Here is a 288,358-nt window from a genome sequence, read left to right on the forward strand (position 1 = left end):
TTTGAAAGTTAAGGGTGAGGAGACTTTCCTAATTGCACTTTATATTTTAAAACAGATGGCAAAATGCTTGGATGGTGATCTCCATTAAATTTCAGATCCTCTGCAAAGAAACTGTGTAGGGCAAGGTCCTTGGCACAAAAAGCCACCATCTTCATCGGATCACTTGTATCTGCCTGCAAGAGCCCATCGTGACTGGAACTGTGGATTGTTGATGTTTTGTCTTAGGAGGGTGTGAGGAAAGTATTTCTAGATGCTTCTCCACTCATGCAATTTCCCCTAAATTGTAGGTGGCCTTGTTGGAGCCTCGGGAGGGATCTGTAGGCTGTGGAGGTTAGTTGGGAAGGATGCAAGCAGCTGTGATTCCTGCTGGGTGAAACTTCCCTGTGTGGTTCTTCAGCGCCACCCATGTTCCCGTAGGCAACCTCTTAGCTGTAGTCTGTAAGTGCAATAGATTCATTGTTCCCCAAGGCTGAACCTTGGTGAAATCATGTTTGGTTTGAAGGGGTAAATGTCTCCCAAGGGATGAATCATTGCAACACCTGGCTTAGGTGGCAGGATACAGCAAAGCCAGAGATGAGTTTTGAGTTTGGAGTAGCAATGCCATCGATCTGATGTGAGTGACGAGTCAGGCAAATGAAGACATGCTGAGTGACAGAGACTATGGAGGGGACCAGGTGTGTATGCCAGAAGCCATGTATGAGACCTAGTCACTAGGCAAACAGGATTGTGTTAACTAGAGGGTTGGAAAACAGTTTATTCAGTGGGAACCCTGGGGGATGGGGTGGAGCTTTAGGGCTTTGATGAGCCCTGTTATTCCAGTTGCTGTGGATGAAGGAGCTCTTATGGGGTGGAAACCCCAACAGCTATTTCCCTAATATGGTAGCCAGGGTACCTGTAGGTCAGGACTGTGCAGTACAGTGCTAGCCAAGGCTCCATCCATCACAGCAGTCAGGCGTACAAGGCATTCCATTGAGTCTTCCTGCTGTAGAATGCTGTCATCTTTATCAGAACTGTGACTCTCTGTAGAGACCCTCAAGGTTAGCTTTATTGACTGTTGGTGTTCCCTCATAGACTAGGGTGCTGGGGATGGTTGTTGGGTCTGTTGTGATGTTGGACCTTCACCTGGGATTACAGCTGCTTCTGCTGGCCATTTGGGTGCATTTCTTCCCTAATTTCATACGCTTCTGGTCTGAGTGCTAGGGTTTTGAGGTTGGGGGTTTACTGATAGGGCCTCCATCTTTGTGGCTATAGTGAAACCATCATCCATCCCAGGTGAAGACTTTCCAGTGTGGTCTACTTCTTCCAGAAAGGATCCTCCCTTTAAAGTTTCCAGAACATTCTAAAACAAAGCCACCAGCTGGGAACCAAAGATTCAGAACAGAAACCTGCTGGGACAGTTCACAGTCAGACCATGGTGTTTCTCTTTTGTGTGCGCACAGACTCTGAGCCCCTGTGAAGTCCCCAAGGAGACAGACCCTCCAAGTCATTACATGTACAGGACATGGAAGTGCCTACTGACGACCATAGTTTTATCCTGTGTGTTCCTGAGAACTGGAAACTTGACTCTTATTAAATTTTAAAGCATGTATGAAATGATCCTGCCGTAAGTCCCCGAATTCCCTAGTGGAAATGAAGGAGATATTCTGAAACTGCCATTTCAAAAGAACAGCGAAGGCCCAAGGTGCTGGCTTTCAGTAGAAGGAGTAAGCCAATTTGATCTATCTCGCTTCAGGAGTATAAATGTGGAGAAATCCTGGGAGCAATTGTCTTTGATTTTTCTTCAGTTAAGCACAGGTCTGTGGGAGAAAACCCTAATTAACGCATACTCCTGACTCTGACGGAACATCAGCGAATTATAGTGTAACACACCGGCTAAAGAGGCCTGAGGCCTATGCAGAAAAACTGCCGTGAACCAGGTATGTGACTGGGTAGGGCGTGACATATTTCTGGGCCTTCACATATATGTCTCCCACCCCTTTTTGCTTCTTTTCATTCATATATGTAAGAAGAAGTTAATTATATTTTGTATATCTCATCCACTCATTCACTGAACGTCATTGGGAGCGATTGTCTACATAAAGAGAGGCTCTTATCAGACAGCTGACTCTGACTGCCCTGCCATCCACTAGAGTTTATAGTCCTAGTGGGGACAGACACACATCAAGCCCAATCGTTAAATTAAAAGAAAATGTATAAATACAATAACTTCAGAGGGGCAGAATGCTATGAGCCTTACAAACACTTAAAGACTGGCTCGTGTACTTCACTATAGCATCATATTTCATGGAAAGGACAGTGTAGAAAAGTGGTTTATAACCACATTCTTTTCACTCAAAATGGTCCTAAAAGGTCTTTCAGGAAAAACAGAAACCAAACCTTTCATGCTCTTATTGCTGGACAGAGAGAGAAACGATGTAGTCATTTGTACGAGAAGTTCTCATAGGTGGAAATCGAGTGTTGTTAGGAAAGCCAAGTTTCCAAGGCTGAGAAGTGGATGGAAGTCTTCTGAGAAGATGGCTCATTTGTCACAGGAAGGTGACACATTTAGAGAATAAGACAGGGAGTGGTTGAGGTGCCACATGGTGTGAGGTGTGCCTTCCAATGACCCTTGAAGCTGTTAAATTATTAGACTTTTCTAAAACAGTGGTTCTCAATCTTCCTAATGTTGTGACCCTTTAACACAGTTCTTCATGTTGTGGCTACCCCCAACCATAAAATAATTTCCTTGCTACTTCCTAACTGTAATTTTGCTACAGTTATGAATGGTAATGTAGATATCTGATGTGCAGGGTATCTGAAATGTGAGCCCTGAAGGGATCGAGACCCATAGGTTAGGATCCACTGACCTAAATCAAGTGTGTGTGTGTGTGTGTGTGTGTGTGTGTGTGTGTGTTGGGGGGTGTTCTCTGGACTTCATAGCTTGACATTGGTCAAGTTCAACAATTCCTATGGAACCCACACATTTGAGCAATATGCTTTTTCAAGTGGAACAACACCAAAAGAACTACCAGCTTGCTTTTGTGGGTGCCAAACTGCTACCTGGGCCCCTCTGAGGTTTCCAGTCCTCTTGCCCACTCCCCTGTGTCCTCTGTGCACCTCAAAGCAATGGTGTCTTTCCTTACTGCATGCCCCACAGTTGACAAAAGTCTGTGCCTGCCAAGTTTACATTTGTGCTTGTAAGGAAGGCGATTGACACGCGGGGTCTCCCCTTATGGAATGTGGGTGTAGGATTAGATTGCACCACAGTCTGTGCCCAAGCAGCCCGTTCTAGGAAGCATTAGGATGCATTTGATAAATTCCCCAACAAGACCTTGTTGCTAATAGCAACAACCTTGACAGCACCTGTTCCCTCGTTCTTCATTCTCATTTTCTCTCTCCTGCTCTTTGAAGTCGGCCTCTGACCGACCACCTACATCCAAGCCTCCCATGTCTCAGGATCTGCTTTGGGGATAAGATGGGAGATGGTAAAATCCATGTGTTTCCACAGATGCCATATAGAGACAGCTTGCAGTCTTCTCACCCCGTGACTTGGTGGTACTCCGGAATGCATGCGGCTGACTGTTCTTGCACTTCATTTTTGAGGTTCCTCTGAGAACGGGGATTCTTTGGGTCCCCAATATAGAGCTAGTGGTAGGGATGATGAGAGTGAGGTGAGCCACGTCCACTACAGCGCCACCTGCAGGATACCATTTGTATTAGGCTGCCCCAGAAAGGAAGTGCTTCCATGATCTCCAGCCTCGCGGGACGCGCACTGTGCGCCAGCCTTGTCAGCCACAGGAGCACGGGCTGCCCTCCAGCCTCAGCCAGCCTTCCGTTCTTGGGCTTCTATCAGTCAAATCTGGAAAATGGTTATGCTTGGTTTCCATAGGCCAGGCCCAGAAGATCAAGCTCTCAACAACCCAGGCAGGAAGGGCAGACTCTAAGGGCACCACAGATACTTCTTAATGGTGGAGTGTCCAAGGTCCAGTCCCTGTGCCCCTTGAAGCACAGATGACATTGTCTCAGTGTTTTCACCAATAGCTGGGTAGTACAAAACAAAAATTCAAAAAATTAAAATTAAAAAAGCACAGTAAAAAAGATAAGCCTTGGTCATGCCTGTTAATACAAGCTTATAACCTCAGTATTCAGAAGAGCAAAGCAGGGGGCTTAAGAGTTAGAAGCCAGCTGGGGCTACATAAGGCAAGCATAGCTCCCATGCCCTCCCCTCTTTTTTGGTTTGTCAAGACAGTCTTTCTCTTTGTAGCCCTGACTGTCCTGGTACTTGCTCTGTAGACCAGACTGGTTTTAAACTCAGAGCTCTGCCTGTCTCTGCCTTCCAAGTGCTGGAACTAACTGCGTGCGTCACCACCACCAGCTGCAACCTTATTTCAAAACCAGCAATGAAACATGCATACTTTTGTGGCTCCTCACTCAGAGCTGGACAGTTACATACTACATATTAGATTACACACCTGACTTATCTCAAATGTGGGTCCCTGCCAGGCCTTCCAGTTCCCAAGTGTTGACTCCAAGCAGGCAGGGAATGGAATTGTTGTTGCGCTTCACCCGCGGGAAGGAAACGGTCATGGGTAAATGGTCTGGTTTTAAAATGATGAAATTTATATAAATAATACTGATTTCAATTTAAACTGAACTACTAGCCTATAAATTAATATTCCTTCCTTTTTGGAGTATGTGTATGTGTATGTATTTGTTAACATATGGGTATACCCTTGCCATTTCTTCTCTAAGAACTGAGAAATAAGAATAAAAACCAAATCATTACAAGGTTTGTTTCTGAATAATCCAATGCTAATGAATCGTATTATAATTTCAGATCATTTAATTCATCGATATATGATCCAAATACAGGAATGTAGAGTCTCGTTAACATGGGTGAAGGTCACCCTGTGCCAATGAAAGCTCTGCACTGAGAAGGACAGGATGGCCACCTTTGGGGGATAGCGTTCCCCCAGATACTTCTCAAAGTGTGTGTGTGTGTGTGTGTGTGTGTGTGTGTAGGGGTGTGTGCTCAGGTGCATGCACAAGTGTGTGCCTGCTTGTGTGAGTGTATGCATCGCTTTTTGAGACAGGGTCTCTCACTGAACCTGGAGCTCACCCACTGTATGGGCCAGACTGCCTGCATGTCAAGCTCCAGAAATCAGCCTGCGTTGATTTTCCCAGCGTGGGGATTACAAGTGCGTGCCATCATGCTGGGGTTTTAAAACTAAGGGTTCTACCCTGTCTCAAAAAACCAAAAAAAAATAATAATAAATAAATAAAATAAATTAAAAAAAAAGGCCGGGCGGTGGTGGCGCACGCCTTTAATCCCAGCACTCGGGAGGCATAGGCAGGCGGATCTCTGAGTTCGCAGCCAGCCTGGTCTACAAGAGCTAGTTCCAGGACAGGCTCTAGAAACTACAGGGAAACCCTGTCTCGAAAAACCAAAATAAATAAATAAATAAATAAAAACTAAGGGTTCTGATCAAACTCAGATCCCCATGTGTGCAGGCAAGGGCTTTATGGATGGAGCTGTCTCCTAGTTTCAGACACTTGCCCTCCTCCTGGCAAGTCTTTCAAAGAATTTTAAAGATGAGGACATGGTGAACAATATTTCAGGTTGCTTTATAAAATGTTCAGACCTGGGCATGATGGGTGCTCATTCTTAGACGAGAACCGTGGGTTGGAGGTCGTTGAAGGGAGCCAGTGCCGTGGGATGAGTAAGCAAGAACCTTCCACAGTGTTCTCTGGTTACTTCTCCTAAACCTGCTACACCATGGGACCAAATATTTTTAATCAGTCTCCAGAAGTGCTGATCTGGTGATTGTTAGACTACCCCCACCAAACCGTCAGCACTAAGGCTGCTCCAGAGACCTAGCTCCTGGCCCTTCATTATTTAATGTCCTGTTGGTGGTCGCTAATGCTCACTCCCGCTCTGCTCGGTGGATTCATTTGGCCCTCATTATTGTGCTCCTCGATTCCATCTCTGGCCCAGCCTGCAGCTCAGCCTCTGGTATGGGCACCATATTTGGTGCTTTGCTTGCACCATCCTGGGACGTTCCCATTCTTCTAGGGATTTGGCTTCGGTCTGCATGGAGACTGAAAGCTACATCTCTCATAGCTCTCATTGTGTGAGACTCTGTCCAAGTATTTTGACAGTGACAGACTTTACGGTGTGTTATGTGAGGGTGTGTGTACATGTGTACATGTGTGTTGAGAGGTGGAAGCCAGGGAAAATGCCATGCTCTGATGTGTCCTACTCTATTGCTCTCTGCCTTGTTCCCTCAAGTCAGGGTTTCTCACTAACTGAACTTGACTAAACTTGGAGCTTGCAAGTTTGGGGCAAGGCTGGGTGGCCAGCATGCCTACACAATTCTTTTGTCTTGGCCCACTCCATTGCTGGGAGCATGCCTGGGCTTGCCTGTATGAAAGACATGCAAATGTGGGAGTCCCAAGGGGAAAGCTTTGTCTCAGATGAGCCTGTCTTGGGCCAGCATGTAGTCAACAAGCGCCCTCTTAAAGAATCTAGCTCAGGTTATCAGTCCCCTACCCAACAAGCTTGAATAAGCCCTAATGATTCCATATTTATCATGCTAGTCATGGAGTAGTGAACAACAAGAAATGCCCTGCTCTTACAGCTCAGGAAAAATGAAGGAAGAGGGGCAGAAAGATTTCCAGAGCTGAAAGATCAGGATGCCTGTTGCTATATAGTGTCGTTTAGATTTGCCAGGGAAGTTGCAGCCATGTAACCTCAAGAGCATGGTTACCCAGACTAGCCTGACATAATGACCACACAAGTTGGCATGCCAGTGTGGGATGTGTGAAATTTCACAGGGCCTCATACCTAGGTGAAGAGCTACGGGCAGTCAGTGGTTGCCAAGGGAGGAAGAATCTGTTTCCCGGGGACAAACTCCCAGATAGATTATTCAATCCCAATTAGTCATCCCTGAGTACATGTACATATGAGCAACACAAAATGGACTCAGTAAATTGTGCGTGTGTGTGTGTTTTAAATAATAACAATTAGAAAAGAGGTCATGAATTTGAGAGGAAGGGAGGCAGGATGGAAGGAGTTAGAAGAGGAAGAGGGAGGAGTGGAAATGGTGTAAATACAATATGCGTATTGAAATTCTCAGAACTATTTAAAAGAAAATATTCTCTGAGGGAAAATAAAAGAAGTGCCCATTGTCCAGGCTGCTGAGGTAGAAAGAAGACATAGCCCTCAATAATGGTTTACAGATCCGGTTATCCCTCTAGTGGAGCTGTGCTTGTGATTAAGGTATACATTTCAGGGTTGGAGACATGACTCAGCAGTTAAACACATTTACTACTCTTGCAGAGGACCCATGCTCAGTGCCTGGCACCAATATGGTGGCTCACAACCACCTGTATTTCCAGTTCCAGGGGACTATACACGGTACACATATAGGCAAATATTCGTACACATAAAATAAATGTAAAAATTTTAAAAAATATATGTTTTTCTTGTAGAAGATAGGCAAATAGAAGGATCTTGAGTTGCTACACACATAACATGCCTTGGGATAGATGTGTAGGTGTGATACATCTGTGGGTATGTGGCATATATGCCCATGTGTGCACAGGTATGTGCTGGTGTGCTCACCCATCTGTGTGCATGCAGAAGCCCGGGGAGAAAGTAAGGTGTCCTGCTCTACTGCTCTCTCCTTTGAGGTGGTGGTGTCTGAGTTTCTGTCCTGCCTGGTTCCCACAGTTGTTAAGTCCCAAAGAAATCACACAGAGGTCTACATTAACTATAAACTGATTGGACCATTAGCTCAGGCTTCTTATTAATTCTTATAATTTATATTAGCCCATTATTCTTGTCTGTTAGCCATGTGGCTTGGTACCTTTTTCAGCAGGTCAGTGACATCTTGCATCTTCTGTGTCTGGGTCAGGACTACAGAAGGAACTTCCTTCTCCCCAGAATTCTCCTGTTCTCATTGACCCACCTCTACTTCCTGTCTGGTTTTCCCACCTATACTTCCTGTCTGGCTACTGGCCAATCAGCGTATATTTAAAATATACTTGACAGAATACAGACCATTGTCCCACACCAAGGCGGTGTCTCTCACTGAAACTCAGACCCTACAGTCTTAGGCTAGATGAGCTGACCAGTGAGTCCAAGTGCTCCTTCTTCCTCCATCCTCCCTGTCACTCACTGGCAATGGGTTTTCAGATAGAGGTGGCTATGTCTGGCTTTTCCACACTGGTGCCGGGGATCTGAACTCAGGTCCTCCTGCTTGTGCAAATCCCCTGGACCATAACCCTAGGCCCTTTTCCATTAAAAAAAAAAACCTATTTTAAGGTGCCTAGGATAAAAAGAGAAAAGGAAGAGGAGAAAAATAAAGGAAATAATTGAAGAGTCATTTTTAGGTTAGGATAGGTTGGTAAAGGAAATAATTGAAGCATCGTTTGTAGGATAGGTGGATTTGATTTTAGAGAAAAATAAATACGTGTCACCTAGAAATTGAATGTGTTCTGAGGACACTCAAGCCCAATGTTTGTGTTACAAATGACAGTTTAAACCCATTTCCACAAAGGCAAGGGGACTGAGCACTGGCATGCAGCAAATATTTCCGACAACCCTTGCATTTACTGCTGTTTTGAGGTCTCCGTGCCGCACCATGAGTGGAAAGAAGGCATATCCGCGGACCTCAGAATGCTGGCAAGGCCTGGCAGATACTTATCTGAGCCACACGCATTAGGAATCTGGGATGGAAACCTCCTAAGAATAGCCAGTCTCACGAAATTTCCAATCTCTCTTGTTTTTGGCAGAACTGAAAATTCCATGGAGAAGGCTCATGTCGCAAGACTTCTGTGTGGTGCTGGCCAGCACCAGTGGGGAGAACGGACCTGGGAAGGAACGCCAAACCAACGTGGCTGTGTGTTTTCACGCCTCTGTAAAGGTCTGGGTTTGGCTCCAATCAGCAGAGAGCACTTGAGGTTTGTCTTCTGTGCCAGCATTTTCAAATGCCATTCACCTGACTCAGGAGGCTTTGAACACAGCAGAAACCAAGGGAGTGAATAAACTTTGGATATTCTTGATGTTCGGATGTGCTTTGAACAGGCTCCTTGCTGGGAGACAGAACAGGATACTGCTGGAGTAGGACATTCTCACACACCCCTTGCTGGGGAGCAGAGGGACAATGTCATGTCTTGGTCAGAGATCCGTTAGGTACTAGCAATGTGTGAGATGCTGATGTAGACTGGGCTTGCTTTGTCCCTTTAGATGGTTGAAGAAGTGAGATGAATGGGGACCATTCACCTACTGCTGTCAGTGTACTTTTCTTCTCCAGAACAACCTAGCATTTGATGCTTCTCATAGTTGGGTATGCTATGCCTGTCCCACTGCCCTGGAAGTACTTCCACCTCCTGTATGACAAATTCCAGTGCTCACCCAAGCCAGCTCAGACACCATCGTAAGTTTGCCAACCACCACAAGCTGCTTGTGTTCTCTGCACATCACCGAGGGCGCTGTAGAAGCTTGCTGAGAGGGATGGCCTCCCAGTATCACAGTATCACCCCTGTGACGCTGTTTCCCTTTCTGGACCACAGGAACCTTCCACCGATATTATTAGAGTCATGTTTCTAATGGTTATTCTTGGTCGTCAACTCGATTACATAGTTAAAACCCAAGCAGCTGGGTACATCTGTGAGGAATTTTTCTTAATTAATTAATTTGAACTGGGAAGACCCTCCTTTAACCCAGATCTTTGGAGATGAGAAGATCCACCTTAAATCTGGATAAAGCCTTCTGCTGGGAGCCTATATAAAGGACGTGGAAGAAGGAAGCTTTTGCTCCTTGCCTACTTGCCCTTGCTTTTACTGGCAAGTTCATTTCTTCACTGGCATTAGAGCCTATTTCTCTGAGATTCCAGTGTATACCGAAGAGAAGATAATATACCCAGCCTCATGGACTGAACAAACTACTGGATATGTGAACTTTCCACTGATAGACAGACAGCCATTGTTGGATTGGATGGACCAAGTCTTATCAAATCCCTTCCCCTCTCTCTCTCTCTCTCTCTCTCTCTCTCTCTCTCTCTCTCTCTCTCTCTGTGTGTGTGTGTGTGTGTCTGTCTGTCTGTCTATCTATCTATCTATCTATCTATCTATCTATCTATCTATCTATCTACCTCCACCTACCTATTATCTATCTGTCTGTCTATCTATCTATCATCTATCTATCTATCTATCTATCTATCATCTATCTATCTATCTATCTATCTATCTATCATCTATCTATCTATCTTCTATCCAGAATAATACAGCTTTTATCTCTCAGTCCCATATTTTACAAACCATTTGTATTCCCAGAGTGACTTTTGTTCCAGAAGCTTCTGCCTGTCCTCACTGACATCCTTTTCATCCTGCAATCCTTCCCTTGTGCGAATGTAAGAAGTGAGCCCATGGCCATCAGGGGACTGGCCCATGCTTAGGTGCTAATTTAAAGCAACTTCATTTCTGCACTTCAGCACTGAGTGGATCCTCTTAACTGTGGTGTTCCATGACGTGGAAATGCAGCAGTCCTTTCCCATAAAGCGTACGAGACAGCCGCCATCTGAGTCCATTTATTCTTCAGGGTGCCAGTGGCTGGCACCTCCTTCAGATTTTAGCTTAAGAGCACATAAATGAAACGAAGGTCAGGGGTTGCACTCTGGTCCAGTTAGCATGACTGTTTCTTCTATTTCCTTTTCCAGGTCTCTCTACAGAGGCAAATCTCACAAGAATCAGTGTCACTGAGCAAAAGGTGTCCCGAGAGCAGAGTTCAGGCAAGGCTTGCTGAAAGCCCCCTTTCAGCTCTGACAAGACCAGCTGGGATGAGTATGCTATGGTGCGCACACACATGGGCACACAGGAGGGACTTTTTAAAATATGCGCACAAAGGTGAATATATGTCTCTTGCATGATTTCAATAGCATGGATTGTCCCTGTCTGATGGAAAGATCAGGTTACTTCCCGCCAGCATCTAATGCATAGGGCCACATAGGAGTGTTTTGAACACAGATGTTTAAGATCTAGGCTGGAAACTCCACAACATGGATTGCGTTACCTCAGGGTCACCCCACACCTCACGCTCCCTGCTCAGCTGTGTTTTGTTACGGCTTTAATGGAGCAACGACGTGTTTCCACAGTCTCGGGCCGGTATTGGATGACAAGCCGGCTGATTTTGGTGGTTTGAGCAGACCGGTAGGGGGTTATACAAACCAGAGCAGTTTGCTTTCCAACAGTAAGAAAATATGTTAAGAATTACTGCCGATAGTCAAGGCAGCTCTCTCTCCCTCCTTCCCCGTCTCCTTTGCTCCTCACTCTTGTTTCAGCTTCCAATACTTTTAAAAGTTTGTTGTCACTTTTATGGTCTCTGAATGTCCCTCTGCTCTCGTCTAGAAGGAGACTCTAACTTTAATTGCTTTCTTATCTCAGCAAATGCCCCTTGAAACTCGATTCTTATTTTTCTCTCTTCCCTTTTTTTTCCCTCTATCCCAATCCACTGAAAACAAACCAGGCTATAAAACTGATCATATTCCTAATGTTTTTTTTTAAAAAGGATAATCGATGCAATTTAGATAAGGTTAAAAAAAAATAAAGAAGTAAAAGCGTCTATGGAGCCCGGCCAGCGATTCATCTGTTTGTATTAATAGGTTCCAGTCAGAGTACAGCAGGCACAGGACGTCGGTTTGCCACTGCACTTAGCAAGCACATGAGCGTAAAAATAAACTTTGACAATGTAGATCTCTTTGTCCTTTCAGGAATGGAAAGCATTATGGACTTCAAAGTGCGCGCAGCCTGGTTTGAAAATATAGTTTGTGCTTGTGTTTCTGCGGCTGTGGGGTGGGACTTGGGGCAGCACAAGGCACATGGATGATTTGTGGGTAAATAGTACAGCAGACACAAGCTAGCGAGAACAAACGATCCTAGCAACTTTGATAAGCCCATTCATAAGGAAGGAGCGTCTGTCTTTTAAGTTCCCGGGAACAACTGGGATATGATTCCTCATTTAATCAGGGTTTTCTTCCTGAACTAAACTGCAAAAACAGAGGACCCGAGGAGTGCATTTCACTTGCACAGAGCAGCGCTTGTTCATTTTGAGTGTTTTTGGACAGGAAATCGATCTACAGGGTGACATTCACACACACAAAAGAAACAGTATGGGACAATGGCTCGTTAGTTCAAGTGACTCTGTTTTGGACATTACGGACCAGAAACCTTGGAGGAACGGCGTTAAAGATCAAAAGCATGATAACTCCTGATGAAAACATCCCCAAATGATGAACCCACGCGTGAAAAAGAACTTCTACCGTAAGTATCTTTGCTGTGATCCAGTGTCTTGTTTGCCGAGCAGACCTCTGAGCAAGGGTGGGATGTAGGATCTTCATCTGCAGACTGGTCTATAATTAAACTCTTTGGGTGCTTCCAGCAGAAGGCTCCTTGCTGAAATGCAAGGCTGGAAGAAGCTGCAGGTTCTAGAGCGCCTTACATGGCAGGCACACCATGCCAGGCTTTACTGTGACGTGTGTGATTCTGGCAACACAGAATCCATCAGCGTCTGTCAAGTAAGTTACACTAAATCTGCGTGCGGATAGTTTTAAATTCTATTATTTTGGTTTCACGTGGCTCATCCTGTAACCAAAACATGAATGTCTAGGGATTCACGCAATGCTATCAGGATTTAGAGAGAATCTGAACTATTTCCTGGGTGAATCTTATCTTCCTGCTGGCAAGAGACGTGTAGAATCTGTGAATGGGCAAGGAGAAGGTGTCACTGCACAGAATAGACTTATCTGGAACTGACACACAGTTTCCTTTTCTGTTTCCAAAGTTTATGTATATAGTGTTCAACAAGTCACCTGGAGACTAAGATGTCTCATGTCTAAGTGTGTTGACATGCTCTTACAAATGTGAACCAAGCTACCAAAGCCTTACTGCTGCTGTACAGATACTGAATCCAGCAAGTTCTATCCCATTGTAGGTTTAGACTTAGTCGACAATTTTGAATGTTGCATAAAGTCTGCTGCTGAGTTCATCAGAAGATAAACCCCAGTTCACTCTGTAAATTAATTCATGAGTGTGATTGAGTTGTATGTACCAAAGAATTATATGATAATGGAATTACATTACATTGTCTTTTCCAGGAAGGGATTTCTTTAAAAGTCAAATTTTGAATTCCCTTCCATTTTGGTTACTCTTCTTTGAATTATTGTTTCTTTGGAAGGGTCCCACCCGGGAGCAGCTAGCCTGTAGCATAGCTGAGCCTAACTTGTTTCCAGTCAGTATGTAAGGTCCTTGATGTCAGCCTGCATGCTGGAGAAGTTAGCCTGTTAGGATAATGGCTGAGATGCTGGCCATGTCCTCCATTGGACTGATGGTCTTGTAGGTGTGAGCAGTGAATGGATGAAAGGGTCCTCGGAGTCCAGAGTGACAAGAGAAAGTCATCTGGCAGAGGAGAGCCACAACCTCATCCGTGACACTGTTACCATCTACACAATGCCCGGCAGCACCATTCTGGCACTTGGGTTTCCGCTCTGGCATACCTGGTGGAGATGTTTGTTAAGGTGAACCTGCCCTTCTCTACCACAAGTAGGGAAGAAGAAAGCTGTGCATGTTATGTGGTGGTGGGATCCTTGGGGTAGGAACTGGTAAAACGCTGTCAGTAAGCAACAATCATCAGTAAGGTAAGATACTCTGGGATAATTACAAGTAGCTTCAGGGTAAGCTTGAATCATAGCATGTATAGCATCATCTATAAAAACGGCTAAGCTTAAATTATCCCTTTAGCAACTTTTGCAGGTACCATTACCGGTAGAAATTCTAACTAGAAATTCTGACTAGACTGTCCCTAGCAGTAGCTCGGCAGCTCTTTTAGGGGTCAGTACTTTTTCAGGCTGGAATCATCTGGAATTGTTATCCATACTTCTGGGATCTCAATCAAGAAATGATGCAACAGTAGAGGAGTTCCCACACTGGTCCCCGCCTGTGAGGAGAAGAAGAGCCTTAGGCTGTACAGGAAAGGAGAGCGAGGGAGAGGGTGGTGTGGTGACTGTGGGTCTGGAAGATTCCACATGGGAGTCAGGAGCACAAGTTCAAACCCAGGCTCGGCAGTTCAGGGAGAGCCGATCTCATCCACACTGCACACAACAGCAATAGAACTGAGGAATGTCTTCTTCCACTGGAGGAAGTAGGTATAACCCTGCAGCAGCTCAGTGGCAGGAGGGGCTTATGGGTAGCAGATGAGAACTTAGTGTTCCTGCAGCATGCTTTGATTTTTCTAGTCAGCAACAAGGCACCAGAGGAGCCATGGGCAGGGTTGTGTGGTGTCTGTTAGATGGGGAAGGATGAGTGTCTGCTGCTGCGGGCTGTGGGTGTTAAAGAAGAGGACTCAGGCATTTTGAGTCAGACAGCTATGTGTTAGAATTCCAGACCTAACATTTTTAAATTTTTGGAAAAGTTGCCTAAATGCCATTTCTAGCTTCTTCTATATAAAACAAGATAATATTCCTTCTTATCCTTGTAAAGGTTAAATTAGATCGTTATGTTGGTTGTCTGATACAAAGTAAGTGTGTGATAAGATGTTTAAATTATACAAGCTTCTTTTAACTCTTGATAACCTGATATTTGGGGTTATTTAGCCCCCCTCCCCCAGTTTTTTGGTTGAACTAAACACCAGCCATTGGTGCAAGCGGATGAAAATAATCTGTTCTCTGAGTACTGGTCAGCTAAGACACAAAAAAAGTCAAGCAAATCTTAAAGAATATAAAAGAATGAGCACCAGGCAGGTGTGATGGTTCGAGCCTGTCATTTTTGCTTTTGAGAGATGGAGGTAGGAGACTCATCTTCAGTTCCTAAACATCCCAGACCACAGTGATACATTAGCTCAAAAAAGCCAACCAAACAACAACAACAACAAAACAAACAAACAAAAAACAAAAAAAAAACAAGCAAAACCAAATAGAATGAATAAGTCCATCTGGTTGCATGAATAAAAACAACAAACGAAGGGTGTTTCCGTTGCTTTCCAGGCAAGGGTCAAACCTGTTTGCTTATGGGCCTTGATGTTCATAAGACCATGCACTCAGTTGACTGTCGTTACTAATTTCCCCTTTCATTGCATATAGCCTGTCTACTCATCTTAGAAAATCTGCTGTAGCCGGGTGGTGGTGGCGCACGCCTTTAATCCCAGCACTCAGGGAGGCAGAGGCAGGTGGATCTCTGTGAGCTCGAGGCCAGCCTGGTCTACAGAGTGAGTTCCAGGACAGCCAGAGATACACAGAGAAACCCTGTCTCAAAAGAAAGGAAGAAAGAGAGAGAGAGAGAGAGAGAGAGAGAGAGAGAGAGAGAGAGAGAGAGAGAGAAGAAAGAGAGAAAGAAAGAAAGAGAAAGCAAGCTTGTTGTAGCCGGTGGAATAGATAGCTGCAGCAGAAATGACCTTCTGTAAACTCAAGGACTAAAAATGTCTCCCATGGCATCTTTCCACAGGGCTTGCAAAAAGCAAAAAGAATTCTGTGGGTAACGCATTTTGATGATTTAATTTATCGTGTCTACTGTTCCAAGCACACGTGCAAAGCACTTGGGCAGAACCAGGGTTCTTGCACACTGTTGCTTAGGCTCCCACATCCCGGATAGGAAATAATCCAGTGGTTAGAATTTTCAATTGGCAAAAATCACTGGCATTAAAAAACATGATCTCACATCTGTGTAGTATCATTTTCTTTCCCACAAATCTCCACACTGATGAGTTTGGTTTTTTTTGTAGCCCTGTTGTGGAAGTGGAGGCTACATTTCACCTTCTGCATGGGGGACACAAACACAGACGTGAATCAAACTTGCTGAAGCAGATGGCTGGGTAGGAAGCAGTGAAGCCCAGCACACTGTGGATTTCATTTAATGCTTCCTGATCGTCTCTGGGTTTTACCCAGAAGTATTTGATTTATCTCTCCACATGTCAATAGGCGTCTTACACTTGCTCGCTAATTAACACTAACTTTGTGTGACACCGTTCAGAGGACCCACCCCGTTATGCATGAACATAGTGTAGTATAAGTGGCTTCAGCTCAAGGGAAATGTGCAGAAAGAGTGAAAATGTCTAAGTTGTTAGCCCTCTTTGCATGAGGAGGCGGAGAGTGTCCTGCAGCACTTTATTAATAGGTCTTAATAGTAAAAACCAGGAGTCAGATATTGGGGGAAATGCTGAGAGATCAGAGAGACAAAGGAGCAAAACCATGACCCCCTTACCTCTCCACTTCGGGGTCACAAAAAGACTGAGTTCCTGTTTCCTCCCGCCTTATCACTTCCTGTCTGTCTGTACAGACCTCCTCCAGACCTCTATGGTTGGCTATTGGCTAGCTCCACCCTTTGATCTCCAGGCAAGCTTTATTTGTACAAACAAGATAGTGCTACAGCGTCTGTGTTCATTTGTTTGTTTCTTGGTTTGCAATTCCTGTTGTGGTGGCTGTCCTCCAGGAGGCAGTCCTCCAGGCGAAACAGCTGCTGTCATTAGTGACTGCTCACAAGAGCCATTACTATCAGGCTTGTTGACTGTTGACATCGCTTCAGATGAGGGACTAGGGAGAGTCACTGGATCCTCATTTGAGATTCTATTTCTCCTCCCAGCCATTTGTATGTAATTCTGCCCATTACAGGTGAGTTCACAGGAAGCGCTAGAGTCTATATCAGGCTGGGGAAGGTTGAGGCCCCATCTATGCAGCTACGGGCAGCCATCATCCATGTTAGGTGAAGGCTTTCCATCCAGTGCAGCTGCTTGGGGGTCATCCATGCTCCATTATGCAACCCCTCTTCTGCGTCTATAAATCAGTTAATGATTGGTTCCTGAGGTCAGACTTGGGTAGTGTTGTACTGTCATTTGCTGTCTGTACAGAGAAGAGGGTAGACATTCCGTGCTACTCACCGGGGGAGGAATTCTTGCAGTGAGGCCCTGTATGCACTCTTGGCTGTGTTTTCTCGAGGGTGCTAGGACATGGAGTGGGACGACTATGGAGCAAGCACACTTCTGTGACTCTCTTAAAGTGGGCAGTGGTAACAACAGCCGCCCCACTGCGCCTCAGAGGCCGATCAGCTGTCTCCGACAGGCAGAGATTTGGAGGGTCATAGCAGACTTTCTGATAATTACAGCCTAGCAACTGCTTGTCTTCCTTGCATAGGCTGAGGGAACTGTAGTTTATAGGCACAAGGGAAAAATAGAAAATGGTAAGACCTCGGGACTGAATAGCTCACACAGGCTAACAGCTGGTGATTGTGAAAAGTCACGTGTTGATTTTGTGTCAGTCACACTGTCTATGCCACAGGCATGTGTGTATGTGTGTGTATGTGTATATGTGTGAATGTGTGTGTGTATGTATCTGTGTGTATGTATGTGTGTGTTGATTGAGGTTTCTGTCCCATCTGGTCCTGCAGTTTTTCAGTCCCAAAGAAATCACACAGAGGTCTACATTACTTATAAACTGATTGGCCCATTAGCTCCGGCTTCTTATTAACTCTTATAACTTACATTAGCCCATAATACTTGTCTGTGTTAGCCACGTGGCTTAGTACCTTTTTCAGCAAGGCAGTCACACCTTGCTTCCTATGTCTGGCTTCCTCTGTGTGCGTATGATGACTGTGGACTGAAACTCTCTTCTTCCCAGAATTCTCATTGCCCTGCCTCTACCTCCTGCCTGGTCGCCCTGCCTATACTTCCTGCCTGGCTACTGACCAATCAGTGTTTATTTAAAATACAAGTGATAGAGTACAGACCATAGTCCCACAGCATGTGTGTGTGTATGTGTCTATATGTATATGTGTCTATGTGTCTGTATATGTATGTGTATGTATGTATATATGTGCGTCTGTGTGTGGATGCATGTGTGTATGTATGTGTGTATATGTGTGTATTACTCAGCCACTTAAAAACACCACTCATGTCAGAATAGCTAGGGTATAAAATACCCCTGCCCCCCAAAACAAGCAATGACAAGGGCATGACTCATTGTCTTGTATACTCATTTGCCTGAAAATCTTTTTTTCTGGAAATGCCTATTTAAATATTTACCCATTCAAAAAATACCTGGACATCTGTCAAGTCTTTATTGGTGGTTTTGAGAGTTCTTATAATGTTAAAAATATAAGTAACCCCTCCAGATCAGTGATGCACAGATAGTTGTTATTGGTTGCCCTATGCTCTTAACCATCTATCATAAAAATTATAGTTTTGGTGAAGTACAGTTGATATTATTTTATCTCTTTGTGGGTCATGTCATTAGTGTATTATTCAAATTGTTTTCCCAATGCAAAGTTATAAAAGTTTTTATTGGCGTTCATAGAATACTTGTAATTGTAGACTGAAGTTCTGTCCTGCCTGGTCCCATAGCTATTCAGTTCCCAAAAAACAACACAGAGGCTTATATTAATTATAAAATGTTTGGCCTATTAGCTCAGGCTTATTATTAACTAGCTCTTACAACTTGAATTAACCCATAATTCTTGTCTATGTTTAGCCATGTGGCTTGATATCTTTTATCAGTGAGGCAGTCTATAGGAAATGAGAGTCTGTGGTTGAAAGCTGTTTCCTCCTGTTTTAGAATCCGCTCTAGTTCTGGGATTAAAGGTGTGCACCATCATGATTAAAGGCATGCACTGCCTGGTTTCTATGCCAAAGTAGTGTGGCTCTGCAAGGCTGATCAATGGGCCTGTCTTACTCTCAGCTCTTCGGGAGAGCTTTATTTATTAAAACACAATTGAAATACCACTACATGAAATTTTAATTTTATATTTTACATTTAGGTCCATGAACTACTTTGAGTTAATTTTTTCAGTTCAGGTAAACTATTGATAAAAATTTATGTTCTCTTTCTCTCTCTCTCTCTCTCTCTCTCTTTCTCTCTCTCTCTCTCTCTCTCTCTCTCACACACACACACACACACATTCATCCACAGAATTTCCTTTGCACTAAACATTCATTTGCCATTCTTCTGAGAGTTATTCCTAGGCTACTGTGCCCTGTTAGCTCTGTGTATAATTTCTAGATACCATATTCTCTTGCTTAATTAAGCTTTAGAATTAGTTATGTGGTCATGTATTGTGAGTTCTCTATTCTTTTCAAAACTAGTTTCCAAGTTATTTGTCATTCCAAATAAGTCTTATTTTCATATTTCCTCTTTATGCATGTGCGGTGCATGTGTTTACATGGGTGTAGTACATGTGTGTGCATGCATGTCTTGCATACATATGAGTGTGCATGTGGACACCATCGTTGATGTTGGGAATCATCCTATGTTGCCCTTTTGCCTCATGCACTGAGGCAGCATCTCTCAATCAAACCCAGAACTTGCTGATATGGCTAGTCTTGCCAGCCAACTTGCTCTGGGGATTCCAACTCCATCATAGGAGGTTGGGGTTACAGGCATCTGCTAGGCCCTTCTGGTGTTGAGTGGCTTTGGGATCTGAACTCTCATTCTCTCTCATGCTTGTGTTGTAAATCCTTTGACCACTGAGCTGTCGCCACAGCCATTCCACATGTAAGTTTCCAGATCGACTTATGTTATTTACACATACCCCATGGGGTGTAAGAGTCTGGGGAGAAATGACATCTTAATAATGTCAAGCCTTCCCCTTCACACGGTTCACTCTTCTGTCATCGGCATTTTATGATTCCCTCCTACAAATTCCGCACGTTTAACTTGTTAGGTTCACACCCGAACATGCAGCCTTTCAGAGCTATCATAAATGTTTTCCTAAAGCTTCCACCTGTGATGACCATTGCTAACATGCAAATGTGTTGGGTTGATCTCATACACTGGTTGGCATGGCCCTAATGACCTTCTCTATTTCTTAACTCCTTGGAGCTTCTTTTGAGAAGTGATTTTGGTTATTTTTAGTATAGAACACGTCACTTCACAGTGACATTTCTGTCTCTTCTTTTCCGGGGTGCAGCTGCCATGTTTTCACTTCCCCTGTGGCACTGGTGAGGGATTTCAGGATCGTGTGGAATAGGAACCTGGTGAATAAACAGCCTCACATTGTTCTGTTATCAGCAAGAATAGAGCTCTAGTCTTCCTGTTAATCATGATGCTAGTCAGAGATTTGTGTAAACATCCTCTATCAGATTAAAAGATCCTGGTCAAGTCCTGAGTTTGCTAAGAGATTTATTATAGATATTATTATTTATTATATCTTATTTTTCTCCAGTACTATTCTTATGTCTACATGATATATTTTGTATCCTATACTTTGTTAATCTGGTCAGGTATATCAATTGAACTTTGAATCTTTAACAAGTCTGTGTTTAGTATTAACTCCAGATGGCTATGAAGCATCTTTATATTTTATATGTTGATGGAAAAAAAAACATGAGCTGAGGGATTTTTTTTGTTTTTGTTTTGTTTTACATATGTAGGCATGGGAGATATTGGCATGAAGTTTTCTTTGCTTATTATTGAATGGTATGTGGAAATTTCTGACTCCCATCAAATTTACTTATAAGACTCTTAGACTGTACCAATGGTAATTGCATGTTTAATTTAATTAATAAAGAGAAGCCAATCATCAGCAATGGAAAATACTGTCCCATCAAGAGGGTAGTAATCTTGAGAATATATAGCTAATAAAAATAGAATATATTATTGGTAAAATTCAATGAACTTGCCTCAAATCAATGGATTGTCTATCATGTTCATTCAAATATGAAGTGAGTTGAGAACCTACATCTAGCCTGAAACACTGCCAATTCTCACCTCCCTGTATATAGAAAATGAAACCTGACTTGAGTATTTCAATAAGTTGATAAGGCCATGTCCATTTGCCAATCCCCCTCTACCCTGTACAGGGTAAGAGAGATAGAGACAGAGAAAGACACAGAGAGGACCCTTCTAGGATGGATGCAAACTGACTTTGTATCCAGTTGATGTTACAGACAGAAGTTACCTTACTTGCATGATGTCAAAGTATCAGATAAAGGGACGCAGAACAGACTGTTTCCTTGTAGCCACCCACCAGCTTCCACTCTTAGCATCTTTTGGTTCCTTCTTCCACAATGGTCTCTGAGCCAATAATGTTTGGAACCAAACGTAGTACATAGTTTGTTCAACTTAGAATCCTCACCAGGAATGAAGGGTAAAGTCTGACTGCGAAAGCATTTAGTCTCTTCTCAAATGGTCTGTCAACTGACTGTGCACTGGTGCTAACACTTGTCTTGTGGGGCCATGCACTACCTCAGAAGCCCATTTCAGAACAAGGGTGCCCGTAATATTTCCAGCATCAATGCTTCTGAAGCCCAGAAGCTGCTCAGCATGATAGTTGAAGAGCCGTCCTCTTTGGGATATGTGAATTCTAGAAAGCTCTCTTTCTGCTTCATGCTAAGCTCCTATCACACACTCTCAGTCTCAAGAGAACTCCAGAGTTTGCACACTTCAGCCATGTCTGTGGAAGAACTTTGACTTCTGAGACTTGTGATTAGCCAACGACTGGCTTCTGTCTTTTTTTCTCTCTAGGAGCTATGAGTCTGTGGGTGACTTTATTAGTCAGGGAGGGTCATGTGAAAGGAAAGGAATTACTAGAAATTGAAGGAGGCATAGCTGGATTATGCAATGCCTGACTACAAACATAATAGCTGTTAATACACAGCTTTGTGTAGTGTTGCAAGGAAGGGCTGCTTGTTCATCCCAGCCACCTGGCTAGCTTAGCCCCGAAATAACCACACAGAAACTTTATTAATTAAATCACTGCTTGGCCCATTAGCTCTAGCTTCTTACTGGCTAACTCTTATATTAATTTAACCCATTTCTATTAATTTGTATATCGCCACATGGCAGTGGCTTACCTGGTAAAATTCCCAGCATCTGTCTCTGGTGGATCCATGGCATCTCTCTGACTCTGCCTTCTTTCTCCCAGCATGCCATTTCGTTTTCCCTGCCTACCTAAATTCTGTCCTATCAACAGGCCAAAGAAGTTTCTTTATTAACCAATGAAAGCAACACATAGTCAGAAGGACCTCCTACGGTGTAGCCTATGGATTTGGAGACTAAAGGAGGAGTCCCTAAAATGGGAACTTTGGGGTTCAAAGATGATAATGCTACTGTAAAGCAATGCTGTAAATCCCTTCTCCCAAATCTACCCTTAATTAACAACTTTCTCTGTGGCTTTCTCTATCTCCCACTTTGTGATCAGATAGGACAGAATTTCTTCCTGGAACTCCACAAGCTCTCCAGGCCCAGGCAGCCTGCTGTCGCAGACACCCCCCTGCTCAGCTCTTTAGACAGAGTATACCCTACTCTATTACTCAAACCCAGGAAGCCGAGCATGCCAGTTCAGTGAACCATCAATGAGTCATCTTTAAAATCTGTCCCCTGGCTATAAATACATCAAGTTCAGTATTTTTATCATTTGAGTGGAGCTCTGTTGAAGCAGTTAGACAATGGGAAGAAACGAGAGCCTTTGGGTTAAATATAAGACAATCATGGTCAAGGGCTGCTTGCCCCAGCTAGCAAACCTGGCCATGCCACATACAGGTTTGGCATCTTAAGACTGTTGCAACTCACACCCACCAACCAGAAAGAATCCCGTCTAAAAAAATTAATTAATTACTTTTACATACCCACCAGTTTTCTCTCCCTCCTCACACCTCTCTTCTACTCTTCTATCCACTCCTCCTCCATCTCCATTCAGGAGGAGTAAGGCCTCCCATGGGAGTCAATAAAGCACGGCATATCTATCCTTCCCTTGCATCCCACCAAAGGAAACAGGTTCCAAAGGGCCAGCTTATGCGTCGGTGATGCCGTCCCACTGCTAGGGGCCCTACAAAAGACCAAGCTACACAACTGTTCAGATGCAGAGGGCATATGTCGGTCCCATGACAACTCCCTAGCTGTCCATCCAGAGTACATGAGCTCCCACAAGCTTGGGTCAGTTGTCTCTGTGGATTTACCCCTCCCCCATCATGATCTTGACCACCTTTGCTCATACAATCCCTCCTCCCTCTCAGTTACTGGATGAAGGCTCTATGATGACACTTACAGTAGTCACCAATCTGATTGCACGCGAAGGCCTGTTCAGGTATCCTCTCCACGATTGCTAGGACTCTTAACTGGGGTCATCTGTGGGTTCCTGGGAGTTTCCCTGGCACCAGTTTCTCCCTAACCCCATAATTGCCCCCTCTATCAAGATATCTCTTCCATTGCTCTCTCCTCTGTCCCCAATTCGACCATCCTTGTTAGGGTTAGGGTTAGGGCTAGGATTAGGGTTAGGGTGGGATAGAAACACGAGGGATATAAATGGCAAAGAATATCTTTTAATAAGCAACAGAGTCTTAAATTTGGTTTGATGTCTGTTTTCACCAAAACCAGAAACAATACTAGACTATTGTAAATCTGGAAAAAAAATAGTTTATTTGATAACAAAACACTTAGCTTTATAAGTGAAAAAAATGGAAATGAGATTGCTCAGTACACACTGATTCTGGCATACTGGTAGCTGCCATCTTGGATACTGCCTCCCTGTTTTCCGGGGTGCTTGGCTTATTTTTATGTCTCCAACTACTGCACTCGACTGTATGTGATATTCTTGTCACCAGGACCCAGAGAGGTCAAGCAATTTTCCATTTTATTCCCCTCCTTGGATGGAACATTTATTTGGTTTCTGGAAGATTAGTGGCATGATCACTCTCAGGCAGGTATAGGGACCCAAATAGGACAGGACAAGGTCCCCGCCAGGAACAGACCTGCTATGATGCTTAGGACCTCACTGGGTCTGCCAGGCATCACACTGAGTCTCTGGCATCCTCTGGACTGGCTGTGTGGTTGATTGAGGACTGTGACACTGGAGATAGAAAGGAGGCACTGTGAACGTCAGGGCCACTCTGAGGGTGTCTGTGCATGGCACGCAGCCTCACAGGAGCCCCGTCCACTCACATGTGACGTGGCACGCAGCCTCGCAGGAGCCCCGTCCTCTCATATGGCTGGTAAGTTCCTCCTCTTGGCACATCAAGTCTGCACAGGCCCACACAGTCTCCTCAATCACAGCCCTGCTCTCGTGCAGAAAGGCTTGCCCTAGCCCATGCTCCAGACGCACTGTACTCAAGGATGCCTCACAGTTTCCAAGCTACATGTCACGTTCTTCCTCTGACTTGTCAAAACCCCTACTGAACTGAACGGCACCTCCTTCACGGAAGACTGTGTGCCTGACATTTCCACTGAGTGAGCATTACTCAAACACCAGAGCCTACCCAAGAGAAGGAAAAGCCACCGTAGTTTGTTTGTATTATTTTTGCACGATTTTCAAATATGTTTTAGGGACACATTAAAAATAAAACACCAGGGGCCAGGATGTGGCTGTGTTGGCAGAGTGCTCACACAGCATGCACAGAGCCCTGGGTTCAAGTTCCAGTGGCTCATAAATTGGCATAGTGATGCATGCCTGCACCCAGCACTTATGAGGTAGAGGAGGGAGAATCAGAAGTTCAAGGTCATCCTTGCCCACATAGTGAGTTCAAGACCAGACTGGGCTACATGAAACCCTATCTCAAAACCAAAAATAAATAAATAAATAATAAAAACAAAAAACCCCTAAATGAGTGACATCCAATCACCCATTGATGTCTTTCCATGTATCCTCACCCTCCAGAGTAGAACATACAGACCGAAAGCTTCCTACAATTTTTATTTTGCTCAGATATATACATATACATACATAACTTTTAATTTTTATTTTTTTTTGGTTTTTCGAGACAGGGTTTCTCTGTGGCTTTGGAGCCTGTCCTGGAACTAGCTCTTGTAGACCAGGCTGGTCTCGAACTCACAGAGATCCGCCTGCCTCTGCCTCCCGAGTGCTGGGATTAAAGGCGTGCGCCACCACTGCCCGGCCATACATGACTTTTATATACATAAAAATATATATGTATGCATACATGACTTTTCTTTAAACTGGAATAGAATCAGCATACATTATCACATTGAAATTTGTGTATTTGGATCAACACAATATCCTGGACACATATTTGCTGAGAGGCAATATGTCTATAGTGGTGAAGGGCCAGGATTTCAGGCTTCTCTGTCCTGAGTTCAGGTCCAAGCTGAGTGTCTGTAAATTTAGAAAGGTTATCTCATCTCTTAGTTTTCTCATTTGCTGAATGAGGATAATAACAGTTTAAACCGTGTGGTGTGGTTGGGGGTTATTGAAGCAATGAGTGCATCGAGCTCTTCGTGCACACCCACCAATGGAGGCCATATCATTGCTTTGCAGACCAGATGGTGCGTACGGACTCTATGCTTCTACGCATGTGGGATTTATATCATGCTCCGCGTTTGAATAATGTTCTTTCTCCTTCCTCCTCTGTTCCTAATCCCTCTCTTCTCTCACCTGTATTTTCCTCTTTCGCAAAGAAAGATGAATTTATTATTATTTTATGTGCATGAGTGTTTCATCTGCATAGATATGTGTATACGTGCACATGCAGTGCCCAGAGAGGCCAGGCGAGGGCAGTAGAGTCCCTCGAGCTGGAGTTACAGATGGATGCAAGCCACAGGCAGATGCTGGGAACTGAACCTGTGTCCTCTAGAGGGCAGCCATGCTCTTCACTGTAGAGCCATCTCTCCAGAAACTATTTTCCCTTCCCTGCAGCCATTTTAACTAACACTACACCTCAATGCAAAGTCCCTTCACAAACAGTCTTAAACACATCCTTCTGGGTGTTTCCAGATGGTTAACAGTCCATATCTCACAAACTACATGCAGTATATATGCATCTTTATAATCACACATACAAGTATGTAGGTTTTCTTATCATTTTTGCAGCAAAGTGAAAGCTTATTAAACATAATTTTCTTTTATATTGGTTTTTTAATTAAAAAAATTAAATTACTTCTATGCACACCATGATGGCTAGTTTATTGTCAACTTGACAGAAGGTAGAGACAACCGAGAAGATGAACTGAATTGAGAAAATGCCCCCTTGTAAGATCTGGCTGTAGGAAAGCCTGTAGGACATTTTTAAATTAGTGATTGGTGTGGGATGGCCCAGCCCATTGTGGGAGGGGCCACCTCTGGGCTGGTGGTCTGGCTGTATAAGAAAGGAGGTTGAGCAAACTTTGGAGAGCAAGCCAGTAAGCAGCACCTCCCCCCCCCCCCCACCACCATGGGCTCTGCATCATCTCCTGCCTCCAGGATCCTGCCTTGTTTGAGTTCCTATCCTGACTTCCTTCAGTGATGAAATATAATATGGAAGAGCAAGCAAAATAAACCCTTTCTTCCCCAAGTTGCTTTTGGTCATCGTGTTCCATCACGGTAACAGAAACATTACGACCTCTGCTGATCATTCTCTCCCCTCCCATCTCCCTACTATCTCTGTTCCCCCTCCCCCATACAAATATTTCCTTCATGTTCATATCCATGCATTTTGTCTTGTGACACAGAGTTTAACAAGGGCAGTGTGTGGCCTTGGTTGAGAGCTATTCGTTGAAATTTGTGGGGTCAGCGGTGGGTATGCAACTGAAGACAGTGATTACCCCTCTCTTAGAATCTACCAGCAGCCAATAGTTCAGCTGTAGATGGGAGGGCCCCGTGAGCCCCCCCCATCACCAATTGTTGACAGAGTTGCTCTTGCGGGGCCTCCCGCAGGGAACCAGAGGTGCTGTGAGTTGATGGTTGTGTAATGGTATGGAGGCTTGAGGACGACATTTTATAGCTCTTCATCCTATCTTCTGGCTCTTACCTACTTGGTTGCTTTTATAGTTATACCTACTACTGCCTTCTGTAAAACCCAAGTCAGCAGGGATGTTCTGAGAGTTCCCTTTGTGTATACATCATTGTTGGTATTGAGTGCTACAGTGCACATCTGAACTCTTGGGTGTTCTACGAATCCAGGAGAGGGGTCATGGGTTCTGAATGTTTGTGTTTCTTCCCTTTCATAAATGTTCCCAGATTGTCCTCTAGATTTATGTGTCTATCAGCAGTTCCCAGGATCGTCTCCTGAGTCCCCGCTGAGAGTGCTCCAGGCTCCCAAGTCCCCGCTGAGAGTGCTCCAGTCTCCCAAGTCCCCGCTGAGAGTGCTCCAGGCTCCCAAGTCCCTGCTGAGAGTGCTCCAGGCTCCCAAGTCCCCGCTGAGAGTGCTCCAGGCTCCCAAGTCCCCGCTGAGAGTGCTCCAGGCTCACAAGTCCCCGCTGAGAGTGCTCCAGGCTCACAAGTCCCCGCTGAGAGTGCTCCAGGCTCACAAGTCCCCGCTGAGAGTGCTCCAGTATCACTGCTTTTCTTTTCTGTCAGTCCAGTGGATCTGAAGGGATGCTGTGTTTTGTAACTTCAGCTTCCATTTCCCGTTAGTGAATACAGAAAATAGTTATGCATATGTGTTGGCCATTTGGTTTTTCTTGTCTATGAATTGTCTGTTTATATTTGTTGCTCATCTCTCTGTTAGGTTGTCAGTGTCTTGTTAATTTGTAAAGTGCTCCTTCCTGTAATTATAGCTTTTAAATCCTGATCTGTCACCCACATTGCAAACATGTCTTCTGAATCTGCCACTTGTTTAATTTCTTTATTTATACTATCTGCTGCTATGCAACAGTTATTTATTAGTGTCTGTCTGGGTCTTCCCCAGACCTTCCAGTCAATGCTAAGAATATCTTTACAGTTATCATTTAACCCGGTGGTTCTCATCTTATGGGTCGTGACCCCTTTGGAGGTTGAATGACCCTTTCACAGGGGTCACATATCAGACATCCCACATTTCATATATTTAAATATAATTCATAATGGTAGTAAGATTACAGTTATGAATTAGCAATGAAAATAGTCTTATGTTTGGGGGTCATTGCAACACGAGGGACTATATTAAAGGGTCATGGCATTAGGAAGATTAAGAGCCACAAAACCATTTGCTTGTTTTGTTTGGTATCTCACTTCAGACAACTGAACTGTTCTGACTCTCGCAGGATAAGTGTCCAGCCCAGAGATGATGTTGGCAATCATTTTCTCTTTCTTTTTTTCCTTCCTGATTGAATTGCACTTTGGTTCTATGTCAAATTCTCACATAGGTTTCATTTCTTTTATGTATCTCCCCCAGGTTCTACTGATCTACTTTTATGGACTTATGTATCTTTACATTATATTATATTACATTATATTATATTATTAACCTTGTGGAATATTCCAGTACTTGGTTTGAATTAATTGTTCTTTTAATTTTGTTTCATATTATTCAAATATGTTTTCATTTCATATAACTTTTAAAATTACATGAAATTCAGAACATTTTATATTATTATAATGTATTATAATCATTTAAAGTATTGTTAAGACTATTATTACATGAAATCAAGCAGTAATAGCATTCTCCTAGGAATTGCCTTACATAATGTCTATGTAAGTTATAAATGAATATATATACATACTTAGATTAGGGAGATTGTTTCTTAATAATTCATTTTATTAATGCTTCCCTTTATAGGGCCGACAGATTTTATGAATCCTATGACTTCCTTATTTTAGTTTACATTGTTATTTAAAAAGAAATATTTTCTTCTTTTCCTTTTTGATGTATGATACCAGCAAAGGAAAAACATACTGATTCTGATGGCTAAATTTGTATTTATACATTACATCAAATTTTCCCGTTTAAACTTCTTGGATTTTTTTTTCATTAAAAATAGTTGTATTTCTTCATTACTAGTATTTGATTTCTTGGTCACATTGTTTTCAATAGACTTCCAAAATTAAAATAGAGTAAGTATTAACCATAAGCACAAACAGTAACCATAAAACATCTCTCATGTTTTGGAAGCTATTGATGTGAATTGTGTGGGCTCGCCTCTTTTATCACACCATATCATTGGCATCTTATGTGTGTGTCTTTTGGTTTAGCAGCTAGACTATGGCTTCTCTTATCTAACAGGATGAATTTATGATTCAGTCATGCCATGGCATGGGCCACCCAAGTGGTATACTCCGCTGTCAAATGTATCACCTACTATTGAATGACTGTCTGGTTGTTTAGGTTGTTTTGTGTGGTGACAGATAAAGCTTCTAGAAATATCAATCCACACATGTCTGTAAGAACTTACTTATTTTAGTTTTCTTGAGAATTGTGTATAGTATATTTTGATCATATTCTCCATTCCTTCCCGAACTCTTCCCAAGCCAGTGTTCCCTTTCCTTTCCACTCAACTTTGTATTATTTCCCCTCATCAAGGCATATCTGTGATGTTTGAGTATTCTTGATGTATGGTTTTCTACTGGAATGTGACTGATATATCAGGGGTTACACCCTAAGAGAAACTAGCCTTTCTTTTTTCATCAGCTAATAATTATTTATCTCTTAGTGAAAAAATAAAATGGGAGTTAAATATTAGGGCAATAAACCTGAGAGATCATGAGCCATGGAGAAATGATCTTCTCCACTTTCTCTGTTCAAAAACAACTGTGTATTTCCTTAGGCCCTCCTTCTTTCTCCTGTGTGTTCCTCTAGCTTCCTCTCAGACCACCAGAAAACTCTTTGATCTAATCTGATCATCTTTGTGTGGACTCTACCATTCATGGTCTGACTCCATTGACCATCTCATAGTGGCAACACAAATCTCCCACAACATTTCCCCCTTTTTGTCTAAATAAAAAGGAAGTGTTTTAACTCTAACAATTAAAACTATATACAATAAAAACAAGTATCAAGTAAGAAATACTTTCACAATGGCAGTTAATTAGTATTTGGCAAATTGAAAGTAAATGTTCCATTATTATCCTATCTTGGTAAATCCAAAGTTTTGTAACCTGATTTACTTTCTGTCATAACTATGGAAAGCTGTAACTATAACTATCTAATCTTCAACCCCATCAGAGACCTGTTATAGATGACAATTAACATGTCTTTCTTTATTATCCTTAATATCTTTTAAGGACTAGAACTTTACATTTTCTAAATGAACTGTATAGGTACAATACCTTAAACAAGAATAGAAGCATATATACAGTATAACAAAAATAACCTTAAGCTTGTATTAATATACAAAAATTGCTTAAACAAGAGTAGAAACTTATATATAGTATTAAAAAACTTTAAATTTGTATCAATATACAAAATATTTCAAGAGTAGAAGCATATATATATAATTAAAAATAACCTCAAAATTTGTATCAATATATAAAAATTCATACAAAGGTAAACTATTTGAGACTGGTAGCTGCAATTTTAGTTTGAAAGTAGATTCAATAATATACTCTTTTATCCTATCATTTTTATATTTCCTCTTTTTCTTTTCAGAATGAGATTCCGTAGATCTAATCTCCTTTGACCATAACCACTAACAACTTCTAACCAACCCCCCTAAATAATGACAAATATCTACCAAATGACCCAAAACCACTCACCCCACCCCTTGAAAATGCAGGTGTCGTTTTCTTAAAATTACTTCCTGTTGTCTGGGGTTGATGGCATCTTTAGAGGACCCTAAACAATTTGAAATGAAGATCATGTCCTCAGAGAGCTAGCTATCGTCCATTCTCAGTGTGATGGCAATGTGCAGGGCTTATCTGAAGTCCTGACTGAAGTAGTGTATGAGGCTGAACCACCTTAGTTAACCACCTTGAAATTGTTTTGAGTAGTATGTACTCCAAAGCTGATCTCTATTAGTCAGGTTGGTGACATTACCACAATTTAGGTAGAATCATTGTTCAGCCCCATCATCCTTTTGGAGATTTCAAAGGTTGCTGTAGGGAATAGTCATGGTTCACTGCAGAAAACTTAAACATTTAAATATCATATGCAGCAGATCTCTGAGAGGTTAAATACATCTGGGACACATAAGCTTAATTCTTAATTACCTGCTCCAGACCTAAGCACAAAATTATGTGCAGGAAGCTAGATGAAGCCTATTTCTAGAATTAGTTAGCACTCTTACATGACCATTAATATCATGACAGAAAATTTAAAAATTTAAATATATAGTAATATAATTTTAAATATAAATTTTGAGATAACATTTATACCTTAAGAAATAATTTAAAGAGTCAAGATAAATCCAAGGGAATGAGGTTAGTGACAATATAATAGTCTTTAGATTTTAGTTTTCTTATGTCCCATACCTGATGCCTCTTCTGAGCTCCAGTTTAGAGAAGGAGAGAGCTATACTCCAACTCCAAAATCAGCTTTAAATTTTAATTGAGTTGAAATTACAAAAAGGCCATTTGCCTCATATGTCCATAGAGAACAAGAGAAACTACATTTGGGATGATTTATGATTTTTTGATTGGAAATGTGTTACATCACTAAGCCATTTTGTTCTTTTTGGGGGGGGCTTTTTCTCTGGATGATTTGTATCTTTTTCAGATGTCTCATTTGTCCAGGAGTCCTTAGTTGAATGCTTTTTATTTTCTGGAGAGACAAAAACAAAACCCTGCCCCAACCCTAACTATGGGGAGCTTCCTTTTTTTTTTTTTGGCAGGTTACAGCTGATCAAATGAAGGACTTTTGTTAGTCTTAAAAGTTAGTTTAGATTGAATGACTACACTGTTTGATGAACTATCACCTCTCCTAATCAAGAGTTCTCTGCTCTTCTAATCTAATTTTAATGTTTTGATGGTATCCATAGCTTTTCTTCTCCCGAGGAAACAAAAGTGAAGCCTGTTTCCCAACCTAACATATATTCTGGTTTCTATTCTGAAGTCAGCACATCTTTAAAGTACATAGGCTGATTTAATTCAGTGGCTATTTCTGTTATCCAATGTCTTCCCACAGCTGTTGTTCCTTTCTCATTAGCACTTAAGATTTAAAGTCAATAGAGCATTGTGTATCTATCTCTGTATTAAGTATATCTTTTAAAGTGTAATTAGATCTTTTTATAACTCCTTGTCCTGTAATATTTCATGTTATACCTGTAATATGCTTCATATTGTAATATGCAAAAATTGTTTCATTTTACTAGAGCTATATCCAGAAGCACTGTCAGTCTTGATTTGTGCTGGTATACCCATGATGGCCATTAACTTCTAATAAATGTGTAATTATAGAATCAGTCTTTTCAGAACTTAAGCAGTTGAAATCCTGAATATGTATTTACAATATGGTGTACATATTTTAAACTCTGCAAAATAAAACATCCATTTGTTAAATATTATTTCTTTGAGTACCCTTTGGGTTACTTTCTGCAGGTAGTGTAGCTTAGTTATATAAAGAACAAGTAGGACATTTCCTTATAATTTCCCTGGCCTGGTGTTAAGTGACAGAAAAATCTTTCTTCAAACCTTTGTTATTAACATGGTGTTTCTGAGGCTTCTAGCACATTTCCTACCAGTAGTTGCTCAATTACATTATAACTTTTTACTAGAAGGCTTGGTAGGCCTGTATGGGATCTAATATGCGTTTTAGATATAAGGGATAATTTCTATTCCTGATTTTCTTGTAATTAAATAAATAACAGAGATAATCCTGAATCATCTGGAATAAGTTCAGTGATTTCAATATGTAAAACAACTCTGCATATTAGGAGTCAGTAACTAATTAAGATGTTTTGGAAATCTAATACTGGGACTAATATTTAATTCTGACTTTTGAACAGAATCATAATGGCTTTGAGTCACTTTATTAATCCTAATAACTTAATCACCTAACTTTTCTGATTTATTTGGATCAGTATGAAATGTAGGGACTCCATACATTGGTGCTCCCCCTACTATGTGAGGAAGGATCCGATTAGTTCACTTTACAAACTGAAGTTTCTTACTTTGGGGATATTAGTTGCTAATGTCTCACAGAAATTACTGCAAGCTCTTTGACAGTGTTTATTTTCTGCTCATAATGAGGCTATTTCAACATTAATAAAAGGTGCCACAATTTCTGCTGGGTCGAGTCCTGCTAATTGATGAAATCTCAATTTTTCTTTCAGAATAAATTCAGAAACCTTTTCTACATAGGTCTTTAAGTTTTTACTCTATTTATGTGGTTAAATATCTATTCTAAGATATTATCTTCTCTCTGCATAAGAATTCCTGTGGGAAAATGCATAGAAGGTAAAATAACCAGAATGCAATCAAGTTCTGGACCAAAAAGATCCAAGAAACAAGTTGGTTAAATACTTGACTTGTTAATCCAAATGTGAAGTATAGACAGTTATTATCTCCCAGCACCTTTTGAAAATCATTAAGAATTCATAATTAATATCTCCTGATTTGTACTTTCTGTGGTTGAACTTTTTGCAAACATATCTTGTATCCTAAGTGATTAATAGAATCTCCTCTTTGTATTTTTAGGAACAACTTGTAATTCCCAACAAAGCAATTTTTTTACTTCTTCAAATATTTTTCTAAGGTATCTGCGTCAGTTAGTAAGATATTATCCATGTAATGGTAAATTATAGTTTGAGGAAACTATTTACAAATTATTTCCAATGACTGTTGTACAAAATTTTGATACAAGGTGGGGCTGTTTAACAGCCTTTGTGGAAGATTTTTTTACTGATATGTTTTAATAGGCTGGGAATTATTTTAGTTCTCAGGCACTGTGGATGCAAATTTTTCCCTATCCTGCTTTTATAAAGGTATAGTTAAAAAAAGCAGACTTTTAGATCAATTACTATAATAGGCTATCCTTTAAGTAATACAGAAGACAAGAGAATTCCAGGCTATAAAGGGTCTGTAGGTTGAGTCATCCTATGTATGGCTCATAAACCTGTTAATGTTCTTCATTTTCCTGATTTCCTTTTAATAAAAAAATAAGGGGGGATTTCAAGGACTAGTTGATTCTTTAAAAATATTGAGCATCTAATTATTCCTCTATCAACTGTTCTAGCACCTGCAGATTTTTTTTGATGTTTCACCTCTTTGGTTTGTCAGTTAACCATTTTAAAGGTCGGGCTGTTGGTGCCTTTAAAAGACCAACAGCTGTTGTGTCCTGCTTGTGCACAACCTGAACAGCCTGTGACTGTTCTTGATAATACATTTAATATTTCTCTCAGAAACATTCTTTAATTTACAGTTTGTTTCTGAGATTGGAGAAATGAAAACCTGTGTTTGTTTTTTTTTCAATTGCTACAACAAATCACTTTCCCATAAATTCATTGCTGTGGGAGCATCTCCTTAGTGCCCTTTTCTTTCCTCCTGTGTGCCCTTCTAGCTTCCTCTCAGTCTGTCAGAGAACTCTACGGTCTACTCCACCCAGATTAGTTTGGACTCTGCCATTCAAACAATGGTCCAACTCCCTTGCCAATCTCAAGGGAGATTGGCAACACAAATCTCCCACAACAAATAATTACCAAGAACTCCTTGGATAGAGGTAGAACTTCCCATGCAACACCCTTCTCCATGCCGGGATTTCATCCGGCTCGAGCTTTAGCAAGTCTTATGCATGCTGTGACAACCACTGTGAGTTCCTACATGCAGCTGCCCTGCTATGTCCGAAAGGCATCTTTTCACTGTGCTCACCCACCACCTCTGGCTCTTACACTCTTTGTATGCCTTCATGTGCAATGATCCCTGAAGCTTTAGAGAGGGGAGAGTGGTGCACATCTTTCATTTAGGGATGAACGTCTTTGAGTCTCTTACCCTCTGGACTCTGACCAGGTGTAGGTGTCTGTGTTGGTCAGCACATACTGCAAACAGGTGCTCCTCTGATGAAGATTGAATGGTGCCTTAACCTATAGGCATAATGATGTCCTTAGGAGTTTAATAGAATGCACCTTCTGCTGGAGAATAGCAGTCGGTTCTCCCTTAGTGTCTTGATCCATCTAAACATAGGTTATTTGCCAGTAATGAGACCAGGAATGGGTTTCATCTTATGGAGCAAGATTTAAATCCAATCAGAAAGTGGTTATCCCCATGGCATTTATGCCACCATTGCCCCAGTGGGTATGCTCTGCCAGGCCAGTCTTTACTTTAGCTCATGGGGCTCAAGTTAGGGTCGATGGTTACTTTTCTCCTCTGGTAGTGTGCACAATGCTTTCCATTCCTATTGCTAGCCAGTAGGGATGAAGCTTCCAGATTAGACACAACTTCATTTCTCCATGTTCCATAAGAAGTGGTTTAAAATATTTTTTAATTTGCTTTTAAAAATTTCTGTTATTGAATTGTGGAGAGTATTGGTGCATGCATACCAGGTTACCCTTATGGAGGTCAAAGGATAACTTGTAGGGGTCAGTCTTTCCTGCTACCTTGAAGCAGAGTTTTTCTATTGCCTGTGAATAGAGTATTTCACTAGCTGTCCCATGACTTTCCAGTGTTGGAATTATAGATGCATACCAGTGCATCTGGCCTTTTGTGAGTTTCAAGACTTGAACTCATGTTGTCAGGCTCACATAGTTCCTACTGAGCCATCACCTCAGCTCCAGAAGTTGAGTTTTTAAAACTTATTTGTATAGATACTTAGAAACTGGATTGCTGGGTTTCTACAGTTAAGTACACACTTTACTTTTCCTTTCTAACATGGTTGTACAGTTTGTGCTCCTCCTGCTCTGTAGCCTCATCAGCTTTTGATCTGATAGTTTCAATAGGTCTTCAGGAGTTCCTATGTATTCTGGACACTTAACCTTGGTTAAATGTGTTTAGTGAATATTTTCTCCCTCTTCTACTGATTGTCTACTCATTATTGCCACAGTGTTGCTTAATAAATGTAAGGCTTTCATCTTCACGAATTCTGGTTCACCTGCTTTTTATAGTTAATAGTCTGTCGATTGTATGAGAAATCTGTCTGCTTCAAGTTTGTGATGGTATTCTTTAAAGATTTTTTTTCTATAATGTATCATTTTAGCTTTAATCCTTAAGCCTGTTTTCAAATTTAAATTGATTTTGCATATCTAGGTTAGTTTTTATATGGATGCTGTGTCCCAGAAACAGATGCTTTGGTCAACTGGACAGTGACCTGTGCATGTGCAGGACTACAGTTGGACCTTCTCGTCTGGCCCATTCACCTGGTTTCCACTTTGTGTCAGTCTTTCAACTTTTGTCCTTTTGGAAAGGTCGTCTCAAATACATTTTTGAGTCAGCTTGTCTGTTTCTTCAAAATGCCCCACTTAGATTTTGAACTTTATAATTTTAGCTAAAGATCAATTTGGGAAGAATTTTATTCTAATGGAATTGACTTCTGTAGTGCTTGAACATGCTACAGATCTCCACTTACCAAATCTTCAACTCTGCTCTAAATATTCAATATACCAAGTTTGCCAGCATCTTTATTCAAATTTATCACTTAGCATTTAGTGTGGTTTGATGTAATTGGATCCAGCACTGCTTCCTAAATTTAATTTCCTAGTCATTTGTTGATAATACATAAAACTGGGCTGACTTTGAGCATTGACTATGTGTCTTGCAGTGTTGGTAAATTCGCTTCTTTGTTTTAATATTTACTTTGTAGAAACCTTATGATCTCCTGAAAGATTATCTAGAAAAATTCATGGCTTGCACCTTCTCATCCTTATTTTTTCTTGTTTTATTGCCTTTACCAGGTCTTAGGTTCCATAGTATATTAAGGAGAGTGAATATCCTAACCTAAGATGGGAAAAGTAGGGCTTGAGAGAAAGCTTAGCAGAAAAGAGAGTTTTCTTAAAAGGCATGAGACCCCGGGTTTAATATCCTGGACCACAGTTGGTAAAGACAGTATATTCAATGCTCACTATTTTAGCGTTATTAACGCTGTTAGCTACAGGGTTTTGATCTTTATCATTTTAATTTTTGTTAGCCAACTTTCATCATAGATGTTTAAAGCCACTGGGAGATTTTCCTCTTAAGTATGAATGAACATAGAATTTTACTAGATGAATCTTCTGTGTCCCTGTAATAATCACGTGGTTTGCATTTTGTCCTTTATTATTTTAATATGGTGGACATGTTGATTGATTTTCAAATGTGAAGCACGTGTCATGGTTTTGAGATCTTTTCATAATTTATGCACTTGAATTATTGCATTAAAGGATTTATATGTCAAAGTTCATGCAGCATATGTCTTCTTTCTCCCTTAACCCTTCTTCCTCCCTCCCTTCATCCTCCCTCCCTCCTTCTGTCCCTTCTTTTCTCTCTTTCCTTTCTTCCTTGGATTCTTCCTTCCTTTCTTTTTGCTTTTTTTGTTAAACCATTGCCAGGTTTAGAGGTTAGGATTAGATTTCTCTCTCTCTCTCTCTCTCTCTCTCTCTCTCTCTCTCTCTCTCTCTCTGTGTGTGTGTGTGTGTGTGTGTGTGTGTGTGTACATGTATGCACATAGGCCAGAAGTCACCATCACATCTGGTGTCTTTATCATGTTTTTCCACCTTATTTTTTAGAATCTGAGTCTCTATCAATCCTAGAGTGTTTATTGAGTCATTTAGTCTGGTTGACCAGTAACACACTGAGAATCTCTGTGTCTCTGCCTCCCTAGCACTGGGATTATAAGCACTGTCTGGCACACCTGACTTTACATGTATTTTGGTGAGCTGGACACAGATGCTCCCAGTCCCCCATCTCCTTATGTTCCCTTAACATCTGCTCATCTGCTTGGGTCTTCTGAGAGTCCCTGGTTTTTTGCAGTGATATTACAGATCCACTGACCACACTCAGGGGATCCAAGTGTCTCAGAAACCAGTCTTCCCTAGACTCCTTCCCATTCAGTCCTTGCCCTGGGGTTGACAGTGCTGTCCTCTGAGCTTAGGGACCCTAGGGATTAGAGGTTCATAGTCCCACTCTTGTACCCTCCACATGCCTTGCCTGCTGCTCAAGCAGTTGTGGGTCCCCCAGAATGTGAGTGCAAGTCCCAGTGTTAAGGAGGGAACCCTTTCCATGGCAAGGCTCAGACTGCATTGCAGAAAAAATTTGGAATCATTTATTCTATTACATCTTATTTGTCTCCAGTAATTTGCAAAGTGACATAAAAACCAAATAATTGATTTGATCTCTAATACAAGGGATCCTAGATTTATAGCAATGGTGGCTGGCAACAGTTCAAAGGTAGGACCATCTGAGGTTGTCTCCTCATCGCAACACCTTTAAAAATATCCTTGAAAATGCTGAGAAACGTTTATTCCCCACACATCTGCCTCCTCTCACTCTTCTTTCTCTCCTCTTCAAGATGATGAGAATAATATCTAGAGATGCTTTATCAATATGTTATGATCATTCACCAGCATTTTTTGTTGTTGCCATGGGAACAACTATGCTTTCAAAAGAAATGAATAAGGCTTCAGTTACGGTAGAAATTGGGTTGGGCAGATAATGCTGATGAAATAAAAAAAAAAAGATGCAGAATGTTTGTGCCTGAAGGAGAATGAGACATAAATCAGCAATTAGGTGTTTTGTCTCACTACTTCCTATGAGGACACGACATCTAATCTACACTCATTTATGTGAGCTGCTAACACACTGAAGCCAACAAGAGAGTCATTTTGTGCCCTGATTGGTCTTTAATCTTTCTCACCCACTTCTCACTCATCTGATTCTAACCTGAAGATACTCATTTTTAACAAGTCATAAAATGACCAGGCTGCAGCCCCTCCAGCAAATAGAGACAGGTTCATCTTCCTGGGTTATGTGTCAGATCCATGAGTTTTCACTTGGGAGATTGCATTGTTCAAGGATCCCAGGAAGAGGGCTCTACTATAGGACATCATGTCGTGCCCCAAGGTGCTGTGCTCTTCAGCTCTGAATGTGACCAAATTCCCAGAAAAGCTACTTAGAAGGAGAGAAAGCAATCTCACCTCAAGGAGAAAAAATACATCAGCCATAGTTGCTTTGACCCAATCCTTTTTTACCTGTGGTAACATCAGGATATTTAGGTTGGAGGAAGTCTGTTCATTTTATGATTGCTTGGAGGTGGGAAGGAGGGAGGGGAGGAGAAAGGGAGGAGGGGAGATAGATAGATAGATAGATAGATAGATAGATAGATAGATAGATAGATAGATATTTTGACCAACCAGTGAAACACGATTAATAAAAACTCAGAGAGAGAAATTGGTGTTCAACCTGAAGATCCAAAAATCCAAAAAGCAACACAGCCAGTCACTGGCTCCTTCCTCTACCTCAGTCTGAAATGGCCATCCTGCCTCCAGGAATCTCAGAATAGGACTGAGTCTGAGAGCTGTCTCTTTCCGTTTTATAATCCTCTCTAGGGCTGGGATTAAAGGTGTTCACCACTGGGATGAAAAGCATGCCCTGCCTGCTTTCTATGGCAACTAGTGTGGCTACTGGGATTAAAGGTATGTGTTAACCACTGCCTAGTCTGTAAGACTGATCGGTGGGGCTGTTTTACTTTCTGATCTTCAGACAAGCTTTATTTATTAAAATACAATTAAAATGCTACAACAAACCAGTATAAGGCCAGTAGTCTTTCAGCTACAAAGTCCTTTTTCTCTGGGCCCCCACCAAAAGGTGCTGCCCACATTCAGGGTGGGTCTTCCCACATACATCAAGACAGTCAAGACAATTCTTCAATGGTTGCTTCCAGCCAGTCAGGTGACTCTAAGTATCTCTAAATTGACATTTAAATCCAACCACCATGGATTACTTGATGAAGTAACTGGTAAATTGATTTAATAAGTTGATTAATCAATCACCATGGGTTGTTAAACTCATAAAATTAACAAAAAATTAAACCTTGAAAGAGGAGAACTGCAAACAAAGGCAATTTAATTAGAGATACAAAAAATTAGGCAGTAATTTGGGATCCAAATTAATTATAGTGACATTGTGTTACTTGGTCTCTGAGTAAAGAGTATGTGTGTGTGTGTGTGTCTATGTGTGTGTATGCGTGCATGCCTATGTGTGTCTATGTGTGTATATGTGTGAATGCCTATGTGTGTCTATGTGTGTGTATGTGTGTATGCCTATGTGTGTCTATGTGTGTGTACATTTGCATTTACATTTAGATGCATGTTTCATGTGAATTGACAAGAGTTTCTGTTGTGTGTGTATATATGTGGTGTGTATGTTATCCCATGGTGTAGGTGCAGTACACATTTACTTATGTAGGTTCATGTACAGGTGTGTGTACATATGCATGACATGGAGCAAGACAGCGACAGGAGGTGTCTCCTTTGATCTCTCTCCACGGTGTATGTTGAAGAGCATGCAAATTTGAAATCAGTTAAACATGGAGGTAGTAACATTTTTTCTATCAGTGAAACAGCTTTACTGGGCTCGTACAGAGCCCCACGCTGGACTGGGTGAATTATCTGTCATGGCCTTTGTATCATTACCATGTCCCCATGTGGGATGCTGAAGGGATCTCATATCTTTTCTGAATGCCAAAATTTTCTGTTGCAACCTAAACTTTGAAGATGTCGTTCCTGCTCCTGTTTATTAGAAGGTGGCCTGGAGAGCCACCTGAGATGGACTTCCAAAGGACACGTGTGTCTCCAATGTCTCCTAAGTGAGTAGTGAAACAATTCAAATTCCATATTTTGTTCCTTCCTCAAGTTAGTCAACTGCACCTGAAATTTCTGTCCTTGAACCCATTCTGAAAAAACCTCAGTTTGATCTTACATAGTTTGGCCTTGAATAAAAAGCAAAATATTGTCCTTGGATAGTTATTCAAAATGATTTGTGTGTTTGCCATAGTTCTGGGCTCCTACCTAGGAAGGGGAATTTCTATTCGGTTGCCCGTGGGTGCTTCTGTAAGAGTGCTGTGTGTGCTTGCTGGGATTCGTCTCCCGATGGCCAGTCACTTGAAGCAATTACTTGGCTGAAGGACTTGCTGCTAACAAAACACAGGCATTCGTTATACCATGAAGGCAACTCTAGAATGTACCCCTGGAATTCTACAGCTTCCTGTGAAATAGAAGTGCATTTTTAATAATTCGAGAAATCATGGAGAGGCCTGGCCTATCATGAATTGGTTACAATAGAGGAATAATTCACAAATGTTAATCTATCCTCGTATGTGTCAATCCAGGTCACAGCCAAGGAGGATTGAGCCTGATGACCTCTCCTCTGTGGTGACTGCAAAATGTCTGTCAATACACGCCTGTGGTGTGGGAAATGTAGTTCAAGAACTAGAAGAGCTTCTCATTTTATAGATGAGCCAGGGCATGGAAAGAAGCAGGCATTGGGCTGGAGAGATGGCTCGGCAGTTAAGAGCACTGGCTACTCTTACAGAGAGCTGAGTTTAGTTCTCAGCACCTACATGGCAGCTCAGAACAGAATGTAACTCCAGTTCCAGGAGGTTAGGTGCTCTCTTCTGACGCCGTGAGTAGCAAGTGCACATGTGGTACAGTTACATACATGCAGGCAAACAGTCATACACATAACGTATACAAATAAAGAAATCTTTTTAAGAAGTCATGTGTCATAGTAAATAGAAATCTTTAAAGAGTGAAATACAGCCACATGCATATTCATGCATCTAAATCTTAAAGCAATCACAGTTTAATATTTCCAGGCATTCTGCGAATGTATGGGAATATGGAGCTAGGAGAGACTTTATTTTCTGATATAAATTACTCCTCTGGTGTTCGTGTTCCAATGTCAAAATCTCACGGAAAAATGGCTATGTGTAGCATATTGAGGAAAAGCCTGCCCTCTGTATAAATAAATCCAGTTTTTGTTAAATGTGACTATAACCATAGGCTTGGACGAGATTTTTGAGCCTATTAAAGTACGAATCAATTTTGTAATGATCAGGCATGATGTTCTGCTTTTATATTCTAATATTTAGAAATATATAATTAAAATTAAGGTAATATTTACGTAAAACACATTTGTAAGTCTTAGAAAATTTAAAGAGCTTTCTAGGCAGCTAGTTTCTTTATTGAACTTTCACAAGTACGTGGTTTGGGTCAACCCTCCCCCACCTCCTCTTCTCCCTGTCTCCTTCCCCTTCCCACTTACAAGCCTTCCATTGTCCCCTCAGCCTCAGTCCCTGAAGGGTTTCCTCTCTCCACTTTCTGTCACATGTGTTCCATTGCCCACCCCACCCCTTCCACCCTCTTTCTAGACACTCATGTAAAAGATGCTTCGGGCTTTATCGTGTGACATAAATCCAAGTATTAGTATTCTAGTCTGCACCCCTCAGCTCCCCACACGTACACCAGAATCACATTTGGAGAGGCTGACTCTCCCACAGGCTGACCCGCACATCTGCAACTGTCTCTGTCTTCCCAGGACAGGAAGGCACTACTGTGAGTTATCATACCAAGAAGAAGGGCAGGTTCAGGGTCAAGGTAGCCCATGCATCTTCCTGTAAACATCGATGATATTGAAACTATAAAAACCAGGGGGAGACACAGAAAGTGTCACCATGGGAAATGTCTTGTGCCATCAGAGAGGGGCTTTGGCCTGCCCAAAAGTCACTCAAGAGCCAATCTCAGTGTGTTGTACTTGAAGACTTTCTTTTCTTAGTATGTTCTTCTCAATAGTTTGTTCTTAACCATCCGTGCAAGCACCATGCACTTGAGAAAGCACAAGACCCTTGAAAACACGTCTTTTTTTTTTTTTCGAGACAGGGTTTCTCTGTAGCTTTGGAGCCTGTCCTGGAACTAGCTCTTGTAGACCAGGCTGGTCTCGAACTCACAGAGATCCGCCTGCCTCTGCCTCCCGAGTGCTGGGATTAAAGGCGTGCGCCACCGCCGCCCGGCTTGAAAACACGTCTTTAAATCACAAATTTGAATGTGGAACATGGAATTCAAATGTTAGATCACCAATTTGAAAACAGTGAACATAAAATTAAAATTTGATTTAAACTCATTTGGATGAAACATTTATTTAAGATCGCCATGTAACCGTCTTAATTTATCATTAACCAAAAACACCCAAGGACTCTGGGCATTGGTTTTGAATAATAAGTTCTTATAATTTCAGACATAAGCACAACACTGCTCTTTTGTTTTCTATTGTTGTTTTTTTTGAGGCAGGGTTTCTCTATGTGGCCCTGACTGTCCTGAAACTCGCTCTTGTAGATCAGGCTGGCCTCGAACTCACAGAGATCTGCCTGCCTCTGCCTCCCAAGTGTTGGGATTAAAGGTGTGTGTCATCTTGGCCCCACTGTGCCCTTTTTAAAAATATTTTTAAAATGTTTTCAAACACACCACACGCACGCATGCACACACACACACACTCACACAAAAAAAACTATATGGATGCTTTGATAGCATATATGTCCGTGTACCGTGTGTGCCTGATACCTTTGGAAGCCAGAAGAGAGGATAAGATCCCCTCGAACTAGAAATGTAATGTGTGAACTGAACTTGGGTTCTCTGCAAAAGCAGTTAGTGCTTTTAACCCCCTAGCTTTCTCTCATCCCCCAAGAACTTTGTCTCTTAAACTTTTGAACATTGGCTGTTGCCTAAGTCTTGTCCGTATTCCTAAGATTCAACAGTATACAAATGTGTACCACTGTCACCTGAATGCCTGGGATCTTGCAGTTACTGTTTGTGGCCAGATCACTCTATTTCCTCATAGTGCTTTGGCTTCAGAGAGAGGACATGTATTAATTCCTTATGAATATAAAGCCAGTCAGCTGGTAGTTGGCTCATTGGGTAGCAGTGCTTGCTGCATAAGCCTGAAGACTTGAGTTTTAATCAACCTAAAAACTCTGGGCATGGTAGCACATGCCTATACTTCAGCACTGAGTGGGACATTAGAGGGGTAGGGAGCCGAGGCTGACCAATCTCCAGATCGCCAGCATAGTCCCCATGGCAAGCTTTAGGTTGAATGAGAGACCCTGTCTGAAGGGGAAAAGGCAGAGCATGATAGAGCATGAGCCACAGGCATGCTCACACATGCACACAGCACACACATATGCACAAACCCACCAAACAAAGCTGTACAAAGAGGGCTCTCAAGCAGGCATGCACTGTTCCTTGGTTTAAACAAGATACAGTAAAGCACGCTCAAATCATCCTTATGTAGGCAGGAAAGCTCTTAGGATCTTGGGCGGCATGCAGAGGGCAGGGTCACACTCCTCTGTCTCCTGGGTGAAGAAGAACTTTCCATTTATTGGGTGAAAATGAAAAGATTTGCCTTGTTTTCATAAGTACCTGAGTCCAGTCCCCAGAACTCGCGGGAAAGACATAGTAGAAAACACTATGAGCCCAGCTCTGGGGAGACAGACAGGAGGACACTTGGGGTTAACAGCCAGCCAGTCTAATCTAGTTGGTAAGCTCCAGGCCAATGACCCAGCCTCAGAGTAGATGGATTGCATTTCTGAGGAACATACCGAATGTTGTCCTCTGGTCTCCACATGTACATGCACATTTGATCACATACATACTCACACCTGCACACACATGTACACCTGCAGGCATACACACAACTGCATCTATTATTAGTGCTACCAGACACTATGAATAATGGTGGAATTCCAGTGTAATGGTCTTCCCAAAATTTATTTAGAAAATGAAACATGGATTAGAACAATAATATGATGGTTACCTGTGTTAACCTGTAAAAAATTCTGCTAAAAAGTAGCACCCATCCTATGTTTTTAAGTCAATGGATGCCAGAGGGGGAATTTCTTGACACTGTGGAGACAGGAGAATCAAGTTCAGTTGCTGGAATTCATTACTTCCAGAGACTTCACTGGCCATCAGCGGAAGAGGAGGAACACACACATGACTGAGCTGTTGGAAGGACCACGTGTGATACCTCACACTGCCCAGTGAGCTCCGCTGGGTTTCTTACATGTCAAGCCACTGCTGCTACACCTGCCCCCATCCTGCTCCCATCCATATTCATGACATCATTGAATGAAGCCCTGCGCTTGAGGCAACCACAAGCTAGAGGCTGGAATACCATTTGGGGGATGAAGTTAAGACATGCCGGTGGTAGCTAATCTTGATGATCAATTGTAGCAGAATGAGAAATGCCTGAAAATTAGGGAGGCATACCTCTGGGCATTTCTGGAGAGGATTTATGGAAGAGGTAAAGCCTGTCTTGAACGCGGGTGCCAAGGGCCTACGGGCAGGAATCAGAATGGAATGAAGGGGAGAAAGGGAGACAGTGCTTTGCTATAGATTCTCTCTCTCCCTCTCTCTCTTTCTCTCCCTCTCTCTTACTCTCTCCCTCCCTTTTCCTTCCCACTCCCTCTCTGCTTGCTGGTTTCTATGAAAAGATGGACTGAAATGTCCAGAATCTTGAACTCAAATAAACCCTCCCTCCCTTACGTTGCCCTTTCAAGTGAAGGCTGACACAATGCTTGTTTAGGTAGACAAGGGTTGTGAGACAATCTGTCATATTTTAAAACTCTCTTTATTTTCCTTTAGATCTATGTTACTTTTGTTTGAATTATACCTGGAGGCTGAATTGGGGAGAAGCAAGAAGATCTTTGTAAGTGCACAGACCCCTTGTTGGGTGATGGCAAAGACCCCAAGTACTGAGGACCTGGTGGAGGTCAGAGCTGACCTCCACTGATTGGCTGTGTGGGATCCACGGGATGCTAATGAGAAACAAACTCCTTTTCTTCCACAGTCTATGGTTGTGTGCTAAGAGTTGTGACATTTGCACACTGGTTATGCCATTGTATTACAAGGTGGGCCTGGTTTTCTGCCACTGAACACCTCTGCCCACCATAATAGTCCATGGAGTCAACTCCCTATTTGCAGTAACACAAAATTTCAAATTTGTCAAGGCAAAGTGGAACAGAGGGACCAGGAAGGAGCAGTTCGCACAAGGTAGAAGAAGGGAAAGCTAGAACAGAGAAGAGAGAGTGGAAGCCTGGAGAAGGGAAACCTAAGGAAGGCAAGGAGCGAAAGGAGGTGAGCTGAGGCCTGGTGGGGGCGGGTGACGGAGTGACGAACACAGGAGCTCCGGAAGCCGACTAGCTCATTCTCACGCGTTGGCTCTGATCCTCCCTGCCCTGGCCTGGGCAAGCTGCTTCATCTCCCCAAGTCCACAGTTCCCTACTGAGAGACTTAATCATAGCTTTTGCCCCAGAAAGTTGGAAGACATTATTCAGACTGTAAACACCAGGTTAGCACTCGATAAATGGCTAATGCAATCAGAGCATTCGAGCCGTTCGAGTAAAGCACCTGCGCTGCAAAGGGGCTTGGGCTTAGATGGTCTCCTTGTACACCAGGGAAAGAGACACGCCATGCTGAAAAGCAGAGGGGATTTAATAGATACATAGGAAAGGGGGCTCATAAAGGGTCCGGTGACCACTGATGCGAACCTAGGTAGAAAGTGAAAGAACTGGGGTGCAATGACAAGAGCTCGGCGCCATCACCCAGTTCCCGTCAACATGTGCTCGCACCCCGTCTCACCCACTGTTGTCTTCAAGGTGGTGCGATAAGCCATTAACCCTTATAGCCTCCAAGGGGACCATTCTGGCTCCTGTAATGTGAACTGCTCCAGCGTGCTGCCTCTCCATCACAGATAACTGCTTTCATCTTGGGGAAGTCCACCTTGGCTGCCAGGCCCCCAAGGTTACTGCAGCTTTATGACGGAGAGGTTATGGGTCACTGTGTTCTTAGGCAGACACACCTCATTGACCAACATGCTTATGTACAGAGTGAAAGCAGGAATTTGACCCTCAGACACCAGTGTGGGCAGACGTGCCAGGCATTCGTCCTGCTTTTTGCTTTCTTGTTGACCAAAGGAAGAGCCAGTGCCTTCAACAGAATCAGCTTTGAAAGATCTATGCCATTAGCAAAGAGGGCAAAGAAGGCAAAGAAGAAAAAAAAGAAGAAGAAGAAGAAGAAGAAGAAGAAGAAGAAGAAGAAGAAGAAGAAGAAGAAGAAGAAGAAGAAGAAGAAGATATTGATAAGGGTAAAGATATAAAGATAACTGTCATAGTTTTTAGCTCGACACAAACCTAGACACATCTTGGAAGACAGAGTCTTGACTGAGGAATTGCCTCCATCATATTGACTGGTACCATGTTTATGGGCATTTTATTAATTGCTAATTGATATAGAAGGGCCTACATCACTGTACTATCCCTAGGCAGGTAGGACGGGACTGTATAAGAAAGCCGGCTGAGTAAGTCAAGGCAGACCCGTGAGCAGCCTTCCCCCATGGTCTCTGCTTGAGTTCCTGCCTCACCTTTCCTCAGTGATTCACTCTGGCTTCTAAGCCAGGTAAGACTTTTCCACCCCAGGTTGGTTTTGGTTGGTTTTGATCACAGCCATAGATCCCAGACTAGGATAATAATTGTGAAAGTCAAATTAAAAGAAATAATACAAGGAGATCAAGAAGAAACTTGGGACTGGGGGTAGTACAGGAGAGTGTGGAGATCAAGGAAGGAAAGGAAGGGGCTGGAGAGATGGCTCAGTGGTTGTTCTAACAGCGGACCTGGGTTCGGTTCCCATCACCCAGGTGGCGGTTCATAACCATCTGTAACACACTAGTTCCAGGGCATCCAGTGCCTCCATTAGGTACCAGGCTATCTATCTATCTATCTATCTATCTATCTATCTATCTATCTATCTATCTATGTATCTATGTATGTATGTATGTATGTATGTATGTATCTATCTATCTATCTATCTATCTATCTATATCTATCTATCTATCATCTATCTATCTATCTATCTATCTATCTATCTATCTATCTACAAAATAAATATTCATACACATAAAACAAAAATTACAAAAATACATAATTTGTTTTTAAAGGCCGGACAGGGTTACCTAGAAACATTTGCTTTTGAACACCAAAGTCCCTTGACCGTGACATTGCCCTCTGCCCTCTTCCACAATCCATCCCTTTCTCTTACCTGTGGCCGTACCCTTCCACCAGGTAAATTTTTGCCATTTTACCCACCTACTGTTCTGTCTTGGAACTTTGTGACATTTTTTCGATTCCTTCTTCTTTGTAGGAGGGGCAGCTGCACCTCTCATTTGGGTCTCTGTTGGTGGGAACTAAAAGTCCATTGAAGACAAAGCAGAACCATCAGCTCTGAGAAGGGAAAGGGATCTAAGACAACCCCCACTCAAGTGCAATGTTCCTGATTCTTCTTTTACCCGTCAATACGTTCTGTTCACTTTCCCTCTGAAATACGCACCAAATCCTACCTGTCAATGCTACCTGTCACGTGCCTTTTCACTACCATCTCAGCTTTACCTAGATTTCTACTTCTTGTTTCCGTTTCAGTCCCTTACATTCTTTCTCCAAAGCCAAAGTCGTCATCCTCCTGCCCCCACCCATTGAACCTCTTCAACAGCCTCCCCATTGTACAGTGGATAAAAGCCGGGCTTTTTCTTGCTCATGAAGCCCATATACCCCTCCCCACAACCTAGCCTTTTCCTCTTCCTTCTGCTTTTCTCTTGCAATCTGCCCTCCAGCGACACCGAAGACGTTTGCTTTTCTTCACGCTCCTTGCCTATCCAAGCTTTGTTCCTTTCTGCTTTATTGCTGCTTCTTTCTTTGTCTGCCTGGTGATTTCAATCTCTCTTTGTCTTGAGTGGTTTTAGCTTAAAAACTATGCTCTGGGGGCTTCAAATCACTACTCCATGTAAAAAGTCACCGAGCATCTTGGGTCACACAGTGTGTTCTTGCTTCTTTACAAAGGCATTTGTCCCCTGTGTGTGTATTGGGGGGATGGGTAAGTGTGCATGTTTCTCCGTACCTAGACTGTAGCCTCATTGGTCAGAAATATGTCAAGCATATAATATGAACTCATTAATTATTCCAGTGAACTCTGCTAATTCAAAGGTGATTCAACCTTTGAATACAGAATCTTCATCAGCATTATGTGAGAATATATATACACACATATATACATATATTACACTATATTATGCATGTAAAATATTTATCATATACATATAATATATTATATGCCATACTATGTCTATTCATACATAATAAATAAAAATAAATAAATAAAATAAAAACTTTTAAAAAGATTTAGGTAAATACAAAGTATCAGTTTTATTATGGCTGCAAAACAAGGCCATGAAACAAATTAGTGGCTCTAAGAGGCAGAAAGACTCAGAAAGAAAGGACTTTCAGAATCTTTGTAGCTCTCACTGAATAGTTGGAAATATCAGGTCTGGCCAAACTTCATCATGGAATGTAACTAACAAATAATTTGTGACAGAAAAGATAAGAGACAAGTTCGCAGTTTTCAACTTGAGACAGGGGGAAGAAAGAGTGAAGGGAGAGGGCAGAGAGTCAGTGGGGTGTTCTCTCTGGTCTGAACCCCAACGGTAGATGTGTTTTGCCCAAGGCGTAAGGCCTTCCTTCCCTATTAGCAAGTCACCTCATACAGAGAGGGCCAAGGCAGCACGACAGCTGGGCTTGAGGGCTCCAGCAAGGCTGACATGGACGTCAGTGTGGCCAGACATTCGGTGTCTACATTATCCCTAGGATCTCACCTCAGCTTCCTGCGGCACAGGCTCTTAGAAAGAGCCAGCAGGCCTGCCCATGGGGCAGAGATGCAGGGAATCTGCAGGAGCAGTCAATAGAAGCCATCAGGCGGGGCCTGCGCTTAGCTCATAGCAGAGAAGGGTGCAGCAGGTGAACCGACCAGAGAAGCCAAGAACGCTCACCAGCAGAGTGGTCCAGGATGCTCACACTGAGTGTCGCCGTTAATAGCTAACAAAGGAAAAGCTGGACTCCAGCAGGCGCCGTCTTCTGCCAGTGCCAAGAGATACTGCGAATGTCTCCTCCCTGCTTGTTCCTATCTGAAGGGGTCCAGGAAAGAGAAGAATGAGAAACAAAGCATAAATGTTTCCAAAGTTTAGTTAGCACCGAGGTGTGTGGTATGAGTTAGCAGTTTAGTTGGCTTTTAAATTCATCAGACCCTAAAAAAATGTTCTATGAAGTGCTATGCCATGCAGCAGGAGAGCCATGAGGAAGTCCAGAGTAGTTTAAGCTAAATCACGAGTCTGTTTTTATCTACACATCTGTGGCTTGTTGTATGTCCTATTCTATGGTGTTAAGCTGAAATACAATCTTTCCAATGCCTTAGTATTCAGTGAATCATAATTGCTGTCTCTCTAGAGAATACGAAATTAATTATGCTAGCACTTGGGGCTGGGAAGATGGCTCAGTGGCTAGAGTGCTGGCTGCACAAATGTAAGTGTTGCATGCAGAGCGTGGATGCACAGCACAGCAAGGCAATGCATGCATGGCCTTGACCTGAGCTCTCTATGGGATAAGGGAGATGGGGAGGGACAATCCCTGCAGCCGGGAACAACACAAAGAGACCCTACTTCAGATGAGGCATGACTCAAGGTGTTATCCAACCTCTGCCCTTGTACCATGGCAAAAACATGCCTACACCCATACACACAAATGCTCACACACTACACACACATACTAACTTCAAATTCTTGAGTAGGTTGTCTAGTTACAGAAGACATGACTGTTAGGAAAATTTGAGCCCATCACTGTGCACTGATAGACATCTATAGATACTTTGAGAAACAGTAATAATGTTCGTATAGTACACACAATGCATGGGCCACAGGACTTTGACCATGGCTCTAATAATAGATATAAACTTAGAACTTTTTCTGCAGAAATACTTCTGTTTATACATAAAGCTTTGCATGTTATCCAACAAGTCAAGGAAAGGTAATATGTTGTCTAGTTTACAAGATGCTAGAATTTTACAATGGCTAGATTTGTCATAATAACTAATTAAAATATCTCTATTACATTTATTTGTTGAGTGGGACAAGCACATGCCACAGCACGCAAATAAATGTCACAGAATGGCCTGGTTGCTATCCCCACCACTATGTGGGCCCCAGGGATTGAACTCAGGTCCTCAGACTTGGCTGCAAGACACCTCTGCTGAGACATCTCATTGAGTCCCTGTCACTCCTGAGTCCTTGTCCCCTCTGAGCAACCTTAGATAATATGGCTTCTGCTTTCCCTCAAATGTTCGAAAACACTTGCTTTCAGCTCCCATATAAAAGGACTAAATTGTAGCCTCCTTTAAAATGTGAAATTCATTTTCCATTTTACAGATTTTATGAAATTCAACATAAATTGAATACATAGTCTCAAATGTGCATAGCTCCTTTCTCCAGATTGAGCTTATGCCTACCTGTGAAAAGGCTTCGGCTGTTTTGCCTTGGTTTTTGTCCAGAAATAAAGCCCAGTGAGTGTTTCTATATTTAAAAGTTAAATTTTTTACACCTTCAGACAAAGAACAGTACTAATTGCTTTATTGGTATGAGAAGTTTGTGGTTCAAAAGTATTTCATACAGATGAAAGAAAGAAAGAAAGAAAGAAAGAAAGAAAGAAAGAAAGAAAAAACCTCCAAAGCCATAGTCTTAACCAACGTATGAATAGTTCTAGGGATTAAAGTCAATCAATGCACTAGCACTAACACTTGGAGCCTTCCTATAAAAATATTTTAAAAGTTCCTGTGGCTAGTAGAGTGGATTTGAAAAGGAAGTGAGTCCCTTCAAAAATATTCCAGAGGTATGATTTTTCGCTAATAAAAATAGTTGTCCTTGGAATAAGTTTTAATGACTGAAAATCAACTGGAATTACTGGGGCACAGGCTCTGGAGATGAGGGTTTAAAATTGGCTGAAATTACTGGGGCGCAGGCTCTGGGGATGGAGATTTGGGAGCTGGTCAAGGGGGATAAAGACTCGTTAGAGGGTGGAGGTGTGACTTGGTTGGTAAAATACTTGCACAAAGACCTGAATTTTGTCCAAAGTATCCGCATCAAAAGCTGGTCATAGTGTCACCTCAGCACTGAGGGATCCCTGGAGCTTGCAAGCCAGTGCAACTGTACCAGAGTGAACCAGGTTTTCTGAAAGATTCTGTCTCGTTAAGATAAAGAATGGCTAAGGGACACCTGACTTTTACTCCTGGTTTGTGAAAACACGCACTAACACACACATGTACACCCCCATATCCATGTGCAAGCATGCACACACACACACACACACACACACACACACACGAGTAGGAAATAGAAGAATTATTGGTGAATTTAATTTATTTACTTTAAAACGGAACACATCTTGGTGTTGTAGACATTTTAATTAGACACAGATTTCATATAGATATTAATGAATTAGAACACAGTTTTTGAAGAGCTGTGAGCCTAATAGTCCATGCCCACACTCTTCCACACCATACAATGATAATAGTACTGTGCTCCCTTCATGAGCTGGCCAGTGCATGGCTTTCATTAAATCCTGTACAGGACTCTGACAGAGTTAATTGCCTAAGTCTGTTCAAAAGGCCAAATTACTCTTAGGGAATAAAAACATTATGCTGGAGACCAGAGATGCAGATAAGCATCCGGGCTTTAATTTAAAGAGAAGAGATGAGTTCTGTGCAGGAAACAAAGACAGTCGGTCTGAGTCTGAACGCCTACAACTAGTTTTTTTTTAAGTGTACAATGCTGGATGAATTTAAACCCCTTAAGATATGAATAAGGCATTGTGAGCTCAGAAGACAAGCCTGGTGACATGCAAGTCCCTGAAGCATTGCACAACGCTGGGTGTTGACATGTAGGTGGGACACACTGGAGACACAGGGTCACTCTCTGAGCTGGTAAAGCTGTCAGCTTGGCACACATGGTAAATACACATCATCCTGATACACATTCATGGTAGTGGTGAACTAAAGCTTATCACATGTAAAGGAAGTTACTTAGGCCATTGTGCTAATAGTATCGAAGGGCAAAAGCCGACCCCCCAAATAATTTCATGTTCTTTTAAACAATTTTTATCTCCAGTTCATATTACCTTTTATATAATCATCACAATACTCATTTCTAAATTTATCTTAGATTATTTTTATAGTTGTGTGTGAGAGAGAGAGAGAGAGAGAGAGAGAGAGAGAGAGAGAGAGAGAGAGAGAGAGAGAGAGAGAGAGCGCACACACACACACACACACACACACACACACACACACACACACATACACCAGTGTCAGCACTGGGCCTTCAAATGCACACACGTGTGTGAGTCGTCTCCATCTTCCACATGTGAACCTACCCACCTTCAAACATGCATGTGTGCATGTCCACATGCCCGCGCACATGTGCATGCAATAAAGAGGAAAGAAGAACAATGCCATATTGGTAAAGTAAGAAGGAGAGGATGAAGTCGATGGTAGGTGGGGTCCAGCAAATTCCTGACCTAAGAAGAGAGATGGGCTACTGCAGGCAGAGCAAGAGGGAGCTTTGAAGGTGGTGAAATGTACTCAGCCAGATAGATGTGGTTCAGGAAGGAGCAGAGCTTAGGAGAGGGGCCTGGAGCACCAACAAGCTACTGTCTGGGGAACAGTAAGTCATTTATTATGAGGCTGGAAACAGTGGTCATATAATATAGTGAGGTAGACTGTGATGGTCAGGGAACCTTCAAGTCAAGGTTTACTTGCTGGTAGCTTCAATTTTCTCCCGAAGCTGTGCAAAGTCACCGAGACACGGTGGTGATATGCATAGTCTCACCGCAGCAGGGAGAAAGGTTTAGAAACAGATGTGGTAGAGACTCCTGCAGGAATCTGGATGAAACATGATAAGGTCCCCTTCCTCCTCAGCCCACCTGCATCTCCACGGCTGCCTGTTCAGATAGTCCTTCCACATTCTTTGCAGAAGGCTCCTTCAGATGCACCTGTGCTGTGGAACAGAAGCAGCCACCACCAGGAGACCTTGCGTGTTAGCTATCTCCTCCCATCTCTGGAAGGGCGATGCATGGACCTGGGCCCGTCTGAGTGGCTGGAGAATCGTCAGAAGAGCCACGTGTGCTTTCCTAGATGGCTCCTCACAGAGGAAGGAGCACAGCTGTGGTAATTGTTAGAACCCCAGAGACAGAAACCCAAGCAGCAGTGAAGAAGGAGAGCGCCCAGGAAGAGATGCCTCCCTTCACAGTATCTTCAGAGGAGACTCTGACGTTCACAGATGCTCAGATGTGTAAACGTCAGAGTGGAAAGTTGAGGGGCAGCAAGCGCTAGGGTGTCTGCCAAGGTTTGACGGATGGATTTGCTTGAGCAGAGGTTTAACATCTGAGAAGCAATTTGATATGTGTATGCGGGGCAAGTGGCAGGCGTGCATGACAAGACTGAAGACGTTTTCAATGCTTGATGAAAAATTTAGCATTTTCATTCTTCATCTACTTAAGCTATATAGATTAATTGTGGTCATAGAATGAGTATTAGAGGAGTAAGATGAACCATTCAAACTGAAATATTTTTACTTGATTGAGATGATACTGGGTCAAGTTTTGTAAAGGCTTTTGCTGTGAAGAGGTGCTACAATAAACATATGAGCATGTGTACACATGTATGTGTACATGTATATGTGTGCAAGTGTGCGTATGTGTACATGTGTGAATAGGAACATGTGTTTGCCAGGGTGCATGTGTGGGGCATACGTGTGTGTGTGTGTGTGTGTGTGTGTATGTGAATGGGCATATATGTGTATACTCAATTTGGATCCTACCAATGACAATAGGTGACCAGCTCTCACATGGTTCAGGAACATGAAACAGTTGAAGGGAGTATGAACTCAGCATCACCTTGGAGCTGAGGCTGCAGAATCCATGTCTAGAATGCTGTTTGCCTCCTTGGCTGATTGCAGCAGGCTTGGACTTGCTCACAATTCCTGGAGGAGTCAGCTCTCAAGCACGGACCTGCTCTAGAGCGGGAGGCAGAAAACTCAGTAGTCCCTGGCCTGCTCTGGCACAGCTGGAATCTGGCAGAGAAGAAGAAGTCAGTACTACTCAAAAGGACAGACTCCACGGGCTTGAGACAGAGCTGCTCTGCTTCACCCTCCAGGCCATGCTTCCTGGAGGGCTGATCTGTTCAGTAGTCAAGTCCTGGGACCCCATCTTGTGTAACGCTATCATTTGTATCTAAACTCCTCTGTGCCTTCAGGTGTATAGCATTTCCTCTTCCTGCCAATAACCCTGAAGCACCCTCTTTTTTTTATTTCTGGTTTCTGTGAGATGTGAAGTTTCAAACAACATGATGGCTAGTTTTGATTGATAACTTGATTGGATTAGGAAACATTCTGAAGATTGACGACACTCACCCCTGCATGTGTCTGATGGGGTTTCCAGGGCCCTTTGATATAAGAGCTCTGACCTAGTTGGAAGATCAACTCCTTCATGGAATCATTTTATTGGCTTTATTGGTAGGCGGGGAAAGGGAAAGATTGGCCTATCAGCGTGAAGTAGGTATTGGGGACATATTTCCTGGCTCCGACCTGTTTCCCCCATTCTCAATATTTCCTGACCCATGAGAGATAAAGAAATTCCTTGTGGCCCCTCCACCCACCATGGTATTCTGCCTCTCGTGGACCGAGAAACATGAAGTCAAGTACCCACAGTCAGAACCCTTGGCAACTATGGCCCAAAGGCCGAGCCTTTCTCCCCAAGTTGTTCAAAGTACTCATTCTCAGAGATAACAAAGAGTAACTCATCAGGACAGACAAGGTCATTGCTTAGTCTGAGGAGTCATCGGAAAGCAAAAATGATAAAGATGTAAAATGTTTCCGTATTCCAACATGCTACTTATTTAAAGTAGATTTAAATTGGGTAATTAAGAGTTACGTAATTGGGCTTTGTTTTCTTGCCCCCCCCCTTTACTATTTCTAGCAATTATTTCCTTTTAGTTCTCTGTAAAGAGAACTTTCAAAACATGTAATGGGTTTTTATGAGCAATTCTAATCCGTGGAAGCTCTGAGATAAATTCTTTTAATGGTTTCCATTTCTCTCTCTCTCTCTCTCTCTCTCTCTCTCTCTCTCTCTCTGGATTCTGTTACACGGGAATCTTCAAGTCTACACACTTGTAATCCAGAGGTGCAGAAAATTAGTTCTTTCATTATTTTTTTTTAAAGAACCTTTGATTTATCTTTAGCATTAGCCACATTTTCAGTAAGAAAAAAATAAAGAGACATATATAAACTAAGCAATATAAAATATAACCATTGAATTATCCAGTTACTTACATAGGGTAAATTGTGGCTTGGTGTTCTGGTTAGGTTTTTGTTTGATTGTTTGTTTATTTTGTCAACTTGACACAAGCTGTAGCCATCTGGACAGAGGAACCTCAGTTGAGAAAACCCTTTGATCAGATTCCTTGTAGCTAAGTCTGTAGTATATTTTCTTGACTAATGATTGATACAGAAGGGCTTGGCCCTCTGTGGGCAGTTCCTCCACTGAGCAGGTGATGCTAAGTTGTAGAAGAAAGCAGGCAGAGCCTGCTATGTGAAGCAAGTCAGTACATGGCACTCTTCCATGGTCTCTGTGCCAATTCTTACCTCAAGGCTCCTGCCCTGCTTGGGTTCCCACCCCATCCCTCAGTGATGGATGTGTGACCTGAGATCTTTGAGCTGAAGTAAACCCTTTCCTCCCAAGTTGCTTTTGGTTCTGGTGTTTCATCAGAGCCATAGAACCCCCAACTAAGACATTTGGTAATGTTTTAATTTCACATTAAACATAGGAGCCAAAGTCACCTAGGAGCCAAATAGAAAAGGGAAATTTGTCTAGACAAGTGATTTTTGGAACTTGCTAATAAAAGGAATTATCGAGCTTTGCTTTTAAGTCACCATCTTGCCTTTATGTTGGTGAAATAATGTGTTGATCAGTCTGCTGTGAACGACGTCAACACTTTTGCAAGGGAAGCTGGGAGGAAAAGGAGAGAGGACATCTCCTTGAAATTCTGAAGAGGATCCATGCCACCTCTTCCTGCCAGTGCCCAGAGCAAGTGTGGCTCCTGTTGACTTGGGGCTCCTGAAGATGGGATCCCATGGACCAGTGTCCATGCCCTAAACATGACTTGTCTGCCTCATCCCCAGCCCTAAACCCAGGATTTCAGCTTCTGTAGAGAACATAGTCTAGAGAGCTCACCCATAGGACCTGATGGCTTGAAGAGGCATGCAGAGACTCTTTGTCCCTCTCTTTGCCTCATGTTCCTACAGATAAACTTCATTTTCCTAACTTTAGGACAAGTTATAGTGTGGGGTTTGAGTATGAAATGTCCCCCATAGGCTCACGGGTTTGGATACTTGGTTCCCAGCTGGTGGCGCTGTTTTGTGTCACTTAAGGGATGAGGAAGACACTTGTTTTCTGTTTCCCAAGGACAGGTACAATTTTGTGAGCTAACTTCCTGCTCTTGTTGCCATGTCTTCCCTGGCTCCCTACTGTCTTTTTGGCCATGATGGATTCTAACCTTCTGGAACCTCAAACTTGAACCTGTTCTCCAAGTTGCTTGTCTGTCTGTATGCTTTATCACAATAATATAAAAGAAATTAATATAAGCAGCTTATAGAAAATAAGTTTGCTTAAGTTTTTTTTTTGTTTTTTGTTTTTTGTTTTTCGAGACAGGGTTTCCCTGTAGTTTCTAGAGCCTGTCCTGGAACTAGCTCTTGTAGACCAGGTTGGCCTCGAACTCACAGAGATCCACCTGCCTCTGCCTAATACTGTTAAGTTTTGAACAGGGAGAAGTGTATTGTCCTAAGAAAATTCCATATCCCACAACATGGATGAATCTTGATGACATAAATGTTTAATGCGAGAGCAAGTTGAAGAGAATTCTTATATTAGAATGCAGTTTATAAAAATGTAAAGATAATTTATATCATTTTTGCATATACACATCAGAAAAATCCATCTGGGCTCACAGGAAGATGGAGGCCCCCTCCATGAGAGGGCTGAGAAAGAAAGAAGGAGCAGGTGAGCTGGGATGACCTGAGACTCTGGCTGTAATTTTTTTTCTGCAAGTAAAAAAACAAAAACCAAACAAGCAAACTAACAACAAAACAACAACACCAGAAACAAAGAAAATCTATCTGAGACAAATCTGGAAAATGTCCGCAACTTTCAAAATCCAAATTTATGGTCATATTCCAGCTCCTTTCTACTTCTGAAGTATGTAACAACTAACAACATGAAAAATGATGTGCTGTCTTCCAGCTTCATCCACGCTGCCTCAAACAATGGAACATCATTACTTAATATTCCATTGTGTCTGGTGGCCACATTTCTTCACCCATTGATTGATACCCAAGTCTTTGGGACTTTTCAAATAGTTGAGTTCATTTCAACAAGAATTTACTGAGAATTTATCACACGGTAGACACTGAGGATAGAACATGGGTGAGCAAGGTCCCTACCCCAAGCAGCTCACTCTCAAGGAAGGTAGAGGGTGTTAACAGACCCTCAGTACGTCATGGTAATGGCAGTCATGTTTTATACGATAGTTTCTAAACAGAATAATTGAAGCCTTGGTGATGTTTCTCTAGAAGAATAAATGTAAGCCAGATTAATGGCTAACGTGTCATAGTTGTTGGTTTAAAAACATAATTTGTGGGTGCTGGCAAGATGTCTCTTAGGTAAGGGTGCTTGCCACTAAGTATGATGACCTGAGTTTGGGTCCCAGAACCCACATGTTAGGAGGAAAGAACAGGCTCCCACAATTGTCCTCTGACCTCGGCATATGTAACCTCCCCCACACATTTTAAAATTGACTTTTATATTTAGTCTTTCAACTAACTGCAAAGAAAATAATTTTTAAAGACAGTCTTCTAAAATACAACTGGCTGATGTCCTGTGCAATTTATTTGAATAAAAAAATGCCCACTTTAGTTGGCATTTCTCTTATAGTCTCTTTCAAATCCATCTTTGGGTTTCATTATAGGTATTTCATGGAAACTTAGGGTGTTCAACGTTACCGTGGTGATTGTCTAATTTTATGAGTTTATCATCCAATGCCTGAAACATTTGCTATCATCTTATGTAAAAGAAACAATGGTTATATTTTTATCTGATGCTTAAAATGTGCTATGGGTAGTCAAGGCCTTTTGTGGTGGTTTGAAAAAGAATGGCCCCCATAGGCTCATATATTTGAGTGCTTAGGCATCAAGGAGTTGCATTCCTTGAGAAGGATTAGGAGGCGCGGTCTTATAGAAAGAAGAGTGTTACTGGGGGTGGGCTTTGAGGTTTCAAAAACCAAAACCAGGCTCAGTGACTTTCACCTCCTGCTGCCTGTGGATCCAGATGTAGAACTCATGTCTGCCTGCATGCTGCCATGCTCCCCACCATGATGACAATGGATCAGACTTTTGAAACTGTAAGCCAGCCCCAAGTAAATGCTGTCTTTTGTAAAAGTTGGTGTGCTCATGGTGTCTCTTCACAGCAACAGAGCACTGTCAGACAGTTTCTCAACTCCGAATGCAACATTCAGGTTCAAAGAGACCAGGAAAGATAGCTGCTTTAAGATCAATGCTATCTGACATGCAGCCAGTACATGGTCAGACTATAATGGCATATACAAAAGTGACAACCATGACTCCAGTCAAAAAGGATCAAAAACAAAAACAGGACAGTTCATTACCAAGAATATTAGGAGTCAGTTTGGAATCTGAGCAATGCAGCTTTGGCACTGCTTCCTGAGAAAAATATCAATGGAAAATGCCAAACAAATCTCTTTTTATTCCACCCAATTTTTATTCAAAGAAAAAAACCACCACGAAATTTAGCATTCCACTGTGGGGAGTAAATATACAAAAACAGGAAGAAAAAGGAAAAGATCATGAAATTGTATTCATAGCTACCCTTAGTGGCTAACAGATTTCTACCAATTGTTAAAAATAGTTTGGTAAATATTTGACAACTGTGTATTAATGAAGATGAGCCTGGTGTGGTTCTGTGGTGGTAGGGACAGGAGGGGTTCCTTGTGAGCCTGTGCAGGGGGAACCAACACACTGCCTGAGTCACAGCCCCTGAGGCGTGGTGCACCTGCTGCCTTGTGCCCACACCCACTCCAGGGCCCTTATTGCATTTGTGTGTTTCCATATACATTGCTTCTCCTAGCAACCAGCAAACTATAGTTAGAAAATTTTTATTCTAATTAAAATCCCATTTGTGGAAAAGACTTTTACCTGTGTCCAGAGGACAACTTTAATAGGAAGAAAACGAGACCATCTGTCCAAGTCAGGGGACGTTAAGTGACCGCAGTGGCTGAAGGGACTGAAGACAAGCTGAAGGGGCACCTCAGAGAGCTACAGCTCATTCCCTGGGCAACACAGCGAAGAGAAATTAGCCTAAGTGCATGGTAGATGGTGAGGTGGCCATTTCTAGGTCACTGATGTCTGTTTCTGGAAGCCCCCTGCAACCGCTCCCACCCTTTCTGACAGTACTGGGTGCCACCCACTCAGCCCTTGGTTGTCTCCTGCTAAGGACTTTGTACCACAGAGTATTTGAAAACTTCCCTGCCTGTAAGGGGACTGGTTAACAGTCCCGTGTCCTCTAGCACAGGGATGGGTTTTGACTGCCTCCTTTGGACTGATTATGTTCCAGCTCAAAATATTCATTTGGTTCCTAAGGAAACTTCCGAGTGTTTTCTGGAGACTTCTGGAACATAAGTGGCCTCTTCCTTTCTCTTTCCCCTTCCTATCTCAGAAGTCTACTTTCTCTCTTGAACCATGACTGCCAGTGACGATGGCAGGAGTGGTTAGCGTTTACCCAGCTTGCAACATTTCAGTCACAATGGAAAACACATTTTCAAGTGTTTCCTCTCTGGGGTCACATTAACACAGTGGAGAAGATAGAATTTTCACCTCCCTTTCTCAGATGAGAACACTAAGCCACAGGTGACGATTGTTTTAACCAGGGCCCGAAATCTAGACATTTCGCCATCTTTACCCAGTGGGCTGTGCTGACTCTCGCTAAATCTGTTATCACAATTCCTTGTAATAATGAAGAACACGGAAGATATACATAGACTCCTCATGTCTCAAAAGAAACAAATTGAATATTTGTTGATGATAAGCATGGTCATGATGGAAGGCATCATTTGGACATTTTGAGAACTGATTTCTGTGTGTGTTGGGTGGTGTCATCATTCCTTCCACAAGTGAAACATGGGGCTGGAGAGATGGCTTGTGGTTAAAAGCAGCGACTGCTTTTGTAGAAGACCCAGGTTCAATTCCCGGAACCCACATAACAGTTCACTACCACCCATCATTCCAGTTTCAGGGGGTCTAATACCCTTTCTGGCCTCTGAATACCACATGCATGCGGTACACAGACATATATGCGGGCAAATGCCCATAAACAATAAAATAATAAAAATACCAAACATTCAAATATCTACTAGGTGTGCTTAGAAAATGAACTCAGGTGAGGTACCGTCTCTTAGCTGGTCCATTAGCATTCATCTGAGCCGAGAAAGGCAGATATAAAGAGGAATGCACACAAGGTAGAATATTCCATAAGTGTGTATCAGCATATAATAAATATAATCAAGTTCACCAGAGATGAAGCTCATTGATAATTTCACAGAAAAGTTTATTCAAAATGTGTGGTGAGTTGGATGTCTCAAGAAATCTAAACAATTATAATCTAACTTAAAGTTTTGAAATGGTTTTCCATCTCCTAATGTATGACGAAGTATATGCCACAGAAACTTGGGGGTCAAACTAAACCTTCCTCATCAGAGTTGGCTCTTACTTCCGTCGTGCGTCTGGGATTTTGTAATATAGAAATTGCTGTGTTGATCCAAGTAGTTTTTCAATGGGTATTCTGACACTCCATAAGCAATTTTGTATAATTAGCTGTGTTAGTTTGAGTGTGGCGTTGTCAGGGCTTGTGATTCTCACTGGGACCGAGAGAAGCCTGTGCCTACCCAGAATCAACACTCTTGCCTGCTCATTACCAAATCATGCCCATTGTCCCATGGAGGCAAACTGTGTTTCGGACCAATGAGAAGCTTCACATTTTGAGTGGCTACTTAAGAAAGGCCAGAGTGCCCTCTGTATCAGGAAGCCTTTGTCCCTTCAGATACCATTTCCCTCCAGACTGTAGAACCAACACAAGACCATTCCAGGGTAACCGCCGAAGGGGGCTCTAGAAGCTGGAGCACAGCTACAGCACAAACATCAGGGCAGTGGACGTGCACAGAGATTAAACAGGAACTTGGAAGAAGAACGATAACGGAAGCAATTTCATCAGTCAAGCTGCGACAGCTTCTAGGGGAAAGACTTGTCCTTGCCCAGCGGGGAGATGAGTGTGGGAATCTGCAGAATGAGTAAGTTGGTTCACTGCATTGGCCCCGACAGGAACGCTCAGGCACCTGGTTTCGGTGACTTGATGCTTCTCTTAATTCAGCTCAGTAAGTGGAGCTTCAAGAAGGGGAAACTGATGGGCTGCAAGATGGGTCCCATAGACGAGGACTGCTAGTGTTTGGATCTGGAAGTTTAACATTAGATTAATAGCTATTTATATCAGCCCCACCCCATCACGCTCATGGATAAAAGCCTGGCTCTCCCTGCTCGTTGGAGCTAGTAGAACCTTCATGGGAGGTCTCCTGTCCTTAGGGGGCCATGAGGATGATCTTGCAGGTCAAGCCTGTTTTTGTTCTCTGACTCCCACTGTGAGGTCTGCATACACTGATACTATAATGTACTCTCACTTACCCAAAGTGAAAGAGCCCTCTGGTCTGTAATAGATGGAAACCTCCTCATACTGTTATTGAACCATATCTCTTTTTAAGGTGACTTATTGCGGCCTTCTGTCACAATCAGAGAAGGCTCCTGACCTCATGACCTAACCAGGCAGGTAACAGTGGCGAAGAAGTCAATCAGGACTAGATATGAGGTGACATCAGGATGGGCTGGCTGTAGAGTACAGGGTCATATCCTATCTGTGTTTATTAGGAATTTTTAAACTTAATGTTTTTTTCCAAATATTGTAGTCAAGTATTACTTACTTTGAAGGTTTAGTGTTTTTCTTGACAATCCTTCAGTTTTATACCAGAGAAGGGAGAGCCTTTCTTAGAAACAGCCTGTGTGAGAGCAATCAAGATGACACACTTCAACACAGACTATAACTCAGTGGACAAATCTCATTCTATTACAGCTGTCCCTCCCAGGGCATCTGAGCTGTGCTGACACAGACGCCGTGGTCAGGTGGCTTCATGACCCTGCTTAACCTGCGGATACGTTTCTGTGGTCAGCAAGTTTTCATCTGATTGTACCCAATTTGAAAATTAGAAAAATGTCTTCTAAAATAATTTGAAAATCTGGCTTTAGACACAGTGTCAGTTTCCCTTCTGGCAGGAAGCAATTGAAGCTATCTGGAATATTTCCTTGATTTCTGATACACACGTTCCATGCAAACGCCACCTCGGATGCTGTAGGCTTTGAGATTCGGACCCCGGGTTGATGGCTGAGCTCTCCGTCACACCACTTCTTGGCTTTGAGTCACGGAATAGACATTGACTTTTTGATTGTTTTACTTATACATGTTAGCTATTGTGCAGAGGGACAAGATGCTAAGGTCTCTTGGAATTTATTGAGGTCTTACAGGCACCGTGAGAGGCTGAACTGTATTTTCCCCACAATCATTTCTTGGGGAAAAATAAATCAAATCTTAATCCAGCACCTTGGAATGTGAGCTTACTGGGAAATAAGGTCTTCACAGAAGTAATTAAGAGGAGATCCTGAGAGTGGCCTGGGCGATTCTCCTGGTCTCCTCTAAAAAGGAAAAGTTCAGTTATGGAAATTGATCTCTCAGAGGGCACACATGCTAGGACGACAGACAAGGATACAGTGTCCAGGTCATGGGAGGGCTGTCACCAGGCCAAGAAACACCGTGGATTTCCAGCCAACTGCAGGAGATGGCATTCAATAGAACTGGCTCCGGGGAGTTGTGAAGGAGCATGGCCTTGGGACACCTTGATTTCTGACCTCTGGCCTACAGAATGTAGACCACACATTTATATTGTTTTTAGCCACCCACGTTTTGCTCCATTAGGAACAAAAGACGGTCTGAATAAATATTTAAAGGCAGTGAAGCTGTAAAGATGGTTGGGCAGGCTGTGTAAGAGCCTGTGTTGGGGGCAGTGGGCTGAACTTGCTTGGGGAGTAGTGGCCTTTTTGAAGAGGGCTGTTTTGCTGAGGACTGGTGGGTGAATGTAAGTTGCATTCTGGTAAGAAAGGGAACAGGCACAGTCCCAGCTGGAAGAACTGGCAGGCAGGAGGGCTCTAGGGAAGAAGTGGTAAGAAGCATTCGGACAACTAAAACCCAGCTGGTGTCTGAACAGCACAGGGAAACCGAAGCTCTTGGTGCAGGACCTCTGCACGCACAGTGCGCTTACTGGCCCATGTTATCCAGGGCCAGTTAGTTGACTTCTCTAGGGCTAAGAACCATGTTGTTTGTCTCATGCTCCTTATGAGGATCAGATTACAAATGAAGGGTCTCCAGTGCACCTGGCTCATGGTGAACCTTTGGTACGGGTTGTCTGTTATTCCTTCTCTCCATCTCCTCCCTCCTCCCTTCTCTCGCTTCCCCTTCCTCCTCCTCCTCCTCCTCGTCCTTCTCCTCCTCCTCCTCCTCTTCTTGCCACCTTTCACACTGTGGCCTGAATTCTAAAGGAACCAGAAAAGAAAAGGGCATGTGGGGTTTCAACACCACCACATTTTTACATTCAAAAGTTTTGAGCTGTTGCAACATGGAAAGGGATTGATTCTTAGTGGTGAGGAAGGCATGGGTGAAAGGCCCTGGGGAGAAGTGACCAAGAGGACATAGTGATAGACCACACAGGGAGTCAAAGTACCTGGTTCCTATTTCAGGAAATGTAAAAAATCCTTGAGCACCTTACCAAATTTTGAATCTAATAGAAAGTCAGTATTTTAGCATTATCTTCTAGAGGAAATGTGGCCTGGAGCAATCCATGGAGAGTTAACATTCAGTCTTCCATAAATCTAGCTTATGGCCTTGAGCAGGTTTCATGTGTGTTCATTCATTCGCAGACACTAGAAGATATAAGGGGAGGGAAGGCCATGGATGGGGACATCAGAAGCTTTGCTTTCTGAACGCAGTAGAATGTGTCTTCAGGAAGTCACTCTTCATATCATCTGTTTGCCTGTGACAATCTCAGAGGAGATGCTGGGTTGATTTCTCCTTTGCAGAACCGTGGTCAGAACTCGCAGAAACGGTGGTACCCAGCGAAGTCAAACTGCTGCACAGGCAGAGGCCTGTGTCGAACAGCCATCAAGACATGACAGCCATCAGGGAAGAGACACAAACGAGTTCTGTTTTGAATGGGAGAAATCCCCCATAGGCTTGAGTATCTAAACACTTGGTCCCCAGTTGGTGGCACTGTTTGGAGAGATTTAAGTATGGCTCTGCTGGAGGACATATGTCACTGGGGTGGGCTTTGAGAGTTTAGACTCTATGCTACCTTTAGTTCATTCTCTCTCTATTTTCAGCTTATGCTTGGGAATGTGACTTCTCAGCTTCCTGTTTCAGCTGCCATGCCTGCCACTTGCTACTATGTTTCCATGCCCCAATGGACTCTAACCCTCTGAACTTTAAACAACCCCTTCCCTGTATAAGTTACAGTATCTGGCCATGGTGATTCATCACAGCAGCAGAGCAGAGACTGATACAGAACCGCTGTGTTGAAAAGGGAGAACAGAAGACTTTTCAGGTCTCTCTTGAAACTGAGTTGTGATACAGACATATGTGGTGTTGGCCTCATCTCCCAACCATGACACACTGTTGTTGAGTCATATTTCTTAACACGGCTGAAAAGCACCCCAGTGCTCAGATACTATCATGGCAGACTAAGCCTGGATCTCATTTCTTGTCCAATGGTTCCCAAAGTATAGTCTCCTGGGGACTGGTTATGGGTCTCACCGAAGACAAAAATCTCAGAACTCTGGGTGTGGCAGAAGCCTGTGGGGTCTACCAGCCCCTTTGGATGACTCTAATTCAAGTTAGAGACTCCTCATCCTATACGTCACTTGCGTGGACATCGGGCCTTGAAGGATTGCTTTCTTAAAGTCATAGCATACTCATGTCTAATTGACATTTGGTGCATGCCTCTTGGAGGCCTCATCTATTCTCTCTTACTGCACAACAAATCCCCCCACCTGCCCTGGCTCTCGGAGCTCCACAGGTTCTCCCAGCTGTCTCCCACCACAGGCATTTGGCAAGCCCTTCTGTCGGGGAAGATCCTTCCTTGCATTTGCAACTTCTTCATACATAGGCTCACTTCTGCCAGGAGGCCTTCTCTGAGCTTTCAACATAAAACACGGCCACAGTGCTCTTCAGCTTTCTCAGTGATGTATCCTGAAATGTTACAGGTGTGTTCACATAGACCTACCCTCTTTAGACCAAGCCGTCCTGAAGACAGAATGCTCGCTATGTCTACAGAACTGCTCAGGGTGTAGCAGGCACTCGGTGACTATTTGACCTGTATGCTTTATTCTTCCTCCTATTTGTAGAATGGTGTTTCCTAGAAGATTAAATAAATGACAAAATATATTGAGAAGTTGGAATTTGTTGGTGATCTGGCTTCGTCAGTAACTCCCGTTTTCATGTGTTTAAGCTAATGGGTAAATTATTATATTAAACATGTAAATGATGCCAGTGTTTAGATCTAGAAGGTCTTTCTAAGGCTCCAGTGTGGAAGGCTAAGATCTCAGTGTGGCAGTTTCTGGAGTGCTGTGGACTTGCAGGTAGTGGGGCCTGAAGGTTGGCTCAAAAGGGGGTTGTGAGACTCCCGCTGCCCAGGCTTCTCCCTTTGGCTTCTTTATTTATGATATAGTCATGTGACTATATCAGCTCTGTCTTCTTGATACACTGCCCAGGTTAGAATCCCATAAAATGGGACCTTCAGAATTAGAGGACAATATAAGGCTTTTCTCTTTCTAGGTTAGTCACCTCAAGTATTCCATTATAGGAAGGTGAAGATGACAATATGAATGGCATCTCACCCTGGCTCTTCCACCCATCTCTTGTGAGTGCAGTGAATGCTCACTGTTTTGTAGATCAGGAAACTGACCATCAGAAAGATGTTCATAATTTGGAAGCTGCAGAGGTAGGATGCTCATAGAATTCTTTTGATGTGCTCAAAATAATGAAAACCAGAAGCATGCTCATTTCTTATTTTTTCCCCACTAGGGCATCTTGAGTAGGCCAAGATCAAAAAAGAGGAAAATTAACATGAGAATGAAGTTCTGAGTTCAGGCTGCAAGCGGGAATCACTGTAGATATTCTGAAAGGATCAGAAGGAGGCTTGGTGGGAGCCCAATCTTTCCACCATGTATTTGGGATTTCTTGTGCATTTAGAATCCCTGCTACATGAGGAAAGCAATTCTCGCCCTTCCATTACACTTCTGATGAGGTTGGTGTGCACAGAGTAAGGTGTGCACATTGTTAATAGGACAATCCAACCCCTTTCCTTGTTTCTCTAGTTTCAGTGACACACAATCTGGTCTTCTTCCTCTTATTTCAAACACTCTTATGCATGTCTTTGTCATACAAAGTTGCTTAAAGGGGCAGGGGTGCTGAAGGAGGACTGAGGGGCTGCTTTAGAAATGAGGCTAGAGTCAGCCAGGGCCTTGGGTGCTTTTGTGGTCCCTTCTGATTATTTGTGGAGATTAGCGTTTAGCTTGTTGGATTAAGTCTCACTGATATGGTTTAGAATATTCCCTTTTTGATTTTCTTTTTTGTTTTCAGAGATTGTCATGTCTATGAATGTTTGCTTACATGTATTTATGTGCACCGAGTTTGTGTAGTACCCCTGGAGGTCAGAAGAGGGCGTTGGGAATCTTGGAACTGGAGTTACAGATGGTTGTGATTCACCATGTAGGTGCTGGGATCTGAACTTGGGTCCTCTTCTCAAACAGCAAATGCTCTTAGGTGTTGAGCCAGCTCTCCCGCCCCCACACCCCTATCCCCACCACACACACACATCAGCCAATGCACCCTGCACATAGAGGATGCCAATGAACTGGCAGGGAGCATGGCAATCCATTGGGATTAGTGATGCGCCTTAAAGCCTGCAAGTGGGGGAGAACGGAGCCATGGAAGCATGCGCACAGGGGCCGCAATGCCGCAGTGTAGCGAGCATGCACTTATTTGACAGAGACCAGTTGAGGCAATGCATGGATAGACCTAGAGGGGGAAGGGGATGCCTAGGGTTTGGAACATATTAGGGAAGGCAAAGAAAGGAAGGGAGGAGGGATAAATAAAGTGAAAGAAAGGCTTGCCTGGGGCCATTTATCATAGGCAGCAAAATGGCTGTGCACAGAAAAATGATTTCAAGTTGGAGAGTTTGCCCCATTTCCTGTATGAGTTGGGTATCCTTGCTCTGCATGCTTGAAGGAAGACCAGGAGAATGAAAATGTCTGTGTCAATAGTCCTGAACTTGGCACCTGTCTCTGGCTAGTCCTGTGTGTTAGGGGCCATGGTCAGCCCTCCCGGAGCCCACAAGCTAGCGCAGAGACAAGGGCGAAGCTGACCAGGACAAACAAAGGGTGAACCACCAGACTAGGACTCTCTGGATCCTCATCCAGTGTGGAAGTTCTTATTGAATGCTAATCTGTAATCTAAGGGCCGCTGTGAAGACGGTTTATCCGTGGAGTTAGCTCCAGATTATGCTAGACGTGTAGGTGGGTGTCACCCATGCAAGAACAGAAGAGACTTCCTGAAGTAGATGAAATTGTGCCTCAAGCTTCCCCTGTGCTGTAGCTGCTCTGGGAGTCCAGAGGGATTTGCAAGATTCTGGAATTGTGTGAACCAAGTCCCTAAAATGACCGCCCCCCGTTCGTGCAAGCACTTTTGCACGCAGGTGTACAGAACTCTGCCGATGCACCCCCTTAGTCCTGTAAGATGTGAGGAGGGAAGTTGTTGGGGGAAACCTCGAGAGAGGGCCACTGGACCCAGAAAGGCCTGTGGTGAGGAGAAGCAACAGCATGAACCCAGAAGTTCCAGAAAGGTCCAAGTATGTTGGTGAGATCAGACTCATTTTTTAAAAATGACTTCTGTTACTTTTGAGACCAGAAGAAAAGGTGCTTAAATTGAAGCAAGATGAACACTTTATTGCAATCAAGGGAACAGGTGCCGGGATTATTTTGGAATAAAAAAAAGTTGATGTTGGAGAGAGTCTTGTAAACGGTTTATGAGGTTCATGTTACAGCTACCCCTGGGTTGGTGACTTCCTACATGTTCCTGGGGAAACACTGGCTTTGGGAAGCATAGTGATGGGAGCAGAAGGTGGTGGTCAGCTTGGGGTTCCTGATGGCACAGTGGAGTGCCTTCTGGGAGGGCAGTTTTAAAGAACTAAAATTCTTCCACAGAGAGCCGAGGCAGCATCCAGTCTCTGTCCCTGCCTAGGCCAGTTCTCTTTCAAATCAATCCTGTCACCAAGAGTTCAACAGCTCGGCTCTGCACTCTGGGAGGCTGGGCAGAATTGCTGCCTACCAGTCTGGGGTTTCTATGGGTGTTGGGGAGGGGGGCAGTGAGCAAGTTCAGCCCGAGGGCCGCTGTCTTCCCGCCCTGCAACATCTGCCCACAGGCACAGCATTCAGCATCCTTGGTCCCAGCCTTGGGGTGGGGGGGTGGTGGGGTTAGGGTTGTCCCAGAGGAAGCAGTCCGTTTTCCTCCATTCTCCCATGACTCTGGCGTCTAGTTCCTTTCTGACTCAGGAACCCCAGGTCCAAATCAAGTAGCTCCGAGAGCTCAGTGACTATTCCTTTATCCCCTCCCCAGTGTAGCCCCAAAGACCCCGCGTCTTCATGCTGCTGTCACTCTGAGGCTCACAGGGCATCAGCTGGACGGTGTATCTGTGCCACCCTGGTTGGAGGGGCGCTAGTGAGGAAGATACGCACCTGTAGGGATCTGGGGTCTCTCGCTACACCCAGACTCGGGAAGGCATGGCTTGGAGTCCTGTGGAAGACGCATGCATGACAGCTAGAGCAGGAGGTGGCAGTGGGACGCTGGGTGATGGGTGCAGGTGAGGCTCTTGTTGCTCCCGGGCGGGAGGCGGGCCGAGGGCGCCACGGGGAGGACGTATTGGCAGCTGGGTCGACGCATAGGGCTGGGAGGGGGGTGCGGGGAGGCGAGCCCGGGCGGGGACACCGCAGGGGCAGGAGGAGGGAGTTCGGAAAGGAGGGAAGAGCGGCTAGGCGAGGGGAGAGTGGAGCTGCGAGGCCGAGCGGGCCACCCCGGGCCACACCCCCCCTTGCGGGCGCCCGGAGGGGCTCGGACCAGGCGGGGCGCCGCACAAAGACATGCGGAGAGGGGCTCCGCGCGGCCGCGGCACAAAGACACCCGGGCGCTCGGCCGCGCGGGCTGCAGTGATCACCCCCGCGCCGAGCCCAGAAGCAGCGCGGAGCCACCGGCCGAGCGCACCCAGGGCCCGCGCGGGACCCCAGGCGGCCGCGCAGTCAGGGTGACCCAACGCGCGCGGGGGCGGCCGCGTCCGATCCCAACTTGGCCTCGGCCTCGCCCTCTGCCCAGTCTGCCGCCGCTGGTGTCCCCTCCTTCCCGCGATTTCGTTTCTTCTCACGCTTCCCCCCCACACCCCTCCCGCCTCCAGCACCGCTCTCCCCACCTTGTAAAACAAAGCCGGGGAAAATGCCTGCCCGTGCAGCTCGGAGCGCGCAGCCCATCTTGGAATAAGGAGTGAGTACAATGGCGTGTTGGTAAAAAAAAAAAAAAGAAAGAAAGAAAGAAAGAAAGAAAAAGAAAAAGAAAGAAAGAAAGAAAAGAAAAGAAAGAAAAGAAAAAGAGAGAGAGAGAAAGAAAAAATAAAAACATCACGTCTGTGTTAAAAAAAAAAAACATTTTGAATGCTGCATGCCTCATGCTTGCCAGCGCCTCGCGGGAGAGACCCGGCTATACCGCAGGAGGTGAGACCCCCGGGCACCCACCCCGGCCCGCGCGCTCTCCTGGGAGGGCGGCGCAGGTTCCGTGGCTCCTCATTTTCCTTTCCATTCCGTGGGTTGGATGTGATCTGGGCTTGGCGCTCAACCCCAGCCCAGATCCTCTCCTGGCCCGGTCTTCTGCTCTTCAGCCGGTGCCTAGGGTTTTTGCGTTTGCCTCCCTTGAGTGTAGATTTGGCGCATCTTAAGACAGTTTCTAGAGAGGAGGGTCAGCCCTGGAGAGTAACCCGCAGGCAGGTTGTACGGTGGCCTTAATCACACTTGTTGCCCGTGGCATGGAGGACACGCAGTGGTGCTGGGGGAAATAAAATGAAAAGCTCGCTTCTGCTGCTGTTTGCGGGGGGAGGGAGGCACTAGAGGCCAGCGCAAGAGGTGTACACCGGGTGAGGACTCCCGAGCAGGAGTGCGCTGAGGAGAACGCTGGGGGAGGGGGAGGGGAGAGGTAGTGATGGTGTTGAGGGTGTGTGAACAGCCAGCTTCTTATCCTCTCCACTATCACCGAAAGGTGGAGGCGAGGAACTCCACAGTGCCTAGCTGGGGAGGAAAGGGTGCATTTTGCTTTCTGCTTGTTTTAAATATTTATTTTATAATCTACCAGCTTCTGTCCATTCAGTCTGCCAATTGTGCATTATATATTTCTGCTAATTAAATATAAGGCCACAGCTTAAAAGAATTAAACTCCTTCAGGAAATTTATCAGCCTAACACACACACACACACACACACACACACACACACACACACACGGAGAGAGGTGGGGGAGAGAGAAATACCTAATATTACCATATCTGTGCGCTCTCTCTCTCTCTCTCTCTCTCTCTCTCTCTCTCTCTCTCTCTCTCTGTCTTTCTCTCTCTCTTAAGGTGTATCATGACAGTATCTTGGTGGGATTTCAGGCTGGAGCTGGGTAAATGGTGGTGGTTTCTAATTCTTTCAATAAGAAAGCTACCCTAGGGTGAAAATCAGTGCCCTGGTGTGGGGGTAGGGACAGGACTTTCCCGTTAAGAGGTGGTGCAGTACCTCTCTGTTGTGTTCTGTTTTTTAAGTCAAAAGATGGCTCAGTTTTAGATTTTTTTTGGGGCAGATTCTGATGGGGTGGTGAGGGCTGGAGCTGCTACAGGTGATAGTGATCTTGGACTGCAGCAAACACACTTCTATTAGATTAGAAAAATACAAACAGTTAACACCTGCTGAAGTGCTTCTTTTGTGTGGCGGCACCCTTACCAACATAGGAAAGGTACTTTCCAGTAGGTGACTTTATTCAGAACAGGTGCCTGGGCGGCGAAGGAGGCGCTCACACTTGTAGGTGGAGGGTTGAACCTCACTTAGGAAGCTGGTGAGGACCCTCTGGAGTCCCCATGAAGAGCTGCTGTCTGTGTTGGGGGGGTGCTGTATCCCCATGCCTGCTCTGATTTCCTCTCTTCAAAGTCAGAACTTCCCTGTGAGCTTGGCTGCTTGAGGAGGTCCCGTCATGTGCCTTCATTTCACACACACCCCCCCTTCGTCTAGTGCATCGAATAGCTTTGTTTTTGTGTCTTTTTGATGGGCAACTGGAGATGTACTTACTTTAGGATCTCACGCTGTGATAGCCTACATTTACACACAGGGTTAGAGAAGACAGGGTAGCTGCGTGCAGACTGATGCTCTTTACGAATCCTAAAGTAATTAGTATCCTAGAGGAATTTCAGAAGCTGTAGGGTGCAATTCCATAGGGATTTTCATTTGCATATTGAAAAGTGGATTTTAGATTGTTATCATTTTTATGAAACATACATGTCAGCAATATGGCTTATTTTTATAAGTGATGAGCTTCAAACTAGTGATTCGTGTTGGTGTTTAAGCCTCCATTTTTTGGACCATTCTGTTAAGCCATATTACTTCACTCTCCAATCAAATGTTCCGTGGTGGATGGCTTATTTTTCCCATCCACAAGTGGCCATCGAATAGCTTTTGTATTTTCTAAAATGAAACCCATTAATGATGATTTTGAAGAGCTTGGATAAATAATAGATGGACTTGAAGTCACCTCACAGTATCTGGGAGCTCTAATGGGGCAATTAGCCGTGGGCAGAAGCATGGTGGGGCTAGGGTGTGAGCCAGCTTACTGGGTTTCTTGCTTCTTGCTTTTGCTGGAGTAGTAGAGGGACTTTGGCTGTCGTGGCTCAAGAGTTATCAATAACTTTTGTGTTTTAACCATACCAACGACGGCAGAGTATTTCCCTGTGTGTTCACTTTGGAAGATGGGCTCCAGATAAGCCTGTGTGCTAAGTGGTGCATTCCCAGCATACAAATAGGAAGGCTGTCTTGAACCGTGCTGATCGCCATCCCCTCACTGTAAGAATTTTGAAAACCCAAGTAGTGAGCATCCTTTACTCTGATTGCTTACAGCATAAAGGTCTGATGTGCAGGAGTGAGCCATGAGCCTTCCTCGTGATCAGAGATCCTGTTTAGTACCATCAGCCCATGGGAGTTCAGGACATCTTCACTGACACATACATAATCACGGGCAGAAACAAATCTTGGAATTAATGAGGAACCCCCTCAGGCATTCTTTTATTTTAACTTCTTGGTCTGACCCGTGTTTTTTTCCATCCACCTGGCACTCCAATGGCAGCAGAGAGCAGAAGCCCTGCCCTCTCCCTTGAACCTATAAATGGTCTGGAAGTGTTTAGAAAAGGCTGCTGAGTGAGTTTCCTCAGTTCCCATTAGGAGAGTGCCTGGGTCTGCCAGCCCAGGCTGACCCCTAAAGAAGCAGCTAACCCCTTGCATCCAGACTCCTCTAGCCTAACCCGAATTCTCTGTTGTTGTCAGTGGCGGCCCCTGACTTGCTGGATCCCAAGTCTGCCGCTCAGAACTCCAAACCGAGGCTCTCCTTCTCCGCCAAACCCACCGTGCTTGCTTCCCGCGTGGAGAGTGACACGGCCATTAATGTTATGAAATGGAAGACGGTCTCCACGATATTCCTGGTGGTTGTCCTCTACCTGATCATTGGAGCCACTGTGTTCAAGGCGCTCGAGCAGCCTCAGGAGATGTCCCAGAGGACCACCATCGTGATCCAGAAACAGACCTTCATAACCCAGCATGCCTGCGTCAACGCCACCGAACTGGACGAGCTCATCCAGGTAAGAACCCCAGACGAGCTGGGCTCCATTGCTCCCTAAGGGGAAGAAAAGGCTAGAACACCAGGGTGGACCTCATGGTCCCTGAGAGCATGGAGCGCCTTCCCTGATGTCCTCATTTCCTCCACTGCCCCTACCTTCTTATCTCTTACTTCTCCTACTTGCCCTCTCCCTTCCTACTCTTTTCTACCTCTTCCTTCTTCATTGTTCTTTTCCTTGTCTTAGAACTGACAGGGGCTTACTCGTGATTATGGAGACCATTGCCCACAGAGAAGTGTTGGTTTGAGAAAGCGGTAGAGCTCTTAACCTGGGCCGTGGCCCTCACCTCTTACAGAGACTGGCCAGTGGGGCGACACTCTTGAGATGGACCTTCTACACTGTGAACAAGTTGTCCCCCAATTCTCTAGGCTCCTCGGAGTATAGCTTCATTAAATGCTTGTTTCTTCTTTGAATCCCGGCTGAGATCAGCACAGAAAAGGGAAATTTATGAAGAAGTGCAGCAGAGTTAAATCTTAAACAGCCGGGTACCATCCTTACGGTGAAGTGTGTTTTAAGTATTGACCCCCCCCCCACCAGATGATGTGTGTCTGAGTTATGTTTCTCAGACATGGCCACATTTTGGCTGTAGGTTTCTTTGGCTTAAAACAGGGGTCTTAGGTGACAGGAACACTTCAGATCCTCTTACAAGGGGATTCGCTGGCTGTGGGAAACCTTCTCATCATGTACACATTCATTTTCCTAGACAGCTTGCTTTTTCTTGCTTGGTTTGATTCAAATTGGACTGAAAGTGATCTCTGAGTCATCATTTGAATGTGTTTTTTTCTCATTTTGTGTCTGGGTTTTTATATCACTTGAATGAGTTGGGATAATAGATTTAGAGATTTTATTATTGGATATAATCCTGTGTTTTTGTAGGACCTTTGCCCTAGTTTCTTCTCATGATGACTACCCATTCTTCCCTGCCCGGGAAGGAGACGTAGCCTTGTCCACACATGGCTGACAGTTGTCAGGGCTGGTGTCCTCTGATGCTGAACCCCGTTGGGGTCCTGCCACCATCAGGCATCGCTGCCTCTCTCCCATTTAACTTAAACTTTTGTTCATTTTTGGTTCACTTTTAAACTACCACACTCTTAAGAACGTTCTTCACACACTCACACACCGAGTTCTCTGTTCCTTTTAGATAATGGTGGATCATGGTAGCACATCCTACTTGAGCAGACAGTCAAACGGCCAACTCACTAGTCCTTTGTCTTGGCTACCCCTGTCCCTGAGCTTAGGCAAGCTCATCCTCCTTTCATTCTTCCTTGGTGCCACCTAACCCCGCCCCTGAGGCACTGCAAGTCTTTAAAGCAGCCCCACTTCTTTTGCTTTCAGAAGCACAGTGCCTGGCTGTGTCAGTGGAGGCCGATGGGAGCGCGGCTCAAAGCCTCAGCTCTTAGCTCAGATAGGATCTGTGTGTGTGAGCCCCTTACCAAATCGTCTTCAGGAATAAGCAATCTTTCCCTTTAAGCCCCAAATGATCTCTTGGACCGGTGGGTGAGAGACTTGCCACCCAGTAAGTGATGAGCACCAAGGATCTCCCTCCTGCAGTAGTGAGGGGCAGGGAAAGCACTGGGCTTGTTTGTAGTGGTTAATTTCCCCTCCTCATCCCTTTGTTGGACTGTAGCTGTTGATTCAGGTAACTTCATCTTCATAGCTGGTGCCAGGCGTGATTGGTCTTGGGCAGGGAAAGGGAAAGAAGCGTGCAGGTTGTTGGAGGAAGCTCAGTGTGGATTTGAGAATGATCTCACTGTCCGACTCTACCCAGAACTCTCAAGATAACCTGTACTTCATGGCAAATGGGGCAGTCTTGTGGTGAATACAGCTTATTTTTTACACATTGTTTTTCTTTTGAGTAGACAGAGCTCAAAATATGACCTACTTTTCTCATTTCTGTTCTGCAAGCTCCATCCATTTTAGCCTTGTGACTAAGCACAGCTGACTGAGCGCCATTGCTCTTTAAACAATTCTAAAAACAATTTTGCGTTCCATCATTTTTTTGGTGTAGAAGTTGCCTATTATTTATCATCATTTCTTATCTTTGTAACTTAATTATTTCAGTACATTTTCACCCTTGAATGTGTATATTTTTGATACAAAAATCCAATGTTCAGACTTCCAGGATCAAGATAAGGGTAAATGATCCTATGGTCATTTATGAGAATAGCATCCTATCCCTATAGCTCCAGTATCTGGCATCTCCCCATCCTTGCTTCCCAATTACTTTACCCCTTAAAGCCCGGTGAGTGGGTATACTGGACAGTAACATCACAGCATTATGGATTGGGAAATTAGACAGGGCAAGTCCAGGTGATTGGCCTGCTGACATCATGGGGCGTGGGGGGGGGAGGTCCAGTCTGCAGAGTGTGGTCCCGTTATAGAGGGAGCTTTATCTTCCTGCAGTGTGGGAGGCAGAAAGAGTGGAAGTGGGTAGCAGTTCACCCTGCTGTTTGTGAGAAGGAACAGTGTTCGATACAATGAAACTGCCCTGGTCCCCAGATTATTACCAGATACCTGACTTCAGGCTGTGTCGATCAGGATGGGATGAGGGAGATGGAGGAACAGCAAGGCAGACGGCAGCCTCCATTGCTTCCGTGCTAGCTACACATGCATCCGTACAATTCCCATTAATTCCATAAATATGCGTTCAGTCAATCAACCCAGCTTTTCAACAAGATTACCGGAGGCGTTGGACACAAAGTGTCATGACAAATGTCTTTCCTGGGCTGGGATTTGAGAACAGAGAAGGTATCTGCTTCCGTGGCAGTTAAATTAGTGTGTTGTCACTACAGACACACACAGGAAAACCCTGCTGAGTGTTAGACTCACAAATGTTGCCACCAGACAGAAGTCAATGAACAACCATGAAGTGTGTACATTGTTCTAACTCTTTTATATTCTATAGCTCATATAATTCTCATCACTGTTCAACCTAATCATCTATAAATCACTTCTGTAGGAACTGAAGCAGGAGAGTGCTAAATGGTAAAACTTTAATTAAAACCCAAGTGGGCAGACTCAAGAATGTGTGCACTGACTTCCTGTGTTTACTGCTTTTGAAAACCCTTTAATAAATGTTTTCTTGGAAGTGCTCTGGTAATCTGTGCATTAGGGTGTAATAAATGTGAAATTACCATCTCCATACACAGTGATGTGTGTTACATGTCTGTGTCTCTAACCTGGTGAGTGCATTGACTAGATTTTAATGTTCTTTCCAGGCAACAGAACTCTTACCAATGTTCTGTTTGAATGCCACAAATCAGTAGACGCATGGTTATATCAAACATGCTTTAACTTCAGTCTAGCTATCCCCGTGTCTGATGAATCAACTTGGGAATTTAAAATGTGTTGCAATATCTATGACCTGTGCATTAGTAACAAACAAAGGTGTTTGTCCTTTAGTTTCTAGATGAAGTCCCACTCCATGAAACCCATGTAGGGAAGATATTCTCCCCTATTATGGGATAAAGAATCGTCAGATTTTTATGATGATATTCAGTGACCTCAGTCTAGATATTTGGTATCTCCATTGGAACAGTGCTGAATTATCTTTGCATAATTCCTTCCTTGCTGTTTGGCTCTTTCGTGGGTGTTTATGGGGGATCCCCAGTGGGTTGACTTCTCTACTAGGTATTTAGCCAAATAAAATAACAGCAGAAAAGCATGGCTTCTCTTAAGTTACCCCCTCCTGCATGGTCAAACAGGGACGGTCACTTTAGATATAGTTTAATTAGAAATGCCTACAGATCGGAGTTAGGAATGCTCAAAATTGGAATACTAAGAAAGAAATAATAAATCACTTAATGACGGTAGGAGAGACACGGGAGAGGTAAAGAGAGCCTGCATGAGGGGGAAGAAAGGAGATCAGAGGAATCCCAGGCAGGCATGATGTAGCAGAAGAGTTATCTAGACAAGAGGCACAGGGCCATGAGCAGGCCCTGTGGCACTGACCAGGCCTTATCATTCTACAGCATGGAGATGGCTTCCATCCTAGGCCTGCCCACCCTCTGGAGTGGATGAGCCTGGCTGGGTACCTGGGTGTATTTGAAAGGATGCTAGAAGCTACAGGGTCTCAATGTACTACCCCAAGATATAGCTAACTCTGGACTTTTAAAATAAGCAAACGTAATTTGTTATTTTGTTGTGTTAATATTTTATTTACTGCATAGTATGCATTCATTTACAAATGGCTTTTCGAATGCCCACCATGTAAGGAGAGCTCTGAAACACATGGAAATTACAGCGTGAAGATTCTTGCCCTCTGTGAGCCTCTGTTCTACTGTGGGTGGGGTGGGGTGTTCATCCATGGTGGTAGGGTTCTGGAAGAGCCAAGCGATGTAGCTAGGTATGGGGGTTGCTAGGAAGCGCTGAGGGTGAACTGTGAACAAGGTCACGAATGTGGTGATTTGGGATGAGGAGGCAAACCTGTGTCAGGTGTGGAGTAGCACTTTGGCAGGGGCTGACCATATGCAAAAGCCCTGAAGGAGGTGGGAGAAACTGTCGGGGGGCTAAGGGTTGGTGGAGAAGATGATGTTGGGTGGTGTATGGGGACTGCCCCAGTTCCATTTCTGTTATAAATTATCCCAACAATAAGCAAATTGGGGGAGAAATGGTTTATTTTAGCTTATGCTTCCCGGTTGCAGTCCATCGCTATGGAGGGGTCACAGCAGCAGCAGCTGAAGCAGCGGGTCACATTACATCTACAGTCAAGGACAGAATGCCATTAGGGCGTTCATGCTCCCTGCTCGGCTGGCTTTCCCACCCTTATACAGTCTGGGTACTGTGTCCCCCACCTTCATAGTGGGCTGTCTCACGTCAGTTACACAGGCTCCCATAGCCATACCAGGGCTAATCTGACCCTGATAATCTCTTTCCAGGTGACTCTCTGTTGTGTGAAGCCGGCAGTTAAAACTAACCTTCCCAGGGACTGGGCCACGTCCAGCTTCTTAAGTTAAACACGAGGAGTGTGTGCCTTTGCTTGCTCAGGCTTGGGTTCTGGCAGCCCCTCCCCAGCCTTTCCTTAGCCCACTGTCTAGTCAGCAGGAAAACAACTCTGCTGGGAGATGCTTGCAGTAGCAGTCTCGAGACACTGTCAGATGCTGGGTAGATTTGCAAGGAGAGTGAGGTAGAGCTAACACACTGGCCAGTTAAGTGTGCAGTGGGCAAGAGATAACCTGGCTCACTGAATCCCAAGGAATTAAAAGAAGATGACTCCTTTCCATTCAAGTGGGGAATGAGTGGGAATTGCCAGGATGGGGGATTTTGTCCTGGATAGAGTCAGGCAAGCTTTGGTTCCTGAAGGTCTCTGAGCACCAGGTTGCACTGTTTACAGAGCCGCAGTGTCCTGGAGGAAACAGTGTAATACAGAGTAGCACTCAAATGAAACAAAATCCCACATTCTGGAGAGGCTGGCTGCGGGCACCAGATTCCTCCCAAGAGGCCCTGTACAAGACACGTCTGTCGTGAATCCGGAGCACTAATGTGCCTTCCAGCGTTTTGTCAGCTGGAGTTCCTACACAAACCCGGCTACATTTTCTTTTACATCGCAGCCACAGAGGCAGAGCCCTCTGAGCATCTCGCTGATCTATACAAGTGCGTATCTATACAGGACAGTGAGCAGAGGATGCTAGCCTCCCTGGAAGGAACCTACCACGGTCACACGGTCACGTTGCTGGTTACTTTCCATTGTCAACTTGATCCCATACACAATCACCCAGGAAGAATGTCTCAGTGAGAGATTGGCTACACTGGGTATGCCTGTGGGTGATTGTCTCCGTGGCCTTGATTGATGTAGTAGGACCCAGCTCACCATGGGTGGCAACATTCCCTAGGATGGGAATCCTGAGATGTGTTAGTGGAGAATTTAGGCTCAGTGCTAGACACAGTAGCTCGTCCCCTCAGTTCCCTACTGCAGATGTAATTAGTTACTTCATCCCTCCTGTCATTGTGGTTTCCCCACGAGAGACTGCAACCTCGAATTCATTGTATGCTGAATAAAACCTCTGTCCTTAACTTATTTATTTATATATTATTTCTACTTTATATATAAGTGTTTTGCCTGCATGCATATATGTTCACTCTGGGTGTCCAGTGCCCATGGAAGCCAGAAGAGGATTTCAGAGCCCAAGAACCTGAAGATACAGATGGTTGTGAGCTACCATGTGAGTGCTGGGAACTGAACCTGGGTCTTCTGCAAGAGTAGTAAATGCTCTTAACCACTGAGCCATCTCTCAGTCCTGCTCCCTATGTTGATTTAGTCAGGGTGTTTCATCATAGCAACAGAGATAAGATTAGACCATTATCAGTGATGGCTCTCGATGAACATGTCATTTGAACAGGGGACAGTGCTACAGTGGAATGTTAGCAAACAAGCCCAGGTCAACTGCAGGTCAGCGTGCCCATGGTAAATGTGAGGCGCTTGTTAGGATGACCCTGTAAGGATGTGACGTGGGGGGTGGAAAACGTGAGTGGAGAATGGGGTGACCTGAAGAAGCATGTTTGCAGGTCATCATACAGAAAGGGTTTAACCCCCTATCCTGGAGGAGACCTCCAGAGAATGAGTGGAGGTTGAGGTGAGCAGAGATGCAGTGTGAGCCACGAGGGCTTCAAGAGCTCGAGGTTGCTAAGGAATAAGGTCCATGAGGCAAGAGAAGTGATCTGCAATGAGAGAGTTCAAGACTCTCTCTCTTCCATTGTAGGGAATCTGTATCACCCTGTGTCCCTAGACCTATGGTCATTTTATTTTTCCTATACCATCAAGGGTCCTTTAAAAGAAGCAGTTAAATACAGCCCTAAGCAAGGGAGTCATGGGAGATGCGTGAGTAGGGGAGCCGTTTTGCTTTGACTCATGACCCACAGAGGGGATGGCTGGTTATGTGGAGAGCAGAGAAGCTAACTAACTGAATGTAGCAGAAAATGTTGCTAACGGATGACGCACAGTGGTTTGACAACAGGCAGACCAGGGTGTGTGTGAGTATTTTGGGATAAGACTACTTGAATTCCTTCTTACAATATAGACATCTTTTTATCATTTTACCTCTGGACAAAAGAACACACTGTTCTGAAAACTATCTGATGTCTTCTCTTTTCTTATCAAAGGTTTTATGCATCATGTTTTGGACTAAAGTGTAGGTTTTCGTAACATAGGATGTGGCCTCTAATTCTGTCCTTTGGGTTGACTTCTGGAAAACCATAGCCAGGCTCTGCCATGTGTAAGGCCTTCCTGGAAGCAGAGAACCTAGGAGCTCAGATGGGTTTGCTCGCCTGACTAGCTGCCACATGAGTGTTTGTGCTTCAAAGAGAGGCAATGGAGCAAAGTCATGAGGACCACCTCCAGCTTCCACTGCCCTTGCGACTCCATCGTGTTCTCTGTTCTTAGTGGAAAACCTATTCTTGAATTCACTCCCAGACCACAGGTCCATGCTGCCTCGACTTTCAGGATGAAAAGAGTAACACATAAATAGCTTTTGCTTTAGTATCAGAGAGCAGGCGAAGATGGTCCTGTGGCTTGTTTCCTAACAGTACTTAAGTTTTTATTATCAAACATGAAAGTAGCTGTTAGAAAATGATTTTACCTTTACAGAATATAAACTATGGTTACTTAGGTAGTCAGGTCAAAGACTTAGAAATGTATTATGTAAGTGTTAGATAAAATATGGAAACAGATGTGGTTAAAGAGACTGCCATCAAATATCATTTTAGATGTAATTTGATGGGTGGAATAATTGTTTGGGAATGGGGGAAATTATTCTGCATGGATATTGTAACATATAGCTTTCATTGACTTTAAAGACAGTTGGGAGGTGCAGCCAGACACTCAGTGATGGCTGTCCTACATGGGTCCTTCATGATAACAATGTTAAGGGATCTAGAATTTGTAGTTGTGCCTTCTCCGTTTGCATTCTGTCACTTGTCCTGGTTAGATTTTTGTCAACTTGGCACAAGCTCAGGTCATGGGGAAGAGGGAACCTCAGCTGGGAAATGCCTTCATCAATTTGGTTTTTAGGCAAGTCTGTGGGGGCGTTTTCTTGGTTAGGAGGGTATTATCATCCCTGGGAAGGTGATCCAGCATGGTATAAGAGTCTAGTAAGCCAAGGAGAGCAAGCCAGTAAGCAGTGTCTCTCATGGTCTTTGCTTTAGTTCATGCCCCGGTTCCTCCATGAGCTCCTGACTATAAACTGCAAAGTAAAGCCTTCCTTCATCAAGTTGTTTCAGGTCACGGTATTTATCATAGCTCTGTCCACCTTAAGCGCTTCATTATTAATTCCCTCATCTAGTCATTCACATTGTAACTCATATTTATAAAACGAAGAAATGGAGACAACGTGCCTTCTGCCTCTGGAAGAGGCAAACTGGCCCCTGGGTCAGATTCTCCTTGTGACCTGTCCCTGGGCTTACCTCTCAGAGAGCGATGTTGGAGTATGGGCCACCCTATGCCTGCTGCATGGGGACCTGTGTTGATAATTCTTAATGCAAGTCATTTATGAGTTAGCCACAGAGACTGAGTTACACCAAGGTCTGGAGGCTCAGGGCACCATCTAAGTTCTGGTGAGGCCCTTCCATGTATAACAGCAGATAGCAGTGACAGGCACATGCATGTGAGGGAGAGAGGGAGGGAAGGACAGCGTGAGGGAGGGGACTCAGAGAGTAGTAATAGGCACATGTGTGTAAAGGAGGGAGGGGAGGGCAGAGACTCAGAAAGTAGTGATAGGCACATATGTGTAATGGAGGGAGGGAGCTTGTAGTTGGGCCCAGGCATGTGGAGGCAGAGCCAGAGGCGGGGCTTGGGGAGGCAATCATCTCAGCGGATTCTTACCAATAAGGAAGAAAAAGAAGGCAGAAGAGCTGTGAGGACATAAAGGTCAAAGTCCCAACCGTGTGATTACGGCCTCTCCCTCTCCATTTGCTTTTCTGCTCTTCAAAGAGTCATGGAAGTTCTTTTACAGACCTCAGGCAAGATATCAAAAAGCAAAATGTCAGAAATAGCTGCAGGCTTGGCCGTGACCTGTTTCAGCACAGAAATACAAGTAGGGTGTCTACAGTTATGTGCACACATGCTCTGTGTCATGTACATGGCTCTACACGGGTGCTTGCTATGTTCCCATCTCATTTATCCTTTTTCTGTCACAATGGGGATGATCATGGGGTAGAATAAGTCCGACTTTTACTTATCTATTTGTGTGCTTGTGATGGACCGTGGCATGTGATGAACACAGGTTTTGCCACTGAGCTACACTGAGGAATCAAACAGTAGCTGTTGGCTGGCAGAGGCGCTCTAAGGAGCCTCACAGTGGGAACCATTTGACTGACATGTGTCATGTGCGGACACAGAGACAACCTGGGATGTAATTCCTAAGGAGCTGTCTACCATGTGGCTTTAAACAGGGCTGCTTATTAGCCTGCAATGGTTGGTTCACACAGGCTGGCTTGGCTGCCCAGTAAGCCCAGGGAATCCATCAGTACTGGAATCACAAGCATTTGTGACTCTCTGACATTTTGATGTGTGCTCTGGTGACCAATCTCCAGCCATCATGGTTGCAAGGCAAGCAATTTGCCAACTGAGCCATCTCCTCAGCTCCCAAAGTCACGTGCTTTAAGAGGTAGCACAGTCATAAACAACATATGTTTCTGAGGATCTGTTTTAACATCAGGACAAACCGGAGTAAGGATGTAGGATTTCTTCAAATAAGGAGGAGCCTCTTAGGCCTCTGAAGCCTTGACTTTGGTGTCACACTGCCCAGTGCCACATAGGTGGGGCTTAGCAGAGCCATCCCAGGTCGTGTTCCTCGTCTGAACACTTAATCTTTGAAGTTTCATCACCAAAGCACTGTGCAATTACTAAGAATTAGTTACCTTAGCCCATGGATAATGATGCAGTCTGACCCGTGACACAGCTGTGCACAGGCTGAAGATATGATTTCACGGAGGAAATGCATGGAAAGCTGGAGATGGTGTCCCCACAGCCTCTACAGCACCAAGGACACATACATTGAGAGCCACTGTTCTTTTTCTCTTGTTAGGAGTTCCGGACATGTTCTTTCTCCCTGCCGTCCACTCCCCTGTTCCCTCTCCTTCCTTTACTCCTCCCCTCAGTCTCTTTCAACATTTAAGCAGCTGGTGATTATCTCTGTTTTGTGAGTACGTGTTTATCAAGAAAACTGTGTGTTTGCCTCTGGGAGGATATGTTTGTATGTGTTGCCATGTGCCTGTGTGTGTGTATTCCTATTTGTGCCTGTGAGTATACATTTGTGTGTGTTGCCATGTGCCTGTCTGTGTACATTTCTGTGTGTGCCTGTGAGTATATGTTTGCATGTGTTGCTGTGGGCCTAGGTGTGTACATTCCTGTGTGTGTGTGTATTGTGCCTATGAATATATGTGTGTGTTGCCCTGTGCCTGTGTGTGTGCATTCCTGTGTATGTGAGTATGTGTTGGGAGCATCTGGGATTATTTTGTTTCTGGGGTCTTGCTGGATTCTTTGCCCTGGTTTCATTGCTAAACTTAAAAAGTCCGTGAGAACATAGATTCCTGTGTGGATGTGACTGGGATCGTGAGGCCCCTGTTTGATTCTAAAGTGAACCACAAAATATGGGACAGGTGAAGTGACTTTAAATTTCCCCACATTGTTGAGTCCAAGCGGCTCATTTGTCTAAGTGGAGCAGGGAGGAACTGAACCTGTGGCAGCACCAAGGGCATCTTCTGAGGGATGAATGGCAGCTGCTGGCTTCTTTCAGCTCTACAGCTGGGATCTTCTACTTTAACTCACGGGGTGCCAATGGCCCTGCTAGCGTTGCTTCTTGCCTGTCCTTCTGATCTCGTCCTCAGTTTTGTTGTGTCCCTTGATTATTTTGGCTGTCTCTTTTAGGGTCATGTTCTATTCAGTTAAAATTGGCTAGGTGCTGGTTAGAGCTGTGGGTAGAATTCCAAAGAATCCTAAGTTAGTGCAGGTACAAGAGTGGGTTTTTGCTTCCTTTTTCCTTTCCACGCTCCCCCACCCTCTCTCTCTCTCTCTCTCTCTCTCTCTCTCTCTCTCTCTCTCTCTCTCTCTCTCTCTCTTTCTCTCTCTCTCTCTCTCTCTGTGTGTGTGTGTGTGTGTGTGTATGTGTGTGTGTGCATCCCCGTTGGCCAGCCTGTTTGTGTCATGGCACATGCACATGTGGAGGTGACTGTCCTCTCCCTCCACCATGTGTCTGCAGTGATGGAACTCGGGTTATCAGGCTTGGTGATGCTAAGCTTTCGCTCCACCTTCCCTTCCTTTGGTTATCCTCCTGCCATCTCTCTAGTCTCCTCACCTTTTATATTGCATGTTGGCATTGCTGAACTCTTGTCTTAGGGCAGATTCATGGGGTCTAGAGCTTTCTTCTAAGGTAGTTCAATGATATTTCACCAGGGGAGATTTGTCTTCGAGTCTATAGTTTTCACCTGAGCAGGATGAAGCCTGTTGTCATTTATGTTTCTCTTTGGCTTGTGAGATTTTAATTTTTTCATAATGTTTGGCAGTTCACCATCTTAAAGACCATGGAGGAGGTCTCTGCAGACTTTGATGTTTCTCAATTTTAATTGAAAATATCATGAACAGGTGTTCAGACACACCCCTTCCCGCATATTATCTCTGCTACATCTCCCTGTGTTGCTGTTTTTCTTTTCTGAAGCTGGACATGGGCTTGGGGTTGCACCCAGGCTAAGTGTGCACTTAGGGCCACCCCTTCATCTCTCTCTGATCTTAACCACGAAGACCCATCTTTGCCAGTCCGTAGCCCCACGCTCTCATTAGACACACTCATAGGGTAGCAGGCTGTCTCTTTATGGCACTTACACACTGCAGATTGAGCTCATCCTGTCCCAGGTCACCCTCTCTTGTCACCTTTGGTTGGTGGGTGGACTGTTTCTGTGCAGAGCTCTAAACCACCCTGGACTGGATAGACTTCCACACGTTTGAGCTGTTTGTGACTTCTCTGGAGTTTGCTTTGAGCTTTCCAAGGATACTGTGACTTCCTTATCATTTATTGTGCTCTAAGGCGAGCGGTTTTAGCTCCCAGCCTGTACAGGTACATACTGAGACCAGCGCTGATGCCCTGCCAGGTGGAAAAGTTCATGTTTCTGATTTTTGGAGACACATCCAAGGGGGCAGAATTTACTAGAAGTTTATATATGTGTAATGTATGGTGTGGACTTTGGCGACAGAGCAATGTGGGAAAGCCACGGGAGTAGGGTGATACTTGTCACCGCAGTAGATGCTTCTCCCCAGGACCATGTGGTCTGTGCCAGGGCACATTGTAGGGAAAACATCTTCAGTCCTCACACTGTTTGTAAAGTCCCAATATGGTGTCTTGGCTACTCTAGACGCCTACAGTGATGCATCTGTTCTCTTTGTTTTGCTAAAGCTCTCGTGGAGGACACAGTGGGACTCATCAATAACTCATAATTGCTAAAAACAGGCCCTGTTCCTTTTGGGCAGATAAAGCATCTTTCCTGTTCCCTTTGTTGAGGGCCGGGAGGAGGGCTGTGAGAGCATGAGGTCCTTCCTAGGATGTTGTCTACTTCAGTGCCGCGTGATCCAGTGGCTCCAGGGCAGCGGATTCTGAGACTGACGAATAAAGATGAAGCCAGCTCTCTCTTCCTCCACACTCTGGTACTTCAGCAGCCACTGTCCTGTTAACTCGTGAGTCTCCAGTCAAGGGTCAGTCTTTGGTGTAGGGTGTCCCCAACATAGTGGCATGTTTGGGATGTCCAAATAGATTTCCCCGCTCCACACCTCAAGCGGACGAGAAAAAAACCTAGTTATTAGATGCTTTAGCGTTCCTGTGTTTTTGATTTCTGTCAGTAAAGGAAGGTCTTTCTTGTTTTCCTCAAACTAGCCAGAGAGAAGCTTGGACCATATGTTCAGCAATGGCAGCAGGTGTCCTCACAGAGGCACTTCAGGTGGCCTTGACTTTGTTGCTGGTTTTGGAGATTCACATTTTTTTTTTCATAGAAAATAAAAGCTCAACGTGTGAACCGTAAGGATTCACATGGAAATAGGGGCTTCAGGGTACAATTCCAAATTCCTGTTCTACTGAGATAAAATGATGCTTTCTTAGAACACCTGTTTCTCCTGCCTCTCAGGAGGTCAGTGAGTGACAGGTGTCTTCAGTTTATCCCAAACTTTGCCCAAGCCCTCCCGTGCTCAACAAGCTACAGGTAAGTATTTCTGGTCCTTGCTAAATAAAATTGTGTTGGCTGAAGTTACAATAAGTCATTGCTCAGAATCATATTCATATGATATTGGAAATATCCCGAGTGGCATGACTGGCCATAGGTAGACCCTTGGTCTTGTGTGAACACCATACATACAAGAAAGAAAGGGAGTAATTTGTACCATTTTTTGAATTTAAATTATTTGAATATTTAAAGGCACATTGAACATTCTGAATTCTCTTTCTAAAACCCTGATCAACACCCTTTTTGCATTTATGCATCATGTTCAGACAGCAGATTAGCTGTAAAGGAGAGCCAAGGTAAGATGTTTGCTGTGGCCCTCTGCTCATAGGAAGCGAGAAGGAAGACACACATTCCTTCCTTGGTTCACGGGGCAGTTCTGAGTTTTGGGAAATAGTCTTTTAGCCATGGAATGTAGTCACTCAAAGTCAAAACTCGTGCCTGTGTGGCTGCCATGCCAAGAAGAGACAGTAAATGTCAACACATTACCAACCACATGAGGTCATTTCACAACCTGATAATGCCATGAAGCCTGGACAGCTGTCTGAAGGGAAAGAATGATGGAGGTGGGCCTCTTCTGGAGAGGTCACCCTCTGGAAACTTCTCTCCAAGGCAGAATTTGGCTGAGAAAGAGCAAAGCATGTGAAGAGCTGATGGAGGGTGGCTCAGGAAGGGAGGGTGGCCAGGCTAAATCTGGAGCATCTCTGTCTTGTTTAAGGACTTGTGCATATACGCTGCTGGTGTGGTCAGGCCACTACTGTGACCAGGGCGGCCTAGCAAAGAAGAGGAGGGAAGGCGAGCCTCATCTCTGTAGACCTTGGTGACACTGGCTAAGGTTTAATGACAAAGGGAGTAAATAATACAGTTACCATCAGAAAGGAACAGACAATTACGTCATGATTGCCCAGTGAGCAATATGTGGTCCATTGTGGATTTAGTGGAATTAAACTGGAAGTATAGTTAGAGAAATGATAATGAAAGTTGGGTTTGTAAAGAATTTTGAAGGATTGGGCATGAAAGGGGGACAGATTTGAGGTTAACAGAAAGTAAGTGAAATTTCTGGAGAAGATACTGAGGTCACAGGGATATTTCTGGGAAAAGGAGAAAGAGGGCAGCTGGCTAGAGTTTGGAAGCTGGTAGGAAATGCTGAGTTTAATATGTCCAGGATTCCTGAAGAACAAGATAATTTTTTGTGTGTATAATTACTAGAAATTGTTTTCTGCTGATTCTACATGGTAGAGTCTTCGCTTTCATTTCGATTTTCTCAGACTAAACAACATCTGTTTGAGATAAAAGCCCTATAGATCTCACCTTTAGGAGATTATTGTTTAAATGTTCCTACAGGATGGATTTTTATGGGCTTGTTACTGTTGTCATGCCACCAAAAGATTATCTTTAATAGATGTGGATGTCTTTTTTTTCTGTTGAGCACGTTCCAAGGTCTCACCTTGGTGTTCACTTCTGGAAGGTGTGGTATCAGACAGTGACATTTGGCTCTTGATTTGAGCAGGCCAGAAAATCCATTTCATGAGGGTAATTTTAAATAATTTTGTTTAATTAATGTTGTAAAGGATGTTATTTTGTAATAATGCTGTCATTCCCGAGGCCCGTTTTTCTGGGGCAGCTGTTGAGTGCTATTATGCTAATCAGTATTTTTTGACAGGACAGGAACTCAGCTGTGCTGGCTGCATTACTCAGGATGCCTGAGTCACAGGCAGCTGCTGCGTGCGTTCCTGTAGGCATGTGTGTCTCTTAGGTGTTGTGGTCCTTCCCTGGTATAACATTAAACACCTCAGGCAAGCTTTACATCAGGAAGGTAACAAGAGCTGATCTTACAAAGGAGCCAAACCGAGACGTGTACCATTGAATTCAAAAGGAAATGCAGAATACAAGCAAAAATAGCAACAAAATTTGATAGGTGGAGAATCTAAGGAAAACATAAAGTCTGTCAGCAAATTTTTTAGAGTACCTTTTAGATTAGTTGGATATGGCATTAAGGAGTAGTTTTTAGATTTGGGATCTAAAGTTGTGGTTGTCTTATCAACTCCGTCCTTTCAGAAAAGGAGTGCTTTGCATTTTCCTAGGAACGCACTACTGGTGACAGAAGAGACACATCATCTGTGACTTTGGGCTTCTCCAACCCCAGCTCTGCCCCTGTCTTCGTCGCTCTTCTATAAATAACACTGGCTATCTGGGACCGGAGGTCACCATCCTGACACACACATTTCTCTGAAGAAAGTGATCCATATATTGTGTTCTCCATCCTGAGAGGCAGTCTGCCCTGACCTCCCGCTGTCATTCTTTGTCTTGAATTAGTCACCGCATCAGAGTTGCTTGCTGTCCTCTAGCTATTGCTGAGCGAGGCTGGAAGAGCTCGAACCGGAGGGAAGCATGTGAGGGCATGTCTTTGTAAAGGCTCCCTCCCCCCATCACCAGATGAAGCTATAAATAGAATTTTAGTCACAAAGATTTAATAAATTAAGCATGGTAAACCCAACACACATCAGTAGAGTAGTGAGAAAATTTACTTTTTTTCCCTGAATATGAATGAATCTCCTAAGAAGTTAAAAATATTGCTAGCAGGAGGCTGAGGCAGGAGGACAGTCCGAGCTTCATAGTGAGGTCAGGGCAACCTGAGATACATGCTGAGCCCATGCACAAAAATGTACAAGCTTTTTATACATATTAAAAAGAACTACAGCATTTGTGTAGTGTGCTCAGAATCTTGGTTTCAATCGATTCCCAGCACTAGAAGGGAAATTTGTACGTATTTATTGAAGGGTTACTATGTTATTAGCTCTGCCTTGTATAGGACAATAAAATACTCCCTCTTATAAATTATTTTTAATACACATATTATTTCATAACATGATTGGCTCAGCTTGCATTGTATCATGAACGTACACCCTAGTCTTTACCATAGATTATAGAAGTGTTTCTAGATGACTTTGCTGTATATCATTTAATAGAGGTACCATAGTTCTTTTAAAGGCTCAGACATTTAATGTATTTTTTAACTGATGGTACAAAAACATAATATGAAATCTAACCTGTTAATTGTTGAGTGTATAGTTCACATTGTGGATTGCATGGGCATTGTTATATGGGCATTGTTTCATGGTGGATCTCTAGAAATTTCTCACAAGGCTGGAACTCTGTACCTACCAATCAGCCTGTTCCCCTCTTTCTCCATGACAGATCCTGGGTATAACCACTCAGCTTTCTGCTTGTATGCATTTGACCACATTAGCTGTCTCTTGTATATGGAAACACACTTATCCTATGTGACATCCTCAAAGGTCATACACATGGTAGTGTGTGACAGGCTTTTCTGATGTAAAGCTCGGTAAATACTGTTTCATGTATTTGCCCCATTTCCTCAATCTGTTTATGAGTAGACATTTATGTTTCTTTTCACCTAGTTGGACAGTCATGAGTAATGCTGCCATGGCCATGACAGTACGTACTTCTCTGAGATTCTAAGTTTTCTGAATCAATAGACAAAAGTGAGGTTGATTGTTCATGCCATTCTCTTGTCCATAGAAGCTGTGCCATTTATGCTCCTGCGCAGGCTTGGACATCCCTTATCCTCATCAACACTTACTTTCCGCTATTCCCAAGAAGGGGGTATGTGGAACAGTCTTATTGTGATTCAGATTTGTGGTTTTCCGATGGTGATGGTGAACAGTTCCATTTCAGCTGGGTTAGAGCCCAGTAGGTGGAGTGTTTGTGTAGCGTGGCAAAGCCCTAGGTTTGAGCCCCAGCGCCGTATAAAGAGGCTAACCTGGTCTACATTTAAGAGTCAGTCTTAAAATAAAACAAAGCAAAACATCTCGTTCACTTGCATGCCTGCTCTGCAGAACCCTTTGCCCATTAAAATCTTTTGCTATTGAGTAGCACGAGTTTCTTATCTAGATTGGATATCAATTGTTTATCAAGCATACAATTTGAGAGTATTTTCTTTCCTGTTGTAAATTGCTTTTCATTCTGTTGACTGTTTCTTTCATGTAGAGAGTTCCCTCCTGCTGCTGCTGCTAGTGTGTGTGTGTGTGTGTGTGTGTGTGGTGTGTGTGTGATGTGTATGTGTGGGTACATGTAGTACCTGGGCACATGAGTAGCGGCCAGAGGAAAATTTCAAGTGTTCTCTGCCTCACTCCCTTGAGACAGGGTCTTTGTGTGTACCTGGCTCTAGGCTGGCACCAGCAAGCCCCAGAAGTCTCCTGTTTTCATCTCACTCTGCCCTGGAGTAACTGACTCGGTCAGGCCCAGCTTTTTACCTAGGTACTTGGTTCTGAACTCAAGTCTTCACACTTGGGCAGCAAACATTCTATGCACTGAACCACCTCTCCAGCTTCTAGAAATAACTAATTTGATATTGTCCAATCAACTTGCCCAATTTTGATTGTTTTTTGTTTGGAATATATATATATCTTGTCGAGACTACATTTCCTTCTAGGTATATTTTAGTTTCTGGCTTAACTCTCTTGACCAGAGTTGCTGTTTGGGCAGAGTGTAAAACATGAGTCTAGTGTCATTCTTAGCATGTAGACATCTGTTTTTACAAACATTATTTGTCAAAGAGACTGCCTTCTCCTTTGACATCCTTGTCAAAGATCATTTAACTACATAAATTTGGGACTATGGACCTCTGGGTCCTGTTTCATTTGTCCTTATGTCTGTCTGTTTTATTTAGGAAATGTCTTTTCTGCTTTCCCATCCCCAAATACTTTCCTTACTTAACTGTATAATAGGCCTGGGTCATAGAGCACTTTAGGTTTGCAGCAAAACAGGAGAGGAGGCCAGGTGTTTCCTTGACATGCCAGGTACCCTGTGTGTGGCTCTCTTCACCGCCACTGACTTCTACTTATGGGATATGTCTGTTAACTGCTGCTGACCTACATTATACATTGTCATCAAAAAGGCTCATTGTTTATCTCAGGGCTGACTCTGGTGCATGCGCTGTGATCCGGATACATGTGTGGCACCATTGGGCACCATGGTAATGTTAGGCAGAGTAGGGCCGCTATCCTACCCATTAGCCCTCCGTGTTCTGTAGGATCCTCACCTCTTTGTGACCCAGAATCTCTGGAAACCACTGCGGTTTTGTGGTCTGCTTTGTTGTTGTTGTGTGTGTGTGTTCATGTGTATGTGTGCTGGGAGGTGGTGGTCAGAAGTTAACATGTGTATTCTTCCCTAGGATTGTCCCCTTATTGTTGATAAAGGTCCCTGACTGAAACTCACCACTTTGCTAGACCTGCTGACAGACAAGGTCCTGTGATGAGGCTGTCTCTGCCTGCTCTGGCTTCTCTGAGGGTGCCTGGGATCTGAACTCAGGTCCCATACTTTCATGGTAGGCATGTTGCCCATGGAACCATCTTCCCAGCTTTAATATTCTTCATTAATATTCATGGAGATAACTTCATCACTTCCTTTCTGAGTTGGATATTTTATTTCTTTTTCTCCCCAATTTCTGTAGCTAGGATATCTAGTACTATCTGAACACAATTGGTGAACATAGGTCTTCTTGCCCTGTTCCTTATTGTAGCAGGCAAGCTTTACTTTTCTTTACCCTTGAATATATTGTCAGATTTTATCAAAAGCCTTTGTATTTGGCATTGACTCATTCAGCTGATGGTGTCTCACAGAGCTCTGGGATTGATGCTTTTCTTTCTTTCTCTCTTCCTTCTCTGGCTGCATAATTGCACACACACTGTTTTGAGCTCACCCTTGCCCAACCCTGACGTGGTCTGCCGTGAACACATCTGTCGTGAACTTTCTGACTCAATCATTGTCCCTTCTTGTTTAAATAGTTTTAAATCTTTTTGTCAATGTCTTTATTTAATTCCTGTTTTCCTAATCTCATTAAACAGCTTCCTGTCTATGGTTTTGTATCTTTATCAGGTGGTTGATACCCATCTGTTTCTTGAGTATTCATGTCTGGTTATTTAAAAACACCCATCAATTTTGATCGGGTCATGTTTCCCTCTTTCTTTATGTATTTGTAACTTTCATGACGGCTCCTACACACCTGAACAACATAGTCCATGGCCCCACCCCTCGGAGGAGTTTGAGCTCAGTTCTTAAGCAGGAAGGCTTCCTCTACCCAGCCAAAGCTCCCGAGACCATAGTGGATGCTCTTTACTGGATGTCTGTAAATTATTAGCTAGAAATGGACCCATTTCCCCTCAACTCAAGCGTCATGTCTCTTCCTCCCTCTAGTGTCTCTCTGTAGGATTACAGGAGGCTTGTGGGCCAGCAATTACCAGCCTTTTCCAGGCCTTTGGACTCATTGCTCAGTGTTAACTGTGACAGAAGCCAGCTCTTTGGTTAGCCCCCAATTTGACATATGCACGAGTTCCCCTCTCTCTCCTCATGGAGTAGAAGGGAAATGGAAGTTTTTCTCATAGGCCAGAACTGAACTAGGGGTTGTGTTTGGTGGGCCATGCCAAGCAAGCACTGTGAATTTTTCTTTGGTTCCTCAGATTTCATGGTTTCCCAGGGTGCAGGAGACTCTTACATGGCTCCTTCTTCCCTATAATGGGAGTGGATATGTTACTGAATCCAGCATCAGTGAGAGGCTGAAGAGGGGAGTGCTCCCCTGTCCCACAGTCTTGCTGGCATCATCTTCCTTGAAGTTTAGGGTTATAATGGCTTGAGCAACTCAGGGGACAATTGTTATTACTATAGAAACAATAAATAAGTATGTTTGTGAGTAGATATACATAAGCCAATTTCAAATTATTTTAGGTGTCTTAGAAAAATAAATCTGCGATAGTCACTGTCTGTGGTAATTAAAACGAGCAGCTTCTGTGGTCCACTCTTGAGGCTGACAGACTTTGGGTTTCCGAGTACAGAGAACTAAAGACCAAACAGGGTTAAAGGTCACCAACATTCCAGATTCTAGAAATTGAAAGAAGAGAAAAAGATAGTTGTTAGCACCTTACCCGTTTAGGTGGAGTTTGCATTTATAACGTAGAGCCCTGGGGAAATGGTGGAGCCCTGGGGAAATGGTGGAGCCCTGGGGAAATGGCGTGCTAAGGAATGTGTTAGGGGCCGCAGCCTCGAGAATGAATAGGACCGGGGTAGATAACTGCTGAGAACCATGCCAAAGCCGAGACAATTTGGGCCTCCATGGTTCTCCCATGCAGTTTAAGGCCCCCTACTTGTCTCCTGTCTCTCCAGCAGGAACAGACGACTTGGCTGTGGGGTGAGGGGCAGGAAAGCGAAGGCTGCTGAGATGCCCAGGCAGTCTGGCATATCCCATGGCTCCATCAGTGGTTTTAGCAAGGGGATTTCCACAATTCTACCCCTGCCATAGTGGGGACTGTTCATCCTCCTGCTGAAATCCTCTTGAACTTGGCATCCTTGCGTGAATGAGGATGGACAGTTAGGCAAATGGGAGTGACCCAAATGCCCTGTGTGAGAAGAGGTGTCAGACGTGTTTACTGCACTGGTGGCTGTCTGGTGACGCTCTCCTGTCAGCCTGAGTGCTGCCTGAGGGAAGAGTTTAATTGCACGTTTATATGACAATTCCCGGACAGGTGACATGGGGAGCTCTTTCCAGTAGGAGGAGTTCTGTTCAGTCCACAAGATAGAGTTCTTATTTTAGCATATGTGATTTATGCATAACAGCGAGCCTTTGTAATCATTTCATGTATGTACTTAGTGTGTGCTGGTCATGTTCACATCCCCTACCGTGCCTTCTTTTCTTCCCTTCCTTCTGCTGATTCTCAACGAGACTCCCACTACTTTTATATATTATATGTGTGTGTGCGTGCATGTGTGTATGTGTGTGAGTGTGTGTGTGTGTGTGTGAGAGAGAGAGAGAGAGAGAGAGAGAGAAAGAGAGAGAGAGAGAGAGAGAGAGAGAGAGATGAGTTTCACTGGGGCCGGTGTGTGTGGTGTATATGTATGACACATCTATGAGTTTCATTTGGGTTGATGTGTGTGTGTATATGTGTGTGCAAATATACATATGTGTATATGTGTGTGTATGTGTGTATGACACACCTATGAGTACTGGGGTTGGTGTGTGTATATATACACATGTGTGTATTGTGTATGTGTGTGTATGTATGACATACCCATGAGTTTCACTGGGGCTGATGTATGTGTATATGTGTGTGTGTATGAGTTCACTGGGGTTGCTTCAGCCAGTTCAGTATTTCCCATGATTGGAGCGTGGCTGGGGTGTCTGGAGAGAAGCCAAGAAGCCAAGACGAGTATGAAGGACAATGGCAGGGGCTGTTCCTTGGGTATTATTATTGCTGTCTCGATTTTGCAACTCCGCGCAAGGAAAAGTAAGCTTCTGAAAGAGTTTTGAAGGCTGCTTGTTCTCTGCGGTGTTAGCGCGTTGCTGGGAAAGTCCTCTGCAGTGTGCTAAGACGCTGTGCCTGGGGTCTGAAGCACAGAGGCTGGGTGACAGAAGTGAGTCATTCCGGTCGGGGTGGGGGTGTGTGGAAGACACACAGACATTCTCCCTGCCCTGAAACAGGATCTGCCAATCGTACTGGAGAGCCTTTTTGCTTCTTTTGCTGACTGGTTTGGCTTGTAGGGATTTGCTGATTCACATATAGGTCTTGCTAACAGGTCTCCTTGTTATTGGTAACTTGCCAGCATACGCACAGCCGTGATTTTTTTGTTATGTGTTCAAGAAGGAGAGGGGAAATGCCATTTGCTTATAAATTAGAAAAAGATCACTGTTTTGCAGAAACATGAATATATTCTTTACTTATTTTCCCATGATGACCTCTATACAGCCAGAGGATACCGCTTTTGTATAAGTGTACAAGTATAAACACTTTTATATAAAAGTATAAAAAGCATATACACTTTTGTATAAGTGTATAGATACACTTATACACTTATACAGGCTAAAATGTATTGGAAAATCAGGCGGGTTAGGTAGAGATCAGTGACAAAGCAAATATAATTTTCTTAATTTGAGAAGGGCTGTGCATGCCATTAACCGGCCATGTAAAGATTCCTTTGTCACATTTTAGATTAATAATTAATCTTCCTCTTTATTTTCTTTTGAGACAGGGTCTCGTGTAGCCCAGCAAGTCTGGTATTTACTATGTGGCCGATGTTGGCCTTTGGCTGAGACGCCTCCTGTCTCCACCTGCTAAGCACTGGGATTGCAGGCCCATGGCGCCACACCTGGCTTAGCTTGTTTCTTCTCATCAGTTTAGAAACCTAGACTTTGGAGCTGTGACATGTACATATATGTTGTTTGTTGCAGCCCCCTATACCAAAACATTGTAAAAATATGTTCTTAGCTGCTGACACCCAGCTTCATTCTCCTGCTGCCCACACCTGTTTTGAAGACTGTCTTTAAGGGGAGCGCCTAGGACAGCACGTGCCCTCTTCCCTCTTCTAGAGCCTTTTCTCCCTTGCTGCTTGAATGGCGCCTGGCTGCTTTTCTTCTATGTATTCTTCAGCTTTCCATTCTCTTTCTCCACTTCCTCCTTGCTCTATCTTTTCCTTTTCTTTGGTTAACCCCACCACCACACACAGGTAGGGTTGGAAAATGGCCAAGAAGATAATGTTTAATATTCCATAAGTATTATCAATCCACGCAGCACGCTGGCATCTGGGCAGAGTGGGAGAGTGCACATCAGGGCACCTCTGCCCCCATGTGTGCTTCATCTGTGCTCTCCGGGCTCCTTCAGCTTTGCAAAGACTCAAGGGTCTTTATCTCCTTCTTGCTTTATCTTCTCTGGCTACACCGTGTTCATTTCGTTGAGTGGCTGGAGTTCAGCCCTTGATTTATATATACACCGTCTTTTCCATCAACCCCTGGCACTCAGATCCTAATTGCATTAATGTATCCGAATATATCCAGTGTAAATAGATTACCTGCAGTTAATGGGGAGATGCCAACATTATTAAAAGGGGTGACATACCCCCTAGAATCCCAGCTCTCCAGAGCAGAGTCAGGTAGAACTCTGCGACACAGAGGCCACCCTGGTCTATATATTGAGTTCTAGGGCAGCCAGAGCTACACAGTGAGATCTGGTCTCAACAGCAGGGCTAGGGGCTTCCGAGATGACTCAGAGGTTAAGACCACCAGCTGCTCTTCCAGATCTGGGTTCAATTCCTAGCCCTGTATGGTGACGCAGAACTGTCTGTAACTCCCGTTCTAGGGGATGCAATGCCCTGCTGTGGCCTCATGCATGCAGGCAAATCACTTCTAAAAAGGGAGTAGCTGTGCATATGTTAAAATGCTTGAGAACATGCTCATGCTGTGTGACAATGGGCGAAGAAAGAGGTAAGAGCTACGGACACTAAAAAAATAAATGTGTGTATGTGTCAAAACCCGCTCTGGTTTAGGGGCTGGGCGTTAGTTCTCGTTTCAGTGCTCCGTTTTCTGAACCTCCAGTCAACTCAACACTATTTCCACCATTACATGCCCAGAGAAAGCAGCTGGGATCCCCAGCCGTGTCCCTGTTCCTTTCTGGCCCTTTGATGACACCCACCTCCAGCCCCGTTGTCTCTGTCTTGGATTTTAAAGTTCTGTTTCTACTAATAGCAACTCAGCTCTCACTTCAAAGAGAGCAATACATAAGCTGCCTGCCTCACTAGCCCAAATAAAAATAGTTGTGACCTGCAAATGCACAGTCCTGAAATAGAGGGGAAGTCGTGAGAAGGTAGCCTGAGTGAGGCTTCGGAGTCTGCGGCTCAGAATCCTCCTCCTGAGAAGAGCGAAGGCTGCCCTTCTCAAGTCAGAAGAGCTAGGCTTCATTTTACGTAAAAGGGTTAAGTTTGGGCCATCTTGTCCCCCAAAGCCCATTTTTAAAACAAAATATGAAATGCATTTTAATTCAAATTGTTTCTAATATTGATCAGTAAACTGAAAGATTATTTACATTACCCTCCTTACAAAATATACTCTGGAACATGGGACACAACAGTGGCATTTCTATTTCTTTTTTAAAATTATGAACATCCCTGGGACTTGAGGTAGGGTAGCCAGATAAGTGCCTGCCCCACAAGGCTACACAACTTCTGAAAAACAAAGTTTCATGTGATGAGCGACAAACTCACTTTCACCATTAGAGGGTGGGATATATGCAAATTAGAATGTAATGTTTGATGTCAAGTCATAAACATGCAATGCCCAATTATCAAGATTTATCAGATATGAGCGGAAATTGGATGCAATTTGACTTTTCCATCAGAATTCAGTAGCCAGCGAGAATTTTCCGAAGATAACTTTCCTGAATTAGTGCCAATTCTGCAGGAGCTGGCATCAATCACACAGCAGGGAAAAGCATGATGTCACTATACTCCGCTCATTGACATGCCACCCAACCCTTGTGGACGCCAGGTTTAAGTTGCCATCTTGCATGTCACAAAATGTCCAGTATTAGTGATTTTACATCTTTTAACCCAGTTCTTGATACTCTTATCAGTGCAAAGCTCAGCTCGCACCTCAAATAAGGGAGAGAGCTTATTCTAGAACTGTGTGAGTGATCACTGGCAGGAACACAGTTTCAGTTCCCTCAGAGAACATATGCTAAGGCGGAAGTCATTTCATGGTTTTTAAAATCGTTGTCGAACAAAGGAAATCATGGGAACATCAGGCAGGCAGTTCAAAACAAAGCAGGGAACCTAGCATACTAGGTTTCAGTGCAGTCTGAGGGTTTTTTAGTTTCGGGGTTGGTGGGAGCTAGAGGTCTGATAAATGAGCACATCCAAAGGCTCTGGATCAGCACTTGACATGTTGTGGGATAAGACACAGGGGTTGGCAATAAATGGCTGAAGAAAAGACCAAAGACGGCCCAAGGTAATGTGACTGTGGACCCGCAGCATCCTAACTGTGCACGGTCAAGAGCTCTAATCAACTGGTCGGGTTTGTAGAGTCTTTTGCACAGATGTAGTTTTATTTCTGGGACCTTCAGTTCACAGCTAGAATATTTTTAAAAAGTGTATTGCTGGTGCCATGTGGTGTCAAGATGCTGTCTGCTCCCCTGGTGGATCTTCAGGGTGTTCAGGACTTTGGCGCTGTCCAGATCACCCCACTCAGGAAAGCCATGCTTCACATCAAATGCCAGAATATCATGAAGGGGCAAAGGGGGAATATAGATCTGGCTCCTAGGCTTATTCTCCATGGTGTGACGGATGCGGCTTGGGAGAGGCTTTGCCAGCAGCAGTGGGATGGAGCCGTATCTCTGCCTGGTTGCCTGCAGCGGCTTGAAAGATTCCCCTACCATTTTAGGGACCGCAATGCAAGTAAAACCAGATTGTTGGTCGTAGCGTACAGGAAGAGCCAGTGTGAAGAAGAGATGAATGGGGGATATTAGAGATATTGTGATATGTGGGGCTGACAGATGGCTCAGTGGTTAGGAGCACTTGCTCCTCTTGCAGAGGACTCAGGTTTAGTTTTCAGCACCCACCTACGGTGGCTAACAACCTTCCTTAATTCCAGTTCCAGGAGGTCCAGGATCCTCTTCTGGTCTCTGTGGGCACCAGGACCACACTCGGTACACTTGAATATAAATAGGCAAAAGCACTCATACATATAAAAATATATCTTAAAAAGATATTTGATATAAATTTTAAGCATGATAGTTAACAGAAAGAGATACTCAGGGAAGGGACTGGGCATGGTCAGGCAGGTGTGTGGCCTCTCCTCAGGGAGAGCTGCAGATCAGCTGTATTAATGTTTACATCTCAGAGGTCCTTACATCTAAGAATCCTTTCTCTACATTTCTTCCTTTGATGAGTTGAGATTATCGCATGCCTCTGAGATGCCTTGGGCGGGATTATCATCTGACAGAGTAAAGCCAGTGCCCACTAGGGATGCACAGAGGCTTCTGGTAAGAGTCCTAGAAATTGTGGGTTTTAATCTGGGAAGTGAGAAAGGCCTTGTTGACTGCTCTGGAGTCCTTGCTGCTCATCTGTCAATCAACAAGACTAGAGAGAAGGGGCTCCCTTCCATTCCCCTTATCCATAGTTCCCCTACCTTTCTGTTCAGTCTCAGTTTTCTAAAGTAAAGCCATGTACTGCTGTCCACTGGAGGGATCTCATTCTGCTCTGTGTATAGTGGCCAGAGAAGTAGCTTCTGCGAGGGAGACTGCCCTTGGCCTTGAAGGAGGCCCTTCTCACATCATGGCTATCTATAAATAGCATTCTAAGCAGGTGTGTCTAGCAAATTTCAGAAGTGGGGAAGCCAATGCAGCATTTCTTCATTGCTCCGACATGCCACTCACGGTTTCCCAGGCTCCCCCAGTGGTGTGGGAGTCCACGCCTGAGAGAGCAAGGTCCATCCTGAGATACTCTCTGGGGAATGCAGGGCCTTTCAAAGTGTTTCCCTTTTTGAGAAGACAGTAATTAGCCCAGAGACCCCCCAACTGGACAATGTGCAGAGAGTAGAGACTTTGAAGCACTTCTCTAAGTAGGATGTCTTTACCAACCTCCCCGCAAGTCTCCGAGAGCTTTGCGGAAGAGGTGGCAGAAACAGTGGAAGAGGCAGGGGAGGTGGACGAGTTCGAGACGATGGCACCTTCCAGTCACACCAGGACTCAGAGCAGAGTTGACATCATGTTCAAGGCCTGCAGAGGTTCAGAGCAGACCCAATCACAGCATGGAGAAGGCAGAAGAGGAAGGAGACATGAAGCCCCAGCCCTACCCAAGAAATTATGTGCAATTGATATCTTCTGGGAAAGGGAAAGCCACTTTTCTTCAGTGGAGTGTCACTCAGTATACATATCACTCTCCAAGGCGCCCAGTAATAGCTGACCCACACAAATGGACTCCATATTCTGTTGCTTTTGTGGGGTTTTGTTTCGTTTTGTTTTGTTATTTTTTGTCTCATTTGGGGTTTTTGTTGTCTTCTTTCATTTATTTGATTTCTTTTTTCCTTATTTTAAGGAAGACAAAACCCCCATGAAGTTGGGTGGGTAGGGAGGTGGAGAGGACCCGCGGGAAGTTGGAAGAGGGGAAAGTTTATGGTGGAAATATATCGGGTGAAGTAATAATAATGACAAACTTCAAGATCATCTAGAATCAGGCTACCCCCGTGCTGGCATGTGACCAGAGGTGAAGGACTAGGTGCTTAGGCCTGCAGCTTCTGGCTGTAGTGTCTCCATGTGACTGTGTGTCGCCGAGGAGGTGTGATTATTCTCATGCTGCAACAGTAAAATCACAGTGGCGCCGCCGTTACCTTCTCACTAAGTCGTGGACGATGCAGGTACCATGTATTATTTTGGTTTCCTTCAAGGCTTTCAAAATAGCCTTGCTTGTGTGGCTGAAGAGATGAGATGTGGTACTGTAAGTGTGGAACTTGATTTCTTTTATAAGGAATATTAAAAAAATATATATGTTATATATAATATATAAGGAATAAATATATACAAGGAATCTCTAAGGTAGATATGATTTCCCCCAAGAGTGAGTGGCTGCAGATAAAAGTCTATCATTATGCATTATAGAAACCTGGCAGGAGAATGCTTATGTTGAAGGAACTGTCTAACCACGCACCTGTCAGTATAAATGGCTTTACCATTGTTAGCAATTTCTTAGAGATAATATCCTTTGTAAAAAGGAACAAATGGATCATTCCTGAATTCTCAGTTGGGAAGTTTCTGTTGAACTATTTTTTTTTTTTTGTATATCATTGCTGCACCCTAAGAGGCAATTACCATCTTACTAACAAACAACTGGGCTACAGATGTTTTCATTGAAAATGCTCAAATTGTGGTTGGAGAGATGGCTCAGTATTTGAGAGTGCTTCCAGCTTGTGTAGAGGACCTGGCTTCTCAGCACCCACATGAGGAGGCTCACAACTGCCTGTGATTCCAGTTACAAGAGATTCTTCTGGCAGCACCTTCCTCTTGCCTCTGGGCACCAGCACACAGATGGCCAGACATAAACTCACCAGGCACACATACACATAAATAAAACTTTAAAAAGTCTTCTTAAATGTTTAAAATATTAATACAGCCCGGCTTTCAGGGTTTTAGTTATTGTTCTGTTTAAATGAAGCACTAATAATGACTACAGGAAGAATTCGTAGAAGGCATTCAGGACTTTCTGTCTTGTTCTGAGGGACGTGAGAGTCTGAGTGTGGGGAGAAGGTGAAAGTGGGACCTGGGAAATGGCTCGGGGGTAAGGACAATTGTCGAGCAAGCATGAGTTTAGATCCCCAGTACCCGTGTAAAAGCTGAGCATGGCTATGCAGCCTGGAACCCTCAGGCTGTTTGGGGACAGAGGTGGGAGGATCACTGGGTCTAGCCTGGGCAAAAGTGTGAGCTCCAGGTTCAGTGGGAGACCCCGTCTCGAGAGAAATGATGGGCAGCGATGGAGCAGGATGCCCAGGCCCTTCTCTGGCCTCGGCATTTGTGGGCATAGAGAGGAATGCCTGCAACACAGGCGAAGTATAACCAGATTTGGGGAGCATTTTCATTTTGAAATTTATAGTAAGACCAATTTAAAGGCAGTACACTCTTCATGTCTTTTCCAAGAATAGCCACTTTAGGAATGTGTGATATGGATGTTTTTGCTAGATGTTACCCTATGGGAAGCACACTTCTGACTATGAGCTTCCCCTAAATTCTAAGGATGTGCCAACCTGCAGGCCCAGGGAATAAACGGGTGTCTCACCATTGTCTAATGCCAAAGTCAGGTAGAGTTCTGGTGTGGCAGAAGGCATTGCTGCATTGATTCTCACAGCACAAGAATCTCACAGTCTCACTCAGGCACGTTGACTCTAAAGCCAACATCGTCGGAGACCGAGATTTTTCTGCCATGCCTTTATGACCCTTAAACCGTGTGGAATGAACCGAAGCCACATGCTCTACTCCTTTTTCACAGAACACACTTATTTTTTTCTTTTTCCTTTTCTTTGTTTTGTTGAGTTACTCTCATGTATACCGGCTACTTGAGGTTAGCCTTGAGCCTCTGGTCCTCTTGCCTCCACCTCCTGAGTGTTGTGGTACCGGGTGTACCTGATACCTGAGTCTTCACGCTCCTCCTGAGCCATTACTTCAGCACCTGGAAAGTGATTTTGGTCACCATCAATCAGGCAATCCTGTCATGTCGGTTACATGCATGCACAACTAGAAAGAGTTGTCCCAAGTGTCCTGATGCCCCACACTGCAAATGCAGTCACGAGCCCAGAGATCTGTGTTGGTACCTAGGACAGGGCACCGGTCTCCAAGCACGTTTGACCAAGAACCTTGTTGCCCGCATGTAGAGTAAGTTTCCAGCAACTGTGGGGAAGTCCTCCTGGCAAACTCACCTGCTGAGCCTTCAGTTCACTCCTGAGCCTCTACTTCACATCAGAGCCCTGTGGTGCCCCGGTCTCCAGGGGCGTTTGACCAAGAGGCTTGTTGCCCGCATGTAGAGCAAGTTTCCAGCAACTGTGGGGAAGTCCTCCTGGCAAACTCACCTGCTGAGCCTTCAGTTCACTCCTTCAGTTCACATCAGAGCCCTGTGGTGCCCTCCCCCACCACATGGCCAGGCACTATGGCTGCTGACCGTAGCTCTACCTTTGTCCCTTTGTATTTAAATGATCTGTGAACTTTATCCAAGAGACAGACTGACATCTCACCTCTTCACAGGCTCAGAAAAGAACAAGACGAAGTGACAGGGTGGGCTCCAGCCCTGCTAAGTCAACCACCTCAGGGACTGGCTTGCCGTGGTCCCTCCGTGAAGTCGAAAGTCTTTTGCCCTTGTCTCCTCGGCTTTGTTGTCTTGTCTGTGTTTCTACAAGGCTGATGCTTCCTCGTTGATTTGCAAGACAAACTGACACTTGTCTCTGAATAAATGGACATGTTGAAGAAATATTTGCAAAATATAAAAAATATAACTTGGTTGTGGCTGTATTCTTTCTAAATCTTTGGTGGCATATACCTTTAATCCCAGCACTAGGGAGGCAGAGCAATCTCTACGAGTTCAAGGACACCTTGGGCTATGTAGATTGATACAGTCTCAAAGAGAAACAGGGTTAGGTGGTGGTGGCTAACACTTTTTGTTGTTGTTGTTGTTGTTTGTTTTTGAGACAAGGTTTCTCTGTAGCTTTGGTACCTGTCCTGGAAATAGTTCTTGTAGACCATGCTGGCCTTGAACTCACAGAGATCCACCTGCCTCTGCCTCCCGAGTGCTGGGATTAAAGAAATGCACCACCACCACCCAGTGGTGGCTAACACTTTTAATGCCAGCACTTGGGATCACATGCCTTTAATCCCAACACTAGGGAGGTGGAAACAGTGATATGGCTGGGCAGAGAAAGGAATATAAGGCGGGAGGACACAGGAGCTCAGATGCAGTCTGAGGTTTCCTAGAGACAGCATCAGTCTGAGGATTCATAGAGACAGGATCACCACTTCAGTCTGAGCATTGGTAGAGGTAAGAACTCTCTAGCGGCTGACTGATCTGCTTTTCTGATCTCTTGGTTTTCACCCCCTACTATCTGACTCCAGGTTTTTATTATTAGAAACAATTAAACTTGGAGCTATACTTCTTTCCTGATCTCTCACTGGAAATGTTTTTGGGAGTGAGGGTAGGGTGGGGCACACAGTTCTTGTGCCTATGCCTGTGGTGCTGTGAGCTCAGGGACCAGTGTGGCCCCCAAGGTTAATAACAGTGAGGTTCTTCCCTCCAGAGTAACCTGCTAGCAGCTGCATGATCCTAAAATGCCGCTACACTACAATCCCAGAATCTGAGGGAAGTGGGTGGGGCATGGAGGTGGGAGAGTCAAAGGTTCAAGGCTAATCTCAGCTACATAACAAGTGCAGTTTAAAGAGACCCTCCCGAGTACTGGTATTTTTAAGCCATACGACCTATGGATTCACCAGAATTAAGGGCATATGCAGCAATAACTTTTGGTTTGATTTCTGTTTAATTAAAATCACATCTCTTACTATACAATTTCTGTTGTTATTCCGATCTTAAATATGTTCAAAGACCTGTTTAGCTCATTTGAGGAAGAAATGGTATCCCCAGAGCAGGGTCTGTGACAAGTGCCAGTTGCCACCATGATTTTAGATTCTGAAAACGGCTCCCAGCCGTGGAGGTACGCCTGGCCACCTGTGTCCCAGCGCTTCTGTAGCAGCCAAGAGAGGTGCCTGAACTGGTCTAGGACAGGCACATTTATGTCCCTGAATGAACCTTCTTAGCAGAAGCTTTATGCCTTTTATTAAGATTTGTTTACAAAACATGTATTTCATTTTTATACTTTGGATGCATGCAGATGTGAGTGCAGGTGTCTGTGAAGTCCGGAAGAGGACATCAGATGGCCCGGAACTGTGACATGCGTGCTAGGAACTGGCCCAGTGTCTTGAGAAAGACACTGGTTTCTTTGTTCATATTCAATTTTGTTGTGGGAATTCTGATGAAAAGATGAAAAGCCATAGAGCGTGGCTATTGAAAAACACAAGATAATAGGCCATAATAGAGAAGCAAGCTTTTCCCCCAGGTAGAAAATAAATCTGAGGAAACAGAAGTAATGAGTTCAAGCAATGCTTCTCCAACTTAGTCCCTAGGAACTTCTTGGACCTATGACAATATCAAATCAATCGCTGTTCATTTTTTTTAAGATTTATTTGATTATGTGTCTTAAGTGGGTATGTGCTTGAGAGGGTAGGTGCCTGAGGGGGCCAGAAGAGGGCGTCAGATCCCCTGGACAGGAGTTGCAGGAAGTTGTGAGTGAGCCACCTGAGGTGGCACAACCAAGTCTAGGTCCTCTGCAAAAGCCTTACATGTTCTCAACCACTGCTCCAGTCCCCAAAGCAATTATTTTTAGTATCATGAAGGTGTTTTTGTCTTTTGCGTTCTGTTTTATTTGTGTACACTACAGTTCCCTGGAGATTGTGTGATGGGCTGCCCCAACAGATTGACCATGGAAGTGTGTATTAGGATACATCTGTCATGTATTAAGCCAGGTATTAAAAATATTTATAAAATCGTAAAGCTGCCTCTCTTCTCACTACATGTTGCAGTAAACATCAATGTTTATAATTTAAACATACAAAATAAAAACTTATTGATTTCTTCAGTAAGTGGTGAGGCTGTAACATGGCTCTGAGACTAAAATCTTTTAAGCCCTGGTTAAAAAAAAAGATAAGAAACAGACATTGGTGCAGTCAGCGCTGGTGAATAAATTTTAACTTAAAATGGAAAAAAGTAGATTCTTTAAAACTAATCATCTAGGTCTGTTTGGAATATGGAACCATACCCCAACTGTGTCACCTGGGATGGTGTGAAGATTTAAGTGGTGGCCTTTTTTAAAAAAAAAATTATTAAAAATTTCCATCTCCTCCCCTCCTTCTCCCCCTTCCCTCCCCTCCCCTCCACCCATACCTCCACTCCCTCCCTCTCCAGGCCAAAGAGCCATCAGGGTTCCCTACACTGTGTTAAGTCCAAGGTCCTCCCAACTCCCCCCAGGTCCAGGAAGGTGAGCAACCAAACAGACAAGGCTCCCACAGAGCCTGTCCTTGTTGTAGAGTCCGAGCCCATCGCCATTGTCCTTGGCTTCTCAGTCGGCCTATATGCTTCCCTGCTCCCATATCCACCCTTCCTATATTTCAAGCATCCCATTCCCCCAAGCTCTCCCCATCCTCCCCTTCACGCTTTTCTCTCCCCATCTCCCCTTGCCTCCGACCCACCCCACCCCCAAGTTCCCAATTTTTGCCCGACAATCTTGTCTACTTCCAATATCCAGGAGGATAACTGTATGTTTTTCTTTGGTTTCATCTTCTTATTATCTTCTCAAGGATCACGAATTATAGGCTCGATGTCCTTTAGTTATGGCTAGAAACCGATTATAAGTGAGTACATCCCATGTTCATCTTTTTGGGTCTGGGTTACCTCACTTAGAATAGTGTTTTCTGTTTCCATCCATTTGCCTGCAAAATTCAAGATGTCATTGTTTTTTACCGCTGAGTAGTATTCTAGCATGTATATATTCCACAGTTTCTTCATCCATTCTTCCACTGAAGGGCATCTAGGTTGTTTCCAGGTTCTGGCTATTACAAATAATGCTGCTATGAACATAGTTGAACAAATGCTTTTGTATTATGATTAGGCATCTCTTCGGTAAATTCCCAAGAGTGGAATTGCTGGGTCCTGGGGTAGGTTGATCCTGAATTTCCTGAGAAACTGCCACACTGCATTCCAAAGTGGTTGCACAAGTGTGCATTCCCACCAGCAATGGATGAGTGTACCCCTTACCCCACAACCTCTCCAGCAAAGGCTATCATTGGTGTTTTTGATTTTAGCCAATCTGACAGGTATAAGATGGTATCTCAAAGTTGTTTTGATTTGCATTTCCCTGATCGCTAAGGGGGTTGAGCATGACCTTATGTGTCTTTTGGCCATTTGAACTTCAGACTCAACCAAGTGGTGGCCTATGTAGGAAGTTTAGAGCACTATGGGGCTGTTTGTTTTCCTTTTTATAGATTTCATGTATTTTAAATACGTGAATGTTTGGTTTGTGTGTGCTGAGAGTCTGTGCAAAAGAGAGGATGGAGAGGGAGAAGTGGAGGGAGGGGAGAGAGAGAGAAAGAGAGAGAGGGGTATACAAGGTCTTTCTATATAGCCTAACCTTGAGCCTTGAGCTCTCAATCCCCCTGCCTCTGCTTGGAGTTATAGATGTATATGTTGTGCCTGGCTAGCATTTAAAATATGTTAGATCTGTGGAAGCAAAATTTGCATAAAATTACAATGAACATGATTTTTATTTTTAATTTTGTCTGTGCTTGCTGCTGGGGATATAACCCAGCCTAGTGTATGCCACATAAGTACCAAGCTATAACCCTAGTCTGTCTTCCTCCCTCCTTGCCCTCCCTCTCTGCCTTCTTTCTTTTAATTTTGAGACAATGTCTTTCTATTTTACCCAGGATGGCTTTGAATTCACTCTGTAGCTCAGGCAAGCCTTGAATTCCACAACCCTTCTTGTTTGGCCCTTGGAGAAGCCAGGATTGCAGGTCTGCTCCATCAGGCTACAGAGACTGACAGTGAAGGGGGACTTTCAGTATCTGGTACTAAGAACATGACAGACAAGCAGAATTAGCCTCATCGGAGCTAGCTTCATTGCATGCTTTGCATGTGTGTGCATGTGAATCCTTTTTTCATTCATGGAATGGAATGTGGAACAGTAGTATCCAGTATTATTCATGATAAAGAATATATAATCTAAACATCTGTTATCAGTGCAGTGAAGATAAAGGGTTATTAGCATTAGGATGACTGCTAAGCCTTTGTCTATTGTTGGGGGACAGTCATAAACAAAGTCTTCTGGATAAATAGTGGCTATTTTTCATTCAGCATTATAAAATATTAATAATATTTAATGTGGCTAATTTATTTCTAGCAATCTCTCCCAGGGATAGGTTAGGAAACGGAGAAGTATTTATACCCAAGTATATTTACAAAACAGTATTTTACAATACAGTGTATTTATAACAGCACCTGCCTATGTACTAGACTATGTAATAGAAACAAGGGGAATAACATTACTAGTAAGGACATTATTAAGTTGTTAATAGCTTAGCATTAATCACTACACAGTTCTTTCTTGTTCATTACAATGTTATTATGATTAAGTAAGGATGGATAATTCAGCATTTAGCATAGTTTTTGAATCTAGCTATATAAAAAGTATATTGAACCAGATGTGGTTGCAGTGACAACATGTCGGGAGGTTGAGGCAGAAAGATTAGAGTTTAAGGCCAGCCTGGGCGCCATAGCAAGATCCTTTCTCAAAGAATATACGAAAAAGCCTTTCAGGGGTACCCAGCTTTCACATTAACAGTGATTGTATCTGTCTTATGAGATAGCCAATATTTTTATCTTTTTGTCATCTTTCCTTGTTTTCTTAATTTCATTTTTACAATGAACATGCCTGTCAAATAACAACAATATGAATCGGTTGCCTCTGCACACAAGTATTGTCGTTTTCATGTATAGATTGGCTGCCTGTTGTGAGCAGCCGTGAAATGAGATTTGAAATCTACCTCAGTCTTTCTTGGGTGCTTGCTCGCTCCATTGGCCAGCGGCCGGTGGAGCGCGCTCACATTTCGGGAGTGTACTTTATTCCCCCTTGACTTGCCACTGTGATGCCACTGCAAACAAGCCTGCTGTCCTGACCTTTCCTCACCTATCAAACAATAATCCTCCAGATTCTAAAATCTGAAAGCTAAACAATAAAGCCTGTTTCTCCGAGCACAGCAGAAACACGGGATCTGCCGCCGCAGTGCCTCTCTGTGGCTACACGTTGTCTTCTGGTGTGACCCACATCACTCACACTTCCAGAGGGCTCGTCCTGCTGTCTTCCAGTCTGCCTCTTGCGGGGCATACACAAGGAGTGTATAGATTCTATGGTCCCCACAAGCACTGCTCATGAAGACCTTGGCTGATTTTTCTTGAAGAGTGTATTAGAATCTGTGGAAACCCCAGGCATGTAGATCTAACAGAATAGACATAAGTTACTAACAGGCCGCATGGTCTTTTTTTCTCACCCCAGTCAGATCTTTTGAAATATGCTTTTAGCTCTTGTAGAGAGCCCAGACTTTGGTATGACTATTAACATCTGAAATCATAAGCATGTTAATGAAGGATTATGAATTATTTAAATGTAGTCTGCAATTTGATATTTAAATATATAATCAATCCATGTTGCTTACTAGAGAGTACTAATATGCTTAGGTGTTGGTTCAAATATGTCACTGAGCATGCCGGCAGAGACGCTGGAAATGCGCGCTTTTAGAAGCTCCACACCAATCCCCTCACTCGCTGTGAAATCTAAAATTTTCATGATTTGAAGTGATACTACATTTCTCAGAATAAAATTTTAATCCCTTAACATTTTTTAAATAGAAAGGTCAAAAGTTGATCCCTTGTGTGTAATCTGTTGTTCTTGGGGCGGGAGTTGAGATGTTTGATGCCGCTGTGTGATTGTCATGTACTGATAAGTCTCTTTTTAAACTTGCAGCAAATAGTGGCAGCAATAAATGCAGGGATTATCCCCTTAGGAAACAGCTCCAATCAAGTTAGTCACTGGGACCTCGGAAGCTCTTTCTTCTTTGCTGGTACAGTTATCACAACCATAGGTAGGAGATGCCTCGCTTTCTGTTTTCTTGTTTGGTACAGTTTGTGACCTGACATTCATGTGTTCAAATTTCCTGTGTATGGTTGGTCGAAGTCATCTGAGATAGAAAACGAGGGTATAAGACATAGAGTTTTGAATTAAAAGTTCGAATTGAGGGAGTTAGCAAGCTAGCCATCAGTTCAGAATATAGAATTAAGTTTAAAATATATACTGTAAAACTCAGGAGCAATATGATGGAGACATTTGATAAGGGATAATATGTTGTAATATATCATATCCGTCTGAGATGATGGCTTTTTTTGTATAAGCATTTTCCCCCCTTTCCCTGGCCTCTTGTCCTCAGTGTAACAGGACAGGGTTTGAACCTGCCTTTGGCTGGATGTGTTGATTCAACGTCACCTATCTCAGGTTGTAAACCTCGACCCTCCCTTGACAGTCCACCTGTTGTTACACTGGGATTGCTTCAGGGTTTGCTGTCGATGTGTTATGTTTTGACAATAGCATAGATGTAACGTATAACATGTTAACTGTGGCACAAAGCTGGACCCTGGATGTCTTGCTCCTCTTGGTTTTGCTCTGATGTTGGTAATGTTGCTGCAATGGAGCAAGATTAGTGACTGAAAATCTGGAGGAATGGCAGCCTTGACTCCTAGGCATAATAGCAGGTTCTGGTTGAGACTTAGACACGCTGGCTATTTCTGCTGTGGAAAGAACTATTTATTTCAGAGTCTGCAAGCAAGGGCAAGAACAAAAAAAATAAAGGCTCACAGACTGAGTGAGAAGGGTTTGCTGCTGTCCAAGGATAACTCTAGAGCTCGCATTATAACTCACTGTGACTGCCACTAAATTACTTTGCAAGAGACACAGTCGTTATATGTTCTTAGTGCTGCGCTGTGTGTTTATAAACAGTCTCATTTTCTGAATCCCCAAATACAGTTAAGTTTCACAGACATATACTTCAGTGCATGAAAAGAAATAAACCATTGTTACCAGCTTTACCTCCAAATTATAGCCATTAAATACAGTAGCTGGTTATTTGGGCTACTTAGGAAGCTGCCTGGAAGCCTGGCCTCTTACTCATCCACCTCAGTTTGTAGCCTTAGGTGGCTCAAGTCATTTTGAGTCACCCCTCTGGGATCTTTCTTATTCCTGTGTCAAGGCCATTTCCTCTGACCTTGGACTAGATTAGGCGTTAGGGAAAAAACACTTTTTTTAAGTATCCATATGACACTTAATTGACATATATTTTGCGTCTGTGCAATGAAAAGAATAAATATCAGTGTTGCCAGTGCTGCTGCCCTCGTGACCATGGTGTTTCTCAGCCACATGGGCTGCACCATGCTGCATGCTGCACGCTGCTCTAGTCCTTTGGAAACTAGAACTTGAGTGTTTGGCAGGGAACTCGCAGGGTCTTTTGGGGGGTGTCATGTGAAGGTGGTGCCTCATGGGGCCATGTGGGCTGCAGATGTCCGTGGCTTTTCTATTTTGCTCTATCAGTCTAAGATGCGAACATGCACTAGGCAGCTTCTACATTGGAACAGTGTTCAGGCGAAGGCTATTTATACACAGCGCCGTATTAAAACTTTAAGACCCAAACCTGAGGAATTGCTTCCAAGTTACTCGCCCCTTGTGAAATCAGATCCTTCCACCACCTTTTCCAAATTCTGCTCCACAGCTGCACACACTGGAGCCTAGCTCATTCTCCCCTCCACCCCCAGCCTAGATCTTTCTACCTCCCCCCACTTACCCTTTTCCTAGCCCATCAGTTCACAGAGTTGGCTCTGCTCATAAAGCAAACCCATTCTTGACTGCTCATCTTTCTAGCTGCTTCTTTGGTCCAAGCCAGGGTTACCCACTCACCTTTATGAAGAGGCCTGACTCAGGCCCTCTCTTTGCTTCTGATACCAAACTATGCCACGGCCCCTGTACCTGTCTCTGCTGGTAGGATGCCAGGGGTTCTTAATCTGTTTTTTTTTTGTTCCCCCCAAATCTCCCAATTTCTGAGATATAGTAGGTGCTTAAGAATTAATATGGGGAAGGGTCTGGGGTGATGGCTTAGTGGGTAAGAACACCTACTGCTCTTGCAAGAGGATGCAGGTCAGCCAAGGCTGGACCCCTCACAACTCCTGTACCTGGTTTCAGGAGATCCCTGGCCCTCTTCTGGACTCCACAGGCACCTGCACACATGTGCTGCATGTAAAATCACACAGACACACATAAATTAAAAAAAATCTTTTAAAAGGATCTTAAAATTGAAAACACATAGGCATGTAGGTGGTGTGGGCTGCCGCTTAGGGGATGTTACTTGACAAGATGTTGATAGATATGATAGTGAATTCAGGGCTTGCTCAACACATCTCATCATCAGCTTGCTTATTTGTGCATTTATTTATTTAATGGGTAGTAAACACTCTCTACTGTGATAAATATGAGAGTCAAAGTCCTTGACCCCAACTTGCACAGCAATGAGTCAGGGAGGTTGGAGAGCAGATCGAGACAGTAGGCAGAGAAACACAGGGCTGCCGAGTGTTGAATGGAACCCATGGTTACTTTACAAGCTAGTGAGGTACGTGGGTAGGGAGGAAGGGGCAAAGCATGGTGGCCTCTGGTTGTTAGGTATTGTCTCAAAACTGAAAGAAGAGTTGGTTTTCAAGGCAAATGCATATGGACAGGAGAATTCCAGACATAGAGAGCTTTGGAAAGAGACGTAGGTAGAAAGCCACAGGGGGCTTCAGGTCATCTGATGTGGTTGTCCATGTTGGAGAGTCTTATGCTGAGGAGCCTGGGACTTGGTGCCAGCCTAAGTGGCTCATGTTGGATTGTTGCTTCTTTTGCCACTGTTGGGAGTTTAAAGAACCAGGGACACCCTCTTACTGTCAAGATACCATTTACACATGAAAAGCAGCTGTAAATGTCACATGATCAGATGTGCCATGGTGCTGGTGTTAGGATGTGGCTGGAAGCGGGAAAGGGGAGAATGTGGGCCACAGCTCACGACAAATGATTCCAAGCTGGAGGTAAACTGTGCACTAGGGCTGTGCTTTGAAAAAGACAGCTGTTTCTGCCCGTGGAAGGGCAGTGCTGTGCAGGCTGTGGCAGGAGCAAGCCAAAACACAGTCAGAGCCTGAACTGGACTTGGTTTGGGGGTGGACAGGTAAACAGTTGTGTAGACCAGAGCCTCATTTAGGAGGGCAGCAGGAAATGCCAACTTCTAGGGGAGGCAGTTCAATCTAAATTGATAATCAAGCGGTATTGTACCTGCTAAATAAGTTAAAACGTTGACTTTTTTAAAAAAATAAAAAAGAAAGTGAGAGGTAGAAGTGACATTAGGATGCATCTTTCAGGAAGAGGCTAAGTTAAAACAGCTCAGTGGATGGACCGATTAGGAGGTTAGGACAGTGACTTGCACGAGCCCAGTGAGCATTGCCAGGGATGGCAGGAGCGGGTGATGAGGAAGAGTTGGAGACGGGGTGCTGGCAGAGTTAGATGAGGCAAGCAGTCGGTCTTAGTGACTAACAGGATGGATAGAAGGGGGTGATAATGCAGAAAGCAAAGTGAGTATTTAGACAGGAGACTTGTAATTCATCGAGAGCGCTGCTCGTTGATCCTATTCAGAAAACTGAGCTCAAAAAATAGCCAAGGTTTAAATGATGTGTTATTTTAGGAAGCTTCATTTTGGTACTTTATCCCAAGCTCCCCACCTCCCCCACCCCCTGTCCCTCCTTTGACTTTTATTTCTTTCTTTATTTTGGCCATTCTTTAGTTGTGTTGGCTCCCTTATGTTACTTCCTGGTCATTGCCTTGGGGTCAGAAAGGCTGGCGACCCATCATCAGGACATTAATAAACAAGGCCATGGATGCTGCAGAAGAAACTGATGTGCAGCCGTAGAGAGAAACCAGAGCCGGGAGTGGGAGGCTTTCCCAAAGCGGCTGCTTGCCGCAGGAACTCTGAGGGGGCGACATCCATCTGAAACCTGAAAGATGAAAAGAAGTCAGCTGTGTAAAAGACAAGTGGGAAGATGGGTTCAGTCAGAGGGCACAGCCGAGGCGCAGATCCTGAGTAGGATGGAGTCTGGCACGGTCAGGACACCCAGCTGAGCTATGGAGCAGACTCTGGACCGGTAGCGGAAGGATGGCACAGGGGGCAGGGGGTCACAAAGCCCGAGGGACGCAGAGGGTCATGGTGAGGGTATCTGTGGAGTGGGGAGCCACTGCCAGGTCTCATCAAGAGAGAAGGTGTGGGGCTGAGGAGATAACTCAGTTGGGAAAACACTTGCTCTGTTAACACAAGGACCCAACTCAAGGGCCTCTCTAGTTTATCACTGTGGGCATTTCTTCAGGTCTGAGTAGAGAGAGAGAGAGAGAGCATTTCCTTTTTTGGGACACCTTTCTCATTTACAGAGAACACTCAATTTCTCCTGCCAGAGTGTTGACATTGAGCTCACCTACGTAGCTTCTATAGTTTGTGTGGTTTCTGTATTTGTCTGTCTTTTTGAATCAGTTGATTAGAACAGTGCTTTGATTTTACATGGCTTGAATTGCAAAAACATGTCATGGTATTGATGCCTGACTTGCAGCAAACTTGTATCCTATCATGCGTCATGCTTAACTGATGAGAAACAAACCATGACGAAGAAGAGGGAGAAGGAGAAGGAGAAGGAGAAGGAGAAGGAGAAGAAAAAAAAAAGAAGAAGAAGAAGAAGAAGAAGAAGAAGAAGAAGAAGAAGAAGAAGAAGAAGAAGAAGAAGAAGAAGTGGTGAATGAAGGAAGGAAGGAAGGAAAGGAAAGGAAGGAAGAAAAGGAAGGAAGGAAGGAAGGAAGGAAGGAAGGTTTGGAGTAATTATACCAATAAGTTCTAGATTTAAAAAGAAAGAAAGAAAATGAAGAGAGAGGAAGAAGAGAAGACAAGAGGAGGAAAGCCATGTTTTGGGAAGAGTGTTTGTTGGAAACTGTAAAGCCCTGTGTTGGCTTTTGACTGATACTTTTTTCCTGAATGGAGTTGTCAAATAGAATCTTGCAACTCCGAGGAAATCTTCCCATCATTCCTTTTTCCCTGTGGCGAGTACAGGAGTCTTACCTTCCCGTGGAGGTAGAGGGTCCTGAAGCAGTGCTGTAGAATTTGCCACGAAGTCTCCCCGGGAGATGTGGTCCCTGCAGCTCTGAGTGTTGAGTGCTAATTTACTAATTTAGCACACGCATGCGTCTGTGGCATTTGACCAGTCTCTGAGAGAGCGGCATGCTGGATTCTGGGAGCCCAGTTTAAATGAACGTTAAGGGTCTTTCAGGCAACTTAAAGATGAGTTATTTTGCAAAGTGACTTCTAACTAGGACTCACTACATTTTAAAAAGTTTCTTAAAGAGGATGATTATTAAAAAAAAAAACAGCATGGAATCCTGGCATTGTTCTACTTAAATGCGGAAGTACAAACAAATTGTTTTGTATCTTTGACTCTGTGACCTTTGAACTGCACTAAATTAATGAAAATAAAATTCATATCAAGATGTTCACATATGTTCTTCATATTCAAAACCTGCATGCAAGCATATGTAAATTTTAAGCAAGAAGGAGAAGGAGGAGGAGGAAGAGAAGAAGAAGCAGTGACAGCAGCTGCCAGAGAAGGTGCCCTCTAGACAGAGCTAGGTTTGCCGAGTCCAAAGTTAAGCTAGATGGGCAATGGAGCTGGATTCCTCCGAGTGCTGCTGCAGACTCCTAAGAGGGGGAGCTAAATTAGTCATGCTGTCTTCTCATTGCATATGTATGCTCGCCAGACAAGAGGAGGCCTGCAGAGGAACACCAAGTACCCTGTGCAGCTTGAAAAGGGATTTGGAACCCACTGAGAGGTAGCTTTCCCAAGCATCAGCCTTTTTCTTTGGTCACAGGAGCGTGCAGAGTGGTGTAGGTCGAGGTCTGGTTTCAGGGCACACGTTCCACAGGGAGAGAGCCGCCTCCCTCCTCAAGGTCGACACGGTCTCAGGATGACATGCTATCAGAACAAACCCACCGTGTTTTCTTTTCTTTTGCAATAATTTTGAACAGTTTGCAATAATGCACTTTTAATCTTCTGGAAAGCAACTTTTATGATCATGAAACTGCTGCAGAAAGGGGCTGGAGAGAAGACTCATCAGTTAAAGGCGCCGGCTGCTCTTCCAGAGGACCAAGGTTCAGTCCGTAGTACAAACATGGTGGCTCATGAACAACTGTAACCCCAGTTCCAGGGCATCCAACACCCTTCTGGCCTTAATGGGCACCAGAAATGCACACAGTAGGCATGGAAAACACACACACACACATACATACATATACACATACATACATACATATGTACTACAATATAAAATAAATAAGCCATAAAAAGGAAAATTTATTTCCCAAGTTATAACAATATCTTCATGCTCTGAATTAGCACCTCACCTGTTCCTTCTCATTCCCCCATCCCCCTGCACCACCTCCCACCCCTGGTCCACAGTGCTGTTGGTCCTGGAGTTATATTGTATAGTACATCTGGCAGAGCAGCGCACAGCCAGGCTTGGCTCTGCATGTGATTAAAGCAGGACAGGACATTTAGAACTCCGTTCTTGCAAGTGTCTCATTTAATAAGGGAGGTGCGGAGTTATGTCTGGCCAGGCTTCTCTACTTCTGGATGGTAATTGTGCAACACTTTTGCTTTTGCCCATCTTTTCTGATTGTTTTTTCCTGAAGGCTTTTAGGGTAGCGCCGTCTTACTCTTGGAAAGAATGACCTTGCCGGGTCATTCTTTAAGCATAGCATGATGTGGACAGAAGAATTCACGCCAAGAGATGCTCATGTAGGGGGCGAGGTCCATTAATAAATAACCAGACCAGCTCTGTTCAAAAGATTTTAATAATTGGGGGAAAACTTACACTACCGAAGTTCCCGTGAATGCCAGGAGTGCAGGAAACCAAAGAGAAAGTGGGAAGCACACCCGCAAGTTTTATAAGTAAATCTTAGCCTCAGGGGAACGCACCCCACAAACAAGGTGATTGGCTGAGGTTCCCCTTCATGCTCATGCTTACCCAGTGTGGCTTATGTGCAGCAGCTTTGACTCACTGTAGGAAGGAAGGAATTCAGGGAAGTTCTCGGTTCTCAAACACTGTCGGGAGAGATACTGCTAACGAGAACAGTCCAAAACTCAAGGCATGAGAAATACGCTTTATCTCCTTGCCTTAGTCCCTTTCACTTACAATGCTCCTTTGAAATTAAAAACCACCTGTCCAGTTTTAGTGGCTGCGTCTATACTAGCTCTCTGAAGATGCTAACAAAGTAAGCAATTGCTGGGCTCCAGAGATGACTCAGTGGGTAAAAACCTGCCTTGGGAGCCTGAGGACCTGAGTTCAAGTCCTTTGAACCCACATAAAAGTACACCAAGCATTAGTAAACACCTGTAATTCAAGTACTCCTGTGGGGGATGGGAAGCAGAGGTAGGGGAGTTCCCAGCCTGGTGTACATAGCAAAAACAAAAACCAAACCAACAACATTGACAAAAAAAAAAACCCTAAATACAGAGACCCGCATTGCCTCAAGCAATGTGGAAAGTAAGAACTGAGGTTGAAGTCTGAGGTTGTCCTTTGACCTCTGTGCACATGTATCTACATACATGTGTGCATGCATATAATCAAATGTGCACACCATGCATACATTACACACACATACACACACACACACACACACACACAGAGAGAGAGAGAGAGAGAGAGAGAGAGAGAGAGAGAGAGAGAGAGAGAGAAATTGCCAAAGGCCAGCAGCACAGCAGGGCAGAGGATATATAGAAAAACAGAGCAGTGAACTAAGACAGAAGGCTAGGCAGAGGGTAGAGAGGAAAACTGAACAAACTCTCTCCCTTGCGCTCTCACTCCGACACCACACACTTGCACCCCACCCCCATAACTAAGCAGTTCTCCCGCAGACACTAATTCAGTCTGATCTCTCTATCTGGGTTAGCATTGGAATCGGCAGGTAAAGGACTCAGACCCACAACTACCCCCACTGGAGCCCAGACTCCTAGACTGTTTGCTCTGAGCTTGGGTGCCTCCTTGGGTTTGGTCTGGAGCATCTCACTAACTCAGGGAAACAATTATATGTATCAGTTTATTATAAAGGGGTAGCATAAAAGATAACATCTGCAGTCAGATACACACAGGGCAAGCTGTCCAAGAAGAGGCCTGAAGCCTCTGTGCCCTATGTAGAGCCACATTTTCTAGGCACATGTAGAAGTGGAATGCCCCCCACCCAAAAGCTTCATGAATCCTTCTTACCGACATATTTCAGAGATTTCTACAGTGGCATCCTTAGGTTTGTAGATGTAGCTTTACACCCGAAATAATTACACGGAAACTGTATTCATTTAAACACTGCTTGGCCCATTAGTTTCAGCCTCTTATTGGCTAATTCTCACATCTTGACTAACCCATATTTAGTAATCTGTGTAGCACCACAAGGTGGTAGCTTACCAGGAGAGATCTTAACCTGCACTCGACTCAGAGAGGAGAGGCATGGCGACTGCCTATGGTGACTGCCTGAAGCGTCTGCCTGACTCTGCTTTCTTTCTCCCACAATTCTGTTCTGTCTACTCCACCTACCTATGTTCTGACCTATCAGGCCAAGCAATTTTATTTATTAATTAACCAATGAAACAACAGATATACAGATGACCCTCCTCCATCATAGGTTTGCATTGGTTGTACCAGTTCCTGGTTCTTCCCACCTTCCCAGAGGATGGGAGAAATGGCTCCTGTAGCTTCCTGTCCACTCATGATGGGAAGCAGCAGTAGAAGCTTAAGACAGTTGGTCACATTGCATCCAATCAGGAGCAAAGCCAAGGATGTGTGCCTGCTTGTTAGTGCTCAGTAGCCTTCTCCTTAACATCTGGTCCGGGGTCCAGTCCATGAAATGATGCCATTCACATTCAGGGTGTGTCTTCCCAATTCAATGGCTATGATCAAGGTAACCCACCACAGACATTCTCAAAAACTCTCGTCCCAGGTGATGCTGGACTATGTCAAGCTGACAATTAAAACTAGCAACCATACTGGCCAAAGTACACATAATAGAGTCAAAAATTCTTCTGGACACCTTGATGGGTTCAAGAAATTAACTAAGGTCTTTAAAAGTATTACATGGAGACCTAAGTCAACATCTTTTGGTTATAACTCACAGTGGTGTGAAAAGCAGGAGATAAGTTGTAACCAATTAAGTAGGTACTGCACAAAGAGAGGGTGTTTTGAAATGTTTATTTTATGTGCATGAGTATTTTGCTTGTGTGTATGTGCATGATGTACATGCAATGCCCATAGAGGCCAGAAGAGGGTGGCAGATGCCCTGGGACTGGAATTACAGATGGTTCTGAGCCACTATGCGGGTGCTGGGAATTGAGACTGGCCCTTCTGCAGGAGTAGTGAGTGCTCTTTGCGGCTCAGCCGTCTCTGCATAAAGCCGCTCCCATAGAGAGCAAATGTTTTAAGTGAAAACATGGATGGGCAGCATCATGAATTTTAACATTATTTGATTCCATAAAAAAGCTGGAAACATGAGCTCCCAAGTAATAAGAAAGAACCAAAGAATGAGTTTTGCTTATTCATAGACTTGCCTGTGCTTCTGCATTAGTTAATATTAGCTAAGTCCCTTCCAGGGCCAATCTGATGGCTTTTCACAGTCTAAGTGCAATGCTGCTTTACAGCGCAGGTCCAGTGTGGGTAGGTGGGAGACTTCTCACTACGCTTGAGGCATTTGAAGGTCATGTTCTTTACTTTTAGGTCTTTCTGCTGTGTCTGGGGTTAGAAACAGTTCCGGCACCCTGCACTCTGGCTACCGGGCTTCACACGTGCACACAGATTACTTTCACAGAACACTGGTATAGCCAAGTTCAAGAGTGTACAGCATACACAGAAGATCCAAATATTTGGTGATAGTTTGGGTCACTATTATAATTTCTTGTAAAATAAATCCATTAGGGGTAGGCATGGCATAATGTCTCGTTTCTTTTATCTCAGCACTCAGGAAGTTGGGTTGCTTTATGCACTGTATACATAACAAGGTCCAAAGTAGCCAGTCTCAATAAAACCAAAATGAATAAGTTAATAAGTAAATATATAAGTAGTTCTCATTAGGGAATCATGCAACTGAGCTAAAAAAACACGAAAGAAATATAATATTTTAATAAGTAAACATCCAAATTCTCAGTGTCCAAAGGCTGAGCATGCTGTTTGAGTGATATCATAGGGTCAGGTATTTTGTCTTCCCAACGCCAAGATTCTCAGTTGAATTCTTTAAACATGATTAGCAATCTTAAGCTTCAGAAAACTCGAGTTCTACCAGTGGCAAGCCAGGACATTCTGGGTTTAAAATAAAATAAGAATTTGAGAGTGTAAAAATTAAATCTAATTGCCATAAAAAGAAGCCAATATATTCTTTTGGAGTTATGGAGGCTTATCATCATTAAAAAGAAAAGGTTGGGATGAAAGGTGTTAAGCTATAGAAAGGGTAAGTTTCCTGGGCCCCATGGTCATAAACCACACACTGCAAACGCTTTGTCTTCTCACAGTGTCTGTTGGTCGCTTTCCATAAATGTTTGTGAAGGTCTGAAAATGCGCCGTGTTAATCGCTTTTTAAAATTCACATAAACGCTAGGAAACATAAATAAAGGCAGCTAAGATAAACATTTGCCTCTGTTAGTAGAGAGAGGAGGCCATTTGTGTGGCAGTTTTGGCTGGGAAAAATGAGAAATGAACAGTGTGCTCACTCAAGGAAATTCTGTGTATTTGTGAATATATGGGACATTTCCCTGTGTTGGCCTGCCATAGTTACTGTCATTCCATAACCTTTGACTTATTGGTGTATAATATGATGACTTTTGTTGTTTGAATATTAAGTGTCCCCTGTAAACTAAGGTGGTTGTGTAGTTGGTCTCACGCTGGTGGTGCTGTTGGGAGAAGGTTGTGGAGGTGGGGCTTTGTTGGAGGGGGTGCCTTACTGTGTACAAGGCTTAGGTAGCTGGTACCCACTTCTTGTTTGCTTTCTGCTTCCTGACTGAAGCTGCTGCGGTGAAATCAGCAGCTGTCTTCTGTGGCCTCCTCCTGCTGTTGCTCTGGTTTCCCCACCATGATGGAGGGTGTCCCTTTAAACTATAAGTCAGGATACAATCTTCCTCCTTTAAATGGCTTCTTTTCAGGTTAAAGACATGAGACATAACAAATACAGCCCAATACAGTCTTGTTGGGTGTTGTGTAAACTTAATCTGGTAGACATGCCTGTTCTTGAGTGACTAGTAGTCTGGTGACACATGCCTTTAATCCCAATACTCGTGAGGCAGAGGCAGGCAGATCTCTGTGAGTTCAAGACCAGCCTGGTCTACAAGAGCTAGTTCCAGCTAGGGCTGTTACACCGGGAAACCCTTTATCAAACAACAACAACAAAAACAACAAAAGAAAATAAAACAATGACTTAATTCTTTCAATGTAAGCTTCCAAAATACAAAAAGCCAACTTGATTTTTTTTATTTTTAAATTTATTCTTCTCACATGTATTACATCCCTACAGCAGTTGCCCCTCCCTTGTCCATTCCTAGTCCCCCCTCCCTCCACATCCCCATCCATTTCTCCTGTTTCTCTTCAGAATAGGACAGGCCTCCTAGGGATATGAAACAAACATGTTGTATCAAGTTTCAGCAAGAATAGGTGACTCCCCTTGTATTAAGGCTGGATGAGGCAACCCAGTAGAAGGAAAAGGGTCCCAAAAGCAGGCAAAAGAGTCAGAAACGCCCCCAGTCCCACTCTTTGGAATCCCACAAGAAGACCAAGTTACACAACCATATGCTGAGGTCCTAGATTAGACCCATGAAGGCTCCCAGATTGTCGGTTAGGTCTCTGTGAGCCCCTATGTGCCCTGGTTACAACTAAAACTGGTGAGTTTTCTTGGGGTGTCCTTGACTCTTTTGGCTCTTATAATCATTCTTCCTCTCTTCTGCGGAAGGTTTGTCTGTGGGTATCTGCTTCTGTTCCCAACAGTTGGTGGATGAAACCTCTCTGATAATGATCATGCTAAGCTCCTGGCTGCGAGTATAACAGACTGTCATCAGGAATCATTGCCTTTAATTTTTGCCAGTTGTGTTTTGCTCTATCCTAGGTCTCTGGGCTCCAGGCAGGGTCAGAGGTGGCCTCCCTCTCATGGCATGGATCTCAGGCCGGACCAGTCATTGGTTGGCCAGTCCCACAATTTCTGTGCCACCTTTACCCCAACACATCCTGCAAGCAGGACAAACTGTAGGTTGAAGGTCTTGTGCCAGGTTGGTGGCCCAATCCCTCCGCTGGACGTCTTGCCTGGTTAAGGGAGATGGCCTTTCCAGGCTCCATATCCCTCATTACTACGAGTCTTTGTAGACTGAGATTGCTCTTTTGTTTCCTGGCTGCTCAGACCTAAATAATCATGCAGAAACTATATTAATTATAAGACTGTTTGGCCAATGGCTCAGGCGTATTTCTAGCTAGTTCTTACATCTTAAATTAATCCATTTTTACTAGTCTATGTACTTTTATTTTGTAATGTTTGGTTTTATGAGACAAGGTTTCTTTTTTTTAAATATTTATTTATTTATTATGTATACAATATTCTGTCTGTGTGTATGCCTGGAGACCAGAAGAGGGCACCAGACCTCATTACAGATGGTTGTGAGCCACCATGTGGTTGCTGGGAATTGAACTCAGGACCTTAGGAAGAGCAGGCAATGCTCTTAACCGCTGAGCCATCTCTCCAGCCCTGAGACAGGGTTTCTATGTGTATCTTTGACTGTCCTGGATCTCACTCTGTAGACCAGGCTGTCCTTGAACTCACAGAAGTCCACCTGCTTCTGCCTCCCAAGTGCTGGGATTAGAGGCAGGCATCACCATGTCTAGATATTCTATTTTTTAAGACTTTCTCTATCCTTTTATTCTCTCCTAAGCCTATATATATTTTAAATGTGTATTTGTAAACTGTTTAGAGATTTTTTTAAATTTCCATCTGAATCTGTCTTTACATTTCTATCTTTTTCTGAGCACATGAGTTTTTAATCTGCTAAGAAGCATGGCTAGGATTAAAGCTGAAGCTTTGGCAGCTGGCTCTGCCTTATTCTTCAGCTTTCTGAGAGTCTTGCTTCATAGCAGAGGTACTGGCAGGAGCCATATTTATTGCCACAACTCTGTGGAGTTTCTAGGTCCATGCCACCTCCAAAAAGCCTGATGCCAGCTGCTCATAAACACCATTTAAGTGTTTTGTAGCAGAGCCTCTTAAAGGAGCTGTGAGATTTTTGTTGTTAATGCTGAGTCAGGAAGACTCTCTTAAAGGACCCGTACCTTTGCTCACTATCACCAAACAGAGTCTACCAGAGAAAAGATGGTTACCAAGAAGCTGCAGTGGATTCTATTCTTGACCTAGAATTCCACCCCCCCCCCCATTTCTTTAAGCTTTCTCAGGCTTTATGTGGAAATTCTTGCCAAACGTTTGGGCAGCATTTATAGGTAGAGACTGTACTTTTGTTTCCTACATAATTCCAGGATACATAATAATAATCACACAGAAACTATAATAATTACAAGACTGTTTTTGGTCTATGGTTCAGGCATAATTCTAGCTAGCTCATGACATGGAATTACCCACTGTATGCTATGAATATGTTGTATTACCATTGGTTAATAAAAATGCTGCTTCAGCCTATAGCAGGGCAGAATAGAGCTAGGCAGGAAAACTAAACTGAATGTAGGGAGAAATAAGGGACATTCAGGGAGATGCCATGTAGCTGCTGATAGAGAAAGATGCTGGAACCTTACTTGCGTTTTTGATCTTAGCCATTCTGATAGACATAAGAGGGAATCTCAGAGTCATTTTCATTTGTATTTCCCTGATGGCTAAGGATGTTGAACATTTCTTTACGTGCTAATCAGCCATTTGAGATTCCTCTGTTGAGAATTCTCTGTTTAGATCCATTTTTAAATGGGATTATTTGTTTTTTATGCCTAGTTTCTTTTCTTGAATGTAGATTCAGTTGTGGCGAGAGATTTTAAGGCACTGTTGATTGATATTTTGGTAGATAAGGATGCAGAACTAGAGTTCTGCTATAACCCTCAAGACTTGGCCTCAGTGACTTGTGTCACCCAACCAAACCCTATGTTCCCAGTTTCTCAAAACAGTCTACTGGCTGGGGCCAAGAGTTCCAACAGGAGCCTGTAGAGGACATTTCAACACAGTGTCCTCTTTCCTCCAACCTTTTTTTCTGAGACTGACAGGTTGGTAAGATCGTAATTATTGTCCTGAAGTAACAGCTATGTCGAGGGCAGATGCTCACTCCTCGATTCTAGGTGAAATTGTTTCAAATGTCAGCAGTCAGTTTGAAAGTCTGTATCTTACCTCTTTAAGCCATGGTACCGAATTACCATTTGTACTTCAATTTTCTGAAGCCTAACTTTGCTATTTATGCAGTGATGGGGTTAAAACTGTACTGGTCATCTCAGTGATTATGTTTTATGATTTGAAAATTTCTACTTTTTTTTAAAAAATGTAGTGTTTCTCCCTTGGTTCATGGTACTTTCTTTTGTGGAGATAACTGTAAAAAGACATCTCACACAAGACTCTACCTGGCCGTCCTCTGCTTATGAAAGATGCCAGCTAGAGTGGCTCCATCAACGTAACAGTTATGTTTGCCTCTTGGCTAATAATGAGGTGTTCTGGAACTGATATTACTTATAAGGCTCTGGAATGGAAGGCGAACCACACTTCATTTGTAAATTATTTGATTTAGTCTGCAAGACTAGAATAAGAACATGCTCCCTCAAGTCTCAAGCCTATTTAAGAAGGGAAAGTACTGCTGTCACTAGCATCTCCATTATTCCCATTGTTATTTTTTATTTTTTATTAAATTATATAATTTTACAAATTTTCACCTCCTCCCCTCCTCCCATTTTCCCTCCCCTCCCCCTTCCCCCTTCCCCCTCCCTCTCCAGTCCAAGGAGCAGTCAGGGTTCCCTGCCCTGTGGGAAGTCCAAGTTCCTCCCCCATCCATCCAGATCTAGGAAGGTGAGGATCCAAACAGACTAGGCTCCCACAAAGCCAGTACATACAGTAGAATCAAAGCCCAGTGCCATTGTCCTTGGCTTCTCAGTCAGCCCTCCTTGTCAGCCACGTTCAGAGTCCCGTTTGATCACATGCTCCATCAGTCCCAGTCCAGAAGGAGGAAGAGTGGATATGGAATCAGGGAAGTATAAATCTTAATTAAGTGATCCATTTGAAGATAGGCAAGAGATTGGACTCTAGAGGGGTTCCCAGGTATCCAAGGAGATGTCCCCAGTTTGCTACTTGAGCAGCTGAGGAGAGTGGGCCTGAACTGGTCCTTTACTATAGCCACACTGATGAGTTTCTTTCATATCACCATAGAACCTTCATCTGGCTCTGGATGGAGATAGAGACAGAGACCCACATTGGAGCACTGGACTGAGCTCCCAGGGTCCAAATGAGGAGCAGAAGGAGGGAGAACATGAGCAAGAAAGTCAGGACCGTGAGGGATGCACCCATTCACTGAGACAATGTGACTGATCTAATGGGAGCTCACCAAGGCCAACTGGACTGGGACTGATGGAGCATGTGATCAACCCCATTGTTATTTTTATCTATAGTTAGCATATGCTCTGAGTTTTAGGGGTGGTACCTGAGTCAGTAACTCACGCAACTTCATGTCACAGGTATAGTCAAATCAGAGAGAAACAAGCGAGCCTATGCTACCAACACAGTAGCTCTCTTTTCTCTCATGTGGTTAAGAGTACAGCCTAGTGATAGTACTGCCCACCACAGGGGTGAGAGTGTAGAGCAGGTAAAGGGTAGAAAGATGGGTCAATTAACCATCAAGATAATTTCTAAAATACCCAGAGTCTAGCCTGATCTAGATAATTCCTTAATTGATACTCTCATCTTAGATGTGGTTCTAGAATATGGCAAACTGCATTTAAAGCGAACCATTTTAGACACTCTCTGCCATGCTCTATGCAGACCCCCTTGGTGCATGCTATTTCTGCAAGCCATAGAATTTTTAAAAGCAACTTTCTCAGTGCTAACCATCTTGTAAAATAGCAAAGGGTGGGGATTATCTTGTAAAATAGCAAGGCAGCCATCTTGTGAGATACTTTTCCAGCTGCAGATATCTGGCTCCTGGACTAAGAGGAAGTTTGATGATGAAGTTCACACATAGTGTCAAATCAGATTCTGACTTTGTTACTATGATCCACAAACTTTTTCACGTGTATATTCCTTTGTTTGGAAAGGTTTGCTCTATGTCTTGTCTTGGTATTTAAACAGGGTCTAAATAATGTCGTTATGAAAATGAAGAAAACCTGTACATTAGCTTTGGTTCCAAACACTTGCTCTAAGTAGATGGGTGAGCAGTTTCAATGTTTAGTAACCAGTCTTCATCACACTACTGGGCATCTGCAAGCCTCAGTTTCCATATCCAGAACATGGGGCAATTCATTGTATAACTTCATAAGATCATCTTAAAAGTTAAAGACATGGATGAATTAGCACCATGACTGTTACACAAGATGGAGAACGTGTTTGATAATAAGTAATGCTGTTTTTCCATGACTTCTCTTTTGGGGATGGAATTATTTTATTATTTTATCTCATGGAGAATGAGCACATAGCTAGTGTAGTGATGGATTTGGTGGGAATAGTCTCATTTGTACAATTTAGAGATCAGAGATCTAGACTGATAAAATTTGCCTTGAGGTTAAAGGTAAAGGTCAGGCTTAGGATCTAGACCATCTTCATCATCTGCAAAGGCTTCTCCCATCATGCTTTACAAACCCTGAACCTATAGTATATGTAACCAACTTCACTTCTTAGATATTAAGAACACACAATACAGTAATTTTTAAGATGTGGTACAGGTAGTTTAAGGCCTCATGTGTGATACTTGGCTGACAATCAGTGATGTGGGAACAGCATTCAAACGGTGAAGAAATAAATTCTTTTATGAAGACACTGTTTCTTGTTTTGAATCATATACCCCACAACTGTGTTTGTTCATTGGCCTTCAGTTGAGTTCTTTCCTCATTTGGTACAACTCTGGATTTAACTAGCTTTTTGGTTTTTGATTTTTTAGAAAGATGGGACATAGGTTGACCTGGTGGCACATGCTTCCAATTTCATCATTTGTGATGCAGAGACAGGAGGGGCTTGAGTTCAAGGTCAGCCTGGGCAGCACAGTGAGATCCTGTCCCTAAGGAACACATACATACATACAAACATACATACATACATACATACATACATACATACATACATACCTATGGCTACTGCATTTCACTTTGATGCCCAAGAGACTGGCTTCTCCTATACTGCTTACAGAGCATCTTTTGGACTTTTCTGCCTTCTCACTCACTCTATGGTCAAATTTTCATAATTTTTGTTTATAATATCAAAATTGACTTTCTGTATCTAGAATTACTTACATTGATGAGTGTTTGAATAGTGTTTTTATTATTACATTTTTTGACAGAGACTGTGCTTTCATTTCCCAGCTGCCAAGACAAGAATAATCATACAGAAACTATATTAATTACAACACTGTTTGGTCAATGGCTCAGGCATATTCTTAGCTAGCTCTTATATCTTAAATTAACACATTTCTATTAATCTATGTATCACCACGATTCTGTGCCTAACTGGTAATGCTTTGGCATCTTTCTCCTTCAGCTGCTACATGGCATCTCCTTGACTCTGCTCCCCCCCTCTCTATATATATCCATATATCCCTGCCTGGCTATACTCTGCTAAGCCATTGGCTGAAACAGCTTTATTCATCAACCTTTAAAAGCAACACATATATTGAAGTGTTGGAGTGATAGCTATAATTTGTATTTACCAAAATTTTGCCTTTTCTGTGACTTTTGTATAAAATTAAAAGTAATGTAAACAATTAGAGCAGTATAACTATCTCTATGTAAGCATGCCCATGTAACCAAAACACAAAATAGGAATATCTGTAGATGTGTTAATCTGACTCAATGTTTTCTTGAAACTCTGCAATGAGTTTCTACTTACATAGACATAGGACAGTGACTGCAGCCAGGTTACTTCTCCCAGGAAGTGTGTGAACTAGAAGACAGCCAAGAGCTTGTGCTAAACTCACAAGAATCCACACTGGATTAAACACATAGTTCCTTAAGGAATTAGGTAAATTTGTGTTATAGCTTGGATTTAAAATGTTCCCACAGACCCATGTGTGTGAACAGTTACTTGGTCCTTAGTCACTGGTATGGATTTGGGAGACCATGGAATTTTGAAGAGGTAGAGTCCCACAGGAGGAGGTAGGTCCCTGAGGGGTGACCTTGAAGATTATGCCCTGGCCTGGATGACAGTTTGATCTCTTTCTGACTGCAGAGGTCATGCACTCACCCACTTCCTACGTCCATGGTCAAAGGCATGAGCTCCTCTCATGGCCATGCCTTTCTTAACAAGTTATGGATTATATTTCCTCAAACTGTGAGTCAAAATAAACCTTGCCAGGTGTTTACCTACAGCAATAAGGAAAGTAAATAATACATGGTGGTTATTTGAAAGACTGTAAGAACCAGGATGGTTGCCAGGGGAAGCATAGTTGTGCATTGGAAGTGGCTGTGTGTGAGGAAGGCAGTAAGGAGAGAGGAGACTTCATCACAGAAAGAGAAAAGCAGAAGCAAATGCCATAAACGACAGAGGAATTGGGAGGGCTCAGCATATTTCTCACATGGAATAATGGTGGCTATGGTGATACTGGAAAGCAGAATAATTACCCATCTGGCAATGCTGGGATGTAAGGACTGGGGATTTGTACTAAAAGATCTTGGAATATTTCAGGGCTTTTAAAAATCCAAACTAACAAAACAGAAGCTGTGCTTTCACAAGAATTAGCTCTTGTGAGAGGTTCTCAAGGAGAGAGGACCTAGGCAGGCTATTTTGGTACTCTGAAGTATGCATAGAAACAGGAGGGTGGGCTGTGAAGCAGGAAAGGAAGGCTGTGATGTAAGGGGGACAGCCATGCTGCCTACAAAGTCACTGTGGCTGTGATGCTGGGGGGTCGAGGAGTTAGATGATCCTGGCCAGTGGTGACTGGTTTGATGGTGTCACAGTTGTGTTACGAGGGACATGGAAGGTGTTGTCCAGCATATCACAGAATTTGGAGCCTGCTCCCCATGAATGTCAGGTTGGAGAAGAGGAAGTCTCTATGAAAGAGTGATCTATACAAATGGACTTGTAATGGAAACTATGGGGCTTTAAGGAAGGTCACAGCACAGACTGTCAAGACAGGGCAAGCTACAGTACTTACTGCTATCATCGAAGACAAGGAACTGAAAACCGAAGGGAAGAAGAGAAAATAAGCCAGTTGGACCTTTTAGATTTTGGTTTTCTTGAGACCAGTTCTCATTTTGTCTAGACTGACCTTGAAATGACCTCATGAAGAGTGAGGAAGATGTTGAACTCTTGCCCCTTCTGCCTCCACCTCCCAAATCTATGATTACAGGCACACATCACCACCGCCACCTCCAACTGTAGTCTGGTTATTTTTCAAGGAGTGTTGGTCAAGAAATTCAAACAAGAAGCTGGAAGAGCAAATAAAACCCATGGGAAGAGTGGATGTCAAGGGTCACAAGCATGTGAAGGGCGTGAGGTGGCATCACGTGACATCTTTCCCCAAGTCCACCATTTCCATAGCAGATATGACAGATTGGCTGTGAGAGAAGAGTTTGGGTCCAAGTTCTCTTGGAAAAACTCTTGAAAATATCAGACTCAGAAGGGGAACCAGAGCAGAAGTAGAATGTAGAGAGGGTATCAGTGGGCAGAGAAGATAGGTTAGCAGCTATGAAGACTAGGGAGTGTGTTTGGTTAGGGCTAGAGTGGTCGCTAAAATGTGGCCCTTGTCCTTACAGAACTTCTAATTCATCTAGTGAGAAAGGTCATAGAGAGGAGATGGTGAACTAAGTCTTGGGAGTGTGTATAGCATGATTTATAGAGAAACTGATGCCAAACCCAAGTAATGGATGATGCTTAGCCACACGCCAGGTGCTAAGCAGTGGGGAAGCATGCATCTAAGGCAAGGGGGGCATTAGGGACTTGTATTAAAAATTTAATATTTTAATGGTTTTATCTCTGAAGCTGTAAATATACACAGGTGGGCTATTTCTTCTCTGAAATTGTTACCAGTTGCCCCAAGATTTCTAGCAAATAATTATCCAATTTCCAACTGATGTGTCCTGCTTGTTTTAATGATACATTTAAAATTGATGAGTGCCACCCCAGCCCTGTTCTACTCTTTTCTCTTTTGTTCTTCCTGCCTTCCCTAGATCAGGCTGTCCCCTACAGTTCTTGTATTTGCCTTCAAAGGTATTGGATGCTTCTTTTAATTTTAAATAAGTGTTTCCCCGTCTTATTCAATGTATATAAGAAAATGTTCCGATACTGAAATGTTGTTGGTTCATTCATATTTTTCATACATTCAGCTTTTTACCAAGTTTTTTTGATTTAACAACTCTGAATGTTCTTCTTTACTTACAGGATATTTAATTCCAACCACAACTAATCTGCTTGTCATTTTTTACAACTGTTATTCATTTTAATATTTCCTGTCATTACATCTGCTAGAACATTTAGTCTAATAAATAATGGTTGGAAATGGATATAATTTTCCCAGACTTTAAGAGAATTCCTCAAGGTGCACTGTACTCTTATATGTAATATTAATATCATTTTGATATGGATAGCCTTTATCATGATAAGGCAATCATTTTCTATTTCTAGTATTATTTATTTATAGAATTCATATGTGAGTGCTATATTTACATCACTGCCACCCCTCCTCCTTCTTTCTCCAACTCCTATCATGCTCCCTTCAATCTCTCAAATTCATAACTTCTTCTTTACAATTACTATTTAATATATGTATGCAAATATGTATGCGTGTCTATGTATAACCACACATATATCTTAATGTTGGTCATATGTATATGTGTCATATGTATGTATGTGTGTGTGTGTGTGTGTGTGTGTGTGTGTGTGTTTAGAGATGACAAGATTCTAGTCTATCAGAAAGCTCATCTCTGGATAAAACTGATTCTCCCTATCAGTACCCATTTTGACTGTCTGTAGTTCTCTATTCGGGAGTGGGACCTTAAGAGATTCCTGCCCCCTATCATGTTGGCAAACTCAGCTGATGTGGTGAGTATGCAGGTCTTGTCTGTTGAGATTTCATGAGTGTGAAGTTCACTGTCATGCCCTCCCTTACATCATGGTAAGATGCTGTTCTCTGGCTCTTACCATCTTTCCACGCCCTCTTCTGTGATTTTCCCTGAGCCTTGGGTCCAGGTACATTGTAGATGTGCCACCTGCTCTCTGTGGTGGTCTCTGTTTTCTGCAAAGGAAGCTTTTCTGATGTGTGGTGAGAGCTGCACATACCAGGCTGGGGACAGGGAACGAGTGCTAGCTTTTATATAATCTTAAGGACTGGTACACAGCATTGCTTAGGATCTTCTTGATCTAGAAGCTACCTTGCCTTTTTCCTTTGTAACTATCCTGAGATGCTCTAAACAAGCAGGCATGTCTGAAAAGAGCAGTGGTGGGCAGGCAGCTTTATCCAGTCTTAGCAGCACCTCCTGCCATTTCTGCTAGACACACATAAGAAGGTGAGAAGCCCTTGCCCATCTTGGTGCATAGCCACCATCACCCCCATTTGTTTCCTAGTTGACAGGTAAACTGGGCATACTTCTGATGACTGGGGTCTGGTTCTGAGATCTCTGCTATTTTTTCTTACTCTCTGTTTCCACAACTAATTTGCCATTCAGGACTGCATCATATAAATCAAACTGCTTCTTAATAATTAATAGCTAAGTCCTGGTACTATGTAGGAGGAACCTTTCCACCTCATTCATTTTGTTTTCCAAATACTTCTTAGCTATTATTGTACTTTTAAGTTTTAAAATGACTCATATTTATTACAATTACATTATATCTGTATGAAAGTTTTATAGACATTAATAGAAACTGATACTTGAACAGTTGTTCCTTTGAATATTCTTTACACCATGGTTCATACACATGATTGACAGCAGGGAAATGCAAAACACATTTTCCTCTCTGCTTGCAAGATAGCTTGTATCTCAGTGATTAAAGTAAACATGAACCTAAACATTCTATTCCAGCTGTTTAAGCATGGTGTTATATGGAGACATTTTTTTTTCATGTGCAGATGGACACCCTTGATTTTCAGGGTAGCAAGTCTTTATTGATTTATCTGTCTTCATTAAGGTTTTGAAGAAGAATGGGGAGTCAACATGGCCTGGCACATTAAGTCGAGGCAGGACCAAACCCCTCCCCCTGCATTAAGGCTGAGCAAGGCATTCCACTACAGGGAATGGGCTCCAAAACACTAACTCACACGCCATGAATGTGTGGTTGATATGTAAAATGAATAAAAAATCTAAACTTAAGAAAGAAGAATGTGGAGGGTATACATAGTTTGCTGATTTTTAGAAAAATAATTTGGAGATGTTCTGAATAGCCTTTTCTTTATCCACGTGTCTCCAGTATATAGCTTTATTATGAGAGTTCCCAGTACTAGGAGTCTCAAAGGGATTATCCCAGCAAGGCAATTAAAGCCGAGGACTGGTGAAAACAGAGGAGAGTTTTAATGACGATGGCTTGGGGCTAGGATCAGATAAAAAGGTCCAGTGACCTCAAGTTCATCTTTAGAGTTCTGAAGGGGCCTCTATATGTACATACAGGAAGGCCTGAGCAAGAAGCAAGAGATACACTTGATTAAGCAACCTGGTGAAGGTGTGGTCTAGGTTTTCACAGTCAAGACTCTGCTTCTAAATGGGGAGGAGGAAACCATTGGTCCTGTTAGCTGCTACCTGAGGGGAATCTCGTTCATGAGTGAAGATTAGACTGGGCTCATGGTTTTGGTAACTATATCCAGTGAGGCTCTTCTGTTCCTGCAGTCCAAGGGGCACTGAAGGTGACCGCAAGACTGTGAGCCTCGTCTCTAACCTTCAGCCTTGAAGGATGAGGAGGGAAGTCAAGACAGACTCTCCTTGGGTGAGTGAAGCAGGTGTCTGGCCCAAAGTGATAGGAGATAGACACAGAAGGAAGGCAGAGATGGAGGCTTCTATCCTTCCATCCTCTCGGTTACCTGGTGGGTATCACTGAGGAGTCGCTGCTTGGGAATAGATGCAGCTGTTTTACCTATCGCAGGGACTAGTGGTGGCATCCTTTGGAACAGTCTTCACTGTGCATTGGAATGGTGATACGGGAGCCTTTCTGTGCTTCTCTTGAGTTTGTCATCGGTGATTCTCGGAGGAAGGGAACGGCAAACATTTTGGTCTTTTTCCTTTGGTGTTAGAGACAAGATATCCCCATATAACTAAAGCCTCTAGTTCCTAACCCTCCTGCTCCACCCAGGAGTCATGGAATCACAGAGGTACTGTGCTTTGTATTTCTTTTTTCTGTTCTAGTGTTTTCTGCCATGCAATTAGAATAAAAGAGTCCAGACTCCTAAATTTTAGGTCTGAGTTATCTAGATTGTTTAAAATGGGGTTAACCCCATTACAGCTGTCTTTTTCCTCCCTGCGGGGATAAGGATACACTGTCCACACTGGTGTTGGGAAAGAGACATGAGACTTCCAGGATCTGCCCCTCAGTCAAGCAGGCCTGGCAAAGCCAGAGACTGTGAACTATACAGCCACCAGGCCCAAGCACATGGTTCCCTAATTTCAGCAGCTCATCTATAGGGGGGTTTCCATGGAAGTGAGCTTGTTTGCAAATGTTGGCCATTTGAGACATTTTCATTAATTATCTCAGATGTGCAAGACTCGTAATGGATGTGAGGTTTATCAGTCTATCATGCTAGGCATTTGAAGTTTCTGAGGCCTTAGGTCTGTAAGGACTTGGAGTTTCAGTCACTGTGGTATCTCAGCTTTTGACTCATTTCTGAGCTGAAGGCTGCTTTTATGTCTGTCCTGGTGGTGGGAGATGTTTTCTCAAGAGTCTGCCTTCTAGCACAGCTATTGTAGCTTCGGGTCCCTAGATACCTAATATTTTTGAAATATGACCTACAGCAGCTTACTCTTCTATATAGTCATAAATCTTTTATGGTTCTTTCCTAGCAGTGATGCTTAAAAAGTCGCTCCATTGCCTTATCATAGTCTTATATGATCATGTTATTAGTACTTGATGACTTAATCCACTAATTGTAGTATGTCATGTGAACTAAGGGCACTGTTTATTTCTTTGTGTGTGTGAAAAATGTGTGTGCTGGTGTGTGCCACATGTGCATAGCCGTGAGCACACGAGGATGGCAGGTGTCCCTCTCTACCATTGTCTATTCCTGAAGACAGTGTCTCTTAATTAACCTGGACTGGGCCCGCAGCCAGCCAGCCCTCGCTTTCTGTCTCCACTCCCCACAGCACTGGGGGTGAGAACGAGTGCAACCATGCCCAGCTCTTTGCATGAGTGCTGTGGATTTTAACTTCTGTCGTCATTCTGATGTAGCACAGTTATCTGCCGAGTCATCTCCTTGGTCGTGGAACCGTTTATTTCTTAGGAGCTACTCACCGCCACACTACTTAGTGTGCATTCATCACTGTTAAATGCATTTATTAAATACTGAGTTCGTGTACATGCTGGAATCATTTTCAGCTTTTTTACTGGTTTCATTCATTAATTTCCCACATGGTTTTAATTATCAAAGCTATAGATAACATTCTTATTAATTTGAAAGTAAATTTTATCTCCCTTTGGTCTTCTTTGAAATATTTATTGCTCATTACTGTTTATTCCAATAAACCCTAAAATACTACCATTAAATTATAAAATATTTTAAAACTAAGGAATTTTTATTAGAAAGTAAGTTTATTTGTTATTCAGGGGGTTTATTCATTGCATTTTATATGGTGTTTCTTTACACATACTTCTTTCTTTTTTAATAATATTTTTATTATTTAAAAATTTCCTACACTCCTTAAACTCCTCCAGGGTACCTGTCCCCTACTCACCCACTGTCATGCACATGCTTACAGGCATGGTCCTCTCCCCCCAACACACATGCAGTCACTCTTTTAAATCCACCCAGTCTAAAGCAGGTTGGCCAAAAACCCCTGCTGTGTGGCCTGATTTGCATTGCAAATTATACACCAGGGATCACACCTCTCAGGAAAATGGACCTCCCCTCTGCTAGCAGCAATCTAATGCCAGTATCTCCTAAGCTAGGGGCAGGACTTCATGTCCACGACTCTCCCTCCATGCAGGGATCTCGTCTGGTTTGAACTTGTACAGGTCCTGCGTGTGCCGCCACAGCCAGTGGGAGTTCTTATGCACATCTGCCCTTTTGTGTCCAGAAAACCACTGTTTCCTTGAAGTCATCCACCACATCTGGCTCTTGCAATTTTTCTGCCTCCTCTTTCTTGTGGGTCTCAGGTGTGATATAGATGTCCCATTTAGGGCTGCGGACTCTGGACTCTCATAGTCTTTGTACGATGACCATTTGTGAGTCTCTGAGTTAATTGCCATCTAGAAGATGCTACTCTGATGGGAACTGAGTAATACACTGATCTATGTTATATCACTGTCTCATGCTCTGTCCCTTTAACCGAATAACAGGAGTAATAACTGAATAACAGTCTTCACTGTGGCCCATAACCTATCTAGCTAGCCACAGGCTCTTGGCCTCATCATCATTTTGGGGTATCTGTTCTATCTCCTGGGACTGGACTTGAATCCAACCAAAAAAAATGGTTGGCTACTCCATAAAATTTATGGCACTGTTGTGCTAGTGGGCTTGTCTTGCTAGGCGGGTCATTATTGAAGCTTGTGAGGTTTATACTTGGGTAAGGTTGGTGATTAATTCTCCCCTGCAGGAGTGTACATAGCATCTTCCAGTACTATGAAAGCTAGATGGTTGGGATGAAGCTCCCAAGTGGGTACCAGTTTTATATCTCTATGCTTTATGACTCAAATATGTGATGTCTTCAACAATAGGGTTTTAGCATCAAGTTTGGGGGATAATCAAGGTATTGGCAATAGTTTGTTGTGTTTGAGGGTCTATGAGACCCCCACTGACTAACAACTCAAGAAGAGAACTAATACCTGGTTGAAAATGGAGACTGCTCTTTTGTTCTGGACTCCCCAGAAGAATTACACAGAAACTATGTTAATTACAACACTGTTTGGCCAATGGCTCAAGTGTATTCATAGCTAGCTCTTACATCTTAAATTAACCAATTTCCATTAACCTATGTATCAACACGAGTCTATGACTTACTAGTAAGGTAGGTCATAGATATTTTTCTCCTTTGGCAGTATATGGCATCTCTCTGACTGCCCTCTCTCTCTCTCTCTCTCTCTCTCTCTCTCTCTCTCTCTCTGTATCTCTGTATCTCTCTTTGGATTTCCCGCCTTGCTATAGTCTGCCCTGTCATAGGCCAAAGCAACTTTTTTATTAACTAATGGTAATAAAACATTCACAGCATACAGAGGGGAATTCCACATCACCTGGTACTGTACTTTTATTTGGTTGTGTGTAGTATCTAGTTGAGTTATTGTGCCCCCCCATTACAGGGTAGCTCCATTTAAGCTCCTTTATATATGCATATATTGTAGGAAGCTTCTACAGTAGTAGGTTTCAATACGGCTCTTTCAAAAGGCTTTGGTGTTGGTTGTCTCTCTGCATCGTCTTATCTATCCTGCCCTCCCACCCCACCCGATCCCATCCCACTTAATCCTTGCTGTTTCATTTTTTCCCCCTTCCCCATTTCTGACACTGTGTTCTATTTTCCCTTCCTTGAAACAAAGGGACATCAACATCCCTTTCTTTTCCTTCTATTCTTCTTTGTGTTTCTAACTTCATGTCTCAGTTTCTTTACCTACTGCCATAATAAAACCCTGACAAGAGCATCTTAAGGGAGGAAGGTTTGTTGGGGTTCACAGTTCAAGGCACAGTCCATCCTGGTGGCAGAGTCAAGCCATCAGGAGCTTGGAGCAGCTGGTTATATTACACACACACACACACACACACACACACACACACACACACACCATCAGAAAGCAAGGGGATGAGGGGACCAGGCTCTCAGTCATGTCCCTTTTCCTATTTTATACGACCCAGGATCCTATGCTCAAGAAATGGTTCCACCCACAATTAAGATGCCACTTCCCACGTCAACTAACATAAGATAATCCCCCACAAGCATGCCCAGAGGCCCTTGTACCAGACGAGCCTAGAGCCAAGTTGGCAGTTAACACTGGCCATCGTAGGTCTTTACTCTCTAACATGTGAGATTGTGCATCTCAACCCATCAACTGATGTTCAGTTATGTCCCAATTGAGTCAATGGTCCTCTAGTAAGGGTTGGAAGCTGTCTGTGTCTTCCCCCTCTTTCTCAACTCATTCCCTTCTCCTTCTATTCCCCCATCAATCTATCTCCTTCTCTCTGTGATAATTGAGTCTATACTTTTATTAAATAGGAAGTCAGATGATAGAGGATGGATCGATGCTGCAGACAGTTATGTGATTACAGTCCTGCAGTGCTGGAATGTGGGGGGCTATTTATTTTTAGTACAAGTAATTTCTCATAAGAAAAATGGCCCAAACCTTTGGGACTGCTCAGCAAGAGTAGCACACATGGGCCTGATACTAGACAATCCAGGTAAGGTGCACTTACCTTTCTAAGAAGGCCCTGCTCCTGAATGCAGCATAGAGAAAAGAATGGTTGTGATCAACTCCAAGGTGACTGACAGGTAGCTTGGCTTCCATACCACTCTCTGCATCAGAAGATCCCCAAGTCTGTTGAATGTCACTGTGTCTTATGCGGTGCTGGAATGGTGTCCTGGTTTCATTTCTGTTGCTGTGATAAAATGCCCTTATAAAAGTAATTTTGGGGAGAAAAGATTTATTTTGTCTCACAGTTCCAAGTTCCGGTCAGTCATTGGAGGGTCTTGAAACTGTCATAACACATCAAGGAGACTGGAGCAGAGAGATGTGAATGTCTGCCTGCCTATTGTCAGCTCACCCTCTCTACTCTTATATGGTCCTGGATGTGAGCCCAGGGAATGGCGCTGCTCACAGTGGGCTGGGCTGGGCCTTCCACCCCATTTCACCATATGAAGACAAATCCCCACAGAGATACCCACATGTCAGCCCGATCTTAAAAAAGAAGAAGCACAAACAAAACATTCCCCATGAAGACTCCCTTTTCAGATGATTGTATCAGGTTGACAGATGTAAATAGTACCTGCCAGAGAAAGGAAACAAGATGAAAGTCACAGCGTTTGCCGTCTTCTGCAATAAAATATTCCCACTAGAGATCATTTCAGGCTGTTAAGGTGAATTCAGCAGACTTGGAAAATCCCTAAAGACTTAACAGTTCTCATCCCAAGCCTTGCAGTGTGCCACAGAAGCCATGCGCCCCACCCTTCCAAGGTCCTCTGCCACCACCTTCAAGAGCTTGGCTCATCTGAAGCCCTCTGTTCTATGATCATTTTGAGGCTGGATTGTCTGTCCTCCTTGTCAGTCTTGTTAGCCAAGTCTAAGCCATACTGAAAACCTTGATTTTCAAAATGGGACACTTTGAATATGAACTCCTCATCGTAGGTGGAAAGGCAGAAGATAATCCAGGACACTGACCAGACATGCCAAGCAAATGTAGCGTGTGCTCTTGAGTTGACCCTAGCCTCGGGGGAAACTGTGGCAAAGACTGCTAATAGGACAACTGATGAAATTTTAGTGTAGATTGCAAATTTAGTAATAATTCCATCTATGCTAATTTACCCAAGCTTGAAAATTGTACTGTAGTTATTTAGAAGTTATCTTTTTTTTTTTTTTTTATGAAAGCAAAGAACAAAGAATACAGGGATAAGCGAGCTAGGGATGTCACTTTGTGGTGATGTTTTGTTTGTGCTCTAACAAATAAAGCTTGCCTGGAGATCAGAGGGCAGAGCTAGCCACTAGCTAACCATAGAGCTCTGAAGGTCTGTACAGACAGACAGGAAGTAATATGGCTGGGCGGAGAGAGAATGTAAGGCAGGAGAAGACAGCAGCTCAGCCCTTTTTTTGACTGAGGAGTTAACAAGATAAGAATTGTCTGTGGCTTGTTCCTTTGTCTCTCTGATCTTTCAGTATTTACCTCAATATCTGGCTCTGGGTTTTTATTATTAAGACCAATTAGAACTCATGCAACATAGCTCAGTTGGTAGAGTACTTGCTTAGCATATTTAAAGCCCTGGGTTTGATCCAGTGTCCTGTAAACAGTACATAGAGATGAGGCAGAAGGAACAGGTCAAGCCGTGCAAGGCTGTCTAGTTTGAAGCCAACTTGGTATCTCTTTTCAAACAACAACAAAAATCCAAACAAACAAAACCAGTGTCAGTAGTTTAACTACATGATGATGAAGAAAGAATGTATTTAAGGAGAGAGAGAAAGAGAGAGAGAGAAGAGAGAGAGAGGAGGGCAAGAGAGAGAGAGAGAGAGAGGGAGGGAGAGAGAGAGAGGGGGAGAGAGAGAGAGAGAGAGAGAGAGAGAGAGAGAGAGAGAGAGAGAGAGATAGGAAGGCAATGCGAGAAATGGTTGGCAGGTATGGTAAACGTTTCAAGGAATTCTGTGTGGCATTCCTGACTTTCCCATGACTCTAAAATTATTTGCAAATCAAAGGAAGTAGAAAGAAAAGAGGGACAGGAAAGGAATGGGAAGGGAGGAGAGGATGAAAAGGAAGCCCAGAAGGAAAGAAGGGGATAAAATAGGCTACAGAGTAGGCTGCATTGACTTCTCATGGCAATCTGCCATCGAAATACCCTTTCTGATGTCTCTTTCTGATGTCAAATTCTTGCTAATCCTTGGCACTCCTCGGTGGTCATCTCATTTAGTCCTTCAGAGAGATTTGGTGATGTTTGTTACTCTCTCCTTTGATAATGGCTTATCCTGTAACTGGTCTATCCTGTCACAACCAAATTCCGAATGTCCCCTTTTATATCTTAATTGTTGCTCTTCTATGAAGTTTCATCCTTGATTTCTCTTCTTTAGAGTCTATACATTTTTTTTGCAGATTATTTAATCTACCTTATAATCTATACCAGCTCAGGCTTTTGTCTCCATCTCCCGAGTTTCTGGCTTATGAATGCTCCATGCGGTGTCCTCTTTGGTTACGACACTAGAGACTGAAAATCGGCCGGGTCCACAGCATCATCGTTTTTGTTGTCACATTTGGGCCACGCTAACCAAAGACCTGAGAGAACAGACTTTAAAGAGAAATGCTTTGTTGGGGCTATGGTTCTGGAGGTCGCAGTTCAAGATGGCCTCTGGCGTGGGTGAAAGAAGAAACTGGTGGGAAGACAGGGGTAGAGCAAACGCTGTCACACTGTGATCCAAGGGAGAAGCAGGAAGGGGTTGACTAGCTCAGTCTCTAATGGCAAAGTCCCAATGATGTAAGTGTCTCTCAGCAGGCTCCACTGTGATGGTTAACTGTCAACTTGGAAGACTCTAGAACCCCTAGAGATGTGCCTCTAGGTGTGCCTGTGGGAGAGTATCTTGGTCACATTAATGGAGGTAGGAAGGCCCACCCACTATGATAGGCTTGTTCCCTGAATGGGATCTGGGACTCTATAAATGGAGAAAGGGAGCTGAGAAGCAGGGTGCATCCATTGCTCTTTTCTTCTTGATTATGGATATGATATCACCAGCTGCTTCAAGTTCCAGCTGCCTTGACTTCCCGGCCATGAGGGCTACCTTTGAATTGTGAGCTGAAATAGACTCTCCCATCAGTTGATTTTATCACAGAAACAGGAAAAATTAAGACCCCCTCCCCACCTTTTCAGTGTTCACCAATCCCTAATAGCACCACACTGACAACCAAGTCTTCAGCACACAGATCTTGATGGACATTCACCAAGAAAGCATTTACCTTCCTTGGCCCTACTTGTGGTATCCCAAGGCCTGATTAGGGCCTTTTCGGTTTGACTGTCTCTAAGAAGCATCTCCATGATCACCAGCTATCCATGCCAGAGCCTAAGCTTCACTTTTCCCCTTCTCTCCTTGTGAACACCCTTGTTTGGGGAGCTGACATGACACTGATGGTACTAAAGTGGATCCTGTCACTGCAGACAGTGGAAAGCCTTACAACAGTTCCTTCAGCCCAAACCTCTTTACCCGGATAAGAGCTTTTGTAATGTGGCCACTGTTTACCTTCTTCCTTTATCTACCAGAAACTCACACACATTCCTCAGCATTCAACCTTTTTTTTTTCCCCCATTTTCTCAGGGATGACAGGGTTTTTTTTTTTTTTTTTTCCTGTCATTTCCTGTGATATGCTCTATCTTTGGGTCTTCAACCTTGTCATGAACACTCTTCTTTCTAAACCCTAAGTAAATCCTACTTAGTTTCTGGCCCCCACTGTGGGACTTTAGTGTGTGGCTTTCTTCATTCTTCTAAGCCCATGTGCCCCAACAGCATTCTCTGGACCCTGTGACACCTCCACATCCGTGTACATCAGAGCCAAGCCCTTCCTGCTCCCTGACTTATTGGCTCTGAGAAATCAGACCAGCTTGCTTTACAGGTCCACTCTTGGTACTTGTCACGGAGTCTGGCAGATAGCCGATGCTCAGTGGCTGGTTCCCAAAGAGCGAGAGTAGAGAACATTGGCCTCATGTCAGCTGCTGAACACAGCATGCCATTGGCTCAGCTCCACCTCTAATAGCCAGCTCTTCTTCCATGGTTACATGTACCTTTGTGTGACTTCCACGTGCAACTTGGTTCTTTGCCTTGAATCACCCACATAGGTCCAGTTCATTTTCTGGGTTGTGATCACCGCTGAAATTCGCTAGTGTGCCTGCCTGTTCTGTTGGTCTCCTTTGCTCCATCATAAGCACCCCAGTCCTTCCAACCATTCTATGTGAGAAGTTGCCTTTTGCTATGTGAGCTCTTTGTCTAATGACCTTTGTGAAGAATGGCACCCATGGGTGGTCAGAGAATTCCATTACATGGTGAAGACCCTCAGGTGATGGTAACAGAATTTGTTTGATTATGATTTTAGACACTGATAGACAGAATACTTTGATTTTGTTATCTTTGCTTCTATCGGTACCATGACTAGAAATAGCTGTGGTAGTTTTGACATTGCCTGAGGAATATTGAGCAACACCGTCCAGTGGGCTTTCCTTACACCTTCACACACTACCCTAGTTATTTTGTACACCTTGAGGAAGTGTGCAGTAACAACCTACCCAGTAGCAGCCGAGGAGTCATCTGCTCATGGTCCCATGTTCTATGAGGGGCTGTCAGGTGTGGACAGACTATTCTGAGTTCTTCTATGGGGTTCACAGCATCTGATGGCTGCCCCATTGCTTCTCGGTTCCCAGCACCTGCTGTGGAGTCTACTGTGCAGAACTCTCGGAAAGCTTGTGCTCACAGCTTTCTCCTGATGCAAAGGTGGGGGAACCTTCTGTAGAAGCTCCTGTTAGTGGTTCCACAGAATGGAATAGATTAAGAAAAAAAACATTAAAAAAAAACCAAACTACCATCATAAAACAGGTAGAGACCAGCAGCAACAGGAGAACAAATCCCAATATATCATCTATTTATATTTTTGAGTAAGAGAAACTTTGAACAGAAACTCTAGGTTAATTTGTCATGGAGGAGAGAGAAAGGACTGTCTGTTCCCAGTGCTGCTGGGACTGTGGGGGGTGGGGGGTCTCACCCCGCACAGGTAGAGGTGCTGACTTCAGGGCTATGAAGTCAGTGGAATGCAGCTGCCTCAGTCACGTCCAGAACATACATCTTTGAATCTTAAAGTTCTTCAGAACTTCAATTATTTCGCATTTATCTATTTTTGGAATGTAATTGAGTAAAAAGACATAAGTTGTAACACAGCTTTATTCTTTAGATAATTTAAACAGGTTTGGATATTCTCAGTGCATCTTTCCGAATGTTTTACAAATGGTAATGAAAGTTTGTAAGTCAGTAGTATTATTAGTGCTTGGGAGAGAGAAGTAGATGAAAATATTGACTCAACTTGGTGCATTAACATCTCATTTTTCATCATCTGATCAAAATTTCATCAAAACATTAGCTGTATGTTGTATTTTTGGAATAATTGCTTATAATAGCTTTTAATTCTACAGTTGTAATGAAGGGAGATTTCTCCAGTAGAAACAAACAACCCGTGCTTTGCCATGAAGAGCTGGTGGTTTCTCTTTAAACTTGGGGTGGGCGCTTTAAGCTATGACTCATTTGTGAATAACCGGATTTTTCCTTCTTTGTTTTTCAGGATTTGGAAACATCTCCCCACGAACTGAAGGTGGAAAAATATTCTGTATCATTTATGCCTTGCTGGGAATTCCCCTCTTCGGCTTTCTGTTGGCTGGGGTTGGCGATCAGCTTGGGACCATATTTGGAAAAGGAATTGCCAAAGTGGAAGACACATTTATTGTGGGTACCACAATCCTCTTACTACATCTATTTGCTGTTTTTTTAAGACATTACCTTTTCTAGCTCCTTTGATGAGGTAGAAATCCAGTTGCCATTTACATAACAATTTCTTAGCCACTCTCCTCTCAGCCTGCCCCTCATTGGATTTCATTTATTTGCATACTTGACTGAGAAAAACTAAAAATTATGTACAGGAAAATAGATCTATATCCTTCCTGGGTTCCACTTGGAGTTGTATGGTATCCTAATTATATTCTCTTTCTCTCTCTCTCTCTCTCTCTCTCTCTCTCTCTCTCTCTCTCTCTCTCTCTCTCTCTCTCTCTCTCTCTCTCTGTGTGTGTGTGTGTATGTGTGTGTGTGTGTGTGTGTGTGTGTATGTGTGTGTGTAGAAGTCAAAGGGTGATCTTGGGTGTCACCTCAAGGTCCATTCAATTTTCTTTTTATACAAGGTCTTTAAATGACCCAGATTCTCACTGGCTGATTGGTCTCGGAGGTCCTCAGGACTTGTCTGTCTCTGCCTCTCCAGGACTGGGGTTACAAGCATGTGCCACCACACCTGGCTTTGTTTTGTGGACTCTGTGGGTGGAACATTTTCATGTTTGTAAGGCCAACATTTTACATAATTGTACTATCTTCCCAGGTCCCACCTATGTTTTTTAAAGTAGTTAATTTTCCTTCAAACTTCTGTTTTATTTATGTGTGTGAATGTTTTGCCCACATCCAGATCTGTGTACATGGTTCACAGATCTTGTTGTCCATGGAGGTCAGGAAAGGGTATGAAAGCTCCTGGAACTAGTTACAGATGGTTGTGAGCCCCTGTGTGGATGCTGGAAACTGAATACAGGTCCTCTGCCAGAGCAACAAGTGCTCCTAACTGCTGAGACCCGTCTTCAGCACCACATCTTCATTTCCTTATTTGAGCAACTTCAACAATGGCTTAACATTGTTCTAAGCCGTAAATGTTAAAACTTAACTCTGGAAGCTAGTAAATGGCAATACTTTTATTTTGAAAAATTGCTTTGGCATCTGTCTTGGTTACTGTTGGCATTGATATGTTATGTGGTCCGTTGAGGCAGGTCATAATAATAAATAGTAAACACAAAATACCTTGATGGTAGAATTCAGTCAAACAAAACTTCCTACAAAATGCAGCAGTTCAGAAGAAGCCAAGAGAGTAAACATGAGGGTGTTTGTGATCATGTTATATTTAGGAGGTATGCGGGTAAAATTAGGATGCTATTATTGAAGCCAACAGTGGGGGAGGTAGTGGTGGTGGTGGTGCATGCCTTTAATCCCAGCTCTGGGGAGGCAGAGGCCCTCAAGGCCATCCTGGCCTACAGATCAGCTTCCAGGACAGGCGGGGCTCTAAAAGAAAAACCAAAGTGTGTGGGGGGATGCTATTATTGAATCTGTGATTGTAAGTTTGTACCCAGGAAGAAAGTCATGGAAGGATGAATTGGTTGCATTTTCACATGGCATTAAGAATCTCCTCTCAGCTGTCCTGCAAAGCATCACATTTATCAATTCCATTAGATTTTTGTCATTCCATAGAAGCTCCAATGAAACACTTCTCATGGTTCCTCTATTGAAATGAAACTATTGACTCGCCATTTTAACTTTAACGCTAGAGATTTAAACTGCTAGAGATCGGAGTCAGCTCTGGTCATTCTTACCGCTGGAGTGAATGAGATAATGCTCTTCCCAAACAGGGCTTTCCCTCCCCTTGCGCATATTGGACTCTAGTCATTCACACTCATGAGGAAGGCAGACCCATTGCACCTACTTGGTAGTAATGAATAGCTCATTCCTACATTCAGTACAAATGGGACTGCCCACGCCATCCTCCACAGTGTTTGCCAACCATGGGCCTGCTGGCTGTTTGCAAACCTTCACGCCTTCACGGTGGTGCCATTCCCGCTGTTATGATGGTTGATGTCAAACACTTTGAAACAACTTTCAAGATAGGAATTTACTCAAGTCTCTCAGATGAAGACAGTAGATAAAAGAGCGCCCTGTGGCCATTTCCATTCTGTGATTTTGTACATGTTTATCTCCATAAAGATCTCACTCTATTATTAAATGGTTTTCATTTTTAAAAATTAAATTACACTTAAATTTATTTGTCTGTGCCTGTGTTGCTCATGTGGAGGCCAGAGGACAATTTGTAGGAGTTGGCTCTTCTTCTATCATGCGGGTCCTGGGCTTGAACTCAAGTCTTGGTGACAAGCACTGTTATCTTCTGAGCCATCTCCTCACCCCCCTCAGTTGTTCTCACGGGGATACTGCGGTGCATAAGACGGAGTCAGCCAGTAAATAAAGATGCATCACTGTAAATGCCAGCGTGGCTTACTGGAGAACACACCCGCAATCCCAGCGCTCTGGAGGCTGAGTTGGGAGGTCCAGGCAAGTCTAGATAACACCACAGGGACATTTAGTTTTAAAAAATACCAAGATGACTAATCTCAGAGAGCTGGAGATAGACCCCCTTTCATACTTTATATTATAGGGAGTTCTTACTGAAGAAGCAGGTAAAAAAAAAAAAAAACAGAACAACAACAACAAAGAAACAGGTCCCGTGGTGACAGGCGTGGTCAGGGCTGTGAAGTCGCCCCTGGGCTTGCAGATCTGATGGCTTTGTAGTCCCACAGGCAGCTGGCTCAGCTGGGACTCAAAGGCAGACTTCCTTAGTGTCATAGCCTAGTCAACCAAAGAATGCCACCTTCCATGTCCCCAGTTCCCAGCTGTGAATGTGTAGTCCTCGCCCCGGTTTCTCAGTTGTCACATCATCTTCCTCAATTCACCGGACCCACAGTCAGCTGTGTGCCCACAGCGTAGACAGCTTTCACTAAACGGTTCAGGAGAGTAACCATTCACTCCTATCCAGCGCCACCCTCTCCCAGCCAATGAGCAAATGTGCTATCATTTTGAAAAAAAATATGTTACCCTTGGCAAAGCTATGAAAGTGCCAAGTATTTATTGACACTGGTTGTTCTTAACTGTTTAAATTATTCTCGATTCTAATGAGTAAAGACCGCTGAATAGGAAGGACAGAAGGGCAGGAAGGAGTTTCTCACTCATGTGACGGTGCTTGGTCTTGCGGGCATGTCAGTAACCGCTGTCTACCCCACGTCTCTGTCTTTCCAGAAATGGAACGTTAGCCAGACGAAGATCCGCATCATTTCCACCATCATCTTCATCCTCTTCGGCTGTGTCCTCTTCGTGGCCCTCCCTGCGGTCATATTCAAGCACATAGAAGGCTGGAGCGCCCTGGATGCTATCTATTTTGTGGTTATCACCCTGACGACCATTGGATTCGGTGACTACGTAGCAGGTAAGGATTTGGATTTCCTGTGCCGTGGCTGCTCTCCAAGCCCAAGTCTATCAGTGAAGGCTCTGGTTGAAATCTGGTTGAAAAAGGCTATGTGAGACAGGGTGGGCCATGCCAAATCTCACGGCAAGGTGGCTTTAAACAGGGAGTGCCTGCGTCCCTCTGAGACTCCGAGTACAACTCCTTACCTGTTGTTAGTCCTTGGAAGGAGCTGCCAGGCTTCCCGTGATCCTTGGTTCTCAGTAGACTCATTCCTACCTCAACCTTGCCAGTTTGTGACAGTCCCCTTGCTTGTGTTTCTATGTGCCAATTCAAGACCCACCCTCCTCTCCTGCAAGCTCATCTTTGCTAAGGACAACTGCAAGGACCATGTTTCCAAACACAATCACATTCTGTGATACATGGGGGTTGGGACCTCAACATGTCTTTGGGAAGGACATGATCCAACCCCTAACAGTGGCCGCCATGAATAGTGAGTCCTTTACACTGGAGGGGGACAGAATATTAAGCTGAACTCATTTATGTTTTATTTTGTGAAATAAGTAGAAACGTCTGGTTGTATAGAGTTTTGCATTTCTATTCACCAAATATCTATCCCCTTTTTTGGTGTAAGAAAGTTCAACTCTTCTTCATTCTTTTTTCCTTTCTTTCGCCTTCATTTGTAAAACTTTGTTAGCTTCAGATAGTGATTTTATTCTTGGCCACCAAAGATCCTCTTTTGCCTCTGACACCGGAAGGTTTAATTCTCAGTGCAGGGCAGTAGTTGCAACCCCGGCTGAAGTGGGTCACATGATATCTATGTCGTTCATATCACCTGATTTATCCTTTTCTATGTGCAGTGTCTGCTCTTTATTCCCTTCTTGTTTCTCTGTCTTACTGAATCAGTTCAGACCTTATGCTCTTCAGCTGTGTGGTTCCAACTCATCTTTGTGTTTATGTGGATATGATCATGTGGGGGGGGGGTACATGTGTATGTGTACATGTGCAGGCCAGAGTGTCTTCCTTGATCGCTTTCTACTATATTGTTTGAGACAGAATTGCGCACTGAGCCTGGTGTTCCTGGATTCAGCCAGAACAGCAAGGCCCTGCATCCTCCTCTGTCTGTTTTGCCAGCTCTGAGATTATAGAGTCATGCTGTCATGCTTAGATATTCTTTTTGCATGGATGCTGAGGATCTAACTCACATTCTCATGCTCTTCCCTGACTGAATGATCTTCTAGCACCAAACTTAAATGCTTATAGTAAAAATAAATGTGTGGATGACCCTTCGGGGATCATTTAAATGAGATCCTTCATTTCAAACCATCAGCTAATTTATAATTCCAGTTTGGTAGGGTAGAAAATATAACAGGTATACTATGATGCCATAAAATAGTGACATGTTATTAAATTCTCAGAATAAGCTCATCAGAATGATTTTGATTTTTTTTAAAAAAATTCTTACATGGTTTTTATTTATCCTGTGTGTGTGTGTGTGTGTGTGTGTGTGTGTGCATGCGTGTGCATGCATACACATGTATGTGTGTGTGATGTCTGTGTGCAAATACACCGAATGGAGGTCGGAGGACAACTTGTGAGAGTTGGCTTTCCATGGAGCTGGTGATTGAATGCAGATTGCCAGGCTTGTGGGGCAGGCACCTTTGCCATCTGAGCCATCTTTCTGGTCTGACCTCAGTGTCTAATTTATATACTTCCAGAAGAGAGACTGTATTGCTGTGTTCAGTAAAATACCTAAAAGGCTGGAGGTCATTAGTGTGTGCTGGCATTAAGGTTGAAGTTGCCAAGCCTCCTTGTGAGGATCGCGTGATGTCTTTGAAGAAGTATGTGATTCTTATAGGTAAGGCTGTCCCTTTGCTCAAAAGCATCAGGTAATCTTCCCTTTACCAGATGGAGGAGCTTGGAGGGAGGGTCAGAGGGCTAAGGGGTCCCTTTTAGTTCAACAGTTGTCAGAATGGTGTGAGGAGTCTCAGACCTTTGTAGTTCCACATTAGCAGACAGGGTCCTGTCTGAAGATGTTTGCTTTCCTGCCTCCCTAGAAGTTGTATGTGGTCAGCAGAAACAGAGCTGAGAGATGTGTTTCTACAGGGGAAACTGAGATAGCATGATGAAAACAAAAATACACTTGCAATGCAGTCACCTTCCCTGGTTACATAAATATAATTACACAGTCTTGTGAATGCTGTGGTCTGTACGGGTAGGCATTAGGGCCACAGGTCTTTACACTTTAGGCCAACAGCCCAACAGGCCACGAGATATTTTAAACAACCTCAGACTGTGTCAAACCGGCTTGTTTCCTTCATGGCCTAAGACACTTTAAAAAATACAAAATTTATAAGTGAAGAAAAATGTAGGTGGAATCTTAAAATAATAGTTTCCGTGGCTACCACCTAGATTGGCTTGAAGCAGGTAAAAACCCAAATATTTTACTTTGTGGTTTTGGAAGACATGTTTTGTTTTGCTTTTTGGTTGTTGTTTGTTTATTTGTTTGTTTTTTTAAAAAAAACTTCCTTTAAATTCACCTCAAGAGGTCAATACTCTTAAGCTGAAGAGATCCTGTAAGTCTCCCTGAGGCTATTGTCCCCTGCCCACGGAAGAACATCCCATGGGTCCAGTCCCAGTGGGTCTCTGACTCCAGAGTCTTGGTCCCATGTCATAGAAGGGCAGGGTGACGAGAATGATTCTTCTTGACCTGGATGATGGCTCAGCAGTTGAGTCCTTTCTACTCTTGCAGAGAGCCTGAGTTGTGTTCCCAGCACTCACAGTTTCTCACAACTGCCTCCAACTCCGGCTTCAGAGGACCCGATGCCCTCTTCTGGCCACCCTGGGCTCTTGTATAGGAGTGCACAGAAACTCACACAGACACAAATAGGTATTTTAAAAGGAATGATGCACTGTGCAATTGATAATGGGGAAAGCAGCTTTTCCTGCCACTAGTATCTTGCTATATTGAACCCCTCGCCAAAGGCGTTACTTTTGTCTCATTTTTCTTTGTAAAGGAGTTCTTTAAAAGATAGAATTCCATCTTTGACTAAAATGACTAATGGTGGCTGGAGAGATGGCTCAGTGGTTAAAGACATGCAGGATGGCTCACACCAGTTTGCAACTCTAGTTCCACTGGATCCATCATCCTCTCCTGGCCTCTTTGGGCACTGCACTCATGTGATAGACATGTAGACAAACACTCACACACATGAGATTTTAGAAAAGACAAAAAGGAGGGAGAAGAGAGGAGTAGTTTACTTTGATCTGCTTCTGCCGCCTTGCTCTATGTTGGTGCTTGTGACCACAGATCTGTGTTCCTAGGGCTGCAGGCGTCTATGCCAGGTTCTCACCCCCGTTTCAGATAGATATGGAGAGGCAGGGCAGGTTTATGTGCTCTTTGCAAGAGTCTTCGGAAAACAGAAACTGTGTTTATCTTTCAAGTTTCTTGAGAAGGGGTTGCCATGTGTAACTCCACAGAGTCAACACAGTTGGTCTTTGCTCATTGGGACCTGCTGAGCTATGGTAGGGCAGGCAGGGCTCCTCTGAGGAATGGCTGGCTCTCTGCTTTGTAGAGCTTTCCCTCTTGCTGCCTGTTGTCCTGACCCATAATGCAAGAACCAGCACGCCACCTTAAGCCCTCCAGATACTCCCTGCAAACCTTAATTTTCTATTTCTGCTTCTGCTTGTGTCAGAGCATGGGGCAGTGGCTGGCTGGTTACCTTGGTGACTGACATTGAATCCTTCTGGCTGATCCAGTCTGTCCTCTTGCCCATGCTCAGTGTCCTGGGGCTGAGAAGAAGCGGTGGTGGTGGGGTGGAGCTAGGTGTTGGCTTCGTGTTATGGGCAAGAGCTGCTCCGCACAGCACAGAGGAGTGTGGGCAGTAGCGCTGCCCAAAACAGAAAAGGGAATGAGATGGCTTAGCCGGTGCCATCGACCTGGTTTTGAGACCATAGTCAGAGTGGTAGGGATGAGTTAAAATGTGCTGCAAAGTCACACCTGAGAATTAATTTTTATGTCCTCATTCCTGTCATGCGAGTTTTCATTTCCTTAAATACCTAGAATAACATGTTCTTAAGTAATGCTCACTTTATAGGCTGAGGACTACACCTACCGCTTTCTTAAAATCTAGCCTTGATCATATGGAAATGTGCTTGGATTTTTTTTTTAAGTAGACTTATTTGAGCTTGGTTCCATGACTGATCTGCTTGGTCCATGAATGTGCAGGAGAAAATAACACAGAACCCTTAGATGACGATTCTCAAAGACTGGCGAAGAGCCCCAGGAGCCTGCTTAACCCAACTTAAAATGCATTTTCAAACCTGGTGGCTTTTTGAATCTACAGTGAGTCAGAGGGAAGACACGTAACCCCAGGTGTGCTTCTCAGTGAAATCCTTAAAACACTTCTTTCCCAAAGGCAGCTTAGGTAGGTGCAGAAGAGGCAGGCATGAAGGAGGGAGAGCCTGATGTGAATGGTAGCTCAGCAAAGCCCTGCCAGCCCAGTCCCCGTGTTCTTAAGAAAGCCCAAACATTTTAGTCCCTGAATGTAAGCATTGTATGTCACCATCATGGCCAACACCACAAATACATGTATTTCCCAGCAAGTTCATTGGTTATGAGTGCTTTCTGCTCATCCAGAGAAGGGGTGTTAGGTTCCAAGTGCCCACGTGGCAATTCATACACCTGGAGCTCCAGCTTCAGAGAATTCAATGCCCTCTGCTGACCTTCTTGGAGACTATACTCTGGTGCACAAAGTATTATAGTTAACATGAGATGGGACGAGTACCATGAGTGAAGTCTGACCAGCCAGGGGTGCACTCCACCTCCTGTGGGATGAATCAGCTCCCAGCACTTAACAGAGCATACTTCAGTAACCAAAACTCCATAAAATACATTCATTAGCCCAAACTACTGATATACATACATTCATATGGTATGGAAGGTTCTTCTGTCTATGTATTACTTTTATTGGTTAATGAATAAAGAAACTACCTTGGCCTGTTGATAGGGCAGAACTTAGGTTGGCAGGGAAAACTAAATGGCATGCTGGGAGAAAGGAGGCAGAGTCAGAGAGATGTCATAGAGCCACTGCCGGAGATAGATGTGCTGAAACTTTGCTGGTAGGCCATGACCTCATGGTGATGCACAGATTAATTGAGATGGGTTAAATTAATATGTAAGAGATTAGCCAATAAGAATCTAGAGCTAATGGACCAAGCAGTAATTTAATTAATACAGTTTCTGTGTAATTATTTCGGTTCTGGGCAGCCAGTTCAAATAAGCGGCTCCTTACAACAATTGGCGCCAACATGGCTATGTAAGTCCCCATAAAACCTGAGATTTGTGCAAATATCTCTGAGTACAGTTACCAAAATTTCTGCCATTAAACTGATTGCAGAGGAAGGTGTTACTGGAGCCCCAGTAGATACCAAAGAAAATACTTGATGAGGATGGGGGGCTGCTGAAGAGCAGTTACGCTTCGTCACAAGAGCCACTCGGCAAAAAAGAAGAAAAAGCAAAATAAAACAAAAAACCACATTAATCAGAAAGAAGAAGTTTGCGTGACTGCTAGGGAGATGTGTTATAGGTTGTGTGTGTGTGTGTGTGTGTGTGTGTGTGTGCTTGTTTGTGTGATGTGTGTGAGTATGGTCACGAGTGTGCCACTATGTAAGTGTACAAGCGAAAGGACAACTTTTGAGAATCAGTTTGAGGCAGGTCACTTATTTCTGCCTCTGCATCCCCAAGGTCAGTTGGCCCATAAGCTTCCCAGAGAGTTCCTTGTCTGCTTCCTGTATCTCACTGCGGGAGTGCTGGATTGCAGATGCATCTGACTTGTTGTATAGGTTCTTGGGATCACTGGGCTCACCGGTAAGACATTTAATCCCCTGAGCCACCTCCCTGGCTCACTGTATTGTAACCATCACTCCTTCATTAATGCATATTCATATTCATTGACTCTGACATTCAGTGAACACGTGTTGTTTATGAGGCGCTGTGCTCAGCAATCAATCGTCACAATGGCCATGGGAAGTTCCTGCTCCTCTGGATGGAATCTATGAAATTACAGAGCAGCCATGAAGCAGGGATCCATGTTCGGTGGAACAGGAGAAATCTGCTCACCCTGTTTTAGTCAGATGAGAGAACTGATAGTCTACACATGGTTAATGAGCAGGATTGAACTGAGGGTCTGTGGGCAAGCCAACAGTTGAGCTTGCAGAGGTCAGCAGGCATCTAGAAGCATTGTAGAAACACGGGGAGACAGCAAAAAAGGGGGCGTTGGAGTGATGGCTATGATGGTGTGGATGCTTAAGGAAGACTCCAAACTGCTCTCCGTGGAGACCTAGAGGTCATTTCCAGAGAAAATGATCACTTAGCTCCTGCACACCACAGAGTCCTACCATTGCAAAGATGACTGCATGAGAGGATTTGTGCATCTCCCTTCTCTATACTCACAAGTTCCTGTTCTTCTTATAGTAGCTTCTGTATGAAGAACAGAAATGGGCTGGTGGTTTCTAAATCTGAACGTTGATCTCTAAAATCCAAAAATATAACTTCAAATACTAGTCAGATCTAATTGCCTTCATTCAAAAATAATTTAAAAATTTTAATTTCATTTTATGTCTATGGGGGTTTTGCCTGTATGTATGTCTCTATTACTATGTATGCATCTGCTATCCTCAGAGGCTCAAAGAGGGTGTTGGGTCCCCTGGAACTGGAGCCACAGATCATTGTGAGATGTTCTGGGAATTGAATTCTAGTCCTCAGGAAGAGCACTGAGTATTCTTAACTGCTGAGCCATCTCTTCAGACCTGTATTAAATAACCTTTTTTGTTTGTTTGTTTTATTTTTGAATCAGGATTTCTTTGTATAGTTCTGACTGTCCTGGAACTCACCCGGTAGACCAGGCTGTCCTGAAACTTTCATAGATTCTCCTGCTTCTGTTCCCCAACCCCCAAGCTACGATTAAAGGTGTGTGCCACCACTCCACATCTAATTATCTCCCTTAGCTTCACATTGTCCTGCCTCAGTGGCATCAGCTTGATTTAATAGATCAGTCATTGTTGAAGACTGAAGTCACCAGACTGACCACGCCTCCGTAAGAATGTTTCTGTCCCTTATGAAATTTGATGTCACAAAAGAAAGATGCACAAAGCAGAAATAATGCCTCACCAAAATCATAATAAAGCCTCATTGTTAAAATTATAGTCAAAGCCAAAATTTAAGATCACTATTTGATATCCAAGCTGAAATACTTATAGAGAAATGAGACCCCATTTCTGTTGTTGAAATGAGTACCCCCCAATAGGTCATGCATGCTGTGACCCCCAAGAGATATAGAGGATGCCCTCAGGTCACTGAAGATGTGCCTCCACAGCTACTGTAGGACCCCACACTCTTATTTCTCAGCTTCTTGGCCCTAGCACACTCTTGTCTTCACTGCTACTCCGTGTTCTTCACTAGACCGCCAAACCCAATGAGGGCCCCTCACCCCAGACCAGAACTTCCAAACTCACGGGTTGAGTGAGTGAACAGTTTTTGGTAGTTGGACTGCATCAAGCGTTTTTGCTATAGCAGTGTGAGGCTGAAACATTCATGACTGTAGAGTGACGCTGTGCTTACGTGCTACATGTTTATGTAATACACACATCACCTTAGAAAATGGAAGGACGGGCCTGTGATTGGTCATCTTAGTCAAGAATGAGCGCCCTTTAAAACCAGGATGTGTGGGGGTTTCATCTTTTCTTTTCTTTTTTTTTTTTTTTCGGTTTTTCGAGACAGGGTTTCTCTGCAGCTTTTTTAGAGCCTGTCCTGGAACTAGCTCTTGTAGACCAGGCTACCTCTGCCTCCCGAGTGCTGGGATTAAAGGCGTGCGCCACCACCGCCCGGCTTCATCTTTTCATTCATATTTTGTGCTTCAGATAAAAAAAATCATGAGTCAAGAAAATTAAGGGGACAGAGCATTGTGTTTTCAAGTTCATATTTTAAAATTGCTTTATTGTAATAAAATTGCACACACACACACACAGAGAGAGAGAGAGAGAGAGGAAGAGAGAGAGGAGAGAGAAAGAGAGAGAAGAAGAGGGAGAGGAGAGGAGAGAGAGGGAGAGAGAGAAAGAGAGAGAGGAAGAGGGAGAGGAGAGGAGAGAGAGAGAGAGAGAGGGAGAGAGAGGGAGAAAGAGAGAGAGAGAGAGAGAGACAGAGCGCACAGCTTGACTATGGTAGCTATGCAAATACTTACCTGAACCAAACTCAAGTTCTGTGGAATAGAATAGCGCCACCTTCTGGAAACGCCTGGAGTCAGGAGAGGTAACTAAAGAGCACCTGTCTTCTGATACATAGTACTTCTTCTACGTGTGTATCTTGCCTGGTTTGGTGTCTTTTCCCTTAGCTAAGCACAATCGTACTGCATGTGTGGAATAGTTTTGTCAATGCTGCAGTCTGACTATTGTTCCCTCCTAATCTCCATCACCCCCTTAATTACACTTAAGGTGGTGCCTTTATGGGTTATTAGGTCACAAGACCTTCACCCTCTTGAGTGGGACTGGCGCTGTGAGCATTGACACTCTTGCTCTCTCTCTTACTTTTTCTCCTCCTGTCATGGGATGCCACAGCATGAAGGCCCTAACACGACCCTGTCATGTTAGCTCCCCATCCCACAAGAGCTGGGAGTCCTGTAGAGTGGTGGCCTACATGTCTAGAAACCACCTCCCTTGTCAGAACGGCTGCTGCTGCATGCAAGAAACCCTAAGCTCTAACTTGTTGACTGGCGATGTTCCCTCTTAGAAGGAAGGGGTGGGTCATTAGATTCAGGCCACTCCCGCAAGTACATCTTGGCTAGTTGTATGCCATTCTCTCTAATTGTCCCTGGACTCATGGTCTCCAGAAGTACTAGAGTGGACAGGCTGGGGACGGTTAATTTATGGGGGACACCATCCATACAGCTACAGGTGATCATCATTATCTAGGCTGGGATGAGATGCTTTGGTATTGTGGCTACTTTGAGATCTCTACACTTTTGTAAGCAACCCCTCATTCATGATGTTTGAATGGGCCCAGTTCCCTCACGTTACTGGGTTTGTTGTTGGTGTCCTGTACAGAGAGCATCCCCACAACACCAGGCAGGAGGATAGCTGTATGGACTTCGTTGTAGGGTAATGAGACTGCAGTTAGCAATTGAGAATGCGGGTAATGAACAGCTCCATCTAACGAAAGCAGCCATGCTTTGGAGCAACCTGACAGGGTTTGGATTTGAGTTCTGCAGCTCGTGTCCTTGTGTGATTGCTCTGGGCTGTTTTCCCTCCTCTGATGTCTCTGTTTTGAGACACTGGGATTTCAGAGAAGCTGTGTGGACCTGGTAGTCTCTCTTGAGTTCTGAGCAGATTGAACTCGATGGCACTTGAATCATCAACTTTATTTCTGAGAAGGCAGATGGAGAGGAAGCTGAAACCTATGCCCAAAGTCCTGATTGATGTCCCGGCTCAAATATAGGGGCCTCAGCTCCCTCAGCACCCACCTGCAGAGCTTCAGGGTGGAATGGCGCCCCTTGGCACCACCTCATGCAGTCCTTTAGGTTAGGGTGGTTCCAGTTATGGAAGCTAATGAGTACTGCAAATTCTCTTATCTCCCCCAGTAGGAATTTCAAATATTACATAAATTGATTGAGCAATGTGGGGCATCCAGAGTCCAAAGGTCCCTTCCATGTCTCCAGGGCTATTCTCTACCTTCCCTCAGCCGAGATTCTTGGGGAGCAGGCAGGAAGGTTCTCTCAGTGCTTGATATAGGGGAGGTTTCCAGCTACCATGTGTAGGGAACCCACTTTGTGGAGAGAATCACTTCCCATCATTGTGAACAGCACGAACCTTGCTGAGCTATATTTTTAGTAATTTAATCCACTACATTGGATCAAACTCTGGCTGAGTTCCTCTTGCAAATGTCAAGGAAAAGAGATCAGTGAGGGAGTGGGAGGGGGAGGGGGAGGGAGGGGGAGAGAGGGAAAAAGAGAGAGGGAAAGGGAAAGGGGGAGGGAGGGAGAGAGGGAGAGGGAGAGAGAGAGAGAGAGAGAGAGAGAGAGAGAGAGAGAGAGAGAGAGAGAGAGATCAAAAGGCGGCTGTCACACATCCCTGAAGAGGCTCAGAAAGCTTCGACTTCCTGTACTGTTTGGAAAAGTTGATGAGGTTCCTGAAGCTGTCTGCCTCCACCCATCTTTGGTATTTTTATTGCTATCTGTATGTTCTCTTATAATGAGCCAGAAAGCTCCTAAAATGGAAAGAGCTTGTGTGCACATTTTCTATGGCAACAAGGAGAGAACGAAGTGGAGAAACTGTTCTGCCAAGTAGGTGGGGAACCCAGGAGGGGAGGGAGGGAGGGGGTAGCAGCCTGCAGTCTGCAACACAAACAGTGAGGGGAGGACGCGACATGGGGGACAGAACAGGGGATTCAAGCAAGGACAGAGACATCACTCGACATTTGTGGTTTCTAGACAGTACCTTACTGTGTCCTCTAGTCTGCTCTAAGCTCCCAGGCATACCCCAGCCTCCCCAGTGATAGATTACAGATGCGAGCTGCCACTCCCAGCTACTTTACTGTCCTAATAAGAGGCGCCTGGACAAATTCCTATGAAACTGGTGGGAAAATTAATACTCCCTCATAGTCAAGAATGAAAAAAAGCACTTTTGGTGGTCAAAAGCACTTGCTGCTTTTTCGAAGGACCCGAGTTTGGTTCCCAGCATCCACATCAGCTCACAACTGCTGTTAACTGCAGCTCCATGGAGTCTGATGTCCTCTTCTGGCCTCAGCAGGCACCTGCACACATTTGCACATACATGTACATATGTATACATACATGCAACTAAAATATAAAGATTAGAATCATTTCCTTGTTTTAAAATACCCCTCCCAAATCAGCTTATCTCAACATTACAGATATACTAACTTAGGGAAGATTTTTTGCATCAAATGAGCCGATTAATGTGGCAAATAAACTCCTAAGTCTCAGGTTTGGGAAGCGAACAGCGTGAATAGTTCTCTGACAATGCTTTCTGTCTTGGGGTTTTTCTTCTTAGATCATCTAGCTGCCAGTATTTCATTTTAAGAGTGGTAATTAAGAAAGGGAAGAAGCTTTTTCCATGGTTTTGAATCACTAAAACTTCTGGGTTAAACGTTTTGCCCAAATATAGGCCTTTCAGTGATTAAGCTAGCACACCCTTTGCAACTGTAACATCCTGTTTAGGAGAAGGACGTAAAATGTCTCCAGCATGCGGGCTGTGTTAGAATCAGATGTCCGTGCACTTGTGTGTTAGAAGAGTCCTGGCTGCTTGGATGAAGTTGGGGGTTTTGTTTTTTTTTCTTCTTTGGGGTGTGAAAGGGAAAGTACCAGGAAGGGAATCATTTGGTTTCAGTGAAATGGAGACATCTGAAAAATGGAATTTGCCAGTGGGCCTATCTTAGGTGGCGTCTTACTGTGTTTTCTAACCTGTTCTCAGGCTGTCTGTTCACAGTGGGTTTTTTTTTTTTTTTGCCTGCTAGAGCCCTCTCAGACCATTTGTCTTGCTCCTTTCACATTCAAAAACATCTCTGAGGGCCCTCCAAAGTCCAATTTGTGTAGAGGAATGTTCCATTGATACTTTACCTTTGAACATAGGCTGCGCTGTTTTCTCCCAGCCGTGGGCCGAATCTTTGCACATCCCCAGTGTCTGTGCAGTTGGTCCTAAGGTGCTTGTCTCCTGCTCTGCCCCACAGTACGTTAGGTCTACATGAGAGGATTCTGATGGGTGATTTCACATGTTGGCCTCTAAACATGTCTAGCCTGGCAAGTCTTGACTTAAACCATTTGTGTTGGTTTTAGTCAACATCTCTCTTATCCCTTAGTTAGTGGTTATCTTCCAAGTAAGGGACTGGGGTTATCAGAGACAAACCTATCACTATTGTGCCATCAGTCTTTGCTCCACTTCTTCCATTCCTCCCCTTCCCAGGCTTGCCCTCACTCAGCACAGCCGTTTCCCAGGTGCTCCCCAATCAGAGTAGCTCTTGGGACTTCCCACCACCTGTTCTGCTTCAGCCACTAAGGTCCTTTGGATAATGCATTCAGCCATGAACACATGCCATCTCACCTATAAACATAACCCAGTCCCCACTGAGTTAGGGGCCAGCCTTTATCATCTGATACGCCCTGTTCCTATAGAGAAATAGACTCCTCACTGCTCCTATGCTGTCTGATCCCCTGAAAGAATCCTTTGAAGAGAGTGTGCCCTCTCACAATGTTTTGTTAACTCATCCCTTGAAAGTCCCCTGTCTTCTCTCTTCCCCCTCTGTGTTCTTCCACAGGTCTGTGTAACCTTTGTCCTACAATGCCATATGCTCTATTGTGAGCAACTGTCTATGTGAGGCTTTCTTTCCTGTTCAGGTGTGTGTGTGTGTGTGTGTGTGTGTGTGTGTGCGTGCGCGCGCGCGCGCGCGCGCATGTGCACTTCCACCTTTTCTTGAGACGTGTCTCTAGTTCACTACGGCTTACTCCATGTTAGCTGGCCCAGGAACGTCTAAGAATTTTCTTGTCTCTATGACCCGTCTCTGGGTAGGAGTCCTGGTTACAGAGGTGAGGGCTCACATCTTGCTTTTACACTGATTCTGGGCATCTGAACTCAGTGAAAGCACTTTGTACACCAGGGCGGCTCTCCATTCTCAACACGAGGATTTCTCATGTTAAAGCTGGGTTTCTTAAGACATGCCCTTGACTTCTTGTTCTGGTAAATAAGTAAGCGTTTTGGTGTGACTACTGTTTGTTGTGCTGAACAGAAGGGTGTTTGGGGATGTGCACAGTAGAATCCCGCAGCACACAGATTTCCTCTAACACCTCAAGAACACTTCTCTTCTTCCTCTTATTCTTTCCGGAGATACACATTGATGATCTCATGGTACTTCCTCAGAGACAATCATGGTGCATTGCCTGTAAAGACATCAGTTCTTCCCAGACCCCTGGTTGCTCTGCTTCGAGCTTGTTACCAGACCATTCCTACTTAAGATGTCAACCCCTTCCGGTTCAGTTGGCCGATCTGCTGGAAGGCACAGGTTGATAGGCAGTGGGAAGATGTAAATGATCCTCTGCATGGTGTGGGAACAGACTCTAATTCACACTGTTTCAGTGGGAATGGAGAGAGGCTTAGTACACATGGAGCAGTTGAGCTCTGAGAGACAGGTGGCCATAAGTGACAACAGGGACAGCTGCCATGACCCAGAAAGGGAAGAAAACATCCTTCAGAAGCACTTTTTGAACTTGTCCATGAAAACCTGAGAGTTGTGTAAGTAAGCACAAGAATCTCGGTGTGAAGGAAGAGGCTGAGTCAGTGGAGAAGGCAACTTGGACCACAGTTCAGCCAACAAGTGCATGGGAGATCGCAGTGGTTGGCTCTTGGGATTGCTATTGTGTGTCTGACTTTGCCTTTCCCCTGCAGGTGGCTCGGACATCGAGTATCTAGACTTCTACAAGCCTGTGGTGTGGTTCTGGATCCTCGTTGGGCTCGCCTACTTTGCTGCCGTCCTGAGCATGATCGGAGACTGGCTGCGGGTGATATCAAAGAAGACGAAGGAAGAGGTGAGGCTGAGGGTGCACGGAGTCAGCAGCCAGTAAAGGGTTGGTTTTATGTTCTCTTAAAGAATATTTAGAAGTTTAAACTCTTAATGCTAGCATTAGCATAAAATTTACTGCATGAAGTAATAAAAATATAGGTGTTACAGTTTAGTCATTCTCAGTGTTTGTTGAATACTTATTGGGTCAGTGACTATGTGGGAATTCTGATTTATTTGTAATGAGAAAAGATACAATTTAAAAAATCTTGTTAGTTATATATTTTTCTTTTGTGTTCTTTCTTTCTTTTGTGCAATGGCACAAAGTGAAGTCTGGTTCATAAAAAGAAAAGAGAGGCTCGGGGCCAGAATCTACCTCCATGGCAGAGGACTTGTGTAGGATTGTAAAACCCTGCGTCCAGTTCATAGCAATGGGGAAAAAATCTATCAGGTTGAATAATGAATGGTTTCTATAATAGGGATTTATTTTACCTTTGCTGGTTGTTTTCTTTTTTCTTATATCTATATGTTCATACTTGGACATACACACATATTTTGGAAAGCTGTGTGCACTGTGGCTCTTTACATCAGAACTTGCAAGTATTCAGAATGTTACATATTTTATACAACAAAACATATAATAATGATCTTGAGAATTTTGGTGCATGAAGTTTTTGGAATTTTAAAATGTCAGCATTGATATTGATTCCTTGGATATTCAGTTTTGATTTTGTATTTCTATCTCCAGACATGCCATTGGTTGCTGGAGGGTGACTGAGTGGTGGATTTGTTTTTGTTTGTTTATGACTATTGTATGTCTTTCTGGTAGGACTTGTCAGCTTTGCTAATGGTTTAGGGGAGTCACAGGTTTGTCCAGTGTAGACCTGTGTCACTCAGATGCCTTCCTCCAGTTAGCCTGTCCCTCCATTTCATTATCTGCTGTTCACAGGGCAGGATGCACCAGTGTTAAATCTTTGGTTGTTAAAAGCATATATCTTCTTTAAATGTCCATCCAAAAGAAAGGGAATAAAATAAGAAATAGTGAATTTGATTTCTCTTTATAAATTCTGTCTTACTTTTTTGGAAGCATGTCAAGTCAGGCAGTTTTTTATCAATACCTTGCATGTTCATGGTAGCAAGCAAGAGTGTTCTTTACCTAGCGCTGCATCCCATGGGTAGCACATCACCTCGTTGGGATTTCATGTATTAAGTCTGAGTGTGTCCGTCTGGGTCTCAGTTACACCATATGCCAAAAATCTTTTTATCATGAGAAAATCAGCAAGACAGAATGCTCCATATGTTAAAATGGGCCAAAGCCCTCTTTTCGTTGGGACCAGAAAGGATCTAAGCTGTGGGCTTGGGGTATGTGGAATGGGGAACAAGGGGAAGGGAGGTGTCTATCCTAACTTTCTATACACTGTTCAGAAACTTGAAATTCTCAGGGATAAAAAGAAGTTGTGGCAAGGAAACATTTTAGATAACAGTAATAAAGAAAGCAGCTCAGGTATTCATCTAAATTACTCTCAAGTGCATTGAAATATTGGCATTCATGTGTGCGTGCACACACGATCATCTCTTAAAGCTTGAACTTTGACAGTTAGGAAAATATTATTGTGTGACACATTGTATGCAGTAAATTAAATACATATATACACTAATACTACTGTGATTGCAGAAAGAAGATCTAGAGGCCACCGCGCTGTAATGTGGCGAGAGATTTTGTATCTTTATACAGTTGGTGAAGTTGCTGTAGGGTATGTGTTTAAGCCTGAGCACTTTGCTTTGGTATCTTTGCAGTGGGACAAACTGACAGCGCAGGAGCTCAGGTCTCCAGAGTAGCATACTTAGTAGCAAACACAGCAACTCTAGCAGTGTTTGCGGCTGTTAGAACAAGTGCAGTAAGAGCTCGATTTCTCCTTGCTCTGCAAGCCATAAACTCTTAAGAGTGTGCTGGCAGGTATGGGCTGTGGTGAGGCCTCACTCCTGGGCTTGCCTGGGTCCTAGCTGGCATGGGCTGTGGTGCGTCTTCGCTCCCTGGCTTGCAAATTGCCTCTTTTTTGCTATATTCTCACCTGGCCATTTCTCTGGGCCCTCTCATGGAGAGAGAGGCAGGTCAGCATCTCTTCTTTTTTGTGTGAGAACACGGCTGTTACTAGATTTGGGCGTCAGTCATTTATTTATTTATTTATTTATTTATTTATTTATTATTTATTTTTACCCATTTAATTAGTTGCCTTTGAAAAACCTGTCTCCAGATCCAGTTACCATGAAGGTTTCCACTTCTGCGTAGGGATTGATGGAGGCTGGAATACAGGCCGTGATGCTGTCATTCCAGATCAATTTACATTTTTACGGAATGGGTTCGTTACATGTGGACCGTGAGGTCATGTGCCCATTTATGGAGGACTTCCCTGGCTCTCAGCTAAAAGTCTGAGTGTGTTTCCATGCTAGCTCACCATGGAGAAGGCTAAAGGAAGAGGCTATCTCTCCTTACCACAGACCTTTTGACTGCTACCCAGTGTTCTGAGTGCCATGTGCTTTCTGGAAACAGCATCCACGAGGGAGCCTGTGGCAAGAGACAGTGTGAGCCCCAAACTGCAGCAACTCCAGTTGAACTCACGGAAAATGAATTTAATTTGAGCAGATGTGTATTTTCTGATTCGTGGTCAATTTAGAGAAATGTAGAATAGGGTCACAAATTTAGCAAAGAGTGTTGGTGGGGGAGAAGGCACAGTGTAACTAATTTGGGCATCAGGAACCAAATATTTGATAAATGGTATAATGCTTAGTTATCTACCACAGCGAGAAGATGATAGATAATTTAAACTTTGAAACAGCTCAGCAAAGGGTATGATCACAGAAACAACAAAGTGTGGTCTCAGGACCCTGAGTGATAATCCTACGGCTCAGGATAAACTGATTTTATTTAACAAGCCCAAACATTGCATTATTATTTTGAAATATGGCTGAGCCATAGTGATAAAATACAAACAGATATAGATAATTATATGGAGGGCTTATATCGTTTTGAATGTTAAACCATATGTTGTTTCCATTGTGGAATCATTTTAATAGAATTAAGAAGATTTGGGGAGTAAAGAAAAACATCATTTTCCCTCAGCATGTTGAAGTGGACATCATTGGTTTAGTGAATCCATTCAAAGGGCCTGAGGAGGAAGTCACTGGATGGCAGACAATGGCATTGATCCAGAAGCACCACATATAATTCTAGTTGGTCTGCGTTTCTCAAGGAAGGCAGGAAGAGCTTAACCATTCTTTCCTGGGGACCTATGCATGTCAGAAAAGTGTGCTCTTTTGTTAGTTTTAAAGTTATAGAAAGTAGACCAAGTTTAACAGTAAATATGAATAGGACTAATTATTTCCTTATTAGCCCATATATCCTGTTCTGTGAGGAGATTATGTTTCCATTTAGGAAACAAGGACTATTTCATAACAGAGTGTATACTGATACCCAGTTCAGGTGTAACAAAATAAGGTGTGCTCACATCAGCCAGAAAACAAAATCTGTCCCTGCTTAGGAACAAAGCAGGGAAGAATGAACCCTAACCCAGACATTGCTCAGACAATTCCTCTTTACGTCGGAGTGTGGAAGCCATGCTGTCTGTGTGCGCTCTGGGTTTTAGTTCCTGTGAGGTAGGCAGCAGCAGTTTCCCAACACAGATTGCGGTCCTGTCAAGTCTCACAGAAGAGGAACACTGTGGATGGGTGTCCAAGCAGCTTTTTTTTTTTTTTTTTGCAAATGCTATTTCTTTAGTCTCTGAAAATATTGATGCAGAGTTGAGAGCACAACGTTGGTGAGTTGATCTTCTGTTATTTAAGGAAATAACCAGCGTCTGGAGCCTCTAGTGCTCTGGTCCCCCAAAAGAATGTGAACTAGCCCTAGAATCATGAAGTGACCCAAGAATACCAGGGGAGAAATGTTACTTCCTCTGGACACATAGTGGCATTGTTGATCTCTGCACTTTGCTCCGGGTGGATCAATGCCACGTCCAGAAAATGGGCAGCTAAAGAAGAGGTCTGCGTTGAGTCCTGGAAATTTTGCAGAACTGGAGCAGATCAGCATCTCTTATGTGAGAATTGCTTTCTAATACCCGAGGCTTTAATGTCTCATTTACAACAGCTTGACTTCCTCCTAAAAGCCTCGGGAGTCACTGAAGGATTTTAGGGAAGTGGAATAAATGCTTTGACAAGAATAAGAAAGATGAGTTTGGAGATGCAGATGAGCGTACAGCTGGGAGGGATTGGTCCAGGGAGTCTTCAGTAACAATGCTGTAGAGATCAAGTATTTATTCCAAAAATGCTTGGTGGTTTGTGTGCTGAGAATACAAAACAAAACAAACAAAAACAAAACAAAGCAGAAGATGGTGTCTGTGATTCTAACTTCAGTAGGGTATCTACCACAGGAAATAACTCAGGAAATTAAGAAATACTGAACAGATAGGAGGGAGAGGATAATTTCATGTTGACATATATTAATTTGTGGGTCATTTTACATTTAAGTGATGTGGAGGCCCACAGATGTGAGTCCTGTTCCACCTTGACTAAAGGTCAGAGAGTTGTAGCTTTTTTTACCCTTTCACAGTTGTTGACAACAGGCGTGGCTACAAACAAGGTGTGCTGACCTAGGGTGTGGTTATTTGGTGTTTTGAACATTATGATGGCCCATAGAGGTGGGTCTGGTCCACTCTGACCAAAGGTCAGACAACTCAAGCCTATTCCTGCCTCTATATTTTAAAACAGGAGGTTTGGCTCAGGGAGTGGCTTCCTACAGGATACTTGGTCTAAGGTGTATTTGCTGCACATCCTGCCCAAAACATCAGAATGCTTAACTCGGGCAGAGTGACTTGATGTCTCAGTATTGAAGCAAGTCACTGTTCTGGTTGTCCTTTGTGTCATGGGTAAAGCAGTCTTTTGCCTTCTTCGCCCCCCCCCTTTGTGTATTGGGATACATAAGTGCATGGAAAATAAACGCAGGTAGATTCAGTATTCAGTATTCACTATTCACTGAGTTGACCTCCCGGTACTATTCTATGTTTCTGTATTTCTTTTCTATCTCTGTCTATTCTGCCTAATATTTCTAATGAAAACACCCCTACCCTGGAATGGACAAACCCATCGAGGCTGGACCCCGACAAAGTGATTAATTCAAGTAAAAAAAATGGGTTTGCATGCCTAGATATATGGGGAAATGGAGGCTGGGAAGACAGTTTGGGGATCATAACTATATAAATGACAATGAGGGCTGTAAGTATAGAGACATGTCTTCATTAAGATTTGTACAAGACAACCACAGAGATTAAAATTAAACCTGAGGCAAAGCAGTCCTTGAAGGAGCTGAAGCTGAAGGTGGAGCCTGAAGGTGGAGACTCGTGGCTAAATGGATCCTATGTTGGCAGATTCTGCTGAGGAGACAAGGGAGGTTTCGGAGGATGATATAATCATAGATCGCATTGGCTGAGGACAGTGGAGGAGAAAATGAAGCACAGTAAAAGCCAACGTGGCATGAACAGATGAATGAGGTCCCTGTGGGGTGGCAGCCACTTGGGTGTCACTCCTGTGGAACTGTGTGGAAGCGTCATTCTGTGGGGTTCGCAGAACACAGTGGCCATCTCCTAAGATGCTCCTCTAGGCTTACACACAATTCCTAACACAGGGTTTTTCTGTTCTGTTTTTCTTCTCACCCCTGCCTGCTTCCCTCCCTCCCTGCTCTCCGCTCTTTACTTCTCCTCCTCCCTCTTCCCCTGTCTCATTTCCACCTCCAGATTGTATGGTTGACATTGTAGTTTTTTACTTTAATTTCTAACATACGGCAGGGGAAGGACAATATGGCTTAGTATAATTTTTAAATCTTTCTAACATTCTCTGCTATTGAGACTCTAAAGAAGTTAAAGATGACCAGCTGAAGTCCAGGCTTGCTCTACATGACCCTAAGACTTCTCCAGTATATATTTAGTGTGTATAGGCATTGAAGATATTTCCTTTCCCCATACCGAGGTGTTATATGAAGATACATGCATCAAGTATATTCTTAATCTTATTAAAAGTCTTATTTTAAAAATAGAATAGAGGCAGGTATGATGTGCTAATGAAATCCAGACTTTCACATCCCATGGAGATGATAATGTCCCTCACTATGCCAAAGTGCAAAGATCTGAGCATCAGAGATTGATAGACCTTTGCTGGTTGGTGTTTGACTCCAGCCCCCTTACACCAAGGACAGTTTCTTCTCATTGTTGTCTCAGTCTCGGCTCTGTGGCTTATTTATTGGGTAAAGAAGGAATCAAGAGGGAGAGTCACCAAAGAACATAGGAGTGTCTGGTGCACAAGTATGAGGATCTGAGTTCGGATCCTTAGGCCCACGTCAATGCAGGACAGGCATGGCTGCCCTCTGTAACGCCAGCACCATGGAGCCAGAGAGACAGGGCATCCCCAGAGCAAGCTGGTAGCTAGATCAGCTGGAGTCAGCAAGTTCAAGTGCAGACTCAGGCTCGTCATGTCAAGTGGATAGTGACAAAGGAGGACATCCGTTGTCAACTTCTGCATGTAGGTACACCCGCAAACATGTGTCCACAGACATGTGAACCTGCATATCTACACAATGCATACCCTACACATATTTGTCAAAAAGTAAATAAAGTTAAAAAGTCACACGACTAAAGAGAGACTGTAGTTACCCCTGAAGGGAATAGTAACTGGCAGGCACCAGTACACTGTCTAATTTCTAAGTGGAATTTTTTTTTCCTTTTGTCTACAAAAAATGGTTCTATCATCATCTGTATGATTTTTGGAATGCTCATGAGATATGAAGCCCACAGTACTATGAGTTAGAACTGGAAGGATCTAGAACTTGGAGGCTCCATTTCCTTGTGAAACGGGGGTGGTAGTATTTTCTTTACGACCGAAGAAGCATATACTACGGGTATGTTGTGTTGTGGCCAGATGCTTCCCTATGTGCCTGTTTGATTTCTTCCCTGATTCTAAAGACAATGATACAGATTATTATGGTCTGGAGAGCTGACTCAAGATTTCTTGCTGCTCTTTCAGAGGACCTGGATTTGGTTCCCAATGTCCACATCAGGCAGCTTACAATGACTTGTACCTCTAGATTCTAGGGATTCAACATCCTCTTCTGGCCTCTGTGGACACACATATACACACACAGACACACTCACACATACACACGCATATACACACATGCACATGTATACATATGCACACGTGCATGCACACATACATGCACACACATACACACTGTAAAATACAAATAAAGCCTTTTGTGAAGCTCTGTGGTTGCCATCTGTGCAGCACCTCGTGCTGTTCTGTGTACAGCTCCAATCCATGTTTTTGTTCTATGGTCCTGTGCTTTCCACACCAACAGTTTAAGTGGCTGAAATAATAAGCAAGCACAAAATACAAGAGAAACCAGAAAGCCTTCTTCCTATACATATTGGCAGAATTCCATCATAAAATACAAGTCCAGACGATTTTACGGGAAATGAGTATATAAATTTTCAAATGTTTTAGCTACTCTGTGAATCGAACATGTGTTTTTACATTAAGTGTTGTTTAAGTCTACTCAGAAAGCTATTTTCTTAATTGCGTTCTTGAATTCAACCCACAGATTTTCTGGGTTTTGCTGTCTCAATGGAGGAAGAATCCATACAGATTCTTACCTTTGCTAATCACGTGACAGTGTCCAAATTACCACCTTAAGTAAAAATATTCTGGATTCTTCTTTTTCCTTTGAGATGTTAGGTCAGACACTGTTGACAAGTCGTGTCTTTTCTGCTTCACATATTTCAGACTGCTGTCAGCCAATAGATACCCGAGAGGTTCCTGCTCTTGGCTTGTAGGCAGTACAACAGGAAGTCAATCGCCTCGGCCTCCAGACAGTGTGTAAGCAATGTCATTTACTGTAGAGATTACATTATAGAGAGTGAGTGCACCCGGATGACCTCATGTTGTCTACCCCGTTGAACTGTTTGGAAACCATCACTGAGACTTTGTGTTCAGAAAGGTGGCCACCATCAACTTACCTTTCAAAACTGTTTCTGAGCTCGGTCATCAAATCCCAAAGTAGCATGCTTTCTCATTCTTAGAGCTGAGATAAAGCACATTTTCTACACACCCACACCCTGATGTTCACACATGCAACCTCAAGTGATGTGTATGTGTGTGTGATGTATGTGTGGTATGTGTTGTGTGCGTGTATTGTGTGTGTGTGTTGTGTGTTGTATGTGTATGGTGTGTGTGTGGTATGTGTGTGGTGTGTGTGGTATATGTGTGGTGTGTGTGTGTGGTGTGTGTGTATATGTTATATGTATGGTATGTATATGGTGTCTACATGTAGTGTGTGTAGTGTGGTGTATATGTGTGGTGTGTGGTATGTGTGTTGGTGTGTATGTGTGTGTATATGGTGTGTACATGTGTGTACATGTGTGTGCGTGATGTGCAATTGTGTGTTGTGTGTATACAGGGGTTGACATCTGATGTCTCCTCAGTCTCTCCTTATCTGGGGGAATGGATCTCTCATTGACTCTGGAGCTCACTGATTTGGCTAGACTGGCTGGCCAGCAAGTCCCATGAATCCCTCTGCCTCTACCACTCCAGTGCTGGGGTTATAGTCAGGCACCAGCCCTCCTGGCTTTTATGTGCGTGTTGGGATCTAACTCAAGGCATAACGCTTGCACAGTAAGCGCCTCACTCGTTGGTCCTGCTTCCCAGACACCAGAGGATTCTTTCCAAACTTGTGTTTGAGGTTGTTCTAGGCCAATAGTAGGAGGCACTCTGAGGATTCAAGTTCTATGGTCATCTTTTTCACTAAAATGTAGCTGTTTGTCTAGTGGTCAGTGGGTGGTGTCCTAACTATACTGAGGAAATTTATCTCTTCCTGTGTCACGTTTGGTTTGAGCCCAATAAACCAACTTCCCATTAATGATTGTGTTTGCAGGCATAAGTGCACATCATGACAATGGTCAACACAATCTCATGTCTCAGAGAAAAGAGTTGCCCTTTCTTTCCCTGACGAAAGTGGCAGGCTTTAGTACCATGACCAGTGCTGTGCTTCCGTGTGCCTTCCCTTCCGAGACACACTTTAAGGTCACCTCTGTTTCCCTTGTGGTTGGCGAGTCACTGAAATAGAACTGGCCAGCGAGTGTAGGCAGAACTGAGCAAATTGGATGCACTAATTGTCCTGTGGCCCCCTGAGGTCTCAATTACTCTTGGTACAGTCACCTCAAGGAGTTGGGGGCTGTGTCAACCCAATCTCTGTGTGACCCCAGGGGACAGAGTCTTCGCTGACTTCTGGGTGTCCAGAGAGAGTCAGAAATGAGCCATTGCTGCCTGAAACCACTGATTCTGAGGCAGGGCAGAGCTTATTTGGTATGAGCCCCTCCCCATCATGACTGTTCTAGAAACTTCTAGTTGTTATTTCTCTAGCTCAAAGAAAGAGTGAAAATAGTAACCACGATTTGGAATATTCCGAGCTTGTGTGTCACAGTCAAATCTCTGTTTTGCCTTTGTCCCCAGCTCTCTGACAAGCTTAGACACAGTTGTCAGTATGTGTCCCCTTAAGGTTCTCTGGTGAGAGTGACGGAGGCAGGAGGGCTACTCTGAGTGAGTTCAGGTTAGCCTAGGCTACATAGTGAATTCCAGGACAGCCTGGGCTGCAGAGTGAGATCTGGTCTCAAAAAAGCCAAAGGGAACCAGACAAAAGCCTGCAGATGGCTTTTATTAAAATAGAAGCATCGAGATAAGAATTGAAGCGAAGCGGAGCGGCTGGCTTGTGGAAAGTACGGCCATGTGAGCCGTGTCGAATGGCGAGTGCACCTGCCTTCTTGCATTCTGGCTGCTCACTCGGGACGGGTCCCTGGGAAATCTGAGTCTCCTTTGTTTCTAAATGTTCTGTATACACTGAAGACCTTACTGCTCACTGTCTCGGGATTGTTAATTCATCAGAGGGATCTGGAGGGCTCGTGCTCTGTGTAGCATTTGAACAGGTCTTGAGAGGACCTAGTGAAATAGAGAATGGTCATAGCATTTGCCTTTAGGGTGAAAGTTGCAGGAGGCCGGGGATCTGTAAGATCAGCTGGTGAGTGTCCCAGCGTAGACACTGTGTTGGAGATGAAAGAGCGTGGGGGTGGAGCCATATACAGACATAGACATGATAAAATGATTAAGGGACATTCTGCTGTGTTGAAATGTATCCCGTCTCCCCTGTGTGAAACGCCACGTGACGGCAACAGCGTTAAACGTGAGGAACATTCTCCATAAGGCTGTTGGTTTTAAATGTATCCTTTCACAGTTTCATTACAAATATGTTATCCATAACTCCACCTTCTTCCCAGGAAATTCCCTCCTGGTTTCACGTCTCCTTTGCTCCTGCATTGCTGTATTTATTTGGGATATGTGCTTGAGTGTGAGCAAGGAGTTCATTGTCTCGAGCAAGGACACCTGTCTCTACTACACCACTGAGGAACCCTTCTCCTCCTTCTAGCAACCATCAACTGCCTAGGGCTTCTCACTGAGAGGCAGGGCCTTAGGAGCCCCTCCCTGCTCTGTGATGGAATGTTGATAGGCTTAGTCTTGTGTTGCCTCTGGACACCTGCTGCGGTGAGCTGATGGGCAGAGCATTTGTACCATGTCCAGAAGACATCATTGCCCAGCATCTCTCCCGTCCTTGACTCTTACAGTCTTTCCACCCATTCTTCTGTAATGTTCTTGGAATCTCTGAGATATTCCTCTTAGGGTGAGCACTCAAGGGTCCCTTACTCCCAGAACTTTCACCAGTTAGGGATCTATGCCTTAACCTCTGCTCATTTCAAACCAAGAGCTTCTCTGACCAAGACTGAGATTAACTCTAATCTGTGTTATAAACATAAATATTTAGAAAGCAGTTTGCTAGAGTGTCAACATAGCAGAACAGCAATATTAGGTCTCCTCTAGTGCCTATGACCTCCCTACCCATGGACCTTTGACCGACTCTACAGTACCAACTCGTTGAACTCCTCCTGAGTCCTCAAATCCGACCAGACAATGGGTGGTTACCACCTTAACAGTCATCTCACTATTGCACCGGTGAGCTCTCTTTGCCTGGAAGATGGTATCTTGTGGGTCTCACAGCTGGGTAAGAAGGTTAATGACTTTTGTCCCCCAGTAGCCTACATATGACATCCTGGCATTATGGAAACTAGCCAGCAGAAAGAAAGCTTCAGCTAAGCACCAGCTTGATTCTATGTCCTGTAATTAAAGTGTGTGATGTTTTTAGCAAAGGGCTCATGTGTAGTTCAGGTGCATAGCTAAGAACAAGGGCAATAGCCTATGTTGTTTGGGTGGTTCTGGGGACTCCCTGACCATATTCTGTTTCTGTTGCTGTCCTAAAAATATCTAAAAATCATAAAGCAACTTGGGCAAGACAGGGTTTATTTTGGCTCATGGTTCCAGAATGATGGAGTCCATCGTAGTAGAGAAGGCATATAATCAGGAGTGCAATGCCTACTTGATAGTCAGGGAGCAGTGAGAATCACAGCTCATCCATACACAGGAAGCAGAGACAGAAAGAACAGGAAGTGGACTAAGTTATAAAGCCTCAAACCCACTTCCATTGACATACTTCATCCAGCAAGGCTCTACCTCCTAAACCTTCTTTGACCTCCCAAAGAAGAACACCATCTGGGAAACCAGTGCTCAAGTACAGGAGCCCACATGGGACATTTCTTACTCAAATCATGACTCTAGTCAACAACTCATAAGGAGGTATCCTACACCTGGCACTGGATGTTTATTGGATAAGCTATGGCTTTGGGAACCATCGTTATCCAAGCTACTTCAATTTAAACTCATTTTAGTTTTATTTTTTAAGAGCTTACAAAATACTGTGGTTCTAATATGGCTTTTTCATACTTCCTTAGTTTTAGTTAACATTTGTAGATGGAAGATTCTATTCTAGTCAGTCCCATAGCCATTCAGTTCCAAAGAAACACACAGAGGCTCATATTAATTATAATGGTACCCTTTTCAGTGAGGCATTTTCATCCTGCTTCTTCTGCATCTGACTGGTGACTGACTCTGCCTTTCCTCCTCCCAGAATTCCCTTAGTCTGGTCGTCCCACCTATATTTCCTGCCTGGCTACTGGTCAATCAGCATTTTATTAAACCAATATGAGTGGCAAATCTTTAAGGCATACAAGAACGTTGCCCCACAGCAAACATTCTTTCCCATCTCTTCATCTTCTCTATCCACTTATACCTTCCCACACCAAGTATCCCTCTTCTTCCACTGGAGAAAGTATTTCCCTCCCTAACTGAAGGCCTCTTCCCTCTGCTCAGTGTCCCCTATTTAATTTTGTGGACTCTGCAGGCATTCCCAGGTAAACACAGAAGTCTAAAATTTCTACATTGAGGTCCAACTGAAGTCCAGTTATGAAGTGAGAACATGTGATACTTGTCTTTTAGAGCCTAGGTTACATCTTTCAGTACTTTCCAGGTTTACCCATTTTTTGAAAATTCATAATTTCATCTCTCTTTGTACCTAAGTGAAATCCCATTGTATATATGTACCACAGCTTCATTATCCACACATCAGTTAATGGGCATCTGGGCAGATCCACTTCCCAGCTATTATAAGCAGTGAGTATGGATAGGTACATCTTGCTGTAGGAGTATTATAGCACCCATATGGTATGTGATCAAGAGTGGGTCACAGGTAGTTCTGCTTTGAGTGTTTAGAGAAACTTCCACACTGGTTTCCATGGGGCCATACCAGTTTACACATCTTCCTTCTTTGCATACGGATTCTCTTTCCTCACATCCCAGGCAGCCAGCATTCTTTGTCATTTGTCTTCTTGATTTTAGTCATTCTGATGCCGGTGAGATGTAACCTTAGATGACTTTAGTGCTGGGGTCTAAGATGGAATATTTTAGTTATGATTATTATTTATAAATACAGTCCTGCGCTACTTAGCTTTTCCTGTAGTACGTTTGTTTCTGCCTAGACATGGTTAAATGAGGCAGGAGAGGGTTTGGATTTATATGACTATATGTTTTGCCTCTGATCTGTTCCTCATGCCACCATTTATCACCACCCACCGATAGTGTAGCCCTGTGTGCACTGGGGGACATGCCTACAGGTAGCCTGCTGGAGAAATTGGTAGTTTGGTGAATTGCTTAGACTACATGAAAGGGAATCTGGGATCCCAGTTCCCGCTTCTCTTCTGTTTCCCTGGAAGTTCTTGTTTTCTGTTATGCAAATTACAAGTGCAAGTTTCAGGCTCATCAGACTGAAAAGATTAAGGGTTTAGTGAAGGGGGAACTTGGGGATAACTCAAGCCTCCCTGCGCTTTATTTCAAGCCTTGAAGACGTCAGAATCAGACCAAGGCAAAATGTCCATCAAATTCACCCCCTCTAAAGCAGTGGTTTATTGTGTGAGAGAATGAAGCTCGGTTTATTTTCATCAAAGATGAATAGCAATGGTGTCTAAAAGTCCTGAAGAGACAGTATCCAAAAAGTCCTGGAGAAGAGGGAGATATGACATTGCTCCCTCTTGCTTTTCTTAACCTTCTAGAATATTCCTTGCTCCTGAAGTACTATCTGTAATACAGGCTTCTTAAAATAACCACAGCGAGATATAACAGAGACTCTGTGCTGCTCAGCTCTATGCTATATGGGCACATAAATAGACCAATTGTGTTGTCGGATATATACAGTGCTGCTGTAAGGACCAAATGTGGAAGTCAGCCTGTCTTCTAGGACTGATGGGGGGTTGGGGGCTCCAGGTTCCTTTCTGTCTTGATAGAGTCTCTTTCTTCTCATACGGTGTGGGTGGCTATTGCAGGCAGCTCTGATCACCAAAGGCAAGGTATAGCCCGTGGTTCCAGCCAGACTCTCTTCCAGATACCGGGAGCCACATTCAGAGTCACTGTTTTCCCCAAGTTCTAGACACACAAGCCAGCAGGGGCGCAGCCAGAGCCGAGGCATTGCTTGGACACTTGGCTTAGGTGCATGCAATCCCGCTCTTCTATGGGGAGAAGCTAGCCCTTTCCACATCCCTGCCCCCGTCGCCTCTTCTGTATTCTCTCCCTTTTCTTCCCGTGTCTGTGACATGGAAAGAAGACCACAGCCCCGTGCTTGTCAGACAGAGCCGTCCCGGCAGCAGGCAGTATTTCTGAGGACTAATTTCTCAGTGCTATATTTGGCTTGTGAATGGCAGCTGGGAGCGCTTGCACGGTGTACAGGAACACTCTGCCTCATTAGACCCTCTCTGCTGCCTTCCCTCATTAAAATAGGGTGGGAGACACTGCTGGGTTTAGAAAGTGCACATCCACTGTGACTACTCATTTGTATTCCTGATTGTCTCTGAAAGCTTTCTACTTGTTCTTAAGGAGACAAAAGTGTGAGTCATCATTGTCCCAACTCATGATCGTGACAGAGGGGCTTCTCTAGACCAGTGCTTCATAACATAACCACAATACACAAGATAGATTTATATTACATATCAACAAATGTTACAGTACAATATAGATTATCATATATAAAACCACTGTCTATAACAATATAAATTATGCATAGCATATCTAATAATGCTTATGTTATTAATATAGCATTATATTTATTACTGTTTTGTATCCTATAGTGTATAGATTATATATTGCTCTACATAGTAATCATGAGCTATATTAATTTAATATTCCCAATAGTTGTGAATAATGTACAAGGCACAAACACAAATCATCTATGTATAAAAATTTCTAAACACTATCATCAAAACTGTTTACTGATTGTAAAGTTAATTTTATGTATATGTAGTAATAGCAAGCATACATCTTTACTTATTTACTATATTTGGCTATTTTTTTCCTGCATGTACAGCTGTGCCTCCAGAGGCCAAAAGAGGGCATCAAATCCTCTGGAAATAGATGGTTGTGAGCCCCACTGTGGGTGCCGGGAACAGAACTCTGAAAGAGCAGCCAGTGCTCTAAACCTCTGAGCCATCCTCAGTCCCTGCAGAATTTACTTTGAAGAGAAATTTCTGGAAGCAGTTTCTCCTTTGAAAAAGAAGTTGGAAAACTACTTCCTCCTGGGTCTCATGAATATTTCCTTCAGCATGCTGCTGTGCAGTTAGAACATGGGAAAAATATTTCAGAACCAGTAGAGCATCGATTTGGAAATGAATGCGTAAGCCTCTGCAAGGAGCAGCAGGAGAGCAGTCGAGAGGAGCCGGCTCTTCCAGCGCTCCTTCTCTTGCACACCCTGTCCTGTGTTTCACACAAGTACCCTAGCCACAGCTGACATCTGCACTATGCTGGTAATGTACTTTATCAGAGACTCATTTAGCCAGGAAAGCAGAAACAACTTTTCCCGTGCCTTCTATAGAGAGAAAGAATCCATATTTACTTTGCCTGGGATAGAGTCTCCAGTGTGCTGATGTGAATACAGGCTCCACATAATGGCTTTCAGGTGTAAAATATCCCTATACTGCCTCTACTGTGTTCAAACATTAGTAGATGTATTAGGGCCTTTCTGCTGCTATAATAAAAATACTTGACAGAAATGACTTAGGGAAAAGGATCTGTTCTTGCCTGTGGTTCAGGGATGGAGTCCATCCTGAAGGGAAGAAAGGAAGGGAGGGAGGGAAAGGGAAAGGAAGAAAGAAGGTAGGAAGGAATGGAGGGAGGGAGGGAGGAAGGAAGGGAGGGAGGGAGGGAGGGAGGGAGGGAGGGAGGGAGGGAAAGGGAAAGGAAGAAGGAAGGCAGAAAGGAAGGAAGGGTGGGCATCGTGACAAACCCCTCTCTGTGGCACTGAGAGTCTGCTTGCTCATAACTTGGTGGATGAGGAGTCAGAGAAGGGGGTGTGTGTTCTTGGGCATGCCACTGGTTTTCCCTTTCCCTCATTTTACTCATGGGCTGGTGCCGCTCACATTCAGTGTCTGTTTTCTCCCCTCAGTTAATTGTTTACAGAAACTCCCTCACACACACAGCCAAAGCTGAGTCTCCCAGGTGACTCCTCACTGACTCAAGTTGATAATGGATATTATACAACCAATCACGGTGAATAGTTTAAAGACTAATTTGTTTGTATGATAATGATTTGAAATTTTAACCTCTCTATTTCAGGCATTGAGATCAATGCCAGTGATTAGAAGATAGCATGTTGGGTCCACCCACAGTGATGAGAGCCCAGGGAGGAGCCTGGCAGATTCCTGGAGCTGAGACACACACTCCAATAGAGTTAAATACACCAGTAATACTTGAAGGAAGGGAAATTTTATAGGATGCTGGAAGGATGAAGGAATGGTGCCAGAGGGACCAGGTGACTAAGACAGTAACTTAGTGTAACTTAGTTCATAGTGTTGGGTAATGAGACAGAATTGGGCCATCGTGAGGGATCCAGTCTAGGATGTCAACGTCCAAGTGAGTGGTGACCTACAGCAAAGGTCACAATGTGAGGATGCTGAGGGAGATCTTGGGGAGGCTGTGCACTCCTGCAGACATCTTCACTGGGGGAACACAGTGTAAATGAAGCTGTCCTTTATTATCTCCGCTTGAGCATCACTCACACGAGACCCCAATGTCCTGTCTGCATAGCATCCAGTGATGTTCCCATTTTTGAAAAGCATCACCCAACATCCATCCATTAGCTCATGGCAAAAGACTTTTGTCACTTGTTAAATTTTGTTCTTCCTCGCCCTTGTGGCTCAGGTGTCAGAGATTTTCCTGATGCCATGGTCACAGCACGTCTAATTTCTTACCTCACACTGTGTCTCTACACCATCACCCAGATCCATGGGCCCCGTGGTCCCTTCAGTTCACCCGATCCAGCGTTCCCACAGCACAGCCTGCTTTGTCTGCAACTCCCATCAGTCCACTTCTCTACTCCAGTCACCTCCAGGTTTTAGTAAGTTACCAGGAAAAAGGAACTGACCTCTCCATGTGTGCCTCTCCATGTTTATCTGCATATTACATAAACATGCTACTATGTCCCTGATCTAAAAGGTAAGATATTATTTCAAAACAAATGCAAATCACTAAATGTTAACAAAATGAATGTGAGCTAGCTTCTACATATTTTAATCGTACTTTTTCATAATCGAGAAGCTTTGTTTTTCTTGGTAAAAATTGATAATGACATCAGTGTGCTTCATATGATTTGTAAATTCTTAGATATTGGTTTAACTCCGTTATACCCAGCTCTAATTTTGCTTTCTAGGGCTATTTTGATTTTTAACTTAATGGCTGTTGTGTCTGAAAGTGGAGATTTCTGTAGATACTCAGACTGCAGTGAAAAGGGACATAATATTTGATTTCATTGTTTGCTAAATGTGCAAATGGCATTGGAAAATGCTGTCTCCACCAATATCATGCTGTTTCTTTTAGGGCTGGTTCAGTTCAAATTTGTCGAAAGTCTTCCGTTGAGGGATTTTCAAACAGTCTTAAAATCTTCTTCCAAACTTACTAAATATCATTCCCAAAGCTTTCTGCTCTTTATTGGGACTCATACAGTAGTAACGTTTCTAAATGTGCATTCAAAAATTATCTCCTCCCATGCACACATAGAAAAAACAATTGAAGAGCAGCCTGTGTGTCTTGGACCTCATGTCTCTGAAGAGAGAATATGTGGTGGGTTTTTTTTTCTTGCAAAATATCTGTCATATGGCATCTTGCAAAGTCATTTGTCATCACAGAGCAGAGCATAAAATTTAAGGAAAAAAATGCACAGTTGCTCTTTAAGTATTCTGCCCTCGGAGAACCATTGTATTGGAACATAAGATGCCCATGGCCAAGTCTGTCCAATCAGCATGCCAGGAATTCTATTTAGAATTCTGCTTCCCGTTGCTGAGAGCTCATAGCCTATAACATATCACAGCCTGTTGGGAACAGTGAAGGGGACGATCCTCTCTGGCTTTCCATCTAGGACATCTGCCCTGCCCTCTGCATTCCACCCAGATCACAGGACTCTGAGGGCTTAGAAGTCTGCCTTTGTTGTTCTGTGCTCTAAGTGTTAGAACAACGTGATAATAGATTACAGTAGGTGTTCTACTTGTCCATAGAATATCCTGTCAACTCAGAGCAATTTTTTTTAAAAAAAAAATTCAAATCTGATAGTTTTATTCTGAATTTTAAAATTCTGTGTGGCTCTGAAAATCATCTTTTACATAACTGGTAATCTTCTGTCCTCTGCGTTCTGTTTACTTCTCAGCCCCATCTTGAAGGTTTATCTGGGGGATTCTCCAGGGTCTTCTTCTCTCAGTGCTCTGGATATACCAGGCTCCATGACACATCAGTTCCATCTCTTCCCAGTGTGGAACCATGGCCTCAAGCCCACGGCTGTCTACCGGTCACCCTGCTGGCCGTGGACCATTCAGGTCACAGATCCGGTGCCCCATCTCTGCCAGTAGTCAATAGTCCCGGGCGCTCAGCCTAAACCACCCCTCCTCTCAGGATCTCGTTGGAAGTCTTCATTTTGTCTCTTTTTTTTTTTTTTTTTGATGCAGGGCATGGTGGTTTGAATAGGTATGGTCCCCATAGACTCATGTGTTTGAATGCTTGGCCCATAGGGAGTGGCTCTATTTGGTGGCCTTGTTGAAGTAGGTATGGCCTTGTTGAAGGACGTGTGTCACTGTGGAGGTGGGCTTTGAGGTCTCAGATGCTTCGGACCAGGCTCAGTTATACACAGTTCTTTTCATGCTGCCTGTGGATCCAGAAGTAGAACTCTGGGCTCCTTCTCCAGTACCATGTCTGCCTGTTTGCTGCCATGATAAAAATGGACTGAACCTCTGAAACTATTTTTCTTTATAAGGGTTGCCATGGTCATGGTGTCTCTTCACACAATAGAAACCCTGAGTAAGACACAGGGTCTTCTGTGGCCCTAGTGGGCCTTATGCTTAATATTGCAGCCCAGCCTGATTTCAGATTTATTACTCTCCTGCCTCCACTTCCCAAGTGCTAAGATTTCAGGTGTGTGCCGTCATGCCTGGCCTCATCTTGATCTTACTTCATCACAGTTTGCTTTTTCTGTGTGATTGTGTGTCCCATGTGTGTGAGCTCTGTTGGGGCAGGGCTCTTCCCTTCAGCCAGTTCAAGTACGTTTCTGAGTTGCAAACCCCTTCTCACGCCCATGGTTCTGCCCAGGACTCTGAATTGTTCATCTCCTCCTCCGTGACATCATCAGTCAGTCTCCCCGGAGCCATCCACAGTCTGTTTCTATCCAGAGACCTTGCTTGGGCACATTTAATTAAACATTCATTGTGTACATAGTATGTTAGGCAATTGAGAGAGCATAGTGTGTAAAATCAGACTTTCAACATAGATTGCTTTGTGCGTTCTTCCTCTTTTAAGACACACACATGTGCCCATATACACACATACACACATGCACACACATGTACACATACATACACATGCACTAATGTTGAATTTACTTCATATGGCAGGGGTTCATAACATTGACTGAGTCTCATATTCCTTGGGAATTTGTTATACCCTTCTATAGTCTTCTTTCTCCAATTAACAACACGGACAAACATGAATCCTAGTAGCAAATAGCTACAGTAAGATGTCCTTATACGTTTCTGGCTGGAGGACCCTTCCCACATCGGTTATGTCTAAGGTATAAAAACACTTACAGTTTCTTCTCAGAGATTTGAGGTAGAGGATAATAAAGCTGTGAGTCTCAGAGGCTGGGGAGATGGCTCAGTTGGTAAGATGGAAGACTTGAGTTTGGATCCCCAGCAGCCACATCAAAGCCTATCATGGTGGTGGCCTATGTCTGTGGCATGTGTCTGAATGCCAGTACTAGGGAACTAGAGTCGGTGGAGTTCCAGCCAACCCAGGCAAGTTGGTGAGCTCCAGGTTCAGTGAGAAACTCTGCATCTTAATTAGGTTTCTCTTGTTGTGAAAGAGTCCATGACCAAATGCCTCTTGAGGAGGAAAGTATTTCCTTATCCATCCTTGTCAGTCCATTAACAAGGGAAGCAAGGTATGAGCTCCAGCAGGGCAGGAACCTGGGGGCAGGAACTGAAGCATCAACCATGAAGGGACACTATTCACTAGCTTTTCCTCACCATGGATTGCTCGGCCTGCTTTTGTATACAACCCAAGACCACCTGCCCCAGTATGGTACCTCTCACAGTGGACTGAACCCTTCAATATCAATCATTTGCCAAGAAAATGCTCCAAAGACTTGCCTACAGGCCAATCCGATGGAGCCATTTCCTCAATCCAGGTTCCCTCTTTCCCGGTAACTCTCATTTGTGTCAAGTTTATAAAAGTAACCAGTATATCCTGCATCAGTTAGAGACTGAGAAAGGCGCTGACTCTGACTCCTGGCCTACACACACACACACACACACACACACACACACACACACACACACACACACACACACACAAGCACATGCAATTGCGTGTACACATCCACATTGAACAACACACACACACACAAACACACACACACACACACACACACACACACGCACACACTCCTATATATAAAGTGTCCCTGGTTGTTTCTCTCCATGGACCAAGAACAAGGAGTGGGTAGAGTGACAGAAATGTTTTCTTGTACTTGTTCGAGCCCTGTATTTGACCAGCATTCATCCTGAACCTTAATATTTGTTTTTGAAAGGTAAGGGTTTATTTAGCTTACAGTTGTAGTCCATCATAAAGGGAAGTCAGGGCAGGAACTGAAGCAGAGGTCAGGAGAAATGCCACATACTGGCTTTCTTCCTCTGGCTTGCTCAGGCTACTTTCTTACACTGCCCTAGACCACCTGTCGAGTAGTACTGCCCACAGTAGTCTAGACCCTTCCACATCAGTCATTATGAAGAAAATGTCCCCAATCACTTGTCTACAGCAATCTGATGGAAGTATTTTCAGTTGAGGGTCTCTCTTCCCAGACTCAAGCTCATGTCAAGTTGGCAAAAGAAACAAACAAAAACCCACAGAAACACTGTTCAGCCTGTTGCTCAGGTTTATTACTAACTAGCTCTTACAACTTAAATTAACCCATAATTCTTATCTGTGTTTAGTCACGTGCCTTGTTACCTTTTCTTGGTAAGGCATTCTCATCTGGCTTCCTCTGCATCTGTTTTGTGACTACATCTCTGCCTTTTCTCTACCAGAATTCTCCGAGTCTGGTCACCTCACCTATACTTCCTGCCTAGCTACTGTCCAATCAACATTCTATCAAACCTATATGAGTGACAAATCTTTACAGTGTCCAGGAGCATTATTCCACAGCACCCCAGGACTACCAGCCCAGATACGGCACCACCCACAATGGGCTGGGTTCTCCCTCATTAATCACTAATTAAAAAAATGCTCTGCAGGCTTGCCTACAGCCTGATCTTATGGAGGCATTTTCTTAATGGAGGCTCCCTCTCCCAGATGAATTTAGCTTGTGTCAAGTTATATAAAACCATCCAGCCGGCACCTTTCAATATCTGTAACTTGTTTTTTGTCTAGGGTAAAACACCCAATGCCTGTAACTCTCTGCTTCTTACTGCATCAGCCTCTCTGTATGTAGCTGATTTTGAACTGTCCCCAGTGCCACCTCCCCACAGGGATGCCCACTTGCTGCTTGGTTTCCAGTCCTTTCTGCTGGCTCCTTCTAGAGTTGCCCGTCTTTCCTATCTCAGGCTGAAACCCAGCACTTGGCAGTCTTGGGTTGTAGAAGGAAGCGGCGGGCGGGCTGTGTCCCGCCACCCGGCTAGCTTTACCCAAAATAATTACACAGAAACTGTATTCATTTAAATACTGCCTGGCCCATAGTTTCAGCCTCTTATTGGCTAATTCTCACATCTTCCTTTAACCCATATTTAGTAATCTGTGTAGCACCACGAGGTGTGGCTTACCAAGAGAGATCTTAACCTGCGTCCATCTCGGAGAGGAGAAGCATGGAGACTCCTGAAGTGTCCCCCCACTGCCTGCTACCCCTTTTCCCACAATTCTGTTCTGTCTACTCTGCCTACCTAATTTTCTGTCTCTTAAAGGGCCAAGACAGTTTTCTTTATTAATTAACCAATGAAAGTAACATAGACAGATAACTCTCCTCCATCATTTCCCCTTTTTCTGTTTAAACAAAAAAGAAAGGCTTTAACTTTAACATAGCAAAATTACATATAACAAAACAGTTATCAAGCAAGTATTACAGTTACAATATTTAAATCTATTTTATCTTTTATCATAACTAAGGAAAGCTATAACTATCTATTTATTCTTCAACTCCATCAAAGACTCCAGAAGGATATAATACTACCTAAGTAAGCAAGAAATATGCAACTGTCAACCTCTAGAAATGACAGAGACAATTCGCTGCCTGGACAGTCACCCAAAGTTCCTCTGTACCGTTGGGGCATCCATCTTCAGCCTACAGGCCCATAAGTATCCAGCAGACATTTCCATGAAGCAGGAAATTCCAAAGACAGTTTAGTCACTTTCTGCTGTGTCCTGCAGAATGTCTCACAGACTCTTTAATGAATCAGGAACCCCAAAAGGCCATCTCACCTTTAGGCAAGTTCAGCAGTCCTCTTTCTGTGGGTTCCTTGTGTCCAGTTTATGCAACAGTCCAGGCAAGAGCAGTTTCTTGCCCAAATGGCTAACAAACTCCATAAGTAGCCTCTTCGATGCCCATCTTCCTCTCGAAGTAGATTGGTGCTGCCAGGAGCAGACGTGTCTCATTGTCATGAAAAACCTAATTTATTAAAACATTAAATGCCATATTCTGCAGTCTTTGAAAGATATGAAGAATGCCTATCTGAAATATATCTATGCACATCTAGAAAATCTAACTAACATGACTACAAGTTTGACTATTGAAAGATATGAAGAATGCCTATTTATCTAAAGTATATCTCTATATATCTAGAAAATCTAACTAACATGACTACAAGCTTGACTATTATCGATGATTATCCATTAACAACCTATATTTCCTAATTATACATTACAGTTTTTAAAATGAACTACACAATCAAAATAGCTTAATCAAGATCAGAAATACATATACATATAACAGATTGACCTTAAAATCCATACCATTGCAAATTATTCATCTCTATATCATATCCCCCTTTAAATGTAAAAGAACATTTATAAACACTATTTGGGAAAATGGGCACAGTTATTTCTCTCCAAACTGCTTCCTGCTGAATGGGGGCGTTGTTATTTAGGTCTTTTATGGTATAACCTGTCTGCTAGGTTCATCTCAGTCGGCAGTTGAGCGAAGTAATTTTTTGAGGGTGTTCACAGCAACCTTTCAGGAGGGCGTGGTCTATCATACCATATTGGGATAGAAGCAATCCACAGAGTCTCGTCCTCTGTGAAAACAAAAGAAGAAACTCTTTTCCAAAGCATCATGTTCTTAGATCCAAATTCTGAAGTCATACCGTTAAGATGAGATGGCTCAGAGGTTAAGAGCATTGCCTGCTCTTCCAGAGGTCCTGAGTTCAATTCCCAGCAACCACATGGTGGCTCACAACCATCTGTAATGAGGTCTGGTGCCCTCTTCTGGCCAGCAAGCATACACACAGACAGAATATTGTATCCATAATAAATAAATAAATATTGAAAAAAAAAAAGATGTCCATTTTGGTCTAGCCTGGCAGCCCATATAATGAAATGTCTCTCTGTATTTAGCTCCTTTACAGTCAAAAATTTCAAAGAAAACACAATAAAATACATAATCCAGACTCTGTGAATTTTCCATTTTTACGTGGCTTATTTTTACTCTATCACTTTACTTCTTTTAATCTATAACTATCTGTACTCTGTCTCTTTAAAGACTTTACCCTTTTTTAAGGCATTAACTTTATTTTCTATATATTTATTTTTTTCCTCTCTCAAGCCTACGTATAGTCATCCAACATTGTGAGCCATTTAAAGGCCTTCTATGTCTGAATCTTTCCTATTGTGAATCTGTAAATTTTTTACTATCCAGGAGCACTTCTTAAATGGTTAAGCACTTAAAAACTTAAGTTGCGCCGTGTAGAGGTAATACGGTACCGCATGTTTCCAGCCAAGTCTAAACCTTAACTGCGCTGTTATCATGGTAATTACGATAGATCCTGCCTGAGATCAGTACAGTTCAGCATGGCGGAGCAGAGCCAAAGCCGCTCCTGCCTCAGTCATTTGGTGCCCCTGAGCCGCACACAGTTCCAGGCACACAGCAGTCGACATTGAAGCCGCACTCAGCAGTTTAATTCTGAGACTGAGCGTGCAGCACAGAAACTCTTTTCATCCAAGTTACAGCCAAATCTGACGCGCAGAGCACCGCGTAGCCTGGAAACATCGGCAGAAATCCGCCATGCTCTCCCGCTTGCCTAAGCCTGATTCCGCCATCTGCCCAGGTGCAGGCGGGGAGCAGTGAGCCATTGGCATGGTCTCAGAGCACTTTCTTTCCGATCCCAAGTAGGCACACAAACATCCAGTCCATAAAAGCCACTGAAATGCTTTAAAGCCAGAGTTCGCACTGGCGGCACAGCACCAGGAAGCAGCGTTTTAAAATGACTCAGCTTTTTCTCTGCCGCTATTGCCGAAACAGGAAATCTCTCTACAGCACGTCCAGGCAAACAGCAAAAAGCTGTGTTAAACTCTCTCTCTCCTTTATTTAAAGCCCTCTCAGGTTTTTAAGTGGATTTAGTCACCACGTTGGAGCGCCAATCTGTAGAAGGAAGGGGCGGGTGGGCTGTGTCCCGCCACCCGGCTAGCTTTACCCAAAATAATTACACAGAAACTGTATTCATTTAAATACTGCCTGGCCCATAGTTTCAGCCTCTTATTGGCTAATGCTAACATCTTCCTTTAACCCATATTTAGTAATCTGTGTAGCACCACGAGGTGTGGCTTACCAAGAGAAATCTTAACCTGCGTCCATCTCGGAGAGGAGAAGCATGGAGACTCCTGAAGTGTCTCCCCACTGCCTGCTACCCCTTTTCCCACAATTCTGTTCTGTCTACTCCACCTACCTAATTTTCTGTCTCTTAAAGGGCCAAGACAGTTTTCTTTATTAATTAACCAGTGAAAGTAACAGACAGATAACTCTCCTCCATCATTGGGTTGATTTTCCCTTCATGCAGGGGACCTCTCCAAACCCTGGGCATTGATTGACAGTTAGCTAATTCTCTTCCACTTCTCTTTGGGGATACAGTGTATGCGAAAGGTAGAGCAAGGGATAAGAAAAAAACACATGTTTAGTGGACTATTCCCATGTCCTTGTGGTGAGTACTAAATACTCTTTATAGAGAGGGGGTAAACTGGTATTAAGTCTGGGTTTTCTGAATGTATCTTGAGATAGTATTAAATGTTCAATTTATTCATTCAAATTAAATAGATACACGTCAGGATGAATGCCTGTAGGTTTAAATCAACTCCCTCACCGGTCATTACTTTTGGCTTGGCATTTTCTGCAAGCCTTTAAGAATGTAGACAATGAAGAGAACAATACCTCTTATCCCTCTTCCCCACCCCAACCCACTCATTGTGGTGCTGACACAGTTTCTGCATCAACTCACAGTTAAGTAAATATCTAATGTCTACCTACACTTCAATCACATTAGAGTAGAATTTTCATAAATCATACACAATTGCTTTCAACTGTCTTATATTGTTAAATATCTCAGTTTGTGCAATGCAGTAAGGTGTTGTATAAGTTGGGTAACTCCCTAAAACAGGGTGCTACAGAAAGCCCAATTATAGAGCATCAGGGAGAACCTCAGTACTGAAAACAAAAACTCATGCTATTGTTATCAATTTGTATGTGTTGTATTCATTTGTTTGCTGTTGATAAGCTCAAGAATTACTAAGTATAACAGGTAATTTAGGGTAAGGAGACTTTATGAGTATTATATAAACTCTCCTGAACCAGTGGGGGCAAAATTGCATACCATTCTGTCAGAATAATGTAACACTTGAGTGCTCCTTTTGGGTTTGGGAGGGCTTTTTAACCTGGTTGGTAAAGAGACAATTTAAATTGCTCTTTTTAACAGTGCTGTTCAGCAATAAAATGAAATGTCAATACTTCAGAAACTGAATAAAGCTAATTGTTAGGAATTACATCTTGGCAGTCTCTGAAAATGGAACGCAAAGTAGGCTTCCGATTATTTTTACACATTGAACCAGAGGGATGTTTTCAGCCCAGCTGGCTGCTTTTAATACTTAACTTTCCTCGATGCATTAAGGTCTCTGAGCAGCTGAGTGCTGGGAAAAGTACTTACTTTATGATCTCACCATCTAAGGGAACAGGAAGACTTCTGGTCAAGGTCTAGGGAGGCCTGCTTAACTCTGTTCATGATGATGAAGGTTCCTGCATGCTTGTTACCAAGTCTTCCATGTTGGACTTTGAGGACTTGCTGTCAGGAAGAGGTTTTGTGTTACTCTGCCTACACCAACAGCAGGCAGGGGCTAGAGCCCCAGAAATAGGGCTAATGTCCTGTATTTGAACTGGGTACTGATAACTGAACAGAGTTCAGACTTACAGGGAGAAATTGTTCATCAACTGATATTCCAGGAGAGAGGAACTGGCTGACCTGACATGCTAAAAGATCATTAGGGAAGTGGAAGAAAAACCAATAAGGATATAATTTAGATAAGACACAGGATAGGCTGTGTAGGGGAAAGATGACCAGGGAAGCATTATAAAGACTGGAAAGGAAGAAAGGAAGAGAGAGACGAGGGTGGGGAAGGAAAGGAGGAAAGAAGGATGAGGAGGGAGGGAAGGAAATGGCTCTGTACACACGGAGTGAGCATTGGATGGCAGTGAGTCAGCGGAACAGCTGATGGAAGGGGCTTTGTGGGGAAAAATAAACATGGCTTCATTCTGATCCAAGCTACCAAAGATGCTTGCCATGTTCCCACACACCACATATTCCGTCTGAAGCGGCTGCAGATGATGACAATCCTGTAACTGGGGTACTCATTTTTTGGAGAGAGTTTAGTGGCAGATTTGGGTTCCCATCTTCATGACTGGAACCCAAAAGATTATAGAATCTAAAAGGTGCAGATGACTGGGCAACTGTGCTGCAGGGGTGGAGCACCAGAGCGGAGGACTCCAAGAGGCAGCACAGAGCCTTTGATGATGCGGTTAGGGGGACCGAGTTTTGGAATATTTTGACATTGAGTGACATAATTGAGGCAGCCACTGAAAATATGATGTAAGATATGAAAATATGATGTAAGATATGAAAATATGATGTAAGATATGAAAATATGATGTAAGATATGAAAATATGATGTAAGATATGAAAATATGATGTAAGATTGGCTCTAAATTACCCAATTGTTTGTTATTTGATCAAAGTGAGTAAACAAGTTTGTTTGGAGGTATTCTAAATTTTTGAACTTCCCATTAGTGTAGAGTACAGAGACTGCGTGGCTGAAATGAAGTGGTGCCCAGTTTCTTGGTGACTAGTTACTAACCTGTGTCAAAAACAAGACTCATGAGACAGCTCTGTTTAATACTGGAGAGTTTACGTGAAGCAACCTGGGTTGAGATCCAACAGTGTAATGCTGGTTGGAAGACCATGACTATTGCCTTGTGGAGAAGATATCTTTTCCATTAAATTTACTCTGAGTGTCTTAGTAAAAATGAGTGCTGTAGCTATGTTGGAACAATTGCTTCCCATGAGAAAGTCCCTTCCCAGCAATGGGAATCAGAAGGAAGAGGAAATAAAGGGCAGGATGGGAAATTTTCTCTTCACAGAAATGTGGCTTAAAAAGTAGATTAGAAGGCAAAGAAAACATAGGAGCCCAACCTTTAGAAATGGACCCGACTCTCTGCCTCTCTAAAACAGATTCTCTTTCCCACCTTCCAGAAAAGGGTTCTACTAACTAGGGAAAGCATGCACCTGGTAGTTTGTAGATCTGTATGGAAGAAAAATGGTCTCTTTACACAAACACCTAAAAAGACCATACTCTTCAATAGCTTAATTTGAAAATCATTTCCAAGACTGGAAAGTTCCCGTAAACCATGTTGGGCTTTCTGCCTTCTGGTGAAGACTGGCAGACGAGAGAAGTTGAGCAATGCATCCATGTAGATAGCCACAGAAGCAGACCAGGGATCTTCTCACAGCCCGGAGTGAAGGGCAATACATTCACGGTAGTAGACAAGACTGAGTTACAGTTCAGAAATCTGGGCTCAGAGTCAGTCATTTTTATTTGCTTTATATCATTAAAAATTAAACATTAAAAACCACAAGTCGTGGATTTGTGCCTTGATATCCTGGCCAGATAGATTCCCAGGGACCCTGTGTCCAGTTCTGGAGCTTCAGTTGTACTGAGCAAAAGAAAAGCATCCGTGGACTCTGCTGCCAGGGTTTGTTTGAAGCTGGCTCTGCAGTATTTCTCATCTGACAGATACTGGCACCAAGGGGCAATTGAAAAGAAAAGAGCACTACACCAAAAATCTTATCCCTTCCGAGGAGCAACGCGAATCCCAACACTCGGTACATTAACATTAGAACCCAGTTACCATTTTATATAATTTAATACTTTTGTTTATATTCATTATCATATATGGTAATAATTAGTTTTAAAATAAGTTTATTTAGTACTTAACCTCCTAATAGTAGAAAATAGCTCCTAGAGGCAGTAGACATCTCAAAAAGCAGTGATAACTTATGTGATATTTATTGCTACTGTGTATATATTGTATGAGTTATCATATGCTGATTTTTTTTCTGTCTTTGACAGAAACTCTTGATCAGAAAATGTTTTGTTATTTTACTGGCCTTTGTCACAGGACATGAACATTCTGTACTGTTAAAATTGGTTCTGATGGTTAGGTTGTACTCAGCAAATGATCAGAAGGCCAGCTTTCTGGGTTGCCTTGTCTTTGGGCTGTGCTAGGGCACACTCTCTCAGAGATCATGCAAATGTCAGCCTCACGGTGGAGGACCTGGTGTCCACATAGCAGGATGCCTGTCTGTGTCTGACAACAGTCGGCAGCTTCTCACTAGTTCTGAAGTGTACATGATGCTGAAGCATTCCCATGGAGGTGGGGAATGAGTGCATTTCTCTGAATTACTACTTTCCAAGCACAATGGTAGATGTTGCCTTGTAGAGTGTTTGGGGAAACAGAGGCTACACCTTCAGCTTTCGAGGAGTCTGCCTCATCTGTGATGGGAACCAATGGAGTGATAAATACCCCCGGGAGCACTGAGGAGACACCTGTACAATTTCTAAATTGTAAACATACAAAAGAGCTGTCCTCTTAGTGCAGTCTGTCAACCAGGCATTTTGGGAAATTTACCCTAAAGATGTAAAATACTGCAAGTGCTTGCTTTTAAAATACATTGTTGCTCTTCTAAGGGCCTTAGACACAAAGAACAGAAGACATAGGCTTTGGACCACAGCTGCAAAAGAAAGTAGCCAGCATTCTGCTTTTGCAGGTGCTCTGCAGCCTCCAAAGACCTCAGATTCTAAGCACGCGTCCATAGGGGCCAAGGAAGACGATGGTTCTCTAAAGGGAGAGTTGCTCATCTTCCATTTGGGGGATGCATCCGATAAGGACTGTGTATGGGTTACTTTTCTTCCAGGTATGACAAATTACTTGACAAGAAGAAGTTTAAAGAGGGATAGGTTTTCCTTGACCTCAGTCTGGGGGTGGGGAAGGCACAATAGCAGGGCTGTGTGAGGCGTCTGGTTGCTTTGCTCCCACAATCAGGAAGCACAGAGTTGCATGCTGGAGCCCATCTGGCTTTGTCCTCTCACCTTGTACTTCATCTGTCCCCAAAGCTCCCTCCCCTGATAGTGTGGTTCCACCCACATTCAGAATGACTCTTCTGGCTTCAAATCCTCTCTGGAAAATCCCTAGGAGACCCTTGCCAGCCCACATGGGGAAGGTATAGCAATGGCCAATAGCAGACTCTGCTCCAGCAGAGCTGCTGGAGCTGTGACAATGGAGAGGGGAGTGGTAAGGATGGAGGAGTCTCTGCAGACCTAGGTGCCTCCGTTCAGCTCCATAACTGGAAACGTAGAAACTAGGTCTGAGAAACACATGCTAGACCTTAGCTGTGTGTATCTGGCTAGGCAGGAGTGCTCCCCACAGGCTGCCTCTCCTTGCAGGGAGGAACAAGACGCCTGGTCAGATTGAGGAAGCAGAAGCCCTTTGACCTGATTATATAGAGAGACTGTGATGACTAGTTTGCCATTTGTTCACCCGATTTGTCCTGCTGGCCCTGGCTGGATTCTCCATGCATAGACCTTTCTGGAAATAACCAACAGGACCCAGCAGGCAGAACCTGTCACTGGTCATGAAGCCAGATAAGCAAATTAAACCAACGATTGTAACAAGTTGTACCGAGAGCTCAGGGAGGGGAGGACAGAGTGTACAGAGTAGCCCAGGAATGAACAGATGATGATCAGATTGCATTCTAGGCGATTGGGAAATGACTTTCATGAGGATATTCAGTTCCCTGTGAGCAGGAACTATCCCAGAGGATAGGACGGAGAAACATTATTCTCTGGACTGAGGGATTGGCAAGTCTAGGAGGCAAAGCAGGTGTGGTGGCCTGTTCAGGGTTCCTGGGAGAAGAGCTGGTGAGGGCGGCTGCTTAGAGTTGGCTCTGGAGAGGCGGGCAAGCCCAATGGCATGAGGTCCTTGGAAGACGTAGACTCTTAAAGAATGTCTCGGTTGCTGGGGTGGAGAATGTGTTTGGGGAAAGGGAGGCTGGAGACATCGTGGGGGTGGGTGCTGGTATGAAGGAGACAGTGGATCTGTAGGAACCGCAGGTGTACTAGGAGGGCAGGCAGGATGCTGACAATGTCTGACTTGGGCAGCTTAGTGCCTACAAGTGCTGGGATGGTGTGGAGCCCCAAACATGAGCTTGAAAAGTTCGGCCGTGTCATGGGGGTGATGTGAATCTGTGTTCCCTTCATGTCATCCAGAGTGAGGTGCTCACGGAGCAGTCAGTTAGATGGACCGCGTGTCTAGGGGAGGGCTGACCTGGAAATAGAGGTATCAGAAAATGTGATCACTGACAAACAAGACATGATCATCCAGGGAAAGAGAGAAGACGGGAGTGCAGAGGAACAAAGGCAAGCTAGGGGAAGATGCCAGGCAATGGGCGCAGAGTGTATAGACAAGGATGGGGCTGACCGTACACAATGAGAAGGCTCTGCAGTGAATGCCCACACTGAGGAGCAGCCGTGGTGACCGTTCAGGACCGCAGTGTGCTCTCCAGCTCCGTCACTAGGTGACGTGCACTGCTATGTCTAAGGGAGAGGGAGTGCTATTTCAGCTGCTCTAAGACCTTTAAAAAAAAAGTCCAACAAAACCAAACCAACTTAATACATGAAAATTCATTTTAATTCTCCAGAATGTCACAAATATCAACATTTCAGACAACAACAAAAAAAAATTCTTAATTATTTGATGTCCTGGGGAGCTTCTTTGAAATTCTTTAGAGATTTTATGTATTTTGTATGTATGGGTATTTTGCCTCCACGCACATATGTGTACGTGAATGCAGTGCCCACAGAGGTCGAAGGAGGGCATCTGATCCCTGGAACTGGAGCTGTGGATGGTTGTGTCCCAAACTGAATTCTCATTCTCTTGCTCTCCTCTCTCTCTCTCTCTCTCTCTCTCTCTCTCTCTCTCTCTCTCGCTCTCTCGCTCTCTCGCTCTCTCGCTCTCTCCCCCTCTCGCTCCTTTCTTCCTAGGTGGTGCACGCCTTTAATCCCAGCACTCGGGAGGCAGAGGCAGGCGGATCTCTGTGAGTTCGAGGCCAGCCTGGTCTACAAGAGCTAGTTCCAGGACAGGCTCTAAAAAAACAACAACAACAAAAAAAACCCACAGAACCTTCACTTCTTGGATATATGTTTGATCAGTGTTAAAATGATTCTGTACTTTAGGTCACTGTTATTTGTTGGTTAATGACTATGTTGTGATACAGTTATATAAAAATGCCACCATTTATTTTTTTTTCCTTTCTTTAGAAATGGGAACAAATTAATCTTTTTCTGAAGGGCTGGGAATAACTTTTCTTTCATATGCATGCTTTGATTTGGTTTTTTCCTCCATAATTTCAAAGCTTAGGAGCTATGTTTCCTAAGTCCAGTATCATAAAGAAAAGTGTTGCCAGGCAGTGGTGGTGCATTCCTTTAATCCCAGCACTGGGGAGGCAGAAGCAGGCGGATCTCTGTGAGTTCAAGGCCAACCTGGTCTATAGAGCAAGTTAAAGGACAGGCTCCAAAGGTACAGAGAAATACTGTCTTAAAAAATAAAAGGAAGGAAGGAAGGAAAAATTAACAGTTGACTTTTGATAAGCAAAGTGTAACATTCATTGTAAGAAATCTGTTTTTAAGATGTGTGTGTGTGTGTGTGTGTGAGAGAGAGAGAGAGAGAGAGAGAGAGAGAGAGAGAGAGAGAGAGAGAGAGAACACATTACCTAGGAAAAGGGGAAGAATCTTCTTGTAGAGTAGTAGAGTAGTGGCCTTTTGGACTATGGAAATAAGTTAGATGTCATATCTGATTCTTGTATTTGTTTGTTTGTTTTGTTTGCTTGTTTGTTTGGGTTTTGGTTTTCTAGATAGCCTTTCTCTGTCCTGGAACTCACTTTGTAGACCAGGCTGGTCTCGAACTCACAGAGATCCACCTGCCTCTGCCTCTCAAGTGCTAGGATTAAAGGCGTGCACCACCACTGCCCAGCTTCATATCTGACTCTTGCATTCACAGACACTCATTTAAACAGAAAATGTAGATTAGTTTTCTTTCTTTATTATATTAGTGTTTATATTAAATTTCTCCTAGGAAAAACTTATCAAAGAGTAGACTAATACTTGCTGGTTTTACTGTTGGATAATTATGAATTGTGAAATAGAGCAGGCAGCTTCCTCCATAAAATCATCAGCAATAGAAGAAATGATCAGGTGTAATTGTTTTAGTTTATGAATAATTATTATTCTCATTTTATAATAAATTTCAAATATTACACCATGCCCAGCCAGGAGGCATGCCTATAATCCACCATATACTTGGAAAGCTGAAGGGGACCCTGAACCTCAGGTCAGGATTCAGGGTCCCAGGAGACTGTGCACAGAAACCTTGTTGCAAACATTTTGTTTTAAACTTCTATTAGGACTGTTGACTTTGAAGTAAACTAGAATAATAAACACATTAGAAAACAAAAACTATTTCATCTAAGACCTTACTAATGTAGACATTTAATATTTAAGCTATACTTTGTCTTTAAAATTAAATTGAAGTTGCAGAGAAACTAGATCTTCTGGCTTTCCATGTTAAATGTGTTATTTAAAAACCCCAGGACAGTATGCATTCATAAAAAGCACTTTACTGTGTCAGACAGCAGGTGCTCTGGACTCGGAGAAGATGGGGACTGTGATTTCATGTGCAATTAGCCTGGGCAAGGAGACAGCTGCTTAGGAAATGGAGCATCATGTGAACTGTGGATGGTGATTTACCCCTGGGTGTAAGATTCATTGGGAAGCAAATCTGAGTGGATGGATTTCTCACCAACAGAAACTACCTGTGCTTTGCTAGCCCGAGAGCACCCCAGTCCCAGTTGGCTTTCTATTGCTGTGATAGACACCAAGGTCAAACGCAATTTGGGGAGGAAAGGATTTGCCTGGCTTACACCTTTTAGTCCACCACGAAGGGAAGCCAAGGCAGGAACTGAAGCAGAGATCATAGAGGAAGGTTACTTGCTGACTTGCTCCCATGGCTTGCTCAACCTGCTTTCTTAGAGTCCCCAGAACCACCTGCCCAGGGGCAGAACCACCTACAGTGGTCTGGGCCCTCCTCCATCTACCATCAATCAAGAAAATGCCCTATGGGCTTGCCCACAGGCTAATCCAATAAAGGCGTTTTCTCAAACGAGGTTGCCTAAACTCAGAAGACTGTAACTTCTATCAAGCTGACAAAACCCAACAGCCATCTCCCACCAAAATCAGGGTGCAATTTAATCATTCACTCTTACTTGAGAGGGAACTGTGTGTGACAGTCCCCATCTGTAGGTTCAGCTGCACTCTTAGCTTGTAAGCACTGAGCTGCTGCCTCAGGGCTAACCTTATGTCTGAAGTTACTTGGTGTGCTACACCAAGCACCTTTCATCTTCCCAGCTTCACCTTTGCCCTCACCAGAGGCAGACCGAGATAGCAATCCATCACTTCCTTCCTAAAACATATTTTAGTTCATATCCATTCACGCACATATTATGTTTGGATCAAACCTACTCTGTTTTCTCCCCACCCACCCCACACTACTTCTCCCCTCCCCCCAGTAACATGTGCTCATTTGTTGAAACACACCAAGTCCACTTAGTGCTGTTTGTTTGTGAATGGGCATACCTCTACTGGAGCACAAAGAGCCTCTTGGGGGAGCACATGCATGGAGGAAGTTGACACTCCCCCTATTCACCCAGCAGCCACCAAATCACTAATAGCTCCTCAGCTAGGAACAGAACTCTCTGAGACCCCCCCTGCTCCCTGCTGAGGTTTGGGCTGCTTTGATCACATGCAGGTGTTGTGCAGGCAGTCCTAGCTGCCATGAGTTCTGTGCGCGAAGGTCCCGTCATGCTCCACATATACCATTGTACTTTAGGTACCCACAGAACTTCTGTTGCTTGGCAGGCAAGGGAGAACCAAAGCAACGTAAGCCCTAAGTGACCACCCAGGATGGTGAGGCTGGACGCAGGCACAGCTTCCTGGTAGGCTGTCCCTGTACACGCACCACAAGAGATTCTTCCATGATGAAACTTGGCTAGTTAAGGAGGAGATGGCAGAGCCCCTCAAAGTCTGTTCCTTTTTCTGTTTTAGCATATAAACATGCACACAGAGCTGTCGAAGACTTGTAAGTGGCTTAGGCTATGGCGTGGGTCCTTTGGTTTGTAGGCACTTAAAACTTAGGAAGGGTGTTTAGCCATGGAAAGAGAATGGCTCCCCCTGCGGTAAGGTCTCTGTGGTTGGTGACGTTAATAGCCTCAGCCATGCTGCTAGGTCCTAAGTGGCGACACAAGGTTGGACCCAAAGGTCATGCAGTATGTCTGAGCTCTAAACCCTAGGTTACATCTGAGCTCACAGCTGCACAGCTACCAGATGCCACCATGTCACCTGGGATAGCGTGCCCGACTCTTCCTTAACACTGCCGCTTCTATAGTTACCTCTTCTACATCTAAGTCTTCAAAGCTATGGGCAGATGGAAGCAATAGACAATACCCCAAAGATTGGGGGGCACATTAAGAGATTTTTTCTTTTATAACATTTGCAATGTCTTCGCGTATGAGCATATATGTGTATGCACAGGTGTGGAGGCCAGAGGTCAACCTCACATGTTCCTCAGGTACCTTCTACATTCATTCATTCATTCATTCATTCATTCATTTCTGAAACAATGTCTCACTGGCCCAAAGCTCTCTAACTAGGTTAGACTGGCTGGCCAGGAAGCCTTAGGGATCTACCTAAATTCCTCCTCAGTTCTGGGATTACAAGTCACATGTCCCTACTGCACCTGACTTAGCATTTTATGTTTCTATAACAGGACTCGTGCATAAAAAAACAAGCATGTCTAGGGCATTAGAAATATATAATTTTATTCCTTATGTTTATGTTTGTAATGTTTTAGAGCACTCTCTGCAGGAATTTGACTCTTGTTCTGTCCGGATGGCTGCTAGTCACACTGTCTCTGTCAGAAGATAGACACCTTCTCAGTAAATCTCCCAAATAAGACAAGAACTATACAAGATGTAGCTCCCTGTGTTGATGGCTTCCTCTCTCTTCTTGGCCTCCATACTCCAGGTGGGAGAGTTCAGAGCCCATGCCGCCGAGTGGACAGCCAACGTCACAGCCGAGTTCAAGGAGACAAGGAGGCGGCTGAGCGTGGAGATCTATGACAAGTTCCAGCGCGCCACATCCGTGAAACGGAAGCTCTCCGCAGAGCTGGCGGGGAATCACAGCCAGGAACTGACTCCTTGTAGGAGGACCCTGTCCGTGAACCACCTGACCAGCGAGAGGGAAGTCTTGCCTCCCTTGCTGAAGGCTGAGAGCATCTATCTGAACGGCCTGACCCCTCAGTGTGCCGGTGAAGAGATAGCTGTCATTGAGAACATGAAGTAGCTCCCTTTGGGAAGAGTGTGAGGTGTAGCCACAGGGCAGGGCTTCTCTAGGCTCTTGGGACTGTTGCTGGTAGCATTTAAATGTTGGGTATGATGTGCTCGAAGGGAAGCAAATAGACACATCCATCTGGTCACCTTACATCCCGGGAGTTGGAGTCCTGCGGCGGCAGCACTCTGGGGACTCATGGGCTGTCCACTGGATGGGAGTGGTGGATAGGCAGTGTTGATGCCTTTTCGTGCCCGGACTGTTTCCCTCCCCCTCTTTCCTAATGTGCCATAAGGCCTCTGAAGGAATCGGAATGCTTTGGTAGTCATGTAGCTTGGAGGAATATGTCCTCGACTTTTCGGGGGTCGCCTAACTGAGCCTGGATGCAGACCACTTAGGGATGACAACATTTCTTTTTGTAAATGGCAAGAAATTCTTATGCAGCCTTTTACCTAAGAAATTTCCTGTCAGTGCCTTAATTTACGAAGAAACATGACCCTCTCTTGTGGGCTTGTGGTTTCCCCTCCCTGCCCCCACCCTAGGCTGACCTCCGCTGACTCTTATTTCCTTCTCCCCTTCACGTACCGTACCTTGCTGGAAGCAATGTGTAGCTTGATGGAAGGAACAGATGCCAGCCATGGGCACAGAAGGAACACTCAGGAGCTCTGGTGTCACAAGGCAACACAGAGAAGGGAGGTCAGAGAAGGCCCTCTGAGTATTTATTTGACTGGGGTACCAATGGTACATCTATATATATGTACAGAGTAATAATTATCTGGCCGGTAACATCGGCTGCTTCTACATAGCCCCCTTTTTCTTGGCAGTATTTGGAGTTTATCATTTATTAATAACTAGCCATTTTTAAAGGCAGAAGAAGTGAGCACATACTTCTATAATCTAAGTGATCTAATAGAAGAAAATGGTCCCAACTGATATCACAAAGTGATTTCCAACAGTTGGTATGAATTCATTCTGACGAAAAGAAAATAACGAAGCCATGTATGTGCATTTGCTAATAAATGACTCACTGCCAGCTTGGACTAGCCCAAGGCACAGAAGGCTTATACCCTTTCTTTTCTTGAGTGGCTCTTGCCAAATTGTAGGGTGGGGTGATGCCCAGAAAGAGGGAGTACAGCCCCAGCCACCTTAGAGTCCCTGTGCTGAGGTGACTGGGTGTGTGAGCACAAATGCTGGTCTGGGTGTCACTGTGACTTTTGCACATGGAATGATACAGACTGCCAACCCACGTCATCTCTAACAGTAGAGAAAATGCTGAGTAGCACAATTTAAGTCCCCAGAGTTATTTTTTTTAAGATAAGAGAAGGCTGATATTCCATTTAATTTAAATTTATATCCTATAATTCTTTTGGATGTTTCAAGATTCAGAAAAATTCCATTTTGCAAACCGCCCCCTCTCCTTTATTTTCATACTCACGTCTACTGTACACTGTGTATGTAATTTTTAAAGTGCAGAAGAGAAACGATTCTTCTCCACATAATTGCAAAACTGATTTCTTTTCCTTTCAGGGGAGGGGTGGGCATATGTGAACAAGTGGCATTCAGATTAAAGTCTTAAGAAATCAACCCAGGATCTTAAAAAAAATCTAAAAGATTCATATTTTCCAAAATTTGAATTTAAGCTAGAAATGTAAATATCCAGTTAGCTTGCAGAGAGTACTTTTATAAACCCGGGAAAGTTCTAACCAAAATTCTAGCAAGTCAGACTCCTTTACAAAGAAAGCTCCCCTCCATCTCCTCAGTAGCCATCCTGAAAGCTGATACGGTGGGATACTCCACGTGGAAACTGTGAACCGGACGGACGAATAAAGTTTGTAATTAAAGTCGGACTCTCGTGTTTGCTGTGAGAATGTCAGTCAGATTCAAGCCTAAGGGAACGGAGGGCTATTGGTTTTCCTGCTGAGTTACTGCCAGGTCTTCATTCACAATAGCCAAGCAATGGTTTGGGTTGGTCCTGTTGGTGATTGAACCGAGGCCTTGCACAAGGAAACATAGCAGAGGGCTACACTGCTGATGTTTTCTTGGTTTTTAAGACAGAGTAGCCTAGGCCGACTCCCAGTGTGGGATTCTCCCATCCTCCCCTTCACATTGCTAGAACCACGGCTCTATACTACCATGCTTGTTATTTTGGAAGGATTTATGATGCTCAATGCTGCCCTTTTAAATACATACATGGTAGACTTTGGAGGGCGTTGACCCAGAGCAAATGACTGCAGTGTGGGACTGTTCCTACCATCTCTTGTTGCATGCTTAGATCATTCTGTCATTGCTAGAACTCACTGACGTAGTGTGAAAAACGAACCCAGACGAGCAGCTGCTGGTTGTAGGGAATAATAGTGGACTATCTGGGTGGTACTGAAACTTAAGGAAGGCAGCTGCCAGCTAACCTTCCAAACTTTATGCCCCAGCTATTGACTACTTACCATTTTTCCTTTTTCCTTTTTGCAGTACTGGGGATTAAGCCTAGGGCTTTGAGCATGCTAGGTAAGTGCCCTACCCTTAAATTATAGCCCCAGTCCCCTTTCTGTTTTCTTCTGGGGTTACACTAAATTGCCTGGGCAAGCTACAGGCGTGCAACACCATGCACAAGGTACAAATTTATTCTGTGTATGTATCTGAAAACTGGTCCCTGCACCTGTGGTTTGACTATCAAACACCTCCTACAGATGCATGTTCTGAACACTGGGTTCCCACCTGGGGATCTGTTTGCGAAGGTTGTGGAAGCTCTAGGACTTTGAGGTACACCACTGGTCACAGTGGATGGGCTTTGGGGTTTTATAGGCCCACCTCTTCCTTACTCTGTTTCCTGAGGAATGAAATGTGGCCAGCTGACTTCCGGTGCCCGCCTCCATGCCTTCCCCCCTGGTTGCCAGGTCTTCCATCCCTGACTCTGGACATCCACCGCTCTGGAACTGTAAGCCAACCAAATCCTTTCTCCCTTAAGTTGCTTTTGCTCAGGGTGTTTTACAACAAAGTAAAGAAGCAAGTCACCTCTAGACTGGGGAGATTTTACCGAGGCTTGAATATTGTAACCCGAGGCTGCTTTTATCTTCCCCAAGGTTTGCCTTGTTTATTCTTCCATGAAGAATACTGATTAGGGTTTTGATGTGACATTGTAATTCCTAATGAGGTGGCTTTCTTCTGAATCAGGAATAAGTTGTTCTATTTTGGAGGATATTTGGAAAAAGCAATTGAGTAGTGAGATAAAGGCCCGGAAGTCCCAGTTCCTTATCCTCAGACCTAGGTAGCAGGTCACGGCGTTGGTCTAAGGCTTCAGCCCCTAACTGAGAAAGGGATTCCTCTGACATTCTTTCAGGTTTGTAGCATGTAGTTCTCACCATTGCTCCATAGTTTCTGCCACATGTGCTTTTGTATGCTTCTCTCTGTTAATGCGGTAAAATATGAAATTTCTCAAGCTTAAAGGGACTCAAATATGTTTCTTGACCTCTGAAAAACAGGGTGAGGGGTGAGGTATATGGTTCTGTCTCTTTCTCAAATTCTAAGAAACAGTCAGGATAGAAAGAAAATCAAATCCCTCCAAATTCTATGTCACAGATCAGTCAATAAAAGTATTTGATTATTGAGGCTGGATGCTTAAAAAATTTTCAGGAAGTTTTAGAGGAAATGCCCAAACTCAAATCTGGACACTCTGAAGGCCTGGGCTCGCTATGCATCATTCAGTTTTTTTGCTTTATTTTTCACATTTCTTTAAATTTTTGCTGTTCTCATAAAATGTATAATATATTTATAGCTTTCATTTCTTATTAAAGTGGGAACATAAATTTGGGGGTATGTAAAGATATGTATTTGAGTCCTCAGATTATTAAAATTAATATTGGTTTAGGCTAACATGTGTTCACTGAAATATAATTTTTAGTGACATCATCGCCTGAATGTGCTCAGGCATCACTTCCAGTGTTGTGTGGCGATATCTGTCTACTTGGTAGGGATTTTGGAGAACGAGACCCCTTGATGCTTCACACTGGGAGTTGTCATAAGGCCCACCTGCCCCATCACCCATGCCCCAGCTCAAACACTTACGTCTCTTTCATAATCCATCTCCACCCAAAACGCCACTGTTCCCTCCTGAAAGATGGGGATCTTAAGAACACAATGTTAGAATCCAGTCGATGCCTGTAGGCCCCAACTCAACTGAGAGACTTGTCACTTGCTTGTTATTACATGTTTAATCCTACCAAGGAGGGCTTTATTATTTTCATTTCCTACTTGTGATTCATGGTGCTTGCTATGACAACTTTCCAATTATTATTTTATTTTGCAAGTCTGTCTAGGAATTAGCTTCTGAACATATTTTCTGATACTAACAAGTAGATGCCTTTTATTGGCATTAGATAAATGCACATTAACATCCTTGCCAAACAAAATTCCTTTTTTTCATGCTTAAATGACTGTCTATGCCACCTGGAATTGAATCCAGTATTTGACACATTTGAACTATTTCCAATATGGCATGTTAGTCATTCTCAAGGTATGATGTTCAGATGAGCTCAGAACAAGCATTTCTCACTCAGTACATGGCTGACTGTTGTGAGTGGCAGTCCTCTTTTGCATTATACATGAAGAGATGCTAATATGTCAGTCATTTTGTGCTGTCTCCTTTGCTTAAACGCCGAGTTAGACCTTTAAATCATATTAACATTGGACTTAAGTTTCCACATTTTTCAGCAAATATCAGTAAGTGACATTTCTTGGTCCAGATCAAAATATAATCAGTAACCAAGTATTTCATATTTGGGACAATGTGGCACGAAGATTCTACCCATGCATCTGATGAAGCCACCTTGCTTATTGTGAGGTAGAACCTTGCTCACTCATGAACAAAGCTGATTCTGACATTGAGGTCAATCAAGTTATGACACAGCCAGGGTGGTTTTTCCATGGGTTACATGTAGACTGTAAGACTTAAGTTTCTCCTTAGCTTACACATTTCAGAAGTAGTTGGGAAGCCAAAGACTCTAAAGCATTCACAAATGGCCCAGTCAATGAAGCTCAGAAACAGCTTTCCTGTGATTGCAGGAAGAACAATCAACAGCTAAATGCGGACATCTGTACAGAACTATACATTGGCACCATCAGAGGTTCCTGCCTACTAACTACCTATTAGCCATAGTCCCAATTGTCAAAAGCATTACACCTCCAGATGTTGCTGAATGTCTCCAGTGGGGCGACATCAATTGTGTATTCTGTAGTAAGGACTTCAGTGAAACCACAAGGAAGTCGTGTGCTCTGGGAGCATGAACCAATGAATACCTAATTCTACATAGATGGTGGAGAGATCATTGCAAGCCACAGACAGTTACTTGAGCTCTGGTTTGCGGCAAGACTTGATGAACTAGGAGAGGGAAATTGATACATAAAGAATGTTGGCTCATCTGCCAGTGGTACCCTTCGAGTTGACATAAAAGTGCTACCTCAGAGTCCCCTTGAGCAGGACTGTGGCTTTGGAACTGGTGAAATGAGGGCTCCCTTCAAGTCATTATGGTTTGGAATCTGTACACTGCCTTGCCCACGGGCAACTTTAATAACCAAGAGAAATGGTCAGACAGTGACATACACTCTTCTTGCCATGGAGCTGTGTGGTTGTGAATTTCAGAGGCAAGTAGCCCAGGCGAACCTGCTCCCAAAGACCTTTATACCTGCTGGGTTGTATAAATATTCTGAGCCTTTCCCCACACGGTTCTCTGAGGAAGTCAGTGGTGATGGTATCCTTGGTAAAGCCTGAAATGCATCAAAATTCAAGTAGCAATTTCCTTCAGCAAAATGAGGCCCTTGAAGTTTTAGCAGAGGGAGAGAACCCATTTCCTATTGATTTAAAGGATGCTTTTTCCACAGCAGGGCTGGGCTGTGCAAAGGCTGAGATATTACAGGCCATCGCTTTTATAGCTGAGCTACAGGACATGATCAACATTACAATGGGGTGCTCATTTCCCTGAATTATTTTGGTAGAGTCCTTCTAGCAGAAAGACATTTATTTCACCAGATCCTGATAAAATATTTCATCAGTTTGGTGCAGTCATTACCTCTGCACCCTGCAAGGACAGCACAAAAGATCAGAGTGTGGGGCAGATTCCTACCGAGGCACCGGCATTGCCCAGAAGGTCTTTAAGGAACGTCTGCCGGGTGACAGCTCTGGAATTGTTCATAAGGACAGACCCATGTCCTCACCGATGTGACTGTAAAGTTCCAAAGCTCCATGTCAGCTGTTCTCCAAGATGTTTAATGAATCATCACCTCCAAGATGTTTTGTGATTTGATTTTTAAAATCTATTCTTACTTCTTAAGTTCCATGAATAATTCAGTGGACTACAATTCACTGCTGTAATAAAATACCATGACCAAGGGAACTTACAGAAGGAAGAAGAGCTGCTTTTGGCCTGCAGTCACAGAGGGAGAGGCCGTCATGTGGGGGAGGCGCAGACGCAAGTGTTCAGGGCGGGAAGCTGAGAACGCGTGTCTTCAGCTTCGAACACAAAGCAGAGGAGAGCGAACAGGAAGTGGAATGAGGCTACGAGTTCTCAAAGCCCACCCTCATGGCGTACTTCTGCAAGGCCCCACCTTCTAAAGGTCCCATACCATCTACAAACAGAACCGCCATGCTGGAACCAAGTGTTTACATACATGAAACTGTGCGGACATCTTTCTTTTAAAGTACTCCACTGAGTAAGCTAACAATTAGGAACAGCATTAAGAGTGTTAGTTAATTTACCCCAAGATAAACTTAACTTAAAACAGAAATTCTGGGGATCAGGAGACTTGGCTATGTGATGTGACTCTGACATTTACTGGGTTTGTAGGGAAGCTCTTAGCCACCGTCTTAAGGCCCGACTTAGCATGAGACTCTGCTCCAAAGATGGCATTCCATGTGGTTGTGGAAAGAAAGTCTAAGGGAACCTGCCTCTTCTCCTGTCTGAAGAACCTCACAGCGTGGCAACTAGCTTCCTGACAAATGATCTGAGAAAGAGAGCAAACAGTGGGCCACAGTGCTTTCCTGTGGTTTATAGCTATTATCACATATAGCCAATTTCACTTAAGATGCACTTATTAAAAGTGAACCCTGAGGTCAAATTGGATTCAAAGCAGGGGGAGGGGTTGACATTAAACACAAACTGTTGAATACTTGCACCATATAAAACAGCACCTAGGACTTTTTCCATATCTAAGAAAAATCACATTTGATTTCAGATGCTGATACAAATAAAATTATTTTGATAGATCACTACTGAGATAACTCATAACCCTCCTCCAATCTTTAAAAATGCAAATCTTGCCAAAAAGAAAGAAGACTGGCTATCAGACAAATAGGACATATTTGTTCCTCATAAATAAAATGTGCTCCACCATGCTAACACATGCCTAGATAGCCTACATTGTTTTGTTGCCAGAAAGTATGTTTGCAAAGGAATGTTCTTTTTAGCTTCTATAATCCCACTCTAAAATGAAAAGGAAGACTGTGTTTCCAGTCCTTTGGGAGTTGGGAGAGACTATGACACCCCTGCAGCTTAGATTATAGCAAATCCTCTGGGAATCCAAATAGCTGATGCCTCTCTTCCATTTCCAGGGGAGCACATAATCCAGAAAGAATAAGGACAGCTGGCTGAAGCATCATTGGATGGAGTTGCTCACTTGATTAGGACACAGTGAGGGGCGACAGAAAAAAGATTCTCCTATTTGAAAGGAGGAACCTTCATGGGCACAGAGTGAGATTTTTGAAATTTATTTCACATTTGCTCTAAATAATTAACAAAGCTGTGGGAGAATATGGATAGCTAAGTAAAAACCACGTGTCAAACAAGTCATAGCATTTCAGAAGGCAGAAGCATCAGTTCTTACATATAGTACTTAGACCTTTTAATATTCCTTGTGGTCTATTTTTTTTATATTTAACAATGTTTGGGTTCAGAGCCTAATGCATGGCAAGAATTCTACTACTAAGACTTTTCCTCAGACCCTTTATGTTATGCTAAAGACTAGAAATTTCTCATTGGACAACCCAATGAATCTAATGCACCATGTCATATCAAAGACTTCAACTCATGACTTGTTATCCCCCAAATCCCTCATTCTCATGTATTTGAAAAGCAAAGTGAAAATGTTATTTTACTGGAGGGGCAGAGCATTAAGTAAAAATATAAATGATATTTAAAACATCTAATATTAGGCTAGAGAGGTGGCTCAGCAGTTAAGAATGTTTGCTGTTCTTGCAGAGGACCTGAGCTTTGTACTCAACACCACCCTCTTTCGAAGACTCACAAGCACCTGTAACTCCCACTCCAAGGGATCCAGTGCTCTCTTCTGGACTCCATGGGCACCTGTGCTCACGCATGCATAATCAAAATAATAAAATATCTATAAGAATATAATAATATCAAAATAATAAAGAATCAACTTTCAGTTTTGCAACAACAAACCAGTTTTTAAAGTGACTTTCATTCAAGACATACAGGAAGAGCACAGACTATCAGCAATGTATGTCAGCTAGTGGAGTGCAGAGGCTCTAATGGAAGAGGGGCTCATTGATCTTAAGGGTTACAGAAGACTCCGTGGACCATGGGTATGATGCAGTCAGTAATGAAATCAGGAGAAACTCAGCCTTGTTTGAATCTTCCTGATCTCTTCCCTCTTTTCCTCTTCATCCATGGGTCATGTGACTCATGGTGTCTTTAAACTAGTGAATGTGTCACTATCTGGGTTCACCAAGCCACAGTGATTAAGGCAGAGTTAGATGGATAAGAGACTTTCTTGTGGGCAATACTTGAATTAACATCACAGACCTCCCCAAAGTATCACAAGATGATTGACATCAAGCAACTTATCTCTCATAATTCTGAAATCTTCATGTCTGAATCAAGGTAGCAGAGTCACAGCAATAGTTGGTGTTTATTGTCAACTTGAGGGAATCTGGAATCAACTGGGACAAGGGCTTATGGGCACACTTGTGAAGGATTGTATTGGTTATGTTAATACAGATAAGAAGATCCTTCCACTGTGAGTGATAGAGATGAGCAGACCCTTCCACTGTGGGTGGTAGAGATGAGCAGATCCTTCCACTGTGGGTGATAGAGATGAGAAGACCTTCCACTGTGGGTGATAGAGACGATGAGACCTTTCCACTGTGGGTGGTAGAGGTAAGCAGACCTTCCACTCTGGGTGAGGTCTTCCCCTGTAGATGAGGCCACAGTGACTGGGGCTGGACTCTTAGATGCTGCAAAGCAGAAAGAGAGCAGAGCGACAGCATGCATTTGTTGCTTCTGCTTCCTGGGTGTGAATGGATTGTAAACAATGCCTACAAGCTTCTGCCACCTTGACTCCCCTGCCATGATGACCTGCACCTTGAGCTGTGAGCCAGCATAAACCTTTCTTCCTTAGCTCGCCTGAGCAGGGCGTTTTACTACTGTAAAGGAAAAGGAACTCGGGCAGCCATGCTCCCTGCACGGCCTCCGTGGAAGGGTTTTTCTAATCTCTTCCAGTTCCAGAAGCCTCAAGCATTCCAGCAGAAGTCTGATAGCTGATTCTCTCTCCACATAGCCTTCTTCCAGCTCTGTTCCCAAATGTTCCCCTTACTATAAGGACAGCAGTTGTACTGGATTGTGGCCCCAAACGAATGATGTCATCCTAATTTTGATTAGATATGGCAAGACCCAATTTCCAACTAAAGTTGCATTTGCAGGTAACTAAGGTTTAGAACATCAACATATATTTCTGCAAGGCACAGTTCAGTCAATCACAGGACTTATGATGTAAAAGGCAAGAGAAGAGAAATTTCCCTGGAAAGTCCTCATGCTGCAGTGCAAGTTAGACACCTAAAAAGGAGAAAATGAAAGAAGTAGGAAGAATGGCAGATGGCAGCAGTTCTGAGAGTTATGTCCAGGCTGATGAGGACTCTGAAACCAGAGTTTACCAATAAAGGAGGGGTAGACCAGATGGCCTAGTTCTACTGGCCTCTCTCTATCCAATGTTAGCTTGTAGAGCATGACCTGAATGAAGCTGGGATATGGGAAGCAGAGACTTCCATCAGTGAAGTCTATAGGAGGGGGATTTGAGCAGGATGTGGTCTACCTTCCACACATCCAGACAGCAACTCCCTGTGGTTCTTGTAGTTACATCTTCCTAAGCAAAAACTTAGCAGTAGGAATAGTAAAACAATCTATATCTTCCATGGCTATCTTGGCAGCTGCAACTGACACTTGACCCTTTAATCCACTATGCATGTCATGTTAGATTCCCCTCAAGGAGATTCATACCTTTCTTGAAGAGATAGTTCTAACATTCATCCCTGGAGGCACCAAATTTCTGCTGATCTAGCTGGATTGTTGCTTGTGTCCAGTCCCAGTTGGGTTTGTGATAGTGTCAGCTGACATACCAAGAAGTCACCTGAGTTCCACAGTCTTTCATTGCTCCATTACATAAGGAAAGTCCTACCTTTCTTTTGCTTAGCAGAGTCAATTGCCATTGCCCAAATGCTGTCTCCTGTTTTAACCTGCTGGACCCTAAACCACAGAGTTCAAAGTGCCCTAATTCCAAGCAAAGATCAATTGGATGCTTTCAGGATACGTGCGAGAACATGTGTCACCTCTGTTCTGGGAACTGGGGTGTACAACACGCAGAAGGCTCTGCAATGAGCCATGTGGCATGATAAGAAACAGAGATGTGTTTCCCAACTTTTGGTCCCTAGACTTATATAGCCTTCTAATTAGGACACAGTACCATACAGAGGTCTTGGTTAAATGCATGTCCTCCATCCAGCTAGAAAACATCTCATTCTTGAAAAATACTATACCCAAAGTACCTATATTTTCAATAATTGTTTAAACACGTATAAAGTCAGCTGTGCTTGAATGTGGGTCCCAGTGTAGGTGTTGCAGAGGAGATGGAAAGGGATCCTGGCATTTGGGAACCAAGGAATAGCACAGAGTCACTGTAAGCCTGGCAGCTTACAGCTCTTCTCCAGGGAAAGGTTTTCCCAGTGCGAGTATAACAACTCGGCCTCAGCAGGAAGGGCTTCCCCAGCAAGGTCGTTACAGCTCTGCTATGCTAGGGGAAATTTTCCCCAGTGAAAGCATTACCGCTCTCCATTCCACTCTGGCAAAAGCTGTTATAGCTGGGCCCCACCCCTGCAAAAATGTCACACAGCACAACAAACCTCACTCAAGAGATTTATTGGGAAGGAAAAATCCAGGAGGGTGACTGCCTCTAGGGTGCAAAATAAAAAGGATACAGAACTTATATAGGGTTTCTATGGGGAGGGGTTGTGACTGAACTTTCCAGGGTGTCTTGGGATTGGTGAGTGTTTGTAGCCTGATTCTGGGGCAAGCTCAGGGATTGGTGGGATTTTGTACTCAGGGCTCTCAGGGATTGGTCATGTTCTGCAGCTTCTGAGGCAAGCTTAGGGATTGGTGGGGTTTCAAGCCCTGGTCCTAGGGTCATGCCCAGGGTCAGGGTGTTTTCCCTTGGTCATTTTTACTCTACACTGAGAGTCATGAGCACAGGTCACTCCTATCCCCTCCCCTGGGACGTGGGTACTTTGGAGCATCCCATCCATGTGGATCTGGCATTCCTTGAATCCCTGAAGAACAGTACTTGTTGAGATTTTGAATGTCTTGAAGCCAAATCCATACTCAGAAGGCACTCTCATCTCTAGCTGGACACATCCGGTATTTGGGTAATAACCTGAATGGATCTGAATCTAATCAACCTGAATCCAAGTGAGTAACTGGATTTCAGAGAGGCACTGCCATGTCTCACTGCAAGCAGTTCATCCCTCCAAAGCAGATATAGTTATATAAGCCACTTGAAAGTGAGAATACATTCATTTAGAAGTGGGGAGGGAGCTGCAGAGGTGGCTTAGCCATCAAGTTATTGCTGCTGCAGAGGACCTGGGTTTGATTCCCAGTATCTCATTAGGCAGCTCACAACCACCTGTAACTCCAGTTCTGTGTGGTTCTTACTTCCTAGGGCTCGTGCACAGGTGTGGTCCACATAAACACATGCAGGAACATGTGCATATGTAACCAATATAACGTTAAAAGTGGGGAGACCTCAGTCGAGCTGTCGTTGTTCAACAGGAGTTGTTTGACTCCTTCGTACTCACAGTCTAATAGACGTATGACCTGGGAGGAAAGGTATATCCATGCAAAGATTCTTCAGCTAAAAGAGTGTCCCGTTAGTAAACATAGTTCTATTGGTCACCTGTGCCCTCGCTCTTAGACAGCTCCAAACTCACCCACTCGTATCTTGGCGTGCAGCCATGGCTTAATCCTAATGCCACACAGCTTCATATCTGACCTCCTGTCACGGGAAGTGGATTTGTGTCAGAGGGAAGACTTTGTTATGACCTGAAGGGAAAACAGTGATAAAAATTGAAGACTTCACTGCAGCTGGTTTTGAGACACCCTGAGGCTGCAGCTCTTTGATTTTCTTTCTATGTACAAGTTGTCATGAAATATTAATTATGACTTCAATGAAAGGATCATTGTACCACAGGCAAGAGGTCATCACCACAGCGTGGTGCAGAGATGGCAACAGAGATGAAAGTGGAAGCGCATCCCCTCCTCCTTAGAGCAAGGTGACATACAAGAGAAAATGCAGGGCATGGTGGTTCCCTTTCTTTTGAAATTTCTAGTTGCATTTGAGGGGGAGGGAGAGAGGAAAGAGAGAGGGATATAGGGAGAGAGGACAGAGAGACAGAGACAGAGTCAGTTTTCTTCCGCAGCATGGATCCCAGAGACAGTCTAGTTGCTTTGCCTGCCGAGATGTCTCTCCCAACCTGATGACACTCACTTCCTTCAGGTTCATCTGTGCATTGTCTCTGGAATCCCTTGTAGGGTTTTACTTGTGCTACTGAGAATCATTTCTTCACATAGACCGATTCTCCTTGTTGTTCTCTGAGATGGTGGTAGACCCAAGAGACTAGATTACTAAATAAGAAATTAAAAAAAAGAACTAAATCGCGACAGGAGTGACTCAGAGATAAGAAAGACTCTGAAATAGCCTGGGGGTGCTGGTGAATGTGAGGCTGATAAACCCGGCAATCTTCCATGGCTTTTTAAATGCATATGCCTCCCCAATATTTCTGAAATGAGATTAGATGCAATCATTTTAAATACGTCTGTATAGTTGCACTGGGTCCAATCACATCTACTTAGAAGCCACACTTCTTTCTCTAGTCAATTAAAGCTAGGAAGAAGAGGTGCTAATTAACATCTCCCCAATCGTGAGTGCAGACAGCACAGGACAGCACAGCCTAGCAGACTATGACTCACATGTCTATGGCCACAGTTAACTTTTTTTTACTAAAGGAACTGATGTGTAAATGTATCTTCAGAAGTAAAATTGTTTGCAAAAGATTCCTAACTATCACCTGACAGTCTGTAGCCTCCTCACATCTGTGGACGATCTCCAAAGAGCAAGTAATTGAGAAGAGGGGCAAAGAAAACTTTCAAATACAAAACGTACCCACCCTGTGTGATGCTTAGCTGTAACTCCCAGCTCTCCACAACCTAGGCTCACTGGAGAAGAGTCTTATTGAGGGACTGCCTAGACTGGTGGTTCTCAACCTTCCTAACACTGTGACCCCTTAATATAGTTCCTCGTGTTGTGCTGAACCCCCAACCAAAAAACAATTTTCGTTACTACTTCATAACGGTAATTATGCTACTGTTGTGAGTCATAATGTAAATATCTGATATGCAGGATATCTGATATGTGACCCTACAGGGGTCGAGACCCACAGGTTGAGAACCACAGGACTATATTACACTAGCCTGAGAGTGTGTCCAAGAGGCATTATCTTGACTGGCATTAGTGGCACACACCTTTAATCCCAGCACTCAGGAGGCAGAGGCAAGCAGATCTCTGTGAGCTCGAGGCCAGCCTGGTCTACAAGAGCTATGTCCAGGGCAGGATCCAAAGCTACATAGAAAAACCCTGTCTCAAAAAAACAAAACAAAACAACAACACGAGAGAGAGAAAGAGAGAGAGAGAGAGAGAGAGAGAGAGAGAGAGAGAGGGAGGGAGGGAGGGAGGGAGGAGGTGCTGTCTTATGGAGTGGAGAGTTTATTCCTTTCCCGCTCTTGGATGTCTCAAGTTCCTACCTTGACGTCCCTTGCCGCGACGGGCTATCACTAGAAACTGTAAGCCACACAAGTTCTTTTCTCCCCTAAGTTGCTTTTTGTTGGGTTATGCTACCACAACAACAGAAATGAAACTAGAAAATGCGTTAATTACATCTGGACTTTCCCAATGATGATTGGATAACTGGGACCAGTGGAGTCATGTGATTAGGGAGAACATGAGGTTCCTGGAATTTTCCTCCATTCTGGCCGATGATCTTCACTACAGTGAGTATAAGTAGCTGCAGACATGTCCCCGAGTGCCCATAAATAAATTTCCTTGTGGGCTTGGCCATACTAATTAGTGCCCTCTCCCATTTTCTGTTGCTGTCCCTGCTCTCAGGCCACAAGCCATCCCTGGTGTCTGTGTAACTTCACAAGCCACTGTCAGTGACGACGCAGCTGCGAATGAAGGTGGTTGCTTTGCTGTGTGTCCCAACACCAGGATGTTAACTTGTGTTTGCCATCCTCTGCCCCAGATATAGAAGTGAGTCTGCATGGGCGACCCGTGCGTTTGGAAGGACAGTCACCATGCTATACCAACTGTCATTTCCCCTTTCTGTCCCAGCCCTTTGTCACTGGGCCTCTAGTCCAACCTCGATTTTGTCCATCAAGGTGCCCAGACCTAATTGCATTTCCAGCAAGGTTCACATCTGAATTTCCATTGCATTTTTGTTAGCATCAAGTAGAAATAATTGATATTCTCAGCGAATTATAACAGAAAAACATAATGAAATACAATTTGAGTATTTAAACGCTGAAATTTTAAATGTTGCAAGTATATCAAAATGTAAATGAGTACAGACTCCCTCCGATGTGAATGACCATGATATACTGTGTGCGTGTGTTTGTGTGTACTGCTGATGACAGTCATTGTTAGGGAGAGCAGTGCCCTGCTAACAAAGTATTAAGTTGTCACGGTCAGACTTTAAAGATTTAGTAATCTCACATAATACATACATAGCTACGGTAAGTGTACGTGAAACACAATAAAATATTATTACATAATTTTCCCCAAATTTATGGTGTGAAGAGAAACATGTACAGTAACCTCCTGACACTATGAAAATGTTTGCCTTTTATTTATTTTTAGATTAATTTTGTGTGGGGGTGTACACATGTGCACCACTGCCCAAGCATAGAGGTCTGAGAACAGGCTGCAAGATTTGTTCTCTCTCACACCAACTGGGTGGCAGGGATCGAGGACCACCCCCAACACCGCCAGTACTTCCTTGCTGTTTGTTTAATATTGCCCCATGTCCACGTCCACAGAGACTATCTCAGTGATTCCATTACTGCGAGAAAATGCCACAATGCAAAGCAACTTGGGAAGCCAAGAAGTTATCTATCTCATCTTAGAGCTTTCGTTCAGTGTCGAACTCTGAGACCTTCCTGTCCTCTCCCACCGATGCTAGCTTTTGGCTGTCAATCACACTGATATTTACAGCAGCCAGGTCCTGCTGCGGCCAGAGCATATGCTAAAATGAAGTCCTTTGCTTCTGCATCTCACAATGGGTGACTTCATCACAACCCCCCACATCCAGATACACCTTGACTGTAGTTATGGGAAAAGATGAAATAATTCCTAGATTCTGATATGTTAGAGGCCAGCATAGGCATGTGGTTGGACTGCTGCAAAATATGGGTGGACTAACTTCTCAATTGAAAACTTATTGATGGAACATCTAAATGAATTACCCATTTCTTCTGTAGGACATCTGTCTAAACTCTTTATTTGATGCATGTACAAGGCTTACCCATGATGGCTCAGCAAACTGTCATACCAATTTTTTTGACTGTTGAATACTTCTGAATCCTAATGGGCTAGTGCTGCGTACCCCGCCCACCCCCCCCCCCCCGCGTTTGCGCTCTATGCGCTAGAACCCAATTTGTGAGCTTTGGGCAAGGGGCTGGAGGTTGATGAAACACATGCAGAGACAGACGGACACACAGACCTCCAATCGCTGGTACAAAAACCCTTCTTTAATAGCACCATGGAGGCTTAAATACCCTGAAGTCAATGGCCAACAGGTGAAAATCCCATCCTCTGATCCTCTAGGCAAAGCGCAGCTTTTAGCAACTTCAATTAGAAGGCTCTAGACAGGGAAGAGCAGCTGAAGGCCAGGACTCAATTGGTCCCAACAGGCTAGAAGAGGCTCTAATCTAAAAAGTGTGTGTGTGTGTGTGTGTGTGTGTGTGTGTGTGTGTGTGTGTGTCTGTGTATTCTGTTTAGAGGATTGAGTCATAATCACACATCAACACAATTTGAGGACACAGGGTTCATGTTAGAAAAGGTCACTGTCTTTACATACAATAAGCTGTCATCCACACCCTCCACTTGGCAAGAACTGATCATCTATCTCCTGAACCAGAATGCACACATTATGCCTGAAAGGCTAACATTTGCACAGTGAGCATTAAATGAAACTGAACTAAAGACCTTCAGAAAATGCTTCCTTTAATCGAAGAAATGGCCCTAGTGATGATCTTTGCTGAAACTCCTCACACCAGAGATTGCATGGAAAGTAGGTTCCTCGCTTGACTCTCGAACTGCTCATATCAGAATAGCGTGTCCTCTTTTATAATCTCCCTGTTGCTGGGCAGCCGTCGACCCTGGTGGAAACAAACATGGATGAGACCAAGGGGACTGCAGCTGAGGCAGTTGGAGGTAACAAGTAATGTGGCTCCTGCCGCCAACTGAGGGGACAGAGCTCAGTTGAGTCCAGACCAGACCGAGTCCTTTCACACCAGCAGGGCCCTTCCTTTGGAGGCTGTGAGAAGAGAAGCCAGGGTACTGGGCCATTATTATGCGAGACAGCAGGTGCTGAGGTCTTCAGTCCCTGCTGGGAAGTGTTCCACTTCTATCCGTGGAGATTGTAAACTCCTTTTCTTGTCTTTACTGGCACTTTCCTACAGAAGGGCTTTCCACCAGCACGCTGGCACGCGCAATGTTTGCTCCTCTTGTTTCCCATGCAGTAGCTATTTATGTGTCTCCAAGGCAATTCCAACTGCAATGCCCCACACACAGACTAGAAGCACAGACTCAGGAAAGAATGAAAGCCCTGTTGGGCCCAAGTGGTCAATGGACTGAGAATGAACTTGAGCCAGAACAAGACAAACTAGAGATTTTAACATCCACTGAATAAAAGTGGAAGACAATTCAGATTTGCTTATTAAAATATAATTTTCCCAAAATATACATGTCACGGTGCAATGTTTAGTATTCATAGTGAGTGCAGTGGTTATTAAGGAAAGGAAAGCTTGAATTTGAAACCCTGTGTTTCTAGCAGAGCCTAGCCTGGCCACTTGTACTAATATAGGTAAACAGCTCTCTATAAAATGTGTTATAATTGTTATTTTCTAAAATTTTGATTTATAATCCAAATTTAAACTATATTCTAGGGTGCTGATGTTCATCTCCCAACATTCATGTAGTGGAGAGTAACTTCCCGAAATTTAATCTTCGCTCCAAAGTTTCTCAAACTAATCTTACAGCATCTTCAGACGAGGTTCCTGGCCTTCACAGTCTTACTCTTTTGGCCAACTTTATAAACACGTGATATCCAGGAAGTGCCTGGGGGAACCTGCACACTTGTTTGTGTGTGTTTGTACACGGGGAAGCTGTGCATTTTATTGGGTACTTGTGTATTAGGCATAAATGCTGACATGTAACCATCCCAAGAATCCAAGGAGGTAGGGCATATTAATTTCATCTTGCATATAAGGAAACTGTCCTTTAGCTATGCCAAGCAAGGTGGCACTTGTCAAAAGCGAGAGTGGTCTATAAAATTCACCAGCCTTTAACTGCTGTCCCAACCGAATCTAAAGTTTAGGTTTGTCTGAGCTCGATCTGAATTTAAGACAATCCATCATTGTGGTTTTCCTTGGGTTTGTTCTGAGTAACCCATTGTTAGTGGTAACTGTAGCAACCTAGATGAAATACAGATTTTTTTAAAGGAATATACTCTTTTAAAAGTACTTTATTCTATTTCATTTTGTGTGTATAGAAATTTTGTCTGCATGTGTATCTATATACCCTGTGTATGTCTGGTGCCCATAGAGATCAGAAGAGATGGGCATCAGCTTTCCTAGTACTGGAGTGACAGTTATGAGTAACAGTTATGAGTGACAGCTATGAGGGCTTCATGAGGGCAACAGGAATTAAACCCAGGACCTTTGGAGGAATAGCTACTCCTCTTAGCACTTGATATCTCTCTTTCCTGGAAGTACAGTGTTGGCCAATTGTATCGAGTACTTGGAATAGGAAAATATGCAGAAAATTCCCTTTCTGAAGACTTTTTTTAGTCATTACTAATAAGATATTTGTTAAGGGAAACTATGGAGAAATCACTTCTGAAGAAAATAATTAATAAATAGCAATTTTTATCCTGGTCTCTCTCCACAGCATGTAATTACCTAAGAACTGAAAGACTGCCATCACAGGGTCCCCTCGAGGGAAGTCCCCAGTTTGGGCTCCATGGGCAGTGTTAAAAATACAGCATTGCTATTACCATTGTTGTTTTCTTAAAATACCACTTCAAAGAGAAAGGAAATTGATTGTATATATTTATCCTGTGTTTGAATGCATGATTATAACTTAATCTAAAATCATTCAAAGTTAGACATTAAATAGACATTCAAAATGAACTATTATGCTCTATCCTAACATTACAGCTTTTCCTTAATTGAATGCATTCATAAATAATCACTCATTTGCAGCATTCTGGTGGCCCTCAGCAGTTTTATTGTTGGTAGGTTCTCAGACACCCAGATTTCCAGACAAATTCTCTGCTGCTAACTATGTTTAGCCTGAACGTGAGTCTGTAAAATGAACCAGCTATTGCCCCCTTCGTTCCTCTTTAATTTGTTTATGCTTACTGTCGCCAGTGGCATCTGTGTCTTTAAAGCTTGTCACTCTCCGCTGGTTATTTTCTGCAGTACCAGGTGCCCTGCAGGGCTACCCAGCATGAACGGAAGGCAATCAGGTCTTCACTGCAGCCTCATGCGAGAGGCCATGAAAAGGATTTCATACCATGCTCTGCAGCAAAGCTCTGCAAATCCTTCCCAGACACAGTTCTTCAACTCTCTGTCTATTGCGGACAGCGTCTCCACCCCTACTCCTTCCTGGTGTCGCTAGTATGGTTTCTCTGCTTCTCTGATTTTCCTTTAAGTAGTTCCATGCTACTAATGGAACTAGTCTTAATGGCACACAGTGCAAGCTTCCAAAGGCTTTGTATGCATAGGCATCCTCAAGAACAAAGCAAGAACAGAGAGAAGGCAGTGTAAGATAACAAGCTAAGAAAGTGGAAAGGGAAAAAGATGCCAGAGATATAGTAAGTATAGAAAGGACCTACTACCTCCAGAAAGTTGGGTGTCACAGGCATGGTTCTGAAGAGCATTGCCTTGTTGCTTTTCCTGAGAAGAAGTTAACAACCATCCATGTATCCATGCCCAGAAGGGGCAATGGTAGCGCACCAAGGAAACGATTCTACCCGAGTCTGGTTTAGGAACCAGAGCTTGCTGCCACTGTGTACAAGCAATCGGTTCCTTCTAACAGCATGGCGACTAAGGCGCTTGCACTACTGAACCACCACAGTGTGGGTGACAGGAGCTGCATCTCCAGAGCTCTCTGCACGGTTTGCAGGCAGATCTGCTGGTCAGAGTCCCCTCTTCCTGAAGTTCTGTTGGGGCTTTAAATGCAATTGGCTCCTATAAGCTCATAGAGAGTGGCACTGTTAGGAGGGATGACTTTGTTGGAGTAGGTACGGACTTGCTGAAGGAAGTATGTCACTGTGGGTGTGGGCATGGAGGTCTTCTATATGCTCAAGCCACACCCAGTGTGTCAGTTTACTTCCTGTTGCCTGTACAAGATGTAGAACTCTCAGCTACCTCTCCAGCATCATGTCTGCCTGCATGCTGCCATGTCCTACCATGATGATAAGGACTGAACCTCTAAACTGTAAGCCACCTCAATTAAATGTTTTCCTTTCTAAGAGTTGCTGTGCTCATGGTGTCTCGTCACAGCAATAGAAACCTAATTAAACAGAAGTTGGTACCAGGAACTGGGTATTTCTGTGATAGGTCTGACCATGCTTTTGTTTGAAGGAATATGGACCTTGGGACTGTGGATTCAAAACTCAGTTGAATACTTTAAGTGCTGCTTAATGTGACATACTAGGAGCATGGAAGTCATTGGTGCTGAGCCTGATTTCATGAACTGTTGGGGCCTGGCTCAAGAGGTTTCAAAGGAGAAGAATATTAATAAGTAGCCTAGAGGACATTTTTGTGATATTTTGGTGAAGAAAGTGGCTCTGTTTTGCCTTTGTCTGAAGAGTCTGCCTGAGGCTAAAGTGGAAAGTTTTATATTAATTCCGTTGGCAGATGAAATCACAAAACAGCCTAGTATAGACTCTGTCATAGGGTTATTAGTGGTAATTCTATTGAATATTTATAATGAAAAGAAACAAGCTTGAAAAATAAAAATACAAAATGTACAATTTGAGAAAAAAAAAAGGAGCACCAGGAAGTGGAATGGAGCTTAGTCCTGTGTTCAAGGAGATAAACAGATTAATAAATGGAATAAAGGGAGTGGTGACCTCAGGGTATTAGCCCATCCAACTTGTAAAAATGACTTTTTTAAATGCTTAGAACCAGCTGTGGTGGTATACATCCTAAATCCCAACACTCCAGAGACAGAGGCTGGTGGATCTTTGAGTTTGAGGCCAGCCTGGTCTACAGAGAAAGCTCAAAAACAGCAAAACTTAGAAAGTTAAGGTATCCATCAACAGAAATCTGGTGAAGATGTAATTGAAAGATCTCTGAGTTCAAGGTCAGCGTGGTCTACAGATTTAATTTCAGGACAGCCAAGCTTAGGCAATGAAGGAAACCAACAAAAACAGACAACTGGTGATGATATAATTGAACGAGGGGACCATGTCCCAGACCTAGCAAGCAGCAGAACTTGGCAGCTTTGGCCACATGGTTCTGGCTTTAGAGTCAAGGACAGAAAAAAGGGTTTATGGAATATTCCTCCATGACTTAAAAAAGCTGATAAGATCAGGCATGTGTGTCTGAATGGAGGTCTAGACAGGCAATTTTGTGAAGCTGTGAAGGAGAAGCCTGGATTATCTTAGAGACACCAAGATTTTAGAGATGACAGAGTCATGGAATACCTGCTGAGGAGATCTGCTGACAGGGAGTGGAACCAACCCAAGAGAGAGAAGTGTGTTACAGTCAAGGAAGTTGAAAAGAGTTGGAGATCTGAAGAGAATTTTGACATCAGACATAGAGATGCAGAGTTTAAAGTTTGACAGCTGGTTTTTGGTCTTGCTTTGGTCCAGTATTTCCTTGCTATGCTCGTTTTCTTTGTTTTGGAATGGTAATATATTACAGTATGTATGATGTCCACATTAGCCCAGAATGGAGTATAATAAAAGTTTATTTATTAAGGAGCAAACTCACAAAAAGAGTAGTGATCCATAGCCCTCTGGAAATTGGAACTGAACCCAGCAGTCATAAGGCACACACATACTTTTATGTCTGCAATTATAGCACATGAGACCTTGTCCAAACTGGGTCAGTATCTTAAAGGCTATTGGCTGAAGGAGTTCCAAAACACCTCTCCTTTTTGTCTAAATAAGAGAGTTCTAAGCTTAATACAAAATGATATACAATAAGAACAAATATCAATTCTAAAAATTAGAATTTCAACCAGCATAAACAATATCAAGCAAAAAAATATACTGAATGTTTCAATAGTTATCCTATCTTAAGGAGTCTAAGCCTTATATTAGAAATGAAAGGAAAGTAACAATGACTATCAACCCCATCAAAGACCTGAGAAAGAAAATAGTATGACTTGAGTAAACAGGAAGTACAATCATGCAACTTCCCAAAGGTGCAAGAAATAACAGAGACAACCAACTACCTTGTTGATGCAGGATATTGTATTCTGTCAATCATGTTTTAAATAAATGCTGATTGGCCAGACAGTAAGTATAGGTGGAAAAACCAGACAGGAAGTAGAAATGATGCAATGAGAACAGGAGAATTCTGGGAAGGAGGAAGTTGATTCCCCCCCAGTCCTGCGCAGACTACCAAGGAAGCAGGTGTGACTTTCCAGTTAAAAAAGGGTACTGAGCCATATGGCAAAATAGATCAGAATAATGGGTTAATATAAGCTATAAGAGCTAATAAGTAGCCTGAGCTAATGGGCCAATCAGCTTTATAACTTATAGAAAGCTCTGTGTGATTTTCTTTGGGGCTTGCTGGCTGTGGGGTATCAGGTGGGACAGAAACCCCAACACCAGCAGGCCCTAACATTACACTTGGTCATTCACCCAAAGTCTCATTTGCAATGTTGGGGCAACCAACTCTGGCTAAGGCCTAGAGTAAAGGACACACCATTTTTAGAGGCAGGAAAATTTTAAAAACCATCTTACTCTGTCTTGACAGGTTTGACAGTCTTTTTGCTTGTATCCTTTTTGTCCATTCTGGACACCATTCATTTTGTCAGTGGTCAAGGCAGGGGCAGTTCTTTGCCCACAGGCCAGTTTTGCCAAGAAGAAAAACAAGCTCCAAGTGGAAAGTCTCCAGTGCTCAACAGTCTCTTAGGAATAGATCAGTGCTGTCAGGAGCAATTGTATATCATGTCAACAGAACTCTAAGTTATTTAATTGCCATATTCTACAATTCTTTGAAGTGGTTGAAGATTGCCTATCTATGTGGAATACAATCTCTATATATCTAAAGAACCCGATCAGTCTAACTAAAAGTATGACAAACATGAACTACTATTTACCTATAACTCTTAATACCTATATAGCTTAAAGACTAAGGCTTTTTATTAAAATATTAAACAATCTTTAAACAAATGTGCAACAGATGAGGACAATGACCTCAAAATATGAACAAGAATAAGTATCTTGATCAGAGTTAGAAATGTATAGTGCAATATGATAAGTTTATCCTAAAATTGCACTAATATGCAAAATATCTTAAGCAGAACTAGAAACATGTGTGCATATAATTTGACAAAATAGCATTGCATAGGCGCACAAAAATTGTACACAGAGATAGGAGCATATTCAATATAACAAATATAATTTGAATTTGTATCAAAATATAAGAATCTATAACAATGTAAATTGTCTATAAATAATAGCTCACAAGTATTCACTCTGTTACTATTATTATTATCAGTGTGAGTAAGCTCAAAATAATCTACCTATTATCACATCTAATCCCTTTTTTTCAAAAGAGATATCTGAGCCTACCTAATTTCTACCCCGAACCCTATACCATTTATAACCAACCCCTAATATATGTCCCTAACTCTGAGGACAAACTTTTGGGAGAGGGGATGTGATCGTGAAGGAGATGTCATTTTTATGAGATGCTGTTAAAACTAAAGTGATGGTTAAGTTTTAAGATTATTGTCTGGTAAAATTGCAGACAGTCTCTGGGTAGTTGGTTGGGTTTTTCTGAAGTTCTTATTTTAAGTTCTGGCCAGAATGTTCTTAGAAGGTGTATCATTTCAGCTAGCCAAGTTGGGATCATCCTGAGCAGTTTGTAACCCAAAACCAATCTTAAAGTGGTGCTATCAGCATAATGACGTCATATCAATCATGTGGACTCATTGTTGTGGGGCCCCATCTTCTTTCTGGAAACTTAAAAGATTACTGCAGGAAAATTTATTGTTTGTTGTGGAAAACATAAACATTATTTAAGTAGACATATATTTAATGAAAGGTACCATAGAGACAAAAATAGTTATGGTGAGAAGTAAATTTTTTCCAAAATTTTTTCTTCCTTCTGTCCCATACCAGGTAGCTCCTGATATGAGATAGAAACTCTGGATTTTTCTTTTAACAACATGCTTGGATTTAGAGAAGGATAGCACTGTCTAATTCCAATGCCAGCTTTGATTTTTAAGTGAGTCATGACTATCATTATACTGAGAAGTTGGGAGATATGTATGTTTAGGTAGTAAAATTTAATCCTGCAAAGGATATTAGTACCATAAGTCAGATTTCTCTTTGTTTGGAGATTCTTTCTGGATAGCTGTCCAAGGTCTCTTGACTTTTTGAAGATGGGTACTTTGCTGCAAAGACAAGAACAGAACCCTGCTCCAAACCTTATGGGGTTTCCTTACCTCTTGTAGGATTGTCACCTCTGTGGATGGGCTGTCATTTCTCTTTCTCAAGAGGTTTCCCTTTTTTCCAACAAGCAGAGCCCAGTAATGGCATGAACTCTGGCCCCACGTTGGGCACCAATCTATTGCAGTATGAACCATTTCCACACTAGCCCAGAATATAGTATAATAAAGGTTTATTTATTAGCGGGTAAACACAGAGAAAGAACAATGATCTGCAGTCCTCTGCATGCTCCAGTAATTGGAACTGAATCCAACAGTCAAAGGGCCCCATGCACACTTTTATATCTGTATTTCTAGTCATGAGGCGACATCCAAAGTGGACCAATATCTTAAAGTCTATTAACTGAAGGAGTTCCCACAGCATCAATATATATTTTGTCATTATATGTCGAAAGTATGTAATCTGCTGTTTGATTTTGATTTTATAGGGGATTACAGTTAAGAGATTTCATGCATTTCAGAAGGGACTTTGAACTTTGGACTTTTAAATATTGTTGAATTGGGTGGTTGTGGCACATACCTTAATCCCAGTACTCAGGAGGAAGAAGCAGGCAGATCTCTGAGAGTTTGAGGTCAACCTAGTCTACAAGAGTTAGTTCCAAGACAGGCTCCAAAGCTACAGAGAAACCCTGTCTCAAAATCCAAAACAAACCAAAACAAAAATAAACATTGTTGAAATTGATAGACTATGGGGACTTTTGAAGTTAAAGTAAATGTATTTTGCAGTTTATGATGTTGTTATAAGCTTATGGAGGTCAGGGAGCAGAATGTGGTGGTTTGAATGTAATTAACCCTCATAAGTTCATATGGGGCACTGGACTGGCACTATTAGGAACTGTGGTTTTGTTGGGGATAGCTATAGCCTTGTTGGAGGGAGTGTGTCACTGTGGAGGCAGGTTTTGAGGTCTCATATATGTTCAAGCCACTCTGAGTGTCTCAGTTCACTTCCTGTTGCTTGTGTAAGATGTAGAACTCTCAGCCACCTCTCCAGCACCAAGTCTGTCTACACACCACCATGTCCCACCATGATGATAATGGGCTGAACCTCTGCAACTATAAGTGAGAGATCCAATTCAATATTTTTCTTATAAATTTCCTGTGGTCATGATGTCTCTTCACAGCAAAAGAAAACTAAGACATTGTCTTTACTGCTCTATAACCTTGGGAAGGGGCCTTGTGAATCTTGTAATTTTTAGGAGCTTCTTGAGTTGTATGCCATTAAGTCTTAGGAATCCCTCCCCTCCCTCCTGGACCATGAATTGTGCTTTACCCAGCTTAGCCTCCATGCTAAAGTCATGTATCAGAAAGTACCTGTCGTCTCACTGCTTTGTGCACGTGCGCTCTATTTTTCTGCTGTGAAGTATTCTTTTGTGTAAATGTACCACATTTTCCTTATCCATTTTTCAGTCAAGGGGCATTTATTTAAGTTGTTGCCTGGTTCTGACTATGACAAACAATGCTGCTATGAACATAGTCCTTGTGGTACAATTGAGCATCCTTTGGGTATATACCCAAAAGTGGTATTGCTGGGTCTTGAGGGAGGTTGTTTCCTAATTTTCTGAGAAATCACCATACTGATATCCAAAGGGGCTGTATCAGTTTGTACTCCCACCATAAATGCAGGAATGTTCCCTTTACCCCACATCTTCTCCAGCATAAGCTGTCATCAGTGTTTTTGATCTTGGCCATTCTTACAGGTATTAGATGGAATCTCAGAGTTGTTTTGATTTGCATATCTCTGATGGCTAAGGATGTTGAGCATTTCATTAAGTGTCTTTCAGCCATTTTAGATTCCTCTGTTGAGAGTTCTCTGTTCAGTTCTGTACTCCATTTTTTATTGGATTATTTGTACTTTTGATATCAATTTCTTGAGTTCTTTGTATATTTGGAGATCAGCCCACTGTCCAATGTGTGGTTGGTGAAGATCTTTTCCCATTCTGTAGGCTGCTGTTTTGTCTTAGTAACTGTATCCTTTGCTTTACAGAAGCTTTTCAGTTTCAGGAGGTCTCATTTATTAATTGCTTCTCTCACTGTCTGTCTTACTGCGGTTATAATTAGGAAGTGGTCTCCTGTGCCAGTGCATTCAAGTGTACTTCCCACTTTCTCTTCTATGAGGTTCAGTTTTGTTTGGTTTTATGTTGAGATCTTTGATCCATTTGGACTTGAGTTTTGTGCATGGTGATAGATATGGATCTATTTTCATTCTTCTACATGTTGATATCCAATTATGTCAGCACCATTTATGAAGGGGGATTTTTGAAGTTTGCATAAGTCATTTGCTTAAATCAGGAGTTGGGGGAAGAGTCTCACTCCTTTATTCAGTGAGTCTGTTATATGCAGCCAACAGGAAGCACCCCATAGAGCTGATGATAGCTCGGGGTTCCAGTGCTGCCTGGCATTCACAAAGCTCTGGATTCTACCCTCAGCACCATGTGGTGGTGTAGACCATAATCCCAGGTCTTGGGGGGGGGGGAGCAGGAGAATTAGAAAGTCAAGTTTATCTCCTGCTACATACCAAATCTGAAGTCATCCTAGGATATATGAGAAACTCTCAGAAAAGTGCAATTCAGGGACTGGAAAGAGGACTTAGCAATTAAGAACATTTGCTGCTCTTGCAGACGACCTGGGTTCAGTTCCCAGCACCCACAAGCAGCTCATGACTGCCTGTAACTCCAGTTCCAAAGGATCTGACAGCCTTTTCTGGCTTCCACAGACATCTAGAACATATATGCGGCACAAACACAGGAACAGGAAAAACACTCTCAAAGTAAAGATAGATATTTTTGAAAAGAGGCAATCCATTTATGGTAATTTAAATAAGACAGATTTAAATAACAATCAGTGTGAGTTAATACAGAGTGTGAAGAGTTGACACAAACAGTAATGTCTTTGTGTTCTTACACAGTGGAAAAGAAAATATTCTAAAAGTACTTTATTACATTAATACATTTCATTAATTAATACATTTCATAGTAAGAATTATTGTTCCTTAGGTCATTGTGGTGGTTTGGCCAAGTTTTCAAATCATAAACATCAAATTTCTTGTCTGTTTCTAACCTTAAATTCACTCAGACGTCCAAGGCCAGGATCTGGAATGGAGGATAGTGGTGTATGTCAGCCGTTCCTATGGAAACAGACAACTCTCCTCTCAGAGTCACTGTGGGAGATGCTGGGCCAGGATCCTGAGATGAACCTGACAGCTGAGGCCTTAAGGAACTTAGGCCTCTTGTGGTCTGGAGGGAACTGGAGTTTAACAGACTTCAGTGGTGGTCCGGACTGTGGAGGGTAAGCCAGGAAGAGTCGCTGCAGCAGCTGGACAGAGGCAGCTGTGCCTTGACACTGACTGTGGTCTATGCAGGAGAGAAGTGGGAAGGACCCAGAAGGTCAAGGAGGCTCTGACTTCAGTGTGGTTTTGGATGTGTTGCACCATGCCTGCTGCCCGCTTCCCTCTCCACACTCATGGGAAGGGATGTTTGGTTTTCTGATGGGATTGCTTGGAGACACTGAGTTTCAGTAGGCTTCATAATGCCAGGTTCAAGGGAAGGATTAAATGTCTGCACAGGTTAGATGTCACCAACATGCTGAGCAAATGAAGGTGCTGGAAGACACTGACTACTTAGATGATGGTTCTAGATCTTTGATGTATCTGTATATGTTTCTGTGTATATGGGAGGTAAGTGTGTACAGGTACACACACGTCTGTGCATGTGCATATGTATGCTTGCATGTAATATGGGTGTGCATTGTAGGGAATAAGTATGTTCAGGTGCACACACATGTGTGTATTTACATGTATGGGGTAAATGTCTATAGGTACACATATGTGTGTGCATGTGTGTGGAGGCCAGCGGTTGACAGTGTCTTCCTCAGTCATTGTCTACGCTGTACACAAAGGTCAACTCTTTCCGTTGAGCTCAGAGCTTACTGTTTCAGCTTGTCTAACTAGCCAGCTTGCCTCAGGGATCCCACATCTCCGTTTCCCAGGTCTGAGACTATAGGCATGCTGCCATGCTTACCTAGATTTTATGTGGGTGCTGAGGATCCAACCCTGGTCCTCATACTGGAGTGGCAAGAAGTGTCTATTCACTGAGCCATTCACCTGCCCTCTTGATCCTTTAAGAAGGCAAAACTCAGCCTGATCTACTGAAGCACTAGAGAATTCTCAACATTTCTCAGAGAGATAGCATCAACCATTTGGTAGCAGCCAATCCAAATTTTATGTACTAAACATGCACAATAACATTTAGCTACACTGGATCCTGAGTCCCAGGTGTACAGTGTGATGCTGTCTCAATGGCTGGCTGGTGTATGGAGCTAAACAGTCCTTGGGACAATGCTGTCAGACTCTCCTTGGCATCTCTGGGTTTTATTCACCAACCTCTTTCATGTTTGGCAGCTCCTACATCATTCCACACATCCATAGAAACATTAGTAATGCCCATAGTGTGATTCTTTCCCCGATCAAAATTCCATTCAAATTAAAACCAGGGATGTAGGTTTTTCCTAACCAAAATTAACTTTGCAACTGTGTTATCCAGATGTAGGATGTCTTTGACAGTTGTTTGTGGATTGGACACAAGGATGGCTTTGGGAACAGACTCTTGCTTTGGCAGTTGATCGTCAGTGCACTTGGGTAGATGTTTCTGCAACATTTACTGGAAATCATCTGGACATCAGACTGACTCAGAGGATGGATTTGCTTGGTTCTTGGCCAGTCATTGTCCTGCTAATCACCTCCCAACACACACACACACACACACACACACACACACACACACCAATAGTTCTCATATTGTGGATATTGTGGATTTGTATTATGTTTAACTAAGATGCAGCCATTGCTGAGGGGAGTATTGTGGTATTTCAAGCTATGTATCCTAAGAATGGTGTATTTAAGGAAGGTAATTAAAAGTCTGTGCATGATTCTGAAATTTCCATGATCACCTTGCAGGAAAGAGGGAAAATGTATTATTTCCTATTATTGCTTTTGCATTGGTGAGTTTGTAGACCACATCAATGGTCATTTAAAGTCATTATTATTTCTTTATACCTCCAATGATATATGACACAAATTAATAATCAAGTGGGACTCGATACTCCTCAAATCGAGCTTCAGAAAGCCAGACTAAGCCTGTATCACTTGAAGAAAAATTCTAAGTGTTATGAGTACAGAGGTTAATATATTGGTATTTTATTTAATTTCCTGTGTCTTAGATGAAATAGCCATTACAAAGTATGGGCAATAGAGATCCAAGATCAAGTTGTCAGCAGACTGTGTCCTTACGACAGCTTCCTTCATGACTTACAGATGTCTGTCTGTCACACTGTGGGGCTGAGGCCTTCAGAGTCACAGGGAACAGGACAAGTTGCCACCTTTCTGTTTCTTCTCATAGTGGCGGGAACCCCATGCAGAGGGCCCCATCTCTACACCCATTATGCTCGGGGCTCGTGTTTCATCCTGTGGGTTCTGTTGTGGGGCAGTGACTGAGATCATGACAGCTCCGTCACTGTGTAAGAACCAACGTTTTCTCCCCTCTTATCTATGCAGTCCAGGCATGCTCTCCAGCTCTAAGAACTCTGACTCCTGGTCACTCATGTATGTCTGGGACATAGGTACAAATGCTTCCGATGTGAGCTCTTGACTGTCTCACAGAGTGACTTTGTTCCTTTGGGAACACTGGAATCGGATCCTGCTGCCTGTCCTTGTGCCATTCCTTTGAAAGTCACTCAAACTTCCATTTCTCACTGCTGCATTCTTCCCTAGGTATGTTAGCGCACGATAGGTGATTGGGGCCTGAATGGAGTCTGGAGTAAATAGGAGCTAATCTAATGTGTTGGTTACTGGTTTTTAAATGTGGCAAAAAATATCACTCTAGCAGCATCAAGTATTAAATGTTTGATTTGAACTGAATCAATTAGTTAGGTCAACAGTTTTATTTTCTGTTAATATGCCCTCCCCCATATAATAAATGATCTCTTTTTACCATAACAAGTAAGTTGACCTATTTTTGCTATATTTAGAAATATAACTCAAAACAAAACTTACAATATTTTGTTAGCAAGATTTAGTCCTCAGTCCCGTGACCCCAAATTTACTTTCCACAAAGCCCTTGGTGTTTAAACATGTTTCCTCTTGGAGTGGATGCTCCGTGCCTGTGCTTAGTGCCTGAGCCACAGCAGCAGGGTGGACAGAAACACAGGGCAGTGCAGACAGCTCAGAGGCTAAGGGCGCTGTAGGGCTCAAAACCTCGCTTTGGTTCCTGAGATGCTCACGATAGAAGGAGAGAACCTTCTGGAACGTGAGCTTCATGGAGGCTCTTGCTCACCAACAAATTCCCAACACCTAGAATAAGAGCTTGCATTGTCAGTAGTCACTGGAAAAATGAATAAATGTATATTTTGTTAGCTCATCATAGACAGAACTAATGAGGGAATCTTCTGACTCTGCAAAGGAAAGAAGTGAGAGAGACAGCCGCCCATGGGTGAGGGTTCTCCTACCTGAGGCGGCATTAAAGGATAGTTAGCAGAGAAAGCAAAGGCAAACAACACAATGAAACCTCAATCCTAAGACATAGAAATGTTCCTTCTCTGTATGTGCTAGGGAGGTGTGGTCTGGGTGTTTTCTATCAAGACAAATTGACTTTTATGTTAAAAATGTATCTGTATGTGTGACCCAAGGATGGGAGCAGTTGGCAAAAAGATTCCAACCTAATGACAGGTTACATTTTCAGAAGCATGACAGTCTACCATGAAGAAGGCAGACTCCAATCATCCTGCTCCCCTTGGACATCACTTGAACTATCTATTCATTTCAGAGAGGAAAACACACTTTAGGCATTTCGAGTGGACTGTCGATACATAGGATCTATGTGTAGTTTTACTTGTTTAGAAGTTTTGGAAGCTGAAACAAGGCACAGGGCTTATAAGGCCTATGCACCACTGATTGTGAGAAGCAGTAAGAGAGCAGAGAACCAGAGCTAGACATGACAGGCAGCCCCAGACAGACAGGCCGAAGCCTCTGGTCGTAGCCTAAGTGACGGAAGGAACAAGGCTGACAGGCCATGTGAGAAAGAAAAGCAAGGAGCTTTAAAAATATGTTCTTTTACTGGAACCGTCCAGCTTACAGAAAAGTAGACGAGGTAACAGCCACCATAAAATGGTTAAAATACTACCACAAAGAGGGATGTTGGGATTTTATTGTCGAAAGCCCTGTGAGAGGATGGGGCCAATTGACCTAACTTTGAGGAGATGGAGTTTCATACAAGAAAGAATTTTCTGAAAGAGAAAGTTGTCAAGAGCTGTAAAGGAGGTGGATGAGGAGAGAAAGAGGTAAAGATGACTTTAAGAGGTACCTGGGGCCTGGAAGGGAGAGCCAACTTTAATGTCCTTTCTTACTTGGGGCTGGTTAGGACAGACAGTAAACTGTTTAGTTTGGGCTTTTTCCCATTTTCTTTTAAAGATGAAAATCGCTTAGTTACATATGGACTATATTTCTCCTGAAGTCCCACAAGCCCATGGCAGAAGACAGGGGAGGCGTGTGAAATAGCTTCCTTAGTAACAGAACAGAGGAGGACAGGAGCTAGAGACCACAGGAAAGTTCATGTGAAATCAATACTTACTTAGAGGCAAGGTAAGAAGCTACAATGTGAGACCAATAAAATAAAATATAATAAAAGAGACCAGCACAGAAGGTTCTGGAGTACACTGGAGTCTTAGGGGAATTCCACTCTCAATAACATGTGGATTCTCATAAGACAGCACCCAGAGACTGGAGATACAGTTCAGCTGTTAAGAGAACCTATTACTCTTCCAGAGGACGCGAGATCGGCTCCCACTCTCATGTCAAAAGGCTCACAACCACCTCCATCACCCCAGTTCTGGGGGAGGGCATCCACCACTTGCGCTCACACGTACAAATCTACACACAGACTCACCAATACACACAATTAAACATAAACAAACAAAAACAGGACCCGGACATGAGATTTGGAAAGAAAAGGCAGCGGAAAGAGAGCAGTGCAGGACGCACTGTCAAATGAGGTCCTCAGGAAACGGACCTTGATTGAAACGCTGACCCAATTCCAAGTCTGTAGGACTAAGAGAGCTGGGGCTGGGGTGCCATCGTTAGAGGAGCCGCAGAGAACTCTGGGGGCCTCGATGAAAATGCCCTGGAGTATATGAGAGGTTCCAGGCCATTCCTTACCAGTTCTCTGGCTTTTCAGGAAGCAGCTTTGGAGAGAGGGAAGGATCCCTAGCCGCGAAGAACTGGCAGGGAGAGCTCTCCGGCTTTTTCCGGCTGTTTCCGGCTGTTTCGGTGCTGTCTGTCAATAACAGCCGTCCCTCCGTTACCTTCACTGGCTCTCTGTGGGCTCCTTTCTGAGTCTCTTATGTTTGCCTTAGTCTTTAGGTGTCTCCACCATTTTCTTCTTCTAGTCTGGGTGAAAGACATTGTGTTTTCTGTTGTAGTTTCGCAACCCCCACTGACATTTTGCCTGGGTGTCCGTGCACTGAATTTCATGTAAATTCTTAGACAGGTGGAATCAGATAGACTAGCTTCTCCAGTGTTGGATTCAATTTTCTTTTTTGGTAGAAGTGCTATATAGGTCGCGTTTTAGTTTTTGCCTCTCTCTGCTTCATGTTAGCAACCATCTGTGACTGTTTGTTGAAGTATAAATTCTTACAGAATCTATGACTTAGCAAAAATACTGGAATTTTCTGGCACCTAAATTATTGCAGGGAGCTTTGAAAGCTTCAGTAGCTCTTTATTCCTTAAGACGAGCCTTTGCCTATATAAGGATTTATTGAGCAAATGATTTAAGAATAACAATTTACGTAAATAATCTGAGAGCAACATGAGAACGGTTGTGTGAATCTTTTTATTATATATAATAATTTTATAGTCATTTTGCTTCTTAAATATTTGTTCTTTCTAAATCACCAATTTTTCTTCCAAGTGAGCTGCCGTTTTTTCTAAGTCCTACTACTAACACAACAAGGATCAATATTTGCTGCTTTTATAGATGGTAAATGTTTGTGTTTAGCTGAACGCACACTTTTAGGTTCATGTTCCACTCATAAGTGGAGGTTTTGGAGAAAGTAAACTGACCCCCCTTTTCATGGTTATGGTCCTGTAACTGTTCATAGACAAAACATGGTTGGGATGATAAGTTCTGGAAAAAACAAAGCTATTGTTTCTTCATCGTTTGAGAAGTGGCCAGGGTTTCTATGATTAAGGAAGCTAATAAATCAACAAGCGAACCCCAGAAATTGCATGGGGAAGCAATTTCTTTTTTTTTAATTAGACTTTTAAAAAAAAAATACCAATCCAAATTCCCACTCCCTCCCATCCTCCCATTCCCTCCACACACCCTCCCACCCCACCCCCTCTAATCCTAAGAGGGTAAGGCCGGGTCCAAGGCCCTCCCTACTACATCGAGGGCAGCATTGCTGAGTTTTAACGTTGACCCTTCTCTCTCAGTTAACAAGAGACAAAGGTGAAAATACAATAGTCAGGCCATTTTGGAAGAATATCTCCACTTCCTGTAACCATTGTGAGTCAAATTTTGTTTAAAAACAACAAAACAAAACAAACAAGACCAACTTTGGTTCCATGAGGTGTGAGAGAAGGAAAAGTTCTCTCTGAAGAAATCGAGCAAATTAAAGATTGTAAATTACCGTGTTGGGTGAAAGCCCGAATAAGAATCACCATGCTAGGAGGACCAGATGGTCTGGCTAATGCAGCCGCTAGACCCAGGGAAAGCCACCGCTGTTTATACATGCGTCTGATGACAGATGTTCGTTCAGAACAGAAACCTTCACTAGTGAACCAATGAGACTATTTAATTGAGGTTTAATATGAAAGCAGCAGAAATTTAATAATAGAGCAGAGCTTTAAAGGACGGTGAGCCCTTTGCTCGGCATACCTCCTCACTCTCCAAATGCAGTTTTACTAAACTAGCTGGGGCGAATCATCACCAAATGTGCAAGCATCAATTCCGCACACTGGCTCTCACCATCTTTACTGAGTCCCATGTAGCAGAGAACTTTCCTCTCGAAAGTTAACAACCCCTGTGTTTGTATGTGGGTAGATGGGGGAATCAGAGGTAGATATGGAACACAATGGGGCTCTGGGTTACATTCATATTTCCAAGAAATAACTAATACCCACAGGAAGCTTTCAACCTTAGCTTTCTTTGGAAAGAAATAAAATCCTCTCATCTGCTTGTGGAAGCTGGGCCACGTGTTCTCCCTGGGAATTCACAAAGTTCTTCACAACCTAGAGCCTTTCTGATGTGACAGAAAAGGATTCTGTTCCCATGGAGCCTAGCCCTGTCCTGCACATAAAGCCCAGATCTATGCTGGGGCTCTCAGATCTCAGCTGGGACTAGGATGTTCTAGAACAATAGGGCATCTGAAGAGATGGTCCAGGCCTCTCATTTCTGGCCAAAGTCTAAGAGATAACAAGTACAGATGCACACAGTTTGTGCACAGTTACAGTGCTGCTTTTGCGTGATGGGTTTCCTACCTGGGCAACACATGTCTTCATTTATATGCCATATCCATGTGATTTATAATCCAACAGGCGAAACCATGCATAGACTAGAAAAAAAGTAACAAGACATCACTTTTCTATGCAGATGTACCCTACCCTGAGATGAGTCTCTGTTGTGTGGTCGCTGTTGATCCCCATACCAGAGGCTCCCATGTTTCTATTGGCTGTTCTACCTTATTGTGTACATTGCTAATTACCTACCTTGACAATGTTCCTATTATTTTTCTGTTCATTGGAAAATATTTTCTCCATAAACTTCAATGAACTGGTGGTGATAATGTTGCAGGGAAGCTTTACATGTTGGGTGATTGCTTACACATTGTCTGGCAAGCACACACTTTAACCAAGGTTCTCCAAGTCACACGTAGTTATGACTAGCTCTTTTCACAGTAAGTGTTAGCCTGTAGATCATTAAACCATGAGCAGGTATCTCTGAACACTGTAGGCTTTCAGTTGTGAACTGTCCCAACTTGGTTTTTTTTTTCTTTCTCATGGTTTATTTTTTTTATATATTTAAAAATTTCCATCTCCTTCCCTCCTCCTCCCCCTCCCTCCACTCCTCCTCCCCCTTCCCGCCCCTCCTTCTCCCCCTTCCCTCCCCTTCCCTCCACCCATACCTCCCCTCCCTCCCTCTCAAGGCCAAGGAGCCATCAGGGTTCCCCACTCTATGCTAAGTCCAAGGTCCTCCCAACTCCCCCCAGGTCCAGGAAGGTGATCCACCAAGCTGAGAAGGCTCCCACAGAGCCCGTCCATGCAGAAGAATCAGAGCCCAGCGCCAATGTCCTTTGCTTCTCAGTCAGCCCCCGCTGTTGGCCACATTCAGAGAGACGGGTTTGGTCGCATGATCCATCAGTCCCATTCCAACTGGAGTTGGTGATCTCCCTTTAGTTCTGTCCCACCGTCTCCATGAGTGAACGCACCCCTCACGTTCCTGACTTTCTCCCTCATGTTCTCGCTCCTTCTGCTCCTCATCAGGACCTTGGGAGCTCAGTCCAGTGCTCCAATGTGGGGCTCAGTCACCTTCCCCATCTGTCGCCAGCTGGAGGTTCCCTCACGGTCCTGACTTTCTTTCTCATGTTCTCCCTCCTCTGCTCCTCATCAGGACCTTGGGAGCTCAGTCCGGTGCTCCAATGTGGGGCTCTGTCATTTTCTTCATCTATCGTCAGGTGGAGGTTCTATGGTGATATGCAAGAAATTCATCAGTATGGCTATAGGTACTGGCCTTTTCAGGCTCCCTCTCCTCATCTGCCCAAGGAACTAACTGGGAACCCCTCTAGGGTCAAGTCTCTTGACAACCCTCAGGTAGCTCCTTAAATTAAGATATATGCTTCCCTGCTCCCATATCCTCCCTTCCTATATCCCAAGCACCCCATTCCTCCGAGCTCCCCCCATTCTCCCCTTCACATTTATCTCTCCCTATCTTCCCTTGGCCCAGTCTCGCCCAACCCTCAAGTTCCCAATTTTGCCTGGCGATCGTGTCTACTTCCAATATCCAGGAGGATTACTATATCTTTTTTTGGGAGTTCACCTTCTTATTATCTTCTCAAGGATCCCAAATTTATAGGCTCAATGTCCTTTAATTATGGCTAGAAACCGATTATGAGTGAGTACATCCCATGTTCATCTTTTTGGGTCTGGGTTACCTCACTCAGAATAGTGTTTTCTATTTCCATCCATTTGCCTGCAAAATTCAAGATGTCATTGTTTTTTACCGCTGAGTAGTATTCTAGCATGTATATATTCCACAGTTTCTTCATCCATTCTTCCACTGAAGGGCATCTAGGTTGTTTCCAGGATCTGGCTATTACAAATAATGCTGCTATGAACATAGATGAGCATATACTTTTGTTGTATGATTGGGCATCACTTGGGTAGATTCCCAATAGTGGAATTGCTGGGTCCTGGGGTAGGTTGATCCCGAATTTCCTGAGAAACCGCCACACTGCTTTCCAAAGTGGTTGCACAAGTGTGCATTCCCACCAGCAATGGATGAGTGTACCCCTTACCCCACAACCTCTCCAGCAAAGGTTATTATTGGTGTTTTGGATTTTAGCCAATCTGACAGGTGTAAGATGATATCTCAAAGTTGTTTTGATTTGCATTTCCCTGATAGCTAGGGAGGTTGAGCATGACCTTAAGTGTCTTTTGGCCATTCGAACTTCTTCTGTTGAGAATTCTCTGTTCAGTTCAGCGCCCCAATTTTTAATTGGGTTAATTGGCATTTTACCGTCTAGTCTCTTGAGTTCCTTATATATTTTAGAGATCAGACCTTTGTCAGTTGCAGGGTTGGTGAAGATCTTTTCCCAGTCAGTAGGCTGCCTTTGTGTCTTTGTGACAATGTCCTTTGCTTTACAGAAGCTGCTCAACTTCAGGAGGTCCCATTTATTCAATGTTGCCCTTAATGTCTGTGCAGCTGGGGTTATGCGCAGGAAACGGTTCCCTGTGCCCATTTGTTGTAGAGTACTTCCCACTTTCTCCTCTATCAAGCTCAATGTGTTCAGATTAATATTGAGGTCTTTAATCCATTTGGACTTGAGTTTTGTGGATGGTGATAGACACGGATCTACTTTCATTCTTCTACAGGTTGACATCCAGTTATGCCAGCACCATTTGTTGAAGATGCTTTCTTTCTTCCACTGTGTGCTTTTAGCTCCTTTATCAAAAATCAGGTGTTCGTAGGTTTGTGGTTTAAGATCCGGGTCTTCTATACGATTCCATTGGTCAACTTCTCTGTTTTTATGCCAATACCAAGCTGTTTTCAATACTGTAGCTTTGTAATAGAGTTTGAAGTCAGGGATGGTAATGCCTCCAGAAGTACCTTTATTGTATAAGATTTTTTTGGCTATCCTGGGTTTCTTGTCTTTCCATATAAAGTTGATTATTGTCCTCTCAATCTCTGTGAAGAATTTTAATGGGACCTTGATTGGGATTGCATTGAATCTATAGATTGCTTTTGGTAGAATTGCCATTTTTACTATGTTGATCCTCTCAATCCACGAGCAGGGGAGATCCTTCCATTTTCTGGTATCCTCTTCAATTTCTTTCTTCAAAGACTTAAAGTTCTTGTCAAATAAATCCTTCACTTCCTTGGTTAGAGATACTCCCAGATATCTTATGCTATTTGTGGCTATTGTGAAAGGTGATACTTCTCTGATTTCCCTCTCTGCTTCCTTATCCTTTGTGTATAGGACGGCGACTGATTTTTTGGAGTTGATCTTGTAACCTGCCACATTACTGAAGGAGTTTATCAGCTGTAGGAGTTCTTTGGTGGAGTTTTTGGGGTCGCTTATGTATACTATCATATCATCTGCAAATAATGAAAGTTTAACTTCTTCCTTTCCAAATTGAATCCCCTTGATTCCCTTATGTTGTCTTATTGCTATTGCTAGAACTTCAAGCACTATATTGAAGAGATAAGGAGAGAGTGGACAGCCTTGTCGTGTTCCTGAATTTAGTGGGATAGCCTTGAGTTTCTCTCCGTTTAATTTGATGTTAGCTGTCGGCTTGCTGTAAATAGCTTTTATTATATTTAGGAATGACCCTTGTATCCCTAATCTCTCCAAAACTTTTATCATAAAAGGGTGCTGAATTTTGTCAAATGCTTTTTCAGCATCTAATGAGATGACCATATGGTTTTTTTCCTTCAGTTTATTTATATGATGGATTACATTGATAGATTTTCGTATGTTGAACCAGCCCTGCATCTCTGGGATGAAGCCTACTTGATCGTAATGGATAATTTTTCTAATGTGTTCTTGGATTCGGTTAGCCAGTATTTTATTGAGAATTTTTGCGTCAATGTTCATGAGTGAGATTGGCCTGTAATTCTCTTTCTTGGTTGAGTCTTTGTGTGGTTTAGGTATCAGGGTAACTGTAGCTTCATAGAAGGAATTTGGCAGTGACTCTTGTGTTTCTATATTATGAAATACCTTAAGGAGTATAGGTATTAGGTCTTCTTGGAAGTTCTGGTAGAATTCCGCATTGAAACCATCTGGTCCTGGGCTCTTTTTGGTAGGGAGGTTTCTGATAACAGTTTCTAATTCTTCGCGACTGACAGGACGATTTAGAGCATTTACCTGGTCCTGGTTTAACTTTGGTATATGGTATTTATCTAAAAAACTGTCCATTTCTTTTACATTTTCCAATTTTGTGGCATACAGGCTTTTGTAGTAAGATCTAATGATTCTCTGAATTTCCTCTGTGTCTGTGGTTATGTCCCCCTTTTCATTTCTGATCTTAATAATTTGCATGTTCTCCCTCTGCCGTTTGATTAGTTTGGCTAAGGGTTTGTCAATCTTGTTGATTTTCTCCAAGAACCAGCTTCTTGTTTCATTGATTCTTTGGATTGTTTTCTGTGTTTCTATTTTGTTGATTTCTGCCCTCAGTTTGATTATTTCCAGTCTTCTACTTCTCCTAGGTGAGTCTGCTTCTTTTTTTTCCAGAGCTTTCAGGTGTGCTGTTAAGTCACCAATGAGCGCTTTCTCCGTTTTCTTTAAGTGGGCACTTAGTGCTATGAACTTTCCTCTTAGCACTGCTTTCATTGTGTCCCATAGGTTTGAGTATGTTGTGTCTTTGTTTTCATTAAATTCAAGAAAGACTTTAATTTCTTTCTTTATTTCTTCCTTGACCCAGGTGTGGGTCAGTAGTTGACTGTTCAGTTTCCATGAGTTTGTGGGCTTTCTGGGGGTAGCATTGTTGTTGAATTCTAATTTTAATCCATGGTGATCCGATAAGACACAGGTGGTTACTAATATTTTTTTGTAACTGTGGAAGTTTGCTTTGTTACCAAGTATATGGTCAATTTTCAAAAAGGTTCCATGAGCCGCAGAGAAGAAGGTATATTCTTTCCTATTTGGGTGGAATGTTCTATAGATGTCTGTTAAGTCCATTTGGTTCATTACCTCCATTAAGTCTTTCAATTCTCTGTTAGGTTTCTGTCTGATTGACCTGTCCATTGGTGAGAGAGGAGTGTTGAAGTCTCCAACTATTAGTGTGTGTGGTTTGATGGCTGCCTTGAGTTCTAGAAGTGTTTCTTTTACATAAGTGGAAGCTTTTATATTAGGGGCATAGATATTCAGGATTGAGACTTCATTCTGATGGATTTTTCCTGTTATGAGTATAAAGTGTCCCTTTTCATCTCTTCTGATTGATTTTAGTTTGAAGTCAACTTTGTTGGAAATTAGTATGGCCACACCCGCTTGTTTCTTAGGGCCATTTGCTTGATAAACATTTTCCCAACCCTTTACTCTGAGTAGGTGTCTGTCTTTGTGGTTGAGGTGTGTTTCTTGTAAACAGCAAAATGTTGGATTCTGTTTTCGTATCCAGTCTCTTAGCCTGTGCCTTTTTATAGGTGAATTGAGTCCATTGATATTAAGTGATATTAATGACCAGTGGTTGTTAACTTCAGTCATTTTTAGTAGTAGAGTTTGTGTGTTTCCCTTCTTCTAGTTGTGCTGGTGAAGGGTCGCTAGATGCCTGAGTTATTGTGGGCATTGTTGGACTCCTTGGTTTGTGATTTTCCTTCTATTACTTTCTGCAAGGCTGGATTTGTGGCTGCGTATTGTTTAAATCTGTTTTTGTCCTGGAATATCTTGTTTTCTCCATCAATGGTGAATGCAAGCTTTGCTGGGTATAGTAGTCTAGGCTTGCATCCATGTTCCCTTAGTGTCTGTAGCACATCTATCCAAGCTCTTCTGGCTTTCATGGTTTCCATTGAGAAATCAGGTGTAATTCTGATAGGTTTCCCTTTATATGTTATTTGACCTTTTTCCTTTGCAGCTCTTAATATCTGTTCTTTATTCTGTATGTTTTGTGTTTTGATTATTATATGGCGTGGGGATGCTTTCTTTTGATCCAGTCTATTTGGTGTTCTGTAGGCTTCTTGTACCTTCATAGGAACCTCCTTCTTTAGGTTGGGGAAGTTTTCTTCTATAATTTTGTTGAATATGTTTTCTGGGCCTTTGAGTTGTAATTCTTCTCCTTCTTCTACCCCAATTATTCTTAGGTTTGGTCTTTTCATGGTGTCCCAGATTTCCTGAATGTTTTGTGTTAAGAATTTGTTAGATTTGTTTAGTTCTTTAATCTGTGAGTTTATTTCCTCTATAGTATCTCCAGAGTCCGAGATTCTTTCTTCCATCTCTTGTATTCGGTTGGAAATACTTGTCTCTGAAGTTTCTGTTCATTTACTCAGAGTTTCCATTTCCAGTCGTCCCTCAGATTGTGTTTTCTTCAATACCTCCATTTCATTTTTCAGGTCTTGTACTGTTTCCCTTACCTGTTTGATTGCTTTTTCTTATTTTTCTTGTTTTTCTTGGGTATCTTTGAGAGATTTATTTATTTCGTCTACCTTTTTGTTTGTCAACTCCATTTTTTTATGGCAGTTTTTTACCTCCTGTTTAAGGTCCTCTATTATTTTCATAAAGTACTGTTTAAGGTCGGATTCTTCTATATCTTCTGGGGTAGGGTGTTCAATTCTTGTTGTTTCGGGATGTCTGGATTGTGGTGATGTCATGTTGCCTTTCATGTTGTTGGAGGAGCTCCTGCATTGGCGCCTGCCCATCTCTTCCTTCAAAAGGAGCCCGGAGGCGTTTGGTGTCCTAGACCAATCTTTGCTGTGACTGAAACTGGTTGGATCTCCCCTGTGTCAGAGGAGGACCTATTCCTTGCGTCACAATCTGAAGAAGCCCGCACTCCCTTGCAGGAATCCCCAGACCTGCCTGGAGGCCAGAGTCTGATTCCTCTGGGTGGATGGCCTTAGAACAGGAGCAGGATACCAGTTCAGGTGGAACTGAACTGGTGGAATACCACACAGCGAACCTGGCAGCACAATCTGAAGGAGCCCGCACCCCTCCGCAGGAATCCTCAGACCTGCCTGGAGGCCAGAGTCTGACCCCTTTGGGTGGATGGCCTTAGAACTGGAGCAGGACACCTGAGAACACTAGGGAAAGCTTGGGAGACACAGGGATGGGAGAAAAAGACACGCCTGCAGAGGGACGTGGGGGTAGGGGGTCTGTGCTCTCTTCCAGGGCAGGTTGCCCCAGGGTCCGCATTCACTCACCAGTTCAGATGGAATGTCAGTGCACAGGATCAGGGATTCCAGGCAGCCCAGGGTCGCAGCCCAGACAAAAGGGCCAAGGTGGGGGCAGGGCGGGATGGAATACCACACAGCGAACCTGGCAGCACAATCTGAAGGAGCCCGCACCCCTCCGCAGGAATCCTCAGACCTGCCTGGAGGCCAGCGTCTGACCCCTTTGGGTGGATGCCCTTAGAACAGGAGCAGGACACCTGAGAATACTAGGGAAAGCTTGGGAGACACAGGGACGGGAGAAACAGACACAAGTCTGCAGAGGGAAGTGGGGGTAGGGGGTCTGTGCTCTCTTCCAGGGCAGGTTGCCCCAGGGTCCGCATTCACTCACCAGTTCAGATGGAATGTCAGTGCACAGGATCAGGGATTCCAGGCAGCCCAGGGTCGCAGCCCAGACAAAAGGGCCAAGGTGGGGGCAGGGTGGGATGGAATACCACACAGCGAACCTGGCAGCACAATCTGAAGGAGCCCGCACCCCTCCGCAGGAATCCTCAGACCTGCCTAGAGGCCAGAGTCTGACCCCTTTGGGTGGATGGCCTTAGAACTAGAGCAGGACACCTGAGAACAACTAAGAAAATATCACTGGTGCTACTGTGTTGAGAAGTCAGCGAGGTATGAAAGTGCATCTCCAGAAGTCGTCATCAGGACTGCAGTGTCCCAAAGAATGATGGATCCTCTGGCAGACTGTCAGGTCCCCTTACAGGCCAAGCAGCTCTCAGACAAAGGCCTACCTTGCCCCAGGCAGGCCAATGTAGGAGGGGACCTCCCACGGGCCTGGGTGCACTCAATTCCAGGTCCCCAGAGCCCAAACAGGCTGAGCTGTGGGATTTTGTGGCCCCAAAGACGGGAGGATGAGGCAGGGGGAGGGGGGGAGGATTCTGGGTGCAAGCTGGGAAGGGACAGGAAGAGAGAGGCAGTATCCGGGGAGAATAACCCCTGCAGGAAGAGCAGGAAGTGTGCTGGTGGCAGGGGGAGTTGTGGAGTGTCGGTGGTCCCTCTCCGGGCAGCTGCCGCGGTTCGGGCACTCACTCCTCACTCACCCCAAAGAATGATGGATCCTCTGGCAGACTGTCAGGTCCCCTTGCAGGCCAAGCAGCTCTCAGACAAAGGCCTACCTTGCCCCGGGCAGTCAAATGAAGGAGGGGACCTCCCACCGGCCTGGGTGCACTCAATTCCAGGTCCCCAGAGCCCAAACAGGATGAGCTGTGGGATTTTGTGGCCCCAAAGACAGGAGGATCCCAACTTGGTTTTTTAATCAACTCTATATCCAGAGGATCCAGACATACAGCCTAACAAAGTACCTTCCCAAGTTCTCTTTGGCTGCTCGCAGTTGCCTTCTCAATTCTGAGCTCCCATGCAACACAGCATAGCTGCAATCTTTATTCTCTTCCTTACAGCACTCATGGATCATTTTTTTGATTTCCTATAAATTTGATAGGTAAACTAAATCATTGTTTATTTGCTTAAAACTAACATTATTATTGTAGCCACTGAATGTTTACCTCTAGCTTTTATTGAGTTTGGCGAGAGTAACCTGTTGTGGTCCTATCTTCCCTCAGCTTTTTGGTGTATCTTTGCTATGAGATTTAAATCCAGCAATGTAACCTTCAGACTCTTATAATGGTGGAGCTTCCAGGTCATGGGATTGACTTGTAGGTAGGTAGTGACTGCTCATTTGTTTCCCAGCTTCCCAGACCTAAAATAATTACACAGAAACTATATTAACTACAGCACTGCTTACCAATAGCTTAGGCTTCTTATTAACTAACTCTTATATCTTAAATTAACCCATTTCTATTAGTGTATGTATTGCTATGAGGCTTGTGGTTTACCAGTAAGGTTCTCCGACATCTGTCTCTTTTGGCAGCTGCAAGGCATCTCTCTGACTTTGTCTTCTTTTCTCCTCTTTCTCTGCTTGGAATTCCCACCTTGCTCTATTCTGCCCTGTCATAGGACCAAAGCAGCTTCTTTATTAATCAATGGTAACAAACCACATTCACAACTGCTGTAGGAATTCCTACCACCAGTAGCCTTTAAGTTATCTGCCCACTTGGGCGTGGCCTCTTATACTATATATGCTGATGTAAAGCACATGTCTGGCCTCTTTTCCCGCTTCAGAATTTGGTTGCTGTTCCCCATTCCAGCAGAGGACTGTGATCTGTGAGCCTACCCCTAAATAAATAACCTTTTATTATACTCAATTCTGAGCTAGTGTGGAATTTCCTTTTTAGTGTCCTTCATCACACAACATGCAGAGGGGAATCCCACATCAACTTGTAAACAAAAGACAACTCATGGCAGAGCAATTTATATGGACTTCTGCCTAACAAAGGTCAGAGTAGTAAGATTCCACATATGAAAAACATTGCCATAGTTAATGCTCAGACTACCAACCAACAAGAAGGCAGAGTATTACCAACGGTTTGCCAACTTTATTGCAATTGAAGTCCTACACATCCGATTATAATGGTCTTTCTTCCCCCTTAGTACTACAGTCTGTCTAGTTTCACCTGGAAGTCATTTTCTCCAGAAAGCTACTAGGAGATATTTATTGCTTTAATGACTTCTAGACACCAAAACATACTCAAACGGGAAGAATGGAGATTTCTTACCCAATCATCTTGATGGTTTGTCAACAGGATGTCAAACATCTGCCTCCTTGAGATGCCTGCCAATGATTGACTAGCCTTTCCATTTTCAACTTCCATGGTTTCTGGCACCATACGGACATGCATCAAGTTTGTTTACACAGTAGCCCTAAGCCTCTTACAGAAGAATAATCTAGTGTCTGTCCCCTTGAGCTGGAAGGGGACCTCTGCTATTGGTGACAGCTCTGTTTTGGACCCAGAAAAGACTGTGGAAGATCAGGAATGATAGCAAGAGATGTGAGCAAATATAAAAGGAAAGAGAACCTAGATCATGAAAGGCCTTTGAAATTATACTAAGAAACTTAGCAACCCATTAGATAGCTAGTGTGTCCACACTTGATTCTGAAACCACTAGCTCTGGTCACAGATGTGCACCTGGATCAGAGTCAGGGCCACTGATGGCAGTCAGGAGACCATGAAAGGCTACGCATTAGCCAGGTTATAATCACCCGAGTGCTGGCAGTGTCCATAGAGACAATGATCACTTTTAAAAGTGGTCAGAAATACGTTTACAATTAAAAGGCAGGTCCACATAAGGTAGACCAGAATGAGAAGCAGCTGGAAGCAGAAGACAAGTTTAGAGACAATAAAGATCATATGGAACCACGTCAGATGTAAGGACCCAGCCCACAGGAAATGGCTGTGGCAGGGAGGAAGACGTGGACGTGAGAGCCAGACAAGGAGACTGCCCAGGACTGCAGAGCATCCTCCATGAAGATCACAGAGAAAAGAATTCCCCAAGACTGTGGAACTCCAAGTCAGGGTGACAGAGACGGCACTGCCAGAGAAAGAAAGAGGGCCCAGAGGATAGCGCTAGCCCTTGCCATGATGGCGGCGTCTGGAAGCTGCTCAAGGGAGTTGTTTGGCAGTGAGTTTCACATGCAGAGCTGGATCTTAGCTGTGAGGCTGTCCTGGAAAGTCATTGAAAATGTCAAGGTAAGAAGAGTGTGGGGAGTGAAAGACCCACTGTTGTGTCAAAGAGAGACAGGTGAGAGAAATCCAGGAATAGAAAGTTCTCATGAATGGTAGGAGTGGCCAGAGTCATAGGACCTGAGGTTTTAGTCCTTGTGTCTGTACCACTGCCCCACCTGTGCTTACTGGACATGCCAACTTGTGCATGCAAAGGAGACAGCTAGATCTGAGTGAAAGATTTTACTTTCTCAAATACCAGACTGGCTCTGGATGCTGGAAAGAAGTGATTTTGACTGTTAATTAGATTATCCTTAGCTCTCCATGTCTCTTTCTAGGTGTGATCTTTTCTTTACATTACTTTACCCTCTTTTTCCTCTGCTCTCTCTCTCTCTCTCTCTCTCTCTCTCTCTCTCTCTCTCTCTCTCTCTGTGTGTGTGTGTGTGTGTGTGTGTGTGTGTGTGATTACCCTCATGACTTAATACATTGTTCTGGTTGTTTCTCTCTGACCAATAGTACTACCACTCCAGAATACTGCCTGGAGCTCTGACATTTTTTTCTTAAGTGAAAGAAATTGTCTCTTAAGACCACAGACTTGGTTGTCAACCTGTGTATGGCAATACCTTATCAGCTACCACTGCCTGCCCCTGACTTCTTCTGATTTCCAGTGGACCAGGCTCCACTGATGCATTTAACATGCAGGGTTGATATTGTAATTATGCTTTCTCACCCAGGTCCAAGCAAATGAGGCACATTTAAGATCTCACAGAGTAGAGGGGACATAGAGAAGATATTAGGGTTGGTGATGACTAAGACCCCTTAAAGACACCAAGGTATTGACAGATGAAGAAGGATCCCAGTAAAATAAGCAAGAATTGTGTTGCTCTATCTTCAGAAAATGTCTTGTGTATTTCCATTTATTCACTATGTAATTTGATAAAGTAAGAAAAGATTCTAGAATGCAAATTTCCAATGGAGACATTTGAGCTGTTGCTAACTGCGTCCTTGTGGCTGTTGCATGACTGGGATGATGGTACCATTCAAACTCTCAACTCAAAAACTCTTCTGCTCTCGAGTTCTTGACTTTTCAAGGTCCCTTACATCCAACCACTCCTTAGAACACAACTCCTGTTGGCGTCAAATCTTCCCCAGCTAGGTCCCTCCAGTCTTACATTAGAAATGCCAACAAGATGAAAATCAAACACTGTCATGAGAAAAACGAAGTGGATTTGTGGCCATAGCCAATGGCCTATGAGAAGTGCCTCACCCAGCACACTATGAATATGAGTAGGGAGGGAGGGTCTTTGCAATTTTCAGTTCTCTTTGAGTACTTAAAAACATGGAGTTGTTCTGTAAATATCCAAAGATTGGAAAACCCCACAGGACCACTGCCCAAACTGATAGCACTCAAAACTAGCAAAGATGAGATCCCAGCCTCTGTGTGTCTGGAGCATGATGTAAGTCTTTCTGCACAGCTTGTGTGGTCACCACAGTATTTGCCATTTGTGGTTGGCCCTACATATTGCTCTTCTTTCTTCCTTGAGGTCATAGCTTAGCTTTTGTTCCTACGTTTTCTACCTTTTATTTTTTTTTTGTTTTTCTACATGTTTTTACCTTTTATTCACAGGACTAGGTAGAGGAAACCATACCCTGAGATAACTCTTGGTTCCATTCTCAATGCTGTGAATGATTTCCTGGGAGAATGTGTGAGCCAGATCTGACAAAAGAGAAGCAAAGGCAGCTGAGGCTACCGAGACAGAGTTACAGCTTTTCTTTTGCTGGATCTTGTGTTGGATCTAGATATGACTCCTTTCCAAGCATAAGGTGTTTGTTTGGTCTGGAGACAAATCTGGAACATATTCTAGTTGAGCTGTTGAGACAACTGATCTTGAAACACACTTTCCCTGTGGATGGAAATTTTTAAAGTGTCTTATGTTTTTTCTTTCTGATCTATTTTGTGTTTGCTTTTAGATAGTGTCTCATATGTTAGCGCAGTTTGGCCAACAATTTGAGATCCTTCTTTTTTAGCCTCCTGAGTAGACAGACATGTGACCATGCATAGAACACGGGGAAAAAACCATGACAGGACTCGTTACTTTGCTCTGCAGAAGGTCTGACTCTAAAGTCCTTTACTGTGGAGCTGACTTTTTACCCTTTCATTTCTTCATTCAGCAAACGCTGGGAAGCCACTAAGTTTTGCTCTGCTGGCCTGAAGGAATACTTCTATTAACACCCTTGAAGCCATCCTTGGGGCTGACACAGATCCAAGTCCTTTCCTTTGACAGGTCAAAACAAAACAAAAAGAAACAAACAAAACAACAAAAACATGCTCTCACCCATATTATATCCTCGATCCCACTTCTTCACACTTTTGTCTTTGCTTGCTTGGCTGCGCCTACACAGCTCCTCCGAAGAAGTTGAGCAAGCTTTGACATCCGATGGCACAGTGCGACTCTGCACAGTCCTCCTCTCAAACACTTGTGTGGCTGGCTCCCTGGCTCCTTTGATCCGGACTCTGGTTGAGCTGTCACCTCATCTGCCACTCTCCCACTTACGTGTCTCAGTTCACATTGTTTAATACTCTTCATTATAAAAATTACTCCTAGTCATCTTGGCTCATTGTCTGTGTGGGGTTTTCTTTGCCACAGCTACGTCCTTAACGCTATTGCAACTGACACTTAGCATTTGAACAAAAGTCAACACTAACGGCAAAGGCATGACTGCTGAGGTAGAGCAGAAACTCCTTTCCAAAGACTTCCATTTCACACACGAACAATAAGCCCAAGTGTTTAACACTGTTAGGACGTAAGTCAGAAATCTTCTGTTATGTTGGTACTTGCCTTACTCAGGGTTATTATTGCTATGATAAAACACTATGACCCAAAGCAACTTGAGGAGGAAAGGCTCTGTTTGGCTTCCACTTCCACATCACTGTGCATCACTGACGAAAGTCAAGGCAGAAACTCAAGTATGGCGGGAACTTGGAGGCAGGAAATGATGCAGAGGTCATGGAGGGGAGCTGCTTACTGGCTTGCTCCTCATGGCTTGCTCAGCCTGTTTTCTTATAGAACCCAAGTCCACCAGCACAGAGAGGCACCACCCGCAATGGGCTGGGCCCTCCTCTATCAATCACTAATTAAGAAATGTCCTACAGACATACCTACAGGCTGATCTTAGGGAGGCATATTCTCCTTTGAGGCCCCCTCTTCCCTGGTATCTCTAGCCGTGTCAAGCTGACATAAAGCTGTCTAGCACAATCGTCTGGGTAGGCATGGACCTCAAATTGTTCTCCCATTTTGAGATCTGAACACAGTCTAATAAAAACAAAACCACTGAGTTCAACTGCTGCTTCATCCAAAGTATTTGTTGATAAATCTGGTTATCCATGTAGAAAATTCAGGCGAGTCCTTATTTGACACCATTGGTAAATGAATTAGTTCTGGATAACAGAGAAAGTTGTGAGGATGGTAGTTCTGGACAACACCAGCAGTGGGAAGGATAAAGAATGGAGATTGTTCTTGATGTAATGCCCCTTGGTTTTCGGAAACGTGGGTTGCGTGAGTAGTGTCTATGCAAGCAAATCTAGTACATTCTATCTTTGTGCTGAGCATGAGGCTGGCCTGAAAACTGGTGCCAAAACCATATGTTTGACTCTGGAAGAAAAGGCATTCCTCACATTCATCAAGAGCTCTTCCTGGCAGCTCTCGCTAATAGTTTTGAACACATATGTGTCTGCATGGTCGGTCGATAGTGCAGAAACCACACCGGTTATATATAGAAAGCATTATAATGCTGGGTATATTTATAGAAATGTCTGTGGAACATGCAGTTATTTTTAACAATAAAGACTTGAAGTTGTTTAGTGCAGATGCATAATTGTGTTACAAATAAAGCGACTGATCCTAATGCAATCCACGTTTGCAGACACCGTGCAGCCACTTCAGAGTCAAGTGCAGACCGGGAATGGCAGAAGGCTAAGGGCGGCACAGGATGGTCGGATAAGCACAGACCTTAATCTAAGGAAAGGCATGAGGCCCTGGTGCCTGCAGAGGGGGAAGGTGTGCTCAAAAGCTGTCGGCATCTATTCTATGCTCAGTAGTACACAGAAGGCGACCCGCTGAACCGAATCCTTCTCTTCTCCATAGATGCTAGCTACAGATGGGCAGAGTTCTTTGGCGTTTTCAGAGCACTTTCCATTGATGAAAGGACAAGCAGTGGGAGAACCAGCTGCCTGCTGTGGTGGCTTTCGCTCTGCCTGTGACCTTGGGCTGTCTGGCCCAATAGAGGTGATGCTTCTTGTCTGCCTGTGTGACCTCTTAAGAGGAAAGAGGGAGGGGGTCGTTCACGCTTGGGTGGAGAGGACTTGGTCAGGCAGTGTGAAATAGCGTGTGATTGGTTCCCAGCTTTCCAAGGACTCTGCAACTAGATTTACCTTATCCTGTACTTATGAGTGTATTTTCCCCCTTTCGTATCTTAATAAATCCTGGATACTGCTTAAACAGGCGTGCAAGGGTTTCTCATAACAGCCTGCGCCCCGCTCCGTTACAAACTATGTGTGTGTGATGACAAGTGACAGCAACTGGACAGGATGCAGAGTCACCTGGGAGACGGGCACTGGTCATACCTCTCAGGGATTGTCTTAATCAGGTTGACTGAGATGAGGATTTCCAAGACTTGGTGACACTATCCCCTGGGCGTGGGGTCCTGGACTGAATGAATCAGCTGAGTCCGTTTGCTCCTCACTCTCTGCTTTTTTGGTGTGGACGAGGTGTGAGCAGCCACTTTAAGTTCCTGCTGCCACAGCTGCCTCACCATGATGGACGAGGAACCGGAATAACCCTGCTCTTCCTCAGGTTGCTTTATGGTGGGGGTAGAAGAACACTGAGACGAAGGAGCTTAGTGTACCTTGTTTTTAAAAATGTCTTCTGATTCACGGTGTTCTATTTTTAAGCCACCAGCAGAGATCCCTCCATATTACCCCTCTACAAAAGACAGAAAGTGATAAGAACCCAGAGGACAGACAGTCACTATGGACTCAAGACTTGCATCTTTTCCAAGAAGGTAAACTGAATTGGTCCCAAAGCTTAGACAGGATGTGAAAAAAATAAGGGAATGAAACTCCACAGTGGACAGAGATGGTAGATTTAGGACATTATAGACAAGTCAAAAAGTTGAAGGAACAGGTAGGAGCAAAGCTTTGGGCCCCAAATACAAGTGTGATCGCGTATGCTTGCTCATTTAAAAATTATTATTTGTGTGTGTGTGTGTGTGTTTGTGTGTGCGTGCATGTGTGTGTGTTTTGTGTGTGCGTGTGCATGTGTGTGTGCATGCAGTGGGTGCTCATAGAGTCCAGACAAGGGTGTTGGATCCCATATGTCTGAAGTTATAGGGGGTTATATTCCCTGATGTGGGTGTATAATGAATGATGTACATTCCCTGGTGCGTGCGCTGGGAAGCAAATACCCATCCTCTGTGAGCACAGGAAGTGCTCCTAACTGCTGATCATCTCCTGGCCCCACAGCACCTGCTCATTCCTCTTGCCTCTTAGAACCTGAAACAGCCTGGACGATATCCAGTAGACACTAAGTGATACTAACTTCAGAATTCCATCTCAAACACACGACGGAACTGAACCTCATAGGATGCTGTCAGTGAAGAGGGGTCTCAAAGAACCCAAATGCTGAACCGAAACTGGGGGGGGGGGCAGGTGAGACTTCAGCGTTTATCCGTTCTGTGCTCTCACTGGCTAAACTACAACACAGAAACAGCATGGCAGTCCTGACTCCTGTCCTCGTGATGAACAAGTTTAGAAGCCTGAACGCAGAAGGCTTTTCTTAAACCTGTCAATACCGAAGCCACGGAGGGCATTGCCAACACTGGTCTGAATGACAGAAGGTAGGAAATCACAGCTGGGCATGTCTACGGAGAGCAGAAGTCAGAAGCGCTAGCCTTGTTGGAAAGACATATGTAACTATTTTATCAATTGTGGAATGTGATCGACAAAGCCATTTTTCCAAAGTTTTCCCTCTGGAACTGTAATCAGGTTCCTCAGGATAAATAGTTGAGAAAATAAAACAAAACAAAATACCTCCCTGTGTTTCTAGTAGAGAAAGAGAAAATAATGGCAGAAACACTTGCCATAATTGTGTCTACTAAGCAGGAAAAAGCTTAGCTGGGCTTTCTGTGGTGTGAGGAGAGAGCAGTTCCCCTGCCCCAGCCTCATCCAGCAGCCCTGTCCAGTGTATGACTGAACGAGCTAAGCAAAGGCACTGAAAAGTAGTGTCAGCCGCATGGGTCCATCCAAAGCCTGGGGCAGCCAGCGCAGAACACTTGTCTTCCACACACTAGTGCCACGGGGATGGGGATTCCTCAGAACAACAGTGCTACACCCTGGTAATTTAGAGCTGAAAGATCAGCAAAGTGTCCTCTCCACTTAAGGAAGAATGTCTATCCAAACCCAGAGACGGCAGAGAAGAAAAGAGAAGGCCACTAAGGGAAGAGTTGGAGCCTTAGGCTTAGCACAGCTACAGCGAAAGGGGAAATGTCCCCAGGCCAGCCAGATTCTCCCCAGACTTCACAAGGCAGAGTCATTTGCCTTCACGGTGTCAGCAGGAAAACCATATTGAATGCGATCAACAAGTACGAGGCAGGCTAGCAGACAAGGATGAACACCCAAGTGGAAAAACTCAGCTGGAGATGCTTATAAAATGAAACTTTGGAAGCATCAGACAAGCGATATGAAATAACTATGATTGGCCTGTCATAGCGCAAATGGGAAAAGCATATAAAGATGACTGTCCACTTAACGAGGTGGGAACTTTGAGAAAGATGGAAAAGGGGAACCTAGAAATGGAAAGCACGACAACTGAAATAAAGAATACATTAGATGCAGTCTCTAGTCAGACAGACCGTCCAAGAAGACTGAGTTCAGAGACATGCTACCAGAAGTTTCCCAAAGTAAACTGCAAAGAAAAAAATATATACCCATACCCACTGAATGTCCAAAGATCAAGAGAAGAATGTATGGTAAATTTATCATAAATGTATATATGGATTATCTCATAACTTCCTGTAGATTTTATTTGTGCATAATATACAGCAGTCTCCAGAAAGCAGATTTGGAAGGCTTTTTCACATGTGGGTCCCAATACTCCTCAGAACAACTATATAAGATAGATACAAATGTCCTCACTTCACAGCTGTGCCCAGTATCCCAGGATACTCAGAGGACTGCTGAAATGGAGAAAATTGATGGACAGGGAATAAAATCACAAATCCAAATGCAAAAGAAGCCAGAAAGTTTGCACACTGCAGAACTCCAGTTGGAGCGGATGAAAAGTGCTCCGTTGGGTTGTGAGGGCTGGACTCAGGCATCGCTTCTGCTGTGCCCTGACCAGTGCCTGCGAGGACACAACAGGGCTTGGTGGAGCACTGAGCCACAGACATAACTATGACCTAGTCCTAGGCTGAGCACTGAAGGAGACCCAGGTCGTTGCCACTTGAAGACAATGCTCCCACAGCTCAGGCCCTAGGAGGAAAGACCACACGGCAGAGAAAATGGTCAACCAGTCACGCAGCCTATCCGAGTACTCCTATGCCAGCCCAAGAACAAAAGACCACATAACCTGCCACGGCCATCTATTGGTATGAATTGGAAACCCATTAACTCTGGGCACCATGGGGATTCCCACAGTACCGAGGATGCCTGATCATGCTTCATGGACAACAGATACCTAAGAAAGTATTTCCTTTTGATTTGGGGCCAGTGGCTAAAGCTGTAGACTTGAATACATGGATGGCTCTTTTCCCACAGGCAAAGCACAAACCAGAAATTGAGCAATGTTTTCGGAATTCACCAACTCTGTCATCTCTAACTTTCCAGAAATATCTGGAACTTGAGTTCCTGCTGTCATTGTTCTGGAAACATCCTCCTTCTTCCTGAAATTAACCTTCAGCAGCTGGCCTTGTTGCACCAGGATTTCAGTGGAGCCCAGATGTCTAAGGAGTCTGAATCCCTGGTGAGCCTGAGGCCAGGGACACAGTGCCTTGGGGGTGGGAAGTCTGAGGCCAGGGGCACAGTGCCTTGGGGGGTGGGAAGCCTGAGGCCAGGGGCACAGTGCCTTGGGGGTGGGAAGCCTGAGACCAGGGGCACAATGCCTTGGGGTGTGGGAAACCTGAGACCAGGGGCACAGTGCCTTGGGGGTGGGAAGCCTGAGGCCAGGGGCACAGTGCCTTGGGGGTGGGAAGTCTGAGACCAGGGGCACAGTGCCTTGGGGTGGGAACCCTGAGGCCAGGGGCACAGTGCCTTGGGGGTGGGAAGCCTGAGGCCAGGGGCACAGTGCCTTGGGGGTGGGAATCCTGAGGCCAGGGGCACAGTGCCTTGGGGGTGGGGAGGAATTGCCATGAGGACATAGGAAGATTTCACTATTTTAAGTCTTCTGTTTCACTTGCTTTCCGTGCTGATAGCTACGATATTTTCCCTAGCATAAAGCTCATGAAGGTTTCCAGATAAATCATAAATGGTCATTTTAAATACTATTTGATTCCATTACTGCTACCAGCTAGTTTAGGGTAAAAAAGATAAAGATTTTCTAAACAGGTCAGCTTTTTGTATTTGGTTTTGATTAATTATTTTTTAAAATTGTGTGTGTGTGTGTGTGTGTGTGTGTGTGTGTGTGTGTGTAAGTACATGCCACCTGTGTGTGAGTTCCCAAAGAGACCACCAGAGGGTTTCAGATTGGAGTCATAGACAGTTGTGCACACCCTGATGTGGGTGCCAAAACCAAACTCTAGAAAAGCAACAAGTTGTCTAAGTTGTCTTTAGATCTTCTTTAAATTCTTTGAAAAGTCAGATTTCTGCAATGACCCCTCCACCTTTACTTATGTGAAAATTCCACTGACCAAAGGTACATCTTCAAAGGTAGCTAGATTAAATCATAAATTACCATTATTCTAGTAAGTTTCTCATAACATGTTGGCTGCCAGCTAGGTTTCCTAATGACTCAAATATTAGTGCTACATGAAATTAGATCTAGGAGAGGATTAAGAAAACCAATGGCTGGGGTATCTTCTGTGGTGACTGACTCTGGAGCCTGCCTTCCTCATGAAGCACAAGGCACGCTTTTCAAATCTGCTCCTCCCACCCTTCCCAAGCTCTCAGGAAGCATCTCCCATACTCACAATTGGACTTCATCCTTTCTATGTATCAAAACTCATACTCTTCCTCTACAAAGTCTGAGGCAAAGTCTCACTCTGCAGCCCAGTTGGGCCTGAGATTTGTGTTGCTCCTTCTTCCTCAGCCTCTTATGTGCATGACCGACACATGCCACACATCCCACATCTTCAATTCTTCAGCTTATCCCCTGCCCGTTTCTCTTCTCCGTACCTCTTAGCACATGTGAACATATCCTGCTCTTATCTGCTTCATCAATTTTCTATATTGAGAGAAAGAGGGGGGAGAAGGGAGGGCGGGAGGGAGGGAGGGAAGAAGGAAAGAAAAGAGAAAAAAGAAAAAGAAGAGATTTCTTCTTTGAGGAGGAGAGAGGGAGAAAGAGATTGAGATTCAGTTCTATGTCGGGACATCTTTGTCCATCTGTTTTTCACTAATGAAATGAACAAAACCCAACAATCAGCTTGAAAAATTATTTGGCAAAACAAAACTTACCCAACAGGTAAAAGAAACTAAAAGGAAAAAAATATCCTTTGGTGTATTTTGTCTCCTTCTCATAGGAGGCTCAGAAGAATGTCTAAACATAGCACAAAAGCCATAACTATTAGCAATTTTTACATGCCGTAATAAATTAAGAAAACATGTCTGCCACCTTGGTATCATTGAAATTAAGGTTTTGAACATGAAACGTGCGTAAGAAGAGCTTATCCATAGGCTATACTCCTAATTATAGGACCTTATAATTTCCCCATCATATGAGCTACCATTCGGACCGTTTCCTAATTGTGTATTTAATGAATTCTCGTCACGTTTGCCCTCTACCCAGTCTGTGTCTGCACTCGAAGCAAAGAGGCTCCAGGGTCCACCTACATTCCCTTGCGCCTTGCTCCGCAGCTGCTGCTGGGGCCCTTCCTGATGCCATCCTCTCCTGCCAGTGTGTGCTTTTGAGCTCTCTGAGAACACCTGTCCCTCCTAGATTGCCCTGTAAACACTGTGTCCAATGTGCCAGACACAGTGTGTCACGTCTCCGAGGGATACGACTCCCCTGGATGAATTTAAAAGCCACTTAACACTTTCTATTTAATTTGGCAGAAAATCACAATCTAAGTTGTGTGTAGCGACTTTCTCTGGATGCTTGTTCTTCCTTTAGGGATTCCTTTACATTGAGGGATCGCTTTCAGCCAGCAGTCCTTCCTCTGCTGTGGCATTAGAAAGTGTCCTACATGGTATGTGACATTTCAGGGAGGCAGAAAGGTTTTCTTTTGAATCTCTTAACCTCATATATGCCTCCTTAGATTTTTTTTTTTGAAAAAGCAGTCCTTAGGAAACATAGCAGCACATTATTGTAAGCTCCAGTTGAATGTTTTGTTTTCTGGGGGACACCATCTCTGTAATCTGGTATGAGTTCCCCAGGGAGTCTTTTCAGTACTGCTATGGGAAATATGGCACAGAGAATTAGACCACAGTGGAAAGAGCCTTGCTGTAAATATTTTCCCTGAACTTCAAAGGGACAAAAGCCCTGGGATTAAAAGAACACAGAAATCATTCCAGCTTCTCTGCCTTGACATGGTCAGTGAGCTGCTTTGGATTGGTCATTTGGGAGGGCTGACAACAGTGCCCAAGAATTTAAGACTAGCCGGGTGGTAGCGGCACATGCCTTTAATCCCAGCACTTGGGAAGCAGAGGCAGGTGGATCTCTGTGAGTTCAAGGCCAGCCTGGTCTACAGAGCTAGTTCCAGGATATTTAGGGTTGTTAGACAGAGAAATTCTGCCTTGAAAAAAATATAAAAATGAAAACAAAAGCAAATTTAAGTCTATAAAACTAAGATCATTGCTGCAATCAGATCACCATAGTGAGTTTTGCCTACTGCCTCCAACAAGGGTGTCTCCTAGACGATGAATTGCTCAGACTTGGGACTCTCATGAAGCTCACAATATAAATAGTTTGAAACATTAGACCATCATGTCCTCTGCCATTACGTAATCCACTGTCTTCGGAGCTGTGCTGCAGGAAGCCAGTCAGAGCCCAGATGTCTTAAGTGCCTCCATCCGTGCTAGTAAAACCCAATACAAAACACTGTGTCAGGTCCACAAACTTTACCGTCTACATTCCCAGCAAGATACAGGCAGGGATGTGCTAGCCCGATGGTGCCTCTACTCTTTCCTGTCGTCTTCCTCTCCAACCAAGCTTCTTACCACTCAAATGATGTTACCCGCTATTTTGATCAAATCAGACTCTGAAATTTGGCACAGAATGAAAACTGGAAGTCAGCAGCCACCTACAATCCCTAACTTGGGAACTTCAAGGGGTGGGCTTTTCAAATCCATAGTTTTGGAGCAAAACCTGCTTTCAGTGGTAGTAACCTGATCCCCACCACCCTATGGCCCCATTCTATACCCAACCCCCCCAAAAGAGAGCAGAAAAGATGTTCTTGCAGTTACGTCCCATAACCCCAAACTGCTGTGCACACACACTTAAAAAGCCATTTCAGACAGTCTCCTCATGTCTTGAACTCCACCAGACGGCTTCAGCTTTACTTTGTGCAATTTCATGTCTGTAGAAACGATGTCTTTCTGTGCTACAGATGAGCGACCCTTCCAAGGAAATGCTGACTGAGTCTCTCCCCATGTCCCTTCACCTCTCAATAGTCTTGTCTTCTGTAAGAGGTGTCAGAGAAAACATCATCTTAGGTTACTTGCTTTTGAGAATAAGCACCCATCACTTCTGCTTAGGCCCCTGGAGATAGAAGTGGGCTAAAGATGAGAGCAGATGTAACTGCTGTGGTCTCATGCCCCCTTTCTCGATCACAACATGCCTTATCACTCCACAAATTTTCTTCCCTTTGATTTGCTTTTGTTCATGAAATCTTTAAGTGAATTCAAGTATATCAAATATGTAAGTATATCAAACATATTCAAAGAAGACATCTGGTGATAATAAATCATAAAGAAATTTAAGTTAATTCTCTAAGATACAAATAGTTTTGCCATTTATTAAAGATGAAGGAAAAATTATATTTTAATGAGATCAATGTGCTCGTTGGGTTTTTACCAAGGAATCAACTGGGGACTGGGAAGAAGGTTCAGTTGATAAAGTACCTTGTTACTCAGACTTGAAGATCTGAGCCAGATACCAGCACCCATTAAGAAGCCAGGCATAGTAGCAGGAGCTTGTCCCAGTTCTGAAAAATACTAGGATGGGTGGACCTCAGAAGGTTCCTGGCCAGTCATTTCCCACTGAGAGACCCTGTCTCAAAACAAAAGGTGCATGGGTACTAAAGAATGACTTCCAAGGTGGACCTCTGACCTCCACATATGTACACACTCATGAACCTGTGCACATACACACATATATGCACACACACACACACACACACACACACACACACACAAATGTAAAAGTATAAAATGATCATTGGTTAAATCTTTGACACTGCAGCATGTACAGCATCTTCAGCAGTTTTCAGATTTGACTAATATTTTGATTTTTTTAATCCTCCATGCTGGCACACTACTTCACATGAATACATAATACAAAATAGCAGGCATGTGTTTAAGGACATTTCAGAAATTGTTGGATATCCTGTTCTTATCCCAAACCAAAATTCATTTAAATATTATTTAAGTGAAACTCAAGTCAGCAGTTTTAAAACCAAACATCCTGACACAAGACAATTCAAAGAGATGCCAATTGATGCTCTCATCCTGAAGGATGATGCAGGAAAATAGTAGACATCTTGGTTTTCCATGATTGGACTATCACATTTCTGCAAGGACAGGGAATGCCATACGTGCCATGGGAACACTGTGATCCATACTGACAAATACTCTGGACGCTGAGCTGAGGTATTTCAGTTAGCAGTCATCTGCATTGCATGGCACATGCTGTGTGCATGCTATGCAGTGTGCATGCTATGTTGTGTGCGTGCTATTCATTGTGCATGCTATGCAGTGTGCATACTGTATACTGTGCATGCTATGCAGTGTGCATGCTATGTTGTGTGCATGCTATACAGTGTGCATGCTATGTAGTGTACATGCTGTGTAGTGTGCATGCTATGCAGTATGCATACTGTGCAGTGTGTATGCTATGCAGTGTGCGTGCTATGCAGTGTGCATGTTACACAGTGTGCATACTGTGCAGTGTGCATGCTATGCAGTGTGCATACTGTGCAGTGTGCATGCTACGCAGTGTGCATACTGTGCAGTGTGTATGCTATGCAGTGTGCGTGCTATGCAGTGTGCATGCTACACAGTGTGCATACTGTGCAGTGTGCATGCTACGCAGTGTGCATACTGTGCAGTGTGTATGCTATGCAGTGTGCGTGCTATGCAGTGTGCATGCTACACAGTGTGCATACTGTGCAGTGTGCATGCTATGCAGTGTGCATACTGTGCAGTGTGCATGCTATGCATTGTGCAAACTGTGCAGTGTGTATGCTATGCAGTGTGCATGCTACGCAGTGTGTATACTGTGCAGTGCGCATGCTATACAGTGTGTATGCTATGCAGTGTGCATGCTACACAGTGTGCATACTGTGCAGTGTGCATGCTATGTTGTGTGCGTGCTATGCAGTGTGCATGCTACGCAGTGTGCATGCTGTGCAGTGTGCATGCTGTGCAGTGTGCTTGCTGCTTATGCAGCCTTGGGACTTCAGGAAAGTCGTTGGATGCAACATCCATGAGTGCTGCCAAAACAGGTTGAGTCCAGTGTGCAACTGAATTTGAAATCAGTTTTGTTAAGCATTCAGAAGTCTTTTGTCATTGCCAAGTTTTTCACGACCCTCTGTTTGGTTACATACCCCTTGGATCTTGTGACCCATGCTTTATGAAGCTGGGGTCTAAATAGTGAGAATTATCACTCACAAAGCCTGCAGGATTTGCTCAGTGCAAAGGTGTAATTGCACACGGCCCTGTCCTCTCTGAGGCAGGCACACTGCTAAGTGAGCTGCAGTTGGCCTGGTGTGTTGGAAATAAACTCCTTCTATTATTTCTTTTTTATTTTGTCCCTTCTGCTTGCTTCCCTTCCTTTGTATGCCCTTTTTTCCTTCCGCTGCCACACTTGACTATATTATTCTTTTTTTTAATTGAATTTTCAGAGTAAATTTTTAAATGGTGTATGGCAATGGGTTTTATAATAGCCTTGCATTAATATGACATAAAATAATAGTTTTCTTCCTATATTCTATACTACCGAGCAAACTTGAAGCATAAAGTTTTCAGACTCAAAACAAGAGCTTGGAAAGGGTGCACATTTCGTGCACTTGCCTCTCTTTCTTCCATGTAATAATTTCTGTTTTGTGTTTTGGTTTTCATGCATTCTCTGCTTGACTGACACTTTTCCTTTCTATGAGGTTCGGGCACACACGTCACTGCACCCCAAGCTTTTAGCAACAAAGCGGGGCCGTGCTATGCAGGAAAGCGCCGTGCAGGAGAGTCGCTGTCCTAGCTCATTAACTAGACCTGTAGGGTAGATGATGACAAGGGTAGAGAAGTTGATGCTGTTGTGGCATGAGGAAAGCCATCTGTGAAAGCCCTTTCACCATTTCAGAAGCATGAATGCCCTGAGTACACGAGAGACCTTATCAATTTTGTTCAGTCTGTAGAAGGAACCCGCAAACAGATGCAAGAGGATCAGGACAAGGGAAGAGAATTGTCTAAATGCAGTTGTTTCTTTTGGATATTTTGTTGCTGTGAGAGTGAGCTCATCTCTCTGAGGATGCTTTAGTTACAAGGAGGACTATGGGTCAAGTTTAGTCTCCGGTTGCTCCACAATGCTAACTACTTGGTGTCCTGGAGAGCCTCAGCTATCAGCTTGGCCTGAACCCGGAGTCACTTTAACTGAAGAACTGTCTCCATCAGAGTGGCCTGTGAGCATGCCTGTGAGCTAGCTTTGATTACTAATGGATGATGAGGCACCAACCATTACTGGGGCAGGGGTACCATCCCTAGCTATGTGGCCTGGGCTGTCTAAGAAACCTGCCTGAGCAAGCCATCAGGAACCCTCTAGCAAGGATTTCATCCACGGTCTGTAGTTCAGGTCCTACCTTCAGGTTCCTCCACTGATGGACCATGGTGTGAACGTGTAAACAAGTAAATCCTTTCCTTCTACTACGTATTTGGGGTCATGGTGTTTATTACAGCAACCGGAGCAAAGTAATCGACTTACAGCCTTCAGAAAAATGAGAGAGGGAGAATCATGTTTTCTTGCTATTCAACAACATAAAAGGAATAAAGTACTGTTTGATTTGACAACATGAATGTGCATTAAAAGTATGATGCTTCATGAGCACACGCCTTTGATCCCAATACTCAGGAGGGAGAGGCAGGAAGGGCTCTGACTTTAGGGCTTGTCTTGTTTAAGTAGCCAGTTCCTGACCAGCCAGAGTCATGTTATAAGACCCTGCTTAAGAAAGAGAGACAGGGACTGGGAGAGGGAGAGGGAGGGTAATCAGGATGAGCAGGTGCCCAACAACCATTTGTCTGACTGTGGAAACAGTTACACACAAAAAAACATTCAAAAATATACTTAGAATTTATAAATCTCTTTATCTTAAACATGCAAGAAACTGATCTAAAAGTTAAAAATGAAGAAAAAAACCTAGCCTCAAAATGTTACTAAAGCAAATATCATTTTATAACTGATAATAAAATTCTCATTAACACAAAGGCTAAACCAGAACTGGTAATCTTACTCTGGGGAGGGAAAGGGGAGAGTGAGGGAGTGCATGGGCCTCCTTGACTATATTTGACTACACAGGAAGTCCAAGACCAGTGTAGCTGCTTACGACCCTGTCTTGAAAGATTAATATTAAACAGTACAAATAGTTTAAGTAAATTTTAATTCTGTTTGTATTGTCAGACGCCAGGCTTTTGAAGGTTCAGTGTATTTTGGATATTTATTTGAGATATTTACCATGAGAAATTAAATGAGACTGAAAAAGGGAGCGAGAAGATTCTGAACTTGAGAAGTGAGGTTGTGCCCCCCATTACACTGATTGCTTTCAACCTGTTGACTAAATGGATTAGCTTAGTACATTTTTGCATACATATTGTGGAGTAAATCAAAATTTTCATGTATTTCAAGTGGGTTGCTCTTAATCCACCTGTCCTTAGGATGAGTCTACATATTTTATTTAATATTAGACCCTCATACCTCGTGTGCCTAAACAGAAACCCAAGTTGCTACCTGGTGACTCCCCTGTAACGATCACTTGTTACCATTGTGCTAAATGTTTTAAATAGTTTGACTGCTCTTTAAAAAAATATTTATTTTATGAATTATGTGTGTATTGGGTGAGGGTGGTATGTATGAGTGTTAGTACCTGCAGAGGCCAGAGACATAGGTCTCCTGGAGCTGGAGTTGCAGGCTCTTGTGAGCTGCCTGCTATGGGTGCTGGGAACTGAACTCAGGTCTTCTGCCAGGGAGACACTTGGTCCTGACTGAGGCACCATCTCTCCTTCCCCGGCTGGCTTTCTCTGAGTCAGTGTCTAATCTAGACAGGCTCATCCGTTTCTTTAAGCTTTCTAAGGCAATTCCACGTTTGCTGGTATTTTTCTACTCTTTGCATGTCTGTAGGGAGCAGGATTCTAGCGCAGGAGGTAGCATTTGATTCTGCAATGTCTGTGTGGGGGCGGTGATTAGAGAAGAGAATGCAGAGGAGATAGGCAAGTGGGAACATTTAGAGAAGAGTCATGCTGGGAACTTTGCAGCCAAGACTGGGGAGAGAGAAAAGGCTGGGTAAGGAATTTCTAGCTGAGGGCTTTGCACCATTCCTGCCAGGAGATGCTCCGGGAGGAGAAGAGGCACTAAGCTGAAAAATCTGGGTCAGGGTGTTCTGCTCCCCGGCAGGCAGTATAGAGGCAGGCATGGGCAGTATGGATGATTTTAATATTCCCCCGCTAGCTATGCTCAATTCTGGAGTTCAATAAGGACAATTAGAAACTAACTAGGGCTTTTTCTACATAAAGTAGCCAAGTACCCGTTATCCTCATTGTTATCCTACCTAGAGTTAGTACCGCGCGCTCATTTGGTCGTGTCTACGCAGGGCTGTTTGTTGTGTTCAAGAGTAGTTAGTTTGCCTCCGTGCGTGCCGAGGACTCTGTGTGCGCCTGGTGCCCTGCGGAGGCCCGAAGACATCTGCAGATCTCCAAGACCTTGAGATAGACTGTTGCGAGCTGCCATGTGGGTACTGGGAGTCACACTCAGGCCCTCTGGAAACGCAGCCAGTGATTTTAACTACGGACCCGTCTCTCCAACTGTACTATTTATGGCTTTCATCATCACCATTTCCTTTTCTTTCCCAAAGCCTCACTCTGTGGTCCATGATGGTCTCAGACTCATCCTCTCTCTCAGCTACTCGAGTCTTAGCTTACAGCTGTGTGGCACCACAGTAGACCTGCATTAGGTAATAATATTATATTTCAGCTATTTTCATACCTCTACTGAAAACAGTCTTGGATTCAAAGTATACTCAGCACCATTTATTTGCATTGCCATAATATCGTCATGACCATGTTAGACATCCAACAGCTCGCAATATCACTAATAGAGACCACAGAGGAGACTCTTGTTCCTCAGATGGGCTCCATGACTGACAAGGTAGGTACAGAAGCTGCCAAGTGGGGCAGGGAAATCATTTGATGGAAATCTTGATACATTGGCATCTTCTCCATTGACAGGATTGAGGGATGAACCTGGAGTCCCTCATGCATGGGAGGCCAGAGTCCTACCACACAGATCCTGCCCTCAAAATTTCTACTTCTAAAAATAGATTCTAAATAATAGTTTTAAAAAGTAGACAAAGATACTTAGCTGCATGGATCATGAGAGAGAAAGAGGCGAGGAACACTTATGAGGGAGGGCAAGGTGTAGAAACCATCACAGTTTATGATTCAAAGGCCTACGGGCGTTTTCTGTTTCCTACTTCCATGCTTTTGCCAACATCCTCATTCAGTGTAAGGTGGATGGATGGATCCCCTTCTCTCACAGTTCCCATTTCACAAAGAACATTGGTATCCCTAAAAAAACAACTGAGCACAAATATGTCTATTCAAGAGGAATGCCTGCTAGGGTGTATACCACTTCTAAATGTGTTAGAGGGGAGTGTATGCCACTATTTGGTTGTTAAGAACAATAAAAAAAAATCACATCTAAATCAGCTCTCAGAGAAGAGGCTCAGTCACCTGGTCCGAGAACACATCCGCAGGCTCGCTAGCAGTCAGCCGGTGACATGGGTCAAACGGGGACTGGATGCAGGCTGTGAGCAGCTCTCTCTGCGCCACATTATTTATATGTGAGCTTAATAACTGTGTGCTCCTCCAAAAGAGACCTAAGGCATCGTCTTTATAAATTGTTATTGTTGAGATGAAAATTTCAATCTGTGGTATGAAAAAAAAAAAAAACCCACCCTTTCCAAGTCCATCCATCTCCGAGATAGCCGAGGGGGTAGCAGCTGCTCTGAGTATGAAAATCATTTGGATTCAGGATCGGCTATTATGTTTCAGGGCCTACATTATCCCCTCTCAATGGCTGCGGCAAAATTAGTTTTATTAGTCAGATAATGAGGACAGAGGCAGACGGCGAAGCAGTGGCTGAGCTGGTTCACCTCTTCTTTGAGGACAATAGCTACTGATGTTTTTTCCCAGGGTGAGGTCAACGTAGGGCAGCAAATAGTTTCCAGTCTGTTCTTTTCTGGAAAGCAGCAATGTCCAAGTCTATAGCCAGGATGGCTCACTGTGCAAAGCTATAAAGGGAAAAAGTCTGGAGGGTGTGTTCTAAGAAGTTATTTCCAAAGAACTCTGGAACTGCTGTTGAGCTGGGAGACGAAGTCCACTTCACCTTTTGAATCCATTGCTGCTAGGAATTTAATTGTTATCATCACCTTTGGGGCATCAGGAAGTTTCTGTCTAGCAAGGTATGCTTGCATACATCAATATCCCCCCCCCACCTGTTAACACAATGCTCTCTCACCTGGGCTGTTAGTAGAATCAAAACTGCATGACACATGCATGGAGACTAACTGGAAAACGAATAGATAAAATTAGTGACCAGCTTCACAGAAATTCAACTTTTAAATAAAGAACGTCTTTTCTCTTAGTTGTGCTGAAATGAAGAATTCTACAATTCATTTACTGATTGAGCCACAGGATGAGGATCTTAAGTGTAATGGATGTCTCTTTTTTGTTTCAAATTTTATCTTTTTGGCAAAAATGTGGTTGAACACCTATTGAAAACTGCTATCAGGATCTTGTGATGATAAGTTATTTAATAATCAATATTCACACTTAATCAATGGATTGATAATCAGAAAGGTAGCATGTTGGGGTGAAGTTATGATGCAGGTCACTGAACCCCATACAGCTCACACCTGTTTTCCTTATTGGCCATTGACTGCTACAAATGTTGACTATAACTGTTTCCATGAGATACATATAGGGAATACAATTGGAAATAGAGATTTTTTAAATTTGATTAGAATAGAATAGTGTGAGATTTAAAATAAGTAAGTAAGACAAACTAAAAGAAGTTTTTTTCTTTGCTTGCCTTTTTAGGGCTTGAGAGATGGCTCAGTGGTTAAGGGCACTGGTTGCTCTTATAGAGGGCCAGAGTTCAATTCTTAGCACCCACATGGTGGCTCACAATCATCTGTAACTCCAGCTTCAGGACGTCTGACACCCGCTCTAACATCCATGAAGACTAGGCATACATGTAATGTACATACCTACTTTCAGGCAAACTACTCATACACATAAAATGACAAAATAATTTATAAGATTAAAAAATATACACAGGACAATAAAATTATAGTAAAGTATTTTATTTTTTTTTTGTTTTTTTTTTTTTTTTTTGTTTTTCGAGACAGGGTTTCTCTGTGGCTTTGGAGCCTGTCCTGGAACTAGCTCTTGTAGACCAGGCTGGTCTCGAACTCACAGAGATCCGCCTGCCTCTGCCTCCCGAGTGCTGGGATTAAAGGCGTGCGCCACCACCGCCCGGCTAGTAAAGTATTTTAAAGATAATTTCATTTAGTTTTGAAAGAAGACAATATTAGATGAGCATAACAGTAAAGAAAATACAAAAATTCAGTGGGATAGGAGATGTCTTGCAAACAATTATTGAGTGATCTGTGGGAATTTTTAAATAGTTGAGAACAAAGAAGGCCTCCTTGCAGAAATGTTGGCATGACTTGGAATTTGTGGCCAGGTCTGCTTATACATATTGAATTCACTGGACACTGTTTGATAATGTGCTTTGTGTATATGGACATCACAGAGAGACAGGCACTAGAGGATGGGAAAGGAACTAGGAAAAGTCTCTTAACTCCTTTTGAAGGCTTGATCCCCAGAGCTCCAGAGTTCTGAGTTGGAGCCTCCGAGAGTCAATTGTATCACAAGGGATGTGACTTCATCGGTGAATCCTCTAGCCATGGGTCCAGAGCTGATTGGTTGTCAGGGTGTAGAGTGGACTTTAGAAAGTGGTTGTAGATGGAGCGGCAGGGCTGCGTCCCACCACCCAGCTAGCTTTACACCCGAAATAATTACACAGAAACTGTATTCTTTTAAACACTGCTTGGCCCATTAGTTCTAGCCTCTTATTGGCTAACTCTCACATCTTGACTAACCCATATCTAATCTGTTTGCCACCACGAGATCGTGGCTTATGGGGAAAGATTCAGCATGTCTGACCTGGCGGCTGGCTCCATGGCATCTGTCTCCGAGAGGAGAGGCATGGTGTCTGCCTATGGCGACTGCCTGAAGCATCTGCCTGACTCTGCTTTCTTTCTCCCACAATTCTGTTCTGTCTACTCTGCCTACCTATGTTCTGACCTATCAGGCCAAGCAGTTTTCTTTATTAATTAACCAATGAAACAACAGATATACAGATGACCCTCCTCCATCAAGTGGTCCCTAGCTGATGGATGTGGTCACTGGGCCATGCCTGTAAAGGGTATGTTTTGTTCCAAGAGCCTCTGAAAGATGTATCTTGTATAATTTTTCCCTATGAAAGATTCTCCCACCCTTCCCTTTCCCCCTCCTTTCTCTCCCATCTGCCCTCCCTCCCCACTCATTTTCCTCACGTTCTGGCCATGTGAAAACACAATTCAGATAGATCCCTTCTCCTTCATGGTGCGTCCCTCTGAGATTTTGTCAGATTAAAAGCTGAGTCGCACCGTCATTTTAAGAAAGAGTTTTCTTATGTTTTAAGGCATTTTGAAGCCTCCATTTTTGTTCTGAAAGAAGCATGTTCAGAGGAAAAACTGTGTACAAAGAATAAAGGGGATGTGCACGCACGTATGCAAAGATCTGACTGCTCTCCAAACTGAATAGTGAGAGTAGGTTTGTCTGCCACTTTCACAATTACAGCTGAAAGGCACCCCAAGGCCTAGAACATTCTGCCAAAGGGATACTCCATAAAACAGAATAGAGATGAACTCTTCGCCATCCGGGGCTTTTTAGGTGAAGACCCAGACTTCTCCAAAGAAATTGTTTATTTTGTTTCCACTTAGTTCATGTCTGAGAGGCAAAGACCTTGTGCAATCAAATCAGAGTGGTAATGGCAGAGTTTCCGAAGACCATCATTCCTTACAGAAAGCTCTGCTAACTTTGATTGGAAGGACAAAGCAAAAGCCCAATTAAATTTTTCAAGAGAAATCCTACCTGAACCTGTTCTGTAAGCATTGATTGGAAAATTAAAGGCATCCGACTTGTCCCATTCCCAGACTGCAGTATTTATTTATTTGTCTGTTTGTTGTTTGGAGACAGGGTTTCTGAATCCAGGTCCTCTGCCAAGACAGACCTTGCTCTTAGTCACTTAGCCATCTCTCCAGCCACACAAGGGCATTTAAAAAAAAAAAATCTATTGCCACTATGCATTTGAAACTACAAAAAATAAGAGGAACACAATGTAGCAAAGTCTAGTAAACTTCCTAAAGAAGACTTCACACTTATGCTGGGGGTTTTATTCTTGGCTGCTTCGGATTGCCTGGGAGCTTCTCTGAGTACAGGAGTCTGGTTCTTGTTTCCAGGGACTTTGATATAATTTCTCTAGGGAGAATCCTTGACATCGGCTTCTTTAAAACTCTCTAGGATATTCTAATTAAAGCACGGCACCTTTGAGATGCAATCTTTAAAATATGTGTGGCACCTTCAATGCGCGTCTCCATTCCTTGCTTTCTTATGCAGCACAAAATGCACAACCCTTTTGGATGCTGTTTGTCTTGGTTTAAAGATCTCAAACAAAATCTATGCAAAGAGAACGATGCCTCAGAAAGACACCCTATTTTGGTTTGGAGAGTATGATAGATTGGATGTAATAGGCTCCCAAAATCTCACAGGGTGTGGCACCACTAGGAGGTGTGGCCTTGTTGGAGTGGGTGTGGCCCTGTTAGAGGAAGTGTGTGGCTTTGAGCTCTTCTTTGCTCAAGCTGCTCCCAGTGTCACAGGCCTCTTCCTGATGCCTGCAGGATGTAGAGCACTCAGCTACTTCTCCAGAACTGCGTCTGCCTGCGTACCGCCATGCTCCCCACCCTGATGACAATGGACTGAACCTCTGCACCTGTAAGCGAGTCACCCAATTAAATGTTTTCTTTCTAAGAGCTGCTGTGGCCATGGTGTCTCTTCACAGCAACAAAAACCCAAACCAACAGCCCAGAGAGATTATTTAAGAATAACTTTGACCATGTGTTTTAGTGTTAGACCAGAGTTAAAGGCTCAGTGTGGTGAAACAGGATTCTGTGGCACCCAGCAGGACGCCCTGACTACTGGGTTAATCAGTAAAGGGAAAAATCCTATTACTGGACCATCTGCACTGAGAAGGACTAGGGAAATAATTGACACCTTCCATCTGCACGACATTGGTCCAAATGTTAGCTAAGGGTCCCCAGATTTCCAGACAGCATCAGAAAGAAGGAAAAAGTAAACTCGTTTTTTTTTCCACGTGTGGGGGAAAGTAAGGCTTGGATTCATAGTTAAGAGAGCCCTGCCAAACACACGCACAAGTGAGCTGGTATCCAAGTGCAACACGTTAAGTAGCCATACTAAGCGCTAAAATACTGACTAAAATAAACATCTTGACTAAACAAAAACAAACCAAAAAGCTACTCTGGGGTGGGGGGACAGCCTCAATATTCTTAAAATGTTTAAGAATAACTCCAGATAACTCAGCCAAAGAACCCTTCCTTCTCCATTGCTCTGCTATTTCAATTTGCCTCTGTCACATCTCCATGACTGCAGCCTGTCCCTTCCACCAACCAAGTCAACAAACAAACAGAACAAAACAAGGACGGTCAAAAACAAACTACCAGAAGGTTAAACAGCAATGGATTTAGGAAAACACTACTTAGGGACAGAGAAAAATTGTCGCCACCCGTTTGTGTCATGCTAGCATGCCAGAGGATGTGTATGATCCTCAACCGGCAAGCCAGAGGTGGGACAACCTCGAGGTTGAGGCCAGCCTGTGCTGCATGCGTATCCTACCCCAACGCCAACATTAAATCAGTCAGTTGCTGCGCCACTGCTGACAAAAAAAAAAAAAAAAAAAAAAAAAAAACGAGCAAAGCCCAGAGACTGGGAGACCAGGTCCTGGTGCGCATGCGCTGAAACCAGGTCCTGGTGCGCATGCGCTGAAACCATGTGCTCTCTTAACTTTCGCTCTGACTAGCATCAGGGTCTTTGTTTTCATCAGTCCAGCAGTAGACATGCAGCATACAAAATGCCTCAAATTGAGAAATAAGCCAGAAAGGTGGGGTATCAAGGACCCCCTGAAAATGGACCATAAAGAATTAAAACTGTCTCGGGAAGCACTCTGGGGAGAGGGGAGGTTGAAATTCTGTCGTCAGAGGAGCACAATCTGGAGGCTCCCTTTCAGCTGACTTCACAGCAGAATCCCATTTGTCTAGACCCAGCTTTCCTTCCATGGTTTTTTGTTTTGTTTGTTTTGTTTTGGGTTTTTTTTGTTTGTTTGTTTGTTTCGTTTTTCGAGACAGGGTTTCTCTGTGTCACAGCCCCAGCTGTCCCAGAACTAGCTCTTGTAGACCAGGCTGGCCTCGAACTCCCAGAGATCTCTGTCTCCCGAGTGTTGGGATTAAAGGTGTGCGCCAACACTGCCTGGCTTTCCTTCCATGTCTTTATGAAAGCATTGCACTGCCCAGGAAACCCCAGAGAGAATAAGAAATGCCTTGCCCCACTTCTGGCCCAGTTTTAAATTAATGTATTTTTATTTGCTAAAATACAAAAAGTCTTAAGGCAGCATTACCAGGAAAATACTCCCAGCAGTCTTACTAAAATATAATTAATATAAAGGCCATAATAATCACTGATAACATCGTTACAGCCAGCGTTCTTAGGGTTCTAGAAATCAATGAAAAGTTAATGTGCCCTTAAATGCATGTCTTCTCACCATGCATTAGAATAAATATAAATATAAAGTCGCTGAACTGGTCCTCACACTCCTCCCAAGCCAAAGGGACCTGAATCCCAGGAGTCAGAGCCTCCCAGCCACTGAGGGTCAGACTGAGGACTGAGCTCCCTGGAGGCCAATTTCCAGGTAATTGCCATGGTCTAATCATCCCTCTTGATCTGCAGAAGAGTCCCCTCCGGGACACCATCCGGATTTGATCTGTCTTGGAGGTTCCCGGTTAGAAGGACTTTGTCCATGGAACGTTTGTGGAAAGCAGACAGTTTAACATTGATGCCTGCTGGCTGGCAGATAAACGGTGGGGGGAAAGGGAAATCTGTATAAAGGATGGCATCACAAGCTGACTGCAAGGGGCTCCTAATGGCTCATCACAGTCTCTCTCGGGAATCTAGAGGGCCTTCAGTCTCCCTGACAATCCACCTGAGGCTCTGCATTGGTTGGAAGCAGAGACTGTGGAAGAATTCCAGGGGTTATTTGGTTGTGGTAGTGGTGGGTTTTGGGGGTTTTGTTGTTGTTTGTTGTTGTTATTTTGAGGGAGCTTGGATTTCATTGTATTTTGGGTTTTCTATATTGGGGTGTGTGTGTGTGTGTGTGTGTGTGTGTGTGTGTGTGTGTGTGTGTGTATGATTGCACTCAGGAAAGCACACATGAGTGCATTACAAATTGTATTGATAGCTAAAGAATGTGCCCATATCCCCTACATTAACATCCCTTGTTAGAATGAGAACGTCATCCTTTTCACTAACAACTAATAATTACCATCTCCTAAAGTCTGTGACTTCAGGCTTCCTCATTTCCTGCCTTATGTTCTTCTGGAAAACGCTTGATAAATTTAGTCAACAGGTAACCTTAGTGCCTCTCAGGTAGACTGCAGCTGTCTGACCTTGGATGACCTTGACAATGTTGGGCACGTTGTAGGTGCTGTAGACAGTGCCTCGCCTCATGTGAGCTTTTTTGAAGTCATGAGTTTGGAGGGAGAGGGTCCTGAAGACGAAAGGCTTTGTCATCCTGTCCAGGCTGTGGAGTGTCAATATACAGACCATAGGCAGTGATATTCCACTGCCAGTGCTTCTTACTGACCTGGGGTTCTTCAGGCGTTTCTACTGTTCCCATGCATTTACTCATACCTGCTGGCTGGTATTATCATATCTTGAGTATATAGTTAATGTGCTTTCTGAAGTATGGGCCTAGCATTAGATACTTAGATAAATATTGTCAGATGGCCTTGGATTTATTAGACAGTATATTAAAAATCCACATAATGGTCTTCCTCCAACTCTGTTGTGCTGCTTTTCTCATAGTTAATCCTCCTCATTCCTGTATATTGCTATGCTCTTTGACAATGGATCACGGGAGTCTGGTGGTTAGTGATGTATGCATTTAGAACTCATTTTCTTCCCTTATGTTTGTTCATCAGGGCTCTGAAAAATAGGAACTACATTCTCTCCTCACTCCCACTCACCCAGGGTACCATCAATTTCTCTGTTAGAGTTTTTCCTTGAGTTTCATTTCAAGCCAATTTAAAATCTCTCTTATATTTCAATGGGAATAAATGACTGGGAAGCCCAGGATCTAAGGGTCAGCAGAGAGAGGTTTGCTTCTAACTATAAGCCAATATCACAGTGTGTAGCAATATGTCGTATTTTTTTCTTTTGGGCACCCAGCTATTCCTTCCATTGCTAGCCATATCCATACTAATCATTGACTCTTGTCCCCAGCTCCAAATACTGGAAACTTTTAAATCAATTAATTTAGTTTCAAAACTAGATATTGAATATTCTTGTCATCCTTTGTTGGTACCATACAAAGTATATAGCTCATAGCTCAGATAGCTATAAAATATAAGAAAAGGCCATATCTGGTATGGCTTTGTCCTCTGTTTATTGAAAGCTCTGATGTCTCGGGGTTTTTAGCTATCTTCACAGGATTGACAAGCTACTTGATGAGCTTATTTGTGGTTTTTGTCTGTTTTCTTGTTTTCCATAACTTATTACAAAATTTCTAACTCATTTCTCCTGTCTGTTATTACAAATCAAACCACCTGGCTTCTGCATATTAATTCAATCAGTAGAGAACTGCCATTTTTAGTACTTTTAGTTGACTCTCTTAGACTTTATATTTATAAAACATTACCAAACCATGTCTTTCTTCTGTTAAAAACTAAAAGGCATCACTGTGGGGTGTTCCCCATCAATAGATCCAGGGAGGAGTTTGACAGGTGGGAGAGGAAGCATGGCTGTATGCTGTTTATGGTTTTGCCTTCCTAATCCAATCACTACGGGAAGTTAGCTATTTGGATTCAGTAAAATAGGCTGTTTGGGGTCTTGCGTTTGTCAAATATGTTAAGTAAAGTTTATAGTTTATAATCCTAGTACCTGGGAAACAGCAGCAGCAGGATCAGGTGGTCATCCTTGGCTACATAATGAGTTTGAGGGCAGCCTGGGCTACATGAGAACCTGTCTCAAAAATTGAAAACAGAAAAGGAAATTTGAAATTTCCTTTTTTTCCTCAATTTTTCCTGAAATGTAGTAGCGAAGACACAGTCAAAGGGAGGGGGCCAGGACACATCAGCTGTGGACTGAGGAGCCTGGAGCTCAGTGTCACCATGGAGCCCACTGGCCTCACCCTCCATAACTCCGAACTGTGGACATGGACATCGGATGACACCTGGTTTCATCCACAAACATGGAGGAATTTACCTCTGCAGAGGGCTAAACTAAACCTTCTCATGTGTTTTTGTTCTTTCTGTAAATGGTTTGATATTTCAGCATTTCTTCTCACCCATTATTATCAGCATGGTTTGTAATTGTCCTTTTTTGTGGACGGTGTGAAGGAGATGGACACTCTACTTCCGGTTTTATGGAGAGGTATGGTGCAGATAGCTGAGGGTGTTTGGCTGCACTCACAGGAAAAAATCCAAAATAATTCACATCTATGAAGAGGGAAGTGCCCCTGTCCTGACATTCCATGACATCTAGGACAGCCATTAAAAACAAGTATCTTTACAGTCAAAATTTAGTAGTTTTCAAATTTCCATTTTTAAAGCAAAGAGGCCTCCCTTAGATGCAGAGCCATGTCACGTTTCCTTTCTCACGATGGCTAGTCCTGGTTCCTTGTATTACATTTTGTATACCGGCTCATGTTAAATTACCACCAAACATCATGAAGGAAAGGAGGGAGGGAGAGAGGGAGGGAGGGGGGCAGGGAGGGAGGGAGGGAGGGAGGAAGGGAGGGAGGGAAAGCAGCAAGCTTGCTTCCCAGACCTCTATAATTAGTGATATCATTTGTAGTGAACTCAACTGTTGCTTAACTAAACAAATGTTTTTACTTAAATATTTGACAGTGTTTTCCAAAAATCTGCTACTTTTCTTGAAGATAGTAACTCAGCTGTCACATAAAGTGTATGATTCTGGTGGAGACATTGTAAACCAACAGGGCCCCTGGATGGCTACATTGTGTGAACCTCAGAAGTGTAGCAAACTGATCCTTTGTGAAGAAATTTCTTCAGAGCCTGGGTCCACATTTTCTAAATCTTCTGCTCCTTCCTGTAGGAGTCCCAGCTGGGAAGCCACAGGTGAGGTCATGGTGGGCGGTTTTCTGGTTAACAAGGCCACACCATTTAACCATTTAAGAACCGTAATGCTCTTTCAGAACTGCATGGTCCTAGTCTCTTGTTGACAGGTGATAAAGAAAGCCAGGAGGTGAATTGAGTCCTCTCCAGCCCTGAGATGCAGACAGCAGGCACTGGCTTTAGCAGATCCCTTTCCAAGGCTCTCTAAACCCAGCTCCTGCTCTTCTGCTCGGTTTCCCCTTCCTGTGGATATGAAGAGGGGATCTCTGCCACTGGAGTCCTGCAGTGAAGAGAATGACCTAATTCCCAACAGCCGTGAAGTACAGGGCATGATTAATCTCCGCTGTAGGCGTTCACCGGAGAGCAGAGGAACCATGTTTCCTGCTCATCTGTACAGAAGCAAGCAGGACTAGATCCCTTGACCTTCGCCATGGTAACAGATGTCTTCCTGGAAACCTTTGCTATGAGTTAGCTAGCTGGGGAGGAAGGGAAGGACATAAAAGGCTAGTCGTGATGACAGAGTCCTGAAGTTGTGTCAGAATCCGAAACCAACTCCCTGCTAAGTAAGGGAGCACCTGCCACAGAAGCAAGAGAAAAGGCAATCTGGAAGCAGTTGATGACAGTCTGTCTCTGCCAAGTGTCTATTCCAAAAGAACTTGGTCACCTACTTGCTTATTCGGCAGACTGGGAGGGGTGGGGTGGCAGGGCAGGCCCAGCGTGGATGGGAGACTCTCCCTACTGCGGCAGAAATTCAAGATCATTATGGTGGTTTGAATAGAGCAAGGCAATCTAAACTTGGGGTGAGGGCTGCGAAAGGAACTGTGAGTGACACATGGCAGCCAGGTACAACCTGGGAGATAAGGACACCCTTTCTGGCTCAAGACTTTCTTTTCCTTTTCCAAAAGATAAGTCAATATTTGGAATTTACCTCAAACTGCATATGGATCCATCAGCAATCTCATTTAGTACACAAGGCTGCGGCTGCATTTTAATCCTATCTGTTACAGCTCTTCAGGGATCACTGCATGCTGCTCCTAGCATTCTTCCAAATCTGCAGGGGTCTACCTGTGTCTTTACATAAGGATGTCCCTCTTGTTGCCTAATCCATGCTCCTTGACGTCATCAAAGTAAGAGCCATGGGTTATCTTTTTCTCACTAACCCTTTTATATTTCAGATAGTTGTTTACACAAAGAGCCTTCAAGGACATGTATTGGCTTATATGGCAAAGTTTTTCATTTATACATATTTTGTTGTATAAATTACTTAAATTACTGTTATGCATTTTAAATGCATTACCCCCAAAGATAAAAACGTGTTAGGAAGATACTTTTCTTGGCTTTGTATTTTAACTCAAGACTTAGCACTTAGCTTCGCATTCACCGAACACCCAATATTGGATGTTGTACAACTCGGTCCTCCGGGCAATTCAGGAATGTTTCTCTCTTCAACGCTCCGCGGCTGTGATTGTTCACAAGAGACCAGCACATGACTGAGCCCTGTAACTCTGCAGCTTGGAGCACAGGGACCTCATGAGGCACTGTCCCTTTATAGTTGTTTCTGGAGAGAAATGAAGCTGCTTCCCCAGCCGCTGTAAGTAACCCCACTTAGACGCTCCTGGTTTCCCAGGCTAGACTCAGGTGGACCCATTTCTTCCATTTCATTGGTGTGTCATCTGGGGTGAATAGATGTTTGGCATACAGCTTCAGAAAAGGCATACATGACCCTAGGCTTGGGGGGTCACCTGCTTTTGTCATTGGTTTCATCTCTTGGCAGTGGTTAGGCTTCTCTCCTCTCCCACCATTTCTCCAATAGGCAGACCGACAAAGAGTTTTCAGACACAATACCAAGAACAAAGCAATTTTTTAAAATTTTTTTGTCTTATTGGATTGTTTGTTTTGATTTTCATTTGGGTGCTTTTTATGTCTTGGAGGGGCTGGAGAGGGGAAAAAACACATGGTTAGGTAGGCAGGGAGATGGGGAGAATCAGAAAAGTTGGGGGGGGCAAGAACATGTTTAAAAGATAGTGGACAAAAACATATAAAAGCAAGACAATATCCTTTATCAAACTGATTTCAGCAGCAGCATCCCCAACTCTTCAAAAGCACTGCAACTGCCCCCACTTAGGCGGAGAACTGACACGCTTAACAAGAGAAAACATCTCTTTTGTACATGAAGCCATGTTTCAGGCCATTTGGCCTCAAGGTAATTCAGCACACACATCTCTCAAGCTTTCTGCTGCAGATCAACCAGGACTACGCTACACAGGAAAACAATAGTTAGTGAATCTGTACCAGTGCTAGGGCCTGGACCAGGTGCTTCCAGGTTCTTGGCATTGTTTTCGATGAATTGAAAAAAAAACTCACATGAATTGCAAAGTAGCAAGGAGACGATTAAAAGATAGAACAGGTCAGATACAGAGTCAAGAGGGACAGGGGCCACAGGCATGAAAGTACTCAAGCACCCTGGTTATTTTCTGGGGCTTCCTTTTATGGAGTTGAAGAGGAGTTTGGTGACTAAGGGCATAGTTTGGGTGCTGATCTGTTTTACAGGCTTGGATTGCATAAACCTTTGCCTCATTCTACATGTCCTTACCCATAATACACCTGTGCATACATCCCAACCCGCCTAGGCTGAATGGGCCTACCTCTTGGTTTCAGGATACTTCTGGATATGACTATCATTTGCATTGTGATGCAAAGGGGAGTGATTTATTTTTATTGCTGAAGCAGGTGTGCACGCAGCCCTATAGAGCTAGAAGTCCCAGGCCGCCGGGTGCATTGTTAGGGAAGGCGTGTGTGCACAGCTCAAGCCAAGTAGACTCCCAAAGTGCTAAAATGTCTGTGAACTTGCTTGCCTCTGTGCGTGAACCTACAACTTGACAAATGCTCTTCTGAAGAGAGCCAGCCCGTAGGAGTAAGGGAGGGACCCAAGGAGAGCTCACGCCCTGTCTGTCCCTCAGGGCTTCTGCCTTCGAGCCCATAAAGACTAGACTTTCCACACTCTTCACAGTTTATAGCTGGATTTATCAAATGGGAGTGTCATCAATTAAATGCAACTGGGGATAAGGCCAATATTCTTCTGTCTCCTTTAAAATCCGTTTCTGTTCTCTGACCGGATCTGCCTCCCACTTTCTGGTTCTCACCCTTCCTCCATTTCTCTTTCCTACCTGTCTCACATGTGGCAGGGGCGGTCATTCACTGTGTCCACTGTGAGCCGCGGGCATGTCATCTTGAGTCTAGCGCATCTCAGATATTTATGTTTGCCTACAGTTGTGGTTGCCACTCTTCATAGACAGTGGCCTGTTTCTCCGTCTGTTTTCTTCTCTTGCTGCTTTTCCTAGCTTAAATCTTGTATCAGTCTGAGCTCAGCCTCCTCTTCGTGTCATGAAGGTAACAATTCACTGCACCAATCCGGTTTTGGGTTCAGGTCCTGGGTCATAGAGACTGTTGAGTTCATAAGGAGGTGGCAGGATGGGACCCGGTTCATCCTTCTGCCTCGCGTGGTCCCCGCTCTGCCTGTGAGTATTGGTACTGCTCTGTTTTGTCTGAGAGTGCCCCATGCATGTCTGCTCTGCACAGAAGTGTCTGTTACCATGCAGCTGCAGTAGATCAAGATAAGCTTGCCGGCCCGCACAGGAGGATCCAATGTCCTCCATCTCTGGGGCTTCATCTTCCCCATTTCTGCCTAGCACTTCTCCCCTCCTGGAACTAAACAGCACACATACCACTTCTTTTGAAGTTCTCTGCTCATTTTTGACAGCAATACTTCCATGAATTTGAAATGAAAGCCTTTGGGCTATTTATACGTTCTTGTCTGTTGCTTGCTGTAAAGCCACGGGGTAATTTAGAATGATACTGTTCCTTAGAAAGTCCTCTTCAGGGTGTCCACTTATCCTAAGAGAGGTCTCTAGATAGTTAAAATGACGTCAGCCTCTATAAGAGTTAGAAAGTCCTCTTCAGGGTGTCCACTTATCCTAAGAGAGGTCTCTAGATAGTTAAAATGACGTCAGCCTCTATAAGAGGACTGACTCAACCTGACCCACAGACCCAATCCTCTCATGTCGATAAGGCCAGGCCTGATAGTCTCTCTTGCTGGGACCTCATCCATAGCACGCCTCTTGATCAAACACCCAAGTTAAAGTTTTCAGATTTTAGAGAGAAAAGCCACAAACTCAGAAATCGTTGCTGGGGGAGTTGTTTCAAGGTGGTTACACACCAAACAAACCTGTTTAGAAGCTTTCGGCGTGTCAGTCAAATTGCTAAAATAACAAATACAACATGGATGACAAGGTTATGACTTTTACCGCCCGTCTTCACTGCTATGGCTGTGATGTCTTGGTCAGTGTCTGGCCCTAGCTAAGCACCTCCCCACAGGTGGTTTACAAATGAGCGGGCCTTTTCTTTAGGTGAGGCTGGAGCTGGCCAAACACAAAGTAATTTGAGAATGAGGTTCTTTACAAGGAAGTCATAGGATATAGCTGTCGCCGTCTGTGGGAAAATGGTTGAAGCGGGGAAATTCTAGAAAGGGAGATGAACCAGATCCCAGGAGGGAATGAGAAGGCCAGGTTTCCGCAAGTGATAAAGAATCCAATGTCCCTTCATAACCGCAGCGCACCTGTTCAGATGCTGGCAGCTCCCCGGCTTCACTGCTCCCTGGAGAAAAATAACGCTTCCTGTAAAATCGCGAAAGGAATTCCATCCTTTCGGCAGAAGGCTCACTTTATCCTCCAGTCTGAAGAGGAAGTTGTTCTTTTATCCCAAGCACCTGCATTTTTCTGCTCTATTTATTGCTCAGATCTGGTAGCTCTCATTCCTGGTGGCTCATCTGAATCACCTGTGAAATTAAAACACAAAAATACCGATGCTTTTGTGCCCATGCCCCATCTCTGCTTTGATTTATCTGGGCTATGATGCAGTCCAGACGCTAGTGGGTTTTATTTTTCTGTTCTGTTGCTTTGTTTTTAAGATCTCCGATGGTTTTAGTATTTGTCTAAAGCTGAGAAGTTTTATCCAGCCCCACATTGCAGGACTCTATGCATCTATGGTACTGGAAAGACATTTGGTCGTTTTTCCTGGCTTGAACCATGCTCTGTATTGTCTGTCCCTGTCACCCTGATCTGATCTCCATGCCTCTGAGTGGTGTCTAAAAACACCTCCTGTTTACCTTGAGTCCTTGAAGAACGTTTGAAAACATCCATTTGCAAAGTACTCTAAAATGTTACTTACACATAAGTATATGCAATGTAGATGCCCAATTTCATTCTGTTTTGGTTCAGAAAATGACTATCTCAACCTAGAAAATATGTCAACAAATGGTCCCCTAAACAGCAGACAGGGACGAGATCACTTCATTGGAATGTCAGCATGTAGAGAAAGAGGGAGTCATCACTGTATCCTCAAGCATCTTTTTTTTTTTCTTAAAAAAAAAAAATCTGTTTTTAGAAATCATCTCTGTAGAGTCGGAGTCTATTAACTATGAGGAGAAAAAATGTTTCTATGAAAAGACATACACAGCTTAGCCTGTCTGTAGCTTACTCTTTCTGTCTAGGAAATTAATATGGAGTCTTGTGGCCCTAACATCTTGCGAGATGTGATGACTTTTAGCGTTCCCAACAGTTTGTTTGCCCTAAGCGGATGAAGGATGAAATCAGAATTTTCAACATTGCTTCTGGCCCAGCTACTCAGGCTACAATAAAACACCACCTCCCTCCTGGCTCTACTCAGAACTCCTCAGCTGGCCTCAGCACGACACCGAGCAGAACTTGGGTCTTAGGCTCCCCATCACAACTGTCATTCACAGGAACTGTCTAGAAGGTACGCACTGGAGAGCTAGAAACCAGTCCTTCCTTCGAAGTTTGCGGAAATACATGATTTGAAATCAGTGGTGATGACAGATTAGTAGGGACGTAACAGCCCATGGATTATTTTAAGAAATAAGCTTCTGCCAATCAATTAGGTAAGTGCAACTAAAGGAGAAATCCAAGGGGAAAAGAAAACTGCTAGCAACATTAGTGGGGCTCAAGGGGGTTCACTAATAGTTCTTATGAGGAGGAGAAACGTCCCAAAGAAACACTGGAAACTCGGTGGCATAAAAACCCGGTTCTGACAGGAGACTGCCTCTATTCTCAAGACATTGCAAGTGCTTTACGGCCTGAGTTAGCGCCACACTCCAGGACGAGGGGATGAAACCATCCCTTCCCTGGCTTTATTTATAAGAATTTTTCATGTATATGAGAAAAGGAGGGGGGAGTTAGAAGAAAGCACTGATGTATTTATACTCTTTTGCCTCAGGACTGCTACAATAACCAATAGATATGCAGCATTTTCATGTCTAAAGCATGGGGTTCTGAATTCGTTGCTAAGAGTGAGTCCTTCGTCTAGAAAATGCTATGAATATGTCATAATACCTGAGAGGACCAACTGGGTGCGCTGAATTTAGCATAATTAAGATTGAAGATGCGCCACCAGAAGTAAATTAGATTTTAAATGTGTTTGTAGATTAGTAAAGAAAATAAAGGTTGATAAAAGCTAGTCATCTTAAGATGAAAGTGCAGCATTTGAAATCCTTTATTGCCATGTATTATTTATTATTCCGGTCACATGATGTGAAATCCCTGCTTAGCATTTTCACTTAGTTGAGGAACAGGCATCTCAAAACTAACTTGTCCTGGAACTCGGTTTCCCAGCTCATGAAGTGTTATTCTGGGCTCCTTGCCTTCCATAATTATCTCTTTCTCGGTGACTTCTTTCCAGTTGCTCAGATCAAATGTTCACAGCCGCTGGTGTCTTCTCTTTCTCCTCTCCTAGCCAGTTAGAGGGTCAATGTCATTAATTTGCTGGCTGGTATCACCGCCTCTCTCCACCTGCACTGTGGACATGAATGTCCGGTCTCTGGCCCTCTTGGTACTCTGCTGTGCTTCCCCCTGCCCGAGCCTCATTATCACATACTACCAACACCATTGCCAGGGACCCAATTAAAGACTGGGTCAGATATTTATTTCTCCTTTCCTTAGTGTGACTTCCCACTGCAGCAAGAATTAGAACAAAAGCCCCGTCTTAGATGACAAGACGCCTGCAGCATCAGGGTCTTGCCTTCTCTTTCCTGCCTTTCCCCCCTTTTCTCTCCTCTTAGCTGTCCAGGTCCCTGGAGTTTCTGGAACGGCTGGCTCCTGCTGCAGAGACTCCTGAGCTAGTGTGGCCTCCAGCAAGCAAGGACCTTCTCCTGTTGTCTGCAAGCCTTACCCTCTGCCTCCTTTAGGCTCACATTCTGAAGGAGTCCTCCCGTGAAGACCTTTCCCAACCACCCTAAACTAACGCTTGTCAACACTTGACACGTGGGAATTCCTAGATGATCACATGTTGTGCAAACAAATACAGACCTTCATGAGTTGCTTGGATTTTATTGGAGACATTTTAGGATGGTTTGTTTCTGAGCAGTATTGACTTCCTGTTTCGTTTCCCTATGTTTTCATTCCTTTAAACCTTATAGCTGAGCCTTAAATTCTGGATTTTTGGATGTATCATTTGTATCGAGTTTGATTGCTTTACGTTCATGATGATATATTCAGTCCAATTTTCTTTTGTTTTGTGCTAAGCCACCTCCCATATGATCTACAAAGTTTGATATTCTCCCTTTTACTGGCTGTAATGTCGATCCTATACCATATCAATGTGCGTGATGGAAACTCTGAAGAGTACCAAAGCATCTAGTCTACTCGCACCATTGCATCCATGTAACAGATGCTAACATAGAGACATTTGAGATTGCAACCTTAACAGAACTAAAGAAACACGAGCCTTCAAGTCCTGTGCTAAATATAATGTGGACCATATTTAACGAAGCCTTCTTCTAGCCTTTGAAGATATCCATGCACACACATGTGATGCATGCATGCACATGGACACGCACACCAAACACACACACACACGCATGTGATGCCCATACGCACACAGACACACATACCGCACACACCCATATGATGCACATATGCACACGGACATGCACACCACACACAAGCATGTGATGCACATGCACACATGGTCATGCACGCCACAAGCAAATAATAAAATATTTTAAATTGTGAGCATGATGAGCATTAGGCCAGGAAGCCAGCAAAGATGCTACAAATGCTGGCTGCTCAATGTCAAAGCCATTGATCTTCTGCTCAAGTGAGCTAGTTTTGCCGAGAGAATCCTTTGAGAGTTTCTCATGATCCCAGCCTCCATTCCAAAGCAGACAGCAGGATATACACAGAAGAAAGTTTTTCTCCTCCCTTTAGAACACAGCTCCAGACGCCCTCCATAAATTATATTTACTGTGACTATATTATTGATTCAGACGATAAGCCTCAATCACATTAAGACAATATTAATACTGCATCGCCATATGAGTTTCTCATAGGAGAGGTCAGTTTTATCACGTTTCCCTAGATGTGTTCTCAACAGTCTAGGCTTTCCCTCACTTGAAGTCATATGTACCCTTTTTTTGGTTTGTTGTATCATTATTTAATATTTATTAATTCCTCATTAGCTTGATAAATTAGCATACTGCCTCAATTTATAACAGAGTAATTAAGTAATTTCAGTGAGTAGAGGAGCATATTTTCAATATTCAATGTAAAGCATATGGAATTTTTATCTACTGAAAATTACATCTCAAAAATAGCATTAAATTACAAAACCAAGCCAATTTAATCTTGAGAGAATATTAAACCATACTCATAGCCTTAAGTACTTCATTTTAGATGATTTTAACGGTTATATTGCAATGTTCTTTTAGTGAATATCAGATTTTGTGTCAAGAGCTCACTTTTAGAACTCTACAAGTTTCAGAGGTGCTTGTCTGATCAGAGCAGCAGAGGTGGAGCATGGGATGGGTCCCCTCAGCCATCCTGCAAGCTTCAGGACTGCATTAGTAACTTTGATCTTTACTGTGAAAATGCCCGATAAAACCGGCTTCAGGAAGGCAGGTTCGCTTTGGCTGCATAGTGGGGGGGGGGGGGGCATGAGGCAGCTGGTGGCATCTTGTCCATGGTCAGGAAGCCGCAGGAGGTGAACGCTGGTGTTTAGCTGGCTTCCCCCTCTTATTCAGGATGATTCTCCCCATCCCAGTACCTCTCTGGACACACCTTCACAGGCGTGCCCAGAGGTGTGTCTACTGATTCAAATTCTGTCTGGTTGAACACAGTCTAAATCAGGAGTTGTGTGAGGAGAATTCTGAGAGCTTGTGAGGAAACTCGAGGAAAACAAGACATGAGTCATGGGACCCCAGTGTCTTCAGGAATTGTTATTGGATTTGCCTTTGGGTCCCTCCCAGATGTAACAGATGGGACTGAGTTTATCTCAGATTATCCGTTACCACTGGCTATTGCTATCTGTTTATGTGCCTCTGTGGATAAGCATGTGTTTGCCGTGTGCAGTGTGTCCTTGTGATTGTACACTTCACTAGTCTTAACCCTCAGAGCAGAAATTGTCTGGTGCTCTGAATAAAGCTGGTTATTGCTTGAGACTTTAGTCGGCCTCATTTTAAAGCCCCACTCTCCCAGGTTCACACTGCCAACTAGAGCCGTAAACAGTTGACGGTCAGGATTAACCACCACAGGACTGTGGTAAACAGTTGGTGATCAGGATTAACCACCACAAGGACTGTGGTAAACAGTTGATACCAAGATTAACCACCACAAGGACTGTGGTTAGCAGTTGACAATCAGGATTAACCACCCCAAGAACCATTGTCTGGCAGGGAACCCTCCTTAGAGGTGCACAGAGGTTTCCCTGGTAGGTTAGTGTCTCCCACGCACTCTACTAGAACTTGTTAAGCAGCTTGAAAACAACCACAGAAGGCCCAGATCTTCGGTGCCAGAACACTTGGTCTTGGAGATTCAGGAGCTTTCTCAGGCCAGTTCTCAGCAGCACATTGGAGTCATGTCTGTTTACTTCTTCTGCAGGTCACCACCATGTTTTCTAGAAAACACATTGCTTCTGTCTGTGTTTATTCAAACTTAGATTCTGTCCCAGCTCTTCATGTTGAAAGGTTTAATTCAGACCACTTAGACTCATTCACCCACACATGTATCAAGGTTATAAACGCGCGTGTGTGTATCTATGTGCTCATGTGTCATGGAGGTATGCATGCATGTGGGTGTATGTAGAAGCCAAAGACTGGTGACAGATGTCCTCCTTAGTGGCTCCCCTCTTTCCTTTTTAAGATAAGAACACTCACTGAATCCGGATCTTATAAATCCTGCTAGGCTGGCTGACTAGTGAGCACCATGGATCTGCTTCTCTCTGCCTTGCCAGGGTTGGGCTTGTTGGCATGTGCCCCTGTACCAGATAGTTTCATGGGTTCCAGGGATTGAACTTGGTCCTCATGCTTGCATGCCAAGCACTTTACTTACTGAGCCATCTCCTCAGGTCCTGGGATTATAAAGTTTTACACTATTGTTTAAATCTTGTTTCATTAAACAGCTGCATCCTTTTCTGAGCTGTAGACTCTTTTATAAGAAATCGTCTAGTTTATTATAAACCCTCCATCTAGTACATTGAGACTGAGAGGGTGATTACAATTAATTGAGAATTGTAATTGGGAGTAGGTTTGAAATTTATGGCTGTCCATCAAAGTCAATAGAGCTAAGCTACAGCTGTCAAGAGCAAAGCCTTCCTTCTTCATCACGAGAGTGTGGAACATAGATGTTTAGGAGGACTCCACCATACCTTGTGCTAGTGCTGTAGGCTAATTCACCAACACGTGATGACTTAAAACAGCTGCACAAGTTGATAGTGTGAATTATCTTGAAAAATCAAACCTGATTGTGTCATTTCCCTTCTTAAACCATTTCATTAAAACTTTAGCTCTGGCAGTCATGCAGGTTGTTCCATTTTCCATTTTACAGATGGGGAATTAAGAATGGGGTTGACTGATGCTCCCAAGAGCAAGGAGCTCAGCAAAACCTTTAAGCCAAGATTTTATCTCGACCCTGACAGTGTTGACAGGTACTGGTGAAGTACTCTAAGTGGCAGAGAAACGGGAAGTTCCAAGATTTATTCAGTGCCTGCTGCATAGTTGTTCATTCTGTTGCTGCAAAAACAGGCACATGCATGAGCTGGAGAAGTGGCTCAGTGGTTAGGAATGCTTGCAGTTGCTGCTCTTGCAGAGGACTGGAGTTCGGCTCCCAGAGTTTGGCTCCCAGTACCAAGAGCCTCACAACCACCTATACTTCCAGATCCAGGGGATCCAATACTCTTTTTGGAATTCTACAGGCACCTGTATGCTACTATGCATTCTGTCCCCCCCTCTCTTCCTCCTCCCTCCCTCCCTCTATTCCCTCACACATATACACAACATCAGACCACAGTGCAGCATGAAGAGAACTGCAAGGAAGCATTGGCCTTGTATTGCCTAATCACGAGGAGGCTATGCCATAGGTAATTAACAAGGGTTCCCTGACTAATCACAAGGAGGCTATACCATGGGTAATTAACAAGGGTTCCCTGGATAATCATGAGGAGGCTATACCATGGGTAATTAACAAGGGTTCCCTGACTAATCACGAGGAGGCTATACCATGGGTAATTAACAAGGGTTCCCTGGATAATCGCAGTTCCTTTAGATTCTTTCACCACTGCAGCAGAAGGCACCTAGTGGCTCATGACATGAGCACTAGACTCCAATGACCTAGATGCCAGTCCTGCCACTTGTGGTGTGGTCAGAGAGATCAACAGCGATCATCCATGAAAAGTTCTTAGTCCAGTTCTGACAAATGCTAAATTATCAGTGCAAAGAATCTATTATTGGATGAGATTGTATCTGTCAGTTTTCCTGCTAGATTATTATTAGGAAGAGATTATTATCAAAGGAAGAGGAATTTTAGTAGCTGGGACCATAGTGTCTCATCCATCTGGCCTAGATAGTGTCAGCTCCATGAGTAGTACCATGACAAACAGCATTGTGTCTGCAAAGGGCATGCAGAAGCTAAGCACCACAAGGAGACAGGGCTGTTTGAGTCACCTGTTCAGTATAGAGTGGGCAGTGGAAGAGTCTAGGCTGCAAAGGTCAGCAGGCGGTGGCCTTGAACCACTTTGTAAGCCCTGTAAAGAATTTGAATGTCACCCGAAGCAAGGGAAAACTTAGCACAATCAACCCAGCAGACTTGAAGCCCAGACACTGACCACAACATGGAAGCAATATCGGAGGGGCTCCTGATTGGCCGCCTGGGAGACAGGCAAGATACTGTCAAGGACAACAGGGAGGAGGAACTGCAGAGCAAAGAGCACAGGGGCATTGCTGGAGTGAAGAAGACAAATGCTCTAAGCTCTTAAAACTGTGCGGCTGCTAACACAGGATGATGTGCTTGTACACAGTAACGACTATCGGTGTTCAGAGTCATAAAATAAACTCACCTGTAGAGCGTGTTTAAAACATGGGATTTAGGGCTAGGGAGATAGTTCAGTATGTGAAGTGCTTGCTTCATAAGTATGAGAGCCCAATGGCCCGAGTTCAGATCCTCCCAAAAAACATGTAAAAGATGGGCCAGATAGCTTGTGTCTGTAGCCCCAATGCTTAGATGTTAGAAGGCAGCAGCTCCTAAGGGCTCTGTGACCAGTGTAGTTCACTGTGCTCCGGGTCTGTCTAGACACTCCAGCTTGAGGTTCCCTAACCCGCCTAGTGCTTCAGCCTTTAATACAATCCCTCATATCGTGGTGACCCCCAGCCATAAAACTATGTTTTCACTACTTCATGACTGTAATTTTGCTATTGTTATGAACTGTCATGTGAACGTGCAGGATATCTGATATGAGACCCACCCCCAAAGCAGTCTTGCCCCACATGTTGAGAACTGCCCATTAAGAGATTCTGTCTTGACAAATGGCAATTAGAGCAATAGAGGACGATGTAGAACATGGACCTTTGACATCCATGTGCACAGGCAAGCCCCCAACACCACACCCAAACCCACACATACAGAAGTATCCAGGGCTTCGAAAGCCTGGGTAGATGAAGTTCTGGATGAGGTGACCTGCTTCTTGCATGGCTCCTCCTTCTCAGAGCTTCGACTGCAGTAGGGGAAAGACAAGTCTGGTGTGCTGAAGTGGTTGTGCTCTGATAATGTTTCTGTGTCATTTAAATTTGAGTTACAGAATGTCTTAGGACATTTGGTTGGCTCTTCCTGCTAGTTTTGAGACAAGGTCCTGCCGTGTAGCCCAGACAGACTTCCAGTTCCTAATCCTATGATCAAGTCTTTCTTCTTCACTCAGTCACTGGCTAACACTGTGCCGTGTTCAATGCCTTGAATTGGACTGAGATGCTAAAGTTAACTTTTACAAAACAAATAGAGACAAAATAATTGCACCTGATGATCGATGGTGTAAATACTGTGGAAATGTGAGCTCATCACTGGAAATTGGCACAGATATAATCCGAATGGGTCTGTAATGGGGAGAGAATTAGATAAAGAGTAATGATTATATCCCGGCTATGATAGGAGCAGCAAGGGAGTGCTGGTCATGTGGGAGCAGCAACTCTGGGGTGGGGGGCAGTGAGAGAGGGGACAGGAACCTGTGGGAAGTGGCCGGCTGGACGATCAGTTCAGCATCATGCAGAAGGGATTTTAGGACTTTGGGAATCCCCAATGTAGAGGTGACCCAAGGAATCGAGAGGCCCCAAGAGTTGGGGGTGAGATGTCTGGTTTAATTAATTGCTTTGAGCATGAGTAATGAGACTTTGGGTTAACACTTTGCTGCTAAAATGAAGCAACGGTGACTAGTTTTATAAGTCAGTTCATGAAGCCTGTTCCCAGTGGTGCAGAATAGCTCACTCTAGATGTGGCCAAGGGATTTTTCCGATGATATTTTAAGCAAATGTAAGACTCCCCACCTTGTCGGACAGACTCATTCAACTAGTTTGAGACACTTTGATAAAGACTGGTTTCCCTGAGAGAGGCTTCTCCAGGCTGTCACAGGAAATCCTTGACCGACTTTTCCACTTGGTGACATGGACTCGCAGCATTGGCTCTCGCTTGCATTTCCATCCTGAAGAACTGGGCTACAGATTTTGATTTTCCAATCCACTCCTCAAGTCAAACAACTATCAATCAATTGATCTATTGATCTCACTGTCTCCCCCTTCTCCGTTTCCCTCACCCTCTCCCTTCCACCTCTCTCCTCCCTCCCAGCATATCTGTGTGTGGTCATTACAGAAAGCACAAATACCAAAGGTTGTATAAATAGCAGAGTTGACAATAAAAGGGAAGGATTTTTTAAAGTGAAAGGCAGCTTCAATGCTTACAGGAGGCTGGAAGCAGCTGCAGCTTCTAAAGCTGCCTTGGTCTCCTGTCTTCAGCCACCTTCCCTAAAGGAGCAACCCTGCCCCTCTCACCATGGTTCCTGGTGCCTGAAGACAGGCTGTCCACTGTGCCATTCACTTTCCTACTGACCTTCTAATGATCTGGTTTCTTGTATTGCCCGTATGATATAATCCAGACTTTCTTCTAATTGCTTGAGGCCTTCTAATACTAGCATGGTTCAAATATCCGCTTAAACGGAAACTTCCTAAGAGCCTTGAAGCCTCAATTTCGACACCACCCTTGTAGCATCTGAAGGAACTAAGGAGAGGAATTCCCACAGCTTGTAGGACCGGGAGGTAGACCCAGGGGACAAAATACTTTCCCTGCCTTGCTGCTGGTGAGAGGCTGAATGCAAACGGTACCCTGGAGTGGACAATTATTCTCCTCAATTCAGGTCTTCACCAACTGCATTCCGCCTTTGAACCCTGTGTGTTTTCAGTCCACTCCCTGCTCAGGGTGACCTCTGAGGAATATATTTCCTGTGATGCAAAGTCAAAGCAGAAATCTCAAAAGACTTGCATGGTGTTGCCAACTTCCTTCAGTACAGAACTGTGTGCCCACAGAGGACTCTATGGGGTGCCTGCTTCTACTCATTCAGCAACTGTACCAGCTTGAACTTCAGCTGAACACTTTGTTGTTCTGAGTTCATCCCATGCATTGTCTGTACTATCTGCAATAATAATGCCAACAAAGTCATACCCTCAGCACTAACAGTAAAATGGTAACATCTGTAACTTAAGGACAAAGACAGCAGAGAATTGCATGGAATTTACTTGCAAAGTTAATGTTGTTCATATCTGTTGAAAAGCAATACTCTAGATTTATCCATTAAAGATTTGTCTGCATATCCATATCCTCACAAAAGATATTTTAGTACCATGGTATATAAATCCAAAAACTTAGAAATAACATTAGCCATAAAATAACTAGAAGGGAAAGTTGTGAAATAGTACATATCATATCAGTAACCAACTGACTAAATTATCAACAGAGATAAAACTTGAATCATTTATAGTTTTTGTTGGGAAAAATAATTCATATGGCTACATAATCACAATAGGTTTTTTTTAGAAAGTTAAAAACTAAAGTATCTATTAAGAATGCACTGATATGTGGCAAATTTAGAAAGAAATTTGTATATATCTCTAAAGCACCTAAGAGGCTAGGAACCCATAGGAGTAAGGGCTGGATAGAGTGTCCAGCAGGTTCAACGGGGAGAGACTGTTTGTAAAAGGTGTTACTGAGTCATAGTTGCCTATTGATACATCTTTGCTGTCTGTAAAATCCTTCTTACATGAAAGCAAGAGGGAAGCAGGCAAGGCACAACTGCTTTCTATATCAGAAGCCAATAAAAGAAAAGAGAATAAAGATAATATATAGTTTCTAAAATCTCCAGACTCATGTCAGAAGAAACAAGATAATATGGCCGAGACTCAAGAAACAGAAGAACTGGACAGATGAGCAGAGAGTCCAAGAGATGCTAGGTGTTGGGTGTAGCAGTGACTTAACAGCAGGTTTTCTAGCTATGGTCAAAATGAGAAAAGCCATGTCCAAAGGATTAAAGGAAGGTATGCTGACAAGAAGTGCCCAGAGTGTCCCAGGGAGCAAGTGCAGACCGCCAATGGACAAACTGTACCTCCAGAGTTGAGAAATGTAGCAACCGTCCCTAGCAGCAGATCCGATCTTGAGAAAGCACGTGGGAACCGGAAAATAGACCAGCAGTTAATTGAATTCAGGGACCAGAAGATAAATTAGTGGTTAATTGGATGAACAGAAAATAAAATCAACAGAGCCTCAGAGGTTTAAAGAGAACACAGCAAACCATGAGTCCAATGGAGTCATGATAAACAGAGAAAAACTTGCTGAAGACATCCCAAATACCATGAAAAAGAGATCTGAGCCAGGCAGTGGTGGCACACATATTAAACCCAGCACTTGGGAGGCAGAGGCTGGTGGATCTCTGTGAGTTCGAGACCAGCCTAGTCTACAAGAGCGAGTTCCAGGAAAGGCTTCAAAGTTTCAGAGAAACTCGGTCTTTAAAAGAAAAAACAAGCAAAACAAAACAAAAAGATATCTGACAAACACAGTACCAAGAAAAGCCAAGAAATCCAGATAGAGGGAACATGAAGAGATTCACGTGTCGATGGAAGGTTGTAGAGCTTTTGAAAGTCAACAGCAAAGGGGATATAAGCAACTGACGCTTAAGTCTTTCCAGAAGCAAAAGTAACCCGAGGTACAGACTAAGGGGCGGCTTCTGCAGAGTAAGGCAGGGAGGGACACCTAGGGTTCTGATTGCAGCTTCCCATTGTGTCCCTTGTGTCAAATAAGACGGTGAGTGTCCAACCCACCAATTCTAGTTACTTAACCGGGAGAAGCAAGAATGTGCCCATGCTGCCTGCAGCAATATCTATAGCAGCAGTGTTAACAGTATTCAAAAATATAGAGACAAAATGCTCATCAGTGGATACATAGATAAGAAATGTGACTTAGCCCGGTAATGGAATATGACTAAGCTATCAAAAGAAAAGAACATTAACAAAGCAGACCTGATATTAGAGGGAAGATAGAGGCTAACAGACAGACTTTTTGCGTGATAGAAATGTTATAAAATTATCTTTTTGATGATTATAAAACTATAAATTTGTTAAGAGGTTTGTCATTCCACCCTAATCGAACTCTTGAAGCATGCATGCAATATGTTTATCTAAATTCAGAGTTCCTACCACTTTAGTTTAGCTATAAGTTACTAATTGCAAAATTATCTTAAATTCAGCAAGCTGCTGAAGGAGTTCAACCACCAAAAGAAGCTGGCTGCCTGAAAAACAAGATAAATTGTTAGATCATTTTTCATTTTTGACTCAGGTTTCCTGTTGACAAAAAAAAAAACAAAAACAAAACAAAAAAACCCTATTCTTTGAAAGACCCATCTTTGCTGGCATATTGTCTTAACATGAAGTTACTTCACTGAGGCTCCTTTCTCTCTGCCTACATAGAGAGCATGTAGTTTCCCAGATTTGCCTTTAGAAAACCTGCACAAGGGACACAATGGGAAGCTGCAGTCAGAACCCCAGGTGTCCCCTCCTGCCTTACAAATCACTTTGGAGTCCCTGCCTCTGCACTCTGCAGGAATTGTCACCTTGATTGCTTTTTCTAAAATGAACTCTCCTTATTGAGTTCTAATGGCAAATTGTTCTAACATAAAGTCACCCTTCCCAGATTAAAAAGACAATAAGACTCAGATGAAATTTAAAAAAAAAAAATGTACTTCTGACTTTGAGCTTGAAATTTGTAGTTGAAACTATTTGTGTGTGACGGCCAACCCTTACTCCTAAGATTCACAACTTAGGATAAGCTTGCTTGCATCAGCTGGCAAGCTGGTTCAGTGGGTTAAAGTGTGGGTAGTAGGAGCCTACTGACCTGAGTTCAAGATCTGGGGCCCACATAAATAGAGGGAGACAGGTGATGACCAGAAGCTTTGCTCAGACTTTCACAGGAGTGCCGTGGAATGGTTGTGTGCACATGCACACACTAATCACCATCATCATCATCACCATCTTTTTAAATTTCAAGAAGACATGTTTGTGAGCATGCGCAATAAGACACAATAAAGAACACACAACTTGCTGAAAATATTTAGCAACTGTGTTTTTATGCTGGGACTATTTATAGGGCCTTTTGCACAGCCGTATCCACTAACCCAGCAAACGGATCTTTAAAGAGTGGTGGTCTATGTCATCTCCAGGTTCTACACACAGACACTCTGCAGTGACCAGATCCCAGCTCGTGATGCTGTTCAGGTCAAAAAGATTCCTGCATGTTCAGTAGTGGGGAGTCTCCTGTGCCATCTCTTACCTCACTGTAGGAACACTGGAATTATACATGTGTTCAATCATGTCCAGCTTTATGTGGATTTGCAGATTTGAACTCGGATCCTCACACTCAGTAATTGACAGTATTGCCTCCTGGGCTCATCACCAATAGATTCAGTTTATGTAGTAGGAAGGCTATGGGAAAACAGTGAGATTACCTCTTATTACCACGTGTGATTTTCTTTCTGATTTTTTAAATCTTTTTCTATTCTTCCCACTTACCTTTTCTGGCTTCCT

General features: G+C 43.6%; 1 protein-coding gene across 2 annotated transcripts; it reads left to right on the forward strand.

Moving 5' to 3' along the window:
* The first annotated feature begins 70,367 nt into the window (after window positions 1-70,367).
* On the forward strand, window positions 70,368-196,274 carry Kcnk2 (potassium two pore domain channel subfamily K member 2). Of its 2 annotated transcripts, XM_038349637.1 has the most exons (7): window positions 70,368-70,413; window positions 73,257-73,567; window positions 109,734-109,851; window positions 143,165-143,325; window positions 146,470-146,656; window positions 160,082-160,221; window positions 195,957-196,274. In XM_038349637.1, exons 1-7 carry the CDS (start codon window positions 70,368-70,370, stop codon window positions 196,272-196,274), a joined length of 1,281 nt encoding a protein of 426 aa, XP_038205565.1. The 2 variants fall into 2 exon arrangements, with proteins under 2 accessions (XP_038205565.1, XP_038205566.1); XM_038349638.1 differs by lacking the exons at window positions 70,368-70,413; window positions 109,734-109,851 and having other exon boundaries at window positions 73,384-73,567.
* The last annotated feature ends 92,084 nt before the right edge of the window (window positions 196,275-288,358 follow it).

The sequence above is a fragment of the Arvicola amphibius genome, chromosome 12 (genome assembly GCF_903992535.2).
Source record: "Arvicola amphibius chromosome 12, mArvAmp1.2, whole genome shotgun sequence".
Classification (NCBI taxonomy): domain Eukaryota; kingdom Metazoa; phylum Chordata; class Mammalia; order Rodentia; family Cricetidae; genus Arvicola; species Arvicola amphibius.

Excerpts from the sequence above, each read along its gene's own strand:
- Kcnk2 (XM_038349637.1), top strand. The coding sequence starts at position 70,368 with ATGCTTGCCAGCGCCTCGCGGGAGAGACCCGGCTATACCGCAGGAG. Across the intron at positions 73,568-109,733 it reads AACTGGACGAGCTCATCCAG|CAAATAGTGGCAGCAATAAA; the intron begins GTAAGAACCCCA and ends TTAAACTTGCAG. Across the intron at positions 109,852-143,164 it reads TACAGTTATCACAACCATAG|GATTTGGAAACATCTCCCCA; the intron begins GTAGGAGATGCC and ends TTTGTTTTTCAG.